Source organism: Urocitellus parryii, chromosome 12 (genome assembly GCF_045843805.1).
Source record: "Urocitellus parryii isolate mUroPar1 chromosome 12, mUroPar1.hap1, whole genome shotgun sequence".
Lineage (NCBI taxonomy): Eukaryota > Metazoa > Chordata > Mammalia > Rodentia > Sciuridae > Urocitellus > Urocitellus parryii.
This window is the reverse complement of record NC_135542.1, coordinates 78,312,376-78,600,733: the sequence shown is the minus strand read 5'-3', so window position 1 is coordinate 78,600,733 and position 288,358 is coordinate 78,312,376. Positions and strand designations below refer to the sequence as shown.

General features: G+C 34.5%; 2 protein-coding genes across 11 annotated transcripts; one reads left to right on the top strand and one right to left on the bottom strand.

Annotated features, from left to right (window-relative positions):
* Positions 1-74,491: 74,491 nt before the first annotated feature.
* Positions 74,492-136,373, top strand: Fancl (FA complementation group L). Of its 8 annotated transcripts, none has more exons than XM_077791908.1 (15): positions 74,492-74,587; positions 84,030-84,088; positions 85,903-85,963; positions 89,302-89,358; positions 94,479-94,579; positions 106,980-107,076; positions 112,995-113,063; positions 116,984-117,028; positions 133,133-133,283; positions 133,588-133,671; positions 134,084-134,129; positions 134,234-134,315; positions 135,073-135,189; positions 135,951-136,022; positions 136,296-136,373. In XM_077791908.1, exons 1-15 carry the CDS (start codon positions 74,492-74,494, stop codon positions 136,329-136,331), a joined length of 1,173 nt encoding a protein of 390 aa, XP_077648034.1. In that variant the 3' UTR covers positions 136,332-136,373. The 8 variants fall into 8 exon arrangements, with proteins under 8 accessions (XP_077648034.1, XP_077648032.1, XP_026264576.2 ...); XM_077791906.1 differs by having other exon boundaries at positions 112,995-113,071; positions 116,977-117,028; XM_026408791.2 differs by lacking the exon at positions 116,984-117,028.
* Positions 136,297-237,268, bottom strand: Vrk2 (VRK serine/threonine kinase 2). 3 transcript variants are annotated; one of them, XM_026408789.2, is made up of 14 exons: positions 237,175-237,268; positions 235,092-235,232; positions 206,330-206,379; positions 205,558-205,627; positions 204,140-204,227; positions 201,360-201,465; positions 199,827-199,919; positions 173,702-173,834; positions 165,047-165,167; positions 162,323-162,381; positions 158,471-158,637; positions 152,652-152,810; positions 152,457-152,560; positions 136,654-136,733 (listed from the first exon to the last, which is right to left on the bottom strand). In XM_026408789.2, the coding sequence occupies exons 2-13, from the start codon at positions 235,225-235,227 to the stop codon at positions 152,492-152,494; spliced, it is 1,251 nt and encodes a 416-aa protein (XP_026264574.1). In that variant the 5' UTR covers positions 235,228-235,232; positions 237,175-237,268; the 3' UTR covers positions 136,654-136,733; positions 152,457-152,491. The 3 variants fall into 3 exon arrangements, with proteins under 3 accessions (XP_026264572.1, XP_026264573.1, XP_026264574.1); XM_026408787.2 differs by lacking the exon at positions 152,457-152,560 and having other exon boundaries at positions 136,297-136,733; XM_026408788.2 differs by lacking the exon at positions 152,457-152,560 and having other exon boundaries at positions 136,297-136,733; positions 206,330-206,358.
* Positions 237,269-288,358: the final 51,090 nt, after the last annotated feature.

Here is a 288,358-nt window from a genome sequence, read left to right as displayed (position 1 = left end):
AGTAGTGTGGCCACATTTAATGACTTTGTGGGAACAGATGCTTATCAAGTGCAACTGTAATTTGATAAATTAAAACAGTGCTTAAATTTGATGTTTTATTTTGTTTTACTGAATACTAATTCAAATATCTATTAGTTGTTGATCACCTCTTTTTAGGGATTTAGTCTGCAAAAAATGTCAATTTGTGAAATTTTAATCCTTCCACCTACCCCCCCCATCCCCCGCCTCGAAAGGTTGACAATGCAAACAAGCCGATTAAAGGTTCTAAGATGCTACGCAAGAAAAAAACAGAGAAGCTCAATGGTAAATTTTATTGCCACTCATGACCAAGTTATGATGATTATAAAGAAATGTCACTTACTAGTCAGCAATAGCATGCATTTGCTTTATATATTTTATTTCTGCTCGCCAAGTTTGCCTCAAATCTGCTCTGCTGTAACTGCTTTGTGTACTTAATATACAGTATCTATTTATATCAAACAGATTCTTTTATAACTTGATAACATTTGCAGATATTCCTTATTGTTTATGGGCATCTGGGCTTCCTCAACACCAAGTAGAATTTATAGCAGAATTTGAAAATGAAGCAAGCATTCTTGTACTTTTTAAAAAAATATATATTCATACTTATTGTACTTTGCTATGGTGGAAAAATAAAATAAAATGAAGAAGTTCTTTTCTTCTAGGTATGCAGTGATGCATGCTTGTAATCTCAGTGGCTCTGGCAGCTGAGGGGAGAGGATCACAAGTTTGAGGCCAGCCTCAGCAACTTTGATCCTGTCTCAAAATTTAAAAAAAAATTAAAAATGATGTTGCTCAGTGGTTAAGTGCCCCTAAGTTCAATCCCTAGTACCCCCCCAAAAAAGTTATTTTCTAATGAATGCTATCTTTCTATCATGAAAACAGAAAAAAATAATTTAAGAAATTTGTTGTGTGAAATTTAAGTGCATTATTTTTAAATTATAATTATGCAGTTATATTAAATTGTGCAAATTAGTGGGTTTCATGATGACATTTTTATACCAGCATATACTGTGCTTTGATTGCATTTGGCCTTCTTACTACCCTCTCTTGCCTTCCCTTCTTCCCTCTCTCTCCCTGTACCCTTCCCTAATAGTCCTCCTCCTCCTCTTTCTCCTTCTTTTTTCCAGTTACCACATGTGAGGGGAAAAAAAACCTTATTTTTTCTGTGTCTGGCTAATTTCACTTTACACAATAACCCCCAATTCCATCCATTTTCTTGTAAATTACATGATTTCATTCTCTTTTATGACTGAATAAAACTACATTGTGTATAATTGCTGTAGGTTTTTTTTTTTAACTCATTCATCTGTTGATATGCATTTAGGCTGATTCCATATCTCGGCTATTGTGAATAGTGTTGCAATAAACATGGGTATGCAGGTATCTCTTTTGTATTCTGACTTTATTTTCTTTGGCTATATACCCAGGAGTGGATCAATTGTTTGGTAGAGTAATTTTGAGTTTTTTAAGAAAACTCCACACTGTATTCCATAGTGGCTGTACTAATTGACATTTCTATCCACAGGTTATAATAGTATTTTCTCCATATCATATACAGCATTTGTTATTTTTTAGTTTTTTGATAATAGCCATTTTGACTGGGGTGAGATGAAATCTCGATGTAGTTTTGATTTGTACCTCTTTGATGGCTAAAAATGGTGAACATTTTTAAAATATATTTATTAGCCATTTGTATGCGTTTTGACAAGAGTCTATTTAGATCTTCATCTGTTTATTAATTGCATTACTCGTCCTTTTATTGTTAAATATTTGAGTTCTTTATATATTTTGGATATTAATCCTCTGTCAGATGAATAGCTGCAAAAGATTTCTTCACACTCTATAGTTTTCTCTTTAATCTGTTGATTGTTTGCTGTGCGGAAACTTTATAATTTGATGTAATTTGTCAATTCTTGCTTTTATTTCCTAAACTATTGGAGTCCTATTCAGAACAATCATTGCCTGTGCCAATATTATATATATATATATATATATATATATATATATATATATATATATATTAGAGAGAGAGAGAAGAGAGAGAGAGAGAGAATTTTTTTAATATTTATTTTTAGTTTTTGATGGACACAACATCTTCATTTTATTTGTGTGTGGTACTGAGGATCGAACCCAGCACCCCAAGCATGCCAGGCCAGCTCGCTACCACTTGAGCCACATCCCCAGCCCGCCTATGCCAATATCTTGAGGTGGTTTTTATTTCCCTGTTATCCTCCAGTAGTTTCAGAGTTTCTGGTTTTACATTAAGGTCTTTGATCCATTTCAGTGGATCTTTATACAGGATGAGAGCTAGTGTCAATCTTCAACGTGTCTTAGTTATCCAGTTTTCCCATTACCATTTGTTGAAGATGCTATATTTTTTCCTCTGAGGTATGTTTTTTGTCCCCTTTGTCAAGAGACAGATGACTGCAGATGAGTGTGTTTTTTTCTGGGTCATATACTCTAGTCCATTTTTCTATGTGTCTATTTTTATAAATGCATTCTTTTAAATATGAAAATCTAGGTGTGGTTATTTTTTATTTTCAAGACAAAATAAAGCTTTCAATGCTTCTTATATAAGAAAATCACTATTCTAGACTTTCTAAAATAGAAGCATCTCAATTGGTAAGAATTTTGAAAGGAAGAATAGAAAGGGCTGGGGATTGTGGCTCAGAGGTAGAGTACTTGTCTTGCATGTGTGAGGTACTGGATTCTGTTCTCAACACCACATAAAATATAAATAAACAAAATAAAGTTATTTTGTCCATCTACAACTAAAAATATTTTTTTGAAAAAAGAACATGGAACCAAGTTGTAGATAATTTTGTTATTTGAAAGAAGCCTAATTATTTACTGTATATTCCAGTCAAAACACTTCTTAATTCAAGTCTCTCTATACTGGTTTTTTTAATGTAATACAAGAAGCAGCAGTTCTTGCAATGTAACACCAAAGTTAATAAAAACAATAAAAGCTGGATTTGTCTTTTAGACTTAAAAAAACCCACCAAATTTACACAGAGAAAGTGATATACAGAGATGACACAAGCTACACTTCTGTTATCAGAAAACACAATTGAATTGCACTGGACCAACTCAAGTTGTCATGTCATGTTGCTATTGTTTCTTATGAAATAAATAGCTTTGCTTATCATGGTCCAATGTGACATAGTGGTGAAAAAATCCTATTCCATGTTGTGGCAACAGGGAGGAGAGTAAGTGTCATCATCCAACAAAACCTGTATAATCCTTTGGGATTCCTATTTATTAAAGCCAACATTCGTTGCAGCTTGCTTACCAGACACGACATATCTTCTATAGTCAAATTCACAAATTTCTTCACTGTTAAGCCAATAGGAGTGCCCATCTATAAAAATAAAGGTCTTTTTAAAAGAAACACTGGAGGACAAATTGATTTCACCAGGATACCACAACTGCACTGTGTCATATGCACTTACTTATAACCAATTAAACTGCACTTTCACCATGGTTAAAATGTAGTTTTTCAAAATAGCTCTGTTCCTTTATATATAAAAGTACAATTTATAAATTGCAATGCCCATTCATAATAATAATTCCATTTACCTGTCTCTCTACCTCCTCTTGATTTTTCTCATTTTCTCCCCAGCATCTTATAGCTTTCCTTTTGTATGTTGTATTATAGATCCCTACAGTGAGGGCATGATAATGAAGAAAAACAAAACTTATGGGGGGAAATGGTAATTAAGTAGTCCATGTCACATTTCTGCATGAAGCAATGGAGGCAATTTACAACATTGGTCATACTTGTAGTAAAAGCTTTTGTTGTTTTAAGGTACATTTTATGCTGATAAACCATTGAATCTAAGACACACTCACAATGGTTTCCCCATAATATAACTCTATTCTATGTCCTGAGGTGAGGATAAAATAAAAAGCCAAAATCAGAGATAATGGATAATGGGTATACTTTGTACCCACTAAAAATTGGAAAATTTTATTTACTTCCGTGTGGACTCCAAATAAATTTTCATTTTACTTTTTTATTGTATATTTATGTGGGTACATATATATTATTTCTGTGTATAAATATATATGATACCTCGGGGAGGAAAGACTATAAGACAAAATGCCATAAGTATTGGGGTTGTATTCATAGCATACTTTCCCTACATAAATCTCAAAAGACCTTTAAAAAAGTTAATTTTCAAAACATGCCAACTGATCGCTTTGTACTTGCCCTATGTTAGAGATTTGTGACTTAAGGTAGAGGAAGGAAATGTGGTTTGTGCATATTAGCATAATAACTAGAATACCTAGGCCGGCATAGGGTCCATTTCCTCTCGTTAATAGCATCTCAACTTTTTGTTCCCCCGCCCCCAAACTTATTCATTGTGGGTCTCGGGAAAATCAGTGAATAAATGTAGTTAGATCACTCAAAATCAAGACTCTATGGAATTGGAATCTTGGGCAGAGTGTCACCAGAGTGGAAAACATCTAGAATTCATTCCTTTTGATCACAGAGCCCTGGAAATATTGCTTCCTAGTTTCTGTAAACCAGATTCCCACCTCTACCATCAGATCTGACTTTCCAGGGCTTGATGGTAATGCTTTACCTCCAGTCCCATGAAATTCACTATACACTTCCAAAAATTCTTTTTTCTTAAATTAGTCAGAATACTATGCTGTTTCATGTTCCCAATGAACCCTAACTGAAATAGTTAGCAATTTGATACTCTGTGGAAGCTGTTGAGCTGCTCATGAAAATTGTCCATACCCAATATAAAGAATAAATTTTCAGAAGTATAGCTTTTAAAATTTTTAAAAGTCTCAGTCAAAAGTTGAGATTTTGTCTTTTTTTCTGATTTTTGTCTTATTTCTGGACCTTTTTCAAATCAGTTAATATCTCTAAGCATCCATTTTGTCATTTGTAAAAAGGAAATATGTTTACTATTTAATTATGCTGAGGCTTAATCAAAATATGAATTATTTGAAAATCATTTTTAAATTGTAAAGTATCATCCAGTTGTTAGCTGTTATTACTCTTTCATGTATCTATGGCCAATTGATTTTTGACAAGGGTTCCAAAACCATTCAATGGGGGAAAGAATAGCCTTGTCAACAAACAGTGCTGGGACAAGTGGTTAGCTACATGCAAAAGAATAAATATTGACCCTTACCTCATACCATATACAACCATTAATGCAAATGGATCAAAAACTTAAATGTAAAAGCAATAAATATAAATGTCCTAGAAGAAAACATAAGGGTAAATCTTTCTGACTTCAGAATCAGCAGTGAATTCTTAGATATAACACAGAAGCATAAGCAGCCAAGAGATTGAACTTTATCAAAATTAAAAACTTTGTACTTCAAAAGACACAAGGAAGAAAGTGAAAATATTATATTCAGAATGAAAGGAAATATTTACAAATCATACATCTAATAAAAGACATATCTAGAATAAATAAAGAACTCTTACAACTCAATAATAAGAAAAGTAACCTAACTAAAACTTGGGCAAAAGATCTGAATAGTTATCTCTATAAAGAAATTATACAAATAGTCAATAATCATGGAATGATGTCAGTATTGTTATCAGTGAAGTGCAACTCAAAACCACAATAAAAGCACATATAACACTCATTTGGATGACTAACATCAAAAGGTCAGATTATAACATGTGTTCTCTAAGAGGAGGAGAAATTGAAACTCTCACAAATAGCTTATGGAGACATCAAATGGTATAGTCACTTTACAAAACAGTCTAGCAGTTTCTCAAACACATTAATACTGAGTTACCATGTGCTTCAGCTATTTCACTCCTAGGTATATACCCAAGGAAAATGAAAACAAACAACCAGGAAAAAACTTGTACACAAATGTTTGTAGCTCCATCACTCATAATGGCCCAAAGGTTAAAACAGCCCAAATGTCACCAACTGATGAATAAATCAACAAAATATAGTATATCCACATATTGGAATATTATTTGGCTTTAAAAGGAACGATTTATTGACATAAGCTACAACATAGAAGAGTCTTGAAAACAAGAGTTGTTGCAGAGGAATATGGGAGATGAGAGGATGAAAGAGGTGTCATAAATAGAGGGAACGGGGTTTGAGGTGATGGGAATGTTCTAAAATTATCTGTGATACTGATTCCACATACCTGAAAATATACTGAAAACAATTGGATTATGCATTTTAAATAGGTGAATTGTATAATATATAAAGTTTCAAACAAGCTGTTATTTAAAAAAAAAAAATCTACCATCAAGAAAAGAAATTGCACATCTCCAGGTAGAGGTAGCCGCGAAAATAAACAAAATACTTTTTGTACAAAATTATATAATATTAAGTGTCATTATGTACTCATTTTTTATTTATGTATTGATAAAGCATTTTATGCCTTGTATTGGTAGATGAATCCTGTAGCTTATATAAAGGACTATAGAAAATCCTGTCGTCCTTTTGTATTAAGTATTAGACTCCATTAGGACAGATGTAGAACCATTTTTTCCTAGTATCATATGAGTCTTTCATAGGGTGAATTGATGTATCTTGGGGAAGGCAATATAATGTGTTTTTTGCTTTTGTTTAATTACCTTTCTTACTTTTCATCCACAGGCTCAAAAGGAACAGAAGAGGAAGAGTTAGCTTCTAGCTTCTTTACTAAGAATTTTTACTTCTCCTCATTATCACCTCCTTCAGTATTGAAGAACTCTCAGATTTTCTCAGAGAATTTGCGAATAACTACATCATAGCACTTATTGCACCCTAAGTCATTTCTTCATTTTCAAATGCTTGTTATCTCTGTTAGACTATCAGTACCTTGAGGTCAGGGATCGGATCGTGTGTTATTTATTCTTGTTTTTCCACAGTGATAGATCTTCACTATATTTCTGCAGAAGAAATGAAAATTTTACAGTTGTATATTTTGAAAGATGATTGCTTTATTTTTCTTTGTTTTGTTTGCTTTTGTAATTAAAACATGACACTGTAGAAATTCAAAGTTGAAGGAGAAAATATTTGGTCTATTGTCTTAGAAATGTAAGAAATCTCTTCATAAGATTTCTAAATAATGCTTTGTTCAAGCTATGGTTTTAACATTTCTAATGCCATGGAACCCTCTACCTCACAGAGGAGCTCATTATATTTTGAACTAGCTTTTATTGTTGAAAGGTTCATCATAAATGTTAAATCTAAACTTGTAACTCCCACCCTTTGGTTGGTCTAAGATCTGTCATGTGTGGCTATACAACATAATCCAATTCATCTTCCATGACAGTATATTAATTATTTAAAGACACTATCATACTCTCCCTTCTCTATGCCAAGCTTTCCACTAATTCAAATGTTTCTCATAAATGTGATTTTTGGACCTTTCACCATGTAGATTCAACTTCTCTGGACATTACTAGGTTTTCAATATCCCTCTTATGTTGTTCTTCCCAGAAATAATGCCCAAGACACGTGACCATGTGTTGAGCTCAAAGATGCCTTTTCCTTTCTTGATCTACACCTGGGCTTTTGTTAATGGTTCTAAAACTGCTTGAGTTATTTTGAGTCACATCACACCACACTCTTTTACCAAGCTTGTCATGAACTGAACTCTTTTGACATTTTTTTTTCTTGCAAGAATCCTGTGAAGTTGGATGTCCTTAGTTCCTGAACTTGCAATTAATCTTTTCACCCTTCATACAAGACTCTGTATTGATTTTTGTAATAAACAAAATAGCTGGCACAAACCAGCTGCTTAGCAAATGTCTGTACTTCTCTTTCACAGCACTTATCACAGAAGTAATATTGTGTTTTTATCATGCAATTCTCTGAGAGCAGAGCCCATGTATATTTGGTCATTACTACATCTTCCTCAATTAGCAAAGTGACTGGCATACAGTGGTTACTCAAAAATACCATTCCTTTTCCATAATTCTTTGACTGCCTTGCCATGATGCAAAAAAAAAAAAAGTGAATTTGGAGAATTATTCTGGTTTCATTGTTAGTCAATACATCCAAAACTGTTAACCGAGTGACCTTATGGTAAGAATGCTTGAAATAATCTTCCTCATAAAGGGGTCAGTGCCATAAAAACCCAAAGTTAACCCAGATTTCAAAATACACCCCATCTTATGTAAGTCTCTAATCTTTGTGTCAAATGACTAATGATTCCATAACCTGGAAAATTATTTTTGGTATCGTGGCTATTCACATGGCTGGTATCTACAACACTGACTTCTAATTAGTAAATTCAGTTATGGCTATGGCACAAGATTCAAAGAAGAATGAGTGATGTTTTATTTTGTAGTTTTACTAACTCATACAAATGTTAATTTTTTGTAGATACAATTTGTAAGATTTATGATCCATTCTTGTTGCCTTGATCAAATAAAGTTAAATTCAAAGACAGTTCAAGATAAAGGGTTTTTTTTTAAGAGTACTGATAAGTAAATCATAGGTACTATTGGAAGAAACAAACTTCTCTGCAGCCTACAATTCTTAATTAAATTCAAACTATCCCAAATCTGTAGTATGTAGGGGCTAAAGATGATCATATATCAACTTGAACACATTATTTCATAAACTAGGCTTCAAATTATAAATGATTTTAGGATTTGGAAAGTTTTTTTATCATTTTTTTTGATAGCTTCATCTTTGTGAATGCATAGGCAGACACACATCCCGCTCTTTAATAACATCACATTAGGTACTTCTCGGAAACAGGTCACAATAGAGAGGAGTGTTTATGAGTCAGAGGAACCTGTGCCACTGTCAACTTGAATAAGCGGCATCAGATATTTCTGGTGATGAAAACCTTTCAGTGAGGTGAAGAAGGCCACGTTCCATTCCTTTTATTTTCAGAGATGAGATGGATTTGAAAACCATAACCTGGCTTCTTGATGCAAGGACTCGCCACATGAGATAATCTCCAGCACATTACTATTGGCAAGCAGATCTTTCACCCTTTTGTCTCCATGCATTACAGAAAACGTTAAATCAGTTTGGTGTCCATATAAACTTTTGATCCTAGGAATAGCCTAGGGTACCATCATTATCTTCCCGAGGACCATGTGTAGGCCTTCAGTAGGTAGTACTAATTTAATCTCTTTGCTAGAGGAAAAAGTAGCTGATTTTCTAGATCAATATTTGATTGAATATGTTTGAAATGTTGGCAGATAAAGGCCCCTTTTCTGGTCCAAAGACTTTTTGAACCACAGAGGTATAGCGTTCTAGCTCCCCTGGGATTTGAGTGGAAGGAGGTCTCAAAGATCTGTAAGAAGCCTTCCTGCCTTTCCTTGTGTTCTTCCAGCAAGACTCTCTAAAGGTTGAGATGAGAAAAAGATAAGATCAAGAACTGGAATGTCTTTATATCCATTTTTTTTTAATCTTTCCTGGGGCTTCTCTTAACTAAAAATAATCGTTTATACCACTAGTTTACAAAAACCTCCTATAATAGGATGGTAGAAAGAAAGCCCATCTGATCAGCTTTAAGGAAATAACCTGGTGACTTTGGCAAATAATTTGAGACCTCAGAATCTACCATTTTAGCACTAATTAAACAAGAATATCGTCACATCACCCAAAGAGAGATGAATAGAAATTAAAATGCTGAGGTGTTAGTTTAGAACTCTAGTTGGCTAGATAGAGTGATAAGTAAAAGAAAATTTTCACAAGTTGTATTGATTTTGTAAAAACATTTACAAAGAAACATGGAGATCGGGGGAAAGAAATCCATTTGAATAATATTTGACCATACAAACAAAAAAATCAATTTCAGGAGTACATGTGTCTCTGTCATCGGTATTTTCTTCTCTTTAAAGTTTTACTTAACAGCTCTTCCCCCAAACAAAACACACACACACACACACACACACACACACACACACACACACAAATCAGCTTACACTTGACTGAGAGACATTATTCAGTATAAACAATGCCAGCTGTACTATCTCCTAAGTCTATAAATGAAATTCAAGGAAAGATTGTGGGGAAGAGAATGTTTTCCTGTAATTCTCTCCTATGCTGCAGAAATGCCCATGCATTGTCTCAGCACAGAGAGGAAAGGATACTCATAAATTCCCTCTACTCTCTTTCCTATCATTGAATGTCTGTTTGACTGAAGGAGAAATCTGTTACTGACTTTGATCACAGAAGTACATTTTATAAGGAAGAATAGCCACTCCATGCAAAGCCAAGTACAAATCCTTGGAGGCGCAGGTTCCAAAGGACTTAGTTTCCACAGGTTAAACATAATCAGTTCTAACATTTTGAGATGGGAGGATTATAGTCATTTAATCTTTTTCTTTCCACAATGATTCCTCATAGCTTTGATCTATTTGGGTAAATTCATCTAGTCAAAGTAATGATATTCCCAATATAAACTGAACAACTATTCAGGGCATCATATCATATTTCTTCCTTAAAATGGGAAATAAGTAGCCTATGAAAAAGAACTGAGTTTTCTGTACGTTTGATTTGACAACACCTTACTCACTGCTAGGCATGCAATAAACACTTAAACCAATTATGAGAATAAATTGAATTTTCAAGTTCTGCTTTTAAGGAAGAGTCATAATTTGAATTGACTAGAACAACTTTCTATCTACAATTACATTATGAAATATACAATACTAATGTCATCAGAATATTGTTCACAGTGCTTATATACATCAATTGAACATAGCATATAAGCTACTGCTATAGGCAGAAGGATCTTAAATGCAAACTCAGATTGCCCCTGAATCTTTGATTTAGAATCCTTGCTTCAGGGTCTTCTTGCAACCAAAATGTCCCTCATCAACCAGGCAGCTCTGATTGTTAGTCCTTGAGAGACTTCCCTTTTATTTCATGAACTAAAAAGAAAAAAAAAAAGAAAAGAAAGAAAAAAGAAAAAAAACAGTAAGACAAGTTATTGGATGTGAAAATTTAAAGTGATGCTAGCAAGAAAAATAAAGTCTTTCAAATATTTTTCCTTAATATGATTTTAAATAAAAAATGCCATCTACATTTTTGTAAACCTTTGTGTTTTGTAAGAACCAATTTACATGATCTCTCACTATCATTACTATAAGAGAATTCCTTTAATATGCTAAGATTTAAGGTTTTAAATTTCCTGATAATTTTCCTAAATAAAATGATGGACACTGCATTGGTTCTTGTCAAATCTAATGTGAATATTCTAAGTGTATAATGTACAAATAATAGTTGCCCAGATTTCTGATCCTTTCAAAAACTAGAATTGGGGGTGCAGTATGTTTTTTCTTGACAGAATTCATATTTTTAGGGAATATTAGCTCTGTTCCCAGTTCTGGAAGGGTCCCATTGAGTTATCTGTGACCTTGAATAAATTAGAGATGAAGCATGAAACCCTACTGAATGGAGGCTAGATCTCACCAAGGGAAAGGCAGCCTTGGGGAGAGGCTTTTACTGTCACCCATCAAAAAATCATCTAGGGAGGTGGTTACTGAATCCTTGAGGCATGTAGAAATCTCAATCAAGTAGCTCTGAGATTTTTCCTACCTTCTGATTTTTCCTTACTGGAACAATAAATCCCTTTCTCCTCTAGGTATCCTGCAGTTGGGTTTTCAATCATTTGCAGCCAGCCTCACAGTTGCTAAATGATACTCTAACTTCCCACTTTTTAATCTATACCTTTCCCCATTTTGTCCTTGCCACAAGGGATATAGATTATTTGAGGCAAATCATACTGTTCCTCCTGACGTCACAGCTGTGCCCAATGTTCCACTATATGAATATTGAAATTCCAAATTCATTTTCTCAATGATGTTTGCATTATTTCTAACAATATGTCAATGTGGAAAATAATTAAAAATACCTGGTTTTGGCCTGCTTACCTCTCTGAGCCTGAGGATGTAAAGATGCCATAAACATCTTTTCTGTTAGAGAAACACACTAATGAGAGCACTGTGTTTCAATTATACCATGCACACTCTGGAGAAGCCCAGCAGATCTTTTTACTAAAGCAGAGTATGAGCAAAGTAACATTATATGAATATTATTCTGAAACAGTTATTTAACATAATTCCAGTAAGGTGAATTAAGAAAAATACACATGTGACATTAAACAAAGTAGGATAATGATAAATAACCCTAATTAAATAATTCCATTACACCTATCATAAACAAAATTTATCTTGATATGAATCAAGGAAATGCTTTTCTCAGGAAACAGAGTGCTTATTACATATATTTTTTAAGTTTCTCCACTTACTAAACATTTAGCTTATTTTTGGTGATCACTTTGCAAGTGACTTTAAGACACATTTTATGAAAGCAACTAGTGTACATCTGGAAGCACTATGATACACTTAATACACTCGTATTTACTTTGATTATTTGATTAGTATGTTCTTCTCACTAACCCTTACTGTAGGGAATAGGATGTGGCTACTTAGGTAAGTTCTAATTACCATGAAGCTAGCACAACCAAAATCTGCTGTTTTTCCTTTATCTGATATTTTTACCTATATAGCACTCTTCAAAAAAAATTGTACTTTTTAGTTATACATGATAGTACAGTATATTTTTACATACTTATGTAAATATGAAGTATGTCTTATTCTAATTAGGATCCCAGTCTTGTGGATGTACATGATGTGAAGATCATGTACATACACTGTAGTGTGTTCACATACGAACATAGGAAAGTCATGGTGGATTCATTCCACTGTTTTTCCTATTCTTTTCTCCTCTCCCTTCCCTTCATTCCCTTTTAAAAAAAATATGTATATTTTTAGTTGTAGATGGACACAGTACCTTTATTTTATTTTTATGTGGTGCTGAGGATCGAACCCAGTGCCTCACATGTGCCCATAAAGTGCTCTACCACTGAGCCCCAGCCCCCCTTCATTCCATTTTGTGTAATGCATTGAACTTCTATTTTCCCCCTCCCTCCTTGGTGTGGGTAAGTATCTACTATCAGAGAGAAAATTCAACCTTTGGTTTTTTGGGATTGGCTTGTTTAACTTAATATGAGAGTCTCCAGATCCTTCCATTTACCAGCAAATGTCAGAAAGTCATTCCTTTTTATGGCTGAGTGTTGCTAGCCATCCATGGGCTGTGTGTGTGAGCTATGCACAGTTCAGCGGTATGAGGGGACAGGCCTGTCATTACTGCCTGATTGAGCTGTGCGACCTATGCTCTTCCTGTGATCCCACACAGCATCTGAGATGGGTGTGGCTTTCCAAGATGTCAATCAACCTGCTGACCACAAGACATCACCAAGCAACACTCCACCCTTCGAAACCCAATCCCTTGCCTTATGTGGGTGGAATATTTTATGAATGGCTTTTCCCCAATAAGTAGAGGGGTTTGAGGTGTGCTCTTTCTCTTGCTTGCCTCTCTTGCTCCCCTTGCCCTCTTTCCAGTGTGGGAGCTGATCTTTGAGGTTGCAGAGCCGTTCTGACCCCGCAATTGAGAAAAAGGTATTTTCATGTTCCTTTGGTTTTTTGGTTGCCAGCCCAATTCACCTGGAGTGGCCTTACTTCCATTTCCTGTGCAGGACACGGGCGACAGTTGATTAAATATTCCATTTTGTGTGTGTGTGTGTGTGTGTGTGTGTGTGTATAAAATCACATTTTCTTTATCCATTCATCTATTGAAGGGCACCTATGTTGGTTCCATAGCTTAGCTATTGTGAATTGAGCTGCTATAAACATCCATGTGGCTGTGTCACTGTAGAATGCACATTTTAACTCCCCTGGACATATACCTAAGAGAGGTACAACCAGATCAATGGAACCAGGTGGTTCCAGTCCTGGTTTCTTGAAGAATCTCCATAGTTAAAGTATTCTTTTTGATGGTGAGAATTGGAAGCTCTTAAAATAGAACAGAGGTGAAGTATAGTGGGTAGTATGAATTTACTTCTAACATTTGTGGTAAAGAAATCAATACAGCACTTAAGGGAAAACTTGAACAAACTCTGATATATATGCATATATATGCATATAAATATACTTATTATATATAAAGTGTCTATATTTATACGTATAAGATATAAAGTATTCTGAACAATTTAAAATAGTTTGAAATAAATTATCCATTTCCTGGAGATTTATATTCTGGAATGAATACATTAATCTTTAAACTAGCTAGATATATAATCCTAAGCAAAAATAGAAGAAAAAGCCATGAGTCAACATTGTGGGTGCATTTCCAAGCTGATGATTGAAAGGCATGGTGGTCCCCCACTTACTAGAATGAGAAATTCCCAGAAGCACAGGGAACCAAGATATGACTCAGTGAGAACAGAGGAGAAAAGCCTAGGACCTGTGTAGCCAGCTGGCTTAGTGTCATGCCCAATGCATTGAGCCCTGTGCAATGTGTCTTCTGTCTTCTTTCTTCCTATGTTACAGACAGAGCACATTGCCCAGAATGCAGGAAGCAGCCATTTCTCTCTTCTATCTTGGGGGTGAGGCTATGGATGCAATCAAGGTAGGGGGAGGCACAATCTCTATTACTAAATGGTATTTGGGGAAGGCTTTCAAACCAATGAAAATATAAATACTGAAGTTAATTAATACAAGAAGCAAAAAAAAACCAGAGACTATGTTTATTGTCTCAGGAAATCTACCAAAATGTGTCACAGTTTATATCAGGAAATCAACCCTTTCACTCATAGCATAATGCTGAATGACTTTTTCCAAAAGCTACATACTGGGAAATATATTAGATAAAATCTTGCTATAACTTTATAAATAGAAGTTATGATGTAGGCTTAAAGAAGCAGAGGATGTGAATTATGTAGCTCTTGGTAGTCATCTGCACAAGATATTACAGACTGAATACAGTCTATAATGAAGAGAGCATGAGTGACAGGTACTGGTTTCCAGTCTTAGCTATTGTCAAGAATTGAACTGCTCTGGGAAAGCCAGAGCCAGTGTGAACCATAACTCCCTCATTTATGAAATGAAAATGAGAAATTCAGACAGATTATCTGTAAGATATCTCAAAAATTTCCATGCTTTACACATTTCTGGTAGATTTCCTCCCAAAATAGGCATTACCTCTATTTTTTCCTAGCCCCATCTAACTTCAGTGGTCAAGTTACTCTTCATTATTATATACAAGCTGATTTTTCTAAATCACGTGTCTTGTGAAGATTAGCTGCCCTCCCACTATTTCCACAATACCCTAAGGAAGTTGCTCATATCAAACAGGGATGAGTCACGACAGTGACTCTAAATGAGAAGAAACTAAGTACCCAGCAGCGATGTTGGATACCCAATAGTCTCCAAAAGGATAAAAGTAAGCCTGGCAAAATCTTTGTTTTGTACCTGCCTCCAATACATTTGTGAAGGAGTGTTAATGAAAAATGAGAGTGATGTTCTCGTCACACATTTTTGGATTACTGTGCAGCAACATCAATTGGAAACCTAATGAAACAGAGACCACCTACAGAGGAGGGATATTGTGTTCCTCTGTCTGCCTGCATCCTATTTACCAACTGACTCTATGGAACAAGCTGCCTGTTTGTTCGAGTCCCTGTTTGATTGATCATACATTTAACATTGATAATTGGCGATGCCAATTTCCACTATCTTTCACCAATACAAGAATGTGGTAGTTCTTTAGTATTGTGTGGCAACGTAGGTAACTAGAAGATTTCCATCCAGGGTGATCTCAAAATCCCAGCCCTTGTATCATCTCACAATGGTGGGCTTTTGAAATTAGACTGAGTCTCAGAAAAACAAATGGGTCCTTTTTTTTCTGTTTAATTCCTTCCATTGACTAAGGGAGCATGCGATGTGTTCACCAAATAGAACTTTACCTAATCAAGGAAATAACAATAAGAAACCTAGTAGGTGAGTTCCCACAAAGCATATCAGGGGCTATATAAAGAGGAAAGTGATGTTCCAAATGGAAGTGTTCTGTTCTTTGTTTTTGCACCTGTTCAAACTGGCACCTGGTATTAGGCTTGTGACTAGTCAAACATTACCACTTCTGTCAAGCTGGCTGGGAGAAACAAAAGAAGGAGGATATATTGTAAAATATTAGTTCATCCTTGTATGTTATTTCGTTACTTCATTTTCCTTGTCAGGCTCCCTACCTGTGCTTATCATCAACTATAGTTTGTTCCTCCCTCTCTCTCTTTCTGTCTCTCCCTCTTTTTTTTAATTTGACTTCTAGAAGCCATCTGGCATTCAGTCTAATTCCCACATTACAATTCTCCATAAGTCAGTGTGCTGACTGCCTGTCAGGTTATAGGATTAAGTTTAAGGTTTTCTTAATTCGTTGTGAGGTTCTTCATGGATTTGATCTATGATATCTTCCTGAGCTTGTCCACTGGTAGATTTCTGCATGTGATTTATGTCTAGCAGGTGTTAGTTTGCTAGAGCTTTCTAAATATTGGCTTCACAATGCAAGGGAAGCTTGGGAAGACACTAGGACTCAAAATTGTATTGCAACACAACTGGAGAATGGCCTCCCTGCTGAAATTCAATGTTGCAGAACTATTTATTAAGCTAAAAAGATGGATGTTTCAATATATGGAAAAGAAAAGAGGCTCAAATTTCATCATCAACTCACCAGTTGCGCCTATGGTTCTGTGACTCTCAGGATACAGTATATCATTTAACAAGTAAGACAACTGGGTGAGTTTAAAAATTCAGATCTACTCTTTTCTATGAGTTACTGTGAATTTGAGTGTTATTTTTTTCTTTTTTTGTAGTGCCCTACTTTCAAGCTCAATTTCTTTGTATGTATTTTGTTTTCCTGGTATAAAGTTTAAGTGCCTAATAGAAACCTTAGCATTGTGAAGGAGAGAGAGAGTGAGGAGCTTCCTTTAAAGAGCATGCCTACTAAAGCATTTTAAAATGCATTATCAAACAATTGTAAGATGTATACTGTATTGAAGATAGCACAGAATAAGGAATACATCTCATTTAATAATTAGTGTCCACATTAAGTGTTTGATAGCTATTAAAAACTTCTTATTCTTATATCACATGCATATTTTTATTTTTTTAAAAAAATATTTTTGTAGTTGTAGATGGACAGATTGTGTTTATTTTATTTGTTTATTTTTATGTGGTGCTAAGGATCAAACCCAGTGCCTCACACATGTTGGACATGTACTCTGCCACTAAGCTGCAGCACCAGCCCTGTTACATGCATTTCTAGATTGGGATAAGATGATTTCCATAATACTCAGGATAGTGGACTTATGTCTTATCTTTGTGAGAATGATACAGCAATTAATGTTTATTAAACTCATAAAGTTGTTATTAGTCTTATGTATATATATATATATATATATATATATATATATATATATAAATTTGTTTTAGCCACTGTTTCAGAGTTATTCATGACCTCTATTTCATAGTTATTCATGTCTTTCCAACAACAAAAGGAAGCTATTACACGTGTTTTATAGATGAATAATCCAAGATATGGGGAGATTAAGGGACTATGTATGTGGTCACACTGAGAGTTTATCAGAATTAAAATGCAGAGCTCTATGTTCTTGAGGTCTTGCTCATCCCCAGGAACAATGCCACTTTGCACTATAAATTGTTCCTAGAAGCTTAAAAATTTATCATGTGTTCATCAATTTGCATATCTGAGTATGAATGACAAACATTAAATTTTGTGACAACTCCTCATCAACCAATTACTAACAAGAAGCACCTAAAAGGTCGGTGTCAAGAAATAACGAAATAAACAGAACTGTGCACCTTTTGCTAAATACCAGGCAAACAATTCAACCTGTTTGAATTATGTTTTTGACACTAGGAGATAGTTCAAACCTTGGCTTATTCATAGTATTTGACCTTGAATTATTAGGTGAAATTAAAATGATATTTTAAAAATTATTTGCATATGATTCAGATGTGTTATCATCTTCAGAGACCAAACATTAGGGGAAAGTACTTGTTGTACAATTACAAATCAGTAAAAAGAGACAGTATAATGTGTCAGTTGGAAACTGGTATACTTGGAAAAATAAAATCAATAATATATAAGAAGAATCATGTAACATTCTAACATGTGTCAAATGTGGACTACATGCATTCTGCGTTGGGGATTTCTTGCTTTCTGAGGACATTTATTCTATAATAGGAAGTTTCACAATTTTCCACCTTCAGCTGTTGTTCTCATTCTTTGTCCTATTATGGTTCCCTTATTTGGCTTCTCACAGTCAGCCTCAATGGCGCAATTAACTATATAGCATTGATAAAAATACTAACTCAAGAAAATTGTCAAAAGAACATGGAAATTTCAGAATCTTTTTAAAAAGATTGGCCATCTTACTGAAAACTGTAATTAAAGCATGTGTGATTCTGCTTGTGCATTTGTTACCAATTCTCCTGGTCTAGAGTTGAAGAAAATGTGGGCTCCTACAGTGGATTGCAATGGGAAAGCACTTTTATTCTCTAGTCAGTGATAATAAAGCATAACTCCTTAGGGAGGGACTTTGTCCCTATGGTATTCACACCACCTTCCTTTTAAAGGCTGCTAAGTGTGAAATTAGTGTTGTCCCTCAAAGTGCATAAGATTAATTGTTAGTAATTGAACACAGTTTGGGGGCTAATTATATAAAAATTGATATTAAAAGAATACTACCAGATTGATTGAGTTTTACAGTTTGCATTTAGTTTTCAAATTACATGAGTTGAAAGGCAGTGGTAAGAAACAATAAAAATCCATTCAAAGCTGCTAAAGCAAATTAAGGTTTACTAGTCCTTTGAAAGACAAATGAGTCAAATGCTATAACACAGGAGAAACAGTAAAAATGATTCTGAAATTAACTATAGAACTAAAATACCAAATATTCTAGGCTTGTATGTGTTGATCACATTTTGTGGAGGTGACCTAGCAGCTTTCCTTGTGAGCTTGATTAGTTAAGGTAAAGCAAACTGGGAAACTAGGGCCATTCTTTGAGAATCTAAGTTCTGGGCTGGGAATGTAAGTCAGTGGTAGAGTTCCTGCCTGGCATATGTGAAGTTCTGGGTTTGTTTCCTAGCACCACAATAAACAAACAGGCAAAATGTAAGTTATAATGATTTTCCTGAAAAATTATATAATTTATGCCTCCCATTATTCCCAATTTACCTTTACATTTTCAGCCAGAGGTTCTGTGTTCTGAACAATGGTTTCTCTATTCCTTTAACTACTGCTAAAATCCTAGGCATTATAGAAAATGTACATAAGATTCTCAATGGTACAAAAAAGAAGGCAGACACATTTGGGAACTTGGATCCCAAGGAATAGCATGGTGGTGAGTTCCTGGGCTTTTCTCAGGCTTTATATATCCAGACTGGGTCCTGGAGAGTCAGGAAATGCAGAAGTATGCAGATTATAAAGCCCAACAGAAGCATGTTCTCTCTAGTCAAAGGAATTAGAAAGGGATATCCTGATAAGACAAAGATTCTTAGATGATAACTGTTCTACTTCAACACACACCATAGAAACATACATGCAGCTTCAACCACCCAATATCTTCACCAGCCAAGACCTGGTGGAGAGCCAAAACTTACTATGCTATACCCAGGCACCCCAGCTTACCCTAATGTATGCTCTTGGGAATAGCAGACAAGATGTGCAGAAAGTAGAATAAAATGAAAAACACGAAAAGCAAAATTAAATTAGCTTTTCTGAAAATAAAAAAAAGACTATAAAGAATCAAATCAATGATGTAGAAGCTAAATGTGAGAATTGTTCCCAGACACCTAAACGACTACATAAGGAAAGAAATTTGAATTATAATTTAAGAGCAGAGCAAACAGTATAATTTAAGAACAGAGCAAACAGATCAGAAACAATAAATAAAGATATAACAGGAAAAAAATTCACTATCTAAAATTATACCTAAAACTAGAGATTGGCAGGTCTAAACATAAAACAGGAGAAAATTAGGATTAGTGATTAACACTTGACATAGCCTGGTAAGATTTTAGTTTCTTGACTGGCAAAGGAAGTTTGTAAGCAGTCACTACACACACACACACACACACACACACACACACACACACACTTGCTTTTGGAGGTAATTACACAGTTTTCTAATTACAAATGATATGATTTAAACAAAATAACTCAGACCAAACAAAAAATAAAAGAGAACATAGGTAAAACAAACTTAAATAAATGGAATTAAAGATGACATTTTCAAACAAAATAGAGTTTGTAATAAGTTTCACCAAAAATAAACACAAGGTTTTGAAAATCTGACATATATCAAAATATATTTAAGAGGAGACATATTTATAGTTGAAAATAAAACACTGAGAAATACAAATGGATACCTAATTTACCAGTATCAAATATCTGAAATACATAGAAGTTTCCAAATATACCTGCAATAGAAAAAAATGTAGGAAAGACAAAGGAATGGCTATATGACATTTAAAATTTTCTTTAAATTAAAATAAGCCAAAATATAAAGGTAGTTAGGATATATTTGTATCATACCTGAATTTTAATGTGTTCGTTCCATAGTATTAAAAACCAAAAGGTCTCAATTTGTGAAAAAAAGCAAATTATTCAGATAATAATGTCCCAAAAGGAAAATAGAAAAAGTAATTAATTAATCAATTGAAATAAAAACAATAAAGAGATTAAGAATTTCCCAGGGCTGGGAATAGGGTTCAGAAGTGGAATGCTTACCTAGCATGTTCAAGGGTCCAGGTTCAATCCCTGGCACTAAAAAAAATTAATTAAAAGTTTCCAATTTTTGCAAAATGGAAGGCCAGTGCAAGAATGGTTACTGGTGTTAAAGAGAGAGTCAGGGCCTAAATATGCAGAGCCGACAGAGGAGAAAAAGAGTTTGTTTACACATGGAATCTCATCACTGTTGTCAGAACCTCCATTACACTTCCTCCTTTGTTCACAAGCATACATGAGTGCAGGATCCACAGAAATTAAGGCTTTACTGCCCACGTTAAAAAAGAAAACAAAATCAGAGTTTCTGTTTTCAAAGAAAATGAACCACTCTCTATTCAAGAATGCAAGAAACCTGTCCATAGCAAAGCTTGCTTTCCCCCCAGCCTGACAGAGGCTCTGATCCTACTCACTCTAAAGCAAAGCACGGCAGGGGATAAACTCTGCTCATGATATAGATACACAGTCATTTCTTCTTACTATCACATTCTTAAACAGATAGTTAAAAAGCAATCATTTGGCATTGTATGAATCATGCAATATGAAAAAAGCGGTCAAGAAGTACAAACAGATAAATGACCATCAAAGAAAGACAGAATTCAGGCTAAAGACAATAAACTAAGAAAAAAATAAATAATCTCTAATATTCTTTTATGAATATTTTAGAAAATACTATAACCACAAAATATAAACAAGATGTTATTAAAAGAAGAGGGTCCATCAGAGAATAAGAGCTGTGGAAATTAAAATATGATACCTAAACATAGAACTACCACGGGTAAACAAATATATGGGGAAATGAACAGCATTATGAGTATGCAAATTATTCAAATTATCATAAAATGCCCTGCTTTGTTTACCTATTAAAAAAACAGAAGTAAAAAGAAGATGTTACTAAAAATACTGAATGCTGGGGAGGATGCAATAAAACTCTGCTTGTGGTATTAAATATCTGTATAATTTTTTTTAGAAATAATTCAGCTACATGTATATAAAAAGAGATAGGAAAACAAACTTTTGGCCTAGCACAGGACAGTTTTCTTGGTAGCCTTGGGCCAAACCAGTTCTCCCCCTTCCTTGATTGTCATTCTCAGAATAACTGTAGAATGTGCTGGAAATGCAACATGGTGAGGTAAGGAGGGACTGACTAGAAACACATGGGCTTAGTTTCATTAGCCTTCTAGAAACAAGATGTCCTTCAGTGTTTTAGCCCAGCACTGAAGGGTATAAAACACAGGGTGAGCTGCTTCCCAGGGTTCCTCAGCTGTGGTGCAAGTGGAGGCACATACAATGAGTCTCCATCCTCCCCAGGAAGATTTCCTGAGCCTTAGGGAACCAGTACCAATGAATCTGAGGCTTCTGTTGTCTCTTGCTGTCCATCTGGAAGTAATAAATCAGTTTCGTGTATCTTGTTATATGATTATTTGGTCTCACCAGACTCAGTCAGGTTGGTAACCAGTAAACAATCTACCTGTTTTCACACCTAGTTGTCCTGTTTTGTTTTCATCTAAATGGAAGATATAAGATAATTAAAATAAAATATAGAAGTGGTGAAGTGCCCAAATACATTATCATAATACTACTTTGAAAGTTGAGATATTGCTCTTGCAACAGCTGTTCTTGAATGAGCACCCAATATTCAGCGTGTACTTCTGAAATACCCATAAAGGAGCACTGAGGATGTTTAAAATCTCATCCAATATTGCCCTTGCAGAGTCCACCCTGGAAAGCGAATTGCTTTGACTTCTATCTCACCAATCACTAGTCAAAAAAAATTTGTTTCCTAGAAGAAATAATGACTGGAGTGAGTTTTGAAAAACAAATAATAACAGTGTAAGAACATTTGGAATAGAACCTCAGGCCACAGAAAAAGCATGAACAAAGATGCATATCATAAAATAGTGTAGAGGGCATAGAAAACAATAAGCACCTTAAGGTTTCTAATGCTTAAACCATGAAGCTGGGAATGGTTGGAGATGAGAATGGGGAAATTGTTAAGAGAGAACCTGGTCAAGAAGGGCCCTACAACACACCAGGCCAAGAAGCTGTGACTTCAGGTAATATAGGGCCAAACCGTTTTTAAGCAGAGGAATGGTGACTCCAGACTGTGCTTTGGATGCATCATCATTGCTATGTATGTGGTAGGAATAAGTGGGGGAATATAGGGAGTGGCCGGAGGTGATGAGTTCAGATTAGAATATGGTACATATGTGGTTGCTATAGGACATCCAAGGGCGCAGTCTGGCAGGCAGTTAGATCTATAAATATAAACAAGAGAGACTAGGTCAGGACTGAAAAGTCATTTTTTTGAAGTTATTAGAATTATAAATGGAAGTAAAAGTCATGAAAATGATGAGATTGTCCTCATAAAAGGGAAAGATAGCAGTGGTGAGAAGAACTGGAACTTCATGGGACAAAAGTATGAAAGAAACAGCAAGAAGAAAGAATCACAAAGAAATGAAGAAAAAAAATGGATTGAGGTGGGAGAGGAGAATGAGATAAAAGTAAAATATTAACCAATGGAGATTTTCAAGAAAAGTCAATGGTGTTGAATGGCACAGTGAGATTTATTCATATAGGGACTACAACATGGTTATCTGAAAACCGCTGGAAATTTCCCCTCCAACACTAGTCCTTGCAGAACATAACTGTAGGAAGTTTGAGTGTTGGAGAGTTATATAGAGAGGCAGCTGAGTAAATACGAAGCAGAATGGTAGAAGCAAGAAGGAAAGAGTATAGGGTGTGGGTAGTCAGGAAGAGATGTTTAACACTTAGAGCTATTTGAACATGTTCCTAGGATGAGAAAAACAAGAGAAAATAATAAAGTGTGGAATAACAATGGTGAGCATGATCTTGGAGTGAACAGCAAGAGCTGAGATCTAAAGTACAGGAAATACAGGTCTTAAACAGGTGGTAGTAGACCTTAACCTTTGACAGGGTTCAGGACACACTACCCCAAAATATGGTAACTCGGTATTTGAGAAAACAACAGAAGTTCTCTTTGACCTCTTCCTGTACTTCTCCCCTGAAGCAGGCCATGAATGTATTCTCTGATCTTCCTTTAAAGTAGATCATAAGGCTCTCATTCCAGATGGGTCCTTATGCCTGGAGGAGAGGATTGAAGACAGAAACACAAAGAAGAATTGGAACAAAGAGGTCTTGCTAAGTTCGCTTCAGCTTACCATTATATGGCACTCAATTTTGTTCAATCATAGTACTAAATGTCACTCTTTATCAAACTTAAAGTGTAAAAATAGTTTTCCATGTTTCTTTGGGCTTTCATTTTTGAAGGCTCCCATGTTACATAGGATTTATATTAAATAAATTTTGTACTTTCTTCTTACTCGTCTTTCTCTTTTTATAAGCCATGAACTTTATGGTAGATGAGGAAAGCATGACTTCTTCTCCTCTCTACCTTTGAGACTTGAGAAAAGCAACCAAGTGTGAATGGCAGGTATAGATAAGTTGATGAGGGTGGAGCAGACAGAGTTGAGATCTCAAACTTCATAGGTTTAAATCTGGGAAATAGGAGGCAAGCTCATTTGGGTAAGGAAGCTGAAGAATATGGCAAGATGTTGAAGACAAATGGAATTCAAACTGGAATGAGAGCTAGCAAGATATCTTTTCCAAGAATTGAGGAAATGGTATTGAGTTTTCAAGACTAGAAATTGTGAATGTATAATGGTGCCAATTGGTGGATGGTCCTGGAGCTTTTCTGTAGGTATTCTCAGGTGTTCTCTAGGTATTCTCTAAGTATCGCAGAGGAAGTGATCTTTTAGATTGCTAGAGTGAGTGATATATTGCTTAGTGGATGTGCTGGAAGGATAGTAGATAGTTTGGAGAGAAAATAGTAGAGGTGATAAGCCACATGTAATTTCAGCCAGAGGTAGGCTAATAGATTAAAGAAAAATTGATAGTTCAAAGGATTTTTATCCCTTGATTTTTGTCAAGTAAAAGAGCAGGTATAATAAGGGAGAGCCTTTACCTACAATGGGTTGCATTACTATTATTATAAAAACAGTGATCTACAAGGTCTTTATGATCAACACCAATTGTAAGTATAGAAGAATCTTATTTTAATACAATATATAGGGATTGAAATTGTCTCTTTCAGATTATAGTAAGAAATATAAGCTAGTATTATGTAGACCTCCATGAAATATGGATCACTTTATTATTCACCTCAGATCCCCTAAAAAGAGGTTTTCCAACAAGTTCATTTTAATATTCACACATTTCCATGTAGGTAGTAGAGTCAATATGAGTAATTTTCAGTGCTCACTAACAAGGACTTTTGGTTTGCTGTTGGTTGTTAGCTTCAACCCAGTGGATAACTGGGAAACCTATAAGAATACATTTAAAAGTGTGTTCAAAGCATTAAAAAGTGAATGCTTTTAACGGCATCATTCAGGAAAGAGGAAGTCCAAATGGACATGGATGAATTTTTCACTTAGAGGACAAGTAGAATGCCAACTGAGAAATGACAACAATCGATACCTCTAAGTCAAATGCAAGTATAGATAAATTAACTAAAGCAATATTAACTCAAATATCAAAGTATCTGATGACTAGAATTTAACTGAATCAAAGGATACACATATTATCCCCACTCTCCAAAGAGAGAGAGAGAGAGAGAGAGAGAGAGAGAGAGAGAGAGAGAGAGAGAGAAATCTTGTTAGCAGGAAAAAATGCTTATCTATCATTTTGTACACCGGCATTAGCATTTGCTAGTTCAAATCTATTATAAAGCCCTCTCCGTGAATGCACCATTAATAGAATCTTCGAAATGGCTTCTCTCAACATTTTCTTTTTGATTTTTCATGATTTAATTAGAAACATCTTTAAAAAGGCTGGTTTTACTATGTCAGTATCACATCTGCATTTTCAGCAGTATGCTGTTTAATCACAATGGGTGATAAAGTGAAACTCCCAGTACTTATTGTAATATCTAGTAGAACCCACACATTTCGACTTTTAGTGCCCCTGAGTCATCATCTTATATTTGCTCATCAACGTTTTAACTGCCCCTCTTAAAAAAATGTAATTTGATAGTTAATTTTCTAAACTTGTGATTGTTTTGTTTCTTTGCAAAGTAATGACATTTCATATGCTTTTGATACGCATCATCCTTTACCTGAATCCTTTCTTCTAACAAGTACAAAAAGTTATTTCTCTCTTTTTACCTTACATTATTTTTGCTCTTTTTATTTGGAAGTTTGACGAAAATGAAATTCTTCCAAGGTTTCATGATCATCAGTAAAAATGAATTAGCTATTTTATGCCACATGACTGTATAGTTTTAGAGTACATGTAAATACTGCGGCAGGAGTGCTGAAATCAGTAGCATGAAATTCAAGGTCCAAGAAAAATTTCAGTATACAGATGTAGATTTAAGCATAAACAGAAAAGATTTCTTTCAAGTTTTCTTTATAGAAAAGACTTCTTTTTCTAATAAAGACTAATTCTCAGATTTTTTAATAAATAAGTTGGTGAAAAAATTTTAGGTTAATTGGTTTGAGAATTTTTCATTCACTGAAATCAAATTGAGTATGTCTTGCTGCCTGTTGATAAAGAACTGGGAACTGGGGCTACTTCTCTTTTTTATTTCTTCCCTCCTTTTCCTCCTTTCTTATTTTCTTTACTTCTCCCACCTTGTATCCTCTTAAACTTAAAAAAAAAAAAAGGAAACAAATTCTTCAGATAAACGTGAATTGTTAATTATACTAAGCTCCCTTGAAATAGGAACTGGTTCCTAACATCCTCTATCACTAGCAAAGATCTTTACAATATCTGAAATCTATGGAATAAGAGTTTACCGTGTGTGCAGGAGTCCAGTAGCCTTAGTTTTATCGCTGGTCCTGTGTTCCTGGATATGTGATTTCAGGTAAGTTATGGTATCCTCTGAAAAATAATAATAGTAATAGTCTTTCCTTTTTTATTCTGAAAAATAGTGGTAGTAGTAGTATAACACACAACTGCTTGAATTAATACTACATTTAAAGTATTTAGAACAATTTCTAACACATAGTAAGAATTTAATGATCAACAGTTAATGATACTATTCCGTTCCATTATGCTGGCAAGAAAAATTCATCCACTTTCTTCTTTCCTCCATTTTTGAAAACTTAGTTTACCCAACCAGCTCTCCTTTAAGTTTATTCATTAATTTATTATTTTATTCAACAAGTATTTTATGAACACTTGCCACGTTCCAGAAACTGAAGTAGATTCTGGAGACTTGAGAATAAACAAGAAAAATATGGCCATACATTGTCATGAGAGTCACGAAGGGGCTACCCAACACAACAAGCAATTATAATACAGTCTTAGTGTTAAAATAGGAATGGTAAAGATGTTACGGACCCGGAGGATTGGGGCAGGTGCCTGATGCAGATCTCCAACAGGTGAGAGTAACATCACTTTATTGAAGAACACCCAGCTTGCTGCTCTGTTTGACTTCCTAACTTTTCCATATCTTATTAAGCTTTTGCAGATTTAAAAATTGGGTTTATCTGGCCCCAGAAAAGGATGGGATCTCAGAAATCTATATACTTAGAAAGCATTTTGGCTGAGTTTGATACAAGAGTCTGAACACACTACCTTTCTTAGACAAAATGAACAACAGCAAACAAGAAATACAGAAATAAAATCTCAGTGCTGCTACACCATATCCAAATTGTAATCAAAATGGCACACCACTCCAATAGTGCATTAAAAAAGGAGACCTTTCTGGAATGGTCATCTAAAAGTGTGATTTATCGTAGACAGGGCAATTAATAAATGTCATCACCTTATATTCAGTCATACACTGTGTTGGAAAGACTCAAGAATCCTATTTTAAAAGGCTTCCAGATAAGAGATTCTATAGTGTTCCTTGTTAATATTTTTTAATGATTATAATGTTCATTATCATCCCCTTCTTGAGCACAATCAGGAACTTAATCACTTTTGCTGCTGTATTTCATTTTCTGCACAATTTTCAATCTCAAACCTCCCTCTCATTCCTTTTTTTTTAACCTTCCTAGTTCTTCTCTGTTATTCCACCCTTTTCCCAAACTCTTTATCTGGAAAATAGGTGGAGCTCATTTTCATCAAAATAATGCCCCAATGAAAAGGTTCAAAAGATCATGCATCTCAAGGAATATTTGTATTTTAGGGTAAGGAAAGCTAGAAAGAAATGCAAATTAAATTTTGTGATTTTAGACATAAGACAAATGATGTACAGCTGAGATTTTTTTTGCCATCCCTTAAACCATTCCATCCTGGATGGCTATGACTGTCGGTCAGTGCTGTATTGGGGATGTTTAGAATAGTTACTTTTATATTCCATTTCACTATATATGAGTTGTTCTCCTTTGAGTGTATGGTCCTGTGCTGAGGACTCCAGGCTCTGATTGTTTCTGAAGTATGGAAGAACAAAATGGAATTGTCGTAGACGTAGACTACTATAGTCCTAGAAGCCATGTGTTACTCTATCCATGGCAGAATAATAACAATCAATGTCACCACCTAAGCAGTACCTTTCATCCTTAGGCCTCAGAGCACTTCAACATTGTTGCTTCACATTATTTGTGTGAGTTTCTTTTTGGACAAATTGAGAGACACATGATATCGGTTAGCTGTGCTAATTTTGTTTTCTTTAACAAATGCAAAATAAATAACCTACTGAAAAGCCAGATAATATCTTGAAGACAAGCCCTATCTAATGTACGTTATTCTAAATAGATGTATTTGTTTTATGCCAATGTAATTTTCAAAAACGTTATTCAGATACATTCAAGTCCTGGACTCGATCAGTTGATACTGAATTCTTGGCTTCTATTTTGTCAGTCACAGAACCAAGCTACTTGCTTGCACATAGAAAAATGGTTTTAATGAACAATAAAGCTAAAGATTTCTAAAGCTTTGCTGCTTTCTAAATTTTATGAGTAAATTTTGTGGAAAACTGTGTAAATAGAGCATAATTATTTTAAAAATAGGAGCCTTTGTTATTAGTCATCTAACTGTCATGGGTATACAAAGCACCCTGCTGTATAGACAAAAGACTGAAAAAAGTTACCTGTAGAGAGTTTTTGCTATTGAAAGAATAAAAACTAAAGCAATGAAGTGAACTTTTGGTTCACAGAAGCAAATACTGAATGCTAAACCTGGCTGAGGGAAAATCACTTTACCCTGATAACCGGATTACTTAGAACAAAAATAGAGAAAATTAAGAACTGAAGAGCAGAAAATTAAGGTGGAATGCAATTTAAAGAGTAAGTAGATGATGTAGGCTTTCATTTTCTCCCCCCCAGTGTCCAGCTAATTAAAATTACAATCAAAATGAAAGAGTCTAAACTTGTAAATATCTTTAGCTAATGATTTTGTCTTTTTAATCATCCTCACATTCAAAGTCTTCTTTTATTCATTTAGGTCTTTACAATAAAATGAAATTGTTTTTTCCCTGTAAAAATCCTCCTTTTAATTTTCCTTATCAGCTTCTCTTCATATTAAATATTTTCTAGTTCTTTTTTCTCTTCTCTTTATATGACAGTTTTTCAATTTTTATTTTGAACATACTTTGCAGAAGGCAAAGTTGTGTGAGCATAGTTTGTATTTTATTTAAATATTTAAATGCTGATCCAAATACAGAGTATTTAGTCTCCCTCACTTATAAAGAGAATAATTACTTATTATATATGTATATAATAAGTAATTTTATGTATATATATATATATACCTTATAAAATAAAACTTTAAAAAATTTAAGTGGAATCAATTTTTCTACTATAAATAAGTCTTAATTGCCTTTACTGCCACAAATATAGTTTGTATTTCAAAGCAAAGTCACAACTAAGGAGTCCTCCAATTTGTAGGCACTTTGCATTGTATCTCTTTACAAATGTGTTACACTTCAAACTATCCTGGAATAAGTGTTTGGGGACTTAGGAAATTAAAAAGCACCTCAGGATCATGATCATGAAGTTCACCATAGTGTAGCCCATTAGGTAACCAGGTCTAATATACATTAGTCAGGAATGCTATATATACCCTTTGTAGGAGAATTTGTTTCTGAGCCTGAGGTGAGGTCTGAACTTTGCATAACATCTCATCTCCTTTTCCAGTTATGCCCATCTTACCTTGTTGTGGTTAAGATGTGAGGCATTTCCCCAGTGCAGGAATGGTCAAGGTGAGATAATTGGATTGTGAGAGCTATAGTCTAATCAGTCCATCCTAGTTTGTGATAGGTGCTAAGATAGGCAGGTTAGGCATAGCTGAAAGAGGTGGATCATTGAGGGTGTGCCCTGGAAGGGTTCCTCTTCCCTGCGGCTTCTTCCTTCCTTCCCTCTGTTTCCTGACTACCATAAAGGGTGTTCCTCCACCATGATGTTCTGCTTCATCATGGGCCCACAGCAATGGACTCAGCCCAGAATGGACAAAACCTCTAAAATGGTGAGCCAAAATAAACCTTTCCTCCCCTAAGTTGTTGTTATCAGATTTCCTGGTCACAGTAACAGAAACTGAAAGGCATAGAAACTAATATGGAGAAGTAGAGTCATTGTATCCAATCTGACCACGAGGTTCAGAAGCCTTTAGAGCTGCATTCTGGCTGCTATGAATGGGGCAATCCTCACCTGACACACCCTTCCTGCCATGATGTGTCGCCTGACCTCTGGCTCACAACAATGGAGTTGGCCTACCATGGACTAACTTCTTTTAGAGGTTCGGTGAATCAAAATAAACTTTTCCTCCCCTAAGTTGCTCTTGTTGGGTGTTTTGGTCACAGTGACAAAAAGCTGATTAACACATACTTCATTAGTCAATTAACATTAGGAAGACTTACTGATTCTGTCTTTGTCTTCTGAATTTTCCCCTTCTTCCCTTCCTTATTGCCATCACTACAGTCCAAGCACCATCATAACTTAACCAGTTTACTTCAAGGGCTCCTCAATTGGTCTTTCTCCATCTGCTCTAATGTATGAAAAGCCAAACTTTTCTTTTTATTTTTTTTTCAATTTTTAAAAAATTTATTCTAATTAGTTATACATGATAATAGAATACATTTTGATATATCATACATAAATGGAGTATAACTTCTCATTCTTCTGGTTGTACATGATGTAGGATCATACTAGTTGTGTGATCCTATATGCACATAGGGTCATAATGTCTGATTCCATTCTATTATCCTTCCTACACATCCCCTCCCCTCTCTTCTCTCCCCTCTGTCTAACCCAAAATACCTTTATTACTCACTAGTGCCTGCCCCTTGTTGTGAATTACCACCTGTATATCAGATAAAACATTTGGCCTTTGGTTCTCTGGGATTGGTGAAAATCCAAACTTAAAACATAGCCCTACACTTCAAAATATCCCTAGAGACTTTTAATTGCCTAGTTCATAGTTATCAGAAGTAGTTATCTAACTCGTCTCTTAACTGACTACCTATCTACCCTATCAGTCCATTCAAACCAGGATGAACTTATGCCCCCCCCACCACCCGCCCTTCTATCTCAACATCACAACCAGTTGAGATTTTTATGTGTTAAATAGTGTTGTATACTGTAGTGAGTGATTTCCCCCCTAAAAACTGAGATATAATCCTGTCATGCCCTTGCTTAAAGTTCCACAAACTCTTCCTGTCACCCTTAGTCAAAATTATTTATATAACATTGATTTCAAGGCTTTCTAAGGCTTATCTCCAATCTCATATATTAGGATAGTTTTATTGCTCTCCATACTCCTATTCTTCATATTCCAGTTCCTTGAAAATATCATGTGCCTTCTTATCTCAGGTGGACACCCCTGTACATATTATTCTCTTCTCTTTTTTTTTCAGCCTAACAAACTCCTACCCATCTCAGATTGGTCACTTTCTAATTAGTTATACATGATAGTATAAGTAGTACTTTGTACCTTATATCTCAGATAAGGTCATATCTAGGTTGTACACTGTTGTCACTTTCTACTCTTTTATGATAGATATCACAGTAGTATGATGTATCTACCTCTTCAGTTCAATGCAAGCTCCATCGTGGCAAGGACTATGAAGTGTCCTGTAGAGGTAAATTTCTCAATAAATATCGTTGAACAAAAAGATAAAGAATTGAGGGAATGAAAAATAGAACATACTAAATGTTTCAGTAGGCTTTTTTTCATCACTGTGACCAAAATACCCACAAGTACAACTGAGAGGAGGAAAGTTTATTTGGGGCTCATGGATTCAGAGATCTCAGTCCCTAGGCTGACTCCATTGCTCTGGGCCCAAGGTGATACAGGACATCATGTGGTAAGGGCCTATCAGAAGAAAGCTGATCAGCTCATGGCAGGGTTAGGAAGCAAGGGGAAGGGGTACACAGGGAAGATACACCCTTATAGGGTTCACCCCAAGCAACCTACCTTCTTCAGCCATGCCTCACCTGCCTACAGTTATCTACCCTATCAGTCCATTCAAACTAGGATGAACTTATTGGTTAGAGCTTGCATAATCAAATAATTTATCCTCCAAATATTCCTGCCTTGATGGACCTTTGGGGATATAACTCATATCTGAGTCATCCCACTGTTGACCAAATTTGACTTGGCAAATGTGCTCAAACATCCTTCTCATCTCCTGTTTCCCCATGTGATCCTACCTGGATTCTGATGCTTGTTGTCAATAGATATGCAAGTGGCCAGGATCTATTTGTTTGTCCATGATGCGATGGCAGAATTTGAAGTGCTGCTAGAAAACTTTATCAAGTGGTACAGTGGATACTTTATTGAGTTAATACAGTAGGCCAAAATTTCCTAGGAATATATCATGACTAATTATTTCTGACTGATGAATACCTTTCACTCCTCCTCTGTACCCATGATTCAAGAAAGATCAAAATGGAGCACATAGAAAGCCTGCAAGTGAAGTATTCCCCAGAAATGATCTCCTTCACACAGCATTCTCCCCTTGAGGGAAGTCCTGGCTTCTTTTAGTAACCATTAGACTCACCTGGCTTATCAAACAAATGGATCCAAATTTCTTCTATCACAATGGGGATAAAAGTTCCATTCAGAATCTGGGTACTTTTGTGATCAATCTGTTAATATGTTCAAAGTCCCAATATATTAAAACTCAGGAAAATGTGCTATTCAATATTGTGTAGTTCCTTCATTCATCTGTCTATTAGCAATTCTATGACTGAATTGATGAAATTAAGGCAAAATTTGTATATGTGGTAGTTCATTGAACAAAAATGTATTTGAGTATCTATAATATTTAAAGTCTAGATGAGGTGCTGTACATATGCAGAAAATAAATCAGAAAAAAAATTATTCTGTGGACTCTCTATATACTACTGGAGGGGAAACCTACAATAAGAGAAATGAACAAGTTTAATTTATAGTTGTTAGCGGTAGGAGAACGCCGCCCGCAGGCGAACGATCACCTGCCAGCGGCTTGTGATACTGGGCGGCTGGAGACCGCCCGCCTACCTCGACCGGGAACTGAAACCAAACAGAGATAGTCCAGTCACACCCCCCATTAGGACACCCCGGCAAGGAGCCTGGGGCCCGCCATAGCAGAGTAGTGTCGTCACTGGAGCTCAGACGTTGGAATTCCTTCCTAGCAGAATCCAAGTTAGCAGGCATAGTTTAACAACACAAAGGAGAGACATCAGAGTAATACAGAACCAAAACAAAGCTATAGAAGAGAGCAGAAACACGACAATCAAAAAGAGCTGGAAAGTAACGTGGACAACATGAGAAAACAAGGGAAAAAAGGAGTACAAACAATGCAAGACAACTTAATTCTACAGGAGGACATAGAAACATCAGAAGCAGGGATAGGGAAAGAACTCAAGGCATACCTAACTCAAATGGAAAGGAAAATTAGAGAAGATGTGAGACAGCAAGTCCAAGAAATAAAAGTATATTTTGAAAATGAATTAAACAAATTCAAATGGCAAAGAATGAGCTCTACCAGGAGATAGAGATCTTTAAAAAAAATCAAACAATAATCCTAGAATTGCAGGAAACTATAAACCAAATTAAAAATTCAAACGAGAATATTACAAATAGACTTGATCAAGTAGAAGTCAGAACATCAGATAATGAAGACAAGGTTTATCAACTTGAAAAGAGTATAGTCAACACAGAAAAGATGCTTAAATCCCACGGGCAATCTATTCAAGAGATATGGGACGTCTTAAAAAAAACAAATTTGAGAGTCATCGGGATAGAAGAAGGCACAGAGATTCAAACCAAAGGAATAGACAGCATATTAAATGAAAAAATTGTAGAAAACTTCCCAGAGATGAAAGATAGAATGGATTGCCAAATCCTGGAAGCCTACAGGACCCCAAACATTCAAAACCATAATAGACCAACTCCAAGACACATAATAATGAAGATAGCCAACATACAGAACAAGGAGAGAATATTAAAAGCTACGAGAGAAAAGAGGCAGATTACATTCAGGGGTAAACCAATTAGGTTAACGACCGATTTCTCATCACAGACTTTGAAAGTGAGAAGATCCTGGAACAATGTATTTCAAACACTGAAAAATAATGGATTCCAACCAAGAATACTGTATCCAGCAAAACTGAGCTTCAGATTTGACAATGAAATTAAAATCTTTCATGATAAACAAAAGCTAAAAGAATTTGCAGCAAGAAAACCAGCACTGCAAAGTATTTTGAGCAAAATACTACAAGAAGAGGAATTGAAAAATAGTGCCCAAAACCAATAGCAGGAAGGATCTCAGTAAAGGGGGAGGAAAATAACCAAAAAGTAAAACTAGCCAAATGAAAATAAATAAATAAAGAAGCATGACTGGAAGTACAAATCATATCTCAATTGTAACCTTAAATGTTAATGGCCTAAACTCACCAATCAAGAGACATAGGCTAGTAACCTGGATCAAAAAAACAAATCCAACAATATGCTGCCTTCAAGAGACTCATATGATAGGAAAAGACATACACAGGCTGAAGGTAAAAGGTTGGGAAAAATCATACCACTCACATGGCCCTCGGAAGCAAGCAGGAGTGGCCATACTCATATCGAATAAAATCAACTTCAAACCTAAGTTAATCAAGAAGGATAAAGAAGGGCACTATATACTGTTAAAAGGAACCATCCACCAACAAGACATAACAATTATCAATGTGCATGCACCAAACAATGGAGCTGCAACGTTCATAAAACAAACCCTCCTCAAGTTCAAGAGTCAAATAGACCACAACACAATAATTATGGGTGACTTCAACACACCGCTCTCGCCATTAGACAGATCCTCTAGACAAAAAGTGAATAAAGAAACTATAGAACTCAACAGCACAATCAACAACCTAGACTTAACCAACATATATAGAATATATCAACCATCATCAAGTGGATACACGTTCTTCTCAGGAGCACATGGATCCTACTCAAAGATAGACCATATATTATGCCATAAGGCAACTCTTAGTAAATATAAAGGTGTGGAGATAATACCATGCACCATATCTGACCATAATGGAATGAAATTGGAAATCAATGATAAAAGAAGGAAGGAAAAACCCTACACCACATGGAAAATGAACAATATGTTATTGAATGATCAATGGGTTACAGAAGACATAAAGGAGGAGATGAAAAAATTCTTAGAGCCAAATGATAATACAGACACAACATACCGGAATCTATGGGACACAATGAAAGCAGTTTTAAGAGGGAAATTCATTTCTTGGAGTTCTTTCCTCAAAAAAAGAAAAAACCAACAAATACATGAACTCACACTACGCCTCAAAAATCTAGAAAAGGAAGAGCAAAACAACAGCAAATGTAGTAGAAGACAAGAAATAATTAAAATTAGAGAAGAAATCAACGAAATTGAAACAAAAACAACCATTGAAAAAATAGATAAAACTAAAAGTTGGTTCTTTGAAAAATAAATAAGATAGACAAGCCCTTAGCCATACTAACGAAAAGAAGAAGAGAGAGAACTCAAATTACTAACATACGGGATGAAAAAGGCAATATCACAACAGACACTACAGAAATACAGAAGATAATTAGAAAGTATTTTGAAACCCTATATTCCAATAAAATAGAAGATAGTGAAGATATCGATAAATTTCTTAAGGCATATGATTTGCCCAGATTGAGACAGGAAGACACACACAATTTAAACAGACCAATAACAAAGGAAGAAATTGAAGAAGCCATCAAAAGACTACCAACCAAGAAAAGCCCTGGACCGGATGGGTATACAGCGGAGTTCTACAAAACCTTCAAAGAAGAATTAATACCAATACTTTTCAAGCTATTTCAAGAAATAGAAAAAGAAGGAGCTCTTCCAAATTCATTCTATGAGGCCAACATCACCCTGATCCCAAAACCAGACAAAGATACTTCAAAGAAAGAAAACTACAGACCAATATCTCTAATGAACTTGGATGCAAAAATCCTCAATAAAATTCTGGTGAATCGAATACAAAAACATATCAGAAAACTTGTGCACCATGACCAAGTAGGATTCATCCCTGGGATCCAAGGATGGTTCAATATACGGAAATCAATAAATGTTATTCACCACATCAATAGACTTAAAGACAAGAACCATATGATCATCTCGATAGATGCAGAAAAAGCATTTGACAAAGTACAGCATCCCTTTATGTTCAAAACACTAGAAAAACTAGGGATAACAGGAACTTACCTCAACATTGTAAAAGCTATATAAGCTAAACCTCAGGCTAGCATCATCCTAAATGGAGAAAAACTGAAGGCATTCCCTCTAAAACTGGAACAAGACGGGGTGCCCTCTATCACCACTTCTATTCAATTTAGTTCTCGAAGTACTAGCCAGAGCAATTAGACAGACAAAAGAAATTAAAGGCATAAAAATAGGAAAAGAAGAAGTTAAATTATCGCTATTTGCGGATGACATGATAATATACTTAACAGACCCAAAAGGGTCTACAAAGAAGCTGCTAGAGTTAATAAATGAATTCAGCAAAGTGGCAGGTTATAAAATCAACACGCATAAATCAAAGGCATTCCTGTATATCAGCAACAAAACCTCTGAAATGGAAATAAGGAAAACGATTCCATTCACAATATCCTCAAAGAAAATAAGATACTTGGGAATCAACCTAACAAGAGAGGTGAAAGATTTATACAATGAAAACTACAGAACCCTAAAGAGAGAGATAGAAGAAGATCTCAGAAGATGGAAAATGTACCCTGTTCATGGATAGGCAGAACTAACATCATCAAAATGGCGATATTACCCAAAGTTCTCTACAGGTTTAATGCAATGCCAATCAAAATCCCAAAGGCATTTCTTGTAGAAATAGATAAAGCAATCATGAAATTCATATGGAAAAACAAAAGACCCAGAATAGCAAAAGCAATTCTAAGCAGGAAGTGTGAATCTGGAGGTATAGCGATACCAGAGTTCAATCTGTACTACAAAGCAATAGTAACAAAAACAGCATGGTACTGGTACCAAAACAGGCAGGTGGACCAATGGTACAGAATAGAGGACACAGAGACTAATCCACAAAGTTACAACTATCTTATATTTGACAAAGGGGCTAAAAACATGCAATGGAGGAAGGATAGCATCTTCAACAAATGGTGCTGGGAAAATTGGAAATCCATATGCAACAAAATGAAATTGAATCCCTTTCTCTCGCCATCCACAAAAGTTAACTCAAAATGGATCAAGGAGCTAGATATCAAATCAGAGACACTGCATCTGATAGAAGAAAAAGTTGGCTACGATCTACATATTGTGGGGTCGGGCTCCAAATTTCTTAATAGGACTCCCATAGCCCAAGAGTTAACAACAAGAATAAACAAATGGGACTTATTTAAACTAAAAAGTTTTTTCTCAGCAAGAGAAACAATAAAAGAGGTAAATAGAGAGCCTACATCCTGGGAACAAATTTTTACCCCCCACACATCAGATAGAGCCCTAATATCCAGAATGTACAAAGAACTCAAAAAATTAGACAATAAGATAACAAATAATCCAATCAACAAATGGGCCAAGGACCTGAACAGACATTTCTCAGAGGAGGACATACAATCAATCAACAAGTACATGAAAAAATGCTCACCATCTTTAGCAATCAGAGAAATGCAAATCAAAACCACCCTAAGATACCATCTGACTCCAGTAAGATTGGCAGCCATTATGAAGTCAAACAACAATAAGTGCTGGCGAGGATGTGGGGAAAAGTGTACACTTGTACACTGCTGTGGGACTGCAAAATGGTGAGGCCAATTTGGAAAGCAGTATGGAGATTCCTGGGAAAGCTGGGAATGGATCCACCATTTGACCCAGCTTTCGCCCTTCTTGGACTATTCCCTGAGGACCTTAAAAGAGCGCACTATAGGGGTATGGCCACATCAATGATTATAGCGGCACAATTCACAATAGCTAGACTGTGGAACCAACCTAGATGCCCTTCAATAGATGAGTGGATAAAAAAAATGTGGCATCTATATACAATGGAGTATTATGCAGCACTAAGAAATGACAAAATCATAGAATTTGCAGGGAAATGGATGGCATTAGAGCAGATTATGCTAAGTGAAGCTAGCCAAGCCCTAAAAAACAAATGCCAAATGTCTTCTTTGATATAAAGAGAGCAACTAAGAACAGAACAGGAAGGAAGAGCATGAGGAAAAGACTAACAGTAAACAAAAACGAATGGGGGGAGAGAAAGGGAGAGAGAAGGGAAAGGATATGCAAATGGTAGGAGACCGTCAATGATACACAAAAGTATAAGAGGTTATGATGGGCAAGGGGGAGGGGGAAAAAAAGGGAGAGAATTGAACAACAGCAGAGGAGGCAGAGAGGGAAGGTGGGAGGGGAGGGGAGGGGGGATAGTAGGGGATAGGAAAGGTAGCAGATTACAACAGTCACTAATATGCCATTATGTAAAAAATGTGAGTATGTAACAGATGTGATTCTGCTATCTGTATTTGGGTTAGAAATGGGTGTTCAAAACCCAATGGAGTCAAATGTATGAAAGATGATTTATCAAGAGCTCTGTAATGTTTTGAACAACCAATAAAAAAATAAAATAAAAAATAAAAAAAAATGTTAAAGTATTAATAAGATATAGAAAATAATTTTTAAATTGCCAATACTCAAAACCTACAGACAATAAAATCATAATTTAAACCTTAAAAAAAAAGAATAATAGAGTTTAATGATTTCTGGCCTTCAGTGTAGATTTAGGCAGTCCTTCATGCCAATGATAACTAAGTTTTTTCCTATGGGTGTGATGATCTACTAGCAGCACTCTAGGACCTACTCATATATGACAGATAGCATGGATAAGAATTCTGTGTGGGTGACAGTTCTGCGGTTAAATAACTTACCCAAGAACAAATGTTATTCATAGGTAAAAACACTAATATATGTTCTCAATTTGAGAACGAGGGTATTACTTCATTTTTAATGATACACAGTCCTATGAAAATTATATATCAATATTATCAGCTGTTTATTAAATGGGACATTTTGCAAACAGTTTTTTTTAAAAAAATTTATAGTTGTTAGAATTAAAGAAAAAAGCTAAAGCAGACTAGCGCTTATGGGATGTGGTGGTGATGGCCTACAATTTAAATAGAGACTTTTGGAAAGATAAAATTTGGATAATAACCTGAGGAAGGAGAGAGAGGAAGAAGCCATCTGGGATATCATCATTCCAGGCAAAGAGAATAGCCAGCACAGAAATGGGGCATGCCTGCTGTATTCAAGTAATGGCACAGGGGTCACGGTGGCTAAGGCAGTGAGCACGAATAGTAGAGAATAGACACTAGTATTGCTGCATGTATGTAGGTGACTGTATAACCAATGTGATTCTGCAACCTGTACACTCAGAAAAATGAGAAATTATACCCCATTTGATTCAAATGTATGATATGTCAAGATCATTGTACCGTCATGTGTAACTAATAAAAAAAGAGAGAGAGAGAGTGAGATAGGAGAGGAAAAAGAGGTAGCAAGAGATCCTATAGGGCCTGGTAAATTCTCTGGAGAATTGGACTTTTGCTTGTTTGAAATAAGGAGATATTGGAAGGATTTGAGTGGTACAGTGTGACATGATATAATTTCCATTTTAAAAAGATCTGGCTTCTGTATTGGTAACAGAATGGAAGGAGTAGAAGAAGGGATCAACTAGGGTATTACTTAGAGGACTAGTCTTGCTAACTTCCTAAATATGGTATTACATTTCCAGTGTTGATCCTAAATGAACTGACTTAAGGTTGTGAATTTTAAGTTTTGTTTTTCCTACAGTAAAACCTGGTGGAGATGCATTAAATGTAAATTTAATAGTCTCCACATGATTACTCTTTCCTTCCTAGAAGTGGTAGAGTTTTCTTGTGAAACCTGGGAAATGTTAACAGCATTTCCTTGACAGGTAAAAGTACCTAGTCATGCTTTGTGCAATGTGGGAAATTGCTCACATTTTCTCATCTTTGCATGTAATTTAGAAACCTAAAATACTCATCCATAAATTCATAACACAGTTATTTCCTTAAGTTTTATTATTGCAGAGCACATTTTTAGTTATTTTAGGGGACAGAAACTAATATAATACATATTCCTGGCCTTGAGGAATTTATTTATAATATAGTAAATTTCGTGAGATAGGGTTATAATTGAATACGAATACCTCTATGGGGAATTGGACTTATTATCTACCTTAGGATAAACATATTTATAATCTGATACAGTCTGGATTCCAAAAGTTTTATATTTTGAAATTACTATAATCAGATAGCTTCAACAATCTCACCTGATTTCCTGCGTAACTATTACATGTAGCAACAGAAATTGATCTTCATGTAGATATGTATTGTTTTTACAAAAACAAAAGACACAGCTGTTGAAGAGTATCTATTGCTAGTAGGTGAGATTACAATGTTATTTGAGATGTTTTCTTAAAGACTGAATAAAACCCAGAGTCTATACTAACAACATAAAGTAGCAACATGAATCAAGCAATTTGCCCAGAATTTCCAGACTTAAAAGTTAAGTTCTAAAGTATTTTAAAATAGCTAAAATTTGATATAAAAGTCAATTTTAATAGAAACCAAATAATGAAAAATGTTTCTAAGTTTTGGCCATTGGTCTTTATTTATAGTGTTTTGGTAATCTCATTTAAAATTTTTCCGTGATAAAAAATTTCATAATAAGCCCCAAACCATGTTATAAAATTCTGTGCATGTACCAAAAACACTTCTCTCTCTCTCTCTCTCTCTCTCTCTCTCTCTCTCTCTCTCTCTCACACACACACACACACACACACACACACACACACACACACACACACACTTAAATTCATAAGGAAGATTGTGGCCTAACCTGGGTCTCATGATTTCTAGCATGGTGCTTTTTCTCACTCATTGATAGACTAAAAAATTCACAAGATGATCAGAAGAATCATCTAAATTGTCCCATCTTTCCTCAAAATAGAATTCCTTTATAAAGCCCGATATCAATTCATCTAAAATCTATACCTGGCTATGTAAATTATGTTAAATAATCTTTTAAAAAGTATTACTCTAGATATGACTTAAATGACCTTATTGGAAACTGGTTAAAATGGATCATTTTGTTGTTGTTATGGTTTGTGATACTGGGGATTGAACTTGGTGTGCTCTACCACTGAGCTAATACCCCCAATCTTATTTATTTAGTTATTTATTTGAGAAGAATTCTCACTATGTTACCAAAACTGGCCTCAAATTTACCATCCTCCTGGCTCAGCCTCTCAAGTCACTGGGATCACAGGTATGTGCCCTCAAGCTGGGCCAAAATGGACCAGTTTTTGAGTTGCCATGGAACCATCTTTTAAAATGTAATGCTCATAATCTTTGATTATGGAATATAGGAGCCTAAAGCAAATAGCAGTTTATTTTGAGGGTTGTTTATAAAATAGAGTCTATCAAGCCCTGCCAAAATCTTTTATAAATGATGTAAACAAAGTTTTTCCCCCCCTGGGAAATATTTTCTGTGACATTACAAAGCAGCATTTGCCAAAATTAAATCTATTTGAACTCAAGGATTCAGTTCATAAGAAGGGCCCTGTGAAAACTGCTGGTACAAAACAACTAATATTGTCAGTATTAAAAGAACTAAACAACTAGTGGTGTGAGAACCATACCAATAGCACCATGGATTAGCTTACATTCTCCTCTTTGTTAATAATTTCAATACTTTTCCATACAGTTTTAAATTACAGATGAAGTCTTCTCTAACAAATGGATACTCTTACTCTTTCCCTAGTATAATCTTAATTGTATATTGCTCATGCTTCTTTATTGACTCTCAAATTAAACCAAAACCTTCTAAAGCTGATTTTTCTTGTTGTTCCAATGCTTTTGGGTTTTTAAGCTCATAATTTTTACCTCTTGACCAAAATATCATTCAGTATGTTTCAGTTTATGCTTTCAAAGACTGGAAATACTCAATTCAAATTTAAATTTTACTTTTCATCTCCAATTAAAATACAAAATATGGATTTATCATTAAAATCTCTGATTCAACAGTTCAGACCTATCCATGTGATTCAAATCAAATTAAACATTTTTAGCATCTCTTTGGAATCAGCAAGCACATTACTGAATGTACCACATTAGAGTACTTGCTAGCAATTATTTAGTTTGGGTAAGGAAACAGAACAAATGCACATGAAACAAGTAAAAACACGGTTTCAGGGAAACATCAATAAGTGCAAATGACTATAATGCAGTCATCACACAGTGCAAGATTAAAGAATAGATTAAAGTTAGATTGAAATTAAGGTATAATTAGGGTAATTATGAAAACACTTTTTTGAAGATGAGTTTTGTGTGAGGTTTATAAAAAGTTCTAGTGTATGAATTGTAGGTGGGGGACAGGGATTTCCAGTGATAAGAGTGGGTCAACAACATGGGAATGAGCCAAGACTGAGTATGTTTGAGAAAGGTCAAGAGCACACATCTGGCCAGAGCAGTGTCAGGTTGCAATGGTAAACCATGCTGATCCATACACTTCTTTAATCTTTTTTAGTTCATCAACTATTACTTCTTTTTCTAATTAGCATAGACTCATGGCTATATCCCTGCAACCCCTCTATGGCCAGAATGTTCAATCCTTATACCCTGTTTTGCTCCAGTAGCTCCAGCATGGCGAGTTTCAGACATCAGAAGAATGAGCCTGTTGCCCCAGTTGCTAGTAAACGGAACAAACTCAAATTATCTTTCTAATGCGAGTCACAGTCCTACTCTCGCATCACACGTGTCTTCTCATAATTATTTTAACAATTATTTTAATAATTTATTAAATAATTTAATAATTATATTAACAATTAAACAAAATAAACGATTAATTCCGCAAATATTTTTTTTTCTTTTTTTGAACTGTTTGAGTCAGTTTTTTCACTGCTATGATTGAATGAACCAACAAGGACAATCTTCAGGAGGAAAAGTTCACTTGGGGCTCACGGTTTCAGAGGTCTCAGTCCATAGAAGGCTGACTCCATTCCTTGGGGCTTGAGGTGAGGTAGAAGTTCTTAGTGGAAAAGTGTGGTGAAGGAAAGCCAGCTCAGGACAGAGTACCAAGAAGCAGAGAGAGACTAAGCTCAACTCACCAAATATACTCCAAAGGCACATCCCCAATGACTCACCTCCTCCAGACATACCCTGCCTGCTTCCAGTTAATCCCTATCAGAGGATTAACTCACCACTTGGGTTAAGGCTCTCATAACCCAATCATTTCACAGCTAACCCTTTTTGCATTGTCTCACACATGAGCTTTTGGGGGACACCTAATTTCTTTCTTTTTTCTCAAAGAAAAAGAGAGAGAGAGAGAGAGAGAGAGAGAGAGAGAATTATTTATTTTTCAGTGGACACAACATCTTTATTTTATGTGGTGCTGAGGATCAAACCCAGCGCCCCACACATGCCAGGCAAGCACGTGACCACTTGAGCCACATCCCCAGCCCAAAGGACACCTAATTTCTAAACCATAACAGTTACCTACATTGGAAAACAGAATTTTCTCAGCGAGAACAACAACTCCCCTGAAGCTATGCTACCAGTTACAGATACCTGTAACTCTAATTCTGTTTTCGGATCAATTCTGCTTTTCTGTTCTTATATTCAGGATGATGAAGAAAAACATTTGCTCATGTTGCAGCTACAAATCTATCATCTGTTGCTTCATCTGGGTTTTTATAGACATATGGCAAAAAATTCTACATCTTCTGTCATTGGCAATGTCCTCTCCCATTTTCTCCTTTCTAACTGTCTTCAGCAGATCTCCTACCCCAACTTCACTCAGTTGATGAGGTCATTGGTCAAACACCAAGCCCAAAGACCAGCCTGCAGATGTATTACAAATATGTTGCATCCTGTCCCTTTGATTGCACTGATGGTTGCAATAATTGGATAGCACTCAGTTTATTACTGGCAGCATGGGCTAAATGGAAACCCATGGTATCTAGTCTCCTCTAGAGTTAGTATCAAGTCAGAAACTTCCCACAAAATGTAAGGTGCCAAAGAAGGCATCACCTTTGACTAAACTTGAGGGCTCTTCTGAGTGTATACTCCTATATGGAGTTAAGTGATTCTCCATTCAGTATCTTCTTCTACTATAGGAAAATCAAGCACTATTGTTGCTTCCAGATCATAAAAACCAATTGACAGAATGACTTGCAATGAAGCCCTGGACTTGATACTAAGCTTTGTTTTATGCTAGATCCTAAATATAAAATTCAGATGATCTTGTTAATGGTCAGAATACGACCCATAAATATCTTTTATCTACTATTAATATACCCATTTTGCAAGCAGTAGCCTGGAATGCCACAGATCCTTAAATATCCAGGCCTTTTCCTGTCTTATAAATTCTCTTTATTTTTACAGAATTTTACAATCATACTCTATTTATAAAATCATCCAAGGTTGTTTCTACTTTCTGATATTTATAATATCTTATTAGCATAATATTTTGAGGGTATTGGATCAAAATATAATAGTAACAAAATTCCAGCAAACTAGACTGTACACTAGAGACACAGATGCATATCCCTGAGATATGACAAAGATTTGCAAATTTCTGATGATGACCATAAACCAAAATGGAAGATAAAATGTTTTGGCAAGATCAAGAACTGTACCAGAAATGCTAAATGAAACATTAATTTATTCTATTAAGAAGAAATAGACCACAATTGCAGGCACAGCTAGAGCCTCTACTGTTTTTTTTTTCCCAATAATCAGCTATAATTTTTCTAAGCCAATCGGATGGCAAAAAGCCATCACTAAATTAATCATCAAGTACACACTTTTCAGAAAGCAGCTTTCAGAGTTGCAGCACTCCTGTTAATTCTCTATTTTGGCAGGGAAGGAAAATGCCAAATGACCGATACCTGGCCCTTCCTAAAATATTAGTCCTTACTTTATAAGTCAAAGAAACTCTATGTGGATTCTGCCAGTTTCCAAAAAATGCTCATTCCAACAACTCACTCCAGTTGTTAGGATATAACCTTAATATGTTTTTTTTTTTTTTCTGGGGGGGGGCGGGGAGGTGTGTGGGAGGTGGTGGTGGTGGTTCTGTGAAATAAACCCAGGTCAGAACTCCATTTATCACTTGAGTGCCCTAATGATCCCCACCACTGACTGTCAATGGACTACAGTGAAATTCCAGGTTTCCAGGAATCAGTGATCACTTCAAGCCAATACAAAATATTTCCCAGGTTTAAATGTTTCCCTCTCAATGCTCCAGTATTCAGGTTAACGACTGCCAGCCCCATTAGGAAGGACAAGGCAGAAGGTTCACAGTTTGCCTCTGTAGTGTTACAGCAGGATTTTTCCTCATAGGCACTAGCCTCCCCTTCATTGGGTGATGTTGGGTCTGTGAACTCCGAATCCTCTAGTACATTGGCTCCAGCGAGGCCTCTGTTCACCAGACCAAGAATAGCTTTGGTTAAATAAATCAAGACACACCTTAATTGGCTGTCTGTCTATTTCATTCCTGGGGACCCCATGATTAATTAACCACAGTCAGAGATTTCTGCTACGGAAGCCATTCCCCGATCCCTGAGTGTAGCATCTGGCTATTAAAACAATACCCACTTTGCTTCAGACTGTTAATAGTCATCACCTGGGCCAGGCCACAGCCGGCTTCTCACATTCCCACTGAGATCAGGAATACCATTTTTATTGTAGCTCCTTCCACAAGCATTCCCAGTCCAGGAAAATAAAAGAGCCAGAAGAACACTTTTAAATATTTGGGTATTTTCCTTTTCTCTCTATTTTTATTGGCAATAGAGAGAAGTCTTCAGGGCCCTGACAGGATATAGGGGTGAAACATATAATACATCACATAATACATTTAATCTACTTTCTTATCTTCCAGAGTCTTTAAATTCTTTCCTCTACAGTCTGCCAAGTACTTTCTGGCCTTTTATTTCACCAAATGAGGCCAATAGTGGGTTCCTGTTTGCTTTAGCAAACCTAGAAAACTATAGTCAACTGCCTGAAACATTCTATGGATGCAGTATGTCTTAGGCATGAATGAATAATAACAAATACAGCTCATTTATGTTTAGAAATAAAGAAATCTTAGATTTCTATTCATTAAAATAATATGGGGGGTTAAAAAGTAAGATGCATATAACACACACACACGCACACATACACACACACACACACACACACACACACTCACTGCCACTCCCATACACTTAAATAAGAATCTCTGGGGTTATTTTAAGCATCTGCATTTTTTTTTCAATCTGTCCAATTGATTTTTATTCATGGTGATATTGAAAAACTACTGCTACCGAAGTTCTTTTGGTCACTTCTAAGATTTCTATTATCACCTATATACTATGCTAATAACATGCATTTATAAATCTTCCTAAGATCTGTCTCTGAGCTTCAGTCCCCAAAACAATATTTCTCTCTTTGCTCTTTTCCCCCTACTTTCCCAAGAATCTGGAGGCTTACACAATTTAAAAGGTATTATCAAATATTGTTACACTTATAAGGAACTGCCAAGCTCAGAGTTAAAAAAGCAATCCTGGCCTATATCTTCTTTGTGCTTATACTTTGTTGCCTGTTGAGGGTTTCTTAACCTTAGTCTTGTTGCCATTTTGGTCCAGACCATTCCTTGTTATGTTAGCTCTCTTGAGTATTGTAGGGTATTTAGCAGCATTCCTGATATCTATCCACTGGATGCCATTAACATTCCCCTCCCTTGCTGTAACAACCAAAAATTAATCTGGATATTGCTAACTGTCCCCTAGGGGTCAAAGTTGCTCTTAATGGAGAACTATCATCTATGGTTATTTCTACATAAAGGTTTAAAACCTACATTTTAACATTTTATATGCTAATATTTAGCATATAAATGTATAACATTTTAAATTGCTAAATATATTAATTTTTCCTTCATTGTTTCAAATCTTGGATATTTGTTCCATTATCAATACTTTATAAATCCAGAAATATTCCTTATCTAGGGCATAGTTTTGAATAATTGTAATCAGCACTCAGGCACAATTTTGTATTGCTCTTGAATGTTATATTTCTTAAGTCTCTTTTAAACTTTAAACATCCTTTCCCTTTGTCTTCTTTTATGACTCCCATGCCATTAACCCGATAAAGAAATTGGGTCAGTTGTCCAAGTAAATACTTTGTATTCTAAATTTACCTAATCATTTCCTCCTGATGTCATTTAGCTTGTTCCTCTGTTGTTTTTTTTGTTTGTTTGTTTTGTTTTTGTTTTTTTTTCTGTAAACTATAAGTTATATCCCAAAGCCTGATTAGATTTGGGCCAATCATTTTTTGAGTTTTTTTTTTGTTGTTGTTGTTGTTGTTTGTTTGTTTGTTTTTAGTTGTAGATGGACACAATACTTTTATTTATTTTTATGTGGTGCTGATGATCAGACCCAGTGCCTCACAGGTGCTAAGCAAGTACTCTACCACTGAGCTACAACCCCACCCCTCTGGGCCAAACATTTTTGATGCTATACTTCACTTGGTAGCATGTGAATTGACACATAACATGGTGTTCCACTCTTAGAGGTGTCATGTCATGATTCAATTATCATAAAGTTGATAGTATTCCATGTTGTGAGTAGCTTTTCAACCAATGGTTTTAGCATCTATGGATGCTTATTGCCTAAGAGAATTATTCCATTAGGAGTTAGGAAATGATCAAAAGGAGGCCCATCTCAAACAATTTGTGATGATAAATAGACATCTGAGGTGGGTACATCATGAAGTACATCTGCAGGATTAGGGCTAGAAAGATAGATTTGGAATAGCATTTAATACCCATAGAATGGTAAGCATTTAATACCCATAGAGTGAATGTAATCGCTAAGATGAGAAGAGGGTCCATCAGCAAGCACCAAGACATCCTAGTTTTTAACTGGATGAAGAAGCCAAAGGAGGGCTGAGAAGTTATGATTTACCTCTGTTTTTATTGTTCCACAAAACTTTTTTCACAATGTTCCCTGGAATATGGGAATTGTCTCCTAGTTGACCTTCCTACCTCTATTGTCCCTTCCAATTCACCCATCACAGAAATAGAAGAATTTTTTTCTACAAATTAAATCTATCATATGAATTCCTAGATTAAAATCCTTTAGGGGCTATAGCTCAATGTTAGAGCACATTCTTAGCAAGTGAGAGGCCCTGGGTTCTAGCACCAAAACTAACAAAAGCCCTTCAATGGTTCTGTATTGCTGCTTGTATAAAGCCCAATGTCTATTGCCACTACATAGGTAAATTCTTTCTGAGGTGGTTCTTACCTACCTACTGAACCTCACATCTTGCCATTCCGTACCCGTGAGCAGTTTCCCCAAACATTCAGACTGTTTAATGTTTCTGTAACTCTTATTCAGCTTCTTTATGGAAGAACTTGATCCACTTGATGAACACCTAACCCATATTTTAGGACAAAGCTAAAGGCAATTTAATTATAAAATCTTTTCTGAACCCTCATCATGTAGAATTGACCTCCATTATTCTTACCTTATGGCAGTGTGAGCATGTGTCCCAAAGTGGGACTTTAATGCACTCCTTTCCAAATGAAGTACTATTGTGATTACTTATTGTCTTTTCTCTTTTCTTATTGATTTTTTGTAAAAAAAAAAAAGGTAAATGATAGCACAATGTATTACAATTCTTATTACACATATACAGCACAATTTTTCATATCTCTGGTTGTATATAAAGTATGTTGACACCGATTCTTGTGTTTATACATGTATTTGGATAATGTTGTCCATCACATTCCACTATCCTTGCTAATCCCGATCCCTCCTTTTCCCTCCCACCCCTCTGCCCTATCTAGAATTCATCTATTCCTCTAGTGCTTCCCCTCCCTACCCCACCATGAGTCAGTCTCCTTATATCAGAGAAAACATTCGGCATTTGTTTTTTTTTTTTTTGAGATTGGCAAACTTCACTTAGCATTATCTTCTCCAATGCCATCCATTTACCTGCAAATTTGCCATGATTTTGTTCTCTTTTATTGCTGAGTTAAAATTCCATTGTGTATATATGCCACATTTTTTTTATATCCATTCATCCACTGAAGGGCATCTAGGTTGGCTCCATAGTTTAGCTACTGTGAATTGTGCTGCTATAAACATTGATGTGGCTGTGTCCCTGTAGTATGCTGTTTTTAAGTCTTTTGGGTACAGACTGAGAAGAGGAACAGCTGGGTCAAATGGTGGTTCCATTCCCAGATTTCCCAGGAAACTCCATACTGCTTTTCATATTGGCTGCACCCATTTGCAGTCCCACCAGAGATGTATAAGTGCACCTTTTTTCCCCACATCCTCACCAACACTTATTGTTATTTGTCTTTATTTATTTATTTATTTTTTGGTAATTTGTTCTTTTTTTATTGTTGGTTGTTCAAAACATTACATAGTTCTTGATATATCATATTTCACACTTTGATTCAAGTGGGTTATGAACTCCCATTTTTACCCCATATACAGATTGCAGAATCACATCAGTTACACTTCCATTGATTTACATATTGACATACTCATGTCTGTTGTATTCTGCTGCTTTTCCTATCCTCTACTATCCCCCTCCCCTCCCTTCCCCTCCCCTCTTCTCTCTCTACCCCCTCTACTGTAATTCATTCCGCCCCCTTGTATTATTTTTCCCTTTCCCCTCACTTCCTCTTGTATGTAATTTTGTATAACCCTGAGGGTCTCCTTCCATTTCCATGCAATTTCCCTTCTCTCTCCCTTTCCCTCCCACCTCTCATCCTTGTTTAATGTTGGTCTTCTTCTCGTGCTCTTCTTCCCTAGTCATAGCAGCACAATTCACAATAGCAAGACTGTGGAAGCAACCTAGATGCCCTTCAATAGACGAATGGATAAAAAAAAATGTGGCATTTATACACAATGGAGTATTACTCTGCATTAAAAAATGACAAAATCATAGAATTTGGAGGGAAATGGATGGCATTAGAGCAGATTATGCTAAGTGAAGCTAGCCAAGCCCTAAAAAACAAATGCCAAATGTCTTCTTTGATATAAGGAGAGTAACTAAGAACAGACTATTTGTCTTTATAATAGCTGCCATTCTGACTGGAGTGAGATGATATCTTTGGGTAGTTTTGATTTGAATTTCTCTAATTGCTAGTGATGATGAATATTTTTTCATATACTTGTTGATTGATTGTATATCCTCTTCTGAGAAGTGTCTGTTCAGGTTCTTGGCCCATTTGTTGGTTGGGTTATTTGTTTTTTTGGTGCTTAGCTTTTTGAGTTCTTTATATACTCTAAATATTAGTATTTCTAATCTGATGTGTGAGGGGTAAAAATTTGCTCCCAAGATGTAGGCTCTCTGTTCACTTCACAGATTATTTCTTTTGCTGAGAAAAAACTTTTTAGTTTGAGTCCATCCCATTTATTGGTTCTTGGTTTTAATTCTTGCACTATAGGAGTCTTATTAAGGAAGTTGGGACCTAATCCCACATGATGAAGATTAGGGGCCTACTTTTTCTTCTATTAGATGGAGAGTCTCTGGTTTAATTCCTAGGTCCTTGATCCACTTTGAGTTGAGTTTTGTGCATGGTGAGGGATAGGGGTTAATTTCATTTTGTTGCATATGGATTTCCAGTTTTCCCAGCACCATTTGTTGAAGAGGCTATCTTTTCTCCAATGCATAATTTTGGCATAATTATAAAATAATTCTAATCCCAGCAGCCTGCAGCAGGGCCCGGAGAGCCAGGCCAACTGATTCGCGTGGCCTGCCCTGCGGCTACAGAAGGCGTGGCGCCTCAGTGAAGCCATTAATTGGCAAGCAGGGAGGTTAGGGAAGGCCATTAGGTGGAATCCCACCAGCCAAGCCCACACGGACCCTTGGGCCGAGCACGGGTTCTCAGAAGGGGAAGGAAGCGGTACAGTCCCATCCCCCACAGCGGACACTCCGCCGAGCCAGTCAGCGGCCACCATCCGGGAAAGCTGAAGGATACACCGCCACTCTCCTTCAGAGTGCGACATCAAAACAGGTCGGTGTCATTCAGCTCACCCCCCAGACAGCGGGAATTCGCATAAAATCTCTCCTAGGCTTGCCGGGAGAGGGAGTATCAAGCTGAGCCTCCATACAGGCTAGGGGGAAACCAGAGACACCTGACCTCCAACCCCTCCTCCCAGTAGCAGCCAAAAGGAAACCTGGCTAGCCAGCGCTGGGGGAGGGGCAAGCAGAAAAAATCAAAGTGATAGAGTGCCAGGGATCCCAGCAGCCTGCAGCAGGGCCCGGAGAGCCAGGCCAACTGATTCGAGTGGCCTGCCCTGCGGCTACAGAAGGCGTGGCGCCTCAGTGAAGCCATTAATTGGCAAGCAGGGAGGTTAGGGAAGGCCATTAGGTGGAATCCCACCAGCCAAGCCCACACGGACCCTTGGGCCGAGCACGGGTTCTCAGAAGGGGAAGGAAGCGGTACAGTCCCATCCCCCACAGCGGACACTCCGCCGAGCCAGTCAGCGGCCACCATCCGGGAAAGCTGAAGGATACACCGCCACTCTCCTTCAGAGTGCGACATCAAAACAGGTCGGTGTCATTCAGCTCACCCCCCAGACAGCGGGAATTCGCATAAAATCTCTCCTAGGCTTGCCGGGAGAGGGAGTATCAAGCTGAGCCTCCATACAGGCTAGGGGGAAACCAGAGACACCTGACCTCCAACCCCTCCTCCCAGTAGCAGCCAAAAGGAAACCTGGCTAGCCAGCGCTGGGGGAGGGGCAAGCAGAAAAAATCAAAGTGATAGAGTGCCAGGGATCCCAGCAGCCTGCAGCAGGGCCCGGAGAGCCAGGCCAACTGATTCGCGTGGCCTGCCCTGCGGCTACAGAAGGCGTGGCGCCTCAGTGAAGCCATTAATTGGCAAGCAGGGAGGTTAGGGAAGGCCATTAGGTGGAATCCCACCAGCCAAGCCCACACGGACCCTTGGGCCGAGCACGGGTTCTCAGAAGGGGAAGGAAGCGGTACAGTCCCATCCCCCACAGCGGACACTCCGCCGAGCCAGTCAGCGGCCACCATCCGGGAAAGCTGAAGGATACACCGCCACTCTCCTTCAGAGTGCGACATCAAAACAGGTCGGTGTCATTCAGCTCACCCCCCAGACAGCGGGAATTCGCATAAAATCTCTCCTAGGCTTGCCGGGAGAGGGAGTATCAAGCTGAGCCTCCATACAGGCTAGGGGGAAACCAGAGACACCTGACCTCCAACCCCTCCTCCCAGTAGCAGCCAAAAGGAAACCTGGCTAGCCAGCGCTGGGGGAGGGGCAAGCAGAAAAAATCAAAGTGATAGAGTGCCAGGGATCCCAGCAGCCTGCAGCAGGGCCCGGAGAGCCAGGCCAACTGATTCGCGTGGCCTGCCCTGCGGCTACAGAAGGCGTGGCGCCTCAGTGAAGCCATTAATTGGCAAGCAGGGAGGTTAGGGAAGGCCATTAGGTGGAATCCCACCAGCCAAGCCCACACGGACCCTTGGGCCGAGCACGGGTTCTCAGAAGGGGAAGGAAGCGGTACAGTCCCATCCCCCACAGCGGACACTCCGCCGAGCCAGTCAGCGGCCACCATCCGGGAAAGCTGAAGGATACACCGCCACTCTCCTTCAGAGTGCGACATCAAAACAGGTCGGTGTCATTCAGCTCACCCCCCAGACAGCGGGAATTCGCATAAAATCTCTCCTAGGCTTGCCGGGAGAGGGAGTATCAAGCTGAGCCTCCATACAGGCTAGGGGGAAACCAGAGACACCTGACATCCAACCCCTCCTCCCAGTAGCAGCCAAAAGGAAACCTGGCTAGCCAGCGCTGGGGGAGGGGCAAGCAGAAAAAATCAAAGTGATAGAGTGCCAGGGATCCCAGCAGCCTGCAGCAGGGCCCGGAGAGCCAGGCCAACTGATTCGCGTGGCCTGCCCTGCGGCTACAGAAGGCGTGGCGCCTCAGTGAAGCCATTAATTGGCAAGCAGGGAGGTTAGGGAAGGCCATTAGGTGGAATCCCACCAGCCAAGCCCACACGGACCCTTGGGCCGAGCTCGGGTTCTCAGAAGGGGAAGAAAGCGGTACAGTCCCATCCCCCACAGCGGACACTCCACCGAGGCAGTCAGCGGCCACCATCCGGGAAAGCTGAAGGATACACCGCCACTCTCCTTCAGAGTGCAACATCAAAACAGCAGACACTCCATCCAGGCAGTCAGTGGCCACCATCCGGGAAAGCTGAAGAATACACCACCACTCTCCAACAGCTTGTAACATCAAAACAGCCAGCAGCAGGACCCCGGAGATCCAGGCCAACTGATTCGCGCGGCCTGCCCCGCTGCTACAGAAGGCGTGGCGCCTCAGAGAAGCCATTAATTAGCAAGCAGGGAGGTTAGGGACTGCCATTAGGTGGAATCCCGCCAGCCTAGCCCACCGCCCACGCCCGGAAGAGGCCCAGCGATCTGCCAGCATTGTAGTCACGACACCCCAATTGGAATAGGGACAGAGCAGAGCCGCCTTCCACTCCCGGAACAGGCCCAGAGAGCCGCCAGCGTGATAGACACGTCACCCCAATTGGAGTAGGGGCACAGCCGCCGCCCGCACCTGCAAGGGAGACTTTTCAAGTATACAAGAGCAACATAAATAAATAGGGGGTAAATTTCAAAACACAACAGTTGCACCAAGCAGAAAGAAACGCGGGCAGTATGAAAAGACAAGGAAAGAAAGGACCACAAGCAATGCAGGTCAACTCAACTTTAGAAGAGGTAATAGCTGCAACAGATGGAATATCAGATAAAGAGTTCAGGATATATATGCTTCAGATGATCTGGAGTCTCAAGGAAGACATGAGACAGCAAAATCAGACAATGAAAGATCACATTGACAAACAAATCCAGGAAGTCAAAGATCAATTTCACAGGGAGATAGAGGTAATAAAAAACAAACAAATTGAAATTCTAGAAATGCAGGAAACAATAAACCAACTTAAAAACTCAATTGAGAATACTACCAGCAGAGTAGATCACTTAGAAGAGAGAACATCAGACAATGAAGACAAAGTATTTCAACTGGAAAAGAACATAGACAGCTCAGCAAGTCTGCTAAGAAACCATGAGCAGAACATCCAAGAATTATGGGACAATATCAAAAGACCAAATTTAAGAGTCATTGGGATACAGGAAGGCACAGAGCTCCATTCCAAAGGAATAAACAGTCTATTCAGTGAAATAATACGAGAAAACTTCCCAGAATTGAAGATTGAGACAGAATCCCAAATCCTAGAAGCCTACAGGACGCCGAATGTGCAAAATCATAAGAGATCCACACCTAGACACATTATAATGAAGATGTCCAACATACAGAATAAGGAGAGAATTTTAAAAGCTGCAAGAGAAAGAAAGCAGATTACATTTAGGGGTAAACCAATCAGGATAACAGCTGATCTCTCAACACAGACTCTGAAAGCTAGAAGATCCTGGAATAACATATTTCAAACACTGAAAGACAATGGGCTCCAACCAAGAATCGTGTATCCGGCGAAATTAAGCTTCAGGTTAGAAGATGAAATTAAAACCTTCCACAATAAACAAAAGTTAAAAGAATTCGCAGCTAGAAAACCATCTCTTCAAAAAATCCTTGGCAAAACATTACAGGAAGAGGAAATGGAAAACAACATTGAAAACCAACAATGGGAGGTAGGACAGTAAAGGGGGGAAAGTAGTCATAGAGGATAACAAATCAGGTTTAGTAACATCAATAAACAAATATGGATAGAAGAACAAACCATATCTCAATAATAACCCTAAATGTTAATGGCTTAAACTCACCAATTAAGAGACACAGGCTAGTAGAATGGATCAAAAAACAAGACCCAACAATATGCTGTCTACAGGAGACGCATTTGATAGGAAAAGATATACATAGACTGAAGGTGAAAGGTTGGGAAAAATCATATCACTCATATGGACCGCGGAAACAAGCAGGAGTGTCCATACTCATATCTAATAAAATAGATTTCAAGCCAAAGCTAATCAAAAGGGATATAGAAGGACACTTCATACTGCTCAAGGGAACCATACACCAACAAGACATAACAATCATAAATATATATGCCCCAAATAATGGTGCAGCTGTATTCATCAAGCAAACTCTTCTCAAGTTCAAGAGTCTAATAGACCAACATACAATAATCATGGGAGACTTCAACACACCTCTCTCACCACTGGACAGATCTTCCAAACAAAAGTTAAATAAGGAAACTATAGAACTCAATAACACAATTAACAACCTAGACTTAATTGACATATATAGACTATACCACCCAACATCAAGTAGCTACACTTTTTTCTCTGCAGCACATGGAACCTTCTCAAAAATAGACCATATACTATGTCACAGGGCAACTCTTAGACAATACAAAGGGGTAGAGATAATACCATGCATCTTATCTGATCATAATGGAATGAAACTGAAAATCAATGATAAAAGAAGAAAGGAAAAAGCAAGCATCACCTGGAGAATGAACAATAGGTTGCTGAGTGATCAATGGGTTTTAGAAGACATCAAGGAGGAAATTAAAAAATTCCTAGAGTTAAATGAAAACACAGACACAACATATCGGAATCTATGGGACACATTGAAAGCAGTTCTAAGAGGAAAATTCATTGCTTGGAGTTCATTCCTCAAAAAAAGAAAAAACCAACAAATAAATGATCTCATACTTCATCTCAAAATCCTAGAAAAAGAAGAGCAAAACAACAGCAAAAGAAGTAGAAGGCAAGAAATAATTAAAATCAGAGCTGAAATTAATGAAATTGAAACAAAAGAAACAATTGAAAAAATTGACAAAACTAAAAGCTGGTTCTTTGAAAAAATAAATAAAATTGACAGACCCTTAGCCATGCTAACGAAGAGAAGAAGAGAGAGAACCCAAATTACTAGCATACGGGATGAAAAAGGCAATATCACAACAGACACTTCAGAAATACAGAAGATAATCAGAAATTACTTTGAATCCTTATACTCCAATAAAATAGAAGATAGTGAAGGAATAGATAAATTCCTTGAGTCCTATGATCTGCCCAGATTGAGCCAGGAGGATATAGACAACCTAAACAGACCAATAACAATAGAGGAAATAGAAGAAACCATCAAAAGACTACCAACTAAGAAAAGCCCAGGACCGGATGGGTATACAGCAGAGTTTTACAAAACCTTTAAAGAGGAACTAACACCAATACTTTTCAAGCTATTTCAGGAAATAGAAAAAGAGGGAGAACTTCCAAATTCATTCTACGACGCCAACATCACCCTGATTCCGAAACCAGACAAAGACACATCAAAGAAGGAAAACTACAGACCAATATCTCTAATGAACCTTGACGCAAAAATCCTCAATAAAATTCTGGCGAATCGGATTCAAATACATATCAAAAAAATTATACATCATGATCAAGTAGGATTCATCCCTGGGATGTAAGGCTGGTTTAATATACGGAAATCAATAAATGTTATTCACCACATCAATAGACTTAAAAATAAGAACCATATGATCATCTCAATAGATGCAGAAAAAGCATTCGACAAAGTACAGCATCCCTTTATGTTCAAAACGCTAGAAAAATTAGGGATAACAGGATCATACCTCAACATTGTAAAAGCAATCTATGATAAGCCACAGGCCAGCATCATTCTGAATGGAGAAAAATTGAAGGCATTCCCTCTAAGATCTGGTACAAGACAGGGATGCCCTCTCTCACCACTTCTGTTCAACATAGTCCTCGAAACACTGGCCAGAGCAATTAGACAGTCAAAAGAAATTAAAGGCATAAAAATAGGAAAAGAAGAACTTAAATTATCACTATTTGCAGATGATATGATTCTATACCTAGCAGACCCAAAAGGGTCTACAAAGAAGCTATTAGAGCTAATAAATGAATTCAGCAAAGTGGCAGGATATAAGATCAACACGCATAAATCAAAGGCGTTCCTGTATATGAGCGACAAATCCTCTGAAACGGAAATGAGGACAACTACTCCATTCACAATATCCCCCCAAAAAATAAAATACTTGGGAATCAACCTAACAAAAGAGGTGAAAGATTTATACAATGAAAATTACAGAACCCTAAAGAAAGACATAGAAGAAGACCTTAGAAGATGGAAAAACATACCCTGCTCATGGATAGGCAGAACTAACATCATCAAAATGGCGATATTACCAAAAGTTCTCTATAAGTTCAATGCAATGCCAATCAAAATCCCAACAGCATATCTTGTAGAAATAGATAAAAGAATCATGAAATTCATATGGAATAATAAAAGACCCAGAATAGCAAAAACAATACTAAGCAGGAAGTGTGAATCAGGCGGTATAGCGATACCAGACTTCAAGCTATACTACAGAGCAATAGTAACAAAAACAGCATGGTACTGGTACCAAAACAGGCGGGTGGACCAATGGTACAGAATAGAGGACACAGTAACCAATCCACAAAACTACAACTATCTTATTTTTGATAAAGGGGCTAAAAGCATGCAATGGAGGAAGGATAGCATCTTCAACAAATGGTGCTGGGAAAACTGGAAATCCATTTGCACCAAAATGAATCTGAATCCCTATCTCTCGCCGTGCACAAAAGTTAACTCAAAATGGATCAAGGAGCTTGATATTAAATCAGAGACACGGCATCTGATAGAAGAAAAAGTTGGTTATGATCTACACGCTGTGGGATCGGGCTCCAAATTCCTCAATAGGACACCCATAGCGCTAGAGTTAACAAATAGAATCAACAAATGGGACTTACTCAAACTAAAAAGTTTTTTCTCAGCAAAAGAAACAATAAGAGAGATAAATAGGGAGCCTACATCCTGGGAACAAATCTTTACTCCACACACTTCAGATAGAGCCCTAATAACCAGAATATACAAAGAACTCAAAAAATTAGACAATAAGATAACAAATAACCCAATCAATAAATGGGCCAAGGACCTGAACAGACACTTCTCAGAGGAGGACATACAATCAATCAACAAGTACATGAAAAAATGCTCACCATCACTAGCAGTCAGAGAAATGCAAATCAAAACTACCCTAAGATACCATCTCACTCCAGTAAGACTGGCAGCCATTAGGAAGTCAAACAACAATAAGTGCTGGAGAGGATGCGGGGAAAAGGGCACTCTTGTTCATTGCTGGTGGGACTGCAAATTGGTGCAGCCAATTTGGAAAGCAGTATGGAGATTTCTCGGAAAGCTGGGAATGGAACCACCATTTGACCCAGCTATTCCCCTTCTCGGTCTATTCCCTAAAGCCCTAACAAGAGCATGCTACAGGGACACTGCTACATCGATGTTCATAGCAGCTCAATTCACGATAGCAAGACTGTGGAACCAGCCTAGATGCCCTTCAATAGATGAATGGATAAAAAAAATGTGGCATTTATACACAATGGAGTATTACTCTGCATTAAAAAATGACAAAATTATAGAATTTGGAGGGAAATGGATGGCATTAGAGCAGATTATGCTAAGTGAAGCTAGTCAATCTTTAAAAAACAAATACCAAATGACTCCTTTGATATAAGGGGTGTAAACAAGGACAGGGTAGGGACGAAGAGCTTGAGAAGAATATTTACAGTAAACAGGGATGAGAGGTGGGAGGGAAAGGGAGTGAGAAGGGAAATTGCATGGAAATGGAAGGCGATCATCAGGGTTATACAAAATGTCATATAAGAGGTAAGGAGGGGTAAGTCAAGAGAATACAAATGGAAGACATGATTTACAGTAGAAGGGGTAGAGAGAGAAAAGGGGAGGGGAGGGGAGGGGAGGGGAGGGGGGATAGTAGACAATAGGACAGACAGCAGAATACATCAGACACTAGAAAGGCAATATGTCAATCAATGGAAGGGTAACTGATGTGATACAGCAATTTGTATACGGGGTAAAAGCGGGAGTTCATAATCCACTTGAATCAAACCGTGTAATATGATGTATTAAGAACTATGTAATGTTATGAACGACCAATAAAAATAAATAAATAAATAAATAAATAAATAAATAAATAAATAAATAAAAAATAAAAAAATAAAATAATTCTAATTTTGTGGGTTAGTCTCCGTAATAACCTAGAGTAAACCTTAAATACCATGCTATACACAAACAAAACAAAACAACATTTCCCTCTTTGCTCTTTTCTCCCTGTTTTCCAAGGTTTCTGGAGGCTTATGCCATCTGAAAGGGATAGTCAGAAGGATATTTACTTTGTCTTATTCCTGAGAACTGTCGACCAAATTTTCTGTTCTCCTTCTAAGCACATAGTTGTCATATACATTTCTGCTCCCTTGAAGGAAGAAGTGTCACTGGTACTTATTTAGGCCAGTGAGATGTCAGCAGAAATGATTTCCCTGTATAAGCCAGTTGGTTGAATAAACACTCGTTGGAATGGAGTCTTCATAGCCAGAGTCCCAGTGTGATGAGCATTTCAACATGTGTTCAAATATAATATGAGTAAGAAATTAAATTTTTTTTGTATTAAACCACTGAGAGTTTGGAATTGTTTGTTAGCTCAGAATAATATAGCTAGACCTGGCTGGCATAGGCACAGAGTAGGGAGAGCATAGGGTCTGCTAAGTATAGTAAATAAGGCTGATCACCAAACTTAGCTGAACTGATAGGGAACTGTTTCAACATAGGCATCATCTTACACAATTGTTCAAGAATTTACATTTTGTTCTGGTTAATTATTTAAATAGGGGCAATCCTGTGTATTATATGATGCTAAGTAACATCTCTGCCTTTTATCTAGTGGTACCACTCCTCACATAAGTCTCTAAGCATTGCCAAATGTCCTCTGAGGATGGGGATCAACACTGTTCTGACTGGAAATCACTGCTATGGGGAATACAGACCTGCTATTAATGCAGCACTTTACTCAGGCTGCTCTAGAGTTGGAGAGAGAAATAGCCTCCATCAGGGCTCAGTTCTGCCAGTATTAGTTTTAGTAGGCTCCCAGAGGCTTAAGGTTTGGCTCTTCCAATATAAGGTCCAAAACATCCTCCTCTTGCCTGCTGCCCCTCACCCTGCCCACCACAGAAGCACCACACTAAAGCCAGTTCAGGTGTCAGCTTCTTGTGATTTTGGATCTACTACCTTTGGATGTCCCCTCTCCCCCAACACACACACACACACACACACACACACACACACACACACTGGGTAATTTATATTTTTATCTAGTAAAGTAGCAAAGTACACATTCTGACTTTTTTTTTTTCTCAGCTACTCCAGAAGATAGGTATTTCCCTTTGGGAAGAGGAACTAACTTCAGTGCTTCAGTAACTAGTTCTCTGTGGGCATCACTTTTAGTAGGAATGAGAAGAAGAAGAAGAAAAAAAAAACCTTTCATGTTTAATTCTTGGTGGGGCATAAAAATAATAATAACTACTATTAAAATCATTATTATAGATAATTGCTGACATCTGTTGAGAGCAATGTGCTAAGCCATGTTACATACATCTCATTAATACTCGAAACAGTCCTAGAGGTATGTTATGGTTTAGATATTAGATGTCCCCCAAAAGCTCATGTGTAAGGCAATGCATGAAGGCTTGGAGGTGAAATGATTGGGTTCTAACAGTCTTAACCCAACCAGTGTATTAATCCCCTGATGGGATTAACTGAGTGATAACTGAAAGTAGGTAACTGTGGCTGAAAGAGGTGGGACATTAGGGTTGTGCCTTTGGGATTTCCATTTTGTATCTAGTGAATGGAGTCCCTCTCTCTGCTTCCTGATCATGTCCTGAGCCACTTCCCTCTACCACACTCTTCTGTCATGATATCCTGCCTCACTTGGAGCCCCCAGGAATGGAATTGGCTGGCTATGGAGTGAGACCTCTGAAACCAGGCATTCCCAAATAAAATTGTTCTTGTTGGGCCTTTTGGACACAGCAACAAACAAACAAACAACCTGACTAAAACAAGGCATATATTTTATTTTTCCATGTTTTATGAAGAAGGAAACAGAGGAACAGAAGACTTACGTAATTTGCCCAAAGTTATACATTAGTGGACTTTGAGCCTGGACATAGATCCACTTAGTTTGATTCCTAAGACCCAACTTTTAACTATTTGCATCTCAAATATAATCAAGTGAAATTTCCACTTCTGAAAAAGAGGCAGAAAGACCTGTTGGGGACTGTTTCACAGCAAAACAATCACAACTGGTGAAAATTATTTTAAAAAAGGAAAACATTTAATGTCTCTAGAAGTTAAAGACATATGGTTTCTTCTTAAAGGAAGAAATATCTATTCAAGAAAATCTACTAATTTTCAGTAACAACAGCTGACTGTGTCACTTGAGCCATGACTTGCTCTTTCCCTTCCTGCTTTCCAGCTTAGTCTCTTGGAAGATCCACTTTGGTGTGTGTCACTTAGTTGTGGCTCCCATTTCCCTCACTTCACAGATAAGGGACATCCTATACCACTGGAAGGGATAGGCTACCCCTTGAAGCTTCAAGTTGCAAAGCCTAAATTCTAGTGAGTACAGCTGAGAAGTCATAGGCTCCCTTTCTCCACCTATCCCTCTAGGAACTGTAGGGACCCAGAATACTGGGACTTCTGATCACCCTCACCCAGCTTGCTTATAGTGTGAAGGTCCCATGCTTGGAGCGATAAGCTGAAAAGAACATATACCAATGACCAAAAACCACATAAAAAGATGCTCAAATCTTTAATCACCAGGGAACTACTAATCAGCCACAATGAGATATTACTTCACACCAACTAAGATAGCTGTAAACAAATAGGAATATAACAACAACTATTGTGGAGAATGTGGAGAAATTGGAGGCCTCATAAACTTCTAGGGGAAACCTAAACAGGTAAACTGTTTGGAAAACAGGATGGCAGTTTTTTAAGAAGGTTAAATCTCTCTAAAACTACTTTACATCCCAGTAATTCCTCTCTAAGTGAATAGCCAAAAGAAATGAAAACATACATCCATATAAAAAGATTTTATATGGATGTATATTGAATGTTATTAGCAGGATTATTCTTTTTTATTTGTTTTAATTAGTTATATATGACAGTAGAATGCATTTATGCACTTTGAGATGTCATCCACAAATGGGATATAATTTCTCATTTTTCTGAGTGTACATGTTGCAAAATCATATTGGTCACGTAGTCACATATATACATACAGTAATAATGTCTGTTTCATTTTATCTTTCCTATCCCTCACCTTCACTTCCATCACTTTCCTCTACCTAATTTAAGGTAACACTATTCCTTCCTAGTGCTCCCTGACCTTATTGTGAATTAGCATCTGCATATTAGATAAAACATTGGGCCTTTGGTTTGTGGAATTGGCTTATTTTGCATAGCATGATATTCTCCAACTCCAACAATTTACTGGAAAAAGCCATAATTTTACTCTTCTTTAAAGTTGAGTAATATATACCATTCTATTGAGTATATATACCACATTTTCTTTATTCATTCATCTATTGAGGGACATCTAGGTTTGTTGCATAGTGTAGCTATTTTGAATTGAGTTGTTATTGATGTGGCTGTGTCACTATAGTATGCTGATTTTAAGCCCTTTGGGTATAAACAGAGGAGTGGGATAGCTGCGTCAAATGGTGGTTCCATTCCCAGTTTTCTGAGGAATTTCCATACTGCCTTCTGTAGTGGTTGCACCAATTTGCAGTCCCACCAGCAATATAAGAGTGTACCTTTTTCACCACATCCTTGCCAACATTTATTGTTGTCTGTATTCTTGATGATGGCCATTCTGATAGGAGTGAATTGAAATCTTGGAGTAGTTTTGATTTGCATTTCTCCAATTGCTAGAGATGTTGAACACTTTTTCATATATTTGTTGATCAAATGTATTTCTTCTTCTGTGAAGTGTCTGTTCAGTTCCTTAGCCCACTTATTGATTGGGTTATATGTTTTTTTGGTGTTAAGTTTTTTGAGTTCTTTATATATCCTAGAAATTAATGCTTTATTGGAGGTTTTAACCAAAATGTCCGTGAACTAATCAATGGGTACATAAATAAAATGTGGCATATCCATACAATGGAATAATATTCAATCATAATTGAGGTCTGAGAGAAGGTACAGCATAGCTGAACCTCAAAAACATAATGTTAAATGAAATAAGATGGTCAAGAAAATTCATCTATTCCATGATTCCAATTATATGAAATGTAGAGAATAGGTAAATCTATAGAAAGAGAAATCAGATTTGTGATTGGCTCAGGATAGGAGTATGGGAAATGGGAAGTGACAGCTAATAAGTAGAGGTTTTCTTTGGAGAGCTAAATATGTTCTAAAATTGTGATGCTACACAACTCTGAATTTATTTAAATGATTGAATTTTATGATTTAAGTGGGCAGATTATATGATATATGAATTATATCACAATAAAACTGTTATAAAGGTATAATCAAGGGTTATAGTATCTTCCTGTACTAAACAGTAAATCCTAGACAGCAGCAATCATGTCTCATTCCTCTCCTAGTACAGAGTCAAAGAGCATGGATTTTGGAATTAGATCAACCTAAGTTTGAGTCCCAGTGTCGTGACATACTGTCTAAGCTTCAGTTTCCTCACTTATATAATGGAAGTGATAGAATTAAAATCATAGAGCTGTCACAGGGATACGATGAAGTTATGCATACAAAAAATTTACTAAAATGCCTGGCACATCATATTCTCAAGAATTGTTATGTCTCATTTATAGCAGGTGCTCAATAATTGAAAACAAGAAAGGACAGAGGCAAATTATGTATATGTGGGCAATGAGCTTGGGGATACCATCTAGAAAAATCTGCATATGGTATGGTATTGGAATTTCATGTTGCCAAGACGAGTATAAAGTTACTACAATTTTTGAGTTAGGGAAATACAAAACTTCTTGACTTAGAGTTTTATAATAATTGTGAATGAAAAGTCTTTTAGAAAAGTAGTGTTAGAAGCAAAGAAGCAAATTTGGAGAAAACATGAATAGCAATTTCTGCCTTGAATCCAGGAGTCATTTCTTTCCAAGCTTTGGTTTAAAACGCTGTAAAATGTGCATAGTCATCCTTGCTCCTGCGACTTCACAGTGTAACTGGAAAGCCCAAATGACAGAACATGCATGGAAGTGTTTTTGAAAACTTAACAGCTGAAAGTAATCATCCTTATTAGATTATTATCCCTGGACAATGCTCGAAGCTATCCTGCACATGTATTTATTCAGATGTGCCGCAGTCCGGCTGCAGCAAAATAGCCGGGGGGTGACGAATAACTTCTGTAGATTGATGCAGCAGGAATGGGAGCCTTTTATTGTAGGGCAACACAGCTATTTATACATTTTGCACAGCTTATCTTAATTAGCATAAACTAGATACATCAATCAACCAATAAGGAATCTCCACACTTAATGGCTCACTTTTGTTACTTCTCAAACCACTCCCTCTGGCATTTTGCCAGGCACCATCCAAACTTGTTTACGAACTCTAACATTTGTCTGGCAAAATACCAGGTGTTATTTTTGACTTATTTACAGACCTTAACAATTCCCCCTTTTGTTTAATTTAAATAAAGACCATAGTGGTTTTTACAGAAACACCATAAATAACCTGCTACAAACAGAAAGTGAGGATACAAAATGTAACAATACCAAGCCAACTTATGGCTCCATGCAAGAAGCCCTTGGAAAAATTATACCAGCAATGACACTGTTAGCAAAGATATTGAGTTACAATTTGTTGTACATTACAGTTTGTTGTCTCAGTCCAAGTAAAGCAGTGTCTCAATAGAATAACTCACAGTCCAGGTAAATCACAGTCCAGGTCTGCAGGCAGCTAGCTTAAATCACAGTCCAGGTAAGTTCTGCAGGCAGCTAGCTTGATCGGAAGTCTCCTCTGGTTCTCAGCCGAAGTCTCGTCCAGTTTTCAGGTTTTCAGCAATACTGGAAATTCTTCCATTTTCGTCTTTACTGGCTCTGGGATGAAGGCAGGAACTCTGGATGGCTAAAGAAAATCTTGTAGCATTCTACTAAGAAAACAACCTTCTGAACAATTTAGTACATTATCTCAAGGTTTTGTTACATTTGAAATAAGCCTTAATAGTGCTCATTACTCATTAGCTTCCAGGTGTGGGAGAACCATTGTAGCTTAGTTATTGGCATTGAAAATGACCAAACATCAGGGACGATGGTAGCGTCTTCTGCTGGCTGTAGCATCCTGGGCAGCCCCAGATGACCCTGGGGAGAGTCCGGGGAGTGTCCCGGACTCAAACTGCTACTGGGCACAGGGAGCAAGAGCCTGGGAGACTGTGCCTCCAGGTCAGGTCTAGATTTGCGCTCTCGGCAGTGGAAGGGCCGGTTGCCACCGCTTGGAAAGTACTTGCTGCACCGTGACCTGCTCCCGCACGTGGCAGCCGCCGCAACAATTCACGCACCCTCCGGTAACGAAAAGTATTAAGTAATAGCCTTTTGTTGCAACTTTTTTCCTGATAATCCTTTTTCTTCTGAACTTTCCTTTTCTTTTTCTTTCTGACTAGAGTTCCTGGGCTTTTATCAACACATGCCCTAATTATTCTTGGTTCCACTGGGGTACCTCTTTCCCTTATCAATTTACTTCTCACCCCTTCAATATTTTCATCACAAAGACCATACAATACACTGAGACAAAACAAGACACAAACATACTGTATCAATCTTTTCCATTTTCTCAAAATGGCCATTTTTCCTCTCTCTTTCCTTTCTCGCCCTATCTGCCTAGGGACGAGCGGATTGCTTCCGTCCTATCTATGGACGGGCAGCTTTTTTTTTTTTTCACTTACCCCCGAGTGTCCCGGGGCTCCCCGTAACGGGCCACCATCTGCCGCAGTCCGGCTGCAGCAAAATAGCCGGGGGGTGACGAATAACTTCTGTAGATTGATGCAGCAGGAATGGGAGCCTTTTATTGTAGGGCAACACAGCTATTTATACATTTTGCACAGCTTATCTTAATTAGCATAAACTAGATACATCAATCAACCAATAAGGAATCTCCACACTTAATGGCTCACTTTTGTTACTTCTCAAACCACTCCCTCTGGCATTTTGCCAGGCACCATCCAAACTTGTTTACGAACTCTAACATTTGTCTGGCAAAATACCAGGTGTTATTTTTGACTTATTTACAGACCTTAACACAGATGTTAGTTAATAATGGCCACAAGTTGAGTTCTCTGTGAAGCAGACTGTGACAAAGAAACTTTATTAGGAGGGAGTTTATTCAGAAGTTCTTGTGGGAACAGCACCTGTAGGGGCAGGGAAAGAAGCAGGACTTAATAGAGGGAGAAGATGGATCATGGTTGAAGTACACAAAAGGTTCATATGACTGCAGGAGATGCTCCGAAGCTGAGATAGCTCTTCAGAGTCACCCCACCCCCACCCCATGTGGCAAAAGAAAGAGTCCTTTATACCTCTAAAAGAATGGCTATTAGATAAGCTCTACCTTAGAAACAGAGCTTGACTTTGGACCAGTCAGCTAATTTTTTAGCAAAGACACGGAAAGAGTTTATAGGTAAACACTGTCAATGGACAGCATTCTTGGGTGGGACAATACTTGTCAGTCTTATAGGGAGGGAGAGCTACAATGCATACGATCTGAAAATGATAGTATATAGTGGAGGTTTGGCAAGCATTGGTAAACTTCACTGAAAGATTTCCAAATTTGGATAAATCAGGTCAATTGTGTTCTTTTGTCTTAGTAATCTAATTCAGATACACACACACACACACACACACACACACACACACACACACTCTTTTGATTCAGTAAATAAAAAAAAATAATTTGGCTATGTCCATAATTGACTATATTTTTAATAGGAAAAGTTTTTAGTATTCAGGATTATTGAAAAGATAAGTAATCAAACTATCTAAATGTAATCATTAGTTTATTTTAGTTGCTAAAAATAGGGTTTCCTTTCATGGAGTAAGTTCATTAGGATGATTTGGTACAAAGTAATTATTGAGTGGATCAGATATATATTTCTTTTTTTTTTCTTTTTTTTAATATTTATTTTCCAGTTTTTGGCGGACACAACATCTTTGTTTTTTTTTTTTTTTTTTTTTTTTTTTTTTTTTTTTTGGTATGTGGTGCTGAGGGTCGAACCTGGGCCACATGCATGCCAGGTGAGCGCGATACCGCTTGAGCCACATCCCCAGCCCCAGATATATATTTCTATTTTATTGCCATTATTATTTGATGTTAAAATTTTGTAAATGCAAAAATTTCTTTAAAATTATTTGAATAGCAAAATAATACAGGTTTTAAAGTATTTTGATAATGAACCAAATCTATCAGAGGCAATAGAAAATTGAATATATTATGAGAGAAGAAAAATTACTTTTGACACAAATATCTTTTTCTAGATCCTTTAAACAATGAAAGTATGTTAATACTTCAGTCCATTGAAGTCATCCATTGCAACTGCTACTTAAAATATTTAAAAAGCTTAAACTACCTTTACCTAGAAGCTTAAAAACTTTTTATTTTTAAAAGGTTTTCTTTTTTACTTTTTAACATTTTTTTTTCTTTTGAGTTTTTAAGTCTTTAAAATTATTCACTTTGGAAATAAGAGGTTAAAAAAAAAGTCAAGAGCAAGCTCAAAAAAAAAAAGTTACTGAAACTTGGTAAGAATATATTACTCATCCGTAGTACCAAGTATTCTTAAATTCAATTTTATTTCTCCTAAGTAAAATGGGGTTAATGAAGTGTTTTCAAACAGAAGTGGTACAAGAAAAAAAAATTAATAAATAGTATTTGTAATTGTTTACCCAGGTTAGTTGTTCTGGCTTTCTTGGATGTGTCAGAGTGTGGATTCTTAATCTGCACAGTATGGTCTAGGTTTCCTCACAGGAATAAACTGAAGAATAACAGTGGTGCCTCAGAGCAGTTTTCTTTAAACATTTTCAGTCATATGTCCCCCAAATTAAATTCTTAAATTGCACATATTTCTGTTGCCATCTAAAATTTTCAATGTGAGTTTAAATAGTTCCAAAGGGCATGTTATAAATATTTGACTTTTTACAATCAAGCTGTTACTTTACTTTTAGAAGTTAAAGTAAAATCTAAATCCCATAGTAATTTGATACCCACTGTTTTACAGTAATGCATACTAAATGCTGTTGTAGCAAATGAACCCATGATTTCATTGCCTTCACATTAAAAAAAGTTTATTTCTCCCTCATATCAATTCAATGGGAAGACATAGCTTTATTCCATCTTGTGCCTTTATCATCCCCCAGGGCCTCAGAATCCTTTGATTCAAGCTAGTGGACAAGAAAAGAAAATGTTGAATTAAGTACAGAAAGTTATAAGAGCCACCCACATAGCATTGGCTACAACTCAGTCACTTGGCCACATCAAACTGCAAGAAAGGCTGGAATGTGGTTTAGTTTGGGGCCCAGAGGAAAGAGAAAATAAGTTTGATGAGTGCAAAAGAGTCTCTCCTCTAGCTTACTTTTCTCCACCAAATATCCTTCTTCTTCCCACACAAGAGGCATACTCTTCTTCCTAAGGGGACAACACAGCATGTCATCACTGCATTCCTCTCCAATTTCAGGATCTTCCAGTGAGGCATGTCCTCTCCATTTGAATCTAGATTTAGATTCCTTTGGTCACTATCTGTTTTCATTAGTTTTTCCCCCTGCTCTGGCCAAAAGACTGGACAGGAACAATTATAGAGGAGGAAAGGTTTAGTTGGGTCCCATGGTTTCAGAGCTTAATCCACAGATGGCCAACTCCATTGCTCTGTGCCTTAGGTGAGGCAGAACATCATGATGGAAGGGTGTAGCAGAGGAAAGCAGCAAGGAATGTAGCCACTAGGAAGCAAAGAGAGATGGCTCCAGTGGAACCCTACCTACCTGTAGTTAATCACCCAGTTAATCTCCATCAGGTGATTAATACATTAATTAGGTTAAGGCTCTCATGACCAAATCGTTTCACCTCTAAATTTTCTTGCATTGTTTCACACATGAGATTTTGGGGAGATACCTCAATCTAAACCATAACACTGCCACCACCCCCTGGCTATGCACACACAACCACTCATACAAAATCCACTGGTGGGAGAAGGGTAGGATAAATCCAATCCAAATTCCAGTTCTTACCCATTTGGAAAAGTGAATAGTAGGAAATACAAAACACTTACTTGTTATAACAATTATGAAACTGGAAGCATAAGGACTAGACAGAGCCCCTCTCTAGTTTCAGAAAATGTTTCTTGACTCGGTTTTGAGTGTGCTCATTGGAAGAAGTCTGTTATTCCCTGTTGTCCTTGCCTCTTCCCCTCTCTCTCCCAAGGACTCTTTTTTGTACTTTATTATCCATAGTCATATATGATATGATTGTTGTTACATTTAGGATACTTAAGAACTATGGTTTTGAGCTCAATATATTCTCTACAGTACATGAAATTACATTTGGATAGAGTAGTTGAAAATTAACTAAGCAAAAACTAAGACTATTTTGGGGAGGGGATTGGCAATGGGGCATTATCTTTGTTGGGTGAACTCATTTGCTTATTCAATGGGGTTCTTCAATTTTTACATTATGAATCTACACTGTTTTTCTGAGGTTCAGAATAATAGAAGATAATAAAATTTAGGTTGTGCCTTCTACCAAACTATGCACACCAAGGTAAGATATATCACTTTCAGAAAATTGAACAAATTTAAAATGTATACAATCATTTTACTGTAACTTAACCATTTCTAGCTTATTGAAAATTTGATTGTCTCCTATTTCCATAAAGAGTTCTGTACTTATTTGGGGGGGGGTGCTGATATACTCCCATAAGTGGTATTTACTAAAAAACAAACAAATAACAAAAAAACACCACTTTTAAATTTTATGTTTATAAGTAGATTACTTTTTTAAAGCATTTACCATTACAAATAACTATCAGCAATGTATGATTATATTTGTTTCTCCATAGACTTGCTAATATTGACTATTTATGTTTGCTAAAATTTTTTAGTTGTTGATAGACCTTTGTTTTATTTATTTATATGTGGTGCTGAGAATCAAAAACCCAGTGTCTCACAAATGTCAGGCAAGCACTCTACCACTGAGCCACAATCCCAGCCCAGTCTTGCTAAATTTTTATAAAGATAATTGAATTGTTTTATTTAAAAAATATATATGTATACAATCATTTTTGAATTCTGGAACAAAATTCAATTCACTCTTGTTAATTTAACTATTTGTCAAAAATTTATAAAATCAAACATTTTCTTATTACAGATAATTTGTTACTTATTTAATTTGTCCATAGATATGTTTTAGTAAGTCCTATCTCTATCAACAAAGGAGTCTGTAAAAGCATGGCTTAGGACACAACCAAATCTTATTTATTTTTCAAAACTGAAGGACATTTTAGGATGAAAAATGTAATTTCTTTGCTTTCTTACTTTATTCAAGGCATATTTCTTTATTGTATAGATGTTGAAAATTGATTTTTTTGCTTCCTATAAATGTTACCAATATATCTGATTTCTATTCTTTATTTTTATGTAGGTCATATTCACTTCAGTTAAGCAACAAAATACAAATAATTTTAGTACACCTGTGAAATTAAAATTTGTTTTTTTAAAAAAGAATTTTTAACACTAATAATTTTCCTTTAAAATAGGCAGTACTCAGCAATAGGCAGATGCAGGGCCTTTGCAGACTAAGCTTCTCCAGAAAGCTCAAGAAGTGTAAGCCTGAGTTGACTGCTAAGCAACCTGGCTTATGATGTTTGCCATGAGTACCACCAGACATCATGGAGGAGCTGTTATGGAGCCAACTCTATCTAGAGGGTTCCCTGAAGGAGTTCTGTCCCTTTCTGGTGAAGATTCCAGGATTCTTAAGTTGTCTTCATATGCAAACGTAGATTTCAATTATCTGGAGATATTCTTGCTTGCTGAAACCCAAAAGTAAGGCAGGAATGCATCTGACCAACTTGCTGTCAATTCTAAATTCTGAAAGAGCCACAAGACAGAAATCTAAGAGAGCTTCTTGAACAATAGCTGTTGAGACAATAGACTTTGGGGCCTGAGATGAAGAGGTGATGGTACATTAAGGCCCTCGTCTCAAATATATACCCTTGTTGCCATATAAAGCTGGAACTCAGGAAAACTATACAGGGATCTGAATTTCTGTGTTTGAGATTTGATGAGATCAAGATCAAGTAAATCCTGAAGAAATTTTCCAAGTAGAAGAAAGTATAAGATGCAACTAGGCTAACTGAAGATGATCTAAGAAAGGTTTGGGAGTTGTGGAAACAAAGGTGTCCACAGTTCCTCTCCACTGATCCACTGACCTGGTTTACTTTTCTCCTCCTCCTCTTCCTCCCCCTCCTCTCCCTCCTCCTTTTAAGTCTTGTTTTCCCATTGGTATCAAATGCTTAAACTAAGAAAATTAAATGTAACAGATGAAAGTCTCCTCTGGCTCTTATACTTATTCTTTGTACCTTATTTCCCTCCCAAATGTAACCACTACTAGCAACACAGTATGTTTTCTTATGTTAACATAAATGTTAGAATAGTAAACAAACCATGACAGAACTTTTGCTTTTCACTCATCAAAATGGCTCGGGGAGGCTGAGGCAGGAGGATTGGGAATTCAAAGCCAGCCTCAGCAAAAGTGAGGTGCTAAGCAGCTCAGTGAGACCCAGTCTCTAAATAAAATACAAAAAATAGGGCTGGGGATGTGGCTCAGGGGTTGAGTGCCCTTGAGTTCAATCCCAGTTCCCCCACCTTGCAAAAAAAAAAAAAAAAGTTTTGAGATTTTTCCATGATGTAATATATTTTCCCACAGTTAATGGCACTTAAATACTACTATCTTTTGTGGCATAGTGTATTAAAGAAATCATGCCTAAGGATGCCTTGAAGAGCTTGAAATTTGGTGATGATCCTTATATAATTGGTCAGAGATTTCAATTTGGAAATCATGTTATCATGATGATAACAGTAGTTCCTTGGCTGATCTTTAAATACAGTGAATATTTTCTGTAGTTGATTTTTATTGGGCTTTTTGTAAACAATGACGCCAGCATACCATGTATGAATTGATGATGATAATGAGTGTCCACCACTTAATATTGAAAACCTTAGGGTAATGGTCGAATTATGAAATCCATAAGTCTTCATATAGTTTCTTGACTAGTGCATTGTAGGTGTTCATTGACCATTTGCTAAATGTTAAATGTTATTTGCCATTTGTCAGTCTAATTTATTCAGGCTGTTGTAAGAAAAATGTCATAAACTGAAGCATTTATAAAGAACAGAAATTTATTTCTCACAATTACACACACTTGGAAACCTAGGATCAAGAGTCAAGTTCAAGATTTTGGTGTATGGTGAGAGGCAACCTTCTAGACAGCAATCTTTTCCCTGAATCTTACATCTCATTTACTCTGTTCAATGTAGATAATTGCCAAAAAGCATTGGGTCCTTGCCTCTGAATCCTCACAATTAACTTATTCAACTTAGAAATTCCCAGAAAATTTACTAGATATCATGTTAGTTCTTAAGCAAAACATAGCCAAATTACTATTTATGGTAGTTGAATTTGTAAATGAGCATTTGCTATTGATAAAGTTTGTAATACAAGAAATATGATCATCAGGGACTGAGGAAGAAACCATATTGTTAGGGTAGCTGTGCAAATATCTATGAGAGGCACATCTCTGAGTTCTAGCAAAAGTTTATTTACAGAGAATATCTGCCAGACTGCCCTTCTGCAAGGCGCATCAACCTGCTGGAAAAACTTAACTACATAGTCGTGTACACTAGAGTAGTTAAAAAATAACCCATCTGATCCCTTGATTGTTATTTTGCATCTTTGCTGTGGTTTCTGCAGTTAGGGACTCTCTTGGGGTGGGCCTAAGCAAAAGTCATGCCTGGGTGGGCAGGTGCTGATTTTCAAAATGGAGTTACTTTGGCCTAAGGACCTAACACATATATAGAGCAATACCTTTCAGAAAATAAGAAAGAGTTCTAAAAAGAGGTGGCATTTGAGAATGATGTTGAAGAAAGGGTAGAATTGCCATCAGGGAAGCCTGGTGGTGGTGAGGGTTGAGGTACTGAAAATGAAAAAGAATCCTCCAAAGTCCAATTTCATTTGAGGGCAGTACAGATGGAAGGGGAGTATTTTATTTATCTTTGCATAACCATTGACATACTATAATGATGTTTGACACACAGCAGGACTCGAAAATGTAATGCATGGACTACTAATAGGAATATCAAATAGCCATATGGTAAATATTAATAAGTTTCTTATTTAATCAGCCCTTAGTAAAAAGGAATAGATCCCATTCCTGAGTTAGGAAAACAAAACAAAACAAAACAACAACAAAAACCTATAGGAAGGGCTGTCAGAGAAAAATTAAGTTTATCTAATCTATCAGCAAACTTCTTTGCTAAGAGCCATAGCCAAGTAGTATGATGCATGGCATTTTTTGTTGAAAGGTGTCACCAGCAAGCCATTGAGATGATATGATTATGTTAAGATCTGCATTCTTATGGATATTAGACCCCCCTGCTGTCCACCTCAGCCTGCTAAGGGACTCCTGGAGAGTTCCCATTGGTTGGGGAAGTGCACGAATTCCGATCTGAAGGAGGGACTTCCTGTTGGGGTTCCGGAGAAAGCTGTGTGTGTCCCTCATGTTGTTTGTTGGCATTTCCCCCCCCACTCCCCCAGTGTACAGGCATTAGCAGGCAGTTTCAAAAATAAGTTTGTTCCTGTTTGAGTGGCTCCTGATTTTGTGACCAGCCAGACTGTGGCACTTTTTTTATGTTTTGGCTTATGTGTTTGCATTTGTAGTACAGCAAAACCTGAGTTGGATAGAGGTTGACTCGAATTTTCAGCAATTTATATGTGTCTCTCAAATATAATACCTGATTAAAAATGGTAAAGCATAGAACTATACTGCAATGTACGTGATATTTTAAATGTATTATAATTTATTATTATATACAGAATAAGTGACAGTGCATGCTGAGGACATACAGGTGACACTCTTGAATGAGAACAACAGCGAAGAAGGGGAGTGCATTAAGTGGTCCAACATGCAGGCTGTAAAATCCATCAGTGCTGGAGGAAATGCAACCCAGAAGTTGTAGCAGTCTTTCAATAAAAGCAAATAAAATCACCAAAAGCTTCTTTGAACAATTAAGACTAGAAGGATCCCCAGCAGCCAGACCTAAGGCCTGAGAGCCTTCTTCCAGGCGCTCAGATGGGGCTCAGGGGCCTGGATGCTCACTTCCGCCCTTGAAGTCCCGCTCTTCCCGCCAAACTGGCTGCGGGGACCCGGCCAGCGGGCGCCGGCAGAACTGCGCATGCCCGGCGTTGTGGCGCCATGGCGGGAATGGAGGGGACCCTGTTGCGCCAGTTCCCGCTGTTTCTGCCCCAGAACCGGGCGAAAACTGTGTATGAGGGATTCATTTCGGCTCAGGTACTCGCCCAGTTGTTGCACTCTCGCTAATAGAGCCTCCAGTGCGGCGCCCGGGGCTCCGGAGTCTGCGACGGGCGGGGGTTAGCGACCCGGACTGGAGGGGATGCAGCGGGACAGCGCGGGACGGGTCCCAGACGCTGGTGGGACAGCGGCTCCCCGAAGCCGGACTCTCGCAGTCTTCCTTCGCCAGGCGGCCTCCCCCTTCCGTTCGGTGCTGGTCACCCACAAGCCCCCGCTATTTGGGTTCCTTTTGGGGGAAAACCTCAGTTTGTTCCTCTGCCGAGTCCGGGGTACCTGAGCACCTCTAGCTGCGAGGTTTTGTAGGAATTAATTACCTGTACCGATTCCAGCATTCTCATACGGAGTTCATTACACTAGTAACTCGTGCAAGGTCTTGAAGTTTGTAGAGCGTTTTCCAGGCACAATGTCTCAAGCCTCAGCCCTCTGGCAGAAAAATATTCTGGTTTTGATAATTGAGGAAATCAGATCAGGGGAGACAAGTTGAAAAACTTGTCCACAATCTTGCATCACCTTCCCTTAAACTCAGGCTGATTCCAATCCCGTATATTTTCCTTTCACGTTGTAGGAAGATGTCTTAGGTTAGGATTTTGAGTATGGACTTTTCCTCTCTGAACATGACACTCATTCCTGTCCCCTTCACTCCTCCCAGCCAAGCACAGCATACATAACTGTTTAAGGAGAGGGATGATATCTTAGCAATTACTTTATGTTTTTAAATGTTCTCAAAACCTGTCTCAAAAAATATTGAGTGCATTATCAAATCCACTTGCAAAATGAAAATTGTCCCAAGGAGTTTCAGAAGATGAAATTAATCAGAATGTTCTGTGATTAGTGAAAGATTATATTTGCTTTCAAATTCATGTGACCATCACAGAAAGTAGAGATTAAAATTCATTATTACATATGGAAGAAAAACCTACCGTTCCTTCCTCAATTGTTGAATTAACTAGTTAAAAAAATACTACTTGGTTTCATACAGGGGTTAGAAAAGTTGGAAAAAGTAGCATTAAATTATTATTTTTTAAAGGAATCCTGTTACACCTAGTTTTAGGCAGTTTTTGAGGGAAATACTTTGTATATGTGTCTGCATCTGCTAACATCCTTTAGAAAAGGTGCAGCCATCAGAATTGGATGAAATTTTTAATGACCTTTGCCCAAAGTTACAATTCTAATTTGTACTTTCCTTAAATAGCTTTCATATTTGTATACTTAGGACTACTGGGGATTGAACCCAGGGTCTCCTGCATGCTAGGCCTGCACTTCACCATTGAGCTACATTCCCTAGCCTTTTTTAAATTTTATTTTGAAACAGAGTCCTCCTAAATTGCCTAAGCTGATCTTGAACTTGCAATCCTTTTGTCTCAGCCTTCTGAATAGCTGGGGTTAAAGGTGTGGGCCAAAGCTCCCAGTTTAAGCAGCATGTTTATATCAATCTAAACATTATTTGTCTAAAAATGTTTTCTGCATATTTCATATTTATAGAGAAGTAGCAAGGGTGACCAAAGAATTCTAGTATATTTATTAAAATTCATCAGTTTACATTTGCCCCATTTGATTTATTCTTGAGTGTGGAATGTGTTTTTGGGAGCATATCTACTCATTATTTTCCTGAACCATTTGAAATTAAACCATAGACACACTCTTTTGTTATCCCTAAATACTTAAGCATACACTTCATAAAAAACAGGCATACATTTATATATAACCATAGTTCATTTACTAAAAGCAGGACATTTAATTATGGTATAATACCTTTTCTAACCTAGAGTCCATATTCAAATATTGTTAATGGTATGTATAATTACATACTTTATACTTCCTTCATTCCCCATTATTCTGATGTAAACTCTTGAATTAAATTTGTCATGTTGTAGTGGCACCCCTCCTACACACACACACACACACACACACACACACACACACACACAATCTTAACTGGGCTTCTCCAGAAATTTTCACCAGGGCTGATTTTAGGACTGTCAGCAAAAGAGTCTCTACAAAAGAGTTCAATGTAGATAAACTCCCTATTTTCATGTTGCCCTATTTTACTTGGCCACTAGCCTGGAAGAAATCTGCACTCCAGGTGCTGGACACCCCTCACAAACATTTATCCAGTATAGTAGTTTGTAGAAATGTATACATAAGTCCTCTGGCCTTGAACTGGGCTTCACAGAAATGTCTACATTTCTAAGATAAGGAAAGTTACCAATTGGGCTCCATGGTAACAGCTGGCAGGGGGAGGAGAAAAGGGGAGGAGAAGCACACCCCCCACTCTTTCAGATGTTGTCCTTATATATACTGACATGTAGTGTTTCTCATCATAATTTTTTAGAAGTTATGGAATTTCTATTTGTAATTCCTTTGAACCCCTGAGTTGTTTATCAGAAAGTTTTAAAATGTTTTTGGTGAAAGTTTCTATTATTAGATTCTTATTTCTTGAATGAGTTTTGGTAGTTTGTGTTCATCAAAGAATTTGTTCATTTCATCTCGGTTTTTAAATTTGTGAGCTTAAAATTATTTATAATAGTCCCTTATTGTCTTTAGGATCTGTGATGATACTTCTTTTATTGGTTATCTTTTGCAGTATGATGATTCCAAACCTTAGTGGTTTAAAATTACAAACACTAATCATCTCTGTTTTAGTGGATCATGAATTTGGGATCGATTTAATTGGTAAATCTTGATTGAGTCTGTCACGAACTTGCAAGAAAGTTGTTTGCCAAGATGATGACTTTGATTATTCAAAGGTTGAATAGTTTGAAGATTTGCTTCCAAGATTATTCATTCATACAGCTAGTAGCTTGAGTCTTCTGCTTTTGACAGGGAGCCTCATGTTCGCATCACATGGACCTGCATAATATTGCTTATGTTACTTGTTCTATCACTTACTGAGGGAGTGTTAAAATCTCCAACTAGTAAGTTTTCTTGTTTTACTTTTAAAATTTTTATTGGTACATTATAATCATTCATAATAGTGGGATTTCTTGGTAATGTATTTGTACATGCATACAATAGAAAAATGTACTATTGTCAGTTTTGTTTCTTAGTACCTTCACTTTTCTTCTCCTGTTCAGTTTTTCAGTTTCTGCTTTCATTTTTATTAGTTTGTCCTTCACATAATTTGAAGTTTTGTTATTATTTACATAAAGTTTTAGTGGCATAAACTCTTGGAAAAGTGATTTCTTTTTAATTATGAAACGACCCTTTTTATTCCTAATAATCTTTTCTTTGAAATCTGTATTTTCTGATACAAATATAGTGATGCCAGCTTTCTTTGGTTTAGTTTCTTTTTCCATACTTTAAACTTATTTGGATCTTTACAGTGAGTTTCTTTCTGGACTTTGCTTTTTTACGGAGTCTAACAATCATTGCCTTTTACTTGGGCATGCTTAGACCATTTACATTTAATGTGATTTTTGATATGGTTGGATTTAAATATTCTGTTTTTCTGTTTTCTTTTTGTCTAATGTGTTCTTTATTTTTTCCTTATTTTTCTGCATTTTACATTCCTTATTTTGTTTATATTCCTGCATTTTACATTCCTTATTTTCCTTATTTTTTTCTGCATTTACATTTTACATGCACATTCTTTTTATGATTCTGTTTCATCTCCTTTGTTAGCTTTTTTACTATATGTTTGTCAGACTGTTTTCTGTTGCTACAACTTTGTACTGCAGACTGGATAATTTATAAAGAATGCTGTTTGTTTAATAGTTCTGGAGGCTGAGAAGTCAGGAGCATGATGCTGGCCTCTTATCATCTTTGGCTAAGGCCTTCTTGTTTCATCTTTACATGATAGAGAACTTCACATGGTTTTAAGAGCAAGATTGCTGGCTTGGGTCTCTGTTGCTCTTCTTATCAAGTCACTAATGGCATCATATGGGCTCAATTCTCTTGGCCTCTTGTAATTGTTAATTATCTCCCATAGGCTATTAATATATGATTTAGGGGATTAACTTTCCAACGCAAGAATTTCAGGGGACTTACCAAAGCCATAGAAGTATTTGTTTTTTGTTTTTGTAAGTAGTTGCTTAAAAGTTTATAGTATATATCTTAAAACTGTCATGATCTACCTTAAAGTAATATTAGGATTCTATTTTATATGCAAAATTGATTTATTAGCTATATGATTTTATCCCTCATTCTTTGTATGTGTTTTTTTAGGGCTCACAGTATGCATCTTTAACTTATCACCATCTGCTTTCATGTATACCACTTCCCTAAGAAATCTTGTGACAGTGTACTTTTTTTTTAAATATATATTTTCAGTTGTTGATGGACCTTTATTTTATTTATTTATTTATTTATTTATTTATATGCAGTGCTGAGAATCGAATCCAGTGCCTCACACATGCTAGGCAAGCACTCTACCACTGAGCCACACCACCAGCCCAGTATCATACGACAGTATAGTTTCATTTATCTGCTGGTCCTTGTGCTTTTGTCACATACTTTCTCTTATAATCCAACCAATGTGGTTATTGTGTGTGTGTGTGTGTGTGTGGTGTGTGTGTGTGTGTGTGTGTGTGTGTGTGTGGTGTGTGTGTGCGTGTGTGTTGCTAGGGATTGAACCCAGGGCATTGTGCATTCGAGGCAAGCACTCTACCAACTGAGCTATATCCCCAGCCCAACCAATGTGGTTATTAATTTTGGTTTAGATGATTATTTTAATTAATGAATTAAAAATAGTTTTAGATTTAAAGATTTTAACAGGTGATACTGCATTTCTATCACCATTGCCTTCTCCACATAGTTTCTCCTATTATTTCTTTATTTTGGTCCTGGAAATCAAACCCAGGGCATTGAGTGTGCTAGGCAAGTGCTGTACCCCTGAACTACATCCCCAGCCCTCTGTTATTATTAACATCTTCATATTACTATGGTGTGTTTGTTGTAATTAATGATTAATGATTTGGTTGATGTTAAAAATATTTATACATTTATTAATTTAAGTTTATACTTCATTAAGATTTCCTTACCTTTACCTATTTTTTTTCCCTCTCTCCTGGGATCCCACCTAAGATACCACCTTACATTTAGTTATCGTATCTCCTTAGGCTTCTATTGGCTATGACATTTCCTCAGGCTTTTCATGTTCTTGATGACCTTGACTCCTTTATGAATATGAAATGGCTTGATTTTTTGAGGAAGTACAAGTTAGATCTATCATAGGATATTCCTTTATTGGAATTTGTTTGATATTTCTCCTGAGTTAAGTTTATAGGTTTTTAAGAGGAAGATCACAGAGTTAAAGTACCATTTCATTTTATTAAGGGTACAGTCAATTAATATCAGTGATGATGATTGATCCTGGCCTTGATCATTTTGCTGATGTAATATTTGTCAGGCTTCTTGACTGTAGTCACTGTTTCCTCCCTTTTTAATATTATACTCTCTGAAAAGAAGTAACTATAAGCAGTCCCAACTTAAAGAGTGGGAATTAGTTTCCCTTTTATGATTAATCTGAAATGCTGTATGGGAAATTTGTTTATTCTCCCTTATTTTTTCATAAAATTATTTATTTACACAAGTATGAATTATGGGCACTTATTTTATATTTTGGTTTATAAACTAATACTATTTCATTGCTCAAATTGCTTTGCAACAGTCAGTTCACCTTTTTTTAAGTCATTATCCTCTAAAATATATTTTTTAAATAAAAGATCTTATATCTTTACCTATATATTTGCTGTATCTGGTATTTTTTATTATACAGTCACATTTGCATCTTATTTTCTTTGTTCCTGAAGGTCTTCTGTTAACATTTCAGGTTAGTACATGTCTGCTACTGATGGATTCTTTTAGCTGTTTTATGTCGAAAAATGTGCTTATTTGGCCTTTATAAGATAATTTCACTGGGTGTAGAATCTAGTTGACAGAGTTTTTTTTTTTTTTTTTTCTTTTTTGATTTGGTACTATAAAGATGTTCGACTAAGCCTTGCACTCTTCCTATGAGAGGTCTGTGCTCTTAGCTTTGTCCTCTATATATTGTTGTATATTGTCTTCCTCTGGTTTTTATCACTGGTTTCAGCTAATTTGTGTTGTATCTTGATGTAATTTTCTTCATGTTTTTTCCCAATATAGTTTATGGAACTTCTTTGATCTGTGAGTTTATATTTTCAATTAATTTGGAAAAAAACATTAGCTGTTATTTCTTTATAAATATGTTCCTTCCTCTCTCATGTGTTGGGGACTTCCAATACTTATGTGCCTATTAAGCCACTTTAAGTTCCAAGTGGGGCTGGTTCCATTTTTTTTTCCCTTCCATCTCTTCCTGATTTATTTTGGATATATTTTGTTGCTATGTCTCCAAGTAAACTAATATCTTTTACGAGGTTTCATGTGCTGTTTATACCATTTTGCATATTTTTCGTCTCAGATGTTGTATTTTTTCATTTCATTAATTCAGATTTTTTATATCTTTCCTGCCTCTTTGTAGTGTGATCATGCTTTCCTCTTTCTTCTTCAACATATGAAATAAAACTGTTTTATTTTTTGACCAGTTCTATCATCTATGCTATTTTTGTGTCTGCTTCTCTTGATTTTTCTCCTCATTATGATTCTTATTTTTTCTTCCTTGCATACCTAATATATCTTAATTGGTGTCGGATATGAAATCTACCTGGTGCATGCTAGATGCTTTTGTTTTCTAAATATTTTTTAGATTGTTGTGCATTACAGTTAAATTACTTGGAAAGAGTTTAATCGTTTCAAGATTTGCTTTTAAGCTATGTTAGGCAAAACCAGAACAGAATTTAGTTTAATTTGACTGTATCAGTGAGGCAATACCTTTCTGCATATTCTGCTTATACACTATTTCCTAGAATACTTACATCCTCTTTTCTTATGGTTCTCAGTTTAAATGGTTTTCTCACATCCATGCTGAAGTCTACCACATAAGAAATTCTCTGAAGTACATGGGAGTTTTCTCTGTGTGTGCTTGTCTCTCTCTTTGCATCTCTCTTCTTGTTGGTACTTAATTATCTTGTGAATTCTACATGCTTTGGCCTCCTCTAACTTTACCTCTCTTCTCAGATTAGGGAGGCTGTTTAGCTTTTTGTTTCCTCATCCTTACCTGTGGCCTAAATATTTTTCAGGGAGTAAGGCTGGCCAATTATAAGGATTTTTAATTTGTTTTCTTCTTTCAAGGAACAATGTCCTGTGCTGCCTATTGTTTAATGTCTGAAAACCATTTTTACATATTTTTAGTCCTGTTTTTAAATTAAGGTAGACTAAGTAAATCTCGCCTCCATTACTTCATCATGCTTAGAAGCAGAAACACTTTAATTTCTTAAAATTTTAGTTTCATTCTTTTTAATTTTTTTTAAATCTTGCTTTGAGATGACTGATAACAATCTTATTTTGTTGCCCATGTAAGTGTTTTGACCTTTTTCCTAGAAAGACTGAACTTTTGCCTTATTTTAAAAGTCTTTATTAAGATATATCTCAGAGTGGATCATTCTGAGTCATTTTTCTTGTGTCTAGTTGTCGCTTTTGTTATGTGGATTTCCAGAAAGTATACTTGGATTATAATTTTAAATATTTTTTCCTCCTGTCTTCTTCCCTAAGTGTTCCAATTATATGCATTTGGACTTTCTTTGCCTGATTTCATCTTCAACCCTTTTTTCTTTGATGGTCTTTACTTTTTTTTCTCATTTGGTAATTTTCTTGCTTTTTCTTAATCCTTATGAAATTTTTATTTAACTTTTTTTCTTGGACACTTTTAAAATTTATTCTCCCATGTTAATAGCTTATTCATTCCTCCTTTTAAAAAAAAAAAACCACTTTCTTATCTTAGTCTGAGTTTTCTCTTGGGTCTGTCATCTGAAATGTTTGATCCTCATTTTCTGTTTTTGTTTCATGGTAACTTTGGATTGATGGAAACATTATTTGTTTAACATTTTGGCTATGTGCAATGGTTTATAAAATTCCTAGTTCAATAATACACTATTTACTGGTAAAGAAAAAGTGCAGTTTGTTTAATTGATGGTTTTGGCGGGAACTTTTGAGGGGAGTGTTATGTTCTTATTTTCTCATATAAGAGCTTAAGTTTTCCAGTCTTTTTTCCTTCCTAATGCCCAGTTTCCAAAAGGTGTTTTTTACCTACCTTTTTATTGTCTTCTGCTTTTAAATCATTTCTTCTGCAAGACTGTTTCTTTGACTTTTGTGTTCACATTAATCTTCTGTTCCCTGTAAGCTTGGAAAATCTGCTTTTGGGGAAGAGTTAATGTTTTTTCAGGTGGTTTAACTACAAAAAGTCTAAATTTGGACATTTTCTTGAACCAGAAAAGTATTGTGGTATGTGACACATCGTTTGACCTCTAAAATAGTTGGATTTCACAAATAGAGAACTTTGGAATTTTACTCTTATACTGTTCCTCAGGTAAATTGTGAATTGTGAACATAGGTTCTTACACCTATGTGTGGGATGTCTATAAAGTTAGGTTAAAGTTGCTACATAATACCTTTTAGTGTTTTAATGAAATAGTGAATTATTGTTACTTGACCTTTGAAAAGGTCAGTAGTACATTTTGTTTCATTTTTTCAAAAGGACATTTAAATGTAATGAAAGTCAGAACTGTAATATTACCATGAAAGTAAAGGTTATGGGGTACATTTAATTGTGTTCTTCTGTTTTTGAATCTGCTTTGAGGGAGACTGCTAAAATTCCACATGGTAATTGTTTTTTTTTTTTTTGAAAATTTTATTACTCTTTTCATTTTATACTGTTGAAGCAAAAGATTACATTTCTGTTTGTCTTTTTCTGCTTATTTTTTTTCTCAAATTTCACATGTATTATCCTATTTAAGTTATAAAGTTTAAACTGCTTACCCATTCACTTTCTAAAGAAAGTAAAACTGAATATATTTCTCAGAGAACACTCTTTCCTTTCCTTAAAAAGAAAGTTGAATAAAATTCTGTATATTCAAATATGTAAGTTTGTGAATACTTAGATTAAAATAAACAATATGTTTCTGCTTTTGTCTATTAAAGGTATGGAAGTATTTTATGTTGAAATATTTAAATTGTATAATATATTTATGAAAATTTAGAAAGTAAGTACAATCATGAGCAACCTGAGGGAATTTGTTTATTTCCTAAGAACGTTTAAATTTCTTTTATATGTCTGCTAACAGTGTTGAGGTTGAATTTCTTGTATTTAAGTTACTTTCTCTAAAAACAAGGTCCTAGTATATATTATTTTGATTTTGTAATAATTCCAAAGTTTTTGACATACATTTATGAAATATTTCCCCCAAATCTTGTATTCTGTTGCTTATATTTTTTAAGTATAAAAAATTTGGGTAAATTTGATAACTTTTGGAAAATACTGCCTTTTTTGTGATTCTAAGTTTAACTTCTCTTAGCATTAAGTAAAAGATGAAACTTTGAGTGATTTTTTTTTTAATGTTCTCTATAGGGGAAAGACTTCCACCTTAGAATAGTGTTGCCTGAAGATTTACAAGTGAAGAATGCAAGGTGATGTAGTGTTTAGTTACATGCTTGTATCTTGGTGGAATAGGCAAGCGTGTTTAAACTGATTCTGGTGACTAGAGTTTTGTCTAATATGTTTACCAATAAATCCTATCAATAAATCTAAAACATTTCTGATTGTTTGAAACCAGTGTCATTTGTAAGTAATTTCCTTGCTACTTAAGTACTTTTCAGAGGTAATACATTTTTTTAAAAGCAATAAACAATAATTGTGTATACTGCCCTAATAAGAACTGAATAGAAGTTTAAAAGGATTAGAAATTCCCCCCCCCCCAACTTTAGACTGAGTATTTATGTGTGATATAATAATGTAATGTGACAAAAATCTAGTTTAGTTCTGTTATAAATTATGTATAAATAAGGACAGGTGGTACAAACGACTAGTCAGAAGATGAGACTAGGTATTCTGCTCCTAAATATCTCTGGAGTAGAGTGGAGTAAAAGGAATGCAGAGATATTTATGTGTAGATTTGATAGGATTTTGTGAGTGATTGGAAGTGGCAGTAAGAGGGAAAGAGATTAGAGGATACTTTCCAAGTTCTTGGCTCAGATTATTAAGCTTACGAAGAGATCACAGATGGAAAAGTGGAAGGGAGATTGTTTTTAGGAATATATTGAGTGTAAAACATCAGAAGTAGCTATTTAATAAGTAGTAGTAGTATATTGGTGTGGAATCTGAGTGAGAGATTTGGAGTGAAGTTATATGTGAAAATCACAGTTGGCATAGAAGTTGAAGCCATCAGTATTAATAGATTTTCTAGTTTCTGTGTCTATGGGGTGAAAAGAGAAGGCCAGTGATGGGATCTTGAGGGAGGGATTTATAGAATTTATAAGACTAGGATTGGCAAAAAAAGAGGAAAATTTGAACAGTAGGTTTTAAATAGGGATTGAAAGAATGAATGGTTAGCCATGCTGAGTGTTGCAAAGATGAGGTTAGATATGAATAGATTTGTGCAGTCGAGGAAACTGGGTTGTTGGGGTTTTGACTGGATGAGTGGGTAGAAAGGGAATGGAAAATATAAACTACTTTAAGGAAAAGGAGAGGGTAGGAAGGCATGTGCATTTAAGGAAGAGCTATGATTTTTTTTCAAGATGATATATACTTAATTCATTAAGGAGAAAAACTTGCAGAGAGTAAGTTAAGACTATCAAAGGTAAAAAGATAATTAATGAAGTGACCAATGTAGTAGCAAGGAATCCAGTGCATACTTGGAGAGGATGTTATCCATAGACAGTTGAATAAACTGCTCTGCATAAGGAGATGGAGTCCCTATAGGATTTAAAAGTTGAAGGCAAGTTAATATAATTCCTTAGAGAAATTACTTACCTGCAGGTGAGGTAAGCCTAGTAGATAGATGAACTTTAACTTATCACTACTTATACAGTTCAAAGTATGTATTCTTTCGGTTACATTAATCTGGAAGTTGAATAAGAATATATTGCTGTATATGTTTTTTTAAATACAATTTTGATGTACTCAAAACCTTTGGTTTTATTTAACCTACCTTTAAGAATTGAGTGCAATAGTAAACTTTGCTTTGGGTAATTTAAAGTTAAAAAGATGTACTGTTTGCCTGTCATTTACTGATTGTGGTTATTTATATTTCGAAGTAAAATTAATACTGACAATTTGAAGACAAGACTTTCAACAGTATAAGTGGTAAAATTTTATTAACTTGTCAGAATTATGTTTATGTCATTTTTTGATCATATGTGCATGTTTGTGTTAGCATACAAATAAATTTTCTTATTTTAATTCTGAACAATGAATAAAACCATTTGTTTTGTTAAAATTTTAGATTACTATGCAGTTGGCAGTTGAAAGCTATACTTAATGGATACCATCAAATAGTCCAACAGGTAAGTCTTTTAAAGGTTTATGCTTTAAATGAGGATAAGAAAGTATTAAATTTACTTTTTAAAGCCCTGCTTTGCACTACACTGAGATTTTAGCTCACTCAATTCAGAATGGCAGTCATCAAGAATGCAAACAATAATAAATGCTAGAGACGACGTGGAGAAAAACGGAATAATTTTACATTGTTGGTGGGATTTTAAGTTAGTATATCACTATAGAAATCAGTATGGAGATTCCTCAAAGATTAGGAATGGAACCACCATATGACTCAGCTATACCACTCCTTCGTATTTATCCTAAAGAGTTAAAGTCAGTGTACTAAAGCTATGCATGCATGCCCATATTCATAGCAGCACAATTCACAATGGCCAAACTATGCAACAAGCCTAGGTGACCCATCAGTGGATGAAAGAATAAAGAAAATGTGGTATATATTATAAACAACGTAGTTTTATTTAGCCATAAAGAAGAAGGAAATTATGTCACTTGTAGTAACATGAATAGTACTTAGGAATGTAATGTTAAGCAAAATAAGCCAATTCAGAAGGTCAAGGGTTATATATTTTCTTTCTTATGTGGAAGCTAGAGAGGAAAAAGGAGAATAAAAGTGGGTGGGTGGAGAGATCTCATGAAAATCAAAGGGAGATCAGTATAGGAAAGGAACCAGGGGGAAGGAAAGGGCAAATACTGAGGAATAATATTTGCTAAATTATATTATTATATTGTGTGCATATACAAATATGTAACAATCCCAACAAGTTTTCGAGAATACACCAATTAAATAGCATGGAAAAAAATCCTGCTTTGCAGAATGTTATAACAAAGTGGTTTTATAGTTGCTAAAGTTTTTAGGTTCCATCTCTGGCTATGAAGTATTTTAAGGATCTATACATTACACAAAATGGTTTCTGGAAGACCGGGGCTATAGCTCAGTGGCAGAGTGCTTGCCTAGCATGTGTGAAACACTGGGTTTGATCCTCAGCACCACATAAAAATAAACAAAACAAAATAAAAAGGTTTCTGGAATCCTCAGCGGATTCCCAGGTAGCATTTGTGTTGTTGAAACTGATTTTCATCCTTGAGCCATTGGGCCCTTCAAATGGATTCACCCCTATTCGTGTTTGTTGCTTTCTTGGTGATGTTTTTTTGTTTTTGTTTTTTTCCTCCTGAGACTGAATAGTGGTGACAGGAAAAATACAAAACAAAGCAAAAACAAAAACAAAACAAAACAAAAAACCCTGGGCCCATTTAGCGCTGTAGCATATCTATAACAAAAATGAATCTTTTCGCTCTAGAATAGCAACAGAAAAGGTGTGAGAGAAATCACTTAGGATCAGGTATACTTGCATAATGAGAGGAGAAATGGTAGCCAAGGTGAGATACAGGCAGGATTAATTTAGTTATTCTTAATGTATATGGTCCTGTACCTGAAAATTCCTTGAATAATCAAAGAAACTTAAACAAAACAAAACAAAGCAAAAAATAAAAAATAAAAAACCACGGACCAATAAACAAACAAAAAACTCCATAATGTTATTGAAGCAACTAAAAATAATGAATTGTCTCTTATAGAAAAATAAATGTTAGTAGAATTGCATTTTTTGATTCTTTTATCCATTTGTATTTTTCCTATTTCCTATATATTTTCTATCTTACAAGAAAGTTATGTGTGATAACCAACAATGAGAATCACTCACATAAAGCATTACTGAGTCACAAAGAAATACAGGAGATAAACTACTTATTTTGTAGAATATAGGCTGTGTTAGTTGCAGAATAATTACAGCAGTTTTTTTTTCTTAATGGAATGTTTAAATTTCTGTTCTTCACTGTCCCCCCATTTCCATGACAATTTGTAGTATACACTGAAGTTTAAAAAATTAATCTATTGTGATGTGTTGAAAAAAATGTCAATACAGGCTACGTATAACAGTAAAATGTACAATTCTGTTTTCCTCTACTAATTGACCAACAAGTTTTCTAGAAAACATGTCAGTTACTTATCTCTCCCTGCCCTCCAGCTGGTCAGATAGACCTCAGTATTAGTTTGAGTTTTTCTTTTAGTCAAAGACCATTTGAATATTATTATTTTTCTCTTGTCTCATTTTCAGTAAATATGGCCCAAGGGTTTAACAGATTTATTTCTGTAAAGAATAATAGTAACAACTTTAGATTTGTTGACCATAAATCTCTGTCACAATTACTCTACCTCCTCCTTATAGCACCCAAGCAACCATAGACGAATGTCTAATGAATTTATGCCTGTATTCCTATAAAAACTTTATTAACAAAAATAGGTATTAAGCTGAATTTAGCTTCTGGCTGTAGTTTATAGACCCTTGATATAATTTGTTACTTGTCTGTAGTAAACTAAAGGAAAGAAATACCATGTAAAAAAGGTATAGTTATGTTCTGTGAACATATGTCTGCTCAAAGCTATGTTAAAATGTAAGTATGTCTTCATGCATTGTTGAAATATCCTAGATTCTTATTATTCTCATCTAAAAAGATTGACCAGATTTATATTTGACTTTGTTAAGAACTATGTGGAGTTAGTGTAGTGCAACAAAAACCAAAAATACAATATTTTGAAGCACAAAAATGATAGTTGAGTTCTAAGAAAGCAATGTAAAACTCGTTTTTGTTTTTCTTTCTTTCTTTTTATTCTATAGCTATTTTAAGAAAGAAAGATTTCAGGGAAATGGACCCATAACTCCTAAATATTCATTCTACTTTAGAGATTATTTCCTTTGGCCATTTTTATTATAATAGCTTTTATTTTATTGAATGATTATCTCCTTTTGAATTAATATGGGCTAGTTGTGAAAGGACAAAAAATAACTATAAGTGGTCTTTAAGGTCAAGGAAATGACAAAAATATTTAATATTGTTGATAAACACTTGTTAGTCCTTATAATAATTAAAAATTTAAAGTTATGTAGATTTGTCTGGTTTTTATGTTTTATGTTCTTTCCATTTACATCTCTCTCTCCCCTCCTCCCCTTCTCTCCCCTCTTCCTCCTCTTTCTTAAAATAATGATGTCATTTGCTAGATTTGCTAAACTTGGCAGTGAACAGAGGAGTATGTGAAGTTTTCAGTGACATTCTTATACAATTCATTATGTCTCACTAAAATAGATTTGAGGGATTTAATTACTTTTTTCAAAATGAAATTGGTAAGAATAGTAGGAATGATGACCATTACTTTATTACTTAATTCCTTTAAGTTGCAGACATAGCCAGTATTTTTTCACATTCATTTCAGTTTATATTTTATTCCATTTTTGATGATTAGAATATTTATTTACATATTAAATTAATTAGAAATGTTTTGATTTAGAGAATGCAGCACTCTGCTGATCTAATGAGTTTTATGATGGAGTTGAAGATGATTTTGGTAAGAATCTTTTCTTCTAATATTGTTACCATATTCTAAAGTCTTGCTTGTTTCTGTAAACTTTTAAAAATCTCTTAGAATGTAAACTTGTCAACTCCCAGTCGTTTACTGTTTTATTTTACTTTGTGCGTAAATGTGAATGGTACTTCCCTTGAATTGCATAAGGAAAGAACTATATGTAGGAATCAGTTTCATTGTATCATAAACTTGGTACCTTTGATACTAATGTTCAATAGATGCTAAAGAAATAAAATGCATTCTTGGCCTATGGGAGAATGTAACATCTAGGGAGAGATTAGATGATTATACTTAAAGATATAATAAGATGCATAAATAATTTTGCATGTAGCTGCAGATCCCTGAAAAACTTGTTGGACTTCATTAAATATATTCAGTTACAAACAATAGGTGTTTGGTCAGTTAATTAATTTTGCATAAAATAATTGATTATTTAGTTTATCTTGTAGGCATTGTTTACTTATAATCATTTTATTACACAGGTCTTTAACATAAACAAAAGAGGAGAGAAGGTTATAGTGAATATCATGAGCCTGTAATCTAACCTTTATTACATATATTTTTCCTTCTACTTTTTTTTTTTTTTAGAAGAGACTCAGTGAAGACTCAGTGAACTTAATAATTCCTTATAGTGGCTTTGCTTGCATCAATATCCAAATAAGGTCCACACAATATATTAATGTCTTTAGTCTTAAATAAGATTTATATGATAATTAATTTATAGTAATATCTCCCCTTCATCTTACCCTTTCTCTCTTATGTCATCTACTTGTTGAATAAACCAAATTATATGTCGTATAAAATTTCTCACATTATAGATTTAGTTTGTTAGACATTTGTGGATTCTTTTTTTTTTTTTTTTTTTTTTAAAGAGAGAGAGAGTGAGGGGGGTGGAGAGAGAGAGAGAATTTTTAATATTTATTTTTTTTTAGTTCTCGGCGGACACAACATCTTTGTTGGTATGTGGTGCTGAGGATCGAACCCGGGCCGCACGCATGCCAGGCGAGCGCGCTACCGCTTGAGCCACATCCCCAGCCCTTGTGGATTCTTTTTAACAGTCTTCTATAGATTGAGCATTCCTTAACTGAAAATCCAAAATGCTCCATAAGCTCAGACTTTTTGAGTGCTGACATCATGCCACAAGTGGAAAATTTCACACTATGAAACTTGGTTTGTTGCAGAAATTGTTAAATATTTTAAAAAGTTGCTTCAAATTATGTGCATGAGGTGCATATGAAATAAATAAATTCTCTTTAAGTTTCAGTCTCATCCTAAAGATATCTTATTATGTATTTATAAATATTCCAAAATCTGAAAAAATTTAAAATCCAGAAACACTTCTTATCCCCAGCATTTTGAGAATAGGAGTACTCAACTTTTATCTTCTTTGTAATTTGGCAGTTAGATCTAGAGGTCCCAGTAGATTTGGATTCATTTTTTTTAATAAGCATACTTGGTGCTGTGTACTTATATTGCATTAGGAGTTACATGATGTCCCATAATTTCTCTTTTAGTAAAGATTGATCAGTAGATTTAGATCCATCTCAGAGTTTCCCATCAGCCTATCACAGAGTAATTTTAGCATCCGTATTAATAATAGCCTAAATCCACTATTTCATTAGAATTTACAAATGGTGATATTTTAAAAATAATTCTGTCATCTGCATTTATTATCTGAAAATCTTCTGTAGAGAAGAACCCTCAATAGTTATTCGGTTAATTTGAGGTACAGCTCGTACTAGAAGATAGGATAAGTGCTTGTTTCGTTTCCTTTTTTTTTTTTTTAAGATCAATTTTTAGAATAATGAGTTGGTGCCTAGCAACTGTTACAGGGAGCTAAAGATTTTTCTTTTTAGTGTCATTATGAACTCATGAGTTGTTATATATTCGATTAACTTTTATGCACTGCACTCATTTTCTTTTTGATGCTTAAATTATCCCACTTTTGGTTGGTGTAAGCGCCTTCATGTTGGCTTCTCAGTTCTTTTAATGTAACCAAACCTCCTATGCTCTAGCTTCATTTACTCATCTTACTCTAGAACTGTAATTAGACATTTCTCCAAAACCATAGATTTCTTTTGTGTGTATGTGTGAAATGGTATTGGGATGCTGTGACTGGAAAGTGAAGTAATCATTGATATTACTAATTCTAGACTCTTTCAGTGGACAAAGCTAGGAAAAATACATTTTAGACTAATTACAATTAATTATCCATTAATGTTGCTATTTCCAATTCAGATTTGGCACTGAGTTTTTACTTCTTTGTTTTTATGCTTGCGTGTCTTTTACTTTAAAATATTGGTTTCTGATGATATTAGCATTATTATGTTCTTTGGTTATGCTTTACTTGTTATGTTTTTTCTCCATATACATGTTTATTATTATATTTGTTTATATCAAAATTATAATACCTATATTGCTTCTAACAGTTGAAAGCACTTGGATATTTTTTCATGGTTTTCTTTGAGACTTTTTCATTTTTTGTAGCAACTGCTACACGTTGAAAACTTAGTTGCTAGATTTTTTTGAGTCATTTAAAAAAAATCCTTCTAATAACTCTCTGAGGTATAACTTAAAAATGCTTGGGGTCAGAATAAAGAGAATAAAATTAATTTCTGAATTAAATTTCAAATTATGAATTTTTAAACCCAAAGTTGATTATAAATGTCATCAAAGACCATGATATAATAACCTTAAAAATGATCAGATGAAGAAGTAAAGCATATTTGTTTTGTATCCCCTTGACACTGGAAAAAAGTTTGAAATTTTTCTATCTTTTTTTTAATAATTTTAATGTTATACAAATATAAGGTCTGAGGGAACCAGAGTAAAACTATATACACTATTAAATTCTTATTCCTAAAAGTAACTTTATTGAGTTGTAAGTAATAGAGCTATTGGTCATGTCATTTTGAAGAAACATTACTTTAAGATGAGATATTAAAATTTATTTCTGATTTACAGCATGTTACTTAGTATATTTGTGCTGCCTTTCTGAATAAAAAAGGAGATCCTATATTTTATCATTCTTTATGAATCAGTAAAATAGGTCATTTTATTGCTCATTCAAGATATTATACCTAAATATGTAAGAATTATTAGTCTATTTATTAGGCTGTGTTGTTAGTAGTAGAATTCCTAGGATATAATCAACATTGGAGGTCTTAAGTGTGGTACCCAAATGAAATGAGTAGTTATTGAACTTATTCAGAAAATTTTGTAAATCTCCTATGGATTTCCTAGTAATAACTGAGCATATTGTGGCAATTTAGTATATATATTAAATCTTCTCTACCAAGTCCCTTTGTCCCCTTTGTGAAAAGTGGTTGTCTCTCTGCCTTTGCCTTATTTTCTATTAAGGTTCCTTAAGTAGGAGTAACTGTCCTGACCCACAGTGGAAGGCAAATGACATAAGCCTAGGTTTGAAATACATTTTTATTGTCCAAGTTTATTTTTATCTTCAATATTTATGGATATTTAGTAATTAATATTTCTGAATTAAAAAAACTTCAAAAGAAATATTGGGTAATTGTTAATTCAAAGAACTGTATTAACTCATTCAGTGACAAGTGGAGGATAATCTTAATCATACAAATTAATTTTGTGGACCACCAAGTTATTTTTAGATAATATTAGACATTTAGGTCATAAAAAAGGCAGTGTATGTCTTTTCTCTTAGCAGCTTACTCTCTAAATCCATATTGATTTCTTGGCTTTACAGATCTGATTTCATCGTTTTATCATCCTAAATTTTTTCAGAATTAGATTGAAGTAGTTTCAGTTAATAGTTCTAATTCTGAAATTCTCTTTTGTAAAATTTATTCTTTCTAGTATTATCTCAACTTAATAATATCCTATCCTTGTTAAATGAAAAAAGTATAAGGACAAATAATAATCTATATTTAATCTAAAACATATACTTAAAGGAATAAAATTTTCAGATTTTTATTGTGGTTATGTTTACCAGAAGTGTTCATAGTTTTTCAGCTTGTTCTCATCTATTATTGCTATTGTGACTAATTTTTTATTTGACTTATTTTTTATATAGGTTGAGCATCCATTATCTGATACGCTTGGGAGAAGAAATATTTCAGATTTTGGATTTTTTCAGATTTTGAAATATTTGCATATACACAGTAAAATATTTTGGGAGAAGACTCAAATATAAAGTGAAATAAAGACTCAAATATATCCCTTATATACATAGCCTGAAGGTAGTTTTAGACAATAGTTTTAATAATTTTGTGCTTGAAACAAAGTTTTATGGTTTGGAATTTTTCACTTGTGGTGTCAGGTCGGTACTAAAATTTGTGATTTTGAATTTTCACATAAAGGGTGTTCAACTTTTAATATCTTTTGATAATCCTGACCTTATGAATATTTAAGTAACTGTAGCTATATATGTTTTTACTTTTCATATGAGATACTTGTTGAGGTTGGCAACTTCAAAGTCACTGGTAATTTTTAGCCTCAGCAATTCTAGTTTGTTTGCATTGCTTCTAAAAAGTTTACATTCTAGTTTAATTCATAAACCATTTTAAAGCCTTCATAAGTGGGCCTCGCAAGGAAAAGGGACTGTCATCTAGCTAGTTGAATAACAAAATACCATACTTACCAGGTTTTAGAGTAATACTGAATACAAATCAATGAAAGAAATTTGCAGGTAGGTATTTGTTGTGATAATGCAGGTTTGTTAAGATGTAATTTATATCAATCTAGTTAATATAGTTAGAGTTCAGCCTTTTGTTTAAAGGCACCTGGTTTTTTATATCAAACATCATATGCATGGGATTAGAAAGATAGTGAAGCCTTGAAGATGAGTATTTTTTAAAATCTTTTTTCTTTGATAGGCATAATGGCCCAGGAGAATATTAAAACCTTAAGTTCTTTTCTTGATATAAAAATTGACATTTTGCATGACCTTTATTGTATTCCTTTAACTTTTTCATGTAAAGGGGAATGGGTCACCTAGATTTTCTATAAAATAATGAACACTTTTGTTAGACACTAAGAAGATTTCATGTTTTTGTAATTCATGTTTTGTAATCAGGTACAATTCATTGTCTGGCATTCCACAACTGATTATTATTGTTTTTAAACAGGAAGTTGCTTTAAGGAATAGACAAGAGTTATGTGCACTACCTCCTCCTCCTCAGTTCTATTCAAGCCTTATTGAAGAGATAGGAACTCTTGGTTGGGATAAGTATGTCTACATATGTTTTAAAAATTTCTTTGTTTTACACATTTCAATTTAACATATTTCCATTTTAGCAATTTATTTTATATGATTTTAGAAAAAGTGTTTTATTGTAATCAGAGAATCTGATTTTTATTGTTACTATGAATTAAAGGGGGGATATTTTAAAAAATTGACCTGCAAAGCAAAATGTCATTTGGGAAAACATGACATTTTAATATACATGGTAAGATGTTATATGAATAGGTATTTTTATTGAACATTTAGCAGTATTTTTGTTGAACATATAGCATTATTCTAAATGTTAGTAAATTATCCATGGTTGAAAAGTGATGCTGATAAATGTGAAAGAGAAAAATTATAATATTTTTGTTATGTGTAGATATAGATACACGCAAAATATATTTTTAGTTATTTTTGGTTAATACACAATTTGGCCTTCTAAATTTAACTTCGTGTATGTGTGTATACAAACACACATGAATTTTTAAGTGCTTTTGTAATTTGAGTAGTATATTTTAGCAGGTATGATTTAGAAGAATCATGTAGCTTTTTTGAAAAAAGAGATGAATAAAAAGTTTAAAACAAGTTCAATAGATGGGTATGCAAGTTGCTAAAACTTCATTCATCTATCACCTGAAAAGAGATCTGTGGTGATTTATTTGATTTTCAGTTGCTGAATTTATTTTATATGATTTTAGAAAAAGTGTTTCATTTTAATCAGAGAATCTATATATACTTTAGTCAGACTTTTAAATTTTTTATAAGTACTTCTTAAATTTACAGTCTTTCTGGTTAATAGAGTTGGCAAATCTGTACTTAGGAGCCCTGAAGTTAAACAGTGAGTTCTTGCTAAAAAGTACAACTTCAATTTTTAGCTGTTAAAACCTTACTAAAATCATGATTATAATTAGTAGTGTTTCACTATGGATTGACTGCTTAAAGTTTAATAGTTACTGTATATGTTTTCCAAATTGGATCTTAGAACTGATCATCATGATTTTGGTCTCGTATGTAGTTACTTTTGAGGATGACATTGATTGGCATTAAGGAATGAAAAATGAAACAGTGCTGTGAATTGCATTTGGGATTTTGTTTGGTGGTCTTGCTTTTTATGTTTCAGCCTTGTCTTCATGAGAAACTATGAAAGTTTTCTTCCATTTTGATGTTAGAGAAGTCATACTTCTGAATATCTGATCTTTTATTTAATGAACAATATGAATACTTTAATTAAGCTGTTTTTGACATGGCCCCTAGGATGCTCAAGATCAAGTTTTTGGCCCACTGTAGAGCTGGATATATGATATATCTTTCTGTATGCAAATATTATTTTCTGTTCTGCTATTTTTCTGTTGTTTCTTGTAAAGTTACTGGAATACTTTTTGGAACAAGTGGTATTTAAAATAAAAAGATCTAATTGTCTCTGATCTCTTACAGCCTGACTTTTATTCTGACATTCTCAGTGAAATTGCATTTATGAGGGCTGGGGTTGTGGCTCAGCAGTAGAGTGCTCATGAGGCCCTGGGTTTGATCCTCAGCACCACATAAAAATAAATAAATAAAATAAAGGCATTGTGTCCAACTATAACTAACTAAATAAATATATTTTTTAAAAAATGCATTTACGAAAGTTGACATTTATGTCCTTTGGACAAGTCTGGTCTTTGTTCTTGACTTTTTCTAGTATTTGATACTTTTAGTCAGTGTTTCCTTCTTAAATCTCTTTTTGTCTTTTATGACCATCCTGGATACTTCTTTGTCTCTTTCTTTCTCTCCTTTTTACAAAAATTATTTTCAGTCTGGCTCAGATTTTTCTTCCATGTCCGAAATGTGAATGATCCTTTGTGGTCCTTGCTTTTTTTCCCCTCAAAGAGATTAATCAGTCTTCTCCATTCATCTGCCACCTCTCTGTAGTTTGACGTCAGATTTTTTATATATTTACCAAGTTCCATAAAAACATTTTGTATTAAAAAGTTTGTCTTCCTCATCTCAAACAAGTTTCACCCACTCCCCCAATAAAATCAAAACAACTCTACCAGAGTTCTCTAATTGGAAGGCATTGGTTCTACACGTTTTCAGTTATGGTGGGCATGACACATCTTGATGCTTTCCATGTATTTATTTCTAGAGTGTTATCAGGACCCTCTTAAATTTGTTATGATGCCAAGTACTCTGATGAGAGAATCTCTTTAATTTTGAATAGCTCTAATTACTGCATTAAATTCTGTTTTTTTTAATCTCTCTTTCTTTTTGATAGACTAGTTTTCTGCTTTTAACACCCCTAATTGAGTCAGCTATTAACCAATACATTCAAAAGTTTATATATTTGATATGGGGCCTCAAAACTCATTCCTGTAGAAATTTCTTGAGTGGAAATCTGGACTTACAGAAACTGTTTCTGGAACTGAATTTAGCTGCTGGAATCTCTTAAAAATGGTTTGAGGAACAGAAGTAGTCATGTGTTTAATGAAGTAAGAGGAATAACAAAGAATGCACCTCTTGCTCATCCATTTTCTTGAACAACCACAGGCTGACTCATAAGCCTATAACTGGTTTTATAGTTTTACCTATTCCTATTACCTATGTGTAGTTTCTTTAAACTTCAGAGTCCTACAGGTCACGTTCTGCTGGCGACTTACCATCTTCCCTCAATGTCTGTCTAGATTTCTGTGTCTCCCACTGGAACCTCTCCCCGACCAGTGAACTTGTTAATTGATTTTTAAAAATAAAGTGGAGAAATTTATATTCCATGCTGTTGAATTTTCCTGATTGCTTTGAACTCAAATGTGTTAATGTGTTGCCTTCTTTTTATTTTTTATTTTTTCCTTTTGCTTAAAATCTTGCCTCAGTTCAATAAGGCAATGACTTAATTCTTTCCAAAGAAACTGGTAAAAGAGGAATAAGGGAAGTAGGTTAATTTGGGGACATTTTAGTTAATGAATCTTTGATCACTTTCTCCTATTGGCACTTTTTCAGTGTTTGCCCTTGTTTATTCAGGCTGCCGTACTATACCTAATAAGTTTTTGTTCAGTATTAGTGCACATAAAAATGTTGAGAGGCTCCATTTGCTACTGTTCCCCCCCTCCCCCATAGTGGGTTTCCCTTTTCCTTTGCTGGGAAGATAGAGTTGGGGATAACTGCCATGGGGCCCAAATGAGTTCGGAACAGTTTGTTATTTCCACAGGGTCAATCTCTTCTCCTTCTCCCCTTTCAAGCACAAGCCAGGTATATTCATTGTGATTTCTCTTTTGGTAGATTCTAAACTCTATACTCTGTTTCTCCACAAGACCAATTTACCTCTCAATTAGAGACCATTTTTGGCAAGGCTCCATCTACCTCTTGTCTGCCTTGCTTTTAAGAGTATCTCTTCAAGGGTTCTCACTGAGATGTCAGGGGTATTCATTTGGACTTTGTCCCACCCACAGACTCTAATTCTAATTAATCTCTCCTGAGTATCATGAGCTTTCTGAATATTTTCCTTTGTTTTTCAGTTTGGCTTATTACCCTCTTGTCTCCTATAGTTTAAGGATTGATCAGAAGTTTTGAGGGAAAATTGGCAGAATATGAGGCCAAGTTCTCTGGTCCTACCATTTTACCACATTCTGACCCTTCAAGTCCATTATTTTTATCCCTGTCCTCAAGAGATTGCCAAAAATGCTGCTAGTTTTCTTGTTTGTTTGCTTCTTTTTCTATTTTTTTGGCTACTTCATAGCACTCTCTGTCTGGGCCCTTTGCCCAGATCATTCTCTTCTTGCCCTGTGCCCAGAATTGATAAATATGCTCAGGGGAAAATGGCTTCAGAGTGTTGGCTTACTTCTCTTCTCTTTTTTAGGACTTTGGCCCTTCAAGTCCCAGTTAGCTTAGCAATTCTTTGATTCCTTTTACTTTTCCCAGGCTATTTTAGTTGCTAACAGAGGTGTTGGTCTGTTCCATTGTAGCCAGAAATGGATATTACATGTAATTTAAAATGTACTATTATCATGCTGTTGAGGATTAATTAATGTTTATTCATAACAGGTACCATTCCTGACTAGAATTGGGATGGATCTGACCTTTTTCATAAAAATAAGCTAATAATGGAGGGGAGAGATAGGAAACACAAGCAAAATTTTAGACTCTGTAGCAGCAATTTCAACCGAGGTTATGAAGATATGTTTTGAGCCATTGATGTCATGGATTCACTCATTCTTCAGATACAGATTGATGGAACAGAGAAAAACTATTTGTATTATTTTTTAGCTGCTTGGTTTTAAATCTTAGTGTTCAGAGGATAGTTGGGAGTACAAAAAGGGTCTGGCAAAGGGGGAGGAAATGTTTTAGTTTTGTTTGGATTATATTGATAGAGTGAGTTTAAGGCAGTTTTCCAAGTGGGATATGACATTGTTTGGAAAAATCCAGTAGCAAAATTGGTTGAATCATTGAGGATGCAAGATGAGATTTTGGAATCATTCAGTTTTTCACCCAGCAATTATTTATTGAATGTCTATGATGCAAGGTAATGAAGATACTTAGGCAAGACTTAAGATTCTTATGGAACTTCAATCTAGTGGAAAAGTTAGAAATTAAGTAGATGATCGTAGTAGTACTCAATTTTAACTGTGAGAAGTACTATGGAGTGTAATTATAAGATTTCTTGAGAGCCATTAGCAGCAAAGTTTATAAGAGAAATAGTATAGTACATAAAATATTTTATGTAGGGTTTTAAAAGATAAATAGAAAGTGCTGACTTTGGCATTTTACCCATTGTTCTAATGTGGGAGAAAGAAGAACAGATTTCTAAATTGATAATAAATAAAAGGAAAAAGTAAGGATATGAATGTGTCTGCCAAAAATCATTCATTACAGTATAATTGCTTATCTCCTCTTTAGATTTAGATTGTTTCACATAGGACTGCTTTTTATGAAGTTTCTGTTTTGTGTCACTCAGTGTACTAGCTGCTTTTCATATTCTTATTAATTCTCAGAATAATTTTCAAGATGTATATTTTTATTCCCAATTTTGTATATAAAATGAGTATATATGGATAAGGCTGTCTACATAATACCACTTTTTTTTTTTTTTTTTTTTTTGGTACCAGGGATTGAAACCAGGAGCGCTTAACCATTAAGCCAAATCTCCAGCCCTTTTTATTTTTTATTTTGAGAAAGGGTCTTGCTGAGTTGCTTAGGGTTTCACTAAATTGTTGAGGCTGGCTTTGAAGTTGTTGTCTTCCTGCCTCAGCCTCCTGAGTCTCTGGGATTATAAGCATGCACCAGGACGCCCATTGTAAATGATACTTTTCTTGAGTTGTACCAGGGGACAGCTCCAATATAGACCCTTTAATAAAGTCCCCTCTACTACTTGAGTATTTGCAAGATTCTGCCAAGGTTGAAGCTAATGAAAACTTGTTTCACTTTGAGTAAAATTGACCATTTGCAAAATCATGCCCATCCTTAGAGATAGTTTCAAAATCTGTTTAGATTGTGAAATATCATAATTTAATTATAGTGACCAAGATGAATAAATGACTAAGAATATAGCCATTGTTACTTAATCATTTGTTTTGCTATTTACAAATAATGTATTAGCAACAGAAGAGAAGTTGTCTGCATGAATCCTGAGAAGCCAGAGAATAAGACTTTGTCAGCCTTTATGTAACACTATCTGGTAAACTAAGAAAAAACATTAGTTAGTTTTATTTTTGTGACTTATTTTTTAAATTAAATCAGATCCACCCACTGACACCCTGATAAAATTGGGTTTCAGGATCTGTAGAGCTGCAGCTGAGACCTGAACTGTGTGGTTGCATACTAGATTTGCTATCTTTTGAGGTCCTGCTTGAACAGCTGGCTAGCTTTTTAATTTAAAATATACTTTGATACACACATGATTTGCATGACAGATTGATTAAAATGGAATTTTTTAATGTTAAAGATTTTTAGACCATGTCAAAATGTCTGTATTTTCCTTATATTCTAAATAATAAACTTGTAGATTTCTCAGTGTTATAAAATCTAATAATAAAAGAAAAATCTTTTTTTTTAAAGTTATATCCTTGGCATTTCTAACCCTATAGGATCAGGAATTATAAAAATTTGAGTTGGAAAAGAAAAATAGTTAAAATATGATGAGTTTCCCTTTATTCAGATTTTTAAAAAAATAAAAGTGACAGTGGAAATTAGTTGCTGACCTTAAGTTTGACTGCTTTTGTTGTAATTTCTGTACTTGTTTCAGCATTCTAAAACAGCAGCTTCTTTATGGGGTAAGATGAAGGTGGTATGACAGTTCTAGGTTATTCTGGGTGTTACACTGACTCACAAGGGTAGGTGATGTCAGAAGATGACTTGATAGGTTTCTGTCAACTTCTACTTATGCTGTTTTATAGAGTGGTTCATTAAAACAATCAGAATTAAACAGAATTCTTTAGGTTTAACAGGCATGTATTTTTGGTACTAAGAGCATTCTGAAGTAGAAAGCACTAAGATACTTGAGCTTTATGCATAGGCTGACCATGCGTTTCACTTTACCTAGACAGTCCTAATTTATACCTTTTCTCTTGATTCCTTTCAGTCTCAAATTTGTCCCAGTTTGAGAGATGCATAGTCACTTTATTTATAAGATAATTTATATTTATTTTAACCACATGTCCCTAGATAATTCAGCGATTGAATGGTTCTAACAGATGTGAGCTGATGCTTCCTCCTTTTCAGACAGCATAGTATTTATCATTTAAAATGAGTATAGTTCAACTACTGGCCTTTCAGCTTTATCTTGGGAAAGAGTTTACTGAGTTGCACTAAATCTGATGTGCTAGGAAACATTGTCAACATATATTGTTAGACTTTTTGATTAAGCCTATTATCTTGGAAGCTGATTAATGATTATATTTTTTATAATTCCTAATGCATTTCAAAGAATGATACTGGGGAATCTGGAGATACACACTCATTTATACTAAAGTAATCCCAATAATTAGAACAGAGCTTTAATTCTGGCTTATCACCTGTGTAAACCTGGACAAGTAACTTAGCTCTCTGAGCCATATTTTCTGCATTTTTCAAATGAAGCTAATCTTCCTAATAACAAATAACACATTATGAAACTCACAAAGTTTCTTATGTAAAGTAGGAATGCAGTTCTTGATATATTAGTTGAGCCAAGATGTCAGACAACATAAGTTTTATAGAACTTAATTAGGGTAGTCATTTAATTGCAACAAATGATAATTTCTGTTTTATAGCACATATGAGTATAGGTATTAACCAGTATGATTTTCATTCTAAGCTACCTTTATAAATGGGTGATTTTTCCCTTGTATATATATATCCAAAGCACTCAATAATCACAAATTACAAAATAGTGAAAAAATTGTTTTATGAATTGTAATATGTTTATAGGATTTAATTTAAACAGTATTTACATTCATCTGTGTTTAAAATTTTCACATAAATTGGTAAATAATGAACCAGTCTGACAATAGCTTCTGCATGTTCATGTACACATGTTCATGTACACATTGCATATACATATAAATAGAAAACTTTCATATTCCTTACCAAAAATCTTATTTGATTGGCAACCTAAAACTTAAATGAAAAAAAAAAAAAACACAACAATGTGAGTTTAGAGAAAGGTCAAGTGCTTTGGGTCTACAAAAAATGTGAGAAGTTCTTAGAGGAGATGAGTACTGGGGTAACCTTGAAAGGATTCGAAAGAGCTTTACCAAGGAGGGAATGGTGGAGGCAAGGTTATAGTGAAGAAAGTGTGCAGTTCATTTTGGGACTTTGAGTGGAGGGGTTGCTCACATAAGGGGATTAATATATTAGGGCTAGACTGGAGGATGTTGACTGCTAGACTAATGTTTCTGTTTAAGCAAGTGATAGGGACTCCATGAGTGCTTTTGAGCAAGGGGTTGAATTGACTTAAGAGGTATATAAGAAGGCTAAATCTAGACACAGAAGGCAGGACGAATTGTTGTGTAGAAATAAAGTGAACATACCCATTAGGGAGGTTGTTTTGAGTAATCAAGGAATAAAGCAATTACAGCTTACATTGAGAGTGGTGGTAAAAATGGAATCTTTGATATTTTATTAAATTATGGCTGCTGTTTGAGGATATCTGCCTTTTGTTGGTATTACTACTTAAATGCACCTTGGTGATTAAGGAAAGAAAAACTACATAACTTAAGCTGTTGGTCAAAATTTCAAGAGAATACATTTCTTCTGTCTGTACTGATATATTCAGCTATTCACAGGGCCACCACCCTCAGGAATAGCAAAATCTCCCTGAAATCTTAAGTATTAGTATTCTTTGAAAATGTTTTTTAAAAAAGTTAATTCAAATTTAGTGTCTTTTATTTATGGCAAACAGACTTATAAAGAAATGTAGCAGATGATAAATACAAAGTGGAGGACCAAAAATAAAATATTTTATTCCTTACATTTTGTATTTATAGTTTCTTAGTCAGTTTTACAATATGCCCAGCTAAATAATACTTAAACTCCTCTCAGTATAAATTTTTACCGTGATTTTTGTGGGTATTTTTCTAGCATTTTACATAAACTTTTAAAAAAATTCAAGCTTTTCATTGATGAAACTTCCCTAAATGTATTCATTTAAATGAATTACTTATATTTCATTTAAATGAACAAAAATTATTCCCTATTGTTTAAGTTGAGACACCCAATTTAAGAGGAAGGCAGAACATTTGAAGTGGAGTTTCTTTGAAATACAGATTTGATATTGTTTGCGAGAACTTATCACCCAGTTGGTTGTTTTTTACCTTCACAGGATACTTTTTCCTATCATGAATCGATATAAATTTTTTATGCTTTATTTGTTAGGGTACAGGCTCATCTCCTAGGACAAGGAAAACCTCAGATTCTCAGTAGTTCAAACAAAATGGAATTTTATTTGTTTCTTATTTAACAAATTAAATATAGGCAGATGGTTAAAAGTAGGAAAAATAGGTTGGTGGCTCTGTTTCAGAAGGTCATTGAAGAATGCAGGAATTTTTAAACTGATTTCTTCACTATCCATTGTGATTGGTGTTCAGTATCCTGTAGACACAGGACTATTGACATTTAGATTTAAATTTAAAATTTAAAAAATTAAATGTAAAAAAATCACTGTACTAGCTGTATTTTAAGTCCTCCATTAGTTACTTGTGACTAATGGATACTGTTTTGGACAGTCCAAACAGAACACCACAGAGGGTTCAGTTTTGCACTGTTCCTGTCTTCATGGTCTTTGCTGTTTCATACTAGCCTGTCCAAGTTCAATCTATGGGAGGGGAATGAGATGAAGGGGGAGAGGAGGGTGCACTTTAGTTATAAATGATCCAAAAGATGTACATATCATTTCTGCTTGTAACCTTGTGGCCAAAGTTTAGTTATATGTCCATGTGGAAGGGCAGCTAGCAAGTCATTAGCTAGGTGGATTGTACCCTGGTAAATCAAGGTTTAGGTGGGGTTAGGGTGGGAGCCAGGGATTCCATTGCCAAAGGGAAAAAGTTGAGAATAAGCATCAGAGGAAAATTGGCAGTCTAGGTCATATGTACTGAAGATGTTCATAATTGCAGTAAGATTCCCCCCGCCCCCCAACAAAGTAGCCAGGAATTCATATGGGTAATTACGAATGTTTCTTAATTTTAATTGTTTGTGCTGAGATTAACATGAAAGTATAAGCATTTCTTACTGCTTTATTTGAATTCTAGTACTTCTTAAAAAGTTTTAACAAAAGTAACTTCATGGCCATTTGGACTGAAATATTTTTTGAGCATGTTACTTTATTCTCTGAAATATTACCTCTGAAATTGTGGAATGATGATAATCTTATGTTGCTGTGATTATAAGATATAAGACTAGAGCTCTTATTTCTGATTTCATAGATATTCAATAATGATTTGAACATTCAGCTAATGAGTAGCATCATGAAGTACAGAAAACACTTGTTGGTTGTTTAGTTGTCCTTTTTTTGTCTCACCCAAACCCCTCTTTCTCGCTCACATGCTCTCTCAGGGTTTACACTGAAATGCAAACAGTCTTTGCTATCCATTTCTGATTCCAAGTCTTATTCTTTGAAACAAACACTTTGATCATGTTTACACTTCTACCCTTCAAAATAACATGTCTGTATTATTTCTTTCTTTTTTTTTAATTGTTGGTCGTTCAAAACATTACTTGATTTGCTAGTTTTAGGAATCGTATACTGATTGTGATAATAAAAAAGGATTTAGCTCATATACCACTTTCTCTCTTCTTTCATTATTTATTTTTCTCTTTCCTTTGCACCCAAGGATTTATCTTTTGACTCTCAAGTTAGGAATTACAGATTTTGTGATTATCCATCCTCCTAATATTGGTCCCCTTTCTATGTTCCACTTTTTGTAATCTTTTCCTTTAAATAGTAATGTTCAGGAAAGATACTGGGGAACAATATTGGCAAAAAAAAAAAAAAAAAGCAATGGTTATGGTTAAGTATATTTACATTAGTTTCTATAACTATAATGAAGTCTTTTAGCATTTTGTCTTGCTGGAATCTAAAGCTTATAATTATTAAGCAGTTTATTTTTTATGATTACATAAATATTTTTCACTGAATAATTTATAATAGAATATTTATAGTCTTTCAAAAGTCTTTTAAAGGACTTTATTGTTTATAATTTAGTGTAAAATTTTCTCTTTTCTGTTTGGTTTTTTCATTTAAAAAAAATCCCCATAATCTCTGCCAGTGTGTATCAATCATACTCTGTTCTACAGATTTTGCCTTTTTGCCAGCTGTCACCCTCCTGGAGCCCTCTTTCTCTTCTAATCGGTTTTGTCAGCCAGTGTTCTTTTAAGAACTAACTATACGTTCTCATAAAAGTTGTTAAAAATTTGCTTTAATTAATGATCTTTCTTGTTCTTTTTGTAACTGGAATTTCATACTTTAAAAAATTTCCTTTATGTTTTATTTTTTTTTTAGTGAATAGAGGGAGAATATAATGCATGTGCTCTTCTCAACTTGAATCTGTTTTGTAGAGGCATTCAGAGTCAGATGCTCATGTATCTGAACCTTATTCATGATAAACCATGATAAGCTTTCATGTTCAAATTTTTGGGAGGTAGGCAGTTGAAGGCATTTATAGATATAGTTGGAAAAAATTAACCATATAGTCACTGATATTATTACATAAATATACATTTTTTTCTAGAATAATATTTGCCTTTTTTTCTAAGACCCTAAATTATTTTTACAGATTTTGATGAAACTTCTATTTCTTGGTAGATTTTTTTGATTTACTTTTTATATCATTCATTCATATATATATATATATATATATATATATATATATATATATATATATACCTTCTTCAGATCTAGATCTATTTTTTCGTTATAGTGTTCTATATCTTTATTGTCCAGCATTTATTGGAATTAACCCATTTTACAATTATACTTGGTCAGTAACTAAATGGCATATAGTGATGTCATAAAATGTCGCCTAGGTTGGGAGGCTAATGCTACTTCTGAACTCTAATAGGTCTTACCAGCAGTCTGGGTGATACATTGTTCAATATTCTTAGGCTACTTTTTATCTCTACAAGAGAATAGTATTGTAAAAATGTCAAAAAATATCCACATGCCCTGTTCACTAGTAAATATACTGCTAAATTTGAACCATTTTGGCAGTAGCTTATGCTACTCAAGGGACCATATTTTTACAGAATGATATATTTCAAAAGATATTGGTTTCCATTGTGGAAAATTGATGCATTTAGAGCAACTTAAAGCAAAAACAATTGTGATTGTGTAATATGTTTAAAATATTAGTCATCTTGAATACATGCCTAGGTTAAGTGTCAGAAGCTATATATCGTACAAGAAGAAAATTTACTGTTAGGAGACCAGGTTGTATATGTGCTTATATAGCATTTTCCTTAGAGGATCAATTTGAGTATATGAACTAATATCAGCCAGATTTTTGTACAGTAAAATAATTGATAATAAAAGAGAGGTTCATTGAGGAGAAAAACAAATAAAAGAAGCATAAATGTCTCATGCTGTATGAAACTACAGAAATGGATCAAAGAGTTTGACAGGAAGTTAAATGTGTACATAAGTAGAGGCTGACAGAAACATGCTGTGTGTGCTAAAGGTTCCAGTGATGGAAAACCGAAACATAGTGCTCACTGACCACAGCATGAGCCTTGACACACATTGTAAATAATCTGGAGATCTATGACTGCATTAAGCACTAGGCTGGTGTATTAACGGCAGTAAATCTATAGCAGCAGAAAGGGTTGGTATACAGAAATTCCTCGGATTAATTTTTATAATTGATTAATAGTAACATAACAAATATTTTCATTTCAGTCTTACAATCTCCACCCCCCTCCAGAGCTTACCCCAGTCTGATTATTTTTACTTTTTTCTCCTTACCAGACTAGTATCTGTGGATAGTTGCTTCAGTACCATCAAGTTAAAAGCAGAAGATGCTTCTGGTAGAGAACATCTAATCACTGTCAAGTTGAAAGCAAAGGTATGTGCCTTGTTTAATTGTTACTGTGGTCAGGAAATACTTTGAGAAATAGACTCTGAATATTTTTAATGCACATAAATAATGCTTTAAAAAGTGGATTTGAGAAAGCATCAGAGAATTTATTCACCAGGTTTCCAAAAGCCTAGATATAATTTCATGTCAAAATTTTAGTTTAAATTTGATCAAATAATAGACTTAATAATACAGAAATATTACAAATAAGATTCAGTAGCCTCTAAGTACCGTGGTGTTATTTTTGTAGCATCCTACAAAGACTGGATTCTTACATGTTCTCTAGTAAAGTTCTGGAAATGCCTTTTGCTCTCAATTCTTATGAATTACTTTTGTAGTTCTTGTCACTGACTTGTCCCAACCCCCAATGCAGACATACCTATATACATATTTCTTATTGTTTGTTTATTTCCTTTGGCCAAAGCTTTTTGGCATTTGTATATTAAGAATTTTCAAAGGTTATGCGTTTGTAGAGTCCTTATAGGCTAGTGATCTGTAACTATTCACTAATTTATTGACACAAAACATCTTTCCATTTTTGTCTTTATTTTTAGTCCTAGATTGTGAATCTTAGGAAATAAGTAGCATAAGCAAGATCAGTATATTAATCATTTACTTGGTAATCACTGGGAAAACATTAGAATTTAAAGAAAACCAGGACATCCAACCTTTTTTTTATTGTTCCCAGTAGTCATCAATCAATTCTATTTTGGAAGATTGTAGTGATGAAAAGATCAATTGTGTTTGTCCTTTTTAAAAAATGTGTCTGGCATTTAAGCTTTCCACAAGAGAAAATTAATATATAAAGCTGTACTGGATGACACAGAAAAGTTGATATCTTATAGTGGTGCTGCATCAGACAGTTTGAGAAATGACTCATTCTCTCTTCCTCTCACACACAGAATGCTTAGATATAATTTTGAGACCCATATAAGTGTCAAACAAAATTAGTGGGATAGAAACCTTATTTGTAAAAGAAATTAGATAGTTATTTTCATTAAAATAAAAATAATTTTTTTTCCTTTTAAGTTTTTAAACGTATGCTTTAAGATCTGCCTTTATCCTTTTAAAAGATCACATACTGCTAGTGGCAAGGGTTCTGTCATTTTCTGCAAAATACTTTGTTTTTATTTTGTACATTGATAAAAAGTTCCCTTATTGCTATGAAGACCAAAATTAAAGATTTTAAGTATATCCTGTCTTCATTTTTATAAACTCTTATACTTACTAAGAAGGTAATGCCTTAAATATACACTGCCTTTTACGCTTTGAAGGTTTTATGATTGTCCTTATTTACTTTTTATTAATGTATTAATTGTACATATTAATGGGGTTCTGTGTGATAAAAATATTAATCTATGTTGAGAACACTTATATGGTCCATTTTGTCTGCTTTTTCTTATATCTTTTTAAGGTATATTAGGTGATTCTTTTAACATTTTCCAGGAAATATTTTCCAGTGTCAGTTTGCAACATTTTTTTTCTTTTTAACAAATGTACATTTTATTAGTTTTAAGTTTTTAGTATATTAACAGTGAAAAAATTTTCCTTACTTAATTTTAGAACATATCCATCATTCCAGGAAAGAGTTTCACATTCATAAACAGACTCTCATTAACCCTTCCCCAGCTCTTGGACACCACTAATATACTTTTTGGTCCTATTTATTTGCTTATTCCAGACATTTCATATAAATGGAATTGTGTATACAGTCTTTTACTCCTTTTTCTTGGAGTAATGTCTTTAAGGTTCATATATGTAACAGTGCTTCATTCCTTTTTAGTTGCCGAATAATATTCACCTTATAGATACACCACATTTCATTTCCCCATTCATCTTTTGTTGCAACATTTGTTCCCATATTTTGGTTATTATGAAGAGTGTTTCTGTGAACATTTGTGCACAGGTTTTGGTGTATGCACAGGTTTTTCATTTCTCTTGGTTATATACTTAGGAGTGAAATTGCTGGGTCATATGATGACTATTTTTTAACATTTTGGAGGACTTATAAAATCTTTCATATAATAGATGCACCAGTTTACAGTTCCATCAGACATATTCAGGGACTCCAATTATTCCATGCCCTCACTAACACTGGTTAAGGATATCTTTTTATTTTAGCCTTCCTGGTTGATGTGAAATGATTTCTAGTTGTGGTTTTGATTAGTTTTGCAACATTTATAGTTATGAAGCTCTACTAGCAAGAAAGAAGAGAAAACTTTGAGCTAGGAAGATATTAGGGAAAAAAGTGTTTATTAAAAAAAGTTAGGATGACAATCTTATATTGTGGTGATTTGTTAGATTCATTATTTGCCTGTTTAGTTGAGCATTATAGAGGCCGAAGTTATCTTTTTTAATTTTATTTTTAAAAATTTTTAGTTGTAGTTGGACCCGATACCTTCATTTTAATTTTATGTAGTGCTGAGGATCGAACCCAGTGCCTCACACATGCGAAGCCAGTGCTCTACCACTGAGCCACAACCCCAGCCCCCAAAGTTATCTTTTATATGTGGTAATTTCTGTTTTTTGAGGACTATTTGGAACTGGGATTGACAGTTAAAAAACAGGAATAGCTAAAACTATTTGTTCAGAATACGTGACAAAGTTTTCATAAAATCTAAGTTTTAAACTAAGATTTTTAAAATCAATTTTTAAAAACTTTTTAAAAAAACAAACCTTAAAGCAGGATTATTTTTCTGAATACACAACCTTTATTTTTTTGATTTGATGTATAATATGTATTTAAAATATATATTTTTTCTTGAACACATTCTCTTGTGATTTAGTCACTGCTCATCTCCAAAAACCCACAAAGAACACTAATTTGAACTAGACAGTTCGTCTTAAAAATAAATATGTAAATCAAAAAGGTGTAAAATAAGGATTTTTTTTTGTTTTTAGATATATTTATGTAGTACTTATAGTGCATCCTGTATTATGGGATGGGATTATCTATTCTGTACAAAAAATGTATCTTAGAGCTTTCTCAGCTTCTGCCAAGATCAGAACTACTTGGGGGGAAAAAATCACAGATGTGTATCAGAAGCTGGGCATTTTGTCTTTGTTGCAATATGTATGGTTTCACTTGCAGGGGGTAGCCTTGTTTTTTAGATGGTCTGAACAGAACAGATTTGGTTAAGATTTTTCTTAGAATAATATATTACAGAGTCTATAAAAAATATCATGACTATAAGTGCATATTATATGTATTTAATATTGTGGAATAATTTTTTGTAATTACTGATTTGGATTGCTTCAAGGGAGATTTGAAGAGCTTTTTTTAATTAACACACATTAATTGTACAAATGAATGGTTCTACTGTGACATTTCCATACATGCATATAGTGTGCTTTGATCATGTCTCCCCTCTTTTACTTTCTCATATCTCCCTTCTTTCTCCCATATTTTTACTTAAAAATAATTAAATACTAATTCTTTAATTAAAATTTATTGTTATGGAGCATTTGTTTTCAAACTTGTAAAATGGAAAGTTTTGACAGTTTCTGGTGGTTTTATATATATCTATATAACTTATCTCTTAAAAACTGTCTTAATTTTGGACAAGCTGATTTGTGACATTATATATACTACACTGTACTTAGTACTACTGTAGTTCAGACTATTTTGAAAATGAATATCTAGGATGTTATTTCCTATTTTAATAATTCATAATAAATCCCCAAATGCACATAAATTTGCTCTTTTTGAGTTTTATGTAATTATGTAAAGTTTATTATGTAAATAAAATCACTCTTAATTTGTGAATACAATTAACATATAAAATATACCTGTATTCAACTTTAATAGATATGTATTAAAGCCACCCCCATATAGATTAGTATGATTTATTATATACATGTTATTATCTTTGCATAAGTATAATATAAAATATATTTGAAAGATGTTATCCTTTCACAGATGACACAATAGTCATTATTATATTTGGGATAATATTTATTATAACCTGCTTTTTTGTTTAACTCTTTGTGGATCTTTTTCCATATCTGTGCATTTGTACCATTTATTGTACTGAGTCTCACTTGAATGTAGGATTTTATTCTCTTTTAGCATAATGAGCTATGAATGTATGTACTCAATAACTTCAAAGGCCACAGATATTTTACTTGATATATTTACTTAGAATATAGTAAACATTTCATTAACTTCTTATTGTATATTTACAATTTATTTATGTTAGAGAGTTGATCTTGTTCATTATTAGCATCTCTGGGAAAGAATTGGAGCAACCCGAAAGTGAACTAAACTTTCTATTTTGACCCAAGGAGATTTTAAGTGTGCATAATTTTTAAAAAAAGAATCATCACATTTTAGAGGGAAATGAGATTTTGTAATACTGTTGAGTTTTATCAGTTTTACTTGTGAAACAGTCATTGAAATTAAATAACTCTTCCAAGGTCATATTAGGTAGTTAATAAAGGTGGAACCAGAGAGAACTGAGGTCCCTACCTGCATTTACTTTGAGATATTCATGACTTTTTAATGTAGTGAACACATTGTTTTTCCAGTGATTATAGCAATTGTGTTCTGATATAATAATATCACCTTGTGATATTTTGAATTGTTTGAAATAGACTTCCTTATCTCAGCCTGATCATTTTTCATTTTACAGAATTTAAGCACTGTAATATTTTTATGTGGTTTTCTATGTGTCTCTGTATTATTAGTTTTATATAACCAGATAGTATACTACTTAAGGTTAAGGGGTGCTTAACCATTGAGCCACATCCCCATCCCTGTTTATTTTTTATTTTGAGACAGGGTATTGCTGAGTTTCCTAGGTCCTTTCATAAGTTGTTGTGGCTGACTTTGAACTTGAGATCTCCTGTCTCAACCTCTGCTGAGATTACAAGGGTATTCGCAGCAGATACTGTTTATTTTTAGCCAACTGATCATTATATCAAAATGTTAATTTTTGAAAGCATCTGCTTTGTGCTGGTGTTTGTTAAATATTATAGTGATGATTTTTTTTATCCCCTTTGGCTTTTCCAGTGAAATACTGAATAATAAGATACTGAAAAACATAAAGGTCTGAATTAACTAAGTTTGTTAAATGAAAGTTTCCCTAAAACGAATTTTCTTTTAGTAAATTTAGTATTTTAATGGAAAGAAATGAGTGCTTTTAATTATGTGACTTTGAAGATTTCAGAATAGAATTTTATTATAATCCTCTGATTTTCTAATAAAAAATTAATTTTAAGAAAAAATATCTTTTGTCTTTGTCAACTTAGAAACCTGATTTTTATCTACTTGCTAAAAATACTTGTTTTCATATGGAAAATTCATTTTTTAAAAAAAATTTTCTTTTAGTTGTATATGGACTCAGTGCCTTTATTTGTTTTTATGTGGTGCTGGGATCGAACCTAGTGCCTCACACTTGTGAGGCAATTGCTCTATCACTGAGCTACAACTCCAGCCCAGAAAAATCATTTTTTTAAATTGATAGTTATGTAGTCATTCTTATGCATATCTTGGTTCTTTTATCACATTGACTATTTAAATGTTACTGAAGCTATTTGAGTTTAAATTTTAGACTGGAAGGAATTAAATATCAACTATTTTGATTCTGTATTTTAAAGATAAAATGAGATTCAGTGTGACTCACTCTCAGATCATAACATTAGCAGCTATCCTGACACTAACTTAGTTCATTTTTCTTTGCTTAACATTGACTGTTGTGGCACACTAAATCACCAAACTTTGTACCTCATGAACATATGTTGACTGTTAATGAACTCTCCATATCACTGTAATAGTAGAATAAAAATATTTATATTTAGTGCATTTGCAGTTATATTTTTCCTAGTTTATTCAATTTTTTCCAAAATACCTCGAGTGAAATTGTCACAGAAAATCAGAAATGACCAAAGTTTATTCTTTTTCGTAGTATCCCGCAGAATCACCAGATTGTTTTGTGGATTTTCCTGTTCCATTTTCTATTTCCTGGACACCACAGGTAAATTCTTAAATTTATTTTAAGTAATTAAAAACTATTATTTTTTTTAAGTCAAGAAGCCATTATAGGTTTTAAAGTGATTTATTTTCCAGTTTTCTTAGAGCATTCTTTTATAAACAAGCCTTATACAACGCTTTAGTTATATTTTCTAATAGTTAATGTCCATTATTTCCTTCTTTCTCTGCACACACTCACACACATTATTCACCTTCTAGATCTATAAGTTTCATTTTTCAGTGAACATGCAGAAGCCCTCTTGACATCCATTTTGTTTTTTAGTTTAAATCCTAAACAACCATGTAGAAAACAATACGCAGTAAGTGTAAAAGTGAATGGAAGTTTTTATATTGCTACAATTTTTAACGTTGATGATATTATATCAGAATCTTTATCATAGGAAAGTAAAAATAAAAACCCTGATATTTGTACTCAGTTTTCATGGTTTTAAAATGTTTGACTTGGTTTATCCTTGAACTTAGATTATGTATTTTCTTTTTTGTATGTTTTCATATATTCATACTGAAATAAAGATAATAGAAGATTCTCCTGCTTCTGTTAATTTAGTTTCTCAGTACATTGGTTATATCTAACAAGCTGATGTTTTAGAAGTGTGTTGTAAAATGTACATGTAGTCACAAGGTGCTTTGGATTATTAATAGTACACTCACAGAATTTCATGTGTGATTTTTAAATAAGTGGCAGAATATGGTTATTAAAGTTCGCAGGATAGTCTAATAGACATTGGCCTTATCTCACCAAGTGAATTGTGATAGTTGATAGCAAAAAGGAGAAAATGTTTCTATTCTTAGGCAAAGAGAAAATGAAGAGTGATATTTTATGAATTTTCTGTGAATGGAAGCTACCCATTTTTTTGGTTAGCAAAATTTGGTTAGGTTCAAGTAAAAGTTGATACATATATTTTAAACTATACATACATAAAAGTAATTATAAGTGAAATTAGTTTTAAAAAGTTTTTAAAGTTTAAACAACATTTAACAGGTTTTAAATAGTCTTACAAGTGTCCAAATATCACTTTAATTACACACATTTGTCAAAAAAATTACTGTTCTCATTTTTTTCTTTAAAAATAAGTCCTATTTCTCTCAGGGGAAATTGAGAAACAGCAAAATAAAGGAGAGGAAGAAGCCTTTGATTTACTTTGGGTATTTGATGTATGTTATAATTTATTAAAATTTTTTTCCAAAATTGAATCATGTATACATGATTGTATAACTTTGAAATACATGTTTTCTATTTGGTTCTGAAAGCTTTATCTTTCTGTTTTAAGACAGTGAGATCATGAGAAAATATTATATCTAGATTTTATTACTCTTTCCAGATATTATCTTTAAATCACAAATTAATGTTTATCACAGTTCCAAATTTGAAGAACATAGTTTTGATGAGTTTTTTAGTGTTGTTTTAAAATGCAGATAACTGTACAAACTTTATGGAAAAGTTTGTATCAAATCAAAGTTAGTTTGTGACTGCTAGATTGGAATATCTTTGAGGGCAGTTTCTTTTAGATTTTGTATCCTTACTTAATACTGGTTCAGGGCCTTGTATATATAAGTTTGGGGTGCCTGTAATAATAATTTATACTCAAGGTATTGATTTAATAGTTATTAGTTCTTTTTGCAGTTGTGCTAAGGAAACAAAATTGATTAGTAACTGGAATATCATACATTTTTTTCTGAAGTTATAAATACACTGATATTGTTAGCAAAATACAGATAAAATTACAGTGTTTTTTTTATCCATAATTTAAATTTCACAGGTATTAATGTTTTTCACACTTGCTTCAGATATATCTCTAGTTCCCCCCACCCCTCTCTTTGATAAATAAAAAGTTCTGGGAACAGCACAGACCCCATTACCTTTTCAGTCCTTTCTTTCCTATTTGCTTTTCTGCTAACGAGTCATCTCTTTTCTCTGGAATTGAATTGATGTGTATGCTATCCTTACAGACTTTTTACTACATTTAAAAACTGTATTTGTAGTTTGATTTTTTTATACAATATTGTTTCAGTGACTTATCCATGATTTTTGTGTGCCTAATACATTTTTATCTTAAAATGCTGTATGTCATTCCATTATGTCCATCAACCAGTTAATTTAGCCATTGCCCTGTTGATAAGGTTATTCACAGTTTCTTACTAGCAGTCCACAATGAAAACTTTTACATGTTTCCTGGTACATATATGTTAGACTTTTTTATGGATTATTCCTATAAGTGAAAATGCTGAATTGTAGGGAATATACTGCTGAGATTACTGCTATTCAGCTATGTATAGTAATCTTACTTTCCCAAATCTTTTCCAAGTGTTATTATGATCTTAGTTAATCTGACTTTAATTCTTTATCAAGAATTGATAATCATTATTATTATGTTCATAGTCTTTGCTTGAGTTTTTTTTTTTATTCTGAGCATTCTTAATTTATTTTGAATCCCAATGCTTTGTTGGTTATGTGGAATGTAAATATATTCTCCCTATGGCATATCTTTTAACTTTGTATATGATATATTTTATCATACAGAATTTCACACGTTCATTGTGATCAAATGTACCAGTCTTATCCTTGTGTTTTCTGCCTTTTCTGTCTCAAGAAAATCATATCAATCATATCTTTTTTTTTGAAAAGGTAAACTCCTATGTATAATTTGTTCTAAAAGTTAACAGTTTTCACTGTTAACTTTTAAAGATGAGGTAGCAATCTGAAATTATCTTTGCATATATTATATATTTATATACAATTTAGAAATATCTTCTTCATTTGTGCAGGTATGGGAGTAATTTTAGTTTTTCTTTTACATATAATATTAAAATTTTGAATGTTTAAAAATATTTATCAATAAGAGCCTAGCTAAACATCATAAGGATTTTGGTAATGGTATTAGCAGTATGAACTCTGAGTCTTTTAGTATGATGAGATTGGCAATATTAGTTAAATATATTTAAATGTAAGAAGCAGTATGAGATGACTTTGCTTATGTGTTATCCTTGCTTACTGACTCACCAGAAAACAATTCTTGTGGGTATTTAAACCATTTTTAAACAGTTGTGGTTTTTATGTAGCATAAATGTTACCATTGTAATCTAATAGTAAAGTTATATTTATGAGACTGTAAATAGGCTTCAGATAATTGATTTTAAAAATCATTGTCTGCTTTTGTACATTTTCTCTTTGGATTCAGTGTTTCTGGACTTTACACTTGGAAGATCTTTATTTTCTTTTCTTTTTGTAATATAATAGACATGGCTTTGTGGCATCCATATTAAAAATGGGTAATTTTCCTTATGGTCCCTGTCTTCCTGCTGAGTTGATAATGTTTTGATGTATTTTTCTTTTGCTCTGATGAGAGGTCTGCTGCTGCTGCTCTGACATATTCATTTGGATGAATAATTATAACTTGCACAATGTCAAGCTGAAGATGGTAGGGTTTTGTGCGTCATGACAAGCCTAGTAGCCAGTGCAGGTGTCTCACAGCATGATCAGCAACAGCCAGTGTATTCTGGCTCAGAGGAGACATTTAGAGTAGTAAGAAATCAGCACCAAGGGCAAGGCTGCTGCTACTATTGCTACTGTGATATGTGCCAAAGAAACACAAAGTGCTTCTCAAAGACAAGTGTCTAGATACCTCTTTAAAGATATTTATTTTATTTGTTTACCCAGTAAATTCTCTTTTATAGATTTTAGCACAGAATGTAAGAACATCTCATGGTTTTTATCTTCATCTACTTCCTAACATCACATGTCCCCTAAGGTATATATCCTTAAAAATCTGCTACTTTTAGAATTTTTACATTCAGGTCATATATGTTAATAGTGTTGACTAATGAGATTATAGAATGTGCTAATGTCAAATTATAAATGCACTGATAATGTGATTAAATAAAAATGAAATCCATTTTGTCCAGATCATTGATCAAGCAAAAATGGCTGCTAAAATTGCAGTTCTACCTGTAAATATGCTATTAGGTACAGATATAGTGGAATATCCTTGCCACAGGCAGTTGGGATTTTCAGATCTGGTTAATGCAATAAGCAGTGGTATTTATATTTTTTTATCATGGAAATCTGATATTCTTGGAATGGTGCCATGAATGAAGAAGAGCAAAACTAATGATAAAGCCTCTGGCTGATAATCTGATGGTGAATGAAGAATTTGTAATTAAAGGAAACAGTCCTATTACATAGCAGGGAGCATGATCCATTAGTTAGAGCAGCACACTAGCAGTTGGGTATGCTTGGTTCTGTTTACAGTTCAGCCATTGACTTAATTGTATAATTTCAAACAAGTCACATGACTGTCCTTTGCCTCAGTTCATATGTATGTGAATCTTTTTTTCTCTCTCACAGATATGTTGAGAAAATTAAATTTGGTTAATAACAAATCCAATATCAGGGGTACAGACAAACAAAACTTAATTATTCACTGTAAGTAACCTGTGTAAGTTCTTTTGAACAACAAGATTTTAATTCTTGTTTTTTTGTTTGTTTGTTTTTACTTTCTCTGTCAGAGAACTCATAGTACTGAATTTTTGTTCATTCCTAAATTGGTTAATTACATATGCTTTTGCTTTCTTGGCAATCTTAATTGTTGTTGCCACAGTGGTGTGGATAAAAAGGATCAAAAGAAGAAAAGTTCATTATTGTGATTATGTGATATGATAGAAAAAGTATGAGAGAAGCAATAATGGGTTCTATTAGACTCAGTCTATAATTAACTGCCTTTCTTTTTTTTCCTTTTTCAATAACTTATGTATTTTAAAAATACTCTGCATTAATTCTAAAAGAGAAGGAAAAAAGAGGGAAAATGGTAGCAGTCAAAATTAAGAAAACAAAAAATCACCTTTTATACCTTATTTCAAATTGGAATCTTACTGTATAATAGTTTCAAAAACTCTGTTTTATTATTTAGCAAATTTCATTTTCAAAATATTATTGATAATATTGTACATGTATTATTCCAGATAATCCTTAGACTCACTTGGGTTAGGCCCGGGGGTGGGACAGTGTCTTGGAAGGAGTCAATGGTGTAGTAAAATCATTAACCTCATGGCCAGATGCAAAACAGAAAGAGCAAGGGACTGGAGTCCCATTATCCCCTCTAAGAGCAGATCTTCATGCCTAAAATATCTTAAAGGTTTCTATTACTTCACAGTAACACCACTTTGGGGATCAAGCCTTTAATACATGGACCTTTGGGAGATATTTGAGATCCAAACTATAGCAGTATTATAATTTGCTATTACATTCTCTTATATTCATGCTAACTTTTGTTTGTTTCAGGCATTGTATATCAATTTCCCACTGTGAATAATGAATTGGCTGCTCTCTCTCTCTCTGTCGCCACTCTATGTACACAAGAATACTTCTTAATCTCTTGTTCTTTATCAAAAATTATATTGTAATTTTGATATAAATATTCAATGTTTATGTCATTCTGACTATGTATGCTATGCAAGTAAACAGTATGTAGTTAATTATAATTATTTTTCCTTCAACATCCTGGTTTTGTTATACCTAAAGTTAAGAATTATCTTATTTTTTTATTCACTGAGTTTTCTAAATTGTATATAACTCATTTAACCCCATATACCTATGATAGATCTAAGTAAATGTTTTTAGTGGTCAAACAGATATATGAATTTGAATCTCAATCAGTTACAAGTTAGATTAAAGAAGAAAATATGTACTATAATTTCAGATTATTTCAAGTATTATTGAAGTTGGTCGAAGCTTTGTAGAAGATTTGAGACCTGTGACTGTGAACACATGAATGACATAGTTCTATGAAATGGTAAAATTCTTATGAGAATTTGGAGATCCCAAGAAACTAGTTTTATTGAACAGGTTGTTTGTCAGGTGCTTTTACTATTACCTTAAGTTATAGTTTAAATGATTTACCTGTTGATGTTAATCTGTCTTCACTGTAGATGTTCATTGTAGTCTTCATAGTTTATTCTGCAGGACTACTGTAGCATAACAAAGTCTAAACTTCTGGATGAAATCCTGTCTCTGTCTTTACCAGTTCATGACCTTATATATATAGTTTATTTAACTTTATAAAAAGAAGGAAATAATAATTTGTCATAGATTGCATGTTGGAGTAAACTGAGATATGAGTGAAAATCCTGTTGAATTGGAAAGTGCTATATGGAGATGTACAAAGTGATATAAGGAGTTGTGTGCATTGGTGAGCTTTTAATAAAATAGAGCTCATGTGGAAAAGAAATAATATATGTTTACACAAATTTATATTATGTATTTGTATAGACAATAGATTTAGGGAACCAAACCAGAGTATTGGAGTTGGTTAATTGTGGAAGCAATGGGGCAGTATTATTATTATGTATTTGTATATACATATATGTGTAAATACATAGTAACAAATAGTTGGTCTATTATTGAATTATGTATACTTTTAAGACTTTAGATAGTGTTTCCATTTATATGCAGCATTAAGGAATTTTCTGATGTTCAAAATGAAATGGGGATGATTGATGAAAAATAGCTACCAATTTCACCAAGTATGTGGATGTAGCAGATGACTATATATTGTGTAAGAAAAGATAAAAGATGTTAAGAGAAATATTATTTGATTTTATTGGTTAACATTGTTCATACTTAAATAAACTAATAATGTTACCTTTGGAGTAAATCAGTGAAATATTTGTACATAGCAGATGTCCCAAATAAAAGAAAAAAAAACAGTTTATAAATGACTTCTTAATGGTATTTTTTATATTTTTAAATGCTTTTGAATACAAGAAAATTATTTTAGCTAATTATCCAGTAAAGTTAATTTCTTACAACCCACATACTGTTTATGAACATTCTCTACCTCAGGTTTTGTTCCTGTCAGGGACTCTGGTGAATTGATAGGCTGTCTATTTGTACTTTTATTGTTTTTTTTTTTTTAATCCTAGGGTTAATTTGGAATGTGTGGGTGTTGATGTGCTTGTGAATGGGAGTATTTTTATGTTTTAAAACATTCTTTTAGAAACATAGCCCATTTTAAAGATAAAGTCTAGTAGGTTGCAGGCAGAAAAATTCACTAAGGAAAAGTGTTAATTCACATATCTCTTAGATATCACTAAGAGATATTAGTTCTTTCAGCTAGGAAAGAACTCCATCATATTTTTATAGTGAAATAGATGTTGAATGTTAGAAGCCAATTCAATTTAGCAGATAGATGTAGGGAGTCAAACCAGAGTATTGGAGTTGGTTAGTTGTGGAAGCAATGGGACAGTATTTATTTAATGATGTCACTATTTGTGGTTAGTTCCCTGGCTCTGGCTATGAGAGCAGCATGGGCAGTCAGCAACACACTAATTTTCTGTTAGACTTAACTTTATTTGATGTAAAGATTTTTGTTGCCATTTATTTCTTTATTTCATTGTTTTTAGTATGAATGATTAAAAATTAGATAGAGCTAACTTTTTTTTTGCGGCATAGGTTATACCTTTATTTGATATAACCTAACTGGGATGAGAAGCTGGACTGGTTTATATTTTTTACTAATAGGCTTGTTTGTTTAAAACAAGGATAGCTAAGGACAAAATTGAAAGTGTCTATTTTCAACATGCACTAGACAGACTTTTCTTTTTTAAAGTAGAATTACTGCAGTCATTCTATGATGGCTTCACATGAGATGATTGTTTCATTTGCCTTTGCAGGCAGATACCCTCTTCACATGAATTGAAAACAGCTAATATTTTAATGATCAGTGGTCAATTAAATAACTTAAGTATTGAAGAGATGATAATTTCTTTGTGGATTGCTTTGACAACAAACAGCATTTGATTAAACATTCAGTTATAGATGTATCTATACAAAACAGTTGAGAACATCATCAGTGAAGCAAGCAAGAAAGATCAAATGAACTGAGTATTTAGAAGATTTATCACCTCTTTAAAGATATCTGATTAGAAATATTGCAATCAACATTAAAATTTTTTAAAAAGTTTAGTCTTTAATATTTCCTTATTCTATTGAAACTTTTGAATTCCCTAAAGATAAAGATAAAAATGGTTATTAGAGGATTTATCTGCAAGTGTTATAAGGAAGTATAAAAAAATCAGAATGGGAAGCAACTGTTGCAAGTACCAGAAAATTATGCTATTAATTTAAGTGTCATCAGAGCACAAAAGATCATATTCTGGGACTATGTGAACATTATTAAAATACTGGAAATAATAGTACTTAAGATGAAGATATTATATTCTAAGATCTGGTTAAGTGACTGACATTATTGCTTCACTTCAGGTATTATAAAAGTAACAAAATGCTTTTAAAGATAATAAGCGTTACATTTTGAGATTGGCAGTGTTCACACTTTCCTGCTTAAGTGCTTTCCTTGTTTAACGTAATTTAATAACAGTTATGGGGGAATAGCTAACATCTTAGTTCCCATATATATCTTTCTTCCTTTCTTCTCCAATATATTCATATTTTATATATCTATGTAGATACTTAAAAGTTATAGACATAGATATATAAAAGTGATATAATTTCATTCTCTTAAGTGATGGTGTATGAACTATGACTGTTATACCTCCTTTATTGTTGCTATAAGGAATATTGCTATTCTGTATTTGTTTTTAAGTTCCTAATTGTTGGGAAAAAAAAAACTATTATAAAGGAGCTATAGCTATATAAATCCATTACCATCCAGAAATCTGAATTTTGTTAAAAAAACAACTTTATTGAGGTATAATTGACATATAATAAGCTGAACATACTCAAGTGTACGCTTTTGTGTGTTTTAACAAACATTTACCCATGAAATCATCTGTACAATCCAGATATATCCACATGTGACAAATAAACATTTGTCACACCCAAGTGTCCTTCCCCTTTGTAGTCCCTGTCTCCCGTTCTTTCTGTCTCTGCTGTCTCTTCCCTGGTCCCTCTGCTTTCTATCACTAGATTAATTTGCATTTTGTAGAATTTACATATTTTTTGTGATTTTTGATGTCAGGTTTCTTTCTGCAGTGTAATTACTTTGAATTACTTCATCCATGTTGTAGTGTGTTCATTTTTTTTTTAATTGCTAATTGTTTGTGGGTGTACCACATAAATTCCACATTGACCTGTGGATATACATGTGGGTTGTTTTTAGGATGTGGCTATTACAAATAGAGCTGCGATGCACATTAATTCAGTGTTGTATAAACATGTTTTCATTTCTTCAGGGCAAATACATAGGAGAGTACTGGCTGGATCACATAGGAGGGGTATCTTTTTAACTTTATAAGAAATTGCCAAACTATTTTTCTGAGCTGGTTGTGCTGCTTTCCATTCCTAACAGTAGTGTTTGAGGCTTCTTATTCAGCTGCTTCCTTGTTTACATTTGGTATGGTCACTCAGTTTCATTTGCATCACTGTAATCTGCATTTAATGCTCTCTCAAAAGTGATTTTAATTTACAGTTACTTAATGAACAGTGGTGTTGAACATCTTTTCATGTGCTTATTTATCATGGATATCTTTGTTGAAGTGCCTGCACATTTTTTGCCTAAATGCCTACATTAAAGGAGAGACACATCAAATTTATGGGTTGGAAGATTTATTGAATCTTGAGGCAAAATTTCTTCCAGTAGAATTTTTTTTTTTTTAATATATTATTTTAGTGGCTGGATCAGGTGCACCACTACCATTTCACCCTGACCGAGTGAAAGTAGTCTCCTTACTTCAGGTCAACCAGTGGTGGAAGTTATCCACATATGTATAAGTCTTCATGGCAACAATTAGTGTTGATCACAGGGCACTACAACTTAGTCAAGTTGACATTAAAAACCAAGAATCACAGTAGATAATAAAACTAACCTCTCTTTCATTGACATTTTTTCCTCAATTAGTTTTGCAAAACCTTAGGATGAAAGAACAAATTGTTAGTCATAAGAAGGGTTATTATTTTTGAAGAATTTATTTACCAATTTTCATTGAACTTTTATTAAAATAAAATTACTTACTTAAAAATAAGAAGTCACTTCTCTACATATTGATCTGTAGATTCAGTGTAACCCAAATCAAAATTTGAACATTTTTTTTACAAATTGAAAATTCATTTTAAAATTCATATAACAATGCAAATGACCTATGCAATAATTGAACTAATCCTGAAAAAGAACAAAGTGGGAGAACTAACCCTACCTGAACTAAAAACTTGTTAATCCACCTTTTTCAAGATAATGTGATACTGTCAAAAGGTAGACACACAGGTCACCGAAATAGAAAATTTTAGAAATAAACTCATTCATATATAGATAGCTGTTTTCAACAAACATGCAAGGACATTTCAATATAAGAAGGACAGTCTTTTAAACAACTGGTGATGAAACAATTGGATGTCTGTGTGTCAAAAAGAAGAAATTTAATAATAATTTAATAATATATCAAAATTAGTTCCTAATGGATCATAACCTTAATGTAAAACCTAACACTACAAAACTTCTAGAAGAAACATGGGAGAATGTGTTAGTAGCTTTAGGTTAGGCAGAATTTTCTTATTATACCATGAAATACAAAGTTAGATTTCATCAAAATAAAAAATTTCTATCATTGAAAAAGGTACTATTAATAGAATGAAACAGCAAGACACACAGACTAAGAGAAAATATTTAGAAATTATATACTTGATAGTGCATTTGTCTTCAGAATAGGTCAAGAACTTTCAAAGCTCAAGAAAACCCATATATTTCTAGTTTCTTAAGAATGTATTCTAATTTCTTAAGGATAACTCTTTTATGACCATTAAAGCTGTATGTAAATTGACTTTTTGTGAAAAAAGTCTCCAAAATGTACTTACTTAACTCAGAGAATTGAACTTCATGTGCCTGATGACCTTTGGCTAGGTGTCAGATGATTGCTTCCTACTTCACTTCCTCTGTAACACTCTGAGCTACTTTGCTTTAGTCAGCTTCATAATGGTATGTCTTCACAAAACACCCCACCTCAGCTTTACCATTCTCAATTTTCTCTCTCTGACCAAGGGTACTTGGGGGAGCCACTAGGTATACATATGTGTGCAAACCTGGAAATGTAAGAAAATTAATCCTCCTAGAGGCAACTTGACCAGTGGGGAATGGAAGCCAGTAATAAATGATTCTGGATTCTATTTCTGGGACAGGAATTCCTTAGAATTCTTTACAGCTTCTTGTAAAGCCACCATTGAGCACAGTGGCTGGCCTGAAAACACACCCTTATTTTCACTTTTCCTCCTGTCCAGTCCCTACTCCCACTTTCTAAGTTCATTTCCAACACACTGGCCTCAGATAAGCCTTTGTCTCAGGCTTTGCTTTCTGAAGGGATCTCATACTCAAATTTGTCATTGTCATAAGCTACAGATAAATATGGCATAGGACCATGTTCTAAATACAACACTCTGGAAATTCACCTTTTAAAAAAACTCTGATGTTTGCTATGTGATTATTTGACTTGTTTTTCAGGACTGAACAAAACCTATGCAACTACATATGATTTCCTATATTGTTTAACTTGGCAGACCTTCTTTAAAATCAATTTATAAATCAAAGGCTGCACTAGGCTTCTTTAAAATGATATCCTTGACCCTAGAAAATTGTAATCTTCCTCACAATTGCTATCAACTTCTTTTGACTTGTAACCACAATTCGAATGAGTAGCAGTGGACTGTAGGCACTAACATTTTAGCTGCATTTATAGCTAATTTGTAGAATGAAAGAAAAGTGTTTCTCAGTATTTCAGTTATAGGTACTACTATGTTTTGAAGAGTTTGGATCTAAGCATATAAATAATTCATCAATGAATTGATGACGTGGTAAGAAAAACCAGATCACAAACCTCTTTCACTAATGATACTTATTAGCTCCAAGAAGAATTTCCTTTATTCACTGCTTATGCTCCATAAGCAATAATTAGAAAAAATGACACCTTTAAGGTTTGGGAATAATGATATGGTTTATTTATTAAATATGAACAAAATAACCAACCTGGTCTTACCCTGCTCAGATATTGGGATACTTGACTTATGTACATGTTCCAGCATGAAAATTGGAAAGTGTTGCAAAAAGAGCCTGAGTGGGCTTTGGAATAGTGGCTAGTTTTGGAATTGTAAAACTATTCAGGAAATAGAATAAGTCTTTGTTTTCTGTTAAAGTCATCATTTGATGATCTTTGGCCAAACTAACTTACTAATGGTTCATGATCTCAAGATTTAAATGGAAAAGATATACTGAATGGATGGTTGATTTAGAAATCTTTTCAATTGTCTGTGTTCAGAAAATCTTAGTAAATCAACACAGGGATCCCAAATAACATTTGTTGTTGTTTTAATGGTAAAACCTATATACAGAGTAATCCAGACACCTGATTCAGGTGCAGAGAATTTCACTGTCTTAAGTGAACCTAATTTTGGAATGATTTATTATTTATGTTTGCTTTCCAAATCATTTGGAGATGTCTTTTCCTCTAAAAGTAGTACTTTGGCTAGGTGCTAAATACTTTAAGAGTAATACTTTGGTAGTGGCATACACCTGTAATCCCAGCAACTGGGAGGCTGAGGCAGGAGGATCACAAGCTTCAAAACAGACTCAGAAACTTAGTGAGGCCCTGATGAACTAAATGAGATCCTGTTTCAAAATAAAAAATAAAAAGGGTGGGGGCTATAGCTTAGTACCCTGGGTTCAGTTTGTAGTATCCTATTCCCCTAAAAGTAATACTTAGAATTCTTCTGACCTTCGTTTTTTACCATAGAAAGATTACATTCTGTATCAGGGGATAGCTCCTTGTTAACTTAGCTCTTATGTGCCTTGTGCATGTAACATTTTAGAGGCAGTTTCCCAATTTCTCTTGTTCATTCATAGCCCCCCCTTTCCCCCCCCTGCAGAACCCTACATTAAAATGGACCAAAAAAAAAAAATCTATTGTGGTTGACCTTGAACATAGACCTTTGTTGCAAACCTTGAAGTAGTTGAAGTAAAATGTTTGTGGCTGCTCTTTCTTTTTAACCTTTTGGTATTTTCCAGGTTTCTCATAATGTTTCCTCTTTATTTTTTAAAATTTTTAAATATTTTGGTGGTAGGTGTCTTAAAGACAGTCTGTTTTACATCTTTCTTCCACCACACCAGAATTTTAGTTGAGAGGCTTCAGCATTATGGTAATGGATTGTGAGATACTTTTCTTCTTTATGAGAGAGTTTATTGTTTTGGGCCTTCAGCCACATAGATGTATGTGTATGGGTTTACTTGACCTTTTTCTGCAGTTTCTATTGTCTTCTCAAATTTTTCTGGTCTTTTTTCCTTCTATTATATTTCTTTTAATCTTAGCACTGTATGTATGTACACTGTGAGTTTGTGAATTCTTCAGTCACAATGCTCTGAGTATAAATTTTGGGTCTTTAGTATATTTAGTCCATATAACTGCTTTGCTATTCCTGCTAGAAATTTGTGGTTCTAAACCTATTTCAAAAATTCAATTTTGAGGGGAGATTGTAATCTTTGCTATATATTTTAGAAAATAATAATCACATAATACATTTTGACTTAAGTATGTGGAGACTGTAAAATATAATGTAATCTAAATATTTTTATTTCTACCTAAAAGCTAATATTTTTATATGAAAGTTCTTTTGATCAAGATAAAATATTACAGTAAATCAAATATACATTATATTTAATAGACATGCATTTATATATAATTTGACAAAATCTGTTTACAAATGAGAATTTGAAATAAATGGGAGTACATTATAGTAATTGGCATCTTAAAAGGGAATATGGATTCTTGAAGTGGAAAGCATTACTTTATGGATTTTCAAACTGTTAGATTTAGAATTCTTGACTTTTAGGCCTGGAAGTTACCTTATAAGTTATCTGTTGCACACCTACATTTATAATTACAGTTTTTAAAGCTTTAGAGAGGCTAACCATATCTCAGATACCTCATTACTTTCAAGATTAGAGCTGTGACTTGCTTATGAACTGGGCATTTGTATCCTAGTATCAGAGACCTCAACATAATCCTATTAGTTTTACTGACAACATATTTTTTGGTATATTACATATATCATGAAATGAAAGGATGGCTATCTGACCTTTTATATCTATTTTTACCTAGGCTTTTTTATGATTATAAAAATAATGTGTTATTGTAGAAAATAAAAAGTACAAACAAGAATATCAAAATTGTCATTATAAAGAGGGTTAGGTTGTTTTTTAACCACACTAACCAGGGGCTAATGAAGAAATGGAATAAAGTAATTAGAACAGATTCAGAACAAAACTACTGTTGATTAGTCTGGAGTAGATTAAGGTCATGGATCAGGGTCCCATAGGACCTGCAAAATGTTTGTCTGTTTACTGAGGTTCTGTGATAAAGTAGTGACTAATAATGGGAGTCTGGTGAGAAAAGAGCCAAACTGTGTGGGATTGAGCTGTTACTGAAGGAAAAGCTATTTCAGAGAATACATATTCCCTATCCAGTGTAATTTATTTATTTATTTTTTCACCATCATCTTCTAACCTTTGCTTACCCTATTCAGGGTCACTAAGCTACTGAGCCACTTCCCCAGCCCTATTTTGTATTTTATTTAGAGACAGGGTCTCACTGAGTGAATATTTTTTATTAGATCATTCATATTTTGTCTTTAGGGAATTCTCCCACTATCCCCCAGTTTAATATCTTTATCTGTTCATTTCTATTTTCCTTATTGATTTGATCAATAATCTATTATATACTAATGGTAGCAATATTTTCCCTAATATAATACAGTACATCCTGTTTTCTATTTCCTTTATTGGGCTGTGAACTTACAATAATGTTTAATAGTAATGGCTACAAAATTGAAACATTTACTATATAATAAACAATTAGTGGTTTTTTAAATGTTTATTTTTTAGTTTTAGGTGGACACAATATCTTTATTTTACATTTATGTGGTGCTGAGGATTGAACCCAGTGCCTCATGCATGCTAGGCAAGTGCTCTGCCACTGAGCCACAACCCCAGCCCACAATTAGTGTTTTGTATACATTATCTCATTCAGATCTCCTGAGGAGTAACACTGTTTCCATAGTATAGAACTTCTGTGGTTTAGATAAGTGTTCCCCCAAAGACCCATATGTTAAAGGCTTGGTCCCTAGGGCAGCACCATTTAGGAGGTGGAGCTTATTGGGAGGTCCATAGGCCACTGGTGACATGTCCTTGTTGGGAATTGTTGGGGCCCAGGCTGCTGCTGCTTTCTTTTGGTTTCCTGCAGTGAGATGAGCATTTTGCTCCACCACATGCTCCCTGCCATTGCCATTTGGCACCCATATTAGAGGCCCAGAAGTGAAGAGTTTGCCTGATTTTAGGTCGGAAACTCCAGAACTGTGAAATGAAGTAAATCTTTGCACTTGATAAGTTAATGTTATGGTTTAGATCTGTAATGTTCTCCCAAGGCTCGTGTATTGAAGGCTTGGTCCCTGGTGCAGCATTGTCCAGAGGTGGGGCTTTTGGGAAGTGATTAGATTGTGAGGCCTCTGACCTCATCAGTGGATTAATCATTGGTAACTGCATGGACTACGTAAGGTGGTGGAAACTGGGCACATGGAACATGATTAGACCAAGAGGTCACTGGGGTCTGTGTCCTCTACCACTATATCATGTCCCTGCTGCCCCTCCCCACTTCCCTTCTTCCCTGCTGTTGTGAGCTGAGCAGCTTTCCTCTGCCACACCCTTCTGCTGTGATGTTCTGCCTCACTTCAGAGTAATGGATCCAGCCAACTGTGGACGAAAACCCCCGAAACCATGACAAAAACAATGACTAACATAGTTAATTAACACAAGTACTTTATTATAGTGACAGAAAGCTAATACAAGAAACTAAATGAGATTAACTAACTTGCTGAGAGATGCAACTGTACATCGTGGAGTTACGAATGCGCCTTGAGATTTGACTACAGTCTATGTCTTAACACAGTTTTTTCCTTTTTTTTTTTTTTTTTTGGTACCAGGAATTGAACCCAGGGGCATTTAACCACTGAGTTACGCCCCCAGAACTTTTTTAGTTTGAGACAGGTTCTCACTAAGTTACTTAGGGCCTTGCTACGTTGCTGAGGTTGCCTGGGACTTGTGATCTTTCTGCCTCAGACTCCCAAGTTGCTGAGATTATAGGCATGTGCTTGCTCTGTATTCTTAACATCATCAGTATCTAGCATACAGAATAACACTTGGTAAACACATTTTTTATATTTGCTGAATTGAATGTATTAGGTCAGAATTCATTTATGTAGTATTTACTTATTTAATTTTGTATTACTTTGTACTATAAATGAAGACTAGCTTTCTTCATTGCTTGACTCATAGTTTGTTAAATGTGGCTAACAATTGAGAATTTTAAGTTGAAGATAAAGCATTTTCTTCGATATTTTATAAAATGAATTTTACTTTTATAAACTCATATAGTCCCTAATATCCCAAAATTTATTATAAAAATGAAATATTACTTATTAAAGTTATGATGAAAATGTTCTGAAGGATGCTTTTTTCCTTACAGGCTGGATTGCCTGAATCTTATACAAGTATGACTCTGGGACCATTTAAACTATAACAAGCATGGCTATTCATCGTTCCACCAGTGGTTCTCAACCTTGTCTGCATGTTAGAATCACTGGGGAAACTTTTAAAAGTCCCAGTGCCAAAGGCTGCTCTGAACTAAGATCAATTGAAAAGGAATGTCTGTGTAGAATATATATTAGTGTTATTTGAGTTATTCCTGTGTGATTTTTATTTTAGAGAAAGATGTGCTGATAGTATTTCAGTGGGTTTTTTAAAAATTATATTCATAGTTGAAGGAAAGGGTGAATTTTACTAAAAAGTTGGAGAATATATTTTTTAATCCTTTTAAGATTGTCTGATTAAGAGTGCCTGTCATAGACATTTCATTTTAAAGATTATAATTTACTTATATAATGAGCTTTTTTCCTAGGAAGACATGATTGCAAGTTTACTATTTAACCCTAATATATTTAAAAAGTTAATTACATAGACTTAAAAATTTATTTTAAAAGGCTAATTATTAAACTTTTTCAGTTATAATAAATAACTCATGCATAATTGATATAATTTAATATTTTAAAGATTCATTTCCCTTTTAATATTGTATTATAAATGTTCAAACACACAGAAACCTTGAAAAAGTTTATGATGAATACCCATATATCCACTATTTAGATTCTACACTTAACATTTACTGTACTTACTTTATTATATATCTTTACATTTATTCATCACTCTATCCATTCATGAAGCCATCTGATTTTTAGTGCCTTGCAAAATAATTTGCTAGTATTAGAACACTTTTTCTAAAATACATCAGCATGCAAACCTTTTACTTTGTACAATTTGAAAACAATGAAATGCACAAATCTGAAGTATACTATCAATCCAGTAAATGGACACACCTGTGCCGTCCATATTCAAAATGCAGTACGTTCCATCCCAGGGTCTTATCCCTTCTAGTAAATCACCATTATTTTGATATTTTTCCTATAGCTTAATTATGCCTGTTCCAAACTTCGTATAAACAGTAGCAGATAGTATATATTCTTCATATGTAGGCTTATTTCACCCAGCATAGTTTTGAAATTTACCCATGTTATGACATATATTAATAATTTGCTCTTTTTATTCCTGAGTGGTACTCTGTCACTTGAATTTACTGGGATTTATTTATCCTTTTTTTCTATTGATGGGCATCTGGATTATTTCTAGTTTTGGGTTTTTGAGAATAAAGCTTTAGTAAGGGTTCTTGGGAACATAGCTGCAAAGAGCTTTCTGGGGGAAGTCTTGTCATGGACATATCTTTTCACTGCTCTTAGACTTGTTAGGTAACAGGATATGGATATGTTCAGTTTTTAAAGACATGCAGTTGCCAGATCTTTCCAAAAGCAGTCGGTGCCATTTTACATGCCCACCAGGAGTATGAGAGCTCAGGTTGCTTTACATAGCTGTGTTTTTGTTTTGTTTCATCTTAATGTTATCTCACAATTTTTGTTCTTACCCTCTCACCCGTTTCTGAACATTTTCTTTGATCCATTTTTCATTTTATTTTTCAGATTGCAAATTGGCCAAAACAGTAAATCTTAAAACAGCATAGTAGTTTTGGTGAGATATGAAACTGCTTGTATTACAAAATGAGTTGCCTTGTTTTATTTTGAAAAAAAAAATAGTTTAGATAATTTCCCTGTAAAATACTTATTGAAATATAACTAACTTTAATTTTACTTACATTATTCCTTATCATTTATGGTATGTGTGTTTATGAAATCTGATAATGGTTTTTAGGATTTAAAATGCACTTTTTCTATAAATACCAAGTTATCTCTAGTTTGAGGATTGTTTCCTTTTTTTTTTGATGTTATTTTCTCTCGCGTGCTTTTTTTTTTCTCCTGTTATTGGCTCATTTCTTATTTTGAAGTATCTTATTTTCTGTTCTAAATGCAGTTAGAGGGGCTGAGGTTGTGGCTTAGTGGTAGAGCACTTGCTTAGCACGTGTAAGGCACTGGGTTTGATCTCCAGCACCACATAAAAAACTAAGTAAACAAAGGTATTGTGTCCATCTACAACTAAAAATATTTTTTTAAAACTACAGTTAGAATTTTATTTGTAGCTGCATGTAAGAGAAATGGACATTTGGAAATACTTTCAAATAAAATATTATGAATACATTTTATGGGGAGAATGAGAAAGGAAAAGACTGCTATACTTATTTAAAAACTAGTTACTTGGGAAGTTAGTTTTCTGATTGCTGGATTCTTTCTTCCAAATCTGTAGGTATGATAGACCAGAAAAGACATTCTACCCTTAGTGTCTTAAAAATTATTTTCAGACATTAAGCTCTAGTTCCTACTCTTACTTTTTTTCTTTTGTGTGAAAGAGTTGAACTCAGCTTGATGAAACTGAGCCATGAATTCATCTAACTATAAACATTGATAGAAGTGATGACATGGAATTTGTTTTCCTTAAGCACCAGGGGTAAGATACATGTGTAAGGAGTGGCTACTTTCTTTCTCTTACACAGGTTATGTCTTATTCTTGCATTGTTGGCTTATGTCACATTGGCCTAGTACATTTATACTATTATAATTATGTTTCGCTTATTTGAAAGAGTAACTGCACCCTTTAATTCTTTTCAAATCATTTTACTTTTTATATAAAAAATGCTTAGAAAATAGTTGTGTCTTTTAAACATATCACATTATTTTATAAGTGACTTTGACTTTATTTAAAGGCTGGGCATGGTGGCGCACACCTGTTATCCTAGTGACTCAAGAGACCCAGACAGAATTGCAAGTTCAAGGCCAGCTTCACCAAACTTGGTGAAACCCTATTTCAAATAAAAAGGAGCAGGGATACAGCTTAGTGGTAAAGTGACCCTGAGCACAATCCATAATACTACCAAAGGAGTGGGAGGGGGGAGTAAAAATAAAAACTTTTAAAAAATTGGTGGTGGCTTTTACTGAAAATTTATTTAGGCTAACTCCCACAAAGGATTAATATCTTAAACACAAAACTCAGATGAACTAAAAGTTAAATCATGGTTATCTGAATTCTTGAAAAATATGTTAAACCTTTTTTGTACATTTTGCCTAATTAGAACTGCAAAGGTATTTCTTAATGATAAAGGTTGATAGTTTTATAATAAAATGACAATACTGTACTGGACTTCATTTTGTAGCACAAATATTTTCATATCGACATATAGACACTATGCTCAATACACTAGATATATAGTATACATTAATAAAGTTGTTCATATGTTAGTAATTACTATGCTATATGTATAATATGTCATAAAAATATGGGTTTAAAAAATTTATTTCTCTATAAAGGATGTAATCTATTGACAGAAAAAGAATCCTGTTAATGCTAGTGGAGATAAAGAGATGTAATACAGGGAGAGTTGTTTTGTTTGTTGGAGTCCACCTTCTAGCTGAAATGAAACAGAGCTTAAAATTTCTAAATTGAGGTATTTTGAGGGAAAGATTATTTCCTATTGGTAGAGTGCCATATAACTTATTCAGCTTTCATCTTTACACAGGGCTCCTTAATAAGCATTCATAGTCAGTTTTTGGCAGCATTAGAATCACTGAAGGCATTCTGGGATGTTATGGATGAAATTGATGAGAAGACCTGGGTACTTGAGCCAGAAAAACCTACCCGGAGCGCAACAACACGCAGAATTGCATTAGGTAGGGAAAAAGATGATTAGGTTTTATTTTCAGGTGTTTAAAATTATATTTATTGGAACTTTTCTATAACAGAATTGACCAGAATCCCAACTTACTTACATTAGCAATTGCCTGTTTTTTTTTTATAAACTTGAGATCCATGAATCTTTACTGATGATCATGATTTAAAAATTACCTTTTAATAAAACATTTTGTTAATCTTTACTTGAGTGGGTATACAGTAAAATTGGCAGTCAGACTGACATGTCTTTGTTGGCTTGATGAACTGTTACACTTGTGAAAACTTTAATCTTCTTTTTTCTAGGAAATAATGCTTCCATAAATATAGAAGTGGACCCCAGGCATCCTACTATGCTTCCTGAATGCTGCTTTCTTGGAGCTGACCATGGTATCAGAACTCAGACATATTTTTAACAGAATCATAAAGTTCTTGGTTACCACTGTTAAATATAATTCTGAATTAGAAATAGTAATTACTGGGGCTGGGGATGTGGCTCAAGCGGTAGCGCGCTCGCCTGGCATGCGTGCGGCCCGGGTTCCATCCCCAGCACCACATACAAAACAAAGATGTTGTGTCCGCCGATAACTAAAAAATAAATATTAAAAAAAAAGAAATAGTAATTACTTTAAATGAAAATTTCTCATTGTGAATTATATACTTTTAATTAACACAATGCGTTATGATTTAGGTTTTCAAGTCAAATAATTCAGAATTTTACTTTCTGTATCAAATGTGGCTGTATAAAATGAGAGAAAACCCTAAATTATTTAACTTTTTTTTGTTGTTTTAATATCTAAAGTGGTGAAACCCTTGGGAATTAAGCTGAGCAGGAACATACATTTGTGGTAAGTATCTTGGCAATATATTAATTTGTCTATGATTTCACAAATTTTATAGCAAATATATGAATGTATATGTATGTATATATGTTTTTTTTTCATGCTTTTAGGGATCCAGAAAACAGTCTATTACAAAATTTGAAAGATGTTTTAGAAATTGATTTTCCAGCTCGTGGTATCCTGGAAAAATCTGTAAGTTTTATCAGTGCTTTGATATTCCACATTGTGTTGCATAATTAAATTTAAATGCTTCTCTCAGAAAAATGAGGCTAAAAGGGAGGGAATTAGAATAATGTTCTAACACAGACCTCTGAACTACAAATTTTTATATCAAAGAACTTGTTAACCTTTGGTGGTTTTAAATGTACTTTTTTTCATGGTCTTCAGCAGCAGAGTGATTGACAGACGTTTATCATTAGAAATTAAGGGAAAAGTCCAAAATAGCTAATGAGATGTTTGGATCTTCTATATTATCTACTTATGGCTAACTGAAGTATAGTTTCACTTACCTTGATGTGTTTTTGAAGAATGACAGTATTTTTTTTTTAAATGAAACTACGATTGCAAAGATAAAGAATTGATGTTCACATAGCTACTAAGGTTGTAGAATACTAAGTGGTGGTGATGTTTTCTTCTTCTTGTAGTTATATAAATTTTTGAAGCTTAGTTAGTAATTACTAGATCATGTCAGTTCCCTTCTTTACATACTATATAGACATATTCATGCATATGGATGAAATCCCTAAAGCCCCAAAATGAAATTTGGTACATCTGTGTATATTTGAATGAAAAAGGAAATACTATAAAAAGTACCTTCGCTAGGTGTTTAATATGGCAAGTTACTTTTATAAAAATGATATAAAATTTAATATTGTGTATGTACTGTTTTTCCCTAATCTTACATTATGCATTTTGAAGAAATATGCATATAAATATTTTTCTTTTGAAGGATTTTACTATGGATTGTGGAATTTGTTATGCCTATAAACTTGATGGTACCATTCCTGATCAAGTGTGTGGTAATCTCCAGTGTGGACAGCCTTTTCATCAAATATGCTTATATGAGGTAAAACTAAAAAATAATGGCAAGACTTTTTTTTCCAGCTAATACAGCATAGAAAATATGCATATTTGAAATACATGAACAAATTTGTTTATTCAGTTGTGATCCCCTTTTGCCTTAATTTCTTTTACCAGTTTATTCAGCTGCTTGTGTATTTTCATTTCTTTATCATAATTACTAGTAAATGAAGAGATGCTTAAAGTATCCAAGAAGGGAGAAAAATCTATCCAGAATATATTTGCAGACTGTTTTTTGCATAACAGATTAAGTTGGTGGTACATTATCCCAGTGCAAGCTCGGTAGATTGATTCTGGTGGCAGCACTGAGGTGAGGGAATTAACATAGGGTACAGTACGTTATTTTTCAGGCTGAATTTAACCATAGAAGAAATGCAACAATCACACTTTTCTGGTTAAAGATAGCATTCAGAACTATATACACCATACCAATAGACTTCAGATACAAACATCAATTTATATCACATAAATATCAGGTGTGATTATAGAACGCTAAGGGAACATGTACTTTTGTAATACGAAATTTAACTTCAACAAACTATTCCACGTTGATCTCCTCTTGTTATTCAACTTAATAATACTCTGGTATTATTTGGCTCAAGAAATGTGTCTCCCCCTACCCAATCCCTAGTGGTGCTTGGAACTGAACCAAGGGCTGAAAATGTATTTCTTACTCTAATAATTAAACAATTAGTAAGGTTAACCATCTGGAATCATGCTTTTTTTTCCTCTTTTTTAAATCTCCAGTGGTTGAGAGGACTACTCACTAGTAGACAGAGTTTTAATATCATCTTTGGTGAATGTCCATACTGTAGTAAGGTAAGCAAAGTGTTTATCACAATTCATAATATGTGCCTTTTATTAATGTTATAAAAGACACCTATAGAGAATATCAGCTTATCTGAAATTTTTTGAAACACATTCTCTATTTACCTAGTGAGAAAAGTTTTCTCTAAGAACTCCTTTTCTATATTTCCTCAATTACTTGAAACTTTAGAAAATGATGTCCCAAACTGTATATTGATATTATTTCTAGCATAAAGAATTTTAGTGTTCACGAACTTTAAAAACATATATATATTTTTTTTTTAGCCAATTACCTTGAAAATGTCTGGAAGGAAACCCTGAAATAAGCATTTCTATGAAGAAGTAGAAACTTTATTAAAAGGATTTTATTTGACATCTTCAGAGAATACATAAAGCAAGACATACTAATATCAAAAGGAAAACTATGATGAAGCCATAATAATATACATCTGCCTTTGCCTCTTCACTAAGAATAAACTGGGAAATTGTAGGCCAGAATCCTGTAGAGCTTTCTAAGTCTGTGACCCCTGTACCAATTGGGGAAGTATGTGTGTACCAAGGAGGAGACCTTGACTTGCTGATTACATCTGAATTGGTAAAATCTTGATAGGGCTCATAAAATGAATTTGGGAACTGCACATAGCTAGATTTTGGGGGAAAACTGTTTATTTCATTCAGAAGTTCTGAAGACTCACAATATTTTTGTCTTCTCTTTCTGCCTTCCTATGGAAAAAAATACATATATAGTTTGTTAGATTTTTTTGTCTTTTGAATATTCTGTATGAATGCTAAATAAAATTTAATCAAATCAGAGTCATTGGATGGTTTTTTTAAAACAAATAGACCATTTCATTAAATAGTGTACAATTAAAAACAAAATATGAAAAAAACAATTCTCTGGGCAAGATGGTCAAGCTTTTGGCCACTAGTCTCAACCTTGCATATCTTGGCAAGTCAAATGATTCCTGCTTTATTTACTGAGTAAAGGATGAGGCTGTATACACACCAGGAAAAATTCACAGTGGATGATGTGTCACAATTGTTGCAAAGTTGTGAAGCCCAAACAGGACAGAATGAATAGATACTAAATTAACCGGTTAGTTAAATACACATTTCAGAAGTTGCTTCAATGTTTTCACCATCATTCATGTGGATCAGAGCCTCAGGAATCAGTTTTTTCCTCACTACTTAACTGGCTGAAAGTCAGGAGTTGTTCTGTTTCTTCTTCACTTTGGTAATCCTTGGATTGCCCTCTCCTTATTCAATTTATTAAACAAAGCAGAAACACCTTAGTCTTCTTGTTATTTTCATTCAGAAACATCTGCAACACCATCATTCTTCAGTATAAGCTCAATTTCTAAATTGTCACCCTTCAAAAATTCTCCCCCACCCCAAAAAAGTCACTTTCAGGATCGAGTTTTAGAAGGTAAGAAAGGATTTCTATATAATTCACAAGAAATTTAGCTTTCCTATTAAAAATAAACAAACTAGTTGAGAAATAAAGCTAACAAAGTTACACTAATGCAGTTTTCCTAAGTCTTGTTGACTTCATTCACTAGAGGTAAGATAAGTAAGTAGTATTCTAGTACATTGTAAATCATTCTTAAAGAACTGTGCCTTCAAATCATAATTCTAAGGGCTGAGAATCACTGATTAGTTAAGCAGCATTTATATATAATTTACATGTGAAAGAAATATTTCCATATAGTTAGAAATCAAGCTACTAAAATTTTAAGAACCATCTATTGTGTAAACTATAGCACTCATTTTCTCATTCAGCACCAACAATTGACATCAAATGGGAAAGTACTCTTATAAGAGTATTTGGTCTCTGAGGTCTGACTGGGAAAGATAGTTTATAATACAAGTTGGCAATAATTGCCATCTGAATTTTTTTAATAGGTTTACTGGAACACAACTTTGTCCATTTTTTACGATATTATTTTTGGCTGCTTTTGCACATACAGTTGAATAGTTCAAGACAAAAACATTTAACAATTTCTAGAAACATTTTGGGTTGCCACAACAGGGAGGGGATACTTTTGACATCTGGGAAATACTAGGAATGTTGCTAAACATCCTACAACATAAAGAACAGCCACCCCACAAAAAATAATCCAGTCCCCAAAGTCAATGATGCTGTCAAGAAAGCCTTCATTACAGCAGTTATTAGGCTTGAATGCACATTAAAAACAACTGGGGAGCTTGGAAAATATAAATGCCACTTCTCTGGCCATGAGTAATGGGTATCAGGCTCTTCTGCCATAAAAACCCATGATAAAAAATGATAAAGTCAGAAGAAAAATATAAAGCCATTAGGAGGCATCTAAAACTAACAAGGAACAGAAAATCCAGACTTCAAAAAGTCCACAATTTAAGTTACACTTACTCTAGATCAGGCCACAAAAGCCTAAAGCAAAGTTATGACAAGATCAAGTTGAACGATCAGTACATTAACTGCTAGAATAAGCCCAAAACTCTTTAAAGGAATGCTGTAAATTCTGACCATAGCATCCACAGTGCTCAGTATACAAAAATACTTCACTACATATAGGATGTATGAAAATGTAAACCATAACCAGGCAAGAAAAGAACTCAGATGTCTCAGTTCAGACAACTATCAAACAAAGACCGCAGAACAGCTACATAAATATGTTCAAGGACATCAAGGAAAAATTAAACATGGTGGACAGGTAAACATTAGCAAAAATATGAAAAATATTTCATAAAATGTAGAAAAGGAAAAATGCCCTAGATTTAATAGCTGATTTTACAGTTAAGTATAGAAGTCAGGCAAAAGAAAACATCCAAAGAAGATAAAATGTTTAAAATATAAAGTGTCTCAATTTTATGTGAAAAAGGTGAAGTATTCTAATATACATGTCTTTGGATCATGGAGGAGGAGGGATTAAGGCATGAAACAAACTGATGTCATAGATGAACACTTTTCTAATTTCATGACTGCTACCAACCCATAGATAAAAGCTCAATAAATCCCAAACACAACAAAGATCACCATGCCTAGGAAAGTCAAAGATTAAAAGGAGATCTTCAAAGCAGCCAGAGATATTTTTTAGCTTTTTGTCACTGTGACAAAATATCTGAGAATCAAAAGATAAAAGGCATTATTTTAGGTCATGGTTTAAAGATTTCTGTTTATGGCCACTTGGCCCTATTGCCATTGGGTCTGTGGCAAGATAGTACTTTATATTAGGAATACATAATGAAGGAAGCTACTCACCAGAGTGGCCAGAAAGTGAGAGGAAGGGGCAGAAGTCCCAATATCCCCTCTCAGGGGGATGCTCTAAGTAACCAAACTTTCCCACTAGGCCTTAGCTCTTAAAGGTTCTACCACCTCTTAACAGCATTATGGCCTGGGGACCAAACCTTCAACATATGGGTCTTGGGGGAATGCCAAGATCTAAAATACAGCAGTCTACCTCTGCCCCTGAATATTCATGTCTATCTCACAATGAAAAATGCATTTAATCCATATCCAAGTGTCTACAAAATTTTAAAAGTTCCAGCATTTCTCAATTGTCCAATTCCAAAAATCTCAAAAGAGTCAAAGCATATTTATCTGTGAGCCCCTGTAAAATATAAAAAAGTCACCCATGGCACAAGATAAAGATTATCATTCCATAAGTTTGGAATAGGAAAATCATGAGGAGCACTACGAAATCAAGATTGAAATCCAGGATGGCAAACATTAAATCCTACAGCTCCAATTTCAGCATCTGGGGCACACAGTGGTAGAATATGGACTCCCAATGGCTTGGGTAGCCCCACCCCCCATCACATTGCTGGCTGCAGCCCACATGGCCACTGTCTTTGGCTAGCTCTGCTCACTGCTTGCAGCCTCCCTTGGCAGATATTCCACATGCTGGTCTAACTTTCTGTGGTCCTTGGTGTGGCTTTGGCTTCACTCTTATAGCTTCACACATCACCCTGACAGGAGATGCCTGCAGGGTCTCTGGCCCTGTCCCACACTGCCTGGCCTTCCAGGCTTTCCTCTGAAATCTTGGTGTAAATCCTCCATGATACCCGACGAATGCATGCAATACCATCATCACATGGGTGATGGTGGGGTCTGCTGCTGACATGAGCTGTGCTGGATCCCACTGGAATCATGGCTGCAATGGCCTCTGAGTGCCTTGCTGGCTGGAATGAATCCCATGGTCCCGGATAGATGGGGTGGGGGCTATCTTCTTAACCACAAGTCTTTAAATTTACACTTTTGAATCTGAGGTCTATGGAGTGTTCCTGATTCACAAGATGCTGTCAAAGCACCTTTCCTGTTGTCCCAGTACAAAGTACATGACTTCTTTTTAGTGAAACTAATCTTTTTAGCAGCTGCACCCTTGTTGGAAGCACTAATATGCTACCTCTCTGGTTAAACTGCAAGTTTTCCAAATTTTTCTGCTGTGCTCCTCTTTGCTCTTGATTCTCTTGGTGAATTTGTCTAAAACAATATCCATGCTGTTGCCTGAATGCTGAGCCAGAGAAACTAGTTTGTCATCTTTAAATTCAGTCTTGTACAAAGTATCAGGGCATGGACATGATGTTTTTAAATTCTTTGGTACAGTATAAGACAGCCTGTAGTTTAATGGCTAATAGAGTCCTCATTTCCATCTGAAACCAAGCAGTCTTTGCTATCATCGTTTCTATCAGCATTCTGGTCTTCTGAGCACTCATCGATATCACCCATTAAATTTGGCTCATAGCATTCTAGACTTTCTCTAGCCCACTTTTTCCCAAACTCTTCCAGGAAACCAATAGTTAAGACTTCTCCACATCATCTGATGTATAGTCACAGCAACAATGCTTCTGATTAGTACCAATTTCCTAAGGTAGCTTTCCATCATTGTATTCTCTTCAATTTCTCTCTAATGTTTTATGGTTTTTGTTGTGTAGATCTTTCTCCCTTTTTGTTGAATTTATTCCACAGTATTTAATTTTTTGTAGCTACTGTAAATTGGATTTCTTTCTCAAATAACTGGCTATTGGCATACAGCAATGCTCTTGATTTTTATATACTGAGTTTTTTTTTTATCCTACAACTTTGCTGAATTCATTTATTTTGAATAATTTTTGGTGGAGTCTTTAGTGTTTTCTACATGTAAGATCATGGCATCTATAAAAAGTGACAACTGGCCTTCCTCCTTTCCGGTTTTGTGCCCTATATTTCTTTCTCTTATCTGGTTGCTCACACTGAGACTTCCAGTATTGTGTTGAATAAAAATGGTGATTTATATGACATGCTCAAAATTACTAAACTATACATATGTAGAAAAAATAATACTATCCAGGATTAAGAATGAGGAAAGGATGTCACTACAAGGCACCACAAAGGATTTGTGGTCACAGAACAGTTTTGTAGGATGATTATGTTGTTTATTCCAGACATGTAATAAAAAAGTTGCACTTCAGTGAACATAAAAATTGGTGATGTCTGGTAGAAAATAAAGTGATGATATCGGAATTGTGTCTATTCAGTAAGTACACTGATATAAATTATATATAGTAATAATATGTATTATTATAGTAATATTCCTATGTCAATTTCCTGGTTTTGAAAATTATACCATGGTTATATAAAATGTTTTCATTGGGGGAAGTTGGGTTAAGGGTGATCTCTAGATCATTTCTGCAATTTCTGAATCTATAATCACTTCAGGATAAAATAAAAATATGCTTATGTTTTCTTCATTGCACAGCTAAGGATCAAAATACTTTTAAATGCAGAAATGAAATATAAATCCAGCTTTCCCTCCACCATAAAAAGTAAAATTAAAGTAAAGATACTCTCAGAATGATAAGAGGAATTTCTTTACACTGAAGGGAAAAGATACGAAATGTAAACTCAGATTTATTGATAGTATAAATTCCAATAACTAAATATTAAACTTTTTAAGACTTCTAATTCTTTTTATGTATGTGTGTATATGTGTGTTGGGGGTTACTGGGAATTGAACCCAGGGCCTCAACATATGCTAGGCAAATGTAAGCTACATCACTGAAATTATGATTGAGCTACATGTACTCCAATTCTTTCTTTTTCCTTTATTAAATTTTCTTTTAAAAATTTCTTTGAAAGAACTGTTTGTAGCAATAATAATAAGCATTATGTAATTTATTATGTAAAGCAAAATGTGTAACAATGAAGGAGGGGGTATAGCAGTATATTGTAATTGTGAACTTGTTTATTAATAAGGCAGATTGTGGTATAAGTTAAGATGTACACTTTGCAATTTCAGGAGCTGTGGTATCTCATGACTTGAACACTTGAAATATGGCTGATTTGAACTAACATGTGCTGGTAGTATAAAATAGCAATCAAATTTTGAAGATATGTGAAAAAAGGATCAAATATCTCAACAATTTTTATAAATGATAATATTTGGATATTGGTTTAATTAGAGTATGTTTTACCTGTCTATATTTTAAAATGTGACTATAAGAAGACTTAAAATTATGTATGTGGGTCACATTACATTTGTATTAGAGTTGCATTAGAGATGAGATTTGAAAATTTTTCTGTAACAGTTTTAATAGTATAGTTTGGAGGGATCATATGGTCCCTTCTGCAATTACTCAGCTCAGTCAGCAGTTCATGACAAAAGACAGAGACAATAAGTAAGAGAATAAGTATGTCTGTTTTTCAACAAAACTACAAAAATAGGTGGATTGTTGAATTTGGCATGTAGGCCATAGTTTGCTTATTCCTTGCTCTAGAGTAACCACTAAAAAAATTAAAAAGCCCAGTGCATATAGTTAAAAAAGCTTAAAAGAGAAAAATTTTCAAATTGGTCCAAAATAAAAAAGTGAAAAAGTCCTAAGTGAAAAAGTGAGACATAAAGAAAGCATGTGCCAAGATCATATATTAAACACAAATATCATCAATAATTACATTAAATAGAAATGGAGCAATCAATGGGTAGTATTTGTCAGATTTTACGGAAAAACAAGACTTACCTATGTTATTTATAAAAGGACACATGCATACAAGAAAGGTGGATTAAACATAAAAGGATGGAAAAGGTTACACTATGTAAATACTAATCATAAGGCTGGAATTGTTAAAATTAGAGAAAGTAGAATTTAAGTATTAACATATAGAAGATTTTTCAAAATGATAAACAGAACAGTTTGCTAAAAAGGTATAACAGTCCTAAATCTATATTCACCTAATATAAAGATTGAGAAATTTATGCCCCAAATATTGGGGAACCTACTTACATTAAATGGACTCAACATAAAGACTTAGATAGACCCTATCATGGTTTGGATATAGGGTATTCCTCAAAAGGTTTGTGTTAAGGCAGGAAGATTCAGAGTTGATATGATTAGATCATGAGACCTGTAACCTAAATCAGTGCAACCTAGTTTGAATGTGTTAACCGGGTTGTAAGTATAGATAGGTGAGATTTGACTGGAGGAGGTGGTAAATGAGTGCCTGACATAGAAGGATTAATTTTCCCTGTAGCCCCTTTCCCTGTCTCTTTCTCCCAACTGTAATGAGACCATCAGCTATTGTCTGCCATGACATTTCTGGCTCACCTTGGGTCCAGAGCAATGGAACCAGCTAACTGGATGAATCTCTGAAATTGTGAGCCAAAATGAACTTTTATTCCTCTAAGTTGTTCTGATTACCACTGTAGTCACAGCAACAAAGAAGACTAATATAAAGACTGGTACCAAGAAGTGGGGTCACTGCTATGACTAACATGGCCATATGTTTCATAAGTTTTTGGAACTGGTTTATGGGACAAGTATGGAAAAGTTTGAAGATGCAGGCTGGAAAAGCCTTAGAATGTTGTAAGTAGAGCATAATGAGTAATTCTGGTGGCAGCTCAGAAGACAAGTATACTGATAGGACTGCAGACAGTAAAGACTGTGCTCATGAGTTTCAGAGAGAAACTAGGATTCCATTGAGTATCAGACTAAAAGCCATTTGTGGTATATTTTGTTAAAGAAGTTATCTATGTTTTGCCCATATCCTGAAACTCTGTGTGAGGCTCAATTTATAGGTGATCAATGAATTAATCTGTCAGAGGAAATTTCAAGGCAGCACAGCATTCAGGCAGTGGCACAGACTTTTCTGGCAGCTTATAACCAGGTTTACCATAAGAATTAGGAGCAGGAAGAGCTGAAGGATTTTAAAAATTTGCAGTTTGGTCAGAAAAGTGTCAAATTGGGGAAAATACAGTATGACAGTTAAAAGAGATTAGAGCCACTAAAGAGATGCTAAGTACTTTGCACAGAAACAATAAGAGTTTGCCTTAGAAATTTGCAAGACCAAAAAGACCACACCCATTATAAGCTCAGGGTGTGACAGTAAATCTCTTTAAGAAATCATGGGGACATGTAACTTTCACAGGGTGCCCAGAAAGTTGTTTCCTCAGTATTCATTTCACCAAGCTCAGCCACCCAAGCACTCAGAGGCCTTTTTAACATTGGTCCAAGGTGTCTTGAGTACTGCTGGAGCTGGCAAAGATCTTTACATCATCTACAAGATATTTTTTCTGCTGGAGTATAGGATGCTGGAATTAGGGGGTCATGGACATGTCTACTGAGATTTCAAAGGAAGACCTGATAAGGTTAGGGAATCCTTGTGGCTGCCTAAGAGTGTAGGAAGCTGTGAGATAGAAGCTGAAACTGCAGTGGAAACCACCTAGATAAGAAATGCCAGTAACATGGACAGGCCACAAGCTGATGATAGCTTCTGGCTGTTCATAGCTAAGAAGACAACCAAGCTAAGAGAGATGTTATGAGCACTGCGACAAGGCCAAAGAAGTGGGATTGCCAAGCCCTTTGAAGAGAACATCTTGCCACCATGTTGTCCAGATACTAAATTTGGAGCTACAGAACCTAATACCTGTCCTGGATTTTGTCTTTCTTTCTATCTCTTCTTCTATGCCCCTGGTTCGTTCCTTTTGGAATAAGAATGTCTACTCTGTGCCATTGTATATTGGATATATGTAAAGGGCTTTTCATTTTTACAGGGATTACAGCCAAGGGTTTACCTTGAGTCTCAGATGAGACTCTGAATTTGCACTTTTGAGCAATGTTGGGACTGTTAAGACTACAGGGACTCTTGAAGATGGATTGAATTTATTTTGCTTTGTGAGCTGGACATGAGCTTTCAGTGGCCAGTGGAAGAATATTATGGTTTGAATAAAAGGTATCCCCCTAAAAGCTGCTATATTAATGCAGGAACATTCAGAGTTTCGATGATGATTATGAGACCTGTAACTTAATCAATCTAACCTAGTTTGAAAGGACTAACTGGGTGGTAACTGTATGCAGGTGGGTTGTGATTGGAAGAGACTGATCACTGGGCACATGCACTGGGTGTGTTCATCTTTCCTGCAGCCCCTTCTCCTCTCTTTCTGCTTCCTAGCTATAATGAGCTGAGCACATATATCCTTTACCACCAAATGTTCTAATTCTGGGCTTAGGATGTGGACTTAATCTCTGACATGGTAAGCCAACATAAACTTTTATTTTTCTAGGTTATTCTGGTCAAGTATTTTGAACATAGCAACAAAAAGCTGACTAACAGGCTCTAATACAGTGATAGCAGGTGATTTCAACACACCTCTCACCCCCAATAAATAGGTCATACAGACATTAAAGCAAAACTCTTCAAACCTGTAAAATTTTATTAACCAATGGACTTAACAGATATCTATAGAATATTTCATTCATCAACAATGAGATTCACTTTATAATACTAAATTATTGTCCATTTATGTATAATATGTCAAAATACATTCTATTACTCTATTGTAATGTGTATCTAAACAGAATTTTTTTCAAAAAAGGATTCACTTTCGTCTCAGCTGCTCATGGAATGCTCTCCAAATTAGATATTTTAGGATACAAAGTCTTAGTAAATACACACACACTAAACAACAACAACAACAACAACAACAAAACCCCCACAAAAACCCTGAGATAACTCCTTCCATTTTATCAGATAATAATGGGATGAATTTAGAAATAAATAGCAAGAAAAGCTACAAAAATAATTTTAACATAGGGAAAATAAGCACACTTAAATAATGAATGATTCATAGAAGAAATGAGAGAAAAAAATTCCAAGAAATGAAATGAGAATAGAGATACAACATATCAGAATCCCTGGGACACTATGAAAGCACATCTAAGAGGAAGGATGATAGCACTGAGTGCCTACATTAAAAACACAAAAACACCAGAAAATTCCCAAACAACCTGATGTTACATCCTAAGGCCCCCCCCAAAAAAGCAGGGAAAACTAATTCTAATACCAGCAGAAGATAGTAAATAATTAATATCAGAACCAAAATTAATGAAATAGAAATAAAAAGATAATACAAAAGATTGATGCAACAAAGAAATGGTTCTTTGAAAAGATAAACAAGACTTATAAATCCTTAACCAGGTTAATGAAAGAGACAGAAAATCCAAATCAACAAAAATAGAGATAAAAACAGAGATACTATCTCAGACATTAGAGAAATCCAGAGGATCTATAAAGACCATTTTAAAAACCTGTATTACAATGCATTGGAAAATCTAGAAAATACTGAAAAATTTCTAGACATATATGTCTAGAAAAAAAAGGACACAAAAACTTAAATATTTGAAGCATTTAAGTTTTTAATACAAAGCTTTCCATCAAAGAAAAGTCCAATTTCAGATGGATTACCACATGAATCCTACAAATACAGAAATACAAATGGACAGACTTTAAAGAAGACTATTGATCCTTCTCAAATTATTCTATGAAATACAAAGCATAGTGGGACACGGAGAACACAACCCATTCTGTGAAGACAGCATCACCCTGATACCCAAACCAGATAAAGGACATATTAAAGAAAGGAAATTGGAGATCAATATCTTTGATGAACACAGATGCAAAAATCCTTAGTAAAATTGTAGCAATCTCCATTTAAAAATGCATTAAAAAGACTGTAGATCATGATCAAGTTGGATTCATTCCAGAAATTCAAGGTTGGTTCAACACTCAAAAATCAATAAATATAATTCACCACATAAACAGAATTAAGGACAAAAAATGACACGATCACAACAACAGATCCATAAAAACCTTTGATAAAATTCAGTACCCATTCATGTTAAAAACAATGTTGAAACAATAAAGAGATGAAACTTACTTTAACATTATAAATGCTATATTTATAATCCAAAGAAAACATCAGCTTTCAGCTTTCCCCCTAAAATCAGTAATAAGACAAGAATGTCCACTGTGCTCACTGCTATTAAATATAGTTCTTGAAATTTCTGCTAGAGCAGTTAAACAAGAGAATGAGTTGACAGGCTATAAATAGGAAAACAACAAACCCAAATCATTTGCAGATTATAGGATTCTATATTTAGAAGACCCCAAAAAACCTCTACCAGAAAACTTTTGGGGTTAGTAAACAAATTTCCTATACATGAATAACAAATGCAAAATAATCAGGAAAAATAATTTTGACTTACAATAGACTTAAAAAAAAAACATAATAAATCTAACCAAAGGATTGAAGATCTCTAATTGAAAATCACAGAACATTAAAGAAAGAAACTGAAGATCTTTAAAGATGAAAAGGCATGGTGTGCTGGCATATACCTATAATCCCAGATAACTTAAGAAGGCAAATACAGAGGATGACAAGTTCAAAGCCTGTCTCAGCAACTTAGTGAGACTCAGCAAATTAACAATACCCTACCTTAAAACTAAAAATAAAAAGATTGGAATGTAACTCAGTATTAAATTGCCCCTATGTTCAATCCCCATTACAAAACCAAAAACAAAAAACCTGATCAAAATTCCAATGACATTCTTCATAGAAAAAAAAGTCCTAAAATACATAATGAACACAATTCAACCCCCCAACAAAAATAAAAAGCAAATAACCCAATAATTTGATCAATAAATGGGCAATGAACTAGACATTTCTTAAAAGAAGAAATAAAAATAGCCAACAAATACATTAAAAAAGTTTGATGTCATTAGCAATAAAGAAAATGGAAGTCAAAACTACACAGATTTCATCTCAGCCCAGTTAGAATAGCAACCATCAAGAAGATAAAAAAAAAATAATAGTAAGTGCTGGCAAGGATATTGGGGAAATGAATTTTTACTTATACATTGTTGGTGGAACTAAAATTAGTAAAACATTGTGGAAATAAGTATGGAGATTCTTCAGGGGACTAGGAATGTATCCAACATATGATCCAGCTGTTGTACTCCCTAGTGTTTATCCAAAAAAACTGAAATCACCATATTATAGCAATACAACATTCCAATGTTTATAGTAGTGCAATTCACAAAATTCAAGTTATGGAAGTAGGCTATTTGTCTGTCAACAAATCAATGAATAAAGAAAACAAGGTATATATACAAAATGGAGGGCTACATAGCTATAAAAAAAGAATGATATTATGTCATTTGCAGCAAAGTGGATGGACCTGGAGAATATCATGCTAAGTGAAGTAAGCCAAACTCAAAATCCAAAGTCAACTGTCATCTCTCATATGTAGGAGATAGAGAGAAAAGAAGGAGAATCTCTCAAAAATATAAGGGAGACCAATAGAGGAGAGGAATGAGATCTGGGGGGAGGAAAGAAAGGATAGAAAGGGAAAGAATTGGGGAATAAAACTGACAAAATTATCTTAAATACATGTACAAATATACCATAATGAATCCCATCTACATAATTATAATGCACAAATGAAAAAATATATATACATATAAGTAATCAGAAAGAATATTGGAGGAGATGAGGAAGGAGAAGAGGTAGAAGAAGGATGCGAGTACTGGGAAATGAACTAACGTTATTTTATATCCATATATGAATATGCCACAGTAAACTCCAATATTATATATAATTCACTGACATTAAAAATAAAAGGATGAGATAAAAATGAAAAGACTATAGAAAATCTAAACAACTGTATGAAACAATTTAAACTGATTAACATTTAAAGAATACTATACCCAAACTTCAGAATATATATTTTCAAAAAACACACAAGGAACATTCATCACATTTGAATTTCTGCTGGGTAATTAAACAAGGTTCAAAAGTTTCAGTCATTTTAAAGAACTGTAATAATACAGTATATTATCTACGATGACAACAAAATTAAGTTAGAAACATAACAAAAAGGTACCCAGAAAATCTCCAAAATATTTAGAAATTATCAAACCTCTAAAAAATCCATGTTTCAAAATTTAAGTCAAGTGCAATTAGAAAATATATTCAACCAAACAATAATGAAAACACGATATTTGAAAACCTGTAAAATACAGCTAACAACAAGGCATTGGCACCAAAACAGGCACATAGAGCAATGGTACAAAATAGAAGACACAGAGACAAACCCACTTAAATACAGTCATCTCATACTAGAAAAAGGTGCCAAAAACATATAGAGGAGAGAAGAGAGCCTATTCAACAAATGGCACTTGGAAAACTGCAAATCCATAGGTAACAAAATTAAATCAGACTTTTATCTTTCATCCCTGAACAAAACTTTACTCAAAGTGGATCAAGGACGTAGGCATTAGACCAGAGACCATGCACATACTAGAAGAAAAAGCAGGCCCAAATCTCCATCATGTTGGCTTACGAACCAAATTCCTCAATAAGACTTTTAAAGCACAAGAAGTAAAATCAATAATCAATAAATGGGATGGTATCAAACTAAAAAGCTTCTCAGTAAAGGAAACAAGAAGGAGAATAGAGAGCCTACAGTGCCATCTGCACTTCAGATTAGAGCCTTAACCTCCAGGATAGATGAAGAACTCAAAAAACTTAACACCATAAGCAAACAAATAACCAATCAATAAATGGGCAAAGGAACTAAACAGACACTTCACAGAAGAAATATGATTAATCAACAAATATATGAACAAATGTTCAAAATAACTAACAATTAGAGCAATGCAAATCAAAACTAAGATTCCATCTCACTCTAGTCAAAATGGCAATTATCAAGAATACAAGTAACCATAAATGTTGGTGAGGATGTAGATAAAAGGTACACTCTCACATTGCCCTTGGGATTGCAAATTCATGCAAACACTTTGGAAAGCAATATGGAGATTCCTTAGAAAACTTGGAACAGAATCACCATATTACCAAGTTATCCCACTCATTTGCATATACCCAAAGCACTTAAAATCTGCCTATTAGAGCAGCTACATCAATGTTTATAGCAGCTCAATTCACAATAGCTCAGCTATGGAACCAAGCTAAGTGCCCTTCGACAGATAAAGAAAGAAAATATGGTACATATACACAATAGAATATTACTCAGCAATAAAGAAGAATGAAATTATGGCATTTGCTGGGAAGTGGATTGAACTGGAAACTATCATGCTAAGTGAAATAATCCAATCCCAAAACAATCAAAGGCCAAAAGTTTTCTCTAAAATATGTGGATGCTGACTCACAATAGGCAGGGTGTTGGGGGTCCAGGTGGAGTTTACTGGATTGGATGGGGTGTGGGGATAAGTGAGGGAAGATGGGAATGGGAAAGAAGAGTAGAACAAATCAAACATAACTTTCCTATGTTAATATATAAATACATGACAGTGTAATCCCACTTTATGTACAATCACAGAAATGGTACTTATACATGTATGTATATGTCAAAATACATTCTATTGCCATGTGTTAACTAAAAAATGCAGCAAAAAAAAAATTGTGACACTGAGGTAAACCACAGTTTCTTAGTTTTTTTTTTTTAAAGAAAAATACACTATTAAAAATTTCATAAATTGAACTTTTGAATAAACACATAAAAGGTTCTACTTGTTGAATAGTGTATTAAAAATAAAGCACACAACCTAAAAGAAGATCTCAAGAGTGTGTGTGTGTGTGCGTTGTATGTGTATTTAATGAGGATCCTGTACATAGAATACACAAAGGACTTTTAAAGCTTTATAATTAAAAGACAAACATCCAACTAAAAATAAGTGAAAACACTTGGAAAGACATTTCTCCAAAGTAGGTAAGAAATGGCCACAGGGGGAAAAAATGTTCAAAATTATTAGTCATCAGATAAATGACAATTGTAGTCACAATATACTAATATATACATTGGAGTGGCTAAAATCTAAGGCTAGATTGACAACACCAAATGTTTGGGAGGGAGTGGAATGACAACTATATCATCATGGTGGCCAAAATCAGGAGCAGCCCAAGTGTCCATTAATAGGAAAATGGACATGTAAAATGATGATTCCATGGAGGACTACTTAGCAATGAAAAAGTACAATTTATAGAGCCATGCGTGAATACAGGCAAATCTCAAACACATGCTGAAAGATGATGAGCGCAAAACACTGCTCACTGTAGGAACACATGCATATGAAATCCCAGAGAGGCAAAACTGATCTAGATATGAGAAACAGAATGTCAGAACAGGGCTTGCTTCTGAGGGATGGAACTGACAAGGGGCATAGGACTTTCTGGAGTCATAAAATGTACACTAAAAATCTCAAAATCTCACTGCCAGTTTAGCCAAAATGAATCCATTTCTCTGCTTGAATCCAGGTATCAATATTATAGCTCCTCCCTGCCCAGATACCAAGTGACACTGGTGAACTGGAAGATTTGAGAAATATTCTCACTGAAGAGTTAGCATTTCTCAATTTTGTCACCAAGCAGTAATTTAATTTTATAAATTGGAATTATAAAATACTTATTTGAAGTGGATTCCGTTTACATAATCTCAAAACAACAAACAGTGCTACTATTTACATGAGAATAAGGTTAAAGATTCCTCCCAGCACTAAAAGAAGTGCTTCTCTCTGAATATACTTTGCTTGCTGGCTGGCTGAGGAATACATAACTATTAGGCTTCTAATTTTTGCTTTAGCTGCCAGGAAGTTCAGAGCCAAGTTCAGTGCTCAGTTTAGTGATTAGCACCTTAGCCCCCTGATATATTAATTTTTTTCTGGGACAGAGGGTGTAAAAGGTGGTATTATAGTATCCTGTTCATATTGTGAACCACTTTAAATCATCTGGGGAAAATAGTGACATATAAAACACATAAAATGCTGGCCAGTTTGACAAAATCAAATATTTTTTCAGTCCAGATATAAACATATCATGCTTCTTTTATCAAAAATAGTTGGATTAGGAAGGATTTTTACTGTTGCTTAAATGAGCCTTCTGCAAAAGGTATGTCACTACCCAGCCAAATAAATGATCTAATGATGTAAAAAAATCATCACTTTAAAATACAACTTACTGATAGGGAAACACTTCACTTATATCTAATTGTAAGGGTTAGACTTGAAGAACCAATGTAAAAGTACGGAATATGCATGTTAAGAGTCCCTCATGCATCATAGATGGCATGAGAAACTTAAGTGCACTTCATTACATTCTTAGGATAAAGGAAGAAACCAGATCAGTACACAAATGTGCTCACTGTTACTTTTCTGCAATAACTAGTGTCGGCTGCCTTTATTTTTTATCAGCGGGATAGGATATCTTCTGCCCCTTCTCATTTAACAAAGCCATACAACCTTGGACCTAAGGAAAAAATAAATTGTCTTTATTCCCAGAGGGAATATTCTAATGTAGCATTAATCAAAACAAAATGAAACCCAACCAACCCCCTCACCTGAGCTGCTTCACTGTTCATGGATCCCATCAGCTTGTCCTCTTTTGGCACTCTTCTCCATGTGGCCAAGGACTCAGCACTTCTCTCACTGTGAACTCTTTCTGCTGACTTTTCTTGCATCTGACTAACTTGCTTTGTCGCAGCCTTTTGTGAATCAACCTGTTGGAGGGAAGTAATGATTTATTATGAATTTTTTTGACATTTCAAATTCTTTAAAAAAAATCCTAAACTTGCCACACTATAACAAAGACAGAAAGAGGGAAGCAACAATGAACATCCCTGGAAAAATACTGTGGTAGCAAGATCCAGACCCTTTCTCATCAATGGGACAAGAACAATTAAAATTAATGTCACTGTTAGGCATTCTTTAGAAATTATCTCTATAGATAACTTGCTTACTGAAAACCGGCATTTTTTTTTTTTTCTGGAAAATTGTCACATTTTTCACTGCATGTGAATTCATTATTAACCTTTGCTGGGGTGGATCCAGTATATCTTTGTAGTTTAATTTCTTATTAATTAAAATCTTAGTTTTCTCTAGTTGAAGTGAGTCTAATTAATGTGAGAGTAGAGAAGGAGATGCTGCTGCTCCTTGCTTTTTGCAGGTAGTTTAACCTGTGAGCAAGATGAGTAACGGTTCATGTCATCTAGTACAGTGTGCCAGTACCAGAGGTTAACTTCTGCAACAAGCTTGCTGTCTCTAAGGTTTGTCTTTCACACCATGGTGCTATCTGGGGGATGGCTGACTCTCAATAACCTTGAAGAGACACAGAAATAGAAGGGCAGATCCTACAATACAGCTGGAAGATTGAAAGCTACGTGAAGGTCCTTATGTGAAGTATTTGTTCAGCAGTTTCATGTTTACAGCAGCTGAAAGTGCCATCACCTTTTTTCATGGGTTAAATAGGGAGCAGAAGACAGGAACAGCACAAAGGGAAATAATGGAGTAGCCAGTGCCAAGACAGAGAATAAATTACATTGGCTGGGCAAACAGAGCCTTAATTTGTAGTCTCTCGATTTTTAGCTTCTATTGCCAAGTGTGTTCATTCCATCCCTTTAAAATATGCTGGTGTTTTGTGGCTAGCTCTAAGTTGTCACAACACCATTCTTTATTTCCACCTCCTCCCGGATCTCAGCTTATCAAAGAATGGCAAAACTACTGCCTTTCAGTAACCTGCAAATTGGAAATGTTTCCTAATCACTCAGGGATTCTTTATTTCACCACTCAACCATCTCAAACTACTGGGAAAATTGATGGGTAACCATCTTCTGAGCCACTCTTCCAATGACGTCATCTTGGTAATAAATGTACTATCATACCTCTAGTGAGAGACAAAGGGTCTCCTGAGGTGTTGCACACTGATCCTCTGAAAAGACTGGCTTAGTAAACATTGTGAAAATGTGTTCTGTATTATAAAGAATTGAGATATTTCCCCTCCATCTTTACTGAAATATAATTGACAAATAAAAGCTATGTATTTAAGGCACATGCTATGTTTTGATATACATATACTTTGTGAAACTGGCAAAGTTAAGATCATCAACTTGTGATAACACATGGTATTTGTCTTTCCCCCTCTGGTTGATTTCACATAGCACAATGTCCTCTTCCACATTGTTGCAAATGGCAGGATTTCTTTCTTTATGGATGGATAATATTCCACGCACACCATTTTTCTGGGGGAAGAGGGGTACTGGAGGTTGAACTCAGGGGCACTCAACCACTGAGCCACATCCCTGCTCCTATTTTGTAGGTTTATTTTAATTTTTTTTAGAGACAGGGTCTCACAGAGTTACTTAGCACCTTGTCGTTGCTGAGGCAGGCTGTGAACTCGTGATTCTCCTGCCTCAGCTTCCTGAACCACTGGGATTATAGGTGTGCACTACTGTGCCAGGTTACCACATTTTATCTATAGATTTATTAGTAAAACCATGTTCTTTCTATACCTTAGTTATTGTAAATAATACTATAATAAACAATAAACAAAATGTACTTAGTGAAGCAAGTGCTGCAATAAATTAAAAATAGGTACTGCAGAGACCTCTAAGACATGATTATTTCACTTCCTTTGGAAATGTACCCAGAACTGAGATTAGTTGAAATATCATTGAGGATTTTAGTACCTCCTGTATGCTAAGCATTTTAGGTACCAGTTTTCTCACCAGGAGCCTCTGACATAAAAGTAAAATATATTCAGTTCTCTGTGATGGTTCCTGGTGCACATACTGTCATTGGTTGGATGGTTAGGCTTCATTGCCATGAACTCTTCTAGATGATAAACAAACAATATCCAGTGTATGGGATATTTCTAATTCTAGGGAAACTTAAAATGATGAGAGAAAAGTGGGATGATTATGTTTAATTCTTAATTGTGAACAGAGTATAACTTTCTGTTTCTCAAGGATATGAAAATACAGAAAACAGCTCAGGCACTCCACATATTCAAACCAAAGAACACTATCCAAATACGTGCCATTTTCAAAAAAGTTGCTATTCAAAATAAAGTAGATTTTATTTAATTTTCCATTGAAAATTTGTACTGTTTTCTACAATCAAGCATACTTCTAGACTCCTAAAAAATCAATAAAAATGTGCTTCTGATTAAGAATTTGTATTGCCACTTTTCTCATATACATAAACTAAATGGGAAAACAAATTAATAGAATTATTTTGAGAATTAAAGCTCAGGAAAGAATTTTGAAAATTACTATTACTAATAATACACCTTGGATTTGGTGTGGAAAACTCAGATTTAGGGTAAATGAAGGAACAAACTTACTGCCTGAAATGCAGGAGAGCTTGAACATTTTTACTCTTCTACCTTATTAAAGATGTGAGGAAGAATGAGTGGCTCATTATGCCCAAGTGTCTACACCATTACAGTATGGATTCAGGCACCTCAATAAGGAGAGACATATTGATAAAACTAATAAAAGGATCTACCAGTTCTTGAAGTAGATTATCCAAGGGTTGAATTTGGACCTTCAATAATACTATTTTCCAATTTGCTTTGACATTCTCATCTGGGAATTCTAGAGTTTTAGTTCACCTCAATAAGTGTTCATACTAAAATATGGTTTTCTTCATTGAATTTTGAACATTATATTCCCGTGGGGAATTGGGGTACATTAGCTCATTGTGGAGACCATACTTTCCAGGAACATGGCCCTGAGTTCCGTCTATTGGATGTGTATGCAAGTGCATACACACACACATACATACATACACACACACACACACACACACACACACACACACCTCTGTGGGTAGCATAAATAGACTCCAGCAGCCCTGATGATAGAATCTTCTAATTTGATTGACAGTGTGACCACAGGAGCTGCCAGAATTACTAGCAAGTGACACCAGCTATACATACCATGATTTTGATTGAGGCAAATACCCCAAAAGATTTGCTTTTCAAGAAAAAAAAAAACTATCAATTTCTTTACTATCTTGACAAAACTTCATTTCCAACTGAACTATAGTAATAGTATTTGAGGACTTCAAAAGGAAGCCTTGAATTACTGGGAACAGTTTATGATACCTAGGAAAATCTATTAGAAAAATATCTCATTTTGCTTTGCAAAAAGATGTCATAAGTGTGCTGCAATTCTTATTAGACTCTAACCCAAACGTTTTTTATTAAAAAGGCTAAATTTTCCTTAGTGTAAGTTTCAAATTTTTTGAATGAAAGGACATTCATAACTTCTTCCCTTTGAATAATGAATCATAGAAACATTTTATTTATATCTGTATTCCTCTTTGGGTCCAATGATTTCTTTTTAAGTATCTTTGTAAAAAAAAATACAAGTGCAGAGTTTATTCACTAGTCTGTTAACTAATTACAACAATCCACATACAGAGTAACAAGAAATATTTTATAATAATAAGAGGATTTTATGACAAAAGAAAAACTTGGGGCCATGTGGTTGATTTCATTCTGGCTCTAAATCATTTTTGTTATAGAAACAATCAACTGTGGAAATCATACTACACTTGTATCATTTGCAGGAATTAAGCACAGGATAGTTTATATTGTTATACTTTGCATTTGGAAATTTCCAGGAAACTGTATTTTATACTATCATTAAATAAATTTGTGCACAATATAAAGTCATTAATAATTAAATACTGATCTGCTGTGAAATATATCTTAACATCTATACATTGGTCTGATCACACTGTTAACCAAAACTAAGGTCTTAAGAATGTTATTCTTAAGTTATTAAAGTGTTTTCTTTTTTACTCATAACCAAAGTGTTCTAATCAAAAGTAATAAAGTATTTTTTATGGAGCTCACTGGCAAAAATGTTTTATATTCTATTCTCTGTATATAAAAATGGTTTCATAACAAACACCCTTTGAATCTGATGAAACTGAAAATTCTGGTGGATAATAATCAGAGTTTTATATCAGAGGATATAGTTATTGGTTTTTAAAATGGCTTTTTTATATTTCAATTAAGTTTATGAAACTGAAAAACTACAAAAAAGGAAAAAAACTCTACTTAAATTAGTGTAGATTAAGTGGTGACCATTACTGCAAGGGAAATACTATGTCAAGGAAATGGCTCTTGGAAAAGTGATAAAAATACAAAAGTCAATAAAACTGTTAAAATAAGTCTCAGTAATTACCAAGATCAAAATCCAGTGGCTTTTTATTAAACATGAACTTTTGTTCTGCCTTCTGCAATACGTAAATAGTGCTGACAATTGGTTTGTGAGGCACTTGCTACAATAAAATGTAATTGTATCATGAGAGAAAGGTGACAATCAGGAGATCATGAAAAAATTACATATTCTCACTGGTAGTTAATTAGCCATGCAAAACCTCCTCAAACAGATATTCTCTTCTATTAGGAATGATTACTATGCAGGCCTACAGATGTCAATACCACAGTCATTCAAATACTTCTTTTCCTACTAATTGAAGGTTGTAAAGCTCTGGTGCCAAGGTTTTGCTTCCAAAGAGCTAATTTATGACTAGAAGGATATTTTATGTCTTCAGTTGCAGCAGCTACAAAATTCAGCAAATCAGAACCATCTGTGCACTGATACTTGACTCACCATTCATCTCGCAGCCTATCAGTCACATTAGTTTGCATCCTGCATTCTTGGCTCATGAACACTTGTGATGATCCAAAGTTCATAAGAAATATTAAAAATGAATGGCATCCTGACCTTACCTTATTGTACATGCATCAGGAAAAAAAAATGCCCTTCACATTTTTTTTTTTTTTTTTTGCATGTGGACAGAGTCAAGAAAGAAATGGATATTTAATTACCTGTCCAATAATATTGCTTACAGTAGTCTCAGGCCTATGCCGAGTGTAAAGATTGAACATTTTTTTAAATTTTTAAATCCTAATTCTTTGTATCAAGTTCTAATCCTTTTTTCTTTTTTAAAGAATGAAGCAAAGGAAGATGGCTGAATAAAGGAGGAGGCTTGATAGCTCTTTGTAAAAAAGAATCATTTGAAAGGATTGAAATATCAACCAATACAAATAACATCTAAGAATATTATCCAACACTAAATTATGGCTAAACTGGTAGGCAAAAACAAAGGGCAAAAAACTGAAGAAAACTCAAAGAAAAGAAGCAAATAAAGGCTCTCATGAATCAAGTCTGATCAGACATCAGGATGGCTTCATTTCCTTCACAGGACACAGCAGGCTACAGATCCTACACTAAGGTCAACCACCTCCTTGGTGCTGAGTTAGGGGGAACAGGAATTAAATATAATGAGCAAAGAACTGAGTTGTAAACAACTTCATTTGATAGAAAAGTTTTACAGAGACAGTCCCAAGATTTTTACTTACTTTTTTATTGGGAGGAGAATACACACGTGTCCTCTGGCCTTCAGTGGAAAACTCCAGTGGTCCTAAGGGTATTCCACCAGGATTCAGAATTTTCTTGAGCATTTGATAGTCTGGCTTTTCATTGTAAGCTAAACTATAAACACATGCTAAAAATTCAGCTATTTCACCTGTGAAGTATTAAATTGTTTACATGTAATTCATATTGGCAAGATTAGCAAAACCTCAATAACCTTAAAAATCTTTCTATTAAGTTCTCTCTTGTACATATATCCTCATTAAACTAAAAATGAACAATCCAATAAAGACCACTTTTTAAATGATATTAAAAAATGACTTAAATATACCTACCTACAGATTTGACTTAATGGGATAAACCTTTTGCTGTTATGTTTACAGTCATCTAATCTTATGGGAGGAAGCAAATTTTAATATCATGTAGCTACTAAGGACTATACAAAAAGTATAATATTTCAGACTTGCTTCATACATTGCTTTATTTTGAACTTTAAAAATTCAGTTAAAAACCAATGTAATTTTTTATTAGCTTCCTGACTTCAAAAGGAAAAAAAATCAGTGAAAATTTTAATTGAAGATTTCATTTTTGAAATTGTAACAAAATATTATAGAAATAATCTTGAGTTCCATGTTTTTAGCAAGGATTCAATTCAGACTGCACAAACCCTCCCTCAAGTCCTCCATACCTAGCTAGCCAGGTACAGTCACAACACAGTCTTGATTTTAGTTCAGAAGGATAGGATAAGGAATTATCAACTCTTATTTTTTCTCTAAAATAAAACATATTCACATGGTTATCCTCCATCCCCTAAAAAGTTTGTGGACTACCAGATTTCATTTACATTTTTTTTTATTTTTATTTTTTCAGTACTGTGGATGGAACCTAAGGCCTCACACATGTTAAACATGTGCTACCACTGAACTATACCTTTCAACCCAATAGCTTTTAAATATAAGTAGCATTAGTAACCAAAAATTACAAACATAGCTGCATCAAATTATTTCTAGTTTGCATTTTTGGTTTTGGTAGAGGTTAAATCTAAAATTGAGATAGAAGTAGTGGTAATATCAGATACTACTGAAAAACTGGCAGACTTTCATTTGTTCATAGAGCTGTTTAGATATGCCTTTCCCCTTCAAAAGATATTACTGACCCAAACACGAATATCATTTAATCTCTCATTTAGTTGTTTATGCACCACAATTGGAAAATGTGGAAGTAGTCATGAGAGGGCAAGACTGGTTTCCTAGTAATCCTTCCCTTCCCCTCCAGGCCCACTCCACTCAAGGGGAAAACTGCAGAGGCATGGGTTTCACTTCCAATAGGGAAAAATTCCAAAAGCTATAGTTATCACCCCTTTCTCCCTATTAAAGTGAGAGTGACCACTTTATAGACTCCAGAGCTATTTTCATAAACAAAGTTAATGTGGCCAAAATGAGAACTCTAGGCTCTGCCTTTTTTTTTTGAACCTGGACAATTGAGCAATTACACACTACATTTTTTCTTTTTCTATTTATGAAATGCATCAACCTGTGCTATCTAGCATTTGGTCAAACACATCTCTCTTAAGTAGCAAATGCTGCTGTTTTATCATCACATTTATAATAGGTTCCTGAAACCCTGGGGTAGGAACATCTAATTCCTAAAGGAATGATTTAAAAAAAAAAAAGATTGAATTTCATTCACTACCATTTTAATGGAATTATTCAGTTGTTCTTTGGTCTTTAAAAGTGGTAAGCCAAGTATGGTATATATTACAATTCTGTTAACCAGAATATCCCAAATGGAGAAGAGAGCTGAGTTTGTGGGAACAAATCATTGTTGTAAGACAATGGAAACTCCTGGCACTCCACCAACTGATAGCAGCTGTGCTGCAAAGCCTTCATGGGACTGAGGTTTGGAAAAATGAGGTACCAGTGAGGTAGGAGAGGGATAAAATGAAAAGAGCCACTTCTATTATAAATTATTATTATAAACCTGAAGCTTAGACTATCATGATGTAGTACTGATTTAAATGTTAGCCTTTCAAGATCTGGATTTATTGTATTAAGTACATTTTTTAATTTACTAGCATATTTCTAGAGCTATAAAACAAAATGCTTTGAATAGGATGAAATTATGATATTCTTGAATCACCTGCTTTTTAAGCTAGTGAAATATTAAGTATCATTACTGACTATCATTTCAAAAGATAAAAACTTTTGAAGTTATTATTACACTGGGTTGGACATGCATGCTGCAAACCTCTTGACTATTTTATTTAATAAAACATCTTGGTAGTAAATGCTTTGCAAGGCCGTTCCTTTTTCATAGCTGGGCTTCTTCTAAGCACAGCCTCCCAACTTAAGAGAATGTCACTTAATATTCAACATTGTGTGCTTTAGGAATAGAAATCTGCATTTTATAAAAGCAGTATAGACTCGAATAAATGGCTTGTACTAAGGAACCAGGCGTGCCTCCTATCTAAATTTCTCATGTGATTCAATCTTAATTTATCTTTAATGAAAGAAGCATTTATCTTGAACAATCTAGAGTATCTGAACTTTCTTTTCCAATCCAAACCTAAAGGACATATAATTTGAAAAATAAATAAAAATATCTTTTTTTTTGTCTCATTGAGTAAAACAAACTCTATGACTTGGCAAAAACCCCAATTTAAGAATATTAGCCAAAAATGAATATTATCATTTTGTTCAAAGCTATTTCACATAGTCACAGAAACAAAAGTTTTATCTTGTAACCCATCTCCCCGAATAAGAGAGAGTCTTTCCTATTTGGCACCCTTCATCAGAAGAAAAGTACCACAGAATGGGAAAGACAGAAGACTCACATGGGGAAAGATGTAAAACTTAGAAAAGAGAAATGGGAAGCAGAACTGGACCGTTTCTCTTTCATTTCCTTTACAAACGAAAATTTTGGTTTCTAGTCAAAGAAGGGCTGTGAATATAAGTTTAAGATGACTTAACTCTACTTTTCAACTCTCAAATGGGCACTGATGCTACGTGACCTTAACTAGAGGTTCGGTGTAGAAATCTACTCTGAGAAATCAGTTAAAAGCTAACCTTGACATTGCCCGATGTAAACAGAGATTAAGATACATTTTGCTAATCTGACTCTAAGAAAAAGCAAGTGTGATTGCAGAGCTGGTTGGTTCTTTCACATAAAAAAAAAACTGAACTGTAAAATAAGTACTAAATAATGTGTCATGTATCCATAAAGAAATGACAGAAATCTGGGTAATTCTGAGTTGACTTACTATTTTATACTGATAATATTGTCAATTAAAAAACTCCAAAAAGTTCTGTATGAACTTAAAAAAGAAAATCCTTTGTCAAATATACCTCCAAATTCCAAGATCAGATACTTTGCTCATCAAAAAATTTGCCAGTTAGGTTAGGGTGTAACCCAGGTCTACAAAGCATTCCAGTGTTTAATGATGTGTTTTTTTAAATAATTGATGAAAAGTAGTCTTTCCTTAGGTTGACTTTATCTTCTTTCAACAATACATAGAGAAGCAAACTAGAAAACCTTAATCCTAGAAAAACCAGATGCAGATGATGATTTAACCTGTGCATGATTCTCAAAATATGTATTTTAAAAATGCAACTGACAGAGGCTTGAACTCCACCTAAATAGTATCTTACAGGGTCCTTGTGTTCTAATGTCAGTGATGACCTAAACATTCTCTTCTCTAGCAACCTATCTGTAACCCTGAGGAGTTTCTTCCCACCCTGTGCGAACAGGAGTAGGTGAGTTAAGCAAAAACTACAAACAAGAATGACAAATGTGGTGACCTGAAAATCACAAGATAAAGCAGAAGTTATCATCCGACTTACAGCAACTGCTTCCAGATGGAGCCCACTTCAGCACTGACCCAGGCAGCTCATCCAACAGACTAAAACAAACAGAGGAAGACACAGTGAATCTGCGTCCAATTCTGTGTTCACTGTTTTAACTAGAAAACAAAACTGTAATTCTATCTTGGTAGGTCACCAAAATTATGACTTTCATTGGTGTTTTTCACCCACCTGTAATAGATTGGAGGATACATAAAAGTGAAGGAGATCCCTTCACTTTCACTACCCAATTTTATACAATCACCTAGAAACTAAACTATGTAGAATTATAGTATGAATGATTTAATTAATTAAAGTATATATATATACACACACACACATAGGCATACACATATACACGCATACACATTTACACATATATACCCACACGCATATATAAACATACATACATATACACACATGCATATACATATACACATACATACATATACATACATATATAAATTCAGAAGTAGGGGTATTATGATTTTTTTCTTAAAAACAAAGGAAAATCATATAAAAATATATCTGGATTTTGAGGACATTTTTTCCTCAGGTATTTACTATTGGAGAGGCATATATTACTTATTCATGTATATTGTTCTCCATTGGGCAGTATTTTATGCTATCCTAAGATTAAACTGGTTAACAAGAAATTCTTGAAAAAAAATTATAAGCACTTTCCCATGTTTTAGGCTAAATAAGCACAACTCTCTTAAGTTGTTTTTGGCACAAATATATAAATATTCAACTAAAATTACTGAAAATGAGTGAATAATTCACAAACTCAGGCAAAGGCAGAATAGCAGCAATAAATGCACCATTTTAATTTCATCCTATCTTGGGGGAAACAAAGGGGTTAAGAGAAGTATAATGTTATGGTTGAATATACAATCATGCCCTTATGAAGATATTCCATGCTATCCCTTCTTAATAAGTTTAATAAATAATGACTATGTATTACAAACCATAAGAAGTTTGAAAATGTTTAAAATGTTAAACACTGAAATGTTAGAATTCAGTTTATCTGAGTTATAAACTTCACAATGTAAGTTTACTGGCCTACAGGTTTACATTATTAATCAAACCACAATGAAGGTATATTAACATATAAGAGTTCCCCAAAATGTAAATGGAGGTTATGTTTGACTTATTAAAACCTTGAGTTTTATATGAAACCTTAATATTCTGAGTATACATGTGTAGATATATTCATTATGGATCCTACAATGAATGCATCTATATATACATATTGACACAAACTAAAACAAATCATTAGTAAGTCCTCCTGAAAGTAAAACATGCATATACTCATTCAAATTAAAATGCTAGCCTTTGAAATAAAGTACATTATTCAAATTAGGTAAACTGAGTTGAAAAATTGGATATAAAAATGCCCATGCATACCCATTATTGTTTTTTTTTTTTTTTTTGTACTAGGGATTGAACCCAGGGACTCTTAACCACTGAGCCACATCCCCAGCTCCTTTATATATTTTATTTTGAAACAGGTTCTCACTAAGTTGTTAGGGCCCCACTGTTATTGAAGCTGGCTTTGAACTCGTGATCCTCCTGCCTCAGCCTCCCCAGCCACTGGGATTATAGGCATGTGCCACCATGCCTGGCTATTATTTTATTAATAATAATAATAATAATAATATTATTGTAATTGTGCTCTGACTTGACACATACATTGGAGACCATCAGTTATATGAGGATTAATACAGACACATCAATTACCACAGTATATAACTGATTAGATGGTTCTAATATTTACTTATATGAATGTGTCAATTTTGGGTAAGGCACTAGGATAATCGAGATTCCAAGTAAAAAAATATTTCACAATATGTCAGTATTTATAAATATCAGCTGTATTATTGTGAATCTGCAGCAGTCTTTCTTCCTTCAGAACTAATTCTACTCTGAATTTGAAGATTGATTTCTATGGATAAGCTACCCCTTTTAGTACACTTCTGTTGTGACTTGGCCTATTTAAAACTTAGCTGCCTTTTCCAAATGTGATATTGTATCTACAGATAACTGCAGCATATCTTAGTATATAATGAAAGTCTGGTTACTCTGTGCCACATCCAATTGACTTTCGTGGGCCTGACCAGTAAGAGAATTGTAAAATAGTAACATACTCTAAGTTTGACCTAATTCTTTTGCTAACAGAATCAGGTAATAAAAATTGAATGTAGAATATTAAAAATGTTTGTGGCTACAAGATTATCTCATATAAATGGCTCACATAAAATTTTTGTTTCTTCCTTAGGCAACAGAACATCCTCTGGAACAGGAATAAGAGGTATATTGGTCTCACCTTAAAGATAAAAGCCCAAACTGTCCCATTTCACATTGTTGCTCTGCACAGTTAACATCAATCACACTGAGTTCAGACTACTTTTATACACTTGTACAATGCTAATTTGAAAATATTCTTCTTTGAAAACACCACCACCTACAATCTAAGCTCTGGAAAACACCCTGTAAAGGAATGGATATTTCACTTTATATTTTGCATTGCAATTCAAGTACATGTGACTTTATAGGTGTTATCTTAATGCATTTTATGTTTGTTTGTTGTTAAAAGTATTTTTCAATTAAAGAAATGTACTTGGTTGTCATAGTGGATGAATGGCAATCCTGAGATATTAGCTCCCTTTACTGTATCCCTTCAGACCTGTTGTAGTAAAGGATGGAATGCTTAAAAATTTGTACTTTGTTTTAGCAGTCTGGACAGCCACCGGGTCCTTCAGGTTCTGTTCCCAGGGAAGTTTCCCACATGACCACCGCAGCATGCAGTAGCCGAGGATTTCAACGTCACTTCTTCTGGACAGGGCTACAGGAGTAAACATTAAGAGGGGGGATAAGTAAGTCCTTGAGAAAAAGTGAAATCTTTGAGTGAACTACTATTGATGAAATATGGAAAAGCCAAATAGGAGAAGTGTTTTGTTTGTTCAGCTGGAGCAAAACTTAAAACGCCCAGGCGTTTGGCCCCAGTCCACAGACAGGCAGTGACTTGTTGCTGCTGAAAGTCAGGGTCAGTTTCCTCACCTCCTCCAACTTCATCTTTCCTTAGTCTGGCCTGTCACATGAACTTGATCCCCATGGCCTCTGACATGATCCAGACAACCCATAACCCGGCACCAACACTTTCTCAAAGAGCCAAGCAGTAAAACAAAGAAATAAATGTCTGCAGCTAAATTGCTAACATATGTTCCAGGAAGTCCATGGGGTCTGCATTGGTCATGCAGAGACCCTTTGAGTGCAGACTAAACACTGATGGCCTTTCCTGTTTTACCCACACTGGTGGCAGCATTTGAAATTGGAAGAATATGACAAAACTGCCATCTAGTGTGCAGTCTTAAACAGGCTTGTCTGGGGATTTTTCAGTTACATGAAAGTATAATTAAAATAGGTCCACTGCTTTGGATGCACAATTCTACAATGTTACAGATATTATCTTATAATTAAGCAGCTCTAAGCTAAAATTCTAACCCCAGATCCTGGAAAGAAATCTAAAGGTGAGATAATGGATGGGTCCACGGGAGAGAGGTGGTGGGGAGTGAGTGTGAAGCTACATAGAGGTTCCCCAAATTTAATACAAGATGGCTTTTCATTTAAAAAAATACACTCAAAGAACATTTTCATGGCCCTGTAAATATCATTTATATCAAATCATTAAATGCTATAAAACTAATGTCATCATGATTTTATATACCTGTGTTAAAGTGCCTCTTATCAAAAGACGGACAATGAAACCTAAGAAAGGTGTCAAACATAATTGATACTTGTTAACAAGTCACTGGAATAATGATTGCAACATCAGCAAATACCCATAAAATAAACTCATTTTTAACAACCATTTCAAACTGTTATAAAAACAATAGACTAGTATTTATATTTCTACCACTACTTGAATGTTCATCTGTGTAAGAATAATATAACCTCCCAAGACCAATATGTGACTGTTAAACCTGCTGTAAACAGGTATCCTGTTTTATTTTCTTTCATTAAAAAACTCTGAAAAGTCACTCAGTAAACTTAGTTTTTAATTTAAAAAGTCATCTACTAAGAACAATGATGCCATCAGGTTGCAACTACTTTTGGTTACCTTACGTAAGTAGTTATAAAAGCAGAAGACGAGATCAGCTCTTACACGTACTCTATCTTAACTGCTATTAGAGTATTGGATTATTAAAGGCCCTTCAATCCGGAAGAATGTTACAGTCCCATGGGTACCATTTACTTTCTGCACAAGCTTCAACAATGTCCTAATGCAAGACTTGGCTCTTGTATTAAAATAAAAACACAATCTCTACCATGCTGTTCTACAGTGATTTCTTTAGTAATAAATCTCCCATTAATAATGGAATGGTTCCATTTGTACAGATGTGTTCACAAGTCTCTTTTCCATTATGGCAATTCCCGATTACCACCACTTAAAAAATGTTCACATCCTCTAATTTTCAAAAAATGATATTTTGGCACCTGTTTGGATGATACAGACTACAAGAGGCCCTTTGAGGAAAAACATTCAGAATTAAAATGGAATGAACCTTCCCAGCCACTTCCCCCCACCCCCCAACTGAGGGATTAATTGATATGAAGCTGTAAGTAATGACAAGTCATTTAGATTTCTGAAGCCAATCTTTCATAAACTGGTCTTCATTTAAAATAGCCCTTTGAGAGTTAACTTTACTTCACTATTATAGTTTTTGGTCTTACCTAATTAAAATACATTATCACATATTCCATTCTTTCACTTATTTTCTTTCACTGCACATACACATTAATAACAATGGCTTAGCATTCTACCACTGTTTCCACTAAGTTCTATAAAAATACACATATTATTTAAAAGAACATCTAACAGTCACCCTTTTCTACTAGTAAAGATAAGAGCATGAAGTATTTCTGAGTATCTCTCCCTTACATTCCCTTCCAGAAAAACAGACTAAACAACTTGTTTTAGGAAGCTAATGTTTACTTTCCATCTACCATAGAGTAATATCTGCTAAGTTAATTTTAAAATTCTAGAAGACAATATTAGAATCTGTGTGTACCACTTACATGCAGAACTAGTCATCACTGAAAAGGACTATTGATATCTAACTATAAAAGGGTTTTGAGCATTGGAAGTACAGCTCAGTGGTAAGAGACTTATATAGAATGCACAAGACCCTGGGTTCAATCCCTAGCACTGGAAAAACTAAAAATCTTCTAACTTGAAAGTTGCTTCTTTTATTACAGAATTTAAAAATGTATTTAAAAACATGCTAAGTGAAGCAGTAAATGGAAAGAGCCTTAGACTAGGAATTCATAGAGAAGAGATCTACCTCCAGCCTCCACCATTATTACTTTTTTAGTACTAAGATTCAAAAATGCCAGGTGATAGATTTCTTTTAACATCTTTTCATTCACTCAGAAAATATATTATGAATTGTTTTCTGAGTCATATATTTGCATAATTGTAATACATAAAGTTCTTTGACTACACTTGATAATTAGCATAATTATTAATAGTAAGCTTTCATAGATTTCAAAAAAAATTAAAAATTTACTATTTTATGTAAATGCAATTTACTTATAGTGAGACTATTATTAATAAAAGATTTTTCCTCCAAACTTTCTCAATTTAGTTTCTAAATGTTATTTGGCATCTGATGTTTACTGAGCTTACTAATATGCAACAAGATAAATTAGTCTTTTCAGTCTAAGTCTGTGGTGCTCTCAAATGTTCAACATTTCAAAATGATAAAGCATTGCCAAGAGTAATAACCAAAAATTAACAAAGAACAACAACAAAAAAACCCCAACAACAACAACAACAAAAACACAGAATACTGGGGGTATAGCTCAGTGGTACAGCACTTGCCTAGCAGGTGCAAGGCCCTGGGTCTGATCTCCAGCAATAGAAAAAGAAAAAAAAAAAAAAAAAGGCCTATGTGAGAACTTAGAATTTATTTCAATGAATTAGAATCTGACCAAACTTTCCTATGTACCTACATGAATACACAACAGTGAATCTCAACATCCTGCACATCCATAAGACTAGGATCCTAATTAGAATAAGATATACTCTATGTTTGTATAAATGTCAAAATAGACTCCATTGTCACGTATAACTAAAAGGAACAAATAAAACATATAAACCATAGAGAATAAAGCATGACATGCAGCAAGTTAAAAAAAAAAAAAAAAAGAATGCAGAACCAATAAAAACAATTGTTGTGCTGCTACTGTGCCAGGTACTCTACCTGCTTTTTTATTATTGCATTGAATCACTCGAACAGTGTAAAATATTATTAACCATACTGACAAAAAAAAAAAAAAGAAGCTAAGAGAGGCTAAATAATTTGTTCAGTATCAAAGAGCAAAACTGGATGGAGCTCAACACTGAAGTTCAAGTCTTTCAGAATCCAAAGTCCATGCTCAATCTAAGAATTCTTTGCCTCCAGAATTAATTTTAACATTATTCAAATAGCATTATTTACACTACTGAAACAGGCAATTTAACTTAAAGCACTGAAAGACATTAACATAAAGAAACATGCTTTGGTCATAAACAAGCCACAGATACCAAGATCTAAGCTGCATCCCTAAGTTTTATAAAAGGATAGTTGAATGAAAAATTATTTCTTTCAAGCTACTTCACTCTGGTAAAGAAGGATCTCTAATTTAGAATATTTATTTATAAAGTGTTAAATGGTCTTTCCAATTGTACAAAAACAACAGAGAGACCACTTTTGAGAACTGGTCCTCAAAAGACAAACTGGAGTAAAATTCACCAATAGGAATGAAAGTGAAAAGGCAAAGTTTAAGTGTTAACCACCCTCCCCCAAAATGGGTCTGATTATTTGCCTAAGGGACTTTCTGTTTAGTTTTATTTCTTAATATAGTAGCATCATGGAATATGAAGAGAAACAGGGATTGGTAGAAAATAAAATGAACTTGAAAATGTTTGGGATCAAATGCCCAAAATATGAATATATGTAACCAGACATGACAATATGAAAGCAGAAAACTGCTGATAAGATGCTCCTTGACAAACTGAATAGTGATATATGAAGGACAAATTTAAAGTTTGTTCTTAGTTTTCTAACGGATAACTTATATAATTCAATATTTTGTCCATTAGAACGTACAAAGAGCTACAAAATATTATGGTAACCACATTTACTGTAGTTTCAAAAAAGATATTAGGAAAATAGAATATAATAAATAATATTTCAGATAAAATACTGAACCCAGGTCTCTATTTTTCCAGTATCTTTTAAGTTTTAAATTACGTTTCCTCATGAAACCCTACTACGTGAAGATTAAGAAAAGCCATTCAACAGAGCAGAGATAGTTTACATTTGGCCATTGCATAGTCTTTAACAAAAGAGTTCAATTAAAAAGTCAAGATGTATGTTAAGACTTTAAAAGTCATGTGTGAATGTAAACCAATGGTTATATACCACAGAGAAGCAATAATCTTCATTATTGTTTATACATTAGCCAGACTATTTAGAGCAGTCAAATTTACCTACACAGTATATATTTTTGTCAACTAATGAAATAAGGTAATACCAATATTTGATTGCTTACCTTTATACTTTATAATAGGAAAATGAGATTTCTTTTTTGAATTAGTATTTGGGAAGTTAAGTATTGTGCAAACCATGTCATTTTCCTAAGTTTGGTAACATGAAAATACATTCTCAGTTTATTTCACATGTATTTTGTAAGTTGGTGCAAAATGAAAGGAAGCCAGGCAAGAAACAACACCAGACTTGGATTTCATATACTGTAGCAATTGGCAAAAAAATTTTTAAAAAGTTAATATATCTGACACTGAATATATTACATAAACAAATGGACATTTGAAGTACAATTTAGATATCATATTTTATGGTCATCAATGATGTTGAATTAAAAGAGGTATTATACACTCAATGCCTAGGTCTGAAGTATTTTAAAAAGCTCAATATGTTAAATGCAGTATATCTCTAGAGAAATTAGGTATTGACTGCATGCCTCAGTGAGTAGAAAAATCTACAGAAATCCATACCACACATTGATCCAAATATTGCTTTTTAACATTACTAAGAATGTAACAAATTTTAGAATAGTATATTTGACAAAGATATAATTCTCTTTAATTATCAGGCAATGAGAATAAGATATGTCAAATTTATATGTGCTAGTTTCTATGAAGAGTAAAGAAATAATGGAAGAAATAAATACAACATACATTACTTTAATTTTATACTGAATAAAAGCAGTTCAGCCACTTAGAAAATACATTTAGGATACATGAGAGAATTGAGTTTGGAAGAATAACTGAAATGTTTGAAAACATACAGATACAGAAATGTATTATAGTTCCAGGTATAGTTATCTGTCCATTCATCTCTATGCATAATTTTTAATCTATAATAATATGAGCTAATAGCTAAGATGGTTATTTCTTTCCCTCCCTTTATAGCTGAATGAGAAAACACTTAGGTGAAGAGGCTGAGATACTTTTTATACACATTCCTTCATTATAAAAACTTAATCCATACACACACAAAAATGAGCTTTCCCTTCAATTTCTGAATAACCATTAGAAAAAGTAGGAGCAACTAGATAGTCTGATCAGGTTAATAGTCTTTATTGAGTGGCTAACTCCTAAGATAGTTTACATTAAAATCTGAATATTCCCTTGACCTGACCAAACCCAGATATATCGGACACACAGCAAATGTTTGGCAACCAGAAGCTCTACTTTGCAGTAATAACTTTTGTTCTCTGTGCTTTCTTTTGCATTATCTTTCCTCCATATCTATTTGACATCATAGCTGGACTGGCACAGAAGATTTTTTTCCTGAGATTAAGCTACATAGTGGTTGTACTAAAAGTAAACACATGAATATTTATGAACTTGATCTTCTGCATTTACCTACAGGATTTATGGTTCTGTTTATTTTGGTTTCTAAATATGGTTAAATAATTATTACCTAATAATTATTTATACAATGCTGAACTGAAATGTTTTATTTTAGAATATTAAATATAATACCTTAAAACACTGTTCAAACACTTGAGAATATCAAATTTTCCATTTTATATACCAGAATAATTTCATATAAAAATTTCATCAAATGTGTGTATACACATGTTCTCATAAACATGAATATATTTATATGTACAAGTAGATACAGATATGCCTAGAAGTTTAAAATATATCATATTTTAAATGCTTGAAGGTAATCTACTATTTAGGAACTCTAGAAAACTATGATAAAAATGAATATTCCAACATAAATCTTTCCAGCAAACACCAAAAATATTTAATGTAGGTTCTTCCCTGAATATTCCTTCCAGAGATACAATATCTTTTTGTGATCATTCTGAATTCAATTTTTCTTCCCCAAGACCGGGAATGGTGAAATCTACTCATCAACATGTATAAGATTTAAGGGAGAAAAAACTTTAAGTGGACTACTGAATAAAAATTTGTTCAAATATTTCATGAAGATAGAACAATGCAAACACAACATTCAGCTATGGAATTAACTGAAGATGATGTTCAGAATTACTACTGTCAAACTTTGGTCAGACCAACAACTAATAACTCTCCTTCCCCTTGTATAAGTACAATAGTTTCTTAGCTATTTTCATACACAAAACCAGACTAATCAGTATCAGTGGCATCAATTCAAATAAGTGGCCTAACCATAAATCAGTATCATTATTAACAAAACTGTACAAATAGTTAAGAATCTGTATGATGAATTTCCATGTGTACCACTATGTAAAAAGTAATTGCATGTTTCTGAAAACTATTAGGTATTGTAAAATAATTCTGGCAAAAGTGAAGAAGAAAACTCATCAGAAGTGAAAGAACTTTAAGCTAAAAAAAACCCCACAATATTCTTGATGTTTATGCTTTTTAAATTTAATCAAAGCTATGTCCCATTGTCTTTTAAGTGCTCACTGATTTATTAGCAATGTAAATGGTGAAAAATTATGCAACTCTACTAAATTTCTGAGTGATCATTACTTTTTTAAGAAAAGCATACTTGAAAAAAGGTAGTGATTTCTTTTACTCTATGCTGGGAGTATAAAGGCTAAATTCTGTTTCAGAAATATAGTCTAAGTTTCTTAGGTATACAACCAACACACTTGTTTTACTTTTTCATCAGATTACCTTAAACTAATGTGGGTTTTTAATTGCTCTGGAAAATGATCAAGACCCTCTACATTACATGGTCAATGGTCCTTTTAATAGAAAAGGCAATAATATACAGTTGTTTGCGCCAACTAAAACTCGTTAGAAAGTCTCAGTTTAGGGTAACAGTTCAACAAACCATTAAGAAGTGCAAATGTCTTGCTGCCTTTTAGTGAAAATGTGTTGATCTCAATGCTATTTAAAAATTGTTTATTTAATTTAGCATATTTGAAAATACTTTTATAAACAAAGTTTACAAAGAATATAATTTTGAAAGCCAAAGTTTTTCAATAATCACAATTTTTTCACTAGCATAACATTAGAATTGACTTTTTGTCTTGCTGACAGAGCAACTAAGAAAGTACAGTTGCATTGACCATATTGATTGTGAACAAAGCAAGCATCAGTGGGACTCAGCACCATATATTTTCAATATTGACCTCCTACTTCCTTTTCCATGGCTTTCTGGGTCAGCTATTGGATTTGGACTGCAGAGTAATAAACAGCTAAGGTTTAATTAATGGTAAATGAATACAAGACATAGGTTATGACTTTAACTAATTAGGGAATTGTTGAATTAAGTCTGCCTTGGAATGCAAGGCAGTCCAATCAATATCCAATAAAAGGACTATGTATGTAATTTACCTGCAAATGTGTTTCCAATACCATCAAAGTGAGTTTAAATAAGTAAGATATATGAAAGGCGACTAGGAGAGATTTCCACAAGTTAACACTTTATAGTTTCAAGAAAGATATCCTTATTGTGGAGAGATGATATCTTCTAGATTTCTGATAAGGGCACAAGGAAAAACAAATAATCATTCACATGTGCAACTTTATCAAGTCTGATAGTCACCTACAGCATAAAAAATTCTTCACTGACCTCTAGGGTTAACAAAAACAAGCTAGTGACTTTCTGGGCAAGAGAACATCAAACTTTGTTTACTTGCTACCCTTTGGCTCCTTCTTCTGTTGTTACAGTCTAAATTCCCCATGCACTATCAGAAGAAATATTCATTGGTATAACAGGAACTCACTAATGCACATAAAAACCTCAGCAGTGCTCTCACTCCTCAAACCGACTCTGCCAAGGTCATCTCATGCAGTTTTATTACTCTTGACTCTAATCATTCTTCTGAAATAAAACTAAGAAAAAGAAAAGAGAAACCCACCTACTCCCTTGTGGGCATCCAAGCTGGTAAACTCTATTGTCCCATTATGGCCTTTTCTAGGATTTTCCTGATACTGTTTGTGGTTCCCATTGGGACAATATCTGTAGGAAAGTCCATAATCTGCAAGATAAACCTGGAAGACATGAACAGACAAATGAATAATGCTTTTGTCCTCTGAAAATATGGCTTTTATAATTAAGTCTTTAGAAGCTGATAACTTAGGAACAGTCTCGGATCTATATTTTATTAAACCAAGTGGTGCCTCAGGATAAAATATATACAACTAGGGGGCTATAACAACTAACTTTCCAACTTAAATCCTTACTACATCATGGGCATATCTGATTTCTGGGCTAACTTGGATTTAATTTTTCTTATTTTGGTGCTGAATTCCCTTTTCTCCAGGTGGGCATCCAGACGTCATAAACCACAATATGTCTTTTTTACCTGTATTCATAAAGGCTTACGAGGCTAGGCCTTCCTTTGTAACCCCTCCCAGAAACAAAACAGTTTTAAGCACGGAAGAGACATAAAAGCAAACATTCTAAAAATATAAATCTAATTTTATAAGTCTCCTCTAATAGGAAGTATAAAAATAGTAAATAGACTATAGAGCTGATGTCTCAAAATAAACCAAAAAATCACCCTCATGTTGTCTGTATTTAAGAATGGAACATAAATGCAGGACTTCTGGTCTTTTAGACTGATCCATATCACTACTGTTATCTTTGTAAGTCAATCAGAATTACAAGCAGGGTCTCCAAACAGAAATATAGACTGTTCAAAGACAATTCAAATGAATTTTTCTCAGATTACTTTTGGAGAGAATATAAAGTGGGAAGGAGTAGTTTTACGGATATATCATATGTAGAACGGAAAATTGCTGGACATTTTTTGTAACATGGATTCAGAAAATGTGTTCCCACCCAACTGCTACCATTCCATTCCCCTGCTCCAAAGCGAAGCAGTTTCAACTTTTAACACATGTAATTTCATATATATTTCTTTACAATGTAGGAAATATTTCCAGATATGGCTTCAAGATAATAGATAATTATAACCTGCATTTTAAAAGAAAATCAGTATTTGGATATTAGTTTAAACTTTTGGTTTTAGGATAGCTTAAGTAGAGGATATTTTGAACTTCAAAATATAAAAGCACAAATTTTATTTGTTGGAGAATATCACTTGCTAGACTGAAAACACATATTTTCATTTGTCTCCCTCTCCCACATGTGCTGCTTCTCAGTATATCCTCAAAAGTAACAAATTTCTCCACCTTAAATAACCACACACTTCAGGAACAGTTGCTTCCCTTCACTATTTCTGATGCATTTATTTATCTCTTTATTTCAAGAACTAAATAGACTTCACCTGGAAGGGTATATATGATAATTCAGCAAACAGAATTATGTTTTAGTACATAAGAGCAGTTTACTACTTTTTAGAAAGTGCTATCAAAAAGCTTTTCATGTTGTCATAAAACCAAAATTTTAAAAAAGGATACTAGGCACCAGGGGTGTTCAGTACTTTCATTGACCCCAACCATCCTTCTGAATTCCTACAGGTAGGTAACATTATCACCATTTTGTTCCTGTGGAAATGGAGGCTTAACGTATCTGTACGAGTTGTGTAAGAAAAGGCAGCCAGGATTCTATAGCAGTTCTGACTTTAGAGTTTTCACTCTCAGTCACTGTCAAAAAAAAATGCAGCAGGCAATTGAGTTAAACTCACAAAGGAAACTTTCTTCAAGACTACTGCAATAGGGGAGAGAGTGTGAACTCAACTCCAATGAAACAAAAGGCAGGAAAGTTTCTAAGTGCTAGTGAGCCAGTGGGAGAGTACTAGAGAATGTTAGGGGGACATTGGTCAATGTGAATATGCCATCTGTGTTTGCTAACTGGCACTGGGTTACTGTATCCCACAGAGACTACCATCCTGCATAGGGCCAACTCCCAGTTCCTTAACAAAAACATGCCTATGTTCTAAAATTTGTAAGACTGGGAGAAAATCTGTCTCAAAGGGACAGGAAAGGATTTACAATTTTGAGTTTTCTTAAGTAAATACTCCAAGAAAAGGGAGGTCAAGACTATGGTTGGGAAGAAACCTGTCGAAAGTTTAGTTAGGTTGATGGGCTCCTTATAACCATCTTGGTCTTTGCTTAGCCATAGGTCTTAGAGTTGTGCTAGGATGCTCAAAATTTGGCAGAGCTAGGTTTAAAGACAAGAAGCTAATAATATAGAAAAAAGGCATATATTAATTATATTTTAGTCAATGAATATTTCAGATGTAAAAGTGATTTAAAGCATGCACAGTCACAGCTTCAAGGAGCATGCATATACTCTAAGAAAGTGATCTTTAAAGCATGCTAGGTATTATCCAGCCAACCAGAAATGCTCTTGTTAGTCTTAATAAGAGTTACAGATATAACTCAAAGGATCATGAATGATCAAAATATAAAATTAAAATTTCTTAGCAAAAAGAACAAGTCTCCACTCCCTTCCCAACTCTCATACATCTTTTTTATATAATCTACTAATTCAGATTTTTGTCTCCTAATTTAGCATATAGTTCAAAATATTTATATTTATATAGCTTTTATGAGAATTGACCTGGAAAAAAATTCTAAAATTTTTAATGAAAAGTTTGCATATCAAATAGCATATATCATCAACACTATTAGAAATATAGTCAGGGCTCTATTGAAGATATCTAGGGGTGAATTGAGACTTTATGTAATAGGAAGCAAAGTCAATAATCTGTCTCAAGTAATCAAAATGTCAACAAATTAATTTGACTCAATTATGTCAAACTCAAAGTTTTACAGACAGTCTAGAATTTTGCCAGAACAATTCAAAGACAGGGAATAAGGGCTTGGAAAAATCGTCAAACAAGAAAAAGGAGGGAATAAAGGAGCTAACATTTGTGAGATTCTATTATGTGACAATTACTGGGCCAAGTACTTTTCACAAATTAGTTCATTAAATCTATACAACTATTCTCAAACCACGTAGCACTGGTTTGATTCTATGAGGAAGCTGACCATTCACTACTTAAATAACTTGCTCATGAAACAGAGCTAGTGAAAGATGGAAGCAGTACTCAAATCCAGATCAGTATGACTTCCAAAATCATCCTCTCTTCCCCTCTTAATAAAATATAGAAGTGTCTCTGTCAATTTCTGAAGTCATATCAACATCAAAAATAAGTTGAAGCAGAACCCAATCTACAATAGGGGTCACAGGCTAGGACTTATTTTTGTACCCTTTAAAACTAAGAAAAATGTACATTTTTATGTGATTGTAAAAGAAAGGAATGAAAGCTGAGAGAGGAAAAATACATGACTGTAAAAGGAAGGAAGGAAGAAAGGCAGGAGAGAAAAGAGAAGCAGGGAAGGGAAGGAGGAAGGAACTAATAGAGAACCACATGAGGCCCAAGGAGCTCAAAGCCTAAAATATTTACTATCTGGCTCTTCACAGAAGAGGTCTGTCAACCTCTTGGTTTAGTTATTTTTTATACTATCCTTTTTTCTCTATGTGTAAAATAAAAAACAGATAGCTTATAGTTTTTCACTTTACATATAAATATGTATAATATTCCTAGTTTTAGGCAGGCCTGCCTTAGGAAACCCAAAGATTTACACCAGAATTGAGTATGGGGTGATTATTTGCATTGTAATAAGACTAGCCATAGGAATATTTAAATAGCTATCTCTCTAATGCATTTTAAGTGAGTTTCTTTTTATGCCCTTTATCTGAATACAGTAACCCCTTCCTTCCTCCATAAGTACAAAGGACAGCCCTGCTTCAGAGTACTTTCTATTGTACTTTGCTGCCTCTCACATTTCCATATGACACTCCATATCAATTATGTCCCTTTCCAACTTCTTGAGGGGAGATGCACCATGTCAGTATCCACATTTACTAAGTGCAAGTTACCAGTGCTCACTGAAACCATTTCCTTGGAGGGTCTCATTGTTTTAGTGTACTTCTTATCTCGTTCCCTTGAAAAACACCCAAATGGAACTAATGCTTCCATGGACTCTATTTTAATATCTTATAACTTAACAGATAATGTGGCACCCATCAAGGTACACTCCCATTAAAAAAGGATTGGCCTTTCACTATAAGGAATACAATAGGCCCACAGCCTCCAGCAGCAGGGCCACTGGGATCTGCTGCACAGCCTGAGAACAAAAGCCATACTATTCTTAGGCAGCCTCACAGATGACTAGTCATGGGGAGGAAAGGGAACCCTCTTCTACTCAATTGGTATCTCCAATCATCACCATCATCATCATCATGTAAAAATCTTTTTATTTTTATCATCATTACTTTATAATAAATCATAATGATAAATATTATTAGAAATAGTTATTTGTTGGCATTATTTTTTAAAAAAATTATTATTTAAAAAAAATAATAATCTTTGCTATGGAGCCCAGAGATGGGTTGGCCGAGAATGTCAGATGTGCATTGCAGTCCAATGTTCTCCCTTTCACAAGGGTCAGATCCACAGCCCACCCTGAGAGCTTCCCTATCCAATTGTGTTTACTCTTTTTATCTTGCACAGGTATCATATTCCCTTCTCCCAACAAAGTCCTTGTACTCCTAATTGTCTCAGCATCTGTCTCCCTGAGAACCTCATTTGACACAGCTGGTCAGTAAATAATATCCTTGATTAATAAATGAAATGAAGATGAAAAACACATAATCCTTCAAGTACTACCAATGAGAACACAATTTGCCATAAGCCAGGATGTACCCATATACGCCTTATTCTCAAGTTTTGCACTTGTTTAAGCTTTTATTTCCAGTTGCCTTTGCTGCCTGATGCTTGCATGGACAATAAAGGCTTTATTTTTCCAGAAGAATGGGTGAACTAAGGATTAAAAAGCATCCTGTGACAATTCCCCTTGACATAATTTGTATCAGAAGGGCCTTTATCCTCAACTGGGCACTTCTCCAGCGCCACCCCAAGTGCACTCTTACCTTCTACCACACTTTCTGAATTCACACTTCTACTTCCTGGACTCACCTGAATCCTATCCTGGCACTGAGATACTTTCAATCATGAGCAATGTCTTGGTTTTCACTTGTATCCCTGTGGTTTACTATTATAATAATGTAAAAAATATTTAGCTTTTATTTATGCCTCAGTTCCATTATCTGGAAGCTGTAAGCTCCAAGGAGAGGAAAGATCAGGATAAGGTGCACACACTTTTGTATCTGTGACATCTCAAAGGCCTTCTGCATGGTAGATTTAAATAAATTTTTATTGATTTGACTTGATAATAATTGGACCAACTGAACTAATTTCTTTCCATAGATATCTGGGCACCAAGCATAATAAACTATTGGGAATTGTACATTTTAATAAGGAAAAAAACTGTACATTCATTGAACTCTTGCTAAGTGAGAGCATTAAGTGCCTTATACTAGACAAATCAATTTAAACCTGATTAGTCTAATAAGTTATTTTAAGGTCTTCTAAGGATGAGAAAATAGGATAAGGTTTGGTGCTCTGTGCAAAACAAACTTACAGCAGCTAGAAAAGCTGGGCTTTGAACTTAAATCAGTCTGACCAGAAGACTGAGTTATTTTCTATCTGGCCCACATTGAGGAAAGGGAGAGAGCTTAGCACATCTGTAGGTAGAGAAGTAAGATATGCTCTGACAAAAGTGTAGCAGCCTATGAAAGTTTTGAGCAAATTGAGATTATTTCCGTTAATAAGACTCAGAAGAAGCAGCAACATTTAAATTGGGCCTTGAAATACATCTAAGATTTCCACAAATGGAGATAGGGAAGAAGAAACAACACAAGAAGGAAAACAAGGTGTGGGTTGGCGGGTACTGGTAGTCTAGAGGTTAGTGGAAACACAAGTCAGAAAAAAAAAAAAAAGATCCACGTTCATTTACAAAGAGCCTTGGAAATGGTGCTAAGAAACTGGAACACAATTTTTGTAAGTAAATTCATGTCACTGAAAGGCTTTGCAAGAAAAAATATCAGCACTGGCAGCAGAATGGAGTGTCAAATTAGGAGACTATGACAGTAGTTCAGGCAAGAGGATCCTGGACTAGTGGTACTGGTGAAGGGAGACAAAAAGGGCCACAAATTATAGGATGGGTTTTTGGGGTGGGGACTGTAAAGAGAGAGTGACTGGATAGGGAAATGAGGATTCAATGAACAGAGAAAAAAGGGATCAGAGGAGGAAAAGATGTTTTTAAAAGAAAATGATAATTTTTGTACTCAAAGAAAACTGGCCAGTTGGAGATGAACAGTCTAGTCCAACTAGCTTCTGTTTCTGTCAGCTTATGTCAGAACTGAGTGACACAGTAGCAGCTGATGGAAAAGAGTATAAAGGATCTCTTTCTCATCAAGGTTTGATCTTCCTGCTCCTGGAGAATCAGGATTCCCCAGTAAGGAGCAGCTAGACTGACTCAAATGGAAATATAACTTTCAATTGGGAAGATTCAGTGAAGGATAGTCAAGAATAGGAGCTCTGGAATCAGATTCCCTCGGTGTAAATCCTGGCTCTACCTCTGATTCCTACTGTATTCCTAGCCAGGTTACTTTACTTCTTTGTACTTCTGTTTCATCATCTAAGAAATAACCTACTCCTCTCAAGTGGTATTGAAAGGACCAAATGATTTAAACCTATCAAAGTCAGACTAGTATCCAGAACATAGCAAAAGCCAGAAAATAACAGCTAACCAGACTATAAATCATGTTTCATAAAACTAAAGAATTCTTGTGGGGCAAAATAAAAAAAAAAAAGGGTTCTTATCAGCATGACAACCAATAAAAGATGGTATTTTCTAGCAATTGTATTGGAGGGCTGTGAGGGATAATCTGGTCCCTATTTCTCTCCTGTTAGAGTCTGTAAACAAGTCTGGTTGGCGCCTGGCATTTTGCCAGAGGGCGTGGTTAACGTTAAGGTCTGTAAATAAGTCTGGATGGCGCCTGGTATTTTGCCAGGGGGAGTGGTTTGTGAGGTGGCGCCAGCGAGCCATTAAGTGTGGAGATTTCTTATTGGTTGACTGCTGTATCTAGTTTATGTTAATTAGATAAGCTGTGTGGAATGTATATATACCCCTCCTGTCCTACAATAAACGGCTTCCACTCCTGCTGTATCAAGGTACACAAGTTGTTCGTCACCCCCGGTTATTTTGCTGCAGCCGGGCTGCGGCACTCTCCTTGGTTCTAGTGGCCTATGGCACTCCTTGGCTTGTAAATGGTGTTCTCCGTCTCTTCACATTGTCTTTTTTTTACTCATGTCTGTCTCCATGTTCCAATTTCCCCTCTTCATGAGATCACAAACCATACTGAAGTGAGTCCTCCCTAGGACCTCACTTTAATTTGATCATCTGCAAAGACTCTATTGCCAAATAAGGTCACTCTCACAGGTAATGGAGATGAATGCTGACTAAATAAAAAATTCATATATGCATTAATCTCTTCAATTTCTTATTGTTCCCTTATCATTCATATATTGAGTGTATTATGCATTCCATACTCTCTGCCAGTTGCTGGTAACAAATCAGTCGATAGAACACAGTCCTAGTTTTCCCATTGACATGATCACAAATTTGATTTTCTGAAAGTCCAGTACACAGTACAGAGAGAATCACACTAATCTAGTTCTATACCAGTAGTTTCTTAAATCAGATCTGCAGCTAACTACCAGTTCTATATGGTGAGTCAGAGACTGAGAAATGAAAGGGACAAAAGAGATCACGTAGGCTACTCAATTTACAGAAGGGGAAGATGGACCACTAAAAAGCCTACTGAATTATTTAAAGGAGAAAGAGATCTGCAGTACTAGAGTTTTATTAACTAGAATAAAAATTATCTGTATTCCAAACTTCTCATAAATTTAGAATACAAAAGAAAGTGAAAGAAATAAAACAGTACCTGATATTAAGAAATGGCTGTTAATTTTGTTGAGTGCTAATGACATGATGATATGATGAACTTCATTGTTTTGAAGATGTATACATACTTACATATTTAAGTAGTATGTCATAATATCTATAATTTACTATAAAATACTTCAGCCAAAAAAATCAATAAAACAAAAATTTTAAATGTTAATTTTTAAAGCAAGGTATCTATGGAGCCCACTAATTTGTAGTATGTTTAAAAATTTTCAAAATAAAGTTTAAAAAATATACTTTGCCTAGAAACAAAATTTTATATTTAACAGGTTCTCAGAGTTTTAGCACTGGAAAATAAGCATTGCAAAATATTAAATACAGACCCAAATTACAAATTATAGTTATTATGATATTGTCTTCAATATTTTCCACCAATTGATACACTCTATTAAGACTAATCACATAGCTATCATTCTCATAGTATTCTGAAATACAAAATTTTAAACTATGGTTGAAATTTGATTTTGAAACAGACATCTTAATATGTTTAAGAATAAACTTTCGAGGTAGATGTGGTGGCAGCTATCTATAATCCTAGCTACTTGGAAGGCTGAGGCAAGAGAATCATAAGTTTCAGCAACTTAGCAAGGCCACTTTCAGCAACTTAGCAAGACCTGTCCCAAAATAAAAATTTTTAAAAAGGGCTTGAAATGTGGCTTAGGGGATTATGCACCCCTGGGTTTAATCTTGGTACAAAAAAAGAAAAAAATAATAAATTGATAAGAGAAACATTGTTATATCATATATTTGATTAAGTATTTCTTAAAAAATTAAGTAAATAAACTGGAGTTCAGAAAAATAATAACACACCACAGAAAGTTAAATGAAAATAAAATTTAGGATTGACTACTTTCATTTGACAAATCATACTGAAAGAATTCTAAAATAGCTCATAGAAGTGATTATAACATATTCAATTTCTAGACAAAGAAACATTTGGTGATAGGATTATTTTTGAAATATGCACTGTTAATATAAAATTCATAAAATTTTAAAAGTTCATATAACTAAAGTCATAGGAACAATTTCAAGTTTCCTTTTTTAACTAAAAATATACAGTAGGATTTCACTAGGAAAAAATAATATGCATGTCACTATATGCTACAAGTGGCCAACATCACCATGTTATATTTAATCTATGACACAACCCTATCCACGTGATAGCAAACCACTTTAAAACAGCCTCACCAGCCGTAACACACAGTTAATGTTATGGCATTATCAAGCTAAGATATACAACACTACTTAAGGTATTATAAGAACTAAATTTTATGTATGTTCCACAAAGAAAATGCCACTCCCAAAATTGTAACCATATTATGTACACATACCATGTAAAATTCTTAGAACACTTCAAACTCCATCTTACAAGCAACCATGACTGATAAATAGATTGTGTTAGAATTCCCTCTAGCCAACAGTGAACAAGCAACTTTAATGAGGCTTATGACCCTAAACTATGGATATTTGAGAGACTCTGAAAGTAGTTAGGTCAGATGCTACAATTCCTTCTCCAAAATCTATAATTTTTTTTCTAAATTTAAACTTTTTAATTTCCTTAATTTTGCAACAATAGGCTGTGGAAACTTTATAAGAAACATTTCCTTCTGGAATGAGCATTCAGTACTTGGAGAATAAATTTTTAGAGAATCACAGAATTTTAGAGCTAGAAGGAGTCTCTGAGATCACTTAGCTGAAGTCTCTTATTGTATAAGTGAAAGTTAAAGGCTGCAGATCTGATCGATGGCAGATCTGGGACTGGAACCTGGTCCCCTGAGTTATTCCAGCATGGCTCCCAGCAGTCAGGAGGGCCATCACAGGTCCTAAGTCATGTTTAACACTCCAGATGTTGACATGAAGAGCTCCTCTCTACCTATGAGGGTCACCTTCTTTGACTTAGTATGCAGCTTTGTAATAGAAAGATACTGAATATGACCAGGCATGCAACTTTACAATCAAGGTACTTCTGGCAACAAGTCAGATAACAGATACTATATCTAAACTGGCTTCATGTCTTAAGACAGTCAATGAAGTATCACTTGAAGAGTTACATAAAAGAAATATGTACACAGGTCCCATGAATATAAAAGGAAGAAAGAGAATTGTACCTATCTATAAGCCTTAAGGAGTTCATTTTTGTTCAAAATATAAAATAACACAAGGTAAGTGATACCTAAGAGCTTCTAGGCTTAAAATACATATTTGGAGCTAAAGGGAATCAGAAAAGAAGATCAGTATAGACCAGAATCAAGACTTTACCCAAAAGTAGGGATGTACAGTGGCACAAGAAAAAAAAAATGCTTTTGATTAACAGGGAGTGTACCACTGGACTAAAAGGTCTGGTTTTGGCTAAACTGCATCAACCTTCTTCACTATGACCCCTGGGAGATCCAGGGTCTTACTGAAAACCACCACTTGGCATCACTTCTGGTAATGCCTACATAAGCAACAAAAGACATTTGTTTTCTAAATACTAGATCAGTACTTATAAGCCTAATTCCCCAGTTATAAATTAGACAATAGTATATTCTAAAATCAGGAAACTTTAAAACTTAGTTTAGGTTGTCCAAGAGTTTACCTTAGGTAGTCCAAGAGTTTACTATGATGTTTACTTATTTCTATAGGAAGATTCAGAAAGACATTAAAGGACATCACACAATAAACGTTTTAAAAATTAGTTAATGCTTTTATATTATCGTTCCTTAAAGTGTTATCTCTTCTATGCTTCTTAATTTAAAGTTTTAATTTGATATTTAAACAAACCTATAAAAAGAACAAATAACATTTTATATAGTAAACAGGGTATTACCACTGAAGTATTTTGTTTAGTCTTTTGTCTAAAATAATTAATTCTTTAAAATCCTTGTTAAAATTGAGATGGCTCGAAGGATTGGAAATCTCTGACCAGGCATGTCTGTAATCCCAGATACTTGTGACTCTGAGGCAGGAGGATAAAAAATTCAAGGCGAGCCTTAGCAACTTAGAGAGAGACTATCTCAAAATAAAAATTAAAAAAAAAAACATAGGAAATTTCTAGATTTGTTTTAACATGTAAATCAAGATAATACAATGGCATGTTTTCAAGAAACACAAGAAAAAGTGAACTAAGTATTTTAAATCCAAGTTTATCTTTCAAGTATCAATGCAATCTTTAAAAGTTTAAAAAAATGCAGTGCCAAGACCCATGGCACACACCTGTAGCCCCAGTGAATCAGGAAGATTGCAAATTTGAGGCTGGCCTCAGCAACTTAATGTGGCCCTAGGCAACTTAACAAGACTCTGTCTCAAAATTAAAAATAAAGTAAACAAAACCAAAAGGGTTAGAAATGTGGCTCAGTGGTTAAACACCCTGGGTTTGATCTACGGTAAAAACAAAACAAAACAAAACAAAAAACAACAAAGTGGTCATGTACCAATGGGCACTTCTTGAACAATGTACCAGAAGATGAGCTACATGCAATCAGAAGATGACAGAGTAACTTTGGTGAGAAGACAGAAGGGTAAGTACTTAAAATATTACATCTAATAATAAAACAAAACATAGGACAAATTAAAGGAATTATAAAAATGTATTTTAAAAAAAGTAAAATTAGTACAGCTAAAACATGAGATGACAATGGTAAGACAAAGAAAAAAGTGAAATAAATTCAATGATAATGAATAAGCAGTACATGGAAGTAAATGAATACAACAGCTATAATTATAGAAGTAAAAGATTGAATAATAAAAGGGCCTCAGAGTCTCTTTAACAGATAGAAAGGTCAAGTTAGTAACAATGAAACCACAACTTTTCTAAATATCTCCTCCATCCTTCAAAAATATTTAAAGGATATAAGATCAAATTAAATATATAAAATTAAAAAGGAGATAGAGTAAATATTGTAATGACTATCACACAGCAAAACAACTGTATTAATAGGAAGAAGCTACAGGAGAATAAAGGAGACAGAATTGCACATAAGAGATTTTTGTACCTTCTTGTATAAAATATATCACCTGGATGAAATCTAAGTAAAGGTATAGATTACAAATAGAGTCACTAAGGCAGATAATTTAGGCATATATTAAACTTTATACTCTGAAAATCAGGACTATTTCTTAAGCAAACATGGAAGACTAACAAAAATTAATCATCTTCTAAGTAACAATGTATCAGTAAACTACAAAGAGTAAAATCACTAAAATATCCAAATCATACTGTAATAAATTTAAGCAATTATAAAAAACAATTTTAATAAAAATTTAAGAAACTTTTACTGAATCACTTTTTGGCAAAGGAAAAATATAAGCCTTCTAAAAACTATACAGGTAAAAATACTGTATATCAAAATCCATGAGAGACAAATCCGTAACCAGAGGAAAATTCATAGCCTTAAACACTATGGAAATAGCTTTAAAAAAATGATTCAAAGATAGTGGAATAGTGCAAGACAGCATTTCTCTTAGCTTAGCTACCCAGAACTCAAACAGTGAGAATACCATGTCTCCCTGATGCTTAGAGTGAAAAATCCAGAGACTGGAGGGGCAGTCTGCCCTAGGTGAACCATGGACTGCTTGACTCATTAGTCAGATATATTAAAAAATAAGGAGGAACCTCTCCATCTTCTGTGATCCAGGAGCTATCTTGGGACTGCAGCACTGTGTAGCCTATAGAAACTGAAACCCACGTCTGTAAGTTTTCCACTAGGTCTGCGTAGACCTGTCTGAGCCTAGCAATCCAATGGAAAGTCAGACAACTGGGAGCATTTCACCCCGGGGAAACACAGGTTAGAAAGGCTGAAGAAAGCTGGGCTGTGGTTGCTTGCTCTGAGGTAGATTTCAACCCCACTTTTTTCCCCTTGTCCATCTTTCACAGCCTCATCTTCCCTCAGGGCCATCATTATATGACAAGGGTCTGTTGCAGGGCCCCTTAAACTTTGTTAAACGGCTGTCACAATAGGAAAAAAAAATGTAGTGATAAAGTATAGTGTACCCCTGTCTCACTTTAGCTTGCTGCAATTTGCCATTACTTTGTCCCATATCATAGGATCAAAAACATCAGCAGCACTTATCCATGGACTGGTATCAAACACAGTCAGAATTTCTGGGCTTCTCTCTTATACAAGGTTAAAACTCAAGTATAAGAGAGTGTGCAGCACTTGCAGCTGCAAATCTTTGGGGGAACTTGGTAGGTTCCCCATTTCCCCTTCCTCACCACTCTGTGAGGGGCCACACCCTGTCTTAATAGGCTTACCTCAGGTCCCTACTTGGGCACTAGCTGCATGGGCTATCTCTCAACCAGCCAGGAGATCCACGGAACAGGGTAGAGTGTGGCTGTGGAGTCACTATTCAAGACCTCCGGAGACCAAGTAGAAAGTAGGTCTGATTTTATTGCGCAGTTACTATGTATACATACTCAGGCAGTAGCTAAGCAGATTACAGGCAGCCACCAATGCAATTTCTGGCTAACTGTCCTTGGAGCAACCAATCAAGGAAGGGGCCATGGAGCAAGCTCAGGGACTGCAACAGGAGGCCTCACACCCAGGGCTGTGCCTAAGGGGTAAGAGGTTTGCTGCTCACACGCCTAGTTCAGGGGAGTGGTTTGCCACTCAGACACCCTTAACGTATGCCACATATGCAGTACTCCATGCACTTGTCCCCAAACTGGCCTCTTCCCAGTTTAGCAAATCTTGAAGCACAAAGGGGCAGATGGGGTCCCTGATTCCCTCCTGAGTCCCACATCCACCAATCCCTGAATCCTGCCAAATCAAGCATCAGCCCAGCACCCAACAGGGACATCCAGCTTACCAATCCCCCAAACCCTCCCTATTCCCCAAGCAAGCCCATCACCTGCAGCTATGTGGCCAATCTGCAGGTCTCAACACCTGGTCTTGCTCTGCCTGATACAACAGTTTTCTGAGATGGATGCAGAGTCTGATGACCAGCCCTTAGGACCACCTGGGAGAGAAGTACATGACTGGAGGTGGGAGGAGATTGAGTCTAAAGACTAAATCAGAGACCAGAATCGTGGGGTCTGTAGGCAACATAAGGGGCTAAGATCAGGCTCCTATATCATATGAGTGGAACCCAAAAGAGATTCCTAGGGTGCAGTCTTCCAACTTGAACCAGCAATTGTTACACTCTGCCTCCAGTGCTAACCCGGCTACCCTAGAAACTCTCACCATTCTAAGGGTGGAGCTACCATCAAACTCCAGATAACTGCTCCTATGGGCTGAGAAGGGAAGATGCAATTGTTCAATTTTCCATCGAAATCCTTTTTCTTTTGTTCTCTCTCTCACATCTCTACCATTTTTGAAACGAAGTATTTTTTACACATCAATTTATTGGGGACTGGGATGTCTGAATAGTATATCATAGTTTTGTTGTATATTCTTTTGTTTTTACTTTTTAAATTTTTAAAATAAAGTTTTACTTTATATATATTTTTCGTCTCACTTATCTGTTTGCCTGGATTTTCTTTCCCTCTTTTTTCCTTCTAACAGCCAACCTCTATTAATTCCTCTTTCACTGTTCCTATAATAATTTTTAACTTCTATCTTCTCTCCTCCTTCTTCATAAACACCACATCCTACACCACTTCTGTTCTCTTCTTCTCCACCATTTGGAACTGTAAACCCTTTTGGCAAACCTACTGTTTATATTATAGACATAATTGAACACATCAGTTCTGTGTAATACAATAAAACTGTAGATGTAGGAGCTATTTGGCTTAAGGCTGTATATTGTTTGCACTGGGTGCTCTTAATATTGGTCTCCTCCTTAAAGGCAAGGTACTGGAAACATTAAGGGATACTATAATCGTCTACAGGGTAGAAACTGTACTGCCTCAGATCCATACTACTAGATGGAAAGACATACAAACAATATGAAAAAAAAACAAGGTAATTAAGCACTCCAAACAAACCAAGATGCTCCAATAATAGAATAAATTGACAACACAGTAGAAGAAATGTCAAGAGTTCAGAATGTACTTAGTTAAACTGATCTTCAATGTGAAGGAGGATGTCAGAGTAAAATCAGAGATGAATTTTAGGAGGTAAAAGATCACTTCAATAAAGCGAGAGATTTTGAAAAGAAATCAAGCAGAAATCCATGAAATGAAGGAATCATTAAACTAAACTAAAAATTCAATGGAAAGTATCACCAACATAGACCATTTGTAAGACAAAATCTCAGGCAATGAAGATAAAATATACAATCCTAAAAGTGAAGTTAACCACACAGAAGACATGGTAATAAAGCATGAACAGAACTTCTAAGAATTATAACATGAAAAGACTAAATTTAAGATTTACTGGGATAGATGAAGGCACAGAGATACAAACCAAAGAATGCACATTCTGAACAATTAAATAATATCAGAAAATTTCCCAAACCTAAAGAATGAAATGGAAAATCAAATACAAGAGGCTTAAAGTATCCAAAATGTACAAAATTATACCAGATCACAGCAAGGTACATTTTAATGAGAATAACTAACATACAAAACATGGATATAATTATAAAGACCATGAGACAAAAATGAGATTATAAATGGGGCAAACCAATTTGGATCTCGGCTCATTTCTCAACCCAGACCCTCAAAGCTATAAGGTCCTGCAACAATGTTTATCAGGCTCTGAAACAAAATGGATGCCAGCCAAGAATTTTATACCCAGAAAACCTAAGCTTCATATTTGAAGATGAAATAAAAACCTTCCATGATGAACAAAAATTAAAAGAATTCACAACTAGAAAGCCTATACACTACATTCTCAACAAACTATCCCATCAGAATGAAATGAAAAAAAAAAAGTGAAAATCAGCAAAGGGGGAGGAACTACATTAAAGGAATAGTCAATTAAAGGAGCAACTAAGTAAAATTAAAAACCAAAAATAAACCAAAATAACCAGGAATACAAATCATATCTCAATAATAACCTTGAATGTTAATAGCCTAAATTTATCAACCAAAAGACACAGACTTACAGATTGGATTAAAAAACTGGACGCAACATTATGCTGTCTCCAAGAGACTCACTGCATAGAAAAAGACATCTACACACTGAACGTGAAAGGATGGGAAAAAATGTTATCACTCATATGGATCATGTAAACAAGTAGGCCTTTCCATCCTCTTATCAGATAAAGTGGACTTCAAGCCAAAGTTACTCAAAAGGAACAAAGAAGGACTTTTCATACTGCTTAAGAAAACTATACATCAAGAGACATAACAACCATAAATATTTATGTCTCAAACCATGGAGTACATCTAACAAACTCTTCTCAATTTCAAGAATCAAAGAAATCACACACAATAAAACTAGTGACTTTAACACACCCCTCTCACCACTAGATAAATTCTACAATCAAAAACTAAATAAAGAAGCTACAGAACTAAAAAATACAATTAATAATTTAGACTGAACATATATACGTGTGTGTGTATAGACCATTTCATCCATCAATGACTGAATACACTGTTTCCACAGCAGCACACAGATCCTTCTATAAAATAGACCACATCTTATGCCACAAAGCAACTCTTAGCAAATACAATGCAATAGTTTTGAGACCATTCATTCTATCAGATCATAATGGAATGGAATTAGAAATCAATGATAAAATAAAAAAATAAGCTACTATAATACCTAGAGGCTAAATAATACACTATTGAATGGCCAATGGAAAGCAGAAGAAATCAGGGATGAAATAAAGCACTTAGAAGTAAATGAGAAAATTCATACAATATGTCAAAATCTCTGAGACACCATGAAGGTAGTGCTAAGAGGAAAGTTCATTGCATTGAGCTCATTCATTACAAGAACAGAAAGTCAACAAACAAACGACTTAACATTACATTTCAAAGCCCTAGAAAAAGAAGATCAAAGCCAAAAGCAGAAGAAGACAGGAAATAGTTAAAATCAGAGCTGAAATCAGTGAAATTAAAACAAAAGAAATAATAAAAAATTGATAGAACAAAAAGCTGGTTCTTTGAAAAAATAAATGAAATTGATAAACCTTTAGTCACGCTAAGAAAAAGAAAACTCAAATTACTAAAATCCATGGTGAAAAAAGGAAGTACTATAACAAAAGACACTACTGATATACAGAGGATAATTCAAAACTATTTTGAAACTATTTTGAAACTATTTCTCCAATAAAATAGAAAATCTTGAAGACATTGACAAATTTCTAGAGACATCTGACCCACCTAACTGAATCAGGAGGAAATACACAATTTAAACAGATCAATTTCAAGCAATGAAACTGAAGATGCCATCAAAAGCTTGCCAACCAAGAAAACCCAAGGATCAGACTGATTCTCAGCCAAGTTCTACAAGACCTTCAAAGATGAATTAACACCAATACTTCTCAAATTATTCCATGAAATAGAAAAGGTAGTAACCCTTCCAAACTCATACTATGGAGCTATTATCACCCTGAAACCAAAAACAGACAAAGACACATCAAGGAAACAAAACTTCGAACCAATATCCCTAAAGAACATAAAGGCAAAAATTTTCAAGAAAATTCTAGCAAACTGCATATAGAAATATATTAAAAAGACAGTGCACCATGATCAAGTGAGGTTCATCCAAGGGATGCAAGGTTGGTTCAATATATGAAAACAATAAACATAATTCCTCACACTAATAGACTTAAAGAATCATATGATCATCTCAATAGATGCAGAAAATGCACTTGATAAAATACAGCATCTCTTCATGTTCAAAATACTAGAAAAACTAGGGGTAGTGGGAACATACCTCAACACTGTAAAAGCTGTCTATGCTAAGCCCAAGGCCAACATCATTTTAAATGGAGAAAAACTGAAAGCATTCCCTCTAAAAACTGGAACAAGACAAGGGTGCTCTCTTTGACCACTTCTATTCAATATTGTCCTTGAAACTCTAGCCAGAGTAATCAGACAGATGAAAGAACTTAAAGGATCCATATAGGAAAAGAAGAATTCAAACTATCCCTATCTGCTGATCATATGATTCTATATTTAGAAGATCCAAAAATTCTACCAGAAAAATTCTAGAATAAATGAATTCAGTGAAGTAGCAGGATATAAAATCAACATCATTAAATCAAATGTGTTCCTATATATCAGTGATGATTCCCTGAAAAGAAATAAGGAAAACTACTCCACTCACAATAGCCTCAAAAAAATAAATACATGGGAATCAATCTAACATTACAGGTGAAGGACTTGTGGTGAGCCATTTCTGTGAACTGTGGCCGCCATTACAAGATGGCGCTGGTTTCCCCTGTAGTCTGTGACAAACAACTCCTTATCAGAATGAGTTGACACGCTGTGACTTGGCACCCTATGAGAAAAGTCCACGTAGCAGTTGTGCATTGGGGCTTTATCTGCTTTATTAAGGCTGGGGCACACGGGAGGAGTATTCGAGAGAGAAACAAGCTAAAAGACATATCTAAACAAAGGCCTGAATAAACTGCTAAAGGAAGAATCCTATGTCGTGTTTCCTTTGCTGGCGAGGGGTCGTGGCACTTCTACAATGAAAACTACAGAACATTAAAGAAAGAAATAAAGAAGACCTTAGAAGACGGAAAGATCTCCTTTGTTCTTGGATGGGCAGAATTAATATTGTCAAAATGACCACACTACCAAAGTGTTATACAGATTTAATTAAATTCCTATTAAAATCCTAATGACATTCTTCATAGAAATAGAAAAAACAATCATCAAATATATTTGAAAAATAAGAGACCCAGAATAGTCAAAGCAATCCTTAACAAGAAAAGTGAAGCAGAATGTATAACAATACCAGAACTTAAACTATACTACAGAACTATAGTAACAAAAACAGCATGGTATTGGCACCAAAATAGAAACGTAGACCAATGGTACTGAACAGAAGACACAGAGACAAACCAACATAAATAAAATTATTGCATACTAGACAAAGACACCAAAAACATTCATTGGAGAAAAGAGAGCCTTTTCAACAAAAGGTACTGGGAAAACTGAAAATCCACATGTAGCAAAATGAAATTAAACCCCCTATCTCTCACTCTGCATGAAACTCAATTCAAAATGAATCAAAGACACAGGCCCTAAAACAGAGACCCTGTGCCCAAAAGAAGACAAAGTAGACCCAAATCTTCACCATGTCCACTTAGGAACTGACTTCCTCAACAAGACTTCTAAAATGCAAGAAATAAAATCAAGAATCAATAATTGGGATAGATTCAAATGAAAAAGTTTCTTCTCAGACCAGGAAACAATCAATAATGTGAAGAGTGAGTCTACAGAATGGGAGAAAATCTTTATCACTTTATCACATGGCCCTCAGGCATTAATCTCCAGGATATACAAAGAACTCAAAAAACTTAACACCAATAAAACAAATAACCCAATCAATAAATGGAGTAAGGAAATGAACACACTTCATAGAAGAAGACATATAATCAATCAACAAATATGTGAGAAAACGTTCAACATCACTAGCAATTAGAGAAATGCAAATCAAAACCAAGATTTCACCTCACTTCAGTCAGAATGGCAGTTTATTATCAAGAATACAAGGAACAATAACTGTTGGCAAGGGTGTGGGGGAAAAGGTACACTCTCACATTGCTGGTGGGACTACAAATTAGTACAACCATTATAGAAAGTAGAATGGAGATTCCTCAGAAAACTTGGAATGGAACCACTATTTGACTCAGTTATCCCACTTCTTGGTTTATACCCGAAGGACTAAAAATCAGCATACTACACTGTTGCAGCCACATCAATATTTATAGCAGCTCAACTCACAATAGCTAAACTATGGAACCAATCTAGGTATCCTTCAACAGATGAGTGGATAAAGAAAATGTGGTATATATACACAATGGAACATTACTCACCTTAAGGAAAAATGAAATTATGACATTCACGGGTAAATAGATGGAACTGGAGAAAATTATGTTAACTGAAATAAGCCAATCCCCAAAATACAAAGGCAGATGCTAATTCAAAATAAGAGTGTGGGGGCTAGGGAAGAATAAGAGGTACTCTGAATTAGGTAGAGTGGAGTGAAGGGAGGTTAGAGGATAGGGGAGTATGAAGGATAGTAGAAAGAATCTGACATTATTACCCAATGTGCATATATGATTACACAACTGCTGTGATTCTACAATATGTACAACAAGAATGAGAAATTATACTCCATATATGTATGATGTGTCAAAATGAATTCTACTGTCATGAATAACTAATTAGAACAAATTTAAAAAGAAATCTCACACACACACACACATATAAAAAGTAATTATTATGAATGTTTTAGATTCAGAGGAATTAACCTTGTCCAAAATGGTTCTTTCAATGATGAAAATGCATACTTCCATAATCAAGAAATATTTTTAAAAATTAAAATAAAGAAAAAATAAATCAGATCCTCTTTTCAAGATGACAAAAAAGAAATAAAAGGGTAAAATTAAGAGCATATGAAAACATAATAAAGGCAAAATCAGAAATAAATGTGATAGAAAAGGAGATATATTTTGTTAATTAATCAAAATACATTTGTTAAAAATTTAACAAAATGACTATTAGCCATTTTTAAGATGACAGCAGAAAGGGATTAAAAAAAAAAAGAAATAATCATTGAAGCAGAAGAAATTTTAGTTCTGCTGAATGCGGTGGTGCACACCTACAATCCCAGTGGCATGGGAGGCTGACGCAAGTTCCTTGTCTCAAAATAGAAAACAAAAAGGGCTGGTGATGTGGTTCAGTGCATAAGTGCTACTGTGTTCAATCCCTGGTACCAAAAGTAAAAGAAATGTTAGTCATTAGAAACTATGCTGCACACCACCAAACAAATAAATTTGAAAAATTTAGATAAAATAGATAATTACTAAACTTACCAACTAGATAAAGAGTTTAAACAACCAATTTTCACAGGAAAAATAAAGAATCCCAAAGAACTACCTCACAGAAAAGCAACATAATCAGATGGTTTCACATTCAAAGACCAAGATGGGTCCAATCTGACAAACAGTTCTAGAACATAGAAAATGAAGCAAAATCTCCAAATCTTCTTTATAAAAAAAGTTCAATGTGATACAAAATCTGAAATAACAAAAAACTGAAAATTATAGTCCAATATCACTTATGAATAGAAGGTTAAACATAAAGTATTAGCAAACATACTTCAGGTGCCATATTAAGTAAATACTATGGTACAACAACTTGAGATGTATTCCTATAACATGAGTTCAATATTAGAAGTGGGTTAAATGTTAATATACTACACCATATTAATATATCTGACAGGAAGAGATTGTTGTTTCTATAGATGCTACACAAGCCTTTTTAAAAACTCAATATCCATTCCATAAAACTAAACTATAATAAAGAATATAGGAAATGATGGTTATATCCTTAACTTTATGAACACACAAACACACACTCTTATATAACATACTCAGATATATATTCACACACAAGTAGACAAACCTTAATCCTAAAGCCAGCATCACACTTAATAGGATAACACTCCGTGCATTTGCACTAATATAAGGAAGAGACAACAAAGATCATTCACTTCACTACTATTTAGTACAGTACTATAGATTATTACATAGCAATTAGATAAGAAAAGTCAATTAGAAATATAAGAATTAGAAAGGAAAATTATCTCTATTTGCATATGATGATAGTTTCCTAACAAAACTAGTAAATAATTACTAAATTACAACTAACAAAAGAATTCAGTAAACTGACAGAATATTAAATTAATGTGCAGAGGGCTGGAGATGTGGCTCAAGCGGTAGCGCGCTCGCCTGGCATGCGTGCGGCCCGGGTTCGATCCTCAGCACCACATACAAAGATGTTGTGTCTGCCAATAACTAAAAAAAATAAATAAATATTAAAAAATTTTCTCTCTCTCTCTTTCAAAAAAAAATTTTAAAAAAATGTGCAGAAATCAAAGCTTCATATACACAAACAAAAATCAGAAAACATTACAATATAGTAAAAGCACAATGGCAATACCCACAAAAATATAATATTTAGAAATAATTGTAACAAAAATTGGGAATGCTAAAGAATTATAGACATTATATATGGGAAAATTCCAAAGCAGCATAGTCAAAACAATTTTGAAGAAAACAAAAAAATGAAGTTGGAAGATTCATACTACTTAATTTCTTTTTGGGGTGGGTGGGTGCTGAGGATTGAACTCAGGGGCACTCAACCACTGAGCCACGTCCCTAGTCCTATTTTGTATTTCATTTAGATACAGGGCCTCACTGAGTTGCTGCTTAGTGCTTCACTATTGGGGAGGCTGTCTTTGAACCATCCCCCTGCCTCAGCCTCCCGAGCCGCTGGGATTACAGGTGTGGGCCATCATGCTTGGCCCTTTCTCCTTGCATACATATGTCCAGTTGTTCCATTATCATATGTTGAAGTGAGTATCTTTTCCCCAGTGAATTGCTGTGGGATTTTGATCGAAAATAACTTGACCATATACATATGGATCAATTTCTGAATTTTCTCTGTTCCAGTGCCATATAGCTGGAGTTGCACTCTCTTGATTAATGTAGCTGCATAGTCTTGAAATATATATGCAAGTAGAAAAAAGAACAAACTTTAACCCTTACTTTACACCAGACATGAAAGTTAAATTGAAATGTACCTGGAGCCTAATGCAAAAATTCTAGAAAAGTTCTTCAAGAAAATGTATGTGAAAATATTTATGATGATGGCTTAGGACATAATAAGCGCAAATCACAAAAGAAATCATAAACCAGACTTCATCAAAAAAAATCTGCTTTTTGAGAGACATTGATAATGAAAAGATAGATGCATAAAATATCTGCAAAACAAATATCTGATAAACTATAAAATATAAATATCTACAACTAAGAAGAGAAACCAATTTAAAATGGACGTAGTCACCAAAGAAAATATATGAATGGCATATAAGCACATGAAATTTTCTCAGTATCATTAGTCACTAGAGATGACTGATGCGAATTTAAACTACTATATATGACTAATACCCACTATAATGGCTAAAATTTAGAAAATTAACAAAAAGAAAAAAGTGTAGCAAATGGAATTATCGCACACTGCTTGATGGGAATTATAAAATAGCACAATGGCTCCAGAAAATACTGTAGCAGTTTCTAAGTTAAACAAACATTACAGGACCCAGAAATTCCAGTTATTTACCCAAAAGAAATTTACAGGAGTCTGCACAAAAACCTATACATGGATGCTAAGTGTATAGTCATTTCATTCATAACTATCAAAAACACAACCCACATGTCCACAGATAAAGAAATTGTAATTTCCAATCAAATACTAGCCAGCAATTAAAAGGAATGAACTCTAAGGATAAATTTCCAAAGCATTATGTTAAGTGAAAGAAGAGAAACATAAGAGAGTATATACTTTACAATCCCATTTATGTAACCTTCCTGGAAATATAAAAATATAAGTGTAGAAATCATTGCTGGGGGTGGGGCCAAGAGAAGGGGACTGACAGCAAAAGGAAATGAAAGAACTTTTGGGAATGAAAAAAAAAATGTTCTGTTAACTTGATGGTGGTGGTGGTGGTTACATGGTATGTATGCGTTAAAACATATCAAACTGTACATTTTAAAGAGTGAATTTTACTGTTTGTAAATTATAACTCGATAAACCTAACCTTTAAAAGTATGCTGACTTTTTAAAGGCTTCTAATATAGATTGCCAAACTGTCCTTCCATTAACTTAATTTATTCATCTATTACCATTAAATTTACATTCTCCCCCAGCATTCTACAAGTGCCTGCACCCTCCCAAGTCTCAATGTTATCAGAATATTATTATTTCAGACTTCTCCCATGTATAAAACCTTTAAAAATGTTGCCTTACTGCTCAGGTCTCCTATCTTTTACTTACAGTAAAGATGACTTTTTTTCACTGTGTTCTATCTGTTCATTTCTTTTGATCATTGCTTTATGTAACTATTTGGTATCCTTCTTATTAACTTGTTTTGGGAAGGGTACTGGGGATTGAACTCTAGGACACTTGATCACTGAGCCACATCTCCAGGTCTATTCTGCATTTTATTTATAGACAGGGTCTCACTGAGTTGCTTAGTGCCTCTCTTTTGCTGAGGCTAGCTTTGAACTCTTGATCCTCCAGCCTCAGCCTCCCAAGTTGCTGGGATTACAGGCATGTGCCATTGCATCCACCTCTGAACTTTTTTAGTGTGTGCTAGATATTCTCAATATTTGTCATATGTATATTTCCAAGTTTCTTATTTACTTTTCCCCCAACATATAGACATCATCAGATTTCAAACTATCAATATCTTCTGTTGAGACCTTTTTTTTTTTTGCATTTTTATTTAGAAGTTTCTTTACACATGCAAAGGTCAATTAAATATGGATTTTTTCCTCTAAATTTTTACAGACATAATACTTAACTCTTTAAACCTGAGCTGATACAATGAATATTAGTTACATGTAACCATTTAAATAATTTAAAATTAAGTTAAATTCAAATTTTAGTTTAGTCAAATAGGCCACATTTGTAAAATAAACTTTAGAGAAGTTCTTGATTCAATTTATGTAAATTTTGAGCAATTAAAGTAAAAATGAGTGGAAAGTACAGTGAGTTCCCACATACCTCTAGATTGTAGACAGAGCCTTCCCACCATCAATATCCCTCACCAGAATGGTGTGTTTTTGTAACCTCAAGTCCACAGTTTACACAGGTTCACTCTTGGCTTACACTCTATGGGCCTTCATAAAGAAATACTGACATGCATCTACCACTGTGGTCTACAGCAGAGTTTCACTGCTCTAAAAACTAACTCTTCTTTTGCCTGTTTATCCTTCCTTCACTTCAACCACTGATCCTTTACTGTCTTCATAGTTATACCTTTTTTCAGCAACATCAAATAATTTAACTATTCAGTATACAGCCATTTCAGACTTACTGTTTTTTATGTATTAATGTGCACTTAAATTTTCAAACTTTGATAGTGTCTTTTTAGCACTAAATAATGTTCCATTGTCTGGGTGTATCCAGTCCTCTGGATACTTGGATGCTTCCAAGTATCAACCAGTATGAATAAAACTATTATAAGCATCTGTGTGTGGGTTTTTTGTGTGGACAAATGTTTTCAATTCCTTTAAGTAAATATAGAGAAGCATAATTACTAGAAGGTATGGTTGGAGTTTTCATTTCCTAACAAAGAGTAAAAATGCAGAGGCTACACCATTTTGCATTATCATGGGAAATAATCATTGGAAATAAAAGAGAGTGTCTTTTGCTCCACACACTTGCCAGCAGATGGTATTGTACTAGCCACATTTCAAGAACTTAACAGCCACAGTTCTTAATGGTGACCATATTGGAGAAACACAGCACAATTCAATCATAAATGAAAGCTCTAACAGAAAACCTTCTCTATTTAAAACTTTTCCTTTTTCTTTTTTGTAGGTGGGGGAGTACCACGGATTGAACTCAGGGGCACTCAACCACTGAGCCACATCCCCAGCCCTATTTTGTATTTTAGTTAGAGACAGGGTCTCACTGAGTTGCTTAGCGCCTCGACATTGCTGAGGCTGGCTTTGATCCGGTGATCCTCCTGTCTCAGCCTCTGGAGCTTCTGGGATTACAGACATGCACCATCACACCTGGCCTCTACTTAAAACTTAACTGATTATACAATAAGAGAAGAAAACCTTTTACTGGGTAAAAGTTTCCCCAACAGTACTATGGATTGAACTCAGAGCCTTGTGCATACTACATAAGTACTCTACCATTGAGCTACATTTCCAGCCCTTTTGAAGATAGGGTCTCATTAAATTGCTAAGGTTGGCCTTGAACTTGAGATTTTCCTATTAGAGCCTCTTGAGTAGCTGGGATTACAGGTATATGCCACTGCACCCAGCTCTCACTGGAATTTGATAGTCCTTTGTTTATATTTATTTAGAAATTCAGATTTCTGCTTAGCCACTTCTTAACTATGTGCCCATTAATAAATGATTTAACCCCTCTGACTCTCAGTTTCCTTATCCTAATTACTCATTAGTTTGGTGCAAGGATTAAATTAGATAAGCAAGGTAAGATAGATTAAAACATTCATCATTTTAGGCCTTCATTTGTAAACTCTAGTGGGTTGAGTTTGTTTTTATAGTTTCAATACAGTATACTTACTAAAAGCAAAGGCTTAACACTTTATTTACCTGATGTGGATTTTTATAACCCAAAAGTAGATTGGCTGCTTTTATATCACCATGAACATATTCATTTTCATGTATATATTCCAGTACATCCAGCTGTGAAAGAAACAGATAACATAAGGTCATACAGTTATTTAGAACTCCTGATCAACTTGGACATTTTAAATACAGATTAACATTTTATATTAATGATGACAAAATGATATACTTCAAAATTATTGGTTAATTATCCTAAAATATCATAATTTCTGATTGCTCATTAGGTAAAAAAATTCAACAACATGATCCTCAAGTAGCAAATGTTTTAACTGAACCTCTGATGAAAAAACAAAACAAAACAAAACAGAATTCAGCAATGGTTTTGCTCTAGTGAGCCCAATGGCTAAACGGCACTGCACTAATAAGAAAAACAGCATAAAATCAGAGATCTACAGTGAAATAATGATGAAGACCACTTCTTACCCAAGCAGTAATTATATAAGTAAACCTTGGGGAAGTCAAAACAAAATATCATGCCCATAAGTATTCATCCTCTATGCAATAATAGAAAATTTCCGAGCTTCATCTTTAAAGCCCTTTGCCCTTCCATGTTACAGAACCTAATGCTCGATAAACATTTACTGGTTTAGCAGGAAATCCTTGAGTTCTATCTGTTACATCCAATTTTGGCATGAGTAATTTCATTCTATGTAAAATGGAAAAAAAGGCTTGGTGTACTGGTGCGTACCTGTAATCGAATCTATTTGGGAGGCTGAAGCAGGATGATCACAAGTTTGAGACCAGTCTGGGCAACTTGGTAAAACCCTGTCTCAAAATAATACATAAGGGCTTGGGTACAGCTCATTGGTAGAGTACTCCTGTTTAATCTTCAGTATAAACAAACAAATAAATGAATGAAAAAAATAGAATGAGACTTGAACAAGCTAAATACAAACAAGATAAAACAAATATATGGTATAAACAAGGGTATGCATGTGTGTTACAAAGATTTCATTGCTTCTTATTTAGCAAAAAAAAAATATATATATATAAGTGTGTGTGTATGTGTGTATGTATGTATGTGTATATATATATATATATAAATATATAAAATCCATCACCACAACTAATTATTGCCACCATCCGCAACTCATACTAAAAACTTTAATAACTTTAATGCACCTCCCATATCATCATATTTAGGATGCAAAATAATATATTTGGCCATAGTTTGCATTGTTATAAATTCAAATGACAAATGAGAGGTTATTCTTAAAGTAATGTAAACTTGTACTGATATGTAAAACAAAACTACAAGGAGAAAAAGACTATAGCACCAATACCTAATAGTGTTTGCAGGATCAAACAGCACACATTCTGTCATTTACAGAGCCCATTGTTATCAATTTTACCAAAATAGCCTCTACTCTCAATAATTGACATTTCTAGGGCAATAATCCTTCATTTTCTGATAATTCCACAAAGGGCAAAGATTTGTATTTGTAACAAGTAAATAATACAAAAATGGAACATGTGAAATAAGTCATTCTTTCTTACCATTCTGATACCCAGGTGCAGGACAGTTGACTTTTTAAAAGTACCCTTCTGGTCTGAGATCTTCTGTAAATCTATTCCTAGTCTTTCCATTACCATAAATCTGTAACTATAAGAAAGAGACATCACAAAGAGATCTCCACGAGATTATAATGCTTGAAGCTGTCTATTAATAAATGTGAAACAAGGAAAAATGCCTCCAACCTAAGAACCAAAAATGATGCAATCTGCACCTTAGAGAATAAATGCACATTAACAATCCTGTTGGTCTTTTGCAAAAAGATACTTCTCAGTACTTTCTTTGCTGTTAGTTTTGTAGTCAAAGAGAATGCTGTACTGAATCATTCATATTCCTTTAGATAATGAAAAGGGAATGGTCTTTTTAAATTAGATAGTCCTAAGTTTAATTCATTTTAATTCCATCAACTTCTTGCCATATAGCCCTGAACAAATTATGGGTGCATACATAAAATGTTATCTATATTTGTTTGTTGACCTTATAAAAATCATATTTGCTTCCCCATACATTCATAAACATGTCTTTTTTTAAAGTGCAGTTGTATGAGTTCTTTTCTGTTCAGCATATTCCACCCCTTATCTTCCTTTTGCGTACATACCCACATTAGCCCCATTCTGCACCTATCTATGCATACACACACATACACGAAGAACATTTGGATTTGTGTTTTATAAAAATGTGATCTTATCACATGAACTTTCTCTACACTAATTATTTAAATAGTATCTCATATACATCCTTCCAAGTCAACTGGTATAGCTCTGACTTCTTCAACAGGATGCATATTGCACAATATGAATGTATCATGCTTCACTAAGCCATTCAGTCCCCTATTGGCAGTCTTTCACTTAGTTTCATGATCATTTGTTTCTCATTTTTTAAAAAATATTTTTAGTTGTTGATGGACCTTATTTACTTATTAATTTATATGTGGTGCTGAGAATTGAACCCAGTGCCTCACACATGATAGGCAGCTCTCTACCACTGAGCCACAACCTCAATCCCTCATTTTGTTTTTATTTATAGTGTTTAAAGATAATCTGAACAAAGTACTGACATCTGTTCCTATTTTCTCATCTGTGAAATAAAAATAATATCACCTATTTAAAAAGGCTATTCAAAGGACAAAATGAGATATATGAAATTCTGGGCATGAAATGAATATATAACAAATGACATTGCTTTACTTTTTTTCTATTAATGAATTATTTATATATGATGACTTTCATATTGGGTGTCTTTAAAGATATTTCTAGAAATTCTTTGTTGTACTCTCTTAAAGAGATGGAGACTGAATCTCCTCTCATATCATTTGAACCTAGGTGACTTGTTTTAAGCAAAGGCAATACAGCTGCTGTAACAGGTTATCATTTTTAGGGTTAGATTATAGAAAGACCATAATTTCAGTGTAGATGCACCCTCTTGCATATGGTCTCTTTCCCTTTTAATCACTTGCTCTAGGGGAAACCAACTGCCATTTCTTTTTAACACCCACATAGCTTATGCAGAAATCTACAAGGTCAGGAAGCAAGGCCTGCAAACCATCACATGACTAAAGTTAAGAGCAGATCTTCTTGGATCTGCCAAAGGCATTTGAGTGACCTTGGAAGCAGACACTTCCTCAATCCATGCTTGATATAACTGCAGCCTGGCGGAGAGCTGACTATATTATATTCTCAAGCGAGTCCCTGAGAGTTCCTTCAGATAAGTCACTTGCAGATTCCTGACCCACAGAAACAAATATATTGTAAGTGTATTACTATAAGAAACTATGTTTTGCTACACAACAGATAACTAGTAAATACCATAAAGAATAGTTATTTAATAACCCAATTAATAAATGGACAAAGGAACTGAATAGGCACTTCACAGAAGAAACAAAACTGATCAACAAATATATGAAAAAATATTCCACATCTCTAGCAATTAGAGAAATGCAAATTAAAACCACACTGAGATTTCATCTCACTCTAGTCAGAATGGCAATTATCAAGAATACAAGTAACAATAAAGATTGGTGAGGATGTGGGGGGAAAAGGTACATTCACACATTGCTGGTGGGACTGTGAATTCTTACAACCACTATGGAAAGTAGTAGGGAGATTCCTCTGAAAACCTGTAATGGAACCACCATTTGATCCAGTTATCCCACTCCTCAGTTTGTACCTGAAGGACTTAAAAATCAATATACTACAGTGACCCAGCCACATAAATGTTTATAGCAGCTCAATTCACAATAGCTTAAACTATGGAACCAACCTAGGTGCCCTTCAACAGATGAATGGATAAATAAAGTGTGGTTTTATATATATATATATAATATATATATATATATATATATACACACACACACATACACACACACACACACACACACACACACACACATATACAATGGAATATTACTCAGTCGTAAAAAAAGAATGACGTTATGACTTTTACCAGTAAATTGATGGATCTATAAGCCAATCCCCCAAATCCAAAGGTCAAATGTTCTCTTTGATATGTGGATGCTAACACACAACAAGGTAGGGAGGAGGAGAAGAACAGTAGTACATTAGACAAAGGGAATGAAGCGAAGGGAGGGGTGACAGAATAGGAAAGACAGTAGAATCAATCTGACTTAACTTTCCTGTATACGTATATGAATGTACAACAGTGAATCTCCATATCATATACAATCACAAGACTAGGATCCTAATTAGAATAAGTAGTACTCTGGTCTTGTATAAAAGATTATAATAATATTTTAAATTCCTTTTACCTTCTCCCCTGGAATTCAGTCAGACCAGTTCCATAAAACAAAGGAATTCCTAAATAATCAAGCTGTTTGAGTTCTATCCACTTTTTGACTGCAAAGACAAACAAGAAAAATTATTCACATTATATTTTCAACCTTTGTGTACATGCTAAGACTCACAGAGCTAACAAAATAGTATTTTTATTTTAAAATAAAAATTTTAAAATAAATATACCTGTCTATAATGAGTTCAAAATGTTATCAGTGTAATACAAAAAATGTAGACATGAAATCAATAGTAAGAAGTTAGAGTCTTCAAAATACATTGGTATTATATTCACAAATATTTCTATTTATGAAAAAATCATTTTCTTATGTACTAAATTTCTAAACATTACACCTGTTAACTTCCAAAGGCTCAGTACTGACATGGCTTTTTTTTTTCCTCCTTATTGCTTGTACTTTAAAATCTAAAATCATGATATTCCAAGCAATAAGAATTGGACAGAAAAATCATCTTATTCTGAAACTATAATATAGAAAATTTTCTATTAAACTTAGTTTACAAAAAAAATCAAATTGATTTAAAGAATCAGGTGGCTTAATCATGTTTTCACTTTTCTACCATATGTGTTTCATGTTTAAGACAGCTCTACCGATAAACAATCAAGTTTAATGGATTCTATTTGTCACTCTGACAGAGTTTAAGCAGTTAGTAAGGACTACAATCTTAATGTTTAACAGGCTTTTTAAGGAAAACAAAGTTAATTATTTAGGCCAGACCTATCATTCCTTTACTTAAGCATAAGGTAAAGAACTTTAGCCATACAAGTGATTATCCCTATCAAATTCCTTAATGTTTTACTTAGCCTAACTATGATATATATTGTTTTAAAAATGCTTTATCCTTCTTCTCTGCTCATTCTCATTTTACATTGAAATTCTTTAACTGGCATATGATATACAACTCTAATTAATTTCCCAACATTGAAGTTTCAAATATTTTCTTAACATTTAATCATTTCCAGACACCTATTCTAATCCATTTTACAACCAATCTTTTGTATATATGTCTACTGCCTATTTTAATGTCTTTTTCTATATATCCTTCCTATCCAAATTGTTCTTCATAAAAAAATAATTTCATTTTACTATCTTTTATACTTAGAGAACTCTTGGTAGCTTTGATCAACAACTCAACATTTTATGTTAAGTAGTAGAAACAATTTAGACTTAAAATATATAACCCATTATGTATGCCATATCAAGATTTGTATACCATCTGTCTTGCTTTTATATGTTATAACAGTTAACTGTATCACTTTACAATAAAATTTCTTACAGAAAAGAATTTTCCAGAAGGCCAGAAAAAGACCAAAATATTAACACTCACTTTAGCAAGTACATATATGGAAGTAGCTTGCTTGGCTAATTTTACTTACTACAGTCTTTTTTTGCAGCTCTCTGATAAAATTTAAGTTCTGAAAATAACGGGCCATTTTCTTGATATTCCTATGAAAGAAAAGAAACATTAATTTTACTAGGAAAAAATATCCTAGAGATAGAATTGATATTTCAATTGTGAAAATGTAAGTACACATATGTAATACATTATAGTACCTGAATCATTTTTTATAAAACTCAGGCACCAGATTTCCACTAAAAATCTCAGAAAACACTAAATAAACTTGAAGAATCTCATTTTTAAACAACATATTGTACTTCTATCCCAATATAGTCTTACACATGAAAGTAGCCTTATGGAAAGCACTTACTAAAAGCACTGAGAGCTGCATACATAAATATAACATACACACTGAGTAACTACACGTACATCAGTGCGGACAGCTGGAAACTACCCTGGTGGTTCACTCATACATGACACCTTTACCAAATGTCTACTGGGCTATATTCATTGTAGTAGGCATGGGGCACACATACAGAAATGAAACTTTATGCCTGCCTTTAAGGACCTTATGTCCAGAGGAGGGGAAAAAGAGGGAGAACAGATTGCTGAAGAAGACATCAGGATGATGGATGGTATTCCATAACAATGGTTCTCCAGTAGTAGCATGTTAATAATGTGAAAATATAACATTAGGTTATTGATATGTAAATTGTAAGAAAAATTAAGATGAGAAACTTTTACAAAAATAAAGCAAAGAGGAAAAATGTCAAATATGTGTAAAACACAAATTTAAGAGCAATACTTACCACTTTTATAACATGTTTTGCATCTCTGTCTGGTTTGTTTGTGGGGAAAGCTGCAGAAAAAATAAATAAATGAATGAATGATTGTTGCTGCCAGTGACGGAATATCTAACATAGCCCATAGACTGTGCTATGTACTTACATATACTAGTTTATTGTATCCTCCCAACAACCTCCTATGGTAGTGCTAGGTATCACCTTTGCCTTACACAGGGTGCTACAAAGGTTTGAGAAGTTGAACAACTTTCTCACTAAGGAGGAACAGATTGGAGACTGAAATTTAAATCTGTCTTGACACCAGAACCCACACTTCTTAATATTCACAATACTAAAGCATGGGGAAAAAAGATGACATTAGTCACATAGATCTAAAATGTAGGGGGAAATGTTTTCTAGATGTATAGCATTAAACTCAATAGATGATGTGTAGTGAAATCCATTGATTGGTTCAATTTCACTAAATGAGAAACAATGATAATTCAGAAATGAATTGATTCATTTTAAATAGATATTTGAAAAAATTTCAACCTGACAAAATCCTAGAACAGATCAGGTTAAAATGAGAATAAAGTCTTTTAAAATCAGCTTCTGACTCAGCAATCAAAGCATTCCCACATTTAAGAATATGTATCATCTAATATAAGTTTATTTCTATTTCAATTTGTCTTCATTTTATTCTTTTCCATTTGTAATTTCAGAAATATTTTCTATTTTTGAAAAATCTAGTGTTCAAATATATCAATTCTTTCCTCTATATTATCTACATGATTAAAAGATCAATATGCTTTCAAATCTCTATAATTTTATATGTATACTCGACCTTCAATAGATGAATGGATTAAAAAATGTGGCATTTATACACAATGGAGTATTACTCTGCATTAAAAAATGACAAAATCATAGAATTTGGAGGGAAATGGGTGGCATTAGAGCAGATTATGCTAAGTGAAACTAGTCAATCTTTAAAAAACAAATGCCAAATGACTCCTTTGATATAAGGGGAGTAACCAAGGACAGGGTAGGGACGAAGAGCTTGAGAAGAAGATTAACATTAAACAGGGATGAGAGGTGGGAGGGAAAGGGAGTGAGAAGGGAAATCGCATGGAAATGGAAGGTGATCCTCAGGGTTATACAAAATTACATATAAGAGGAAAGGAGGGGTAAGACAAGATAATACAAGTGGAAGAAATGATTTACAGTAGAGGGGGTAGAGAGAGAAAAGGGGAGGGGAGGGGAGGGGAGGGGAGGGGAGGAGGGATAACGGGGTAAAATTGGGAGTTCATAACCCACTTGAAATATGATGTATTAAGAACTATGTAATGTTTTGAACGACCAACAATAAAAAAAAATTTTATATGTATATTTATTTGTATTGTAGAAGTCATTTTGTCTTCCATTCTTTTATCCACCCTTCATCCATTTATCCCTTCACACATCAATGAGCTAATATTTACTGGGAAGCCAAAATATGCTAGGCACCACGTCAAGTGTTAGTTAGGATAATGTTCTAAAGAGAAAGAAAAAAAGGTGACCTAGTATTGAAACTCAGTACTTAGATAACATGCTGTAGCTATAGTTTCAGTATGTTTATTAAAATTCTGTGTTCTCTACTAATATTTTTCTTTCTTTTCCTTCTAAATCTATCAACAATTTTGTCAACTAGTAATGCTCATGTTAAACAAAAAAATAACAATTTTTATAAAATATAAATTGTACATTATAGTCCAGTGAACTCATGCTCAGTTTTCTTACCCATCCTCCAAAGGTTTTGATGTTATCAATACTGTAATAGATGATATTAAATATAAACTCTAAGCCTAAGCTTCTTTATAGTAAAAAGAAACTAATTTATATCAGTTAAGATTCCCTTCTCATCTTCATTTATGTAATGGTATTTCATTTTCACCTGTTCAGTAGTTCTAAGGGAACAGCTGAAAGAGGGGATTATACAGATGTAAAAAGACAACTGAAGAAAGCAAATGGAGGGGAGGAGGCCTGATGCTTTATGGAAAAGGGCTGAGAAAACCTTTTTGTCCCATTGCATGATGAATTTTTCTACTGGTGTGGTGCCCAAGCCTAGAAGAAATGGCCCTTCCCCAGCTCTTGTCCACTTAGAACAGTATCCACTCCAGACAAATGCCTCTGCTTCTTGAGGAGGGTGGTAGAAACCTCCAGCCTTCTTTCTAAAAGCAAGTGACCATAGCAGCAAATAAATCTTGACGTCCAACAGAAAAGTATGAACGGAAAATGGGGATTTCAGCTAGATAAATAACTTATCATGTCACCACTGCAAAAGATATCAGACCAGTCCAAGGTCATACTTCTGGCTGATTTCAATCAGTACATTCCCATCACTTTATAAACTACATCTACTTTTCACATTATTTTACATGAACATGACTATGTGTTAACACATATCTGAAACATCCCCATACCCGTTATTTGATGGCTGCACACAGCCTTAATAAACTTCCAGGTTATACTGGAAGCCTCAATCTAAGATCAATTGACTAAAATGTTTACAGAGACGTATATTTCATATGAACAAACAGGTTGCTCCAGTTACCAGGGAACACTCTTTACATGAGAATAATCAGTCAGTTAATTAAGGGAGTATTTATTTTCTACTATAAGCCAAGCCCCATTCAAGCTAGTAAAATTAAATAATGACAAAAAACAATCATGACATCTACTTTTGCAGTCTAGGGGAGAAATCGGACATTAGTCAGCTACTTGCATACCAATGAAAAACTGCAACCTCAGATAAAGCAGACTGGAAACATTGACAAAAACAATGTACAATGTAGGAACAAAGGTATCAAAGTCCCATAATATCCTTTTATTATCCAGAAAAGCAGAGATACTGATTAGATTCATGGTTAATGCCAGCAAGTACACTGAATTTTGAAGGGTAAGCATTAAAATAACAGAAATAAAGGTCAAAACTTCAAAACCAGTAGAGAAAAAAGTATACCTAGACAACTTAGTAAACAGAAAATTAAGGGTTAAAAATTGAAATAGAAATTTATCAAAAACACATAATGATAATACCTGGGTAAGTCTATTTTTAGTCACACATTTTTGCACACTTTAACACCTCTGATGCATGAATACCTCTGATAACTGATGAGACTATATAGTTGGTGTTGACCACACAGCAGTTATAACATAGCTGTCATTGCTTGAACACTGACAAAGTCAATCCTAGATGTCTATTTGTCTTCACTTCAACTGAGTCATGTACATAGCTGAAAATTATAGCTGAAAGTATTAAGTTTAACTGTCATTGATAATGATTTGACATTAAGAAAAACTACTGTGCATGTAGAAAAGTTAACTAGCGCAAAAACAGCAGTGGGGCATAAATCTGATATTAGTGAAAAAATGTTCATTAAGTTTTGACTGCAATAACTGAGTGCTCTGAGTTCCACATGTGACTACTGCTGAAAAAGGATAGAATATATATTTTAAAAACTAAAACAACCCCAGGAAAGAATAATACAACAGAAATAATCTTTCTGTTAGATCACTATAAAAGGAATGATCTAACAGAAAGACGATAATTATGAACTTGAAATAAATATCTAGTAATGTAGTTTCAAAATATATAAATCTAAAGCTAACATAATTACAGGGAAATATTAATGACATAATGACAAAAATAATGGAAAAATTTAAAACAACTGCATAATAAATAGGCAAACAGAAATAGATTGAAACCATGCAATGAAAAGTTTTTCTCCAGAAGCCAGATTAGAAAACATTAATGATTAAAGAACATACATTTTTCTCAATCAAACATGCAATAGTCGTTTTCAATTGTCTATATTCTTACCCAGAAAGCAAGGTTCAGCAAATAAGAATAAATGTCAAAAAGAAGAAAAAGAGGAAGAGGAAGAGGAAGAAGAAGAAAAAGAAGAAGAAAAGTCATTAAGGCTGTATTCTCTGACCATAATGAATGGTTTATTAGGCAAAAGAGAAATCACAATAGAAATTAGACAATATATGGGAATAAGTAATAGTAAAAATATATCTAAACTAATTAAGGTAGTTAAAATGCTTATTACTTGTCTTCCTTAGCTAGCATGTAAACTTCACAAAGACAGACATATTATGCTTTATTAAGATGTATCCCAAGCACCTAGGTACAGATGTCTAGTTAGGCATCCATTAAATATTTGTAAATAAATTAATGAATGCAAGTTAGAAATTTAAAGCATTAAACATTATTTTAAGAAAACTGAAAAATAAGCTCAGTAGCAAATATTAATAACTTAAAAATGGAAGATATGAACAGAAATTAATTAAAATCAAAACCAAAAAGCTAAAAAGGCCTAAAGAAATAATCTCCCAGTAGAAATGAGCACATCTAGTGCTAGAAATGTGGTTTCTAAATACCATTTCCAATAAAATGAAGGAGAGCTACTTGGAGAAATGGCTGATTCCATGTTGGGCAAGAAAAATACACACATAAAATACATGAAATACATAGTGATAGTAATGAACTTTAACCCATAGAAAAATAAATATCCATTAACCTCAATGATGTAAATAACTGACCAAATGAATAGATAAAAACTGACAGATAAAACAGTTCTACCCTGCAGTTGAAATTCAATTAATAAATGTAGGAGTAATGATAAAAATAGAAATCACTTTGGGTACACACCACAATAATAACTGTGGCAAGCAAAAGTCATTAATGGATGCTAAAACAAATAAATGGAAGATACAAAGGAAAATATTTACTTGCTCTCAATATTTCTTCCCACAAGATATTTGTTGTAAATGGAAAATACTACCAAAGATGAGAAGCCCGGGAAATTAACAAAATGACCTGAGAAAATCTGGTCAAAGAAAGAACAAAACTATGTGGCCAGCTGTCACTTCTGCTTAAAACATAGGAACAGCCTGGGAATTTACAGAACCCATTCTAATTCTCTTTCAAAACGAAGGAGGGACAACAAATCCTATGTGATGATACAAATCTTATAGCAGTAGCAATAGAACGGATGTCTCTATAGTATGCTGTGGCAGTGCAGAGGACTCTAATACATTTAAGACATACATTTTCAATAGGGACAAGAATAAAAAGTTCTGGAGAACTACCAAAGAATATGAAAAAACAGGTGGCAGTGAGGGAATCTCCCGGTGGATTGCCCTGCTCTGATTATTCTATAAGTATTTTATCATTTCAGGGTAGTTACTTTTTTGGGCCAAATTAAGTCACTTCTAATTCTTTTTTTTTTGGGGGGGGGAATAGTTAAAGGAGGTGAGAAAATGAGGGAAAACATTAAAAATATGAGTTCTTTGAGGCCTAACTTGATCTTCTCTAAGATACAGAGGAATAATTCATCTACAGAGACTGAGGTAGAAGACAGGAACTCTTTAGAAAGGACTTTCCACTCAATTAGGATTTAGTGTGGAAAGTCCTGAAGACTATGATCAATTCAAAATTTAACAAACCAAAACTTATGTAGGAGAAATCATGATTCAGTAAACAGATAGGATGGTCTAGATTCTACCTATTATTTGTCCTCTATATTCTAAACTATTTACACTAAAATATATGAAATCTATAAAGCAAATATTTAAATAAATAATATCTTAGAAAAAGTGTCAAGCTCACAAAAGCTCTTTATGAATCTGAAATTTAAAAGTTATAAAATTTGAATGTAAAAATGAGAACCAAGATTTCTCCTTTAAAAGTTATGAAGAAAAGTTGTTCAACAGAAAAGAAAGCAAAATATTATAAATCCAAGAAATTTTGGAAAATATAATAAATATTATCACTAATAAATTTTAAATAGGAGGAAAAACAATATCCAAGAAAATAAATATATAATTTATCAAAAATAGCTCAGAAAATAAAAGAAATTAAGTAGCAATATAATCACTGTAAGAAATCGAAATAATTTTTAAAAATAGACAATCTTACTAAAAGTAGCTATAAACCTGTAAAAAAAAATAGCAGTTAATTGAAGACATATATATATAGCAGGTATTTATTTTTCAGTTGTAGTTGGAAACAATATCTCTATTCTATTTACTTTTTTTAACGTGGTGCTGAAGATTGAACCCAGGGCCTCCACACACCCTAGGCGAGCACTCTACTGCTGAGCCACAACCCCAGCCCATAATTGATAGTGGAATGAGATGGACATCATTACCCTAAGTACATGTGTATGAAGTCATAAATGGTGTGACTCTACTTTGTGTACAACCAGAGATATGAAAAATTGTGCTCTATAGGTATAATATGAATTGTAATGCATTCTGCTGTCATATATAACAAATTTTTAAAAAAGATACATTCCATGTTTGTATAAATATGTCAAAATATAGTTAACTGTCTAAAAAGAACAAATAAAAAATAAATTTTAAAAAGAAGTAAATTGAGGTTTCCACTGTTGATAAAAGAGCTTAAAGTTCCTCATTCCTGCTTTCACAAGAAAAGAAAAACTGTATTTCCTGGATCCATCAGAGAATTAAGATTACAGACAAAGCAACATCTAACAACTAGGGGAAAACAAATGAATACAGAGAATAACAGCTTACTGGGACAGAGTTTATATCCAGGAGCCCCACCAGGCTCTCAAAGTGAAGATCAGAGCCAGTCTGGTTTCCAGTAGGCAAAGGGGAAATTACCTTGCCAGAGCCTAATCAACACGAGATAAGGGAATTAACTAATTCTAACCATCTCTAGCCTTCTCATCTCACCTAAATGGGAGAGAGGGAGTTGATAAACACTGGTAAATATCACATCCTAGGGTCATAGACTGAGTAAGAGATAAGCTCTTATTCTGAGTTTATAAAATGCCTTCAATTCTCCCACACCTTGCACCACATCAACAGCCAATCTACCTTGCAAGAAATGTTAAATTCTTCAGAAAGGAAAATAATATTAGGTATTGTGGTTTGGATCTGGAATGTCGCCCAAAAGCTCCTGTGTTGAAAGCATGGTCCCCAGTGCAACAAGGTGGGGCTTTTAGGCAGTGACTAGATCATGAGGACTGAATGGACAAGAAGGTGGGATCTACTGGAGGAAAGAGGTCCCTGTGGGCATGCCCTAGAAAGAATTTATCTTCTCTCAGGCTCCCCACTTTCCCTCTCTCTTTGCTTCCCACCTGCCAAGAACTGAGCAGCTTTCCTCCACCACGATGTTTCCTCCTTGGAGCCAACCAACTATGGATTGAATCCTCTGAAACCACGAGCCAAAATAAATCTTTCCTCCTGTAAGTTGTTCTTGTCAGATATTTTGGTTATAGTGATGCAAATTTGACTAATATATTATAGGTCAGATATTCAAATCTACATAAATAAATAAACCATGCTAGAGAAGGAATAAATTAATATAAAATTTTAAAATGTTTTTCTTATTTTAGTTTGTAAAGTGTTCCAAATAATAATAGCAATATTGTAATAACTTATAGGAAGTGAAATAGATTCAGGCAGAGGAAGAGAAAAGGTATAAGTGGGTATCTGCACTAATTGGGAAATTGTATATTGTTATGAGAAAGTAGACTTAGACTAGGTGAAAATATATACTGCAAACTCTAGAGAAACCACTAAAAGTTTTTTAAAGAAGCATAATTGATATGCCAAGAAAGGAGAGAAAATAATTGATATACCAAAAAAGGAGAGAAAATAAAATTATATAAAATGCTTAATTAAAATTAGAGAAGGCAAAAAAAGGAAAGAATTTTTAAAAACAAAGAACAACCAGAAAACAGTTCCAAATATAGTAGATATGAATCTAAATATATAAATAATCACTTTAAATGTGAATGGTCTAAATATGCCAATTAAAAGACAGAGATTGGCAGAGTAGATAAGAAGAAGACTCAAGACCCAACTATATGTTGTTACAAAAATAAAAACAAAGACAAACAAACAAGATCTAGCTTCATGAAACTCATTTTAAAAACAAATACACAGATAGATTAAGGTAAAGGATAAAGACATACCATGCTAACAAATCAAAAGAATTGGAGTAGCCATATTAATTTCAAACAAAGCAGATATTAGAACTTGGAAAATAATCAGGGATAAAGAGAGACATTATACAATGATAAAGAAGTCAAATCTTAAGAGAAGATTTAATAATCCTTAATATATAGGTACTACCAAAGAACATTAAAATACATGAAGCAAAAACTAAGAAAACTGCAAGTAGAAAAAGACAAATCCATTGTTATAGTTGGAGACTTAAACACCCCTCTATCTGTAAATTGACAGAGCCAACAGGCAGAAAATCAGTAAGAACATAGTTGAACTGACAGCACCATCAATCAATAAATTTAACTGACATTTATAGAATACTATATCCAACAACAGCAGAATACAGATTCTTATCAAGTTCACATTGTATGTTCACCAAAACAGAATATTCTGGGCCAAAAAATACATCTTAACAAGTTTAAGAGAATAGAAATGACACAAAATATGTTCTCAGATGACAATAAAAATAAACTAAAAACCAATAAATAACTCAAAGTCAGACAGAAAAACCCCAAAATATTTAAACAATACATTTCTAAATAACAAATGGACTACAAAATAAAAACCCCAAGGAAAAATTAAAAATGCTTTAAACTAAATGAAATGAAAATGCAATTTTTCAAAATTTATGGCATAGGGCAGGGGGCATATCTCAGTGATATAATGCATGCTTAACATGTCTGAGGACTTGAGTTCAATACCTAGCAACAAAAGAAAGTAAGTTAGTTCAATTTTGCTCAATATGATAGCATCTGCCTTTAATTCCTGCTACTCAGGAGGCTGGGCCAGGAGGATCACTTGAACCTAGGAGTTTGAGACCATCTCAAACACACACACACAAATACACACACAATTTATGGAATGCTTCGTAAGCAATGCTTACATGGAAATTTATAGCACTGAACATGGATATTAGAGTAGAAGAGCTAAAATCAATCATCTAAGCTTTTTCTTTGAGAACCTAAAGAACAATATGAGAAGGAAACAAAAGAAACAAAAATTTCCATGTAAAAATCAATTATATTGAAAAGAGAAAAGTAATGCAAAAAAAAAAATCAAAAGCCAGTTCTTCAAAAAGATCAAAACTTTAAATATCTAAGCAAGGCTGACCAAGACAAAATGAAGAAGATGCATTGTACTAATATCAGAAATTACTTAAGGACCACTGCTATCAATCTTGGATATTAAGAGAATAAAATGGAAAAAATGTGTATGACAATCGGTGCTCACAAACTTGACATTTATGTGAAATGTACCAATTCCTTGAATAACAAAATCTAAAAAATCCACACAAGGAGAAATTATTTAAGTAGCCACATATTTATTAAAGAAACCAAATCAATAATAATCTTCTATATAGAAAGCATCAGACCTAAACAGGTTGTAAAATTCAATTTAAATGTTGAAACATTTTAATAAGATACGACACCATTTCTTTATAATTTTTCTGAGAAAACAGATGCAAAAAAAAACATTTCCTTATTCTGTGAAACCAGCATCACCCAAATACCAAAGCATCTAAAGATATTGCAAGAAAGGAAAACTCTATATCAATATCTCTCATAAATATTGATGCAACAATCCTCAACAAAATATTAGAACTGGACATCCAGATGCCAAAAAAAGAAAAAAAAAATATATATATATATAGATGCTAACTTTACAAAAAAATTAACTTGAAGTGAATAACAGATCTAAATGTAAAGTGAAAAACTATAAAACATCTAGAGGATAACACAGGTGAAAATTTAGGTGATGGAGGGTAATTTTTTTATATATATAATAACAAAAATGTAATCTATATAAGAAAAATTGATAAATTGTACTTCACTGATATTAAAAATTCCTGCCATGAAAGATACTATTTAAAAAAAAGAAATCACAATCTTCATGAAAATATCTAGAAAACACATGTCTGATAAAAGGCATATCAAAAATATACAAAGTTCTCTTATAACTCAACAATTGAAAATGAACTAATTTAAAAAATAGGGAAAAGATTTAATATACTTCCCCAAAGATATTAAGGTGTCAAATAAATAAGAAAGATGCTCAAGATCAAATCAACAGAAATTCACAAATTACAACAATGAGATACAACCATCCATCTGTGAGAATGCTGAAATCTAAAGCACTGACAATGACAAACGTTGGCAGGAGGATTTGGAGCAAGAGAAACTCACATTTGTTGCTGCAGGGAATATAAAATGGTATAGCCACTTAGGAAGGAGTTTAGCAGTTTCGTACAAAGCTGAACTGTCTTACTATATGATCCTGGAGTTAAGTATATACCCAAATTGGTTAAAATATTGCTACATAAAAATCTGCACATGAATATTTATGTCTGATTTACTTACAACTGACCAAAACTGGAAACAATCCAGATATTCGGGTGAGTGGATAAACTGTGGTATATCTATGTAATGGAATACTATTTAACAATAAAAAGAAATGCTCTACCAACCATAAAACGACAAGGAAGAACTTTAAATGCTTATTGCACAGTGAAAAAAAGCCTGTCTGAAAAGGTTACATACTGTTTGATTCCAATTATATGCCACTTTGAAAAAGGCAAAACCATAAAAGACAGGAAAAAAAATTAGTGCTTACCAGGTTCACTTATTTCCCCTAGTGGTGGGGATAGAACCCAGGGCTTGGTGTATGCTGGGCAAGTGCTCTACCATTGAGCTACACTCCCAATCCTCATCAAGGGTTAATAGGAAGGGAGAAAAAGACTAAAAGGTGGAGCCCAGGCAATTGCAGAGCAGTAAAACTACTTCCATATGATACTGTAATGGTGAATACATGACATTATACATTTGCACAAACGCATAAAACTATATAATAAAAGAAGTGAACACTAAATTATGTACCTTCGTGAGAAATAACGTATTTATATTAGTTCATTAATACTGTAATAAATATAGCACACTAATTCAATATGCTCTTCATAAGATAAACTGACAATGGAGTGGGGCGAGGGGAGGGGTCTGTACAGGTATTCAGTTTTAACTGCTCAATTTCCTGTAAACCTAAAACTGCTCTAAATAATAGAGTCCCCTAATTAAAAATAATATATGATAGAAGGTTCAATGTGAAAAAAAGGTCAGAATTTAAGTAGCTGCGAATCTGCAGCAGATGTCCCATTTATTTTCCCTCTGGTATCTGTCAGTTGGAATTCAAAGAACACCAAAACTTAGAAGTTGGCATCACTGCAAATAGATCTTCAGGAAAATCCCTCTTATTAAGGTTGGAAGAGGGAAATGAGTCTTAAAACATGCAGAGAGCATGGAAATTTCTGTTTTCCTTTTTTCCTTAGTTCACTCCCATTATAGTGCCTGAGCAATTATGTGGTGATACAGGGACCCAGAGACTCAAAACTGAAGGAGGAGAATCTTCCCTTCCATTTAGATAAGCTAGGACCCCCCCCCCAAAGGAGGGTGATCCAATTTCTTTTTTTCTATATACCTTTTTACCACTCGCCCCAGATACAGGTTACACAGGACAGGATATATAAAGGCCCAGCTTTCTAGTAACAGAACCTGAAAAGGAGAGCCCTGAGATCCACTAAGTACCAAGGAGAACATAAAGGGAGAAGGACTCAGGAGAGTGACCACAAAAAGTTGTGTTGAACTCCTGGGCTCACTCTCATGCTGTGCACAAGTGAAGCTAACACTAAATAGCATGTGAATTTCAAAGAGTCAACTACAGGATAGGCCACTGGCCAAGTTCCAATCTGGTCACTAAGTGGAACACACAAGGGACCAACTTGAGTAACACTTTTGGTATTGAAAACTGAACCAACATCATCTCCCAAATTATGAAAGATCTGTCAGAACTTGAGTCCTGAATATAACCAGGACAACTGCCTGCTAAGAGAAAATATTGATATTCGATGTTAGAAATAAACAAGAACCAAATCTGCTAACATAATATTCAACATATCCATGATGTAGCCAAAAAGCACTAGGTATAAGAACAACAACAACAAAAAAGCCCATGAGAATAAAATCAACAGACTACCAAGGCCAAAATGACAGAGATGTTGAAACAATCTGACAAAGACTTTAAAAACAGCTACTATAAAAATGTTCCACTAAGATAAAATGAATGAAAGAATAGAACAAGCAGCAAAGACACAGAAAATACAAGGAAGAATCAAATGACACTTTTGGAAGTGGAAAGTATATAACCAAAAATCTGTCTTTAGTTCCAAAGTGGGTTCAATACAATTATGGAGATGACACATGAAAAAGTTACTAAACTTGGTGACAAATCAATAGAAATTATCCAACCTGAACAGAGAGAAAAAATATGGAAAAAACTGAACAGGGAGAGCCTTAGAAACTTGAAGGCAATAATAAAACATCAAACATTTGGAGTCACAGAGAAGAGAAGTGATACTGAAAAATTACTTGATGGAAAATCATCCCAAGTTTTATGTACACATAAACCTACAGACTGAAAAATTTCAGAAAATTTCTCCAAAAGAGTAAACACAGAAAATCATTGCCCAGATACATCACAGTTACATTGCTGAGAGCAAAAAAACAAGAGAAATCATGAAAGAAGCTAGAGCAAAACAGTACATTATCTACAGAGGACAATGACTCAAATGACTGCAGATTGCTCATCAGAAATCACAAAGTGGGAAGTGCTGGGAAAAAAAAAATTCAACCTCATATCCACCAAAAATGCCCTAAGAAAAGGAAGACACTGAGAAAACAGGGATATTATACAAGGAAACTATATGCTATTGGGAATAAAAGAAGAGAAAATGTGGTATATATCTGGAAAATGTAATCAATATATGTATCTCTTCGGTTTAAAATGTATTTGAAAGTAGAAGCAAAAATGAAAACATGAATTGATTTAATTTTTTATGAATACAAACATAAGAACAGAACAACTATAACATAAAAATTTGTGGAATGCAGCCAAAGCAGGGCTTACAGGAAGAAAATAAGCAAAAACCAATGAAACTGGAAACAGAAAAACAATAGAGTAAATTGATGAAACCAAGTACTATTTCTTTGACATGGTCAATAAAATAAATTTGTATCAAGACTGATAAAAAGAAAGAAAAATTAAAATGTCCAACATCAGGGGGAAAAAAAGAGGAAATAGCACTATAAAAATGATTGACACTGGGGCTGGGCTTGTGGCTCAGCGGCAGAGCATTTGCCTAGCCTGTGCAAGGACCCGGGCTCAATCCTCAGCATCACATAAAAACAAATAAAATAAAGGTATTGTGTCCAACTACAACCCAAAAATAAATATATAAAAAAAAGACTAACATTAAAAGTATAGCACATGGGGCTGGAGGGCTGGCGGAATACCTGCCAAGCATGCATGAGGCTCTGGGTGCAATCCCCATTGCCACACACACAAAACAGTAGAGCACAAGAATACTAAGAACAGCTCTCCTTACACATGTGACAATTCAAGAATGGAGCCTTTAAAAATCTACAAACTACTAAAAGTTATCTAAGATGAACACAAATGACCAGATTAATCCAACAACCATTAAAGAAAGAGAATCATGATTTAAAAAAAATCTCAAACCCCACTTTGAGAGAGTTATCTAAGCCCTGCAGAATTAAACAAACAAAAAAAAATTTAAAAAGGAGTAATATTAATTCTATACATTCACTTCTAGAAAGCAAAAGAGAATACTTCACCCCTCATTATACGAGGCCAGCATTACTCTAATATCAAAACCAGACAAAAATGGTAGGAGAAACAAAGAAAACCACAGACCAATAACACTATAGATAGAAAAATCTTCAACAAAACACAAATCAGCTGGGCTTGGTGCCTCTGAGGCATAAAGATCAAAAGTTAATAAATATTAAATTTAAAACATCTCAAAATAAAATATTAAAATGAGTGGGGAGGTAGCTCAGTGGTAAAGCACCCCTGGGCTCAATTGAAGCACTACAAAAAACCCAAACAAATCCAGAAATATATAAAAAATAATAATACACCAAGATGAAGTTGGGTTGATTTGAGGAATACAAGGATTCTTCAATATTCAAAAATCCATCAGTATCATCCACTACATTAATAGTCTCAAAGGGACAAATCACTGATTGTATCAACTGATGTAGAAAACTCAATTGACATAATTCAATAATCAAGATTGAAACTCTCAATACACTTCAGAGAAACTTCCACAACTTGTTAAAGAACATCTACAAAAAAAAAAAAAAAAAAAAAGTACAACTGACATCACAAGTTCACTTTTGCCAAGGCAGTTAATCAAGAAGAGAGGGACAGACCGCAGAGGGAAGAACAGAAAGGCAGAGGAAGGGAAGAGAAGAGGAAGGGAGGAAAAGAGAGAGGAAGGAAAAGAAAAAGGAACAGGTGCCAATTTTCAGATGACATGATTACCTACAAAGAAAATCCCCCAAAATCTGCACCTCCAAAATAGTTCACAAATAAGCACTTACCAAGATCATGAGATATAAGTTAGACAAATAAAATTGAATCATATTTTTATATACTAAAAATGGAATAATTACAAAAGTAATATTTCAATAGCATCAAAATTAAAAAGGAAAACATGTCCAACAAATCCAACAATACATGTACAGGTCTAATATACTAAACAATAAAAAAAGCTTATGAAAGAAATCAAAGAAAATCTAAGATGACACATACTATACTCACAAATTAGAAGACTCCGTATAGTAAAAATGCTAGTTCACAAATTCATCGATAAATTCAAATCAATGCCAAACACAATCCCAGAAATTTTTTCTATCAATATAGATAAATTGATCCTAAAATGTATATGAAAAAGTAAAGATATGAGAATAGCTAAACCATTTTGAGGAAGAACAAAGTTGAAGGAATTATACTATCCAAATATCACAATACCCAAATGTACTCAGCCATTAAAATGGCAGAATAACAAACTATGATACATCCATACAACTTGACAATAAAAAGAACAAGTCTAATCTTGAAAAGTTACATTCCATATGATTCCATTTATAGAAATCCTGTACATTCTCAAAAAGATAAAACTGTATTGCGGAACACAGATCAGCAGTTAGAAATAAAGGGAGGGTGCAACCATAAAAGGAGAGCATGAGGACTTCAGAGGTGATGCATCTGTTCTAAATCCTAATTGTGTTTGCAGCATGTGAAAATTCATAGAAATATACACACACAACAAAGTGCTAAAATAATAGACAACTACATAATTATAATACAAAATAGTAAATGCCTAGAGATAAAATAGAGGCAAAAGTGTTGCAGAGAAGAAATCCACAATGCACAACTTTGGTAAAAAGTGCAGAAAGGAAAACAGGCTTCAACAGGAAGGGGGACTTCAAAGGAGTATACTTGCTTATGCAGAAACTGGAGAGAGCATGTAGGTGAAAAGCAGGAAGAACAGAACAAGCAAGATGATCTCCGTATTTTATTTCCAGCAATGGATTCCAAGACTATAATAAATAAGAATTTTTTTTTATATTTACTAAGTCACCACACATGAAATGTTTTAAATATATTCTTATATAATTGAAAAAAAAGGTTTGTTATAATACCATTCAAGTCACTCAGAATTTTTTCCTGTAAATTTTACATTAATTACTGTAGCACAATTAGCTATCTTCAAGGCCTGTTAGTAATGCTGTGTTTCTTGGAAGCCTGGTATGTGGAGCAGATGAAAGCTGAAATGCACAAGCTGAAATGTGGGTGGAGGAACACAGTCCCTGCCCTTTTCCCTTATATACCTAGCTCCATAGAGACCTGTGCAAACTTTCTGGTAACTGACTTATTTTCAATTTCTTTATAATACCTCCAGTGATACTTAATTTATTATTGGATGTCTCATATATTTTCTTTTCCTATTTTTAAAGGATAAAAATAAACCAGTAGCATTCTGGTCATATTAAATTCTGCCATTATGGTGATTTCACTTTGCTTTATTAAGCTTTTGGCATTATATAATACATTGTTTAGTTCTCTTAATGACTTTCTATGGAATATAAACTAATAAAACTGTATTGTTTTCCTCTTATAGGTGCATGAAAAATCTTAACCTTTTAGTGTGTTTGTATCTTATCAAGTATTTTTTTGGTGACAGAAATTATAGAATTTTGGTCAATCATATTCTTTGAAAGGGATGCGAGACTTGAACATAGTAACAGACAATTACATTATCATCTAATATTCTACAAGTTAATATTATTTTTTGCTTTCCTTTGCCTATTACTTACTAGCTGTGGTACACATTACACATTTATTTCATTTTATAACAGATTACATCTTTTAAATATCTATTTCAGATATTAACCCTGACATTTTAATTCATCCATTTTTACTATTAATTAAATACATTGGGAGCTTGCATGAAGGGCCAAAATACAACTTTTGGGTTTAACTGTCAACCCGAAAATTCCTTACCACACACAGTTCACTGATCTACTTCAGAAATGTGACTTTCATTACAAAATTCTATATTCAAATTACTGTTCTTAAAGTAACTTCTCCAGTTTTTTAAAAAATATTTATTTATTTATGCATCTTTAGTTTTAGGTGGATACATTAGTTTGTTTTTATGTGGTGCTGAGGATCGAACCCAGTGCCTCATACATGCTAGGCGAGCACTCTACCACTGAACTACCACCCCAGTCCCAGTTCTCCAGTTTTTACTACCCTTGTTTTACTTTATATCATCAAATCTTAATATTTTAAACCATTTTTAAAGTTTTTTTCAATCATATACATTCAAGGCCATTAAAGTCTATTTTATATAAGTAATAACCTGTTGCAAAATGATTTCAGATTTCCTACAATCTCAAATTTTTACTTCTATCTCCCAAGAGACATAAAATTTGGCCAATACAAGAATGATAGCCATATTTCTCTTAACTATCATGAGTCTATTTTCAAAGTGTACAAAGTAAGGACTGAAATGGTTCTTGATCTTCCTTTTATTTTTTTTAATATTTATTTTTTAGTTGTAGGTGGATAGTAATATCTTTATTTCATTTGTATTCGGTGCTGAGGTTTGAACCCAGTGCCTCACGTGAGCACTCTACCATTGAGCCACAACCCCAGCCCCTTGATCTTTCTTTTAAAAAAAAAATTGTAAATTTTGTATTTTAGATGTAAAGACCATACTAACAATCTTTAGCCCCATTCCCACTTTTTTGAAACACTTTCTAATATTTATGCTGAAATCAGGTTTCCAATGAGGAAAGTCATTCTTATGTCTTTCATTATGGTTTCTATTTTGCAGGACTTATAATTCCATGTGATACTCTTATTATCCAAAAGTATACTACCTATGTAGATAACAGAACCATTATTTTTTCTTCTTAATAATTTGTGTCATTTTTCTTTCTATTTGATTCTTTCATTAAAGCCTTTATAGATACATATTTAATACCATTTTCTTTCATAGAAGGACTTAATAAAACTTGTTCTTACAGTGATTCCATACTGCATTCAATTTACATTTAATTACATAATTAATTTAAGAATACATGCCAGTTCACAAACTTTCTGCTGAAGTAGAAGTTCTGATGATCATGAGAGTCTATAGTTTTTCTTGACCTTTTCATCATGCAATATTTGCCCATCAGATACACAACAATGTCTGTTTTCTACCCAAAATGTTGTGTGTGGGAATTTAAAAATCAGTTTTACCACTTTTTTCTTATAGCAACCTCTGAATATTTAATAATACAGTAGTTTTACATACCCAATATTCCATTCTCAATTATAATATATCCGACACTGGAGATCTAAGTTAGAACTGTAACGCATGATCTCCCAATACATACTAGATCAAATGAAATGAACTTTTCTTCACATTCTCAGGAATTGAAATTAATATCCTATTTATAGTAAATCTGATGTTAAGTGGTAGAAAAAAATATATTGCTAAAATATGTGCAATACATAGATCAAAAATATTTTTATGAAAAAGTGATAGTGCATACAAGCTGATAAAGCTCTTAATGGCTCTTCAGGCTTTTCAAAACTGAATAAAACTAAAATTGTCTAGTTTATTTTAATAGCTTGCTTTTGTTCAAAAACTTATATTCTAATAGCTTATGTTTTGTCCATTCCTTTTCTTATTATGTATATACTCCAAAGAAAAAAGTATTCTAATATAACATCCAGTACTGCAATATATATAGTTGATAATATTAAAAATATTCAAAGTTTACCCTACATGAAATGTTCTAATTTTTTCATGAAAACATCTGTAATTATTATTATGTAATATCCTGAAAGAACTGAACAACTTTCAAAAACCTAGACTACTATTATATATATATTGTTATCTAAAACAAATTCTGCATCAAGAGGCAATAATTATTCTTTCACAAGATTCCACTCATCTGAGTATATTTTTATACTTTATCCAATACAGGATATAGTATTATAGGAAGAGCATCTTTAAATTACCATTGAAAAGACATGATAGAGACCAATTCAATATTTGTAAAAATATCTATTTTTTACATGACGCTTGTTGAATTTCTATCAGATTTAAAGAGGTGTCTTTTGATCTTCCTATTTCTTATTAGACTAAAAACAAATGTATAAAATCCCTCTAAACTAGACAATTTATTCAATTTTGAAAAGCCCGAAGAGCCATCAAATCTTTTATCAGGTTGTATGCACTACTGGTGGACTGGTATCGCTTTGTTTTTCATTAAAATATTTTTTATCTAAGGTATAGCATATTTTTTAATATATTTTTTCCACTGCTTAACATGAGATTTACTATAAATATCAGATGTTCTTTCACAGATTTGGTGATCTTAATATTAAAAACACATCACTGATGCTCTATGCCTTGAGCTGTCAATCTGAATGAAAATGACAACATTAGAAGCATCATCAGTAACAGATTTCTTAAATTAGTTGCCAATACTATCAATTACATATTTTGCTGTTATTTTAGAAATAAGCTTGTCATCAGCACACCATTTGCCACTATCTTCTCTGGCTAGCAAAAAACTCAAAGTGTTCTTTGACAAGGGACATCAATCAGTAGAGCAAAGAAATTTGGGTTCAAATGTAGATGAAGACATTTATTAAAACTGTGCCCTGGAGGCAAATTATTTAACCTCCTCAGACCTCAATATCATCCTGACAAAGTTGTTGGAAGGATTAAATGTAAGGATGTCCGTAAAAACTTAACACACACCTTGGACATACTAAGGGCAAGACTTTAGTAGCTGATGATGAAAATGATGATTTCCTAAAAAGAATTTCAACAATCAGTCCCAGCAGCAGTTATGAGACGTCAGAGACGTGTGACACATCTGCTATGTTTTCCTGGATGTCATCTTTCCTTCTTCACTTTTCTAAGCTCTATGTTCATGGCCTCCTAGGTGAGGCTTTGGTAACATTGTCTCTAAGGGGTTCATTAGGTGGCACTCAGAATACCTGAAACAGAAGCAATCTTCTCCACGTACCCCTTCCACACATGTTGAAGTTTCCGATTGCTCTTGCTTGAAATAAATTTGCAGGAAGCTGCCTTTACTCTACACTAAGCCTAGGAGAGAAAAATGGCCAGTGTCTCTGGGGAATAATTAACAAAAGACAGTTTGTTTCATCTTCATGATAAAATACAGCATCCCCACTAAAAGGCAAATTCATCATTCCCCGAAGTTAAATCGAATGACACTTTAAAAGTAATTCCAGCTGATTAAATTTAGGATTCTGAAAAAAATTAATTCATGAATATACTCTGAATCTTTCATTTGATTTTAAAATGTATAAATGTTCATTTAACTTTGAGCCCTTGCCTCTCAGTGTTCTATTCTGAGCTAGTCAAACAAGTGGTAGCAGGCATGCTGGGCTCAATAATACTGCCTCTCATATTTAAATACTCTATTTCACTTGGATTGCAAATTAAAGACAGTCTCCTGAACACTGACACATTTTCAATGATTGATTTTGCAAAACGTGTTGATTTTTCCTACACTGTTTTGCCTCTATGTGTGTCAACTTTGGCCTTCTTGTCTTGCTCCTTTGCAGCATTGCTGTCTCTTTGAAACCATTGTCTGCCTGATATGAAAAATGTACATTAAACCTCATGACTAATTACATAGACAGAAAATTCTGGATCTCGAACAAAAAATGCCTATACTCAGAAACTACAACAAAAGCTTCTGACTATGTACAAAATCCTTAGTCAAACCTTTAACTGACTTGGATCGAAAGAAATTCCAGGGCTGGGGATGCAGCTCAGTGGTAAAGCACTTGCCTAGCATGTGCAAGGCCTTGGGTTTGATCACCAGCAAAACACACACACACACACACACACACACACACACACACACACCCACCCACCAAGAAATTTCAATGATTTCTGTTAAAGTTGTGTTTAAGTCTTTAAAAATCTGATCTTACGTATGATTTCTAATACACATCTATCAATTCATCTAGTGGTAAACACCATCTTTTTTTCCCCACAAAAGTTTACTTTCTATTAGACCTATTCCAATTAAATGCTATCCAGTATAACTGTTTTATTCTAAACATAAAGCTTTTCTTCTTAACACAATGTCCAGTTGTTTTAAAATAGACTTTCCCCAATGAAGCTTACAATCTATGAATTAAGTGCATGGTTTCTTATATTTTAATAATACTTGGAAATTCCTAAGAATTGAGTAGATTCTTTTCCCCAAAATTCTTCCAAATATACAAAATAATGTCTCTAAATCTAAAAATTGTAGTACCTTACATACATATCACATATTTTAGTATAGAGATCACAAAATTTAGTATAAATAGACCATCTACCTATTGGGAAGGTGATTTTTACTTTTCCATTAAAGACTAGTTCTACAGTTAATTTACAAATCCTTTTTTTAAAACTGATATGCAAGGTCATATTTAAGACTCTAGACAGATTGCCTACAAAGAACTTACTACAATGCATGTGAATGTGCTCTCACCCAAGGGCAGGATGAGAGGGTTTGAAAAGACAGTAAGCAGAGAGTTATCACAAGAAGTAATAAGCTGAGCACTATGAGAAAGCATACTATGGAAACAAAGAAAAAAGTTATGGGCGCTCCTACTTGAGTCTTTAACATGACCAAATTCCCATAGAGTTTTACCAGTCACACTTTGTTTTCTACAACTAGTCCTAGCAACAGACCTCCTAACTTACAATTGACCAAGTCTAAGTACTCTGGCTGTTGCCTTTTTTGTTAGATCATCTCTTCTCCACCTTTACCTCTACAGCTTACACAGTTACCAAGTGCAGTAAATGCACCACGTGCAACCACACCAGTATTTTGGGAAGCCCTGTAGTGACTACTAGTACACTAATTAACCAGTCCAATGCTGGATATAAAACGTGAGTTGCTTGAAAATGTTTCAAAAAGGGAAGATGAGAGGAGGAGCAAAAGTAGTCAACACTCCTCCTCCTCAGAAACGGCTATAATACCTAAGCAGAGCAGGTTGGATTGAGGTCTGCACATGAGCCAAAGCTTAGAATTTCATTGCCTTTGTTGGCTCATGTCACTTCTTTAATTAATGTCACTTTCTCTGGTTTAATATCAGAGCAAGTGACAAGATTGGTTCTGGATGAATTGTGTTTTCCGAGGACTGTATGGCACACTCTCCTGCAGTCTGACAGAGGGACGTGCCAGTTTTAGTTGGCAGTTGCGATGCACCAGCTTTAGTTTTAGTAGTTTAATTTGTGGCAGTTATATGTTTTGAATACGTTGAAGTATTCACAACGGTCTCATGGAATCTGTTCCATAGATAAAAGTTTACACAGTGGAAAAGCAAAAGCAATGGCTATGCGGTGATTAGAAAAAGCTGCTCTTGCCCACAGCTGGTCTTACAGGCATCCCTGTAAATTTAAGAGCATGTAGGTGAAATGATTGAAGTGATCACAGGGAATGGTTCCCTATTTTTATTTTTCATTTTTTGGTGGGGGGGATTTCTGTAGTGGGTGTGAGACAATCACAAGGAATATGATGTTTAGAACGCAATTTTATGCAAAATCCATTATTCAAGAAGCAAAGTTTATATACATGATAGACATGCAATGAAATAAGTGTAAGAACAGGAAGTTTTACTCCTTTTGCATTAAGTTAGTTCTAACATTTTGGTAAGCTAAGTTTTTGTTGATAGAAAAATTCAGTAGGGTTTCTGCAATGAGGAGAAAGGACTAAACTTTTTCCTTTGGTTTTTTAAAAATCTTTCTGTTTCAGGCTGAAATACTCTAAAGGTTTTTATTTGGAGTGTTCCCTTCATCATCTTCTTTATATACTTCATGAAGCACCATCAGTTCATGGTGAGAAGAGCTGCCACCATGGAGTTCTTCTAAACTTTGCCTGCCCTTTCTAAATTTAGGGTTCTTTACTGCAGCAGGTTGAAGATCTGGCTTTGATTGCACCTGGCTCTGCTGGAGAATAGAAATATTCATCTCCACTGAATACACGCTGCTTAAGTGCTGGAGGCACTTGCAGGAGAGTAACTCTCATTGGAAACTTCATTACAATACTTTCTCTTCCCTACATGAAGTAGTAATTCTCATTCACCAAAGATAGAATTTTGCCTGACACAGCCACAGGAGTTCCTGTTTGACTTTCAAAATTAATCAACCTCTAAGCTGGAGTAAAAATGGCATGTCCTTTAACCTTAAGCACAAAAAGCTCTCAACAGACTGCAGTTTTTACATCCCTGGATGGGAGTTTGGGCCCCTGATACTTAAACTTGATTCACATACTGGGTTTCTGGCATGCTTTTGCCTATACCCATCTGCTAGCCTGGCACAGTGCCCATTCAGAAGGTGTGATGCCAGTTTCAATAGGGCATAGGTGCCAATCAAAGATGGGTTTGGAGGGGCAGCATGCAGAACGCAGCAAAAGTCAGTCCTTCTGCCAGAAGTTCCTCCTGTTATCATATAATGCCAATGAAGGGCCACATGCTTCATTGCTTGGGATCACACTGCATCTGTAGATGTTTCTGGCCTTCAATGGATGTCTTTCTACAGAATCTTTTCCCTCAATTGGAGATGTTAAAGAAAAGACCAGTCCACCTGGCTATCTTTTTAAAAGAAACAGAAGTCTAACAATTATCATGCAGTAATTGCTCTGTTATCTGTCTTTTCTCCTAAAATGCTCTTCCACATAGAAGACAGTATTCAGGAAAAACATAGTCCATGTAATGGAGCTGTAAGGGACAAACATTCTGAAGAAGTACTAATTGCAAAGCCAAGGATCTAAACAGTATAAAATCCATAAACACCTTTGTATCATTAAGCGAGGACAGAAAATTTTCATTATTCAAACAGCTAACTTCTAGTGAGTTCTCTCATTTATAGCTTTAAAGTTTCTTAATCTTATTTATTTATAAACATAGATATTCTTGTGTCTTAAAAGGAGGAACATACCTCATACTATTTATTCCTTTTCTTCCTTATCTAAAGAAACAAAACCTAAAACACTTTAGAAGCAGAAGTCTATCCATATTTCATAAGGAACCCAGAAGCTCTCAAAAGCTGAGAATTCTTTTATTGTGTGGCAATAGAGGTGAGCGCATTTCATGAAGAAGAAATGTCCCCATAGCAATAAGTTTCAAATTAAAAAACCTTGAACACTGTAAACAGTTACAAGATAGTAACAGGTGCAGTGGAAGAGACATAACATATAAATGCACAGAAGAAAGAGGTAGTTTATAAACCTTCCCTTGAGGCAAGAGTTTGACAGTAAAAATGTTGAAAATGAAGAAACATAATGTGAAATATGTTAAAAATGAGGTCAGACAATTTTTAAAAATGAAAAACAGAAGCAAAGGCCAAGCTTTATAAGAACTTTCTCTTTTTAACAGAAAGGACCCAAACTTTCTTAGCTACTTAGTTTCTTGACTTACAGGTAAAAGAGCAATGCTCTTTTAAAACTCCAAATTAACAGCCAATGGAGAATACATACAAAATTAAAACACACCTTTTAGGGACTTTAATTTCTTGTCTATACATCCAACAAGTATATTAAATTCACAAAAATCCCAAATTGTTCATATTTTGAGTTAATATCACTGATCATCTATACTTTCATCTGAGAACTACTTATACTATAGCTTCCTATAGAAATTATCTTTATTTTCAGTTACTCTTTTTTCCCCCATAACACTGCTTGTCTCTAAGCCTTCTACGTAAAACACTGCCAAAATAAAATTTAATACTAAGATGTGTAATAAAGCAGTCTGTGTTACAATAACTCTACCTTGTTACTAGCATTATATTAGGCTCTTCTGAACATTATTCTGTATACCTTAAAAAATCAATCTACTATTCTGGAAGTTAAGGCAACAGGATCCCAAGTTTGAGGCCGGACTGGGCAATTTAGACTATGTGTCCAAATAAATAAAAAGGTCTGTGGATATATCTCAGGGGCAGAGCACGCCTGGGTTTAATCCCCAGTCAGTACTACTTTAAAAAAAAATCAATCCATCACAGCCAATTTTTCTATTTATTTATTAAAAAAACTTCTGGGGCTGGGTTTGTGGCTCAGTGGTAGAGCATTTACCTAGCATGTATAAGGCACTGGTTTTGATTCTCAGTACCGCATATAAATAAATGAATAAAAGTCTATTAACTAAAAAACATTTTTAAAAATTTCCTTACCAGTAAAATAAGTTAATTTTTTATAATTTCTAAAAATCCCTCCCACAAAAAAAGTTTCTTTCTGTTTCTAAAAAGCAAAATTAGGCTATTCTGACAACATGACTCCCAAAATGTCAGACAGTCCCTGGGATAAAGTCTAAACACTCATCCACAAAGAAATAATCCAATTGTTAAGACTTCTCATAGTTTCATTTATAATAATGTGTTCTTCTTTACACAAGAGAATGCTACTGATGTACTGTCAATAAAGCATATGCACATTCTTTCGGATGATGTCATGATAGTTTCCTTGCCTTGACCTTCCTTGTGACTTAGGGTACTCATCTGTCAAAACTGCACACTGGATTAAGAGTAACATCTCTAATTATGGAAGAGATCAAAGGTAACTGGCTTGTATGGATTAAATACCCTAATCTCAGTCTCAATTCTGTGCATGACACTCTAAAGAGGGTGAATGGTCACCACTAAGCCCAACTTCAAAAATTTAAAACTTCCATAGGTAAATCAACTCTACTTTTACTCATAGGACAATCCTGCAAAGAAATTTGGAGGAAGTTTATCCTGTAGTTCTGTTTTTCTGGATTTTAAATAATTTCTGAAATTTATCTTTCTTATCTGAAGCAGAAGAGGTACAGCTTAAACGAGAATTTTTCATCCTTCCTTACGCTTCTATAGTAAATGTTAGAGGCGAAGCAGATATATAGGTTGGTGAGCAAAATCTCCTGAAGATTTCTGTGGACATTTCTATGTTCTTAGCTTTATCACATAGGCAACTCTTCTAAAATCCATAACAGGATAAACAGAAAATCCTTCTAATGAAGGTCTTTGTCACTATCCTAATCCACTCTGGCATGAGATATTTAGAATGGGAAATTCTAAACAAATAAGCAAATTATATTTATTAAGTGCTTACAAAATTCCAAGTTCTTTAAACACCTTATCTCATTTAATCCTCATAATTATTACTAACTAAATTATACAAAACAGAAATAAAGACTCCAAAAGATTGAGAAAGTGAAAGTCACTCTGATTTTAAGTGGCATAGTCAATTCAGGATCGGACTCAAATTTGCCTAACACCAAAAAAAAAAAAAAAACCCTGCTCCTATTATGCAGTTCTCCCTTGGGTTACTTGATTCTATCTTATACCTAGCATTAAAAGAACAACTCAGACCTTCAATTCTGTTTCCCTGGAGTTTTAGAAACTTTTTCAATCATTTGATACTAAAATGACAGCAAGTTTCCCTATACCCTAGACCAGATTCCTTTCTTCCTGCCCCCACACCTTTCAGAAACAAAGAAAGAACCTTGACTTTGTTCTTGTATTCAGACTTTCCTTTTCCCTCTTAAAACTATTTCTATTAATGCTACAGGCACATCATTTCTCTGAGTCAAGAGTAAACACCAAACTTCTCTGCCCCTTCCCCTTTCCTGTAAGTCACTGATTACTGAGAGGCCTGGGCTATTGATCTCAAAGCTAGAGGACAGTTGCACATGCACAATGAGTTAGACATAGTGGCTAGTTTCTTCTCAGCCTTAGGCAACAAATGCTGATAAAGTGTCTGCCAAAGCAGTGTATCTGGAAAGAATATCTGAAAAGAAAATAGCTGGATACAAAGTTATTAAGGAAAACCTGAAAATGACTGCTTCTTAATTTATATATAGGAAGTGATGTGAACCACAGTGAACTGCAAAAAGCAATGTAATTTCTTACATAGTTTCAAAAATAATAAAAAACTAAGTCTAATGAAGTTAAATGGATTCTATGATTCTTTGGTACCACTTTTGGTAACAATGACAATATTTGGAACACACAGCTATATTATACATTCTGAAGCATGGAGCCTTTTTCTCAAAATAAACATTTCTTTAAAGGCTTTCCCCAATGGGGTATACTTTCTAATCTTCCCCGGATCCAGGTTCTAAAATTCAGATATTAGAGAGTACTGTATAACATTGAAATACATTTGAAATATGTTTAAAATAAGTATTATTTTGGTAATGAGAAAGAATTAAAAAAATATGACACGTACTTTGACTGAAAAAAGAAGACTTCTGTATTTGAATAGTAAAAATGAATCTTATGCCTAAGGAAAGACATTCCCTTTTCACAACTTCACAACAGGAATCAAACAAGTAGCACATATAAACATGTACACATATGTGTAGACATAATAATCTTAACCATGCACTTGAAGTTAAATACATATAATACAAATTAATATATATTAATAAATAATATTTACATTTTAAAAAGCAAAAAGGCATAAGATCTTTACAGTCAATGCTTTTCTTTGGAATTACTCAAGAAATTCAAATGTTAGAAAACTAAAAGTATAAGTGATAAGCGGTGGGAAGCAAGAACATAGCTCAATCACATCAGAAATAATCTACTTAAACCGAGCATGGTGGCGCACGCCTGTAATCCCAGCAGTTTGGGAGGCTGAGGCAGGAGGATAGTGAGTTCAAAGTCAGCTTCAGCAACACCGAGGCACTGAGCAATTCAAGGAGAACCTGTCTCTAAATAAAACAAAACAGAGCTGGGGATATGGCTCAGTGGTTGAGTGCCCCTGAGTTCAATTCCCAGTACAAAAAAAAAAAAAAAGAAATAATCTACTTGACTTCATATTTCTGACTTTGAATCAAGACAGTATACTAGAGATCTTCACTCTTTGCTATAAGAGAACTAATTTGAAGTCTCAAACAACACTTATTCTACAGGGACTTCTACTCTATCTGTACTCCATCTGCACTATCTCATATGATACCCCACAGGTGAAACTGGGCCCTTGAGACTAGATGCTCTCTGGATTTTAAAGACTTTCACAAAAAAAGTAAAATATTTCATTATTTTTATAGTAACAAAAAAAAAATGAAATTTTGGGTATATTAAACACCTAATAATGCATTTTATTACAACAAATTTCACCTGTTTAACACTCTTTTAATGTGTTTCCTAGAAATTATTAAATTACATATGTGGCTCACATTACATTTCTGTTGAACAGTGCTGTCTGTGTCACTCAGCATCATAGCATTTTTCAAGCAGGTTGAAATCCTTTAAATGGGGAAACTGCACTTAACCCAGGCAATTTTTCTGGGCTGATCTTGTCTTTCTAATAAAATTAAAATGATAACAAGCAGTTGTTTATTAACTGAATTTCATTCATTTATTCAAAACTACAATCATAACATTATCAGAAAAGGTTCTCCATTTTTCATAATCCATACAACAGGTTTGTTTGGAAATATTTTGAGGAGGAACCCACAGAAATAGCTGTGAGTCACTTTTAGTAGAATTTATCCTTGTGGTTTATTTGTTGTTGTCTTAGTGCTTGGGATGGAACCCCAGAGCCTTTCACATGCCAAGCAACATTATACCAAAAGCTACACCACTCCCAGCTTCAGGGTATTTAAAAAAAAAAAAAAAAAAATCACTTATTCATCAAATCAAATCTTGCAAGGGAGATCTTCCTCAATTCCACCACAGACTTAAGAAAGATTTTAATGGTCTAAATTTTAAGTATGTAAATGCATTATAGGGGTATAACCAACCAGGGTTCCCCACCTGCACCACAGTACAACAAAAAGAAAAAACAATTTGAGTGTCTGTTTTCTCAATTATCCAAAGGATGGAACATAACCAGTATCGCTCTACACACTCAAGAGAAAAGTTAATCCATTCCATGCATAGATGCTGGGTTATTAAACCTTAATTCTCCAGTGGAGAACAGGTAAGAATTTATTAGACCTCTGTATTTACCTAAATATTAACAATTAAGGTTCACAAAAAGCAATTAAGATTACAGTTGTTGTTTCTGAGGTGTAAGAAGTATGTTTCCAGGAAATCAAGCTTTCAAAAACAAAAAAAAAAAGTACTCACATATTGTCTGGCAGATTGTATAATTATGCTCTGAAAAGATTTCTAAGAGTCATTTAGGAAAACATGGACAACAGGGAGTGTGTTAGTCATGTCTTGAACCTAAAGTTAACATACTAGACATTAACAATCTTTAAATTACTTCATAAAGCACATCTATGAATTCTACATTATATGAGTTTCAATTTTTAAAAATATCATTATCACAGTAACAATCACACAGATAAAAATACTTGGTAATTTACAGTCAAACTTTACCTAAATATATCAATCCAAATCCTCCAGAACCAATCATCTTGCCCAGCACCCATTGTTTTCCTTCCACATCATCCAGAACTTTGCCTTCTGGAAGTGGAACAGGAAGTTTGTATTTCCCATTTCTTCTTGGTGGCATCACTCCTATTGGCATAAGGGGTGAGATAAATGGTTAAAAAAAACAACACAAAAATGATGAGTTAAAACACATTGCCCAAAATGTCTTCTCTGAGGAATTTTTCCAGTGTCCCATAAATTAGGATTCAGCAGTTAATTCAGTTTGGGGAAACCCACCCACTACAGTCAAGTTAGAAATTCACATATATTACAATCTTGAAATCTAAGAGGTTATTAAAAGCCAAAAAACAACCAATCTATTGAATTCCATTTTAATTAATATTTCAAATATTCTTTTAGGGGTTCTACAGTAACATTACTGAATAGACCTTAAGAAGCAAAGGGTTAACAATTTTCAACAAGGAAGAGAAAATAAATTTCATATGCATGCAAATACTCCCTTAAGAATGCCATGTGAAAGGTCTTCAGTCACTAGGAAAGAATTCAGCTTCAAATTAGAAAGACATGGCAATGTACCACCAAGCAAGTCATCTAAAGGAGTAGGTATTCAGTAAATATTTGTTAAATAAACAAGGAATATTCATAGATATATGATTTAGCAGATTAGGCTCCTGGGTAATTTCAGGGCTGGCAAGCTCCTCTTTCTCAAAGTAAAAAACAGCCCTATGTTAAGTGCCCTAGCCTGGTATTCCCAGCAACTCCAGAGGCTGAAGCAGGAGGATCACAAATTCCAGCCCAGTCCAGGCAACTCAGCAAAATCCTGTCTCAAAAATAGGAAGACTGGAGATATGTAGCTCCATAATAGCAAGCTCCTGGGCCAAATCCCAGGTATTTCTTACAAATACAAAAAGGGTATAGAGTACAGCTATATTCTGTCCTGTCACCAAGAACTACAATATGAGCCATATGACTTTCATCAATTAATTGTAATTGTACCCAGGTTAGAATATTCCACAGTGGAAGATTTTGAGTTGAAAGACAACTTTAGAAGGAAAAATATATATATTCCCGAACACCTGAAACTAATTAAACGCGGGAGTAACCACGATCTAAATAATTTTTAAACTAAAAACTTTAGATAGAAAAGTTATGTATAAATCCAGCACATATAAATGTGAAAGGTTTTTTCCCTATTCCTTCTTATCTTCCATAGGAGAAAGGATCTGCTCCTTTTAACAGGTTTTTTCCCTCCCTCACTTGTTGAATCCAGGGCCTGGTCAATGACTCATCACTATCAACATCATGAAGGGATAATGAAGGAACACAGCATGGTTCCTTAACAATATTAACCAGTCTTCCTGGCAGACACACAAGGGTCAACCATCACTAGGATACTGTATCATAAAGTAGGAAAAGTTTTATGGGGGGGGGGGGGATGTCCCCTTCACCAGCACATCATGCATACTGATGCCCAGGAGGAATTTACCAATTTAAAACTTTGAAGTCTTTGAAAAACAACTGTTGAGTATGGCAAAAATTACAATTAAGTAGACAAACGCGGCTTCATGAAAGGCGAATGTCATCAGGGCTTGAGACACAAGAGTCTGGGTTGGGGGGGGGGGGCCTCTATTAAGGCCAGGCCCTGACACGGGTGTCCCTTCTGCTTTCTGGGTTACTTCCCTGGGTTTGATGAAGAGCTAACACGAGTTTCCGGGCACAGACCGGTACCCGCGGACTTCATCATCAGCCAGGGCCGGGCTCAGGGCCTGGGAGGCCAAGGCCCTCGGAGCGGGCGCTGGGTCAACGCGGCCCACGGCCCCGCGCGCCCCCTCCCCAGAGGTCGCCGGGTCCTGCGCGGGCGCCGCCGGCGTCTGCACTCCAACTTCCCGCCTCCTGGCGCTCCCCGCCGAAACTCCGCCCGGCTATCCGCGCACGCTAAAGCCGCGAAGGGGATGCCGGGTGCTCCCGGAGTTGGGAAAGTCAGGAACCCACCAGCGACGCCCCCACCCCAGGCCCGCCCAGGGACGCGCCCCCGTCCCAGGCCCACCCCCGAGAGCAGGAGACTGACCCGGCCTCAGTGTCCGCCGCCCGCCACGCGCTGCCTGCCGCCTGTGCTCGCGGCCGGGCGGGGCGCGGCCTCCAGTTCCCCGTGCAGGCGGCCCGCCAAGGGGCCGGGCTGACTCATCTGCGCCCGGCGCCGCCCCGAGCACCCAGCCGCTTACAGGCCGCAGCCAGCACCCTCCCTCCAGCGGCCTGTGCACGCCCAGAGGGGAGAAGAGCTGGTGGCGGGGTAAATCAGAAATGGGACAGAATTATTTTATCCGCCCTAGCCTTCCCCAACTGGCGGAAGAGCCTTCAGTTCAGGGTGGGGTGAACTGGCACGAAGTGCACTTTGCTGGACAAGGGTTGGGTCTCCTGTACCGCGTCTGTACCTTCCAGATCAAGCAACAGGTCCTTTCCAAGCACTCACCAGCAGCTCGCCACACAGCCCAAGCCTCTGGAACAGGAGGGGTGGTTTGAGAGCCTTTAAATCCTCAAAGGCACCTTGGCTCAGGGCGTGGTCCTGTCCTTCGCTAGTTGGATAATCTTAAAATTTTTGAAACTCCTCAACTCCAGCTATTTCATCTGTGAAGTGGACAAAACCGCACTTGCTGGGTTATAAGATTATTGATGATAAAGATATCTTGACCATCTTGACCGTTGAGAAATGTATTGATTTTTTTTTTTAACCCTGAAGGACTCATAATGAGCTTAAAGTATTTTAGAATACACCAAATGCTCAGAAAACATTAAACAATACATTAACACTCTGCATAGGAAAAGTCAGCATTTAGAATGTAAATACTGAAAGTAAAATTGGAGCCCTTTAATTCCATCGAATCAGGAATTGAAACTTCCTACATTAATCAGACTTTTCATTTTGAAAATGAAAGCATAAGACATTAAAATATATGTATATATGTCACAGATATGAAAGCATTTTTAAAGAGACTTAATCTATAGAACAATTTTGCCCTTAGAGTCATTATACACTAATCCATCAACGCCCATTCTTATTTTCATAAGATATATATGTAAAAGGACTGGTTGCTTATCCTAATATCCATGTGCAGTACTTACCTACCCACCCCCATTGTAAATATGCTCAGATTTCTACCAGTTCCCCAGGTTACTCTCTTTGGGAAGATTCAGATCCAGCACCAGCCAGAGCAGATTACTCAAAACTCTTCTCTTTTCAAGCCTATATCCAGTGTGAGTAAAGCCTGTTAACCTTCAAAATATATCCAGAATCCACGACTTAATCACTCCTACTGTCATGATCCTGGTCCAAGTCACATTCTATTGTCTGGAAAACTCTAGTACTCTAGTAAATGCTGTCCTGTTTTCCCTCTACTCCCTCAGTCTATTCACAACAAACAGCCCATTTATCCTTTTAGAAGCCTATTTTAAATAACATCTGTACTTGAAACGCTTCAGTATCATTCTAAGTTACTCAGTGCAAACTAATCCTTACCATGATCTAAAACAGCATTTCTCAACCCAGGCACTCCTGGTATTCAGGCCAGAAAATTCCTTATTGTGGAGAAAGGATAGGAAGAGGGCAGAGATGTAGGCTGACCTATACATGGCAGGATTTTCAGCAACATCCCCTAGGCCTCCCCACAATACTTCCCACACATGTTTGACACCCCCAGTATCCCCAAATATTACCAATTTTGCCAATTTTGCCCTACTTGAGAACTTAACCTGAATAATCTACCTGTTCCGCATCTCTCAGGTCTCTTTTTAAAATTCTCTCCAACCACCATTGCTTTCCTGCTGTTCTCAGGTGCTTTGCATTTTCCATCCTCCTGGACCACTCTTCAATCTGGTATCTGCATGGCCTACTGCATCACTCTCTCAGGTATGTATTCAAAAATCAACTCAGTGAGACCTTTCTTAACCACCCTATCTGAACTTTTAACCCATCTACAATATTTCACAGTCCCTTTCCTCATTTCCACTATATAGCAATGTATTATGTATTTTGTTCATTTATTTTGACAACACTCAAATAGTCTTCCTTAGTAAACTGCATGCTTCATGAGGGAAGGCAGATTTTTTTGCCTGTTTAGTCACTACTGTATCCCCAGAACCTAGAATGATTATAAAAAACATACCATGTTCTTGTATTGCGGTGGCCTCGTTCTCATTTCCAGTGCTTGCTTGCTTTAGACAGTAAGTAGTAAGCGTGGTTCAGACAAGGAAATAAGAGGTGAAAAGATTTTTCTGAACACTTTCTAGAAAGAAAGGTCTTTTCTGGACATTGTTCTGAATGTGATGCTTAGAATGGCTCGATCATCTTGTGACTATGAGGGCAGGAGAAAATACAAGTTGAATGTACAGAGAATCCAGAACATTCCAAATATGATATGAGAACACTTGGTTATCCACATATACAAAAAAAAGAAAGAAGAAAAAAAAAAGCAAAAAGCCTCACACCGCACCTCCAGTATATGGAATTTAATATAGACATAGGTCTGAACACATGAGTTTAAACTATAAAACTTTTGGAAGAAAAACTAAGAGAAAATAATTGTGATAAACTTAAGTTTGTGTACTTTGAAAGTATAAAATAATCAAACCTGGAAACTTAAATAAAGACATGCATAATTTAACTTCTTCAAAATTTAAAACTTGCTCTTTGAACAATTAAGATACCAAGTGTTGGCAAGGATGCAGAGCAACTGTAACTTTGTTATATTGCTGATTGTACAGTCAGTTTGGAAAATAGTTTGGCAGTTTGTCATCCAGTAGTCCTTCCTTATCCACAGAGGATATGTTCCAGTGGATGTCTGAAACATTGGGTAGCTCCAAATCCTAAATATACCATGCTTTTCCTATTCATATATACCTGTTATAAAGATTAATTTAAAATTAGGAGGAGTAAGACATTAACAACAACAAAAATAACATAGAACACTTATAATATGGGAATGTGGTCTTGCTCCCTCAAAATATCTTCTTGTACTCATTAGGTAATAGTAATGAGCAGAGAACTATAAACCCATAATAGCAGGGTCAGGGGGCTTCTTTGAATTGTCTTTAATAAATATTCAAGTAACTTGTTGACTTTAATGAATATTCAAGTAACTTGTACTATCCTTGAGAGTAAACAAATGGAAACAAAGAAATACATTTTTTTAAAAAAAGTAAAGATCGGTGGGGCAAACTTCTGACAGAGTCTACTTAGGTCATTGTGAAGTTAGGATTTATGGCTATAGGTTTCTCAATGTATCTCATAAGGAAAAGTTTTTTAGTAGCACAGGTGAGCTAAGATAAATTTTGCCTGGTCATTGACCCCAACACCCATGTTAACATAAGCTTGACTTGTACATGAAGCCACCCTAAATAGGATGATTGCCATAACAGTTCCATAGAGGACCAACATGGAGGAGGAGATGATCATCTGATTGGTAAAGATCGCAGAAGGTGGACCCCAGTTCTCCTTATAAACAGCAAACAGTAATAAATTTGGAAGAAGCATTGTTTCCTTTGTCATTCTTTGCTGTGAGATATGGGGAGGGGGAGAGAGAGAGAGAGAGAGAGAGAGAGAGAGAGAGAGAGAGAGAGAGAGAGAGAGAGAGGTCTTTGCTTGAGTCTTTCTTTACTTTAAGTTATAATAAAATTCTCTTGCTTGACTTTTGTATCAGGTTTTAAATTTCCTTTCATCAGGATGCAAGAACTGAGGTTTTGAGGTGCAGTTCCCCACTGTTCTATGATATACTCACTCTTCTTCCTGTGATGATGACATATGAGATAATGGCTACATAAGGAGATGAAGAGAGGTAAATTATGTGGACACCATAACCTAGTTTAGTCTACTATTCAAGGATTACTTAAAAATAAGCACTGTGATATCTCAAAAGATAGCCTCAAAACCCAGGCAGCTGCAAATCTATGGGTAGTGTATACAAGGTAAGTGAACATGCTAGACAAAGGGATGAGTCACATCCCAGGCAGGACAGAGGAGGACAGCACAAGCTGTCATCACACTGCTCAGAACAATGTGCAGTTTAAAATTCATGAATTGTTTACTTCTGTAATTTTCCATTTCATATTTTTGAACCATGGTTGACTACAGGAAAAGGAAACCTCAGAAAGTGAAACTGACTGGTGTAACTTTAAATAACATATGATCTGGCATCCATGTTCCTAGATATTTACCCAAGCGAAATAAATGTAAACCTATTTTTACATGAAGACATATATGTGATTATTTATTAATAGCTTCATGCATGATAGCCAAAAACTGAAAACAAAATCCCATCAACAGGGTGAATGGGTGAATCAATAACAGTGTATCTCATATAATGGAATATCACTCTGCAATACAAAGGACCAAACTACTGATACAAATGACTTGAATAAATCTCTAAAGCAAGTACTATGTGAAAGAAATACATCAAAGAGAATATATTCATAGTTCCATTTATTTGAAATGGCTAGGGACTAGGTTGAACAGACAGGACTGTCTGCAGAGTGACTAGCAGAACTTTCCAGACAGATTAAAATGTTCAAGTTCTTGGTGGTAGTAATGGTTATATAATTTTACTTCTGTCAGAATTCTAACTATATACTTAAATTTGATGAATTTTATTATATATAATCTGCTTCAATAAAAATGATTTAAAAGAATGATGGAAAAAAAGATGGGAAGAACCTGAGTCCATGAGGCCTACTAATTGAACTAATCGGAACCCCCATACTTTCCACATTTACCCCCAGGTGTTAAGTGTTCTTCTTGTTTAAGCCACTAAGTATTCATTGGTTTTTACGTTGCTTACAGCCAAAATCTTTCTGACATTAAAATAAAGTTTCAAGTTTCATAAGTGCTAATGAATTTAAAAATGTTAATGAATTTGAACTAAATAAAAACGGGAACAGAAGGGCAGGTAAACCTATGTTGAGAATATTTTTTTTGAGTGTTGGGATTTAATGCAGAATTTTATGATTCAGAGCATATTGCTGTGTGTATGTTTCAAGATGAAAACTGACAGAATATAGAAATACAAATTTTGGAACTAGTGAAAGAACATCTTCTGAATGAACATGATGAGAAATAAGAAAGAAAAGAGAAATTTAGACATGAAAGCACCAAAGTCTGAGTCATCAGAAAAAAAAAGAGAGGGAAAACAAGGTTTTCACACAAAGCTATTTTGATAGATCTTACAGGCTATGAATGATTCAAAACATACACACACACACACACACACACACACACACACACACAAGGACTTTCTTGGCTGTATGCCAACGGGTAGGTATGGTGTGTGGGTTCTGCTTTTCAAAGAACCAGGTGTTGTAAAATGCTTACACTGGTTCAAAGGAAGAAGAAAAACCTCATCATTTAGTGAGCTACTTTACAAGGCCAAGATCATTTCAAATCAATTAAAGTGTTAAAGATGTTGCATAGACAAAACATTTAGAAAAATCCAGTCTTTGTTATTTAATGTGAGAAAAGGAGATCACTTCAGTGGAAATGTTTTCCCTGCCAAAGAGCTAGTTTTTGTTTTAGAAAAACCAGGAGACTATTTGTACTCATAAACTCGTAATCCCTAGAAAGCTAAGCTGTTACTGAACAGCAATTTTGAAAAAAATAATAGAATCCAAATCATTGATCCCAAGCCTATCAGATACACAGTCAGATCCCATAGTCTTTGCAATTTTTATATATGACATTTCAAAGTATGAACTTCCAAAAGACATAATTCTTGCTTGTCCATATAAATGAAGAACAAGCATGCAAAAAATAATTTATAATACTATCTTTCAGTACCTCAGCAGGCCTAATAAAATCTTTTTCAAGAACACTAATTTGTTGAATCACACTGCCAATTTAGATGTAAATATGTATCAAATTCTCCCTTACACAGTTAATTGAATTTGTAATACCTAATATTTCATTAGCCAAAAGTGATATGAGTTTTACTATTATCCATTCCCCCAAAACAAACATCATAAAAGGTCAATCGAAATACTATATTTATACTTTACATACTCTTTCTCCCCACCTACCATGTCTGTAATAATTTTAAAATGTGAGCTGGAAGAAGGTGATGAAGGACAGCTGGCTGGACAATTTTTAAGCAGAAGCTCTATGTTCAGGAAAAATAAAGTTGATGATGTATTCAAAAAGGAGGGGAAAAGCAGTTTTTACATGCATTAGGTAAGCCAAGTTTTTAGGGTTTTCTTTCATGCAAATGAAGCACCATCCTCTAAGGGACCTGAAAAGAATCTTCCTTAGGAGCATATCTGAGATAATCACTGGGAATGGCCAGGAATATTTGGGGAATGCTCAGATGTCTTTTGAACTTCTCCCTCATGCAATGGACCTTTGGGTTAATATCTGCTGCTGAGACACAGACTCCATGACCACATTAGCTCTTCGCTAATGTGCTAACTGCTTTTTCCCCACATCTCCTTCCCTGACTCTTGAAGCATGCAATGTATCAAAATGGATCAGGGTCTCTGGAACCCTGAAAGCTCTTAAACCAAGGTGTGTGGCCCACACAGAAGCAAAGGCTTTTCTTGCCCTTTTGGGTCACAATTTGTCTCAGTACTTTACTTCTTTCTCTGCAGGGTCTAACAAATGTTTTAGTGTAATCAGCTTATTCAGGTTTTTTCCTAAAGCTCACCCCTTAGAAGGACCTAATCATGCAGTTGGGAGTTAGTGGAAACATCAAGTGAAAGTCATCACATTATATTTAGATTGTCATTATGCTCAGATGTCTTTTGAACATGAAGAACTTACTGGAGCTGGGTGTGATGGTGCACATCTGTAATACCAAAAACTCAGGAGGATCACAAGTTCAAAGTCAGCCTCAGCAAGTCAGCAAGATCCTTTCTTAAAAAATAAAATGGTCTGGAGATGTAGCTCAATGGTAAATCACCCCTATGTTTAATTCCCAGTACCAAAAAAAAAAAAAAAAAAAAAAAAAGTTACTGAACAAACGTGAGTGTCCTGACTTCCATTTTTTTTTTTTTTTTTTTTTTTTTGCTGGAGACTTATTATTTCAGGCAAATAGGCTTAGATGTCTGTGAATCTGGAAATCAGCAAAAATATAGATTCTAGCTGTCACCTGCAAAATTATATTTCTTTACGTTATGCTAATATTATAAAATACAAATTATCATTTATCATTAATATTTGAGAATATGGCAAAGAGTAGACATAAGAAGGGGATGCCCACAGGAAAGCAATTAAAAATAACCTCTGTTAACATTTTAACTGAGTTTGCTACCAGATTTTGATTTCTTTTCCCATAAAAGGTTCTAAGTCATGTGTTTTCCATAGTTGTATTCATACTGCATGTATATAATATCTTTTTTTTTCTGATTCTCTTAGTTAGTTGCTTAGCAAGCACATATTTTTCCCACTCCTGCCCCCAATTACCCACCAAGTCCTGAGCCCTTAATAAGTATGTTGGAAGAAGTCTAGGAATGATCTTGTGAAGCCAGGGAATTTACATTGAAATAAAAGGAAACTAGTAGGGAGAGAAAATAATAAATCAAGAAGGCTGAAAGAGAAGCATAAAAGACAAAAGTTCAATCCTGTTGGGTCTAGGAGAGACTTTTAGGGCATAAGAAGAGAGGAATATGAGCTGCTCTGAGATAACTGAGACTGAAAGAGATAGAAAAAGAGCATTTTAAAGAGTTGACTGTACTTCCCCTTTTGGCAATATTCCAGGGAAGTGCAATAAGAATGCACATTGCTTTCAATTATCTTTGGCTGCAGGACAGTTGTTTCTTAGAATATGATCCTATTCTAAGGCTCTTTTCAAAATAAGGGTGCAAACTGGTCAGGATTATGCAGGTTACATAATAGCTTTAAACATGTTGTATTTTTACATAAATGAGGACCATAGCTTGATTATTATCAATTAACACATCTTGTCTTCCCCCAGTCTGCACCAATTCCTAATTATTTACCTTCTATTTTTAACTATTTTCTAGTTTTCCATAGTATAGATGCATCATACTTTAACCATTTTCTTTTACATGAATATTTTAGTTACCTTAGATTTTATTATAAATCATCAAGGTTGCAGGGATTTTTATCTGTCTTATTTTATCAGTACCTTCAGCAGTGGTTGAAAGTTCTATGTATTATGAGCCAGGCTATATGGGCAATGACCAAAGAGACTCCATTTTACCCTGAGACTCCATATGATGTAAGAAATGTTTCTCCCATGGGAAAGCCCTGCCTCTGTACCCATTAATAGTTACCTAGCATAACATACTTAGCCACACAAAATAGCAATTCTTATACAATGTAAAATTGTTCTCTTTGGTTTCCATTTTTCATGGGCAATGTACCTTCTCAGAGATTGATTGTCTAGAAGTTAGTAACCATTCTCTAACTTGTACTGAACTAGGGTCATTTTGACTCCTTTCCCTTCTGCTTGCTTGCCACTCTGCCAACCTGGAAAGTCCCATGGGAAATACCAATGTACCCATTGCATTGTCTTGCTAACTGCCCAATTCAGCTTCTGTACCTGCTTGCTTGCAGCTACATCAAACCAGATATGGGTTTTGCCTTTATTTATTTATTTATTTATTTGATTTTATTTTTTAAATACATGACAGCAGATTGCATCACAATTCTTATTACACTTATACAGCAGGATTTTTCATATCTCTGTTTGTATATAAAGTATGTTCACACCAATTCATGTCTTCATACATGTACTTTGGATAATGATGTCCATCATTCCACCATCATTGCTAACCCCCTGCCCCCTCCCATACCCTCCCATCCCTCTGCCCTATCTAGAGTTCATTTATTCCTTCCATGCTTCTCCTCCGTACCCAACTATGAGTCAGACACCTTATACCAGAGAAAATATTTGGCATTTGTTTTTTGGGGATTGGTTATCTTCTCCAACTGCATCCATATACCTGCAAATGCCATGATTTTATTGCTGAGTAATATTCCATTGTGTATATATGCCACATTCTTTTAATTCATTCATCTACTGAAGGGCATCTAGGTTGGTTCCACAGTTTAGCTATTGTGAATTGTGCTGCTATAAACATTGATGTGGCTGTGTCCCTTTAGTATGCTGATTTTAAGTCCTTTGGGTATAGACCGAGGAGAGAGATAGCTGGGTCAAATGGTGGTTCCATTCCCAATTTTCCAAGGAATCTCCATACTGCTTTCCTTATTGGCTGCACCCATTTGCAGTTCCACCAGCAGTGTATGAGTGTACATTTTTCCCTACATCCTTGCCAGCACTTATAACAATAAGTTGTCTTCATAATAGCTTCCATACTGACTGGAATGAGATAATATCTTAGCGTAGTTTTGATTTGCATTTCTCTAATTGCTAGAGATGATGAACATTTTTTTCATATATTTGTTTAAAAACAGCATGGTATTGGTACAAAATACCATGGTAGGCCAATGGTACATAATAGAGGACACAGAGACTAACCCACAAAATTACAATTATCTTATATTAGACAAAAGCACCAAAAACATGCATTGAAGAAAAGATAGCCTCTTCAACAGTTGGTGCTGGGAAAACTGGAAATCCATATGCAACAAAATGAAATTAAACCCCTATCACCATGCACAAAACTCAAAGTGGATCAAGGACCTAGGAATTAAACCAGAGATTCTCTGTCTAATAGAAGAAAAAGTAGGCCCTAATCTTCCTCATGTGGGATTAGGCCCCAACTTCCTTAAGACTCTTATAGCACAAGAATTAAAACCAAGAATCAATAAATGGGATGGATTCAAACTAAAAATTTTCTTCTCAGCGAAAGAAACAATCTGTGGGGGTGAATAGAGAGCCTACATCTTGGGAGCAAATCTTTACCCCTCACCCATCAGATAGAGCACTAATCTCTAGGGTATATAAAGAACTCAAAAAGCTAAGAACCAAAAAAATAAATAAATAAATAACCCAACAATAAATGGACCAAGGACATGAACAGACATTTCTCAGAAGAGGATATACAATCAATTAACAAATATATAGTTTTTGCCTTTAAATATCCTAAAATGCTCAGGCTCAGGCTGTTCCTTGCAGAGTCAGTTATGGGTCCTGTGGGGGGAGGGGAAGGTTAGTCACCAACTTGCTGGCTAAATAAAGACTCTTTGATTTGGACAAAACTGGGACTTAGTGTGTTTTCTGAGTGACCTGCCCCACAAGATGTGTTTAGGGCCTGCAAATTAAACCAACAAAAGATAGGTAAACAGGAAAAATGTCTCTGTCTATTGATGTTATTTTTCTTTTTTATGTGCATGGGGTCTTATAGAAAGTAAGTAAAAACTCAAAGAAGCCATTAGACTTGGGAGCTTATAAATAGCATTTTAACAAAGGGTGATAAAATTGTGGAGAAGTGACTACACCAAAGAAAGGAGGTTTGGACTCCCAGAAGCAGTAAATTGTGGAAAGTTGATCAGGAAATGTATGGTAGATAAGCTTGTCTAAGAAGGGCTGTTATGAAAATAGAAGTCATCTTCTTTGCCTGCTACTAGAAAAACACCTTTACAAGTGAAAATGTAAGTAGCCTTTACATAGGGAAACTTACTCCCTGCTTTAAGGCAGAAAGGAAAGTCCAGAGAGTTTTGCCTACATCTGCTGCTTTAACATCAGTTGTCTTTAACTCAAATTAATCTTTATGCCAAAATGGCATATTTTAAGGGTGTCATATTCTAATTTCCTTCACTGGAATATAGTAGGAATCAAATATATGCTTTTTTTGTTGGATGCAGTGGTTCACACTTATAATCTCAGCAATTCAGGAGGCTGAGCCAGCAGGATCACAAGTTGGAGACCAACCTCAACAACTTAGCAAGATCTTCAGCAACTTAGTGAGAGCCTGTCTCAAAAGTGGCAAAGTGTCTCTGGGTTCAATCCCTAGTTTAAAAAAAGAGAGGAGGAGGAGGAGGAGGAGAAGCTTGTTGAGCTGAGTGAATACTTGCTCCACTATTTTCAGTCTTTTATATTTTACCAATCAGATGGCAAATTATTGTGTTGCTTTATTTTTATTTTCCTGATTACTAGTAAGGTTGAGCAAATCTCCTTTGTCTGTTAGGCATTTGTATTTTGTAAAATTAGTTTTTTGTCCACAGCTTTTTCCATTTCCCCCCTTTTTAAAAAATCTTTTACTGAAGACAGTTGCTTTATTGGCAAAAGGGAGGGGGACATATTGTCAGGGTATTGTTAGGTTTGAAAGAAAAAAGATGGTAAAATACCTAGCACAGTAGGTGCCCCCTCACATATGAGTGTACTTCTGATACTGAGCAAGGTTTGGCTCCACACTCCAAACAGAAGCTGAGACTATGGCACTATTTTTGCAAAAGGAAAATGCTTTATTGTGGATTGAGCAGCAAGGGGATAGGAGCCATGCTCAAATTAGTCTCCCCAATCCACTTATCACAAAAGAAAGTAGGCAGGTAGGGGAAATAGAGAGCTGATTGGTTGTGGCTGGGGAGTTTCCAGTGCCTTCATTATTTGGGTCCACCTGCAACTGTTGATAGTACCCCTTGCCTTCAACCCAGGGCTCTGAGACCCTGTTCTCCAGTCATGGTGGTTCTCCATGGGAGACTTTCCAGGTTATTCTAGATCAAGTGCTAGGGTTCTGTGCCTGCATTCTGAAAACAAGCTTGCATCATTAAACAAGGAACTCAGTGTCATGATGGAATAATTTGGACATCATATGCAGAACCAGGTGGAAATTGTAGATACTTTCTACTGATTTTTAGAAACAGGGAAATGACCATTTTTAAGGCTAGTTTTCATTTCCTTACTTTGTTTGTTTGTTTGTTTTTATGCTGAGAATACTGTCAGGAGGAAGGTACTGGCCTATACCCTTTAAAATGCTCATTCCAAAAAATGGGTAGTTTGAATTGTTTTCCACAAGCAGCTTTTCTTTAAATTTTCATTCTATATATGCATATGTTTATGAAACAAGTGTCAAAAACTACTTCTGTCTCCTATCCCTCCATCTGACACTCACACTCACACACACAATTTAAATGTTTTCTAACAGGGTTTTCATTTTTTATTCTTAGATGTTGAAGACCTTGGCCTCAGTTTGTCTGAGCTAAAGTTATAGAGGCTCTTAAGGGCTTGATATTTAAGAGTGTTGCTGTCTAGTACAGAAGTCACAAACTGCCTATAACTGTTACATTTAAATCAATTAAAAGAAATTTAGAGGTTCAGTTCCTTAGTTTCATGAGTTGTGTTGCAAGTACTCAAGAGCCACATGAAGCTAATAGTTACCCTACTGGATGGTGTAGATTATAGAATATATTTATCATTATAGAAAGCTCTCCTGGACATCACTAATAGAGAGGATGGAAAACCACTAGAAGATAACACTAATTGATCATGTGTGGCAGCCACAAGGAATACAGGAGGTGGACATGTGGAAAGTCCACTCTTTACCCAATACCCTTTCATTTTTCAGTACAGGGATCAAACTCAGAGCCTCATGGATGATAGGCAAGCACTTTAGCACTGAACTACACCCTCAGCCCTTTTGATGTAGTAATTTTATAATAAACTTTTTTTTTTGGTATTGCCTTGGTTTATTTCATGTTTTCCCTCTGTATAAGTTTATAATTATTTTGCTTATGTGAGTGTAGACAAGGGTGTAGAAAGTATGTGCCACCTTGATGCTGATTACACTGGGTTAATTTGAAATGCGGAATAGGAATGGTGAGAATAAATTAATATTTTACTTTAGATTTCTGAAATATTTTACTAACAAAGAAAAATCCATGTGTTATCTCTATAAAATGAAATTAGCTATATACCCATGGTCTCCTTACCATATTTATTTTTAAAAAAAGTTCTTAGAAGAAGAAAATTTAATATCACCTAGTTTAAAATTTAAACTGAAGTATTTACAATAAGTATCTATTTACATATTTATTTACTTAACTATTTTTATCTCTTTCTGCACTTTTTATTGGTGCATTGTACTTGTACATAATAGTGGGATTCTTTGTTACATATTAATACATGCACACAATACACCAATATAATTTTTTCAATATCACTCCTCAGCACTTTCTCCCTGTAGTTATTACTCATAGTAACTACTATAAAGTTAGCCAATCCTAAAAACCCAAATGCTGAATGTTTTCTTTGATATAAGGAGGCTGATTCATAGTGGGATAGGGAGCGGGAGCATGGGAGGAATAGATGAACTCTAGATAGGGCAGAGGGGTTGGAGGGGAAGGGAGGAGGCATGGGGTTATTAATGATGGTGGAATGTGATGATCATTATTATTCAAAGTACATGTATGAAGACATGAATTGGTGTGAATATACTATGTATATAACCAGAGGTATGAAAAATTGTGCTCTCTCTATGTGTGATAAGAATTGTAATGCATTCCACTGTCATATATAAATAAAAAATTTAAAAATACAAAAAAAGAATAAAACTTATATATTCTTTTTATTTCAAATACAGGGTTCAAATAATCTTAATATTTTATATCAAACATATTTGATAATAATATCTTTAAATAAATAATAAAATATATTCCCTTTTTCATGGTGGAAAATGAAATATCATGTTCTGTATAGTCTACTTCCCATGTACTAACTCTGTTCAGTGAGGGGGAAAAAACCACTTTGGGAAGCAATTAGATAAATTAATGATGTGTTGATTTTAGTCCTGGAAAGACTTTTTTACTTAGCTGTCTCAGGCGTATACAAAAAAAATTTACTCGTATTCCAGGACCTTTAAGAGGATACTTAAAAACTACTCATAAAGTCTTCTAATGAATAACAACAAACTAGTAATGGAAGTTCTTCCTTCCAAGATCATTCTTCAATGATGCAGTCCAAAAAAATCTAATCTATTTTGAGGACAGTGCTTTTTACATAGTAATTTCACTTTATGCCCACATATTATCCACAACTTAGGGTTTCATACTGCCACTCAGTTGTGGTTGGGTCGCATCTCATGATACCTGAATTCCCTCATAAAGTGGAGGAACTCTAGTGTTCTTTCATATCCCATGCATCCTTGTCTCTGCTCTTCATCCAAGTTATGGAGAAAGCTACAATGATCCCACTCTCTAGAAGTGGAGTTAGCAATGCTGAACTCATTTGATAAGGGTGATGAACATTCAAATGCCAATATGTTGGAGTGAATCAACAGTATGAAGTATTCGAAACGGTGCTGATTCATTGCACAAGGGCATGCAATCAACTATAAAATGCAAATATTACTAGAGTTATGAAACCTTCCTCTGAAGCTATCTGCACAATCTATTACGGGATTATTTCATGCTGTATGGATACTTTTGAGTTTTTAATATGCATAATAATTTCCTGGAATGTAATGCTTGCCAATAACAAAAATAAACTAATAAATACCTAACAGATATGACAGAAAAAAGGGACCATCCTCTGGTGAGGAAACCATTGAAATCTTAGGGAAATAAGAGCAGCTTTTATTTCTCTGTTCCCATTAAAATTTCCAAATTCCAACTGAAATTTCCAATCCAATATTTTTAAGGGGAAAAAGGAGGGAAAAATCTATAGATGAATACTGGCCATAAGCAAGAAACTTTAAGACATGTTTTTTTCTTTAAAAAAATTTTTTTAGATGTTGATGGACCTTTATTCATTTATTTATATGTGGTGTTGAGAATTGAACCCAGTGCCTCACATGTGCTAGGCAAGCACTTTACCACTGAGCCACAACCCCAGCCCTCGCAAGACATTTTTCTTAAGTAGTGCAGATTGGATTATATTGAAGGGAGGCATGGAGTCTTATCAATGTCAAACATGCTCTTTTAGGAGGGCAAGGTACCCACAATAGAGCAGAGAAAACACTAGCAAATGAGTACCATCACCACATGAATTTTGAAGGTATTAGAGTTAAGGAAAGGTAAAACCCAGTCATTTTCATCATTGACATGCATAAACACATATCAAACAAAATATTTGGGCCCAATCATGAATACTACAAGGCCTCATGGATTAATGAATTGGTACCATTGAAACTGGCTTCTTACACCAAGAGAGAACCAGCAAGTGTTGAAAATAGTACCCAGTTTCTAAATAAATATTTAGAACGAATAAATTAACATTTATCTTTCTTTAGCACTGCCTTGTGGAATGAAGAACAAAGATGGAAGATGATATTTATGCTCTGAGGCTAGGACAAACTGATGTGTTGGAATAGAAGTGAAGATGAAATGGCCAGAAATCCCCAGAGTAGCCACAAACAGTAATTCAGATCTGTTCATTCACTCAGTAATTTCTTAAGGATTCTAGAGATAGAATGTAGCAAAAGTCACTGCCTTTTTAAAACGTAAGCATTGTGGAGGGAATAGTTGTTAAATAATCATTAAGAAAAAGCAGCACAGGATTCTATTAGAAGCTGTGACAAGAGGAGTTAATTTCAATAGACAGGAAGGGTCACACAAAGGCTTTGAGGGAGTAACATTTAAAATAACATCCAGAGAATTAAGAATTGTTAGGAGGCAGAAAAGGGAAGGAGGAGCATTTCATGAAGGAAAGGACATATGCTAAGGTCATGAGGTAGAAAGAAATTTGGTGTGTTTAAGGCTTCAAAACAACAATGGCAAAAGATGGTAGTAGTAGCTGACCTGGAAAGGTAAGCAGAGGACCTTTGTGTGCTTAAAGATATCTGACTTGATCAAGTGAAATGAGTAGCCACTTTTCCTTAATCAAGGAAAGGTCACCATACCATCTACATCTCAAGATTATTCCAGCTACTGAGTAAAATGATTAACAGTGAGAAGAAGCAATGGTTATCAAAATTTGCAGGCACTTCCCTGGAATCCTCAGAAGTCATTTTGGGAGGTGACTAAACTATCTGAACTTACACTGAAGTTATTTCACCTATATAAATAAGTATATAGTTGTTGTTGTTATTAAAGAGTGATTCTGGAAAACTTGAGGTCTGGGAAGACATCAGAGTTGCACTGTTATATTGTAACTTTTCCTATTTACTACTTAATCTAGATAGGCTAGATTATAGCAGGAAATTGTATCAGGTTAGCAGAAACCATATTCATATCTGTTTAGCCATAAAATGAGACTAGGAAAGTGGTGACAGCCCTTTGTGAATGACCAAACTGAGAAGTATTACCACCCTTTGAGAAGGATCCTGTTATTTAGACTACATCTCTTCTTTGAAAAATCAAAACTTTCTCCATCTAAAATTACATTTATACACAAAGAGAAAACTATTCTAGAAAATGTTGATTCATAGGCAAAATAAAGAGGCTATTTTGACCTATGAAACTAAAGGTGGCATGTATTAATTTCATATTATAGTTTAACGAATTACCAGAAATTTTGTTGTTTAAACAATATAAATTAATTCTGTTACAGTTTACAGTGGGGAGGGCAGAAGTCCTAAAATCAAGTTGTTGGTAGGGCTGTGTTCTTCTGGAGGCTCTAGAAGCGAACCAAAGTCCTAGGCTTTCCTAGCTTCTAGAGGCCTCCTATGTTCCCTGGCTTGTGGCCCTGCCCTCCATCTTCAAAGCCACTGGGTAGCATCTTCCTGTGTTTTTCTTTCTAATTCTGAACTTTTTGCTTCTCCTTTATAAAGATGCTCAGCTATGTATTGAGCCCATACATAAAATTCAGGATCATTTTCTCATCTCAAGATTTTTAAGGTAATCACATTGGCAAAAATCCTTATTGGAAGTAAGGTAATATATCCATAGGTTATAGGCATTAGAAAATCATCTTTGGGGAGGTTCATTATTCTGACTAGCACAAAGCATTCTAGATAAAAGAAAAGAAAGAGATGAATAAGAGATCTTAAATTTTTAAAAATTTTATTTAGGCATGTATTATGAAAGCAAAATGCATTTTGATTCATCGTACAAAATTGCAGCACAATTTTTCGTTTGTCTGTTTGTGATGTAGTGTCACACCCTATGTGAAGTCTTACGTGTATCTAGGGTAATGATGTTCATCTTATTCCACCATCTTTCCTGCCCCCATGCATACTCCCCAGAGAGTCTAAATTTTAAAACCAGTAATGAAAGTAACCTAATTTGTTACATTACAAAAACAATTAACTGTGTAAAAGATAAACTTATTTTTTTAATTCAAAAGAAAGGATTGATAATAAAATTCAAAGATAAACATCCATATTTAACTGCCAAAGTAGATAGGTCTCAAAGATCCTTTTTAATGATACTAAATAGAAGAAGGAAGGAAGTGCCAACCACAGGATTGTGAATAAAGTGAAGACTGTGGGACATGTGTTGTGGGATGGACAAGGTAGTTATTAAAGAATGGAAATGTCTACTGTTTAAGTTGTTTGGGTTGCTATAATTGAAATATCTCTTCTACCTGCCTTTTATTTTATTTTTTCAGTTTGTATGAGGTGTATGTGCCACATCTGAGCAGATATGACTCAAAGCAAAGAAGCAGCTATGGGAGAGCCATGAGAACACCAGCCCCTGAAGGTCCTAAAAAATTACAGGCAGGTGTTTTGAGTCAGTTTATGTGGATCTTGAGAGACTGGAAAGCACCTAGCTATCATTTGCATTGTGCCTGAACTAGGGAAATTAGAGCTGGTAGATACTGTTAGAGAGCAAATGTTAATGTTCTGAAATCTGAGTAATATTTAGATTTTTTTTCTTCTGCCCTGATGTCGCCTATCACTCTGAGGGAGGGGAGAAGGTTGACATTTACACTCTTGGTTTTATCTCCAAAAATTCATCACTTCCAATCTCCACTTTGTTCTTCTGATTTCCATGACCTCATATCTTCCTGGTGCTCCTTCTGCCCACTGGTCATTTCTTCTGTTTCCTTTGCTTAATCTGTTCTTCTTCATTCTGAACCCACAGTGCTGCCTGACCACAAAAGATAAAAGACATTTACCATTTCTGAGTGAAAAAATATTTCAAACTTAGCAACATAAAGCAACAGCTGTTTTCATATCACATATTCAGTGGGTCAGGAGTTTGAAAAGGGCACAGAGACGGTGGCTTTCCTCTTCTGGGAAGATTTGCTCACTGGGATTACCCCTCAGCCTCGGCACTGGAATCATCTGAAGGTTTGATCACTGATGTGTTTGGACTTGGACTGAGGACTGTGGATTTTCTTCTTTACAGCATTTCAGCCTCAGGGTCCTGGTGCTTCTTATAGAATAATTCAGGGCATCAAGCATGGGTGTTTCAAAGAGCAAGGCAGAAGGAGTCTCATGGCCCTTTTGAACCCAACCTCAAAAGTTACATGTGTCATTTTCACACACACACACACACACACACACACACACACACACACACACACACACATCCATTACAAACAAGTCCCAAGTCCACCAAGGTTAAAGAAGAAGAGACAGACTCAGTTCTGGATGGGAGTACTCCAAATATCATACCAGAGAAGAGTATGTGGGAGAGGAGAGGTTGCTGCTGCCATCTTTACAAAATACAATCTGCCACACAAGTTTTGATCAATCCTGTAAATCTCAAGCTAGTATATTTATTTCCCCATTTGACATTTCTACCAGGATCTCATATACATTTCAAGTAAAATCTGACCAAACAAGGAAATATAAATTTTTCCCCATGCCAATTCTTAGGGTGATGGCAAGTTTATAAGAGGGTAACTAAAGTTGTCAGATATGAAGAAATTAGCAGTGATCTGTGTGACTATTCATTGAGCAAATGAGTCAGTATCAAGTTGACTGAGCTGATGGAGGCCTCGGTCACCCTGAAATGCAGGAACAGGTCTATCATAGGAGAGGTACTTCAAGTATTGCAGCACAAGAGCAGACAGGCATTATGCCTGAGACTACCTCTGCAAAACTGACTCTAATCCAGTTTGTGAACTTAGATTTAAAAAAAAAAGAGAAGTAATGCTTAATAAATGACATCCAAAGATTCTTATAGATAACTGGCCCAGACAGAAATTCAAAATCCAGGAAAACATGGAACTGCAATGGCTCTCAAGCTCAGCTAACAATCCAGAAAGAGCAAACACAAAGTGCACTATGAGATGTTTCTTTGGAACCTCAGAAATTATCACTAAGGTCTAGACAGGAGTATACCATATTCATCCAGATACTCATGGAAAACTCAGATGAGTCAAGAATAAATGTAAACCAGCAGCTCATCAGAACCTAGAACCAAAGTGACCATTCTAATATAAAAGTAAAGAAGAAAACCAAAACCCTAAGAACCTCAATACAACAGGGGAGGTAGCCTATGTCTGCCTCATTGTAGCAATCTGATTATTTAATCTGAGCATCAGAAACTATTGTGGCTAACAAAAGAGAACAGAGCAAGTTCTTGCAATTTATGCCAATCATGTTTTGGTCAAGACAGAGTGACATAACCCAGAGTGACATAATGTTCCTTTTAGATATTAGTGAAAGTTTCTTTTGGAAAAGTCAAACCTTATTTCACTTGAATTGATGCAAAGCAATAAGATCCCATCTAAGCAACATTAGAGAGGATGATTGGAACCCTCCAAAAATTCAATTGCAGTGGTAGATGTGAGAAGACCAATTTAAGACAGAGACGAATAGTGGAAGCAGCCAAATAGAAAAGAGATATTGAAGGTGGAAAGATAAGGTATGTTGATCTTTCCATGCCTACATATTTGTCTATTAAGTTTTGCCCTATATTTAACATATAATGGAAATAAAAAATAGCTAATCAGCTTTCATAGACCTCTTTAGTTTAAATCATTTATCAAATAGTCATTTTAGCTGGCTTTATTTGAATTACTGGATGACAGAACTGCAAGTAGATCTCTCATCTTCTAGAATGTCGAAATGTATTTTTCTAGAGAGATCAAATTGCTAAGTGTTTTAATATAACTCATCAAGAGCTTTAAGAACCCAGAAACTATTGTATCAATTACTCTGGAATAAACTGCTGTGTATATGTATATATATATATATATATATATATATATATATATATATATATATATTTTTTTTTTTTTTTCCAAACCCTTGGTGTGAAGCTGCAATAAATAGGAACTATGGATAAGACCAGGAAATGATCTTACTTCTTGTCACTTAGAAATGTCACCTCTTTCTGGGAGCCTGGGAGCACAGAGCACTCTATCAGGATCAATAAAAGTCCCAAGATAAAAAGAATTTCTCCTGTTCTATGTCCTAAAAATAGCTGGCAAGTCCAGGTACAGTATTCAGACATTTTCTATCTAGATTAAAGACCTAGATTATGGGGCTGTGTAAACCCCATTTAATAATAGATACTCTGTCTTTCTTACTAGACAGTGCTTCACTTGAAAGCCTGGCTGAGGTGTTTCTCCTGCACCAGATAGATGAGTACTGCATTATTAGCCCCATTTTCCTAAAACTGTGTCATTTATCCACATCCAATTCCTCTTTAGATCACTGTTTAAGAATATTGGCCATATTCATGGAAATGCAAGTAAATTTCTTTCAGAGGGCAGACATTTTTCCTCCTATATTAATGTCACCATTCCTATTGCCTTCTCTTTGGTCACCCTCCCACATTGGATACTTATTCTTTCGTAAATCTGTGGATAGACCCAGTGTTGTTTTTCTAGTTTGAAATTTTAAGAAATTTCTTTAATATTTCTATCAGTACTGGGGTCAATGCTTATATACATTGACTCAGATGTATGAAAAAGTAATTTTAATTTATACAGTTGACTAACTATTTTCTGTAGCACTGTAGCATCCATTTCAACAGGTGGCTAAAAATATTCACTAACTGCTTTCCAAACCTTTCTATCCTCTCCCTACATTGGTACAACTAGCATGTAACCCAACAAAATTATATTTGTAATTAGGGGATACCTAGTCTCCTGCCGTTTAAAAGTCTCCACTGGATTTACATTCATTCACTTTAGAGGTTATATTGTCAATTGTGACTGTTTTTCTCATTCTGTAGAAACCTTTTCAGTATTACTACCACTGGTACCTTTCTCTGTATATAATTAGAACACCTGTGAAAACATTTATATGTTCATGGGGTGCAATGGAAAAGCATTTGGTGTTTCTATCATATCTTGGATTCTCACTGAACTCCAATATGATGGGATAGACATGCTTGAATATTAAGAAGGGATAAGATGAAAAGACTAATTTGCACAAACAGTACCGTTGTTAACTTACTATTATATTCTTAAAATAAAAGCTTGAAACTATGTGGACATGGGTTTGGTAAAACCACTAAAATTTGTAGATTCATGCTCTTTTACCATCAACAAAGGAAGATTTTCCTTTTGACACTAGAAAATGATACTTATTAAAGTGTCATTTACTCCATAAGGTAAATGTTCTAAAAATGAAACAACCATACTATTCAGTCAGTTTTTTGATTGCTGCAACAACAACAAACCTGTCAAGAACAACTAGAGAAGGAGAAGTTTATTTGGGGGCTCACAGTTTCAGAGGTCTCAGTCCATAAATGACCAACTTCATTCCTCAGGGCCAGAAGTGAGGCAGAACGTCATGGCAGAAGTGTATACAGGAAAAAAGTGGCTCAAGAAATGGCCTCTAGGAAGCAGAGAAAGTGAGCTCTCTTCACCAACAACAAAATATATTCCCCAAAGGCATGCTCTGCAATGACCTACCTCCTCCAGCCACACCCTGCCTGCCTACAGTTACCACCCAATTAATCCCTGATTAATGCACCAATTAGGTAAAAACTCTTATAACCCAGTCATTTCACCTCTAAACCCTCTTGCATTGTCTCACACATGAGCTTTTAGGAAACAACTCCCATCTAAACCATAACACATACCCATTCTTCTAAAATGCTGCATATGCCAATACTGTAAGCTTCATCCACAAACCCTGACTTATTTGGGAACCTGCTTATTTTTTATGGTTGCATATTTGTAGGAAAAGTTATTGTGGACCTATAATCATTAGGTAAAAGACTTAGATAAGTCGTGCCTTAGCTAAGTGTACAGGATGTTTTATATTATGAAAATTAATTCCACAAACATAAACTGAACAACTACACACACTCTTTCTCCCTCATTCTCTTACACACTCTCTCTCTTGCTCTCTCTGATATATGGAAACACTCTCTCTTTCTCCTTCTCTCTTTCTCCCTCTCTTATACACGTATATACATACCATTGGTTATGCACCCTCTTAGGTAATTTTCCAATAAGCTACGAGATTCAAAGATTTTCCATTATTATCTGAGAAGAGAAAAATGTGCTGGGCAATTTTCACTTTGTATATCTCCATGATGAGATGGAACAAGTGAGACAAAGTACATTAAATGAGGGAAGACCTGCAATAGTTGAAGTATTAAAATCCCCCAGTAGAGTCACATTTTATTTCATTTACACATAGTTTTATAGAACAGTATTTAATGCATGAGGAATAGTCATCTATCCTGAAATCACAGGGACCATTACAAACTGATGAATGCTTCATACGCCATATAAATTAGATGAAAAGGAACCAAGAGGATGGGAGCAAAAGTTAGATAAAGGGGGCACCGCTTGGAAAGGCTAATACTGGAGCCAGTGATCTGCAAAGGTCAGGTGAAAGTTTCCAAGTGTCTCTAGCAGAAGCTTACTTCTTCCATAAAAGCCACCCAACTGGCATCCTTTCTCTGGTAAACTGAACCAATCTTGATGCACAACAAGGTAAACTATTCCAAAACAAAAGGGCATTTGCAATCCAGCTGGAGGATTCATTCTGTCCCTGAAAAGTAAGCTCAGGAATGATAAGTCAAACCATAGATTATGAAGAGCGAGATTCACAGAATAGTCCTGAGCAACAAATACAATACGATAAAGGACATATAATTTTAAAATGCATGAAATAATAGCAAAGATAAAACAACAACAAAAACAGCTGCCTATGATTCTCTTCTGTGTCTGTTTCTCCTATTTGAGCTTTCTATAAATTGGTCTTGAATACTTTTCATTTTATTTTATTTAATTTTTGAATTTTTAGCACATTATAGTTATACAGAGTAGTGGGATTCATTACTACACATTTATAAATGCATACAACATAAGTTTTCTCCATTTCAATCTGTAGTGCTATCCCTTTATGTCCCTCTCCCTTTCCCAATACCCTTCCTCTATTCTATTGGTCTTCCTTTTATTTACTTATTTTTAATGGGTACATTATAGATGTAAATAAATTAATTGGAATGCATTGTGATATATTCATGAATGCCAATAGAATAATTTGGTCAACTTTATGCTGTGGTTCTCCTTTTCTACATGCCCCCACAAACCTCGAAGTCTTAAGTGTCTTAGTGACAGCAATAGTGATAGCAATGGCTCACCATATAGTAAGCTATCAGTATATTCCAGGTCCTGTTGTAATTGCTTTATGGGTATGAAATCTTTTAATAGTTAAAAAATAAAATAAGATGAGATTTGCCTTTTGTTGTTGCTGTTTTACTACAAATGAACCCAGGACTGTGAGTGAGTTAGGTACTTGCCTAAGGTCACATAGCTTGGAAGGAGCAGAGACCTACTTTGAATCCAAGAAGTCTAATGGCAGAACCTATGCTCTTTTTTATTTTGGTGCCAGGCATTGAACTCAGGGATACTCGACCACTGAGCCACATCCCCAGCCCTATTTTGTATTTTATTAGAGACAAGTTCTCACTGAGTTGCTTAGTGCCTCACTAAGTTGCTTATGCTGGTTTTGAACTCATCATCCTATTGTCTGAGCTTCCTGAACCACTGGGATTACATGTGTGTGCCACCGAGCCTTGCAGAACCTATGTTCTTAACCACTCTACTAACCTGCTTTCAACATTCAGTGTAGCATGGAGTTAAGGACAAGAGAGGACATATGAAGTGTTATCTGCCCAAAAGAGAAGACTTACTGTGGAACCTCTCTGCCTTTATTCTTCAAACTAGTCCCCCCACAGGTAAAGTCAGGTCTATCACCCACATTTGCATTTGGCTTCCAGGGAGGGTCTTTTCCTTTATATTTGTACCTCCTGATATGATCTTTAGCTCCAAAATTGATTAACTCATCTTACAAAATTTTGTTGTTACACTAACCAATTAAATTTAGCATCCCAAGCATAAATCATCACTTAAATACTGTGTGGCACCTTAAGGGCTTAGGAGTCATCTTAAGGAGTCAGGTCTTTCAGACATCAAAATCTCAAAATAGAATATCTTGATAATAGATCTGTGGATGGTCTGGCTGGGAATAAATTTGGACAGATCCAAGTTTAGAAGAACAATTCCAAAATAAAATACCAGGAAGCTCACAGTTAGTTTTCTCATCAGAAAATAAAAGCATTTCTTCTCAATAAACTAGTTGTAGAACATTATAAATCTATCAAATTTAGGCTTCCACTACAGATTGAGGTTTCACTCTATCAAGAACTTTAATGGCACACAGCCCCACAAAATAGTCCATTCCTATTTCATACTATTGTTCGAAGCCGATCATTTCCACCTCTAAATCAGAGATGTTTGCCCCTGGATCCCCACATTGTTCACACATGTGAAGGATGCTACGCAGACCTGAGACCCACATTGACCGAAGCTCTGGCCTCATACACATTGACTTCAGGAGCTGGCCTTCTGTCTCTCCATCTCTGGACTTTTCACAAAGGTAAAAAAGATTTCTTAACAACTAGTAATCACTCAGCATTGATATTCAATCATGGCATTGCAAGTATCTTTCCTCTTCCTAGTGAACATTCATAATTTGATTGTTCAGTTGTTTATGTTCATCTGAGCATGACTACTGTTATGGTTTAAATATGAGGTATCCCCCAAAAGCTCATGTGTGAGATAATGCAAGAAGGTTTAGAGGTGAAATGATTGGAGTATGAGAACCTTAATCTAATCAGTAAATGTATCCCCTGATAGAGGTTAACTGGGTGGTAACTGAAAGCAGGTAAGGTGAGGATGGAGGAGGTGGGTCTCTGGAGGCATTCCCTAGGTTTATATACTTTGTCCCTGGGGAGAGGAATCTTGCTCTTTCAGCTTCCTGGTGCCATGTTTCAACAGCTTTCTCTGCCACACTCTTCTGCTATGATGTCCTCCTGCCTCCCCTTGAGCATAATAAATGGAATCAGCCTTTGAAAGACTGAGACCTTTGAAACCATGAATCCCCAGATAAACTTTTCCTCCTTTAAAACTGTCCTTGTCAGGTCTTTTGGTCACAACAGTAGAAAAGTTGTCTAAAACAATCACTTCTATACCAATTTTAGTGATCATGTTTTGTTCCCATCATAATCTTAGCATGCTCCATTGTGATTGATCCATCTATCTTATCTATCTATCTACCTACCTACCTACCTATCTACTTTAGAGACCTACAAACAGAAATCTTTGACTTCTAATGCTTATCTTTGTTTGTCATTTAGAGAAGAATCCAGAAGCATGAAAGGATTTGTTAAGGTTTGAGAATTTCTTCCATTTCACTTTCAAATTGATGATCATTCTAATGCAGATATTTTAATTTGTCATTAATAACTTTAGGCAGAGGGTAGGCTTTGAAAATGTATATTTACTTTTCTATGCTTTAAAAATTACCTTTCAGAACTGAAAGCATTATGCATGAGGCCCTGGGTTCAATCCCCAGCACTACAAATTAAATAAATAAATACATAGATAGATTTAAGTAGATATCTGTATATCTATTCCATAACATCATTATTCACAGTAGCCAAAAACAACCAAATGTCTGACAATTGTATATATAGTACAATTGCATATACACACTCGATATATTGTTATTCATCTTAAAAAAGGAAGGCAATTCTGACACAATGTGACCATGTGGGCAAACCTTGAAGATATTTTGCTAGGTGACATAGCAAGTCACAAATATTGCATAATTCAACTTATGTGAAGTATCTAGAGCAGTCAGATTCTTATGGAAAAGGAACAATAGTTTCCAAGGCCTGAGAGGAAGAGAAATGAGGAGTTATTGTTTAATGGGTACAAAGTTTCAGTTTGAGAAGATGAAAAATTTCTTGAGATGGACTGTGGTGAAATTGTAGGACAATGTGAAAGCACAAAACATCAAAAAGCTGTACAGTTTGAAATGGTTAAAATGGGAACTTTTATGTTATACATATTTATTACAATAAAAACATGCTTCAGTTATTTCAAAAAAATCCTTGAAATCCCCCCACACTCCAGTACGTGTATTTCTAAGCTCTCATTATTGTTTTGTGGATTATCACAGAGTTTCCCATGGAAAACATGATTTTTTCCATGTACTTGCTCCTTTGTACTCTTTTAAAAATATATTAGCTTTATTGCTTAAAATGCCATACAAAATGTACCCTGGGAACATATTAGACATTATTGTCTAAATATTATCAACACTGCGGCATTCTGGTTTTCCCACATTCAACTCTGGGCAGAATAGTCTTGATTGTTAAGCATTACAGCATTCCATGCTTGCTCAGTTCTCAGACTCTTTCTGGCAGTTTCTCAGAACTTTTCAAGTAATTACTTTTGGGGTATCAAGGGACTTATAACAACCAAAGAGCATGTTGCTCATCTCAGTCATTGTCTGGGTGCATTGACACCCATTCTAAAGGCACTGACACTATTTTGTGAGCCTGGCCTCATGATTGAGATCACATAATTGCAATAATTAGGAAACTCACCTCAGGATATTATCAGAATGACCCACCCAAACCCAAGTCCATATGGTTTGAAATAGCTAATGAGTCAGTTAATGTGCTATGTCCAGGAGTAATGGGTACTCAATATGGATGGCGTGAAGGTATAATTTACCAACATTCTGACTGATTAAGGGTTTCAAGTGGACATTATGTAACTTAGAGAGGATTCAAGGTATTAACAGTTTTAATAGTTGAGACAAAAGGAAGAAGCAATGATTATTTAAAAGTCAGGGGCATTGGAACTTGAACAATTTCTTTCAATAGCATGTTCCAGGATGAAAAACTTAATGCTATATAATGTCAAATGATGATGTAGGTTTAAGCAGCCATCTGTAATACTGTGGAGAGGTGTAGGGGCTGCTACTGACTGAGTCCTGTGCATGATGGAAAAGGAAAGAAAATGTTCAAAATTGAACCCAGTAATTTTGAGATGAAGAAAAGAGAGGAAGTCCTATTACAAAATAATCATAATAAGGCTAGAATCAACACTATCAGATGTCTACTATATGGAAGAAAGAGATTTACTTGGTAATTGACTTATTTCTCATTTCTTATATTAGTATTATCTCAAATTATCTAAATACTCATAATACTTTAGAGTAACCCGTTGTTTGTGTTATCTTATAGAAAGTAAGTATTCAAAGTATAATAAATTGAAATTAGAAAAACTTCTAAGATAACATTTTAGCTATCATCAGAAACCCTTATGACATAGGTCCATGTTAAGTTTTTGAATATGTAGGAATTTTGAATGTGAAGGAATTTAAGTAAAGAATGAGTTTTTGGGGGCACTGAACTCAGGAGCATCCGATCATTGAGCCACATTTCCAGCTCTATTTTGTATTTTATTTAGAAACAGGGTCTCACTGAATTGCTTAACTCCTCACTTTTGCTGAGGCTGGCTTTGAACTCACGATTCTCCTGCCTCAGCTGCCCAAGCAGCTGGGATCATACGTGTGTGCCACTGCACCCGGCAGGAATATGTTCTTAATTTGGAGTCCATAAACAGTGGATTTCTGGAAAGATGTTAGGAACAGTCTGTGAGCCAGGAAGGTAGGAAAAAATATGAGAACTTTATTTTTACCAATTTCATCTGAAATTTAGCATTTCTCATAATGACACAATAACCACATAGTATTAGCATTACCTGAGACTTTTACATAAAAAGGAATTGAAAATGTTTTCATATGACAATAAAACTTTTGCAGACCTCTTGAGATATTCATGTTCATCACTATCATAAAAGATTGTCTAATACTAGACCCACTGCCAGGTCTAATATTTTTAAATATTTAAAATTTATTTTTATAGATTTTATTTTCCTTTATAACTATATATTTCATTTTATTCATATTTAAAACATCAAAAACATGGAGGACTGATCCAAGCCTCTCCTAGACCAATGAAGGGATTCCTGGCACACACACACAAAAATGATTAAGCCCCTTTGCAACACTGTGTCTCTATTAAGGTCTATGTATTCTATACCAGTTTTTGGAGTTTTTAACTCTAAGTGTCTCAGAATTAACTTAGAGATTTTGCTTTATTTAAAAAAATACATGCACATTAAAAGATGCTCAATTATACAACAGGATATATAACGAAAATAGGTCTCTTGCCTCCAGATATGCTCACCAGAAGCAACCACAATTTCTTATGAGTTTTTCCAGAGAAATCCTATTCATATTTAAGTATATAATATATACTAATGTCTATGTATATACTAATTTATTTATATACACACATACATTTACATAGGACATTTATCTTTTCTACCTTTTACACAAATAATAGCATATTTAACAAAATAATCTGTACCTTGTATATTGCCACTTAATATATTTTGGTAGTTATTCCATATCAATAGATAGAAAAAAGCCTCCATCTTTTAAAATGTTTAATGCTAGGCAGTGTTTGATTATATGGAAGTACCACACTTTATTTGACCAATTTTCTGTGGATTTCCACTTAGTATTCAGTCTTTGTTATAATATGGATATGAAGTATTCCCCAAAATGTCCTGTGTTAATGCAGGAATATTCAGAGATGAAATGATTGGAGGTGAAATGATAGCTTTAACCTAATCAATTCATTCTACTTTGAATGGACTGGATGGTAATTGTAGGAAGGTGGGGCATGGCTGGAGGAGGTGGGTCACTGGGCTTTGCACTGGAAGGGTTCATCTTCCATGTGGCCCCTTCTCTCTTTCTGCTTCACAGCCTGCCATGTCCTGAGCATCTTCCTTCTTCCATGCCCTTCCACCACAATCTGCTGCTGCCTTATTTGAGCCTAGAGTCCAGTGAAGTCAGCCCACCATGGTTCTGAAACTGTGAGACAAAATACAATTTTCCCCATCTAAGTTGTTTTTTGTTGGGTGTTTTGGTCATAGCCATGCAAAACTGACTAACAGAAATTGGCATCTGAACTAAGCTCTTTGGTGTGACTAACCACGTGGCTTAGAAGCCTTTGGAGCTCATTTGAAGGAGAAATTTTTAAAAAGTTTGGAGATGGAAGCTGGAGAAGCCTTAAAATTTTATAAGCAGAGCTTGATGGGAGATTCTAGTAGGAGCCCAGAGAAGCAGAGTGCCAATAAGAGGGCAGACTGGGCTGATTTTAAAGGGAAAAGTGGACTCTGCTGGGAAATTGGACTAAAGGTCATTTATGTAACATTTTGGCAAAGAACTGGTCCACATATGCTCATGTTCTGCTACTTTATATAAGGCTGAATTTAAAGGCAACAAAGTGATTAAAGTGGTGCAGGAAATTCCAAAAAACTAGCAGTTTGGCCAGAAAAGTGCATATAAAACTGAAGCTAAAAAAAGGATATAATTATTGAAGAGATTATAACAATGAAAGAGCTGCTAAGTACTTTGCACAAAGACACTAAAAAACATGGCTTGAGGTCATATCAGGAATTTTAAAGAGCACATCCATTGCAAGCTCAAGGATATAGAAAGAAAAATTCCTTTGAGAAGATATCTTGGGGCATTCTTTTTGTACATAGGGGCCTGAGAAGTTGTCTCACCACGCTCAGCTTCCCAGGCATTCAGAGGCTCTTGCAGCAGTGATTCCAGATGAGCCAGCTACTGTGCAACCTGGTGACAGACCTTGGCATCATCCACATAGTGTTTGTCATGTAGGAATGTTAAGGCACCATGGAAGATTCCATTGAGACATAATAGAAAGTCCTGGGGGCTAAGGTAAAGTGTAGCAGGGTTGGAATCCCTATGGGATACCTCTGAGAGGGTGATGCATAAAGCTGTGAAGCTGACGCTGAAGATGGAATGGAAACCACTGGAATTAAGAGATGCCACTAACAAGGACTTCCTGCTAAAGAAAGCTTCTGGCTACAAAAAGAAGAAGGATAAGAGAGGTCATGAGTATAACAGGTAAGACCTAAGGGGTAGGTCTGACCTATTGGTGAACAGATCTTGCCATCATGTGTCCTACATGCTGTATGTATGTTATGGGACCTGTTTTCCCAGCTGGGTTTCATTCTTATTTTGGTCCTATCCCTTTTTTTTTTTCTATGCCCCTGTTCTGTCCTTTTGAATGAGAATGTTCATATATATATAAAATTTGCTGTTGATTTTTACAGAGGCTCATAACCAAGAGTTTGTCTTGAGTTGCAAATGAAACTTTGGACTTCGACTTTGGGTAATGCTGGAACTGTTAAGACCATGGGAAATCTTGGAGATGGACTAAATGCATTTTGGATTGTGATATGATATGAGCTTTTGGAGAACAAGGGTTAAATGTAGGCTTGGACATGAGGCATGCTCCCAAAACTCCTATGTTAATGGAGGAATATTCAGAGATGAAATGATTGGATTACAAGGGCTGTAACCTGTTCATTCCATCCTAGTTTGAATGGACTAGGTGGTGATTGTAAGCATGTTGGATGTAATTGGAGGAGATGGGTCTCTGAGGACATGTGCTAGAAGGGTTCACCTTCCCTGTGGCCACCTACCCTTTTTATCTCTGCTTTTGTCTGCCAGTCCTGAGCAGCTTCTTTCCACCATGCCCTCCACCATGATTTGTTTCACCTTGGGCCCATAACAGTGAGTCAGCTAACCATGATCTAAATCTCTGAAACTGTGAGCCAAAATAAGCTTTTCCTCCTCTGAGTTGTTCTTGCCAGGTATTTTGGTCACAGAGATGCAAACCTAATATAGTCTTTTACTATTTGATGTCCCTAAGAAGATATTTTGTTCATATAGATCTTCCACATATTTTAATGTTTATTCTTAGCTATGTCAACTTGTTTTGTACTTCAATTTTATTTTATTGTGGGGCTGAGGATTCAGTCCAGGGCCTGCACACCCTAGGCAAGTGCTCTACCACTGACATATATCTTCAGCCCTGTTTATTTTATTTTGAGACAAGGGTCCTCTTAAATTGCCTGGGCTGACACTGAACCAGCCTTCTTGTAGTTGGGGTTAGAGATATGTGCCACTGTGCCTGACTTTTTTCATTTTTAATGCTTCTTTTTAATCTATCCCTAATGGTTTTCATTTTTCTTTTTTGGTTTAGTGCATGTTTGTTTTTTCCTAAAAAGGGTGAATTGTTTGAAAAATTGAAAGTATATAATTTTCTAGTTTTTCCGGTTGTTCCTGTATAACTACTTTTATATAATATAGTCAATTCTCTATTTCTTGAAATAGTATTTATTTACTCTCTACTCTGAGCAATAAGGGAATTGGTATATTTCTGATAGTTAGATGTCTTGGTCTTCCTCAAAAATTTATGAACAATATCATGCAGATGATTTTGATTGTATTACCATGAATGAGAAGGACTTGTTCAAAGGAGAGGCTACATTAGACCTAGGCAGTTGATAAGGCTGAGAGATTCTGAAATAACTGGACTGACAATTATTTTCCTGTAAATTTGAAAATTATAGGAGTCTTATTTATACACTTAACATGATTTAGGTCAAAACTTTCTATTCCCATCACATATCCTCATTTCTTGGAGAAATGCCTCACTGGCTGACATGAGTGAGTTATAGCTAAACTTTAATTAATAAAGTTTACATTAATAATGTAATTAATAATATTTACATTTATATGATTATTGCTAGATTTTTTGAAAAACTTAGATAGTTCTGATTAATCTCAGAGCAGGTACTACCTGATACTTAATATACCAATAGTCACTGATAGTGTTGCCCATTTTGTGACAGCAACATTAAAATTTCTCTTTCTTGTTCTCCTGTTTAAAATTGCCTCATTATTTAGTAGTTAATTCAACAAATATTTTTAAGACATAAACATTTTTTAAGGGCACTGTAGTTACAAATTTGAGGAAAATCTAGTCCTTGCATGTTGTGAGTTGAGTTTATCTGCTAAGTCATTTAAAAAGCCATTTTAAATACCATGTAAAATACTGTAATAGTGATAAGCATATGCACAGAATAGAAGCTAAGATTAGTGGGTTGGGGATGTAGCTCAGTGATAGAACTCTTCCCTAACTTGTGTGAGACCTTGGTAGGTTGGGGGTGTTACTCAGTGATAGAATACTTCTCTAACTTGTATGAGGTCTTGGGTTGAATTCCCAGTACCACCACTACCACCACGAAAAAAAAAAAAAAAAAAAAAAAAAAAAGCTAAGCTTCATGGTACAGGAAATTTCCCAGAGTTGAAGACACACAATCAATAAATGATGTGTAGAGATTATTTGAAGGAAGTGAAGGTGTAGACTGGGAATTGGTGAGCTCCCAGAGCAGGGGGAACATGGTAGGCAAGTGGAACAAAACCTGCAGAAAGGAGAGAACCCCTCTTCATATCTTCACAATTGGATAATTGGATGTGGTCATCTGTGCCTGGATTATAGAGAGGGAAATTAAAATGAAAAATCAGTGTGGTTCTTAACCAGATTATATCTCTACTATAAAATAAACAAAATCCACCAAAGTTTAACTATAGTTTCTCTTCCTAGAGCAGTATTTTTATCTAGAAGAATTGGAGAAGTCAGATGTGTATTAGGTAGCCAAGAGGACCTATGAGATTTTCTGCAGAAGTATTATAACTTGATAAAAGGTATAATTCACTACTACAATATTACCTTATACTTATACATGAAAAATACATTTTGAAATGCAAATTTCAGGAGCATAATAATCTAAAAATTCTTTTCTACAAATGGAACTTGAATTTTAAAAAGTGGGGAAATACATGATTCATAAAATGGAAATACAAGATAAGATGAACCAAATAAAACATTTGCTCTTATTGAAGAGCTGAGCTTAATTTAATGCTTTTAAAGCATTTGTTTATAAAAATATATTCTCTAATGTATAAGTGAGATTATGTTCCACATATTTGTTTTCCTCTGTTTTGATGCCATATGTACAATGAATATGTTCATATCATGATGAAAGCAGTTTTGAAAAATTCATGTGATCCAATTTATTTATTTGTTTAATGGGAATTTAAAATCAAATCCAAGAGAGTGGCTTTATCATCACTATCAAGAAATAAGGTAAGTGACTTCTCTTCCAAAAATATTTATTATATATTTAATCACATAGCTTAAATCTGTACTCATTGTAGACAAGTGTTAGTGCTCTGGAAAGTAAGGATCTCTCATAAAGAAAACCTGGAGCTTTCCTCCTCAGGATAGTAATGTAAGCACATATTTTATTATTCCCTAAGTTCTAAGGAGTTGGTAAAAAAGATGTACTAGTGGAATAAACAAAGAAAAGATTGTTGAAAGTGTCGAAACAAACAAACAAAAAAAGCCATGAAAAAGCCTCAACTTAGAGGAATATTTGTACAAAATCTAGTGCAGATGGAATCAAAATTGTGGGCCACAGTAACTAGTGTATGATTAGGCACTTAGGACAAATAAATAAAATAAAAATAAAGATAAAAAAGTCCACCTGATAAATAAGATTTTGATCCTCTTCTCCAAAATTGAATCTCTGAACAGAATCTGAGCATTGAGTCCCCTGAGATGGTCAGTGGAGAACAAGTAAGTTGGCTCTGGCAGGTGCAGGGTGTCCTCCAATAGGGCAATTGGTTGAGGTGAGTAATGCCACCACAGGTCGCCAGTGAGATTAGTCATGTCAGGTGGAAAAGGAAGGGAAAAGTGCTCATCTAACTTTGAGATAGCCAACAGTGTCAGCAGGAAACCTCTTCTCAAAGCAGAGCGTTACCCCTCATGTGATTGCATCCCCAGAAACTTGGGCTACTTGCTGCACCACTGGGGACGAGAAAAATAAAGCTGCAGAAAATGAAGATGTTTTCGCTTCCTTTTTGCCTGGAGTTAAAAGCTAGAAGAGAAATTTACATGATTGTTGGATAATCCTATGTATTAATTCCCTCAAATAAATAAAATGGCTGGCTCTGTAAAGTTGAACAAACAGAAAAATCATCAGAAAAATAGAAATAGTTAGTATTTCAAAAGCGAAAAACTATCATGAAGAGAGAAGCAAATACCTCTTTGGGGTGGGGGAGGAGAGAAGAAAAACAGTTCTGTTTCCAGAAACAGGAGCAATTTTTCAGAAATCGCTATTTCCTGTTCTCCATAATAGTCTAGGAAACATGACATCTCTATAAATACAACAATTTAGAATTTTAAAAAAATTGCATTTAGATACAAAGTACAATTCTTATACAATTAGAATATATAATATAGACTCTGTAAATCAGAATTTCTAGTTGTGTCCTCAGTGTACACCTGTTAGTCTTAGCTACAAAGAAGGATCACTGGAACCTAGTTTAAGACCAGCATGGGCAATATAAGACCTCTATCTCAAAAGCATACAAATGAGCAAACAAAAAACCAAATATAGAAAAATATGATGATTAAACTACTGTCAATAATAATGTTTATTATTATTATTTATTAGTATATTGTTTATTATTGTTTATTAATATAATGTTTATTATTATTATTACACTTATTATGAGCTAGAGAAAATTTTAATATTTTATATACCCTAACAGATTTTATCCTTACAGCATTATAAAATGGGTATCTGGACACAGTGGCATAAGACTATAATCCCAGAGACTCAGGAGGCTAAGGTAGGAGAATTGCAAGTTCAAAGCCAGTCTTGGCAACTTAAGAAGACCCTGCTTCAAAATTTAAAATAAGTGAATAAATTAAATGGGCTGTGGTTAAGCACCCCTGAATTTAATCCCTGGTACAAAAAAAAAAGAGATGGATACTGTTGTGCTCTCTACTTTACAGATGAAGAAACTGAAGAAAATTTCAAGCAACTTGCATCAAATAAGAATTTGTTAAGTGATAGAATTAGGCGGTATAAATGCAAAAACAGAATTAATTCTAGAAAAGGGGAGTAGACCTCTAACTATCAAGGTAAAAACTGGTGAAAATTTACTTGCATAAATTAATATCTTTATTTAATTTAAAAAACTAGTTTTAAGGTAAAAGTGCATCAACTTTGCTTCAGAATTAGTCTCTTTCCTTCAAAATTGAATTCCAGAGAAGGAGTTTCAAATATAAAAGATTACAATATTCTATACTTAACCAAACTAACATTTACATTTGAGGGCAACATAATGCTTCTTCATGCTCTACAAAGTATACTCACCAAATATATCAGCTACATGTTCTTTTTCAAAATTTTAACCAAAATAATAATTGTCAGATAAGAAATAGACTTTAATGAAATAACTAAAATGTTAAGTAAACAATAAAACCTGCTTTAAAAATTTATATTTATATATTATATATATATACAAAATACATAACATGTCTGATATATATATATGATAACATACTTTAAATACTTAGTACAGAGGTCAAAAGGAATTCCTGAAAGGAAAGATAATATTTCACATTTCTTAAATGATTACTAAATGCCAGGTGCTTTACATGCATTACTTAATTTAACATAAAATAATAATGAGGTAGGTATTTGTATCCTTGACCAGTTTTATTGTAAGAACAATAGAATTGGCAAGTCCATGTAATTTGACCGTGGTCACACAGCCAGGCAATGGTAAAGCCTGGATTTATAGCCAAGCATGTTTGATTTCAGAACAAACATAACTTTGCTTCATAATAACAAATGTAAAAGACTGAATTATTTCACAAACACAACAAACAGAGAAGCTAATAAACAAGCCTGAGATTGAATAATGATGGCAAAATCTAAGTGCCTGTTAAGTCCTAAAGGACTTAATAGTTTGATTTTTTTTTTTTTGTTCTTTAAGTTGGCAAAGACATATAAGTTAAACATTTCCAGGATTTGAATATAGCCACCATTAGGATAACAGTCAAAGCACAACTTCTGAATTAGTGTCCTATTGTGACTGTAACACATTATCACCAACAGTATCTTAAAACAACATAAATGCATTATCTTATAGTTCTAGAGGTCAGAATCCTAAGTGAGTTCCACTGGGTGAAGATCAATGTTAGCAGGACCCCAAAGAAGCAAAATGGACCACTTGGGTTCCATTATGGCCTGGAACCTTCCCTCATCTCTGACCTATGTCTTTATTGCAAGAACTCTACTTGCATATGATAATTAATAATCACCTTTTACCTTAAGCAATCTTTCTATGGAACTCTTTTTAGAAAACCAACAGAAGTCCTTGCCAACATATAATATTATCTTTGAAACCATTGTCAATTTCCCATATAAGGCTCTACATTTTTCCAAGGTAAAGATTATAAAGGAATTCATTTTTGAGTTTCCAGGACCAAACACAGTGCCTTATATATGGTAAGCACTCAAAAACTGAACTGAATTGTAATAGTGCATAAAATCAAAGTAGAACAGGAGTGAAAATTGTTCTTATGAACTCTACAACTAATGTCAATGAAAACTTTAGTTTTTAATGTAGCATATGAAGGTAAAAGCTATACCTGATTTTTTTTTTTTTTTTTTTTTTTGTACCAGGGATTCAACTCAGGGGCACCTGACTCCTGAGCCACATCCCCAGCCCTATTCTGTATTTTATTTAAAGACAGGGTCTCATTGAGTGAGACCTAAGTGCCTAAATGCCTTGCCATTGCTGAGGCTGGCTTCAAACTAAGGATCCCTCTGCCTCAGCCTCTGGTGCCACTGGGATTATAGACATGCACCACCATGCCTGGCCTTTACCTGATTTTGACTAATGATAACTATTACAATTTTCCTTACAGCAAAATGAATAGTTAGTTTCATCTAACTCATTTTACTTAGTGTCCTTGCTCCCAACCCAAACTTGAAAGATTGTAATCAGTGAGTCTGTCCTCCTAATAGGAAATTAGCCAGGTATTTAACTGTAGCTGAAAGAACATTGTATTAGTTGGAGTTATCCTTGATGATGTGGATTGAAAATTTATATTACTGTTGTCCAATGCACATTGTCTAGATTTGGTGATTTATCACTTTAAGAAGGAAGGACAGAACACTACTTATAGCAAATTACAGTACAAGATGTCCAAGTTTTGCACCAATTTTTAATACATGCATCAATTTAAAAACTAAATAATATGAACCAATTAGAAAAGAATTATCTCTGCTAAGATTAGATGCTATTAAATCATGCTATAAAAAGTGGAAACATTGTGATGTTGTTATTGTTTAGATAATATATCTTTTATCTACTAGTTTTATAAAGAAATAACCTACAATATATACAAAATTTGGATAAATTGATAAAATTTTACAGTACAATGTAAAATTAACATCACTATTTTAATTGGTTTATACTGAGCAAAGTTATGTATTTTAATAAAAGTCTTTAACAACAATTAGTTGTTTAAAAAAATAGGAAGGGGATTATATATTTAAAATTTTTAGATAATTAAATTCTTTACAAAGTTACCATAAAAAAACATTTCAACTCATTTCTTTCATTTTTCGTAATATGTTATCAATGAAACCATGTGAATATATTCTCTATAGCTGAGTTTTCTACCATTTTTGCCTCATTATGCATTTTTTTTAAATTTATTTTTTAGTTGTAGATGGATACAATATCTTCATTTATTTCTATGTGGTGTTGAGGATTGAACCCAGTGCCTTGCATGTGTGAGGCAAGCGCTCTACTGCTGAGCTACAGCCCCTAAATATACATTTTGATGGCCTTAGTAGATATATAAATAACAGACACAAATAAATGTGGGTTGATGTTACATAAATAGTTTCTGTAGATGCATGCAGGTTATTTACTGCAGATGACCAAATTTTCATTATGATATTTAAAGGTCTTTTTATACTATGTCTGCTTCTATATTTCACCATTAAAATGTTTGGGCATTTAAAGAACAGAGACTCCAGCAGATATTTTTTTCTTCTTTACTTTGCTTTTTTAGTTTAATTTTATTCACCTAAAACTAGAAATAAAATTATTTTTAAAATACGAAATAGAATACATTTAAAATTTAAATTTTGCTCCTTTTTGAAAGATTATTCTCTAAAAACCTACTTCTTGGTAGTTCTGACTTATAAAACCTTGCATACTTTGAATTTTCAGGTTTTGACATGTTTGATCAGGTTTTTGACACTTCAAAATGAACTGGAAGATTTTAATGTTATACTTTTCATTTAAAAGCCTGGCTGCATAATGGTGACCAAAATATTTAGTATTATTTAGATAAAATGTGCCAAATGGCTTTGGCTAGTAAATATGATTTTCCCAGTATGATAAAATAGCAAATAAAGATGGTCTTTATCCCTGGTTTCTGGTACAGAGCTCCTAACACCTTGGAATTCCCTGAGTGACAGGAGTTGTGTTTTATTATTTATAATGAATTATTTGTGACAATCCCTAGTTTATGGTAATGAGTTGGCATCAGGTAGACCTGGATAGGTAGTTTCAGGGGAAACTGTGGTTAGATGGTTGAAACTTTCAACACTCCTTCCCCAAACTTTGGAGAGCTGAAATAGGTAGAGATTGAGTTCAATCATTGATGACCACTGATTTAGTCAAGCATTCCTGAGGAACAAAACCTTTAAAGTGACTCTTGAGCCAGGAGATACAGGAAGCTTTGGGTTGATACAAATTTAAGGTTTTGGAAAGTTGGTGCTCATAAAGAGCATGTTCAGTCTACCTCTCCCACCATGTGTTGCCTTAGGGATCTCAGCCAGTTGGCTGTTCCTGGGTTGTACTCTTCATTTCAACTGGTAATCAAAAGTATAGTGCTTTTCTGAATTCCATAGTTGTTCTAGTCAATTATTAAACCTAAGGGCAGTTGGGCTGTGGGAACTTCTGATTTTTACCCAAGCAGAACAAAAGCTTGGATAGCCTGGACTTGTAACTAGCATCTGAAATGAGGGTAGTCTTATGGAATTGGGACCTTAAACCTGTGGATCTGATCTCCATATAGATGGTGTCAGATTAGGACCAAATTGAAGTCTACTCAGTTGTTATCACAATCAGAGAATTGTTGGAAAAGCGTAGACACAAATATTGCCATCCACAGTGTGATAGTTTAAGTCATAGCATTTGTGTAATGGCAAATGACATCTTTAAATCTGTGGCATAACAGTGAGAACTCTTAGATTTTTGACCATTATAGTTTCATTATATTGAACTGGTTTGATCTGCCATGTATATTAACAAAGTTTTAAAAATGAAATTTCAGGAGGGATATGTCACGAACATATCTCTTACCAACTTAACAATTTAAGATCTGTTATTAGGAAGGAAAAAAACATCAAGGGGAAAATCATATCAGACAAAGCTTGTGTATCTATTTCATGATTTAATATGATTTACTAGAGAGATGGCACTGAGTCATTATTTACACTTGTTAATTGAGATTCTGGTTCAAGTATCTACTCAGCTAGCAGCTATGGACAGAAGCATTTTGGCTAGCAGTTGGAATAATCATAAATGGAGGCAAACATTAGACCTAAAAATAAGAGGTAGAAATACCCAAAGAGAAATGTTATAAATGTTACTAACTAAAACCAATTTCACTGGATAGTATATGTAGATTGGGATCTATGACCAATCAAGTTCTTCATCCCTATCTAACCAATATTGCTGAAGTTTTGCCCTTGCCCTAGGGTACCTAATATGTAAAGGAAAGTTGCTGGTCCTAATGCAAATTTAGTGACTTTAATTGTCTTCTTTTATATTACCTAAAACAAACAAACAAAAAACCCTTAGGTGTTAAATATTTATCTACATCTATCTATCTGTATGTATCTAGATATGTATCTATCTGTATCTATCTAGATAGATATTAATTTGATTGGAGAAGATTCAAATGACTGACTCTAAAAACAAAGCATTTGATCTCCAAGGTATGGAAGCTAGCTACTTTGCTTTATGATGGTCCCTAAGGAAATGAATTAGAAAATGCCTGTGAAAACAGAAACACTTGGAAAGTCATAATTGCACTAAGATTTTGAGATTTTATTTTGGGGCCGGACACTGCTCTCTCTCTCTCTCTCTCTCTCTCTCTCTCTCTCTCTCTCTCTCTCTCTTTCTTTCTTTCTTTCTTTCTTTCTTGTTATTATGGTGTTTAGTTCTCACACTCCTGTACTCAACTGATGCTCTCACCAGTCCCAGTAGCTGGGACTATTAGGCGGCTCCACCATACCCCGTTGGGGTCCAAATGCTGTTTTACATGATTATACAGAAAATTTCCCTCTTCTTACAGAGATATTATTCTAGCAATAGCAGAGAGGAGAGGACTGAAACAAATAATAAATAATTAGCACAATTTTTAGAAAGTAAGGGGTGCTATGGGATGGGAGAGATACATAGAGCTGCCAAACTGTAAAAGGATTGACTACAGAAATTCAGGGCAAGAAAATTTTCAATCAGGCTGGATCCTCTGAAACTGCTCCATGGACAGGCAGGTAGTAGACAGGAGAGAGTTCTTGCATACCCCTATTTTCTATCCCAATATCAGAAATGGAGCCCTGTGTTTCAATCAAAGGGTGGCAGTCATTTCCCAGCAGGGGAAGCAAAACTGGCCGAGAGACTAAATTGGCCTTTTTCATTGAAAGACTGAAATTGCAGTATGTAAAATAGCTGAGAGTGAAAGAGAACACACAGAACAAACCTATTCCTGGATCTTAAATTAGCAATACTTAAGAAGAGAAATAGAAAAAATATAGGGAATTGATACTCTGTACAGATTTTTATTTTAATCTAGCATCTTTTAAAAAAAGTAGCTCTAAACATAAATCCATAAGCTCATACTCATTTTTCATGGGTTTATAACTAGTAGAGATTATCATCGTCCCCATTTTAGAGATGTGCCAACGAAGATAGTGACAAATTTAGGGATTTGCCCAAGGCCACTCCTCTAATAGGTGGTGGAGCCCAGATTTGAACCCTGGTAGTCTGATCTGAGATTCTCTACTCTTCAACTGCCTTCTCATTGTAAAGGAACCAGATAGCAGAGATAAACAGAATATTCCTGCCCCAAACCCTACACCAAATAAGTGCTTGCTAGGCTTCACAAATTTGGGGAAGTTCTGTACCTATTGTGCTTAGGCTTAAGGTATAATAGGAGAACTGAGGCATCATCCCAGGTAACAGAATTTGAAACACAAGTTGATACTGTATAGTCCTGGAAATATTGGTCCTCATTAAAAGATAAGAAATCAGCAACAACAAAATCAACATGGGGAATAAATGAAAATATGCTCTCATAGAAAATTAGTAAACAGGAACACAGAGACAATAGGGAAGTGCATCCAAAGTTCTACTTTAGGAAACAAGAAAATATTAGTAAGGTTCTATGTTGTGGTCTTTACAATTTCAATAAAAGTTGGGCTCTGTGGACGAGATGGAAAATGCTGGATGACAAAAAGAGGTTAAAGATCCCAACTGATGCTGCCCCAAATCAAATTAGTGGAATTGTTAAAATGTGCATACAGTGCAAGGCGTGCACATCAAGGTGGAGACAAAATCATCAGTTGAGGAGTTAGGAGACATTCTAGATCCATTAACTATATTATATGAAATTGTAGCCACCTAGGGAAAGGGTACTGCTCAAGAAAGAATGCTTTACCGATGTTACCCTAGTCAAGCTATATTTTTTGTACTTCATTGTTACTCAGACTGCCTTTTGCAGTGTTGTAAGCAAACAAATTAAGGGCAAAATTCTTAGAAAATGAATGTGTACTGAGCACATCAAACACTCTAAGAGCTGAAATAGCTTCTTGAAATGTGTGAAGAAAAATGATCAGAAAAAGAGTGAAGCCAAACAGAAAGGACCACAATTCAACTGAAGCACCAGCCTGCTCTTCCTAGAGAAGCACACTTTATGAGAACTAAGAGGAAAAGATCCTGAGTTGCTGGAACCTAGTCCCTATGATTCATGGCATAAAAGACGTAAAAAGAATAAACAAATGAAAGACGCTGGATGTTGAAAAAACAACAAATGGCTAAATGGCTATTTGTGGACTGCAAGTTGGTGTATATTCCACAGAAAATAAACACTTTAACCTGACCTTCCAGAGTAAAGTAAAATTTTATTAACAAGTGAGAAAGAAACAGCTTTCAAAAAAGAAAAGAAAAGAAACAAACTCATGATAAGGAGAGAATGAATGTATGGAAATAATTCCCTCATAATGTGATTTTTTTCATTGCTAATAATGATGTAGACCTGTTATTGATAATTTTTTCATGTTTAATACTTTAAAAACTTGGAAACAAAAATTTTCAACTTAGTTAAAAATCTTTCTTATGAGGAGTTTCAGTGAGATTTTAAACCATTTGTTAAAAATATAAAATTATACCATGTTCTGATTATATTGCAAGAAAAAATGATTGACAACAAGAAATGTAGAAATCTACTCGCTAAATTTTGACAAAAATCTGCCTTATGAGTTGATATGAGTTTAAAAATGAAGATCATAATTTAATAAGGACAACTAATCCGGCACTCCCTCTACTTGGATTTTCATTTCTTTGGATGTTAATCTTTTTAGTTATATTGGCCAATACTAGAAAATATTCAAAACCTAGCATCATATTTTAAGACACTGTATCAGAAAATATTAAACCAAGATTTTCAAAATTACTGTGACATATTCAGTGAAATAGCAGCACTAAAAATATTTTTTCTTTTTTTAATTTTAGTTTTTAAAGTATTTTTATTTGTTCTAATTAGTTATACATGACAGTAGAATGCATTTTGACTCATAATAAATGGAGTATATGAAAATAATTTTTATTACTGTAAATTTTATAAATAAAATTTTAGAGAGGGCATAAGGACTTTTTAATATATAATTATTAAATATTTAATCACATTTTTATCTTGTGCCATTTAAATTTGTTTTTGCATATGTTTTATGATATAGTACATATGTAGGATATTAAATAAATAAACAGAGATTTATTATAGTGTGACACAAGCCAACTGTGACTTCTTACCTATTTAACTACATTGACCACCTTTGCCAGATCTTATAAATCACAATGATGATATTTATTAGGGGAAAGACACTGGAGAATGTCTATCTTAAAAAAAAAAAAAAAAAAAAAAGCTTTTTAGTAGGATATACCTGGTCTGTCTACATTGCTTACTGTAAGTCAATCTGTGATATGTAGATTTATAGGGCTTGAATTGCTGGAGAACAGGATACGGTAACACAGACATATTCTGTCTGTGTAACTGAGTGTGAAGCTGGGGACCCACAAATCTGAAATGACTTCTTTGAGAAAGAAGTTTTCACAGCTGTTGTTCAGAACTTCTGTGATATCTCAACCCAGATTTTCCTAATGCATGAGAAAGGGATGTTTTGAAAGCTACAACTAAAGGATTTGGGCTTTTCTAGAAAGAATAACTATGTCTATGCTGGTTCTTGCTAGTATTCTCTGAATCATTAGTAAAGATTTGTGTTACTTCTTGTAATATCCACAATTAGCCTGGGTCAACTTTGACAGTTCAACTCTCAAGGTAAGATATAAGTTCAAATTATTTTACTGATGGGGTACAGTATAAGAAATGTATGTACAGGACAATAAAAAAAGGAAAATGATGATACAGTTGGCTCTATAAATGTTTAAAAGAGCAAGCTGAAAAATTATTTATACAGGAAAAATGGGTATAAATTAATAGAAACACTAGCAATAAATATAAATAGGGACCTCCTGACAGCTGTCTTTATTTTGCAAGTAATAAATTAATTTCTGACTTAAACAATATGAGAACTTTTCAAGTTCATGTTAAGTATAGAGACAATTGATAATGACAATGTACATCATAAATAAGTAAATTATGTAATGTGGGGCAAATGTACATATAAAGAGTGGGTGGCATTAACTGGAAAGTCCCAGTTAAAAGGAGATATTGCTTAAATCTTACATAGCTGGTCAAGGCAGGCATTGTGAAAGTTGGTGGAATCATCATGAAATCACTTGTGTCAACACTAGCCAAAAAAAAAAAAAAAAAAAAAGTCAAGAGGTTATAAAGTAAGGATTCCCACACAAAATTTCCTGAGAGTAACTATCATAAAAAAAAAAAAAACACTTGCAAAAAATACTTAGGCCAGAACATTTGTCCAGCAGCTATTTTTCCACTTTGAATCAGCACCACTTGTTATTAATCCTTGTAGACAAGGATTATTATTCCAAAACATCAGATGCAATCCTCACTTCACTTAAATGGCCAGGGTAGTTGGAGCATAATGCACGAACAAGAGAGAGTAGTAGAAGATGAGTTCTGAGAGCTGGTGGAAGGCATAGATCATGTAGCTTATTTTAAGTCGTTGAAAGGAATTCAGCAGTTTATGAAGAAAATAATAGCTTTATACAAATTACTCAACAATAGATAAATAAATAAAGCATTAAATAGGTTCAGAAATAGAAAAAAATTTTAAGAAGTCAATCTATTTAAAAACAGAAGTAATGAACGAGAAACAGAAAACAGACCAATCTGTTGTAGGAAGGGAACTCAAGTTTGCTTACAATTTTTAAAATTCTGAAATATGCATACCGGAGGGAGGTTAACAGGCATATAAGTTCAAAGATTAAGGAGCTGAGCATTACCCATAACTTTGAAGCTCACTCATTATATATCTCTTTTATGATATCCTCTGTTATGGTTTGAATGTGTCAACTCAAAAATCCAGGAGTTGCCCATGTGATAGTATTAAGGATAGGGGCTATAAGAGGCGATAGGGTCCTGAGGGCTTCTCCCTTGTGAGTGGGAATGTGTACCCTTATAAAAGGGCCTAATGGAGAGAATTTTGCTCTCCCATTTCTTGGCATATAAGGGTACGATATTCCTCCCCTCCAGAGGATTCAAGGTCCCAGAGCCCTCACCAGACAGCCAAACCTTCTAGCAGCTTAATCTGGAACTTCATAGCTTTCAGAACTGTGAGAAAATTGGTTTCTGTTCTTTAAACATTACCTAGTTTCAGGTACTTTGATACAGCAGCTTGAACAGAGTATCCTCTTTCCTCCTTTATGAGGTATTAACACTCTGCTGAATTATGTGTCAACAATTTTTCCACTTTCTGTTTTGTATCTTTTCACTCATTTCTGTTTATGTGTTTATTACTACATTCCTTTTATATTTTGGGGGAGTTAGGAGTGTAGTCACATATTTTTAAAAAATTACTGCATGAATTGAATGAATTGGCTTTTTAGATTACTGATTTCCTCATTTTCCCTCTCTTCTTCCCTCCCTCTCTTCATTTCTTCCCTTACATTTTATGTGTTGTGATTTTATTAGTAAAAAAATATTTTCTAATTTTCAATGTAAGTTCATCTTTGATCCATGTGTTATTTAGATCTTACTCGATTCTAGTGTAATTGCTTTTTCTTAATTCCCAGTATGAGTTTTTAGTTATCTTTTTGTAATTTATTTCTAGCTTAGTTCCACTGTGATTAGAGAACATATTCTGTATAATTTCAGTACTTTGACAGTTGTTATAACTTAATGACCATTAAAAAATTTCAATGTTAATTTGCACGTTTATTCTGTGATTGTTAAATTCAGAACATTGTATCAAAATTTGTTACTTGTGTTTAAAAGTCATCTATATTGTTTTTGTGTGCGTGTGTGTTCTATGATTTATAGAAAAGGGTTTTTAAAGTAGCTGCTGTGATGGTGGATTTGACTCTCTGTATTTTTAGCATATTGCTTTATGAGTTATAAAGTTGTATTATTAGATGCATACACTTTAAAAATATTCATATTTTACTGAAAACTTTATTATCAGGTGCTAACACTATCCTTGGTGATGACATAAGAATGTTTCCTGAATAAATAGTTTTTGCATTTAAATCTCTTTATATTGGCCTGGCTAATTGTATACTCTCATCTCAGTCAGAATACAATATATTGGACGATCTTTAATTAATATTTTCTTGATGATAATTAAAATTGCAAACCTTTGATTCATTGTGTGAAGTTTACCCCTGAATGTTTAGGCATTTCTATGACTTTAAAGTGTGAAATTTCACATGGCTAATTAAGTTGTCTCTAGAATTAGAGATTGCTAACTGTTCTTTCAATACTCACTGTGATTGCTAAGAATTTATTAAGGAATAGTAAGATAGAATATTATTTTTAATGAACAAAACCCCCCAACAAATGACACATATCATTTGGATGCAAAAACTATTTTCTTAGTAAATCCTGTTTATAGATATCATCAGAGATAGCACCTGATGATAAAAGTTTCAATAAAATGTAACAATTCTAAATGTGTATGCATTAATAACATGTCCAAGGGTATATAATTCTTTAGTTGTTCATGAAGCTCAAGTACAGATATCTTTATTTCAAATATTACTCTCCGTTTCACAATAATGTCTGGATTTGCTTTATGGGCTAAAACCATTATAATTATACATTAGAAAAATAGTCAATTGACATTGTAACAAAAAAGTTTCAGTAAGGGGTTCATTTCCCAATCTCAAATGAATGGATTGCTTCACTTTTCTATTGAACCATTCAATAATACATTTTTGAAAATCACCTAAGTCATAAAATATATCACATCTACAGATAACACACAGTAATACAATTTTTCCATCCCTTCAAGAACTAGCAGGGCTTAAATTGGAACAAGTTACACGTCAGAAGTGTGTGTGTATGTGTGTTTAAGGAAAGGTGGAAAGGAAAGAATGGAATGAAAAGAGGAGAATTAATTGACTATTAAATATAGGATTCTTTTTAAAAATTTTTATTTGTTTATTTTAGATATACATGACAGTAGAGTGTATTTTGACATATTATACATACATGAAGTATAACTTTCCATTCTGTGGTTGCACACGATGTGGAGTTACACTGGTTGTGTATTCTAAATGTAGGATTCTGAATTGAGACCAAAGCTATTAATCTCTGAAGTAGTGTGAACAGGGAAAACCTTTTCTTATGTATGCAAGATGGCAGTCTGGAGTTAGATTTATTTCATGTATCTGTTCTAAATAGTGCAAAGATAACATTAAGAACCCGATTTATAAGAAGACCTCAATAACATGGTCTAACTAGTTAGCATAAACAACTTATTATGTAATATAATTTTGACCAAAAAATATATAGACCTTAATTGTTTTTTTTCAGCCTGGATTTGAATTATAGCTGAAATTACAGACCACAGACACTATGGCATTTGATGAGAAGAAAGGAAGGTTGCTGAAACAATTAATTTTGAGAATGTGGTACACTGTTTTAGGCTAGAATTGCAAAGAAAAGTCAAATTTGAATTTCAGATAAACAATAACTCCTTGTTATAAATGTTTCCTATGTATTGCATGGGACATAATTATGCTAAAAATTTTAGATTTCCCTGCTAAAAAATTTAGATTCCCCTTCTAAAACATTTCAGAAGAAGAGAAACACTCATTTCATTTTGAAGTTGTGTGCTGCATTTGGGTGATTTAGGTGGCATGAATCTAAACAAAAGAATAATAATTGGAAATTTCTTCTTTTATTATATGCAGTGACATGTGGCAATAGCCACAAGGAGTTCAAGTAAACAACATAATTGAATATCAGAGGACTGATTAGATACACTTAGAAACCTGATTCTTCCCCATGGATTAAGGCATAAATGTATGAAAAAATATCAAATGGAAAAAAAATAATTTAGTTTTTATTGTGGTCTAAAGATTAATGTGGATTTCTTTTTATTCAGTATGCTTTCTTAATATTTCATTCCATCTGTAAGAAGTGCTTCATTATTTTGGAAATTATGTCACATGTTAAAATATTACACTGTGTAGCTAGAACCTTTTTACAGATAGAAAAAAAACAGAGAATTCAGTATTTGAAAACCTTGATCATCTGCTGTGCATATTTATCTTATTCTAGCCTAGATAATTTGGGAGGTCTTTTCCTATGCACAGTCATCATAGAAGCAAATATAAGTCCATCCTCTGAATTTCTATTTGTATTATTACTATCTAATGAATTCTGTTGTACAGCAGGTGTCAAATCATATCTGTTGTTTTGCAATTGAGTATGAATAGAAGATGTATTGCTATTGCAAATGAATCTAATATGAAACTAATGAGCAGTAATGAGCAACTGTTTTGTCATTATTGAGGCAACCACTGAGATGCTAATACACTCTCATTTTTGCTGTTTAGAAAAAAGCAGTGACCAGGATTTATAACATGGCTTTAATGTCCCCAAAGCCTGAGGCAAAAATAAATAAATAAATAAATAGTGAAATACTAAACTGAGAATAATTTACTCATTTTCTATATGATGGTCCTTTCAGTTATTAAAATGATCCTGTTACAATGCCTTTTAAGAACTCCTATAACTGAAGAAAAAGATGAAGAATGTGTGTCCATTAAATGAATATAATGTTAAGAAGATAGGCATCTTGCCTAATTTTCCCTAATGTAAATATAATTCTAGAGTTTTTCACTTGCCAGTTCTCTTTTAGTATAATGAAACCTAATGTGGGCAACTTTTTTTTTAACTTGGTTATTTTGGAAGTAATATTATTGAGAGACTTTTTGTAATTAACCTTATTTGTTCTTGCAAGTGGCCTTGGTAAATAACCAGGAGTACTTATCACACAGTGTTGTGGCATATGTTTTATGTCTCTGCCCTCTCTTCAGTAGTGTAAAAGCATGGAGCTCAATAAATATTTATAGGATGAATGATGAATAAATAATTGAATGAATGGGGGGGAAAGCCAGTACATTAAATTTGCTTTCTTAGGTAGAATTAATGTGGTTTAAAACAGTTGTTAATACTCATCCATTTAAAATGTCACAAGACTCTTTAAGAACTCTGCTTTAAATACTTTATATTTCTGGATGAAGTGTTTTAGTGTATGACTTACGTTAACCTTGTTGCTTTAAATCATAAGCTTATACTGACTCCAAAAACGAATCTTGGTATCTTCCTAAGGATGTTTGCTACAACTTATAGTTTTAATATTTAACAAAAGACTTAATCAGTACTTTTAAAACATTCAAGGGGCTGAGGGATGTAGTTCAATGGTAAGGCACTTGCCTAGCATCTGTGAGGCCCTGGGTTCAAACCCCAGGACTATGACAAATTCTTTACATATTTATATGAATTTTACAGTCTAAAAAATTACCTATTTGATTCTAGATAATCAAAGATTTTAGTTATTACTTTCTATCTTTGCTGTTGCAGACATACATCTATAAATGAAGCTATTTGATTTGAATAATTCAGTATTTCTCTGTTGATAAGACTTTCCCCTCATTTCTAACAGTTACATTATGTGCATATGTGTAGAAATTCTACTGCTTTTATAATATGTCTGACCAAAGCATTATAAATATTATAACATGTTTATATTCTATGAGATTATAGCATGTTTATATTCTATGGGATTTACAAAATAATGAAAGACAAATGTAGAAGGAAATACCACTTGAATGTTTAAAACATACAAGGAAGAGTGCAGGATGGCCTGAAATACTATTTTATTTGACCCTGGAGATCCAATCTACTGCACAAAGACATTCCAACATTATGCAGAGGAAGAAAATTGATTTAAGCTGGGGGTGTTTGATTAAATGGATTGTAATTTCAAAACTATTCTATATTAGTCACTCCTCCAAATAAACTCAAGTATTGTGGGACCCTGAGTTCTACATCCCACACCTTTACACCTTGATACGTAACAACATGGACATGACATGTCTAATAAATATTTGAAACTTTTCACATTTATAAATCTAACACAATTCTACAAAATTCTTAGTTTTCCAACATAAAATTGCAAGGCAATTCTACATGTTTATGGCTTTTCTTTTCTATGATCATCTGTGCTGACTTTAGATACCTTCATATTGAATTAGTCCACATCCAAATACTTTTTAGTGCAGGGATCTATGTTATTTGGGAGACCATTTTTCATGGACTTATTTCCTGCATCCAACAATATCTGTGACTAATTGTACTGCTCATAAATTCAAGTGAAGCACTGTCCTCGAAATACATCTAGTAATTATTGTCGGCCTTCTGTTCTCTGTGGTGATCTGAAGAACAGAAAGGATAGTTAATTGTGCTATATAAATATAAGTTATGGTTCATTGGGGCTCATTCATTAAAGTAAAATAAAACTCCCAATCTAATCTTTAATTTTGGTTGGAGAATCTTTTACCATTAAGAACATTGATAACTTTTAAAGAAATGTACCCTAGAGATAAACAATAGGTTTTAGGTTATTTTCCATTGCTTCCCTGTTATCATGGAAAAGAAACTTAAATTATGATTTATTTCCTAAATTCAAAGTTGAAGCAATTTCTTTATATATCCTTGAGAATATATATGAGAATACATTGCAAATTAAAAGACAAAAAAATAAAAACAAAACAAAACAAAAAAACAAGCTGCTACCAAACCAAGGAAATGTTTACTATCATATTTTATTGAACTCATTTCTATTGAACATCAATTGCAAATAGATATTAAAAAGAATGGCAGCATAATTTTTAAATGGCCCTATTACTGATAGGATGGAGACATGCTTTTAATATTTTAGCATCATTTCTCATTATGATAATATATGCATAGAGTAAAAATTAAAATAGCACAGAAGGGCTTTTAATATAAAGCTACAGTTTTTTACCTCAACTCTGCCCTCTTTTTTGGCCTGTTCCATTTATTTCTTCTGTTACTTCTCTAACTCTTTTTAAAAGACAGGGGTGATAGGCAGCCAGTGCCTTCCATATATTCTGATTATATGATTTTTCTCTTCTTATCATTATGTATCTGTGCCATAATAGTTATCAAATATTTTGAATATTAAAGTTATCTAAATAACATAATTTATATCCTAATTTCTTGATCTATTACGTTTAAGCATTATCTTATCAACTCAGCACTGCAAGAAAATTCAGCATTATATCTAGCTTTCCTCCTTTTCCCAATTTGTGAAAGTTACCTAATTTTTAAATCATCTTTTCCCCTTTCACTATTTAACTTTAAATAATACTTTCCTTAAATACTTAATAGTATTCCTGTATTCCTTATTCATTAACTTTCAACTGTATCTCTTAACTCCCCCTTACTGAGGATGTTCTTTGGGCTTCTACCCTTTCCTCCTCATCTTTTCAATCCTCCATCTCCAATACTAATCATATTTACAAGTTTTCCTTAAAATCTATTAAAATTTTATACTTATCAGTTAATTATGCACATATTTATATGTGCTTATAATATATTTATATATACGTATGTACACACATGTTAGAAAGGAGTAAACCGTTTCTATCATGTACTATGCAAATATTTC

What these genes read in the sequence shown, in the direction of transcription:
- Vrk2 (XM_026408787.2), bottom strand. Translation starts at nt 235,227, where the DNA reads ATGCCACCAAGAAGAAATGGGAAATACAAACTTCCTGTTCCACTTCCA. An exon ending in ATTTGGATTGATATATTTAG is followed by an intron (nt 206,380 to 235,091) that starts GTAAAGTTTGAC and finishes TTTTTTCTGCAG; the next exon opens with CTTTCCCCACAAACAAACCA. An exon ending in AGCTGCAAAAAAAGACTGTA is followed by an intron (nt 204,228 to 205,557) that starts GTAAGTAAAATT and finishes TTGTCTTTGCAG; the next exon opens with TCAAAAAGTGGATAGAACTC.
- Fancl (XM_077791905.1), top strand. Translation starts at nt 74,492, where the DNA reads ATGGCGGGAATGGAGGGGACCCTGTTGCGCCAGTTCCCGCTGTTTCTG. An exon ending in GTGGTATCCTGGAAAAATCT is followed by an intron (nt 134,316 to 135,072) that starts GTAAGTTTTATC and finishes TTTCTTTTGAAG; the next exon opens with GATTTTACTATGGATTGTGG. An exon ending in ATCAAATATGCTTATATGAG is followed by an intron (nt 135,190 to 135,950) that starts GTAAAACTAAAA and finishes TTAAATCTCCAG; the next exon opens with TGGTTGAGAGGACTACTCAC.